This window comes from Leopardus geoffroyi, chromosome D3, assembly GCF_018350155.1.
Source record: "Leopardus geoffroyi isolate Oge1 chromosome D3, O.geoffroyi_Oge1_pat1.0, whole genome shotgun sequence".
Taxonomy (NCBI): Eukaryota; Metazoa; Chordata; class Mammalia; order Carnivora; family Felidae; genus Leopardus; species Leopardus geoffroyi.
In genome coordinates this window covers 18,658,710-18,925,993 of record NC_059339.1, presented here as the reverse complement: position 1 = coordinate 18,925,993, position 267,284 = coordinate 18,658,710, and the positions used below count along the sequence as shown (strand labels likewise).

Here is a 267,284-nt window from a genome sequence, read left to right as displayed (position 1 = left end):
AACATTTATTTATTTTTGGGACAGAGAGAGAGAGGGAGACACAGAATCGGAAACAGGCTCCAGGCTCTGAGCCATCAGCCCAGAGCCCGACGCGGGGCTCGAACTCACGGACCGCGAGATCGTGACCTGGCTGAAGTCGGACGCTTAACCGACTGCGCCACCCAGGCGCCCCAATGTTTATTTATTTTTGAGACAATGCGAGACACAGAGTGCAAGCAACGGAGGGGCACACAGAGGGAGACACAGAATCTGAAGCGGGCTCCAGGCTCTGAGCTGTCAGCCCGGAGCCCAACGCGAGGCTGGAACTCATGAACTCATGAGATCATGACCTGAGCTGAAGTTGGACGCTCAACCGACCGAGCCACTCAGGCGCCCCTTAGCAGGTAACTTTCTTAAAAGAAATTGTGCATCAGGATTATCTGCTCCATTGATCTTATCATGATGTGTTCACTCCTAAAGTTTAATTTTTCAAATTCAGCAAAAGCCAGCCGGGCAGAGTAGCCCTCACCTCCTTTACCAGGTGAAGGAGTTGTGGGGTTATTTCGGTCTCTTAAGGCAGGTTCCCACAGGGACGATGGGATGTACCTGGGTTCAATCAGGGCCACCCTTAGTCCCCAACAGTTGTCCTCTGGGGAGGTGACTCGGGTCTCTTCTCTCAAACAGAAGAAGGGGCGGGGCCTGGCCATCACAGTGCCTTTCCAAGCAACAAGGCTGGGGAAAATGGAGCATTCTCTCTCCGTGAGCCGGTTTGAGGCCCCAGACCCAGCAGCTCACACCCGGGAGGCTCTCACAGGCACCAGCGTCATGGCCCCCGGGAGGGCTTGCTGGAACACAGCTTCTGACTGGGACCATAGCTGGGGAGTTGGCATTTCTGACAGGTTCCCAGGAGGTGCTGCGCCCGCCGGTCTGGACCCACACTAGAGAAGCACTGCTGTAGACCGTCTACAGCCCCCCACCACACACCTCCTCGCCTTCTGATATCAGACATGTCTTCATAAGAATTCTAATGACCGCTAGCTTGTATCAGCTGTTGGCCCTGCGAGGCGCTGTGCTGGGGTCTTCCCACGTGTTCACACATTTAATCCCCCCGCACCCCATGCAGCAGGAGCTGTTCCATTGTGCGGTGGGGAAGATCACCCCTGGGGAGTTGAAGCCCCACATTGGGGAGCGTGTGACTTATCCTTAGTCCGGTTGCTCTTCCTCTTAATCGGCCCAGTTGGGTTTTCCTGACCCTGGCCCATTACCGCAGTCTCAGAAAATGTGGAGAAGCCAGGGGGTGGCCCTGTTCCCCCAGGGTCGAGATCGGAGATCAGAGGGGGACCGGTGCGTGACGTGAGATTGTGGACAAGTGGGGCACAGTCGGCTTGTGACCCCTAAGATGGGACCCCTCCGGCATTTGCCAGATGACCCATGAAGACTGTCCACTGGCTCCCAAGTACTGTGAGCAGTGCTTCCTCACCTGTGCGGCTGCATGGTGGCAGCCTCACCACAGGGGCAGCTCGGCAACCACCCGACGGTGACCCGCTGCCCAACACACTGGCGTGCAGGAATGTGTGGGAGCCGGGCCCCGTGGCCCACAGACGCCAGGCAGGGGACACTGTGGTCCATGCCTCTGCTAGCCAGCCACCCCGCCAAAAGCCAGGGCCACACGAGGTGGGACAGACTCCCTCCTCACTGCTTTATAGGGGCTCGGTCAGCCCACCACGGAGCAGGTCCCCAGGGGAGGGGCTGCCAGGGACAAGGAGCGGTGTGTGTGAACCTTGCTGCTTCCCTCCTCACTGCCATCTTCGCTCCCACCCAGGCTCTTGCTGCACAGCTTCCCGACTGTACTCCCTTCCCAGGCCCCCAAAACTGCCTCAACACACTGAGAACATCTGCCCCGTTTCCCCCAAATGCAGCTTCTCTCCTAGGACCCACCTTTCCTCCTCCAAAAATCCCTCTTCTCACCCCTTCCAGCACCTTCCCTCCCTAGGGACTCCTCTTCCCCTTCTCTTCCCCCTCAGCACCCCTCCCCTGTTCTTATAGCAGGGATCCGTGTCCTGCCCTCCCCTTGGCCAGCTCTGTACCCATCACCCTCAGAGCTCCTCCCTGGCCATGGCCTTTCCCCATTGCTCTGTCCCGCAGGCCCTATCTGGCCCATGGGCCCGGAACACCTTAAGGACAGGGAACTTTTGAAGTCTAACTTGGACCCCCTTCGGACCTCAGATCTAAGATTGGCCTGGGCCTCCCCTTGCACCACACTTGTTATCTGCTTCCCTCTTCCAGCCCTCCCCTTCCCAGGCCCTGACCCTTTCAACACTTCCCCCCAACACCTACCCCCTTCCTGCACACAGGGGCTGAGTGAATACTAGCACATACTGTGGGTACCATTTCGTAAAGTAGGAACTGAAACTACCCCCATTTTGCAGATGAGGAAACCGAGGCTCAGACCTCAAAGCCCAGTTGGTGGCGGTGCAGGAAGTTAGAGCATGGGGCCTGTGCTCTTAATTACGGGGCTCTGCTGGTGCAGTGGACCATCTGAGGAAGGTGGCTGGAGGAACAGACAGGTGGCAGAGCCTCTGGAAGCAGAAGAAGGTGAAGACCAGCCTAGACCTTGGCAGAGGTAAGGTGGGAAGGAGACGTGGAGCAGGCTCAGTGGCCTCCATCTCCAAACATTCCGCTTGCCCTGGGAGTGTCAGAACAGAAAGACCGATGCTGGTCTCTGTGTGGTCCTCTGCCCGCCTGGCAGGCCTGGAGGAATGGAGTCTGGGTGGCCGCGTTTGTGTTGAGTCTTTCCATTCCTTACTATTGCCACAAATATTTCCAATCGTTTTGGTCTGCTTCAAATTGAGACACTCAGGAACCGCTGCTCAAGTGAGACTGATCTGTGAGTGGAGGACATTGCCCGTTTCACCAGTTTCAGTGATTGGGGGACCTCACAGATTCCACATGGCATGTTGACTGCCCCAAGTCAGCCCTTCTGGAAGGAGAAGCCCTGTACCTGCTGCTAGAAGCAGGAGGACTCTATTCACAGCGCGGCACAGGGTAGAAGGGTGTCCACCCAGCCCTAGAACAGGGGGACAACTCCCCATTGAGGGTGGAAGCCTGAAACTGACCTGCTTCTTCCAATTAAAACAAGATGAAAATCCTGCCCAAGTCCAACGACAGAGACAAGGGTGATTCCGCCATAGGCAGGTTGTTTCCTAGGGGCAGAGAGGTACCCGCTTGGCAGGAAAACAGGTCCACTTGTCCTTTGCGCATTGTTTCCCTTACCACACACACACGTTGCTGTTCTCCACATTTCACAGATGAAGAACTGGGCCCAAAGAGGGTTCACCTGGCCTCTGTGTGGTGGACCGTCAGGACAAGAGCCCAGGCCAGTCAGGGCCATGCTCTCTGCTCTTCACCCATACACTTTGCCACCACCCCCATATGAATCTAAATACAGAAATATGTCTGCCACATCCGCGTCAAATTATAAAGTGACCACCTAGGAGTCCCCGTGGACCCCTCCTTCCCCTAGACTTTCGTGCACACTGCTTCCTCATTTTTTGGTTCCACGCCGTGTGTGTGCCCAGCCCTAAGTAAGAGCTTTGTTTCACTGGTTTTCAATATGTGAATGGAACCCTACAGATGGATTCTCTTCTTTCCCTCAACATTGTGAGTTAACTAGGTCAAAGTGCGTGCCTCTGCTTAGATTTTCCATGCTGTGTAGCATTCGTGGAACGTATACACACGATTTATTTATCTAGTATTTTATTGACAGACATTTGAGTTATTTTTAGTTGTTGGCTCTTATGAAGAAAATGCTTTGAAAGGTATGTCTTTTGGTATATATAGGACTCTACTTCTCTAGGGGATACATATATGCCTGGGTGTGGAGCCTCCCGGGTCATTGAGAATGTGCATCTCCAAAAGTAATGCTGTTTTTATTCCTTTTCCCAAAGTGTTGTACCAGCAGAATATGAGATTCCCCATTGTTCTGCATCTTCATGAGCAGTGGTATAAAAAGCTCTGCTCATTTTGTCAATCCAGGGGCACACGGCTGGCTCAGTCGGTGGAGTGTGTGACTCTTGATCTCAGTGTTGTAAATTCAAGCCCCACGTTGTGGGTAGAGATTACTAAAAAATAAAATCTTAAAATGTTTTTTATCAATTCAGTGGGTTTGTGGTAGTATCTCCTGGTTTCAGTGTGCATTTCTGTGATTATAATATGGTTGTGTGCTTTTCCGTGTTATTTGCCATTTAGATTTCCTCTTTTGTGCAGTGCCTATTTGAGTGTTTACCCATTTTTCCATTAGATTCTATTTATTGTTTTTATTATTATTACTCATAGGATTTTTCCTTCTCTTTTTAAGTTTATTTACTTATTTTGAGAGAGAGCAAGCATAGGCAGGGGAGGGGCAGAGAGAGAGAATCCCAAGGAGGCTCCCCCTCTGTCAGCACAGAGCCCAACGCGGGGCTCAATCCCACCACCCTGGAATCATGACCTTGAGCCAAAATCAAGAGTCAGACGCTCAACCAACTGAGCCACGCAGGCACCCCTGCCTTTTTCATTTTTTAAAAAAATTTCCCCTTATTTCAAAGATTATGTTCTCTGTGTAAAATATAGAAAAGCACCCAAAATGAAAAATAGCCATTAGCCCAACTTTTAGAAATACCCACAGAGTGTTTTGTTTCCTTAAAAGAGCCCTTGAATTATGTAAATATTGTCTTTGGGCTTTTTAGTTCTTTTTTAAACTAACCTCTATACCCAATGTGGGGTTTGAACTCATGACCCAAGATCAAGAGTTGCGTGCTCTGACTGAGCCAGGCAACCCCCTTTTGGACATTTTAACACAGCATGAACGTTTCTGCAGAACTTAGAAAAAAATAATTTAAGCATTCCATTTCATTTTAATGTACCGCATAATAACCAAAACTCAAACAGCCTCCCAGTGTTGGACATCCAGGTTATCAGTGTTTGCTATTGTAACTAATGCTGTGAGGAAAACCTTTGTACCAATCTGATTGTTATGTATATTTCCTGGGCCAGGAGGTAGCATGGCACGTACATTCTAGAGAAGAAAGTGAGGTGAAGGGGTGACTTCAGACAGAAGTCAGTGGTAGCCATGAAAGACAGGGGCAGAGGGAGCAAAGTAGATGGAAGCTGCAGGAGGTCAGAGTAACAGGACTCACTGCCCCTAGGCTTATGGCTCCTGCAGCTGGCAGGATGGATGGTGGTGCCATTGACTTATCTGAGAACACTGAAGAGCCATATGGTTGTTGCTGTTGCTTTACTTAATGATAGGAGTTTAGTAGGAAAGATCATTTGATAGTCTTGTTGTGCTGAGTTTGAGGCACCTTTGAGATGCATATCAAAGTAGGGATGTAAAAGTGGTGGTGGATATAGAAGTATGGATTAGAGATACAGATCCAGGGTACACTAATGTGGAGATAGCGCTGGAGTCCAGAAGCCTGGCTCATATCACGTAGGAAGGGCCTGTGTGGTGAAGACAGGCCTGGAACTAAAGGCTGGCACTCCACGGGTTACAACTGGCAAAGGCCAGAGTGACTTTGCATAAGTGCCCAAAGAACCCCATTTGTATTGTCAACCCAGATGGAGCAACAAATGTGTATGTTAACTAGAACAGAATTAGAAACCAGAAAATCAATAGACAAAAATCAACAAAATCAAAAAAATGGTCCTTTAGAAAGATCAATAAAATCAAGAAGCCTCTAGCCAGGCTAAGACAAAAAGAGGATACAAATTACTAGTATCAGAAATGAAGAGGGGACATCACTACAGTTCCCATGGATATAAAAATCAAAACAATAAAGGACTACTATATCAATTCTATGCCCACAAATTGATAACCCAGATGAAATGGACCAATTCCTTGGAAGACATGATGTCAAAATTCACATTAAGAAGAAACAATCTACACAGGCCTATCTCTACTTAAGAAATTCAATCAATAATAACCTTCCAAAACATAAAGCACCAGGCTGGCCCAGATGGATTCACTGGTGAGTTCTACCAAACATTTAAGGAACAAAGTATACCAATTCCCCATAATCTTTTTTAGAAGATAGATGCAGAAAGAATACTTCCCAACCCATTCTGTGAGGCCAGTATTATCCTAATGCCAAACATAGGCAAGGACATTACAAGAGAAGAAAACTACAGATCAGTATCTCATGAACACAGATGCAAAAATCCTCAACAAAATATTAGCAAATCGAAACCAACAGTGCATAAAAAGAATTATATGCCAAAACCAAGTGGGGTTTGTCCCAGGTGTAAAGGCTGGTTCAACATTCAAAATTCAATTTATGTAATCCATCACATCACTAATCTAAAAAAGAAAAATCACATATCAATAGATGCAGAAAAAACATTTGAAAAACTTCAACACCCATTCATAATAAAAACTCTTAGCAAATAGGAATAGAGAGGAACTTTTTAAAAATGTTTTATATTTGAAAGTATGAGCACGAGAGGAGCAGAGAGATACACACATGGAATCCATGAAGTAGGCTCCAGGCTCCGAGCTGTCAGCACAGAGCCTGACACGGGGCTTGAACCCGTGAACCGCAAGATCATGACCTGAGGCGAAGTCAGATGCTTAACTGACTGAAACACCTAGGTGCCCCTAGGGGAACTTCTACTTGACAAAACCAAAACAAAACAAAACTACAAAAACCTACAGCTAATATCATATCAATGGTAAGAAACTCAAAGCTTTCCCACTAAGGTCAGATACAAGGCAAAGATGTCCCCTCTCATCACTCCTTTTCAACAAAGTACTGGAAATGTTAGCTAATTCAGGAAGAGGAGAAAAGGAAGTAAAAGCTGTAGAGATTGGGAAGGAAGAAATAAAATTGTCTTTGTTCACAGATGACATGATCATCTCTATGTAGAAAATCTGAAAGAATTAACAAAAACACCTCCTGGAACTAATAAGCAATTATAGCAAGGTACAGGATATAAAGTTAATGTACAAATATGAATTATCTTCCTATACATTAGCAATGAAGAGGTGGAATTTGAAATTTAAAACACAGTACCATTTACATTAGCACCCAAAAATGAAATACTGTAGGTATAAATCCTAAAAAAAAAGGGTATAAGAGCTAGATGAGGAAAACTACAAAATTCTGATGAATGAAATTTCTGAAAAGAAAGAAATGGAGAAATATTCCACGTCCATGGATAGGAAGGTTAAGATGTCACTTCTTCCCAACTTGATCTAAAGATTCAATGCAGTCCCAGTCAAAATCCCAGCAACTGGAGCACTTGGCTGGTTCAGTCAGTGGAGCGTGCGACCGACTCTTCTTCTCGGGGTTGCAAGTTGGAGTGCCATGTTGGGTATAGAGACTACTTAAAAATAAAAAAATTCCAGCGAGTTCTTTTGTGGATATTGAACAAATGATTCTAAAGTTGATGTGGAAAGGCAAAAGACCCAACATAATATTGAAGGAGAAGAACAAATGCTACTACCTGACTTCAAGATTTACAATAAAGCAACAGTAATCAAGACAGTGGTATTGATTATAGAAGTTTGTGGTATTGGTGAAAGAATAAACAGACCAATGGAACAGAGTGAGGAGCCCAGAAATACACTGACATAAATACAGTCAACTGATCTTTGACAAAGGAGGAAAGTCCATACAACAGATGGTGTTGGAACAACTGGACTCCTACAGGCCAAAAACACATGAATCCAGACACAGACCTTACACCCTTCTCAAGAATTAACCCAGAATATGTGCTGAATGAGCAGAAAGAGTAAAAATACAAAAAATAAGCATTTTATGTTAGTAGTGGCTTCTGCACCATCTGTTCTAAAGGAACTGAACTGCGCAGAAGATCTGTGAAGAATAACCTAAGAAATCACTAGTTTTACAGGGAGTAGAAAAAGGTGCTTAAAAACAATAAAGCTGTAATCACAGCACAAACTATACATGAGACAAGAGGACTGTGTGGGCTATCCTGGGAGCTCTAAACTTAGAAACAGTTATGTTGGCCGAGGTTAGGAATTATTTTTTTCCTTTAAAGAAACATTTATTTTTTGTTTCTTTCTTTTCAGAGATAGATAGCGGGGGAGGGGCAGAGAGAGAATCCCAAGCAGGCTCCCTGCAGTCAGCCTGGAGCCCAAGCAGGGCAGGGCTGGATCCCACCAACCAAACCATGAAATCATGACATGAACTGAAACCAAGAGTCTGACGCTTAACCGACTGAATTAGGGTAGAGAACCAGCACAACACAGATTTTTAGTGCCGATAAGGAATATTACCAGCAGGCTTCAAAAACAAGATATTCAAAGAAATAAAAAATATTCAGTAAATATTTATGTTCTTATCTCCCATCTGTCCACATCTACTCTGTACTGGAGCTCAGACAGTAAAGGATTCCTAATAATTCCCTGTGGTTTACTTAAAAGAGGATCCAGTGGAAATTGGATGGGAGACAACACCACTTTCACAAGAAAAATGAGTAGAACCTAGAAAATGTGAGCAGTCATAGAAAATATGGAAAGCTGTAGGAGAGATGGATTAAATCAGTAAAAATCTATCATTCCATACAACCCACTTTGCGATAATTAATACAAGCAACAGTAACAAAGTCTGGAAGCCATGCTGTCAGACCAAAACTTTATTTCACGATAAACGAACATCTGAAATGGAGGAAGCAAATATGAGCAAGCATAACGAAAGTGGTGCTCAGGAGGTCCTATCCAAAGAAATTCAAGACAAGAAAACGAAAAACAGATTAAGGATGCAGTTTGCTGCTCCGTTTGTTTTTATAGCACAATGGATGTGAAAGGCAATGCAGCCTTTACACTCAGGATTTTTAAAAAATAAACTCTGGTTTTTAACAACCTGGCACACAGCCCTATCTATAATTAGCTATAATTTACTGAAATGTGGAACATTAAATACAGTATAATGAAAACTGAAACCTCAGAGGAAGAATATGAAAAAAAAATACAAATAAAAATAGGGTTATTGCTGCAAGGAACTTGTAGCTATTTGTAGAGATTAATCTAGAACTGTGTCACATTGTTAGAACAGTGGGAGGAGAAAGTTCTAGCCGATCTGGTTGAGTGTGATCTAGTCTTCAGGCCCCCGTGCCCCTTCCTCTGGGCACATAAATCCTACAAGGCTGCCTGTCGCTGAGACCTTCTTCCAAGACACAAGAGGTCCAAAGTGTCGTGCCAAAACGTTAGCCAACCAGGTGGCCTTTTGAGGCCCCCTTTTGGGGCTTAGTAACTAACATACATGTTGGGATCACCACACAGAGTGCTCCATGGAAATTCCACCACGTTTCCTAAAGGAGGAAAGACCTATTTCTCGACACCCTTCCGGAAAGCATCCGTGGAGCACATCAGACTGTCTCAGAGTTCACAGCTTTTCTTCTTCCAGAAAATAAGACATGATCCTTTTGGGGCCACTAAATTAATAAACTGTGAAAGAAACTGAACTGACACTTAGGAGTCTGTTATCGACAGAATAGTGAAATTTAAGTGGCAAGTTTAAAAACTGAGAAACTTTCCTCATTTCTCCAGCTGGAGTCTTTACTGGAGGTTGACAATTATCGGTCTCTCATGGGACTGTGTGGCAGCACTCTCAGCATGTGACTGTAAGAGCCCCTTTCTTGGATACGAAAGGCAGGAAAAGGCCTCCTGCTGGGTGCTGCATGTCTATAGAACGCTGGCCGGTGAGGCCCTTGCTCTGTTTGACTGTGGACCCCAACAGGGTCAGTGAACTGTTACACAGCGACCCGAACACTCGAACCGAACACCGTACAGCTGTCTGGTGCCTGCACATCAAAGGCCTCAGGGACCTCACTCTGTGCTTCCAACACCAACAAAGTCAGTTCCAAGCAATTCTGGGATGTCCGTAGGGCTGAGAAAAGAAAGAAAACAGAAGCCCGATTAGATCAGCAGTCTCTGGAGCATTGGGAATTGATCCCAACCGAAATAAGAGCTGAAAGCCTGGTATAGTTGGCTGTTTTCATTTACAACTGAGAAAGCTTGGACCCTAAACCACAAATGAGGTACTTTATTACCTTTTTTGTAACATTTCCACATGTGCTCCGTGAAAACCTGATCCTGAGGCACTCAATGATCCCTGGTCAAGTGAGCTTACAATTAGGGTGAGGCAACAGGAAACCATATATCCTGTCCTAGGACACAGCCCACAGCTCCTAGCGTTGATGTAGAATCTGACTTTACATGTCTATTATGGGACTGTGTGTCGCCGAGACCTTCCCAAGACATGAAAGGTCCAAAGTGTCGTGCCAAAATGTTAGCCTGCACCTCAAGAGCCCCAGCCGGTGAGGACAAAGCAGTTCTGCGGCAGGTGAAGCACCTGCTCTGTCTCGTGGGCGGGTTTCCCAGAGTCACCTGAAAACAAAGGAGCCAGCCTCTTCGTCTCGCAGCACTTTGGAGCGCCAGGGTGGCTGAGCGGCCCTGGTAAAGGAGGGGCAGGCGCAACATGCCCGCCGGGCCCTCCCCCAGCTCCCAGGGGCTTCGTTAGTTACCAGCTCTCTGGGAGTAGGGGGACAACCCTTGCTTCTCTGTGCGTCGTGCACAGGGGCCTCTCACGTACTTCCGAGGACAGGGAAGGATGGAAGAGGACAAGAGGATCAGGGAGGGGAGGGGCAACCAGAGGTGCTGAGAGGAAGGGAAACCAGGCCCCTGCTCGCCTGGGCTCCATTGTCTGGACAGCTGTTCCTTCACCTCTCCCCTGTTGTGCCAGAGCTCTTAGATGGCTCCTGGTCCCAAACAGGGCCAAATGACATGCTCCTCAGCAGTCAGGGCCCAGAGTAAAATCTCCTCAAGGGCTGTCTGAGGCCAAAACAAGGGCTAAGATACATGTCGAGGCTCCCGACTGGTCGAGAAGGGAGAAACACAAAAGAAGAGGAATGAGGGAGGAATCTGAACTGGGTGGGAAGCGGAGCTTAGGACGGGGCTACGAACAGGCCTGGGACAGCAGGGGCCAGGCTGGGCGCCAGCAGCCTGTGCCCTTCAGACTCCTTACCTTGGGCCAGGAGCCCTGCTTGGCCATCGTCTTCACCTCCTGCTGCAGTAAGGCGTCAGTGAACTGCTCTGCCTGCCTGGCCTCCTCTTCCTCCTCTTCCTCCTGCTGGTCCTCTTCCCATGCCCGCAGCTGGCGCTCTGCAACCTGGCCACCAAGAACAAAGTCAACCGGGACAGAGCTCCCTGGGCAGAGCCCTGCTTCAGGTCATGAGGGAAAGCCTGTGGATCTACCCCAGTCAAGAGAATCCAAGCTAAGGCACAGTGATGGCAAGTGCAAGAGGGAAGGGCACTGATGAGACTGGAAAGGTTGCACGCATGGTAATGTGCAGCTTGCGAAAAGCTCCGGGTGTGGCCACGTGCTTAGAAGATTCTGTGTTCTCTACCAGGTTCCAAACTGAACAGAGAACGGTGGCCCAGCGAGCCACATGCCTGTGGAGGCAGACAGGAGGGGGATGACAGGTAGGCACAGCAGCCTCGCTCCCACACACACGGAGGACCTGGAGTGGCGCCGGAACGAATCAGGAGGGTCGGGGTTTCAGCTGGAAATGAAATGGGTGCACTGAGCTCACAAATGTGGGCCTCTCGGACAAGGTCTTAGTGCCTGGACGTGGAAATACGTCAAGGGTCCCCGCATCCGGTGCCATAACGGTGCAGGGGCCACAGCAAGCGGCCTGCCGCTCACATTCCCCTGCTGAGGCTTCCTCCCCCACCAGGCTCAGCCCACCTGGGCCTCCAGCTCCTGTTTCCTGGCCGATTTCAGTTCTTTGCTCTCCTCTTTCTCACGACGAGCTGACTCTCTGACCTCCTCAAGATTTCGAATAAGTTGCTCCCGGTGTCTCAGGGATTCCTCTTGTGCCCGTCGGTTTTGTTCAAGCTTTGCTTGTATTTGTTGTTGTCTCCCGGTCAGAACCTACCCTCAGCAGGAAGGCAAAGGGCAGATTTCAGTTCGACTTAGCAGTTCCCTATTCTACAAGCTGTGGACAGGCTACAGCTGCCCCAAGACCCAGCCTCGTCCTCAGCCTCAGGCCCGAATACCCCACATGAAGGCAAGTCAGATCACAGCACTGGCCCATGCAATGTCAGCCCAGCTTCTCACCCGTCCCCACCACACAGAAAATGCACACAGACCGCGCGTTAGGGAGAGACAGCTGGGCACTGACAAGATCCAAGGAGGTGGATGGAGCTCCCTCCCCAGGCACAGAAACAGCAACAAGCTTGTGAGCCTCACTCCCTATCGGTAGGTTCCAGAAAAAGAAAGAAACCACAAGCCACACAGATGACCGGAAGTAATCTGGGTCATCCCCTCAACCTTCGGGATCTAAATACTTGCAGAAACCTTGCTGGGCTTGAGACCTGGCCACAGCACAGGATCACATCCAGAGCAGTCAGGACTCAAGAATCAAGAACGGTGGGAAGCCACTTGCCGTACCCAACAGTTATGCTCCCGGGACAGGACACGTGAAGTGGCCACAACTAGGAGGAATTTTGTTTTTCATTTTCAAATTTGTATTTAAATTCTAGTTAACATATAGTGTAATATTGGTTTCAGGAGTAGAATTTAGTGATTCATCAATTACATATCACACCCAGTGCTCAACACAAGAGGAGGAACATTTTTAATAGGGAAAATCAAAGGTGTTGCAGAGTACCGGTATTCACAGAAGGGAGAGAGCCCCACTGGGACTGGACTTCCCACGGATTCCAAAATGACATGCACCAAATATTTCCATTTTTAAGCCACTTTAATTTTCAATACATGGATAATGAAAAATTTTTTCTAAAAGATTTCTTTAAAAAAATTTTTTTTTTTTTTTTTTTTTAACTAAGTAATCTCCACACCCAATGCGGGCTCAAACTCATGACCCTGGGATCAAAAGCCACGTGTCCTACCAAATGAGCCACCTAGGTGCCTCTCATTCCTTTTAAATTGGGGTACGTCTTAACGCATTACTTAAATACTGACGAGTTGTGTTCTTTCAAGAGTCCACTTCTGGTTATGCACCCCAAAGAAAAAAATCCTAAATACGGAAAATGGAAAGCCTTATGAACCAAGATGTTCACTGCAATGTTTCCTGTAACACCTCAGGAATAAATCAGAATAAAAATCAGAATAAAAAGAACACCCACAAGAGGGGAATAGGAAAAAAACCCCACAGCACACCCAACGTGATATATTAAGTGTGATATCATCAAAATATCTACAAAGGAGATGGAATAGTGCATTAGAATGCTGGAACTCAACAGATAGTATAATAAGGAATATGCAAAAAGACATGTTTGCACGTTTCCACACAGAGTGGAAGGAAACAGAGTAACAGCGACTATGCAAATAATGGGGACCTGGGTGACTTTGTTCTTACTTCCTGTACTCCTGAATTTTCTTCTAAAAAGCTGATACTACTTTCGCAATGACATTAGAAGTCTATTTAAAAGGAGCGTCTGGGTGGCTCAGATGGTTAAGCGCCCAACTTCGGCTCAGGTCATGATCTCGTGGTTTGTGAGTTCCAGCTCCACATCAAGCTCTGTGCTGATAGCTGGGAGCCTGGAGGCTGCTTTGGATTCTGTGTCTCCCTCTCTCTCTGCCCTTCCCCTGCTCATGCTCTGTCTCTCTCTCTCTGTCTCTCAAGAACATAAAAAAAAAAATTTTTTTTTTAAATAAGTCTATTTAAAATAAGCAGAGAGGCCTGTGTTCCAGAACATTTGGCAGGGTCAGTACGCACTCGCAGCCAGGATTACCTCGCTCATCAGTCTGTCTCGTGCGCTCCTCTCCCGGGCCCACTCCGCCTCTCTCTTTTCCCACATTTCCTTGGCCTCTTCCCTGGGAACACAGAGTGGATGACAGCAGGCTCCTTGCCACCACCGATGGCAGACGAGAACTAAAGACGTGACAGGGCTCCAGCGCATCAGGTACACACGTTCCATAGGGCCAACCTTCAAACCCACTTCTGCGCGCAAACTCTTCACAGTTTACAACTCTGGACTAGCTCATGGAGAGTACTCCTACAGGAAGTACTTTAAGTTTCCTGGGTTATGCTCCCACCTCCTTACAAAACACAACTGTGATGGCTTGCACCCAGGCCATTTAGACACCATGGCAAATGAAGCCACCAGGACCCTGGAGAGGCAGAGGAGCCCTGCTGTGCCTGAGCTCTGTCACTTTGCTCCTGGGGTCACTGCTAGCTCGCCCTGTGGCCTGAGGCAAGTCAGTGACCTCCTCAAGTGACCTGAGTACCTACCCTGCGGATGGATGTCAGGATTAAATAAGAGGAGGATGGTAAAGCGCTCTGCATGGTGTCTGACCCACAAGAAGTACCCAATAAATGTGACATGTTATTCAATTTTTTCAATCTACTAGATTTTTAGGATCCAGACCCATTTATAAAAGACCTAAGAAGCATTCAGCATCTCCATAATTTGTAACAATTTCCTTTCAAATTTCTAAGATCTTAAATGAACAGATCCTTACTCTAAACCCTAGTGATTTCCACCTTAAATAACAAGGGAAACACCCCTGCAAGCCGGGTCTGCTAGCAAACATGTGCTCCTCCCCATGGGCAGATTAACAAGGACGGATGCTTCAGTGACAACAGGAGACCCTAGTTGTGGCCTGTGGAGACATAAGGGACCAGAGCAGAGGCTGGGAGGGTCCAGCCCAGGCAGGCACCGCCTCTCACCTCAACAACAGCTGCAGCTCTGCCTCCCGCTCCCTCTCCAGCTGCAGCTGCTCCTCGATGGCCTGCTTCATCCAAGCTGCATCGGCCACGGCCTGCTCCCGCCTGGCCAGGTGCTCGTGCTGGTTCTCGTCCTCCTTCTCCAGGAGCGCTTGCAGGATGCGCTTGTCCGCCTCCTAGAGGGTGGAGGAGGAAGCGCGGTGGGCGCCCCTCTGCAGCCACAGCACCCCCCCCCCCCCCACCGCAGCTCCCACAGCGCCCCCTTTCTGCACTCAGCACTGACAGCAGACGTTCGTGATGCTTCCAAAGCTTCCCTACATAGAGATGGGAAGAGTCAGGGTATAACCACTTAGGAGTGGTTTAAAATAATGAAGGAGAGGCCCCTTTGCCACCACGCACCTGTCCCTGCCCTCGGACATGCCTGGTAGCACAGCTTTTGAGAACACGGCTGGACAACAGTTTCACTTCTAAGAATATGGACTAGAGACCCAAAGGCACAAAACCAAATGCACAAAATGCTCACTGCAGAGGTCCCATAGAGGAAAAACAAAAATGACCCAAACACGCATCGGTAGGGAACTGGCTGTAGTGGACATGTCCACAGCGAGATGCAGTAAAGAACAAGGGACTTGGGAGGTCCTGGGACGGAAAAATGTACTCCGGAACAGCAGTGGCGCTGCCAGCCCTGGACCACCCTGACGGTAGCGGGCAGGGATAGAGGTAGGCGGGTTCTCTCATTCACTGTCCCTGTCCCCGTGTCACTAGAGAGCCCATCGACATACCTGACAGGAACACCGAGCAGCCAGTAAAAAGAACAAGCTCATTCCAAGGATTTGAGGTTTACTGTTAGGTGACTGTGCTGAGGAATGCCACCTCAGGTTTTAAAGAACCCCACCACTGCCCTCTGTGTGTGCTGGGTAAATGTATCTAGAATACACAACAAAGCAGACCCCCCTGGGGAGGGGTGGGGGTCGCGAGCTCATCAAGGGGGAATCTCCCCTAGTGTGATATTCTTGCGAGAACGCACTCATTCTGAGCGATGGAAAGCATTTTCTTCCAAAAAGGGTGAAAGAAATGCCAGGCTGACTCAGACTTACCAGTTCCTCTTGGATCTGCTGTGCACGCCTATTGAGTTGCACATTATACTGATGTCTCAAAAAACGTCTAGAAAGGAGCAAAATACGATCTGCCTTCAGTGTCTTATGAACGATTAGCGGGGGCCAGATAGCTACTTACTACAGATCTTTCTGGTTTGGGACAGCAATGCAAGTCTGAGAAAGCACGAGGCTTGCCCATCTGGGCGCACACACCCCAGCTCCGCCTTCTGCCGGAAGGCTGCCATCTGCTTCCTCTCTTCCTCCAGCCTCTCCAGCTCCCACCGCTGCTTCAGCAGATTCTCCTGCTCCTTCTTCAGTTTGGTGGCCTGTGGTGACAACAGTGCACCCAGTTAAGGTCATCAGAATCGGAGCTTCCTTCACTCTTCGTGTGCATTTTCGGCAGATGCCAGGCAACAGGGCTGGCCCGGCCACCTGGTGATCAGAACTCCCTCTTACCTCTGGGCTCTGAGCCCTTGGCCCAGCGCACTCGCTTCCTCCAAGAGCCTTTCCCAGGCCTGTGGACAAGGATCAGATCCATGCTCCATGCTCCTGTACTTGTTCACACCTTCCTATAACTTAATTCCCTTCCACACCTGACACGGTTCCTGCCATGAAGACCAGGACCGTGGGTCTTGCTCACAGCTGTATCTCTAGCACCCAGCTCAGTGCTCAGCATCTAGCAGATAGTGGGCATTAAGGATCTGGTTCTGGAATCATTTGGGCCTAAGGAAGGACGGGCTTTCCCTCAGCCAGATGGGAAAATCTAGCCCAGGTATCTAGCTCAGGGAGACTGCAGAGTATTCTCAGAACAGCCTCCGAAACCAAAGACCTCATGGTTTATACCTTGAGATCCAAAACATGCTAGCTGGGGAGAGCTGTAGCTGCGTACTAGAACATCAGACTAAGTCAAGTCTACTTAGTGCACTGGATAATCCAAGTTCCTTTTTTTTTTTTTTTGTATAAATTTTGAGAGAGAGCACATGTGAGTTGGGTATAGGGTCAGAAGGGCAGAGAGAGAGAGAGAGAGAGAGAGAAAGAGAATGAATGAATGAATCCCAATCAGGCTCCACGCTCAGCATGGAGCCTGACGTGGGGCTTGATCCCACAACCCTGGGATCATGACCTGAGCCGAAATCAAGAGTTGGACACTCAACCAATGGAGCCATCCAGGTGCCCCAGGAAAATCCAAGTTCTAAGAAGGCTCTCACATAGAGCCTAAAACACACATAAGAGAACAGCTATTAGCTCCACATTGTGAACATTCTAGGATCTGGACGCACAACCTAGGGGGATGGAAAAACCACGGCGAGGAGTATGTGTCTGAAGGGAAAACCCAGCACTGTTGCATTTCTTAGAACCACCCCTCCCCAATATGGTCTTTTTGGTGCCGCTTCCTAAATGCCTGCTTTATAACGGCAAGCGGCTGCAGGAGGAGGCCATGCCCTCACCTCCAACTCCTTCAGCTTCAGCTCCTCCACCTGCTGGAGCAGCGCCTCAGCCTGGAGTTTGCCCTCCAACCGCTTCTTCTCCTCTTCTGCTTTCATCCGCTCCAGTGCTTCCCTTCGAGCCCTTTCATATTCATTTTCATACCGTTTGTTCTCTTCCTCTTGGGTGGCTTCTTGCTACATGGGGTCAGATGAACACAGGAGGTCAGAATCTGTCACATAGCCAGCAAAGACCCAGCTCCCCGCCGCTGTTCCTCATTCCAACGTGTCTACAACAGAGGAGGTCATGCCACTTTTCAGCTGCGTGACCCCGGGTGAGGGTGCATCTTCCCCGGCTCTGTTCTCACAGTGGGAACCATGGAGTGATCCTTCCCTCAGAGGTGATGCTGGGGAAGTACTCAGCACGGTGCCCGGCACAGGGAAGGGGCTCAACAATGTCAGGATTCCTTCCCTTCCAAAAGTCTCCCCAATGAACCCAGAGGCAAAGCTGTGGGTTCACGGAGGTGTGGACTTTTGTCCCCAGAGGTGCTGCGGTCAGCCCGGGTTGAGAGTTTATGATGCGCGCTACATCAAAAGAGACTGCCGGCAGCAAAAGCGACCTTTAAGATGCACCTTCCACCTGCCAGTGGCTGGCCACTGGTGTTATTCTGCCCTGGGGATGATCGGAAAGGATTCTCGTACATGTAGGAGCAACAGACGTCTGCTTTTAACGTGTTAAAGTTAACTGAGATAAAGTCTGTTCCTGGACTGGACTCATTAACATCCAGAACAAGAAAACTTGAGAGACCTGGAGTCACAGCACTTGCACCGTGCCATGTAGGACTATTTCCAGAGTCATATACCACACCTGTTTTTTTTCTTCTTTCTGCATTTTCCAAGAGTTTATCACGTGCTCCTTGTGAAGGGCTGATTCAATCTGAGGGTGAGAAGGCAGAGAATGTTCATTTCCTCACTGGTTCATCCGACAGATGGACGCTGCAGAGCACAGTGCTACGCCCTGGCAGGTGACCAGAAGTTCCCTAGGCAAGGACTCAGAGGGGCCCAGGTATCTTACAAGGGAGCACAAGATGACCCCAACATATAGATTTGGAACGCAACTCAGTTAGTAAACCAAAGGACCAGGCAGTTTGAAACAGATCTAAGGAGTTGTAACAAAGGAACACAAACTTTTCTCCCAGTACCCTGGGGGTTGTGCAGGGGCAGGTCAGCAGACACTGGAATGGAAATACGATCTCAGAGGCCACCCCTGGTTGGTCTGAAGCATGCCAGGGCCCAGAACAGCAGGAGCTGGGTGAGGCCCAGACTCAGCCTTTTGCCTGGCTCCTCGAAACGTCCTCTGCGAAGCGGTGGCTGTATAAACATGTACTCCCCGCAGCAACAGATGTAACACATTTGGGGTTATTAAGAAGAGATACGGGTTTAGCGAATCTGTTGGATCAGAAAATGAACTGGAACTCTATCCAAAAGCTTTTGTTTGGGAAATTGTTTATAAAAATTTTTAATCTCTTTCTCAACTTACAAATGTAAACATCCGCAACTAACTTGAGTGTTCTAAATAAACATTTCTGAGTAAAAGACTTTGGAGCACCCACCTAAACGCTCAAATGGCCAGGGAAAGGAGACCTCCCGTGGCTTAGTGCTAACTGCACAAGGCTCAAAAGCACCAAATTGTTCTATTACTTAGTGGCTGGCAATTTTCTAAATATAATTACAAATAAATTAATGCCACCAAACATATACGCAAAATTTAAGTTAAAATACATCAATGAAATCATCACGGATCATCTTCCTCTAGCCCCATCTCCACAGAATGATGCCACCCAAGCCAGACCGCCCCCCACCTGCCCCAGGATCTTGCATATTTGTCCTCCTTTCTCCTGCCACCCTGTTCTGGTCTCCGCCGTCACTGCCCTGCTCACCTCAACACTGCTGCCAAAGCTACTGCTCCCTGAAATGTGGCCAGGGTGCCGCCACAGCCCTGCTTAAAATCATCCAGGTGCTCCCCAGCGCTTCCAGAAGGCCACACAGGGCTGGCTGGGGTCCAGGCCCACGTGCCTCACCAGCCTCAACTCTTGCAGCCCCTGCTCGCCATGTGACATCACAAACTCTCAGCCACTCGTCACTCCCTGGATGCGCTCTGCTCTCGTGACTCCGGCCTGCTCCTCGCTCAGCTGCCTCAATCTAGAATGTCCTTTCCTCACCTTTACACCATCAAGTTAACAACCAAGTCCTTCCAGACTCCTCCATCCCAGCAACTCCTGAGATGCCGCTCTGACCCACAACTGAGCTGGGGGCACTGCCCCAAATGCCCATCCTCCTGGGCCTTCCCAGCCCACTGCAACCCACCCTGGACCGCAAGTTCCTAAGAAGGGGGGACCCCAGCTAATCTCCACGTGCCCAGGTGCTGGACCATGTGGCAAATGTTCAATAAGTATTGGCTGAACACCCAAGAAACCAGATCTGCATGTGGCATCGTTCAGGTGGCCGGGGTGTTCTCTGTTCCACCCCAGCAAGAGATGCAAGTTCAAAAACAAGAAGAGAAACATGATTTTATCTACTTAGGCAAAGCAAAGGATCTCGCTGGTTTTCACCTCTCGAAGTTTGGGGTTGTTCTTCTTCCAGTGTTCATACAGAAGCTGTTCGGCAATCTGTCAAGGAAACACAAAGAGGGAAGCCTGATGTCACTTTTCAAATTCATTCACATTTTGGATAACCCACAGTGGCGGTCAGCTGAGGCGGAGAGCCCCTCAGCTGGCACGATGTCACGGCGCCTGCCCTCCGGACCTACTGCCTGCCTTGCATCCCCGGCTCTGGGAGACACCAGAGTGGAACCAGACAGCTCTGACAAATGACTCCCACAGTGGTGATGGAAGGGCGCCAAGATCTGATGCTACAGATGGGTCCCAGATGTGACAATCTGCTTCAAAATATACAGCAGGCTTAAAAACACAGACTGGGGCTCACCATTCCCCACAGCTACTTAGAAGATCAAACAGACCAGCGCACAGCCTGCTGGGGCCACAGGACTGATATAAAGACAAAGGACTAGGATGTAATGACCTGAGGTGACTCGTGCAAAACACACGTGGAGAACAACGTAGCACAAAGCACCTCGCCCTGCAGGCTCTGGAGTTTACCGTTGTCTCATCAGACCAGTGTGCCCAGGGACCCCGTGTGTGTGTCACTGACGGGCTGGGGACGCTCCTGCTCCGTAGGCTCCAGAAGGGCTAGGAGGAGTTACCAGTTTCCTTTGCTCTTCTCGGGCCGACTTGAGATCGCCATGCCGCTCTCGGAGTCTGCCTTCCCGCACATCCATGCTTAGCCTTAGCTCCTCCAGTTGTCTGGCCAGCAGGGCCTGCTCCTCCAGCAGCAGCTGCCTCAGTCTCTCCCGCCTGGCTTCCAGCTGCTTCCGCTTCTCCTCCTTCAGTTTCTCACGCTGATAGGCATGCATGCTGGGTGAGAAGGAGCCCTCCCCACGTCAGTCACGCTACAGCCACACGTGGCACACTCTCTGCCATGGGTAAGAGAGGCTGAGGTGGACATGATGCAGTGACACGGTAAAGTGTCTTCCGGCTAAAGTGAAGACAGCGGGTCACAGACCACTGTGCACGACAGAATCTTGCTTTTGCCATAAGAAAATGTACATTGGGGGCGCCTGGGTGGCTCAGTCGGTTGAGCGTCCAACTTTGGCTCAGGTCATGATCCCGTGGTTCGTGAGTTCGAGCCCCGCGCTGGGCCCTGTGCTGACAGCTCAGAGCCTGGAGCCTGCTTCGGATTCTGTGTCTCCCTCTCTCTCTGCCCCTCACCTGCTCATGCTCTGTCTCTCTGTCTCAAAAATAAATGAAACATTTCAAAAAAAAAAAAAAAAAAAAAAAAAAGAAAATGTACAGCGGGGGCGCCCTGGCGGCTCAGTTGGCTGAGCGTCAGACTTCGGCTCAGGCCATGATCTCCCTCTCTCTCTCTGCCCCTCCCCTGCTTGCGCTCTCGCTCTCGCTCTCTCTCAAAAATAATAAACTAAAAAAAAAAAAAAGAAAGAAAAGAAAAAGAAAATGTACAGTGGTCTTACATATGCATGTGGTAACAGTACTAGCTAGTATTGTTTGAGCAATTCCTATATACTAGGTATTATATCTAGGGAAAGCTTTCTATTAATCACACACCCAACAAAGTAGGTTCTGTTTTAGCCCCACTTCACTGATGAGGAAACTGAGGCTCATTCATATAGCAAGTGACAGTCAGGAATTCCATCTGGGTTTGTCTGACTCCAAAGCCCATGCTTTTAACTTTCATGGTTTTTACATGTAATTCTGCAAAAATGGACGCGTGTGTGTGCGAATATTTATACACACACAAATGGGGAAAAGCATGGGAGGACAGGTGTATCAGAATGTTCACTGTGATTCTCTCTGGGGACACGGGGTTACAAGAAGACTTCCAGGTTCTACACATATTTCTTATTGTTTTCTCTTTTTCAATGCAAATGTATTATTCACTGATGATCTTTTTTTTTTTTTCCAATTTTCAGTTGGAAAACATCACCATGCATGCAATCTATGCAACTTCCTCAAGAAAACATGCTGATTAGCCATGGGGTTCTTAGTTCTTACAGCCACATCCCCTGAACAACAAGTGGTTTCCTGCCTCCATCCCATCAAGGTCACTGCAGTTACCTTTGCTGGTAGGACGTCTTGGAGCTCCACTCCGCCTGTTTGGAGCTACAGATATCAGACATCTTGAAGTAGCGGCTGTTCTGGTCCCACTGCTGCCGAAGCCGGGCCTCCTGCTCTCGGTGTCGCTGTCGGGCCATCTGCTGGTCCAGGAGCCTCCGGCTGCACCATTGGGAAGGCAGCGTGGGGAGTGCCATCTGAGGAATGGTAGCAATGGTAGGAAAATGAGCCTCCTGCAGCCCCCTAATGAGTGGTCCTCATCCCTTGGCTGCCCCCTGGAATCACCCCACTCCAGACCAATGACATCAAAGAAGTCTTAGCTCAGGCTCCCAGGCATCAGCATTTTTAAATTTTTTTTTTTAAAGTAATCTCTACACCCAACGTGGAACTCGAACTCACAACCCTGAGATCAAGACTAGCATGCTCTTCCCCCTGAGCCAGCCAGGCACTCTAGGCATCAGCATTTTAAAAATCATGTGCCATCAAGTCTGCAAATCATCACTGTTTTTAAATTTTTTTGGAGAGAAAGAGCGTGAGCCGGGGAGAGGGTCAGAGAGAAAGAGAGAAAAAGTCTCAAGCAGACTTCATGCTCAGCACGGAGCCAGATACAGGCCTCCATCCCACCACTCTGGGATCATGACCTGACTGAAATCGTGAGTCACATGCTCAAAAGACTGAGCCACCCAGGTGCTCCTGCAAAGCATCACTTTAAATAAGCCTGGATTCCACTCAGCTGTGAGCCAGACATCATCAAGGGTGCTACAGATGAAGACCGGGAACCAGTCCTAGCAATGCTGGACCAAGCACTTGGGGCCTTCTATGCTCCCCACAAAGTAACAGGAATAATAATCTCAGGAACAAAAAATGTACCAAGCTCGTGACATATATGAATGATCTTTTTCACTGTTATAATCACTCCATTATTTGGCAGGTGAAGAAACTTAAGTTCGAAATGGTAAAGTGACTTGCCCAAGACCACAGAGCCAGGAAGGAGAGGCAATAAAAGAGGTGGGATCCTAATTCATATCAGTCTCAGGCCAGGGCCCAGTCAAGAGTCTGCCTGTTGGGACCAACAAGCCCTGGCTCTGGCAGCCCCCAGGGAGTGGCCTCGCCTGCCCTCATCTTACAGATGGAGAAACTGAGACCCAGGAAGAAATCGATTTACCCGGGTCACGGAGCAAATGGGGCCATACCTGGAGACTTGAAAGCAGAGAGCAGTCTTACTCCGTACACGTTCCCTGACCCCAGAGCTGTCCTCCTGGGCAGGGTCTACACTGTGCCTGGTTACGACAGTGCTTACGGAACGTCTGTCTGGGTCCAGGCCAAGCCTCAAACTCAGTGCTCAGACCTGGGGGGAAATAATCTACGTCTATGGACCAAACGTGGCCCGCAGCTGCCCCTTTATAACCTGTCTTAAACCTGTGGCGCGCCTGACATGATTTTTTCCTTGCCCTGCAAGCCGCCCGCGGAAAAGCTTTCCGCCGGGAATCAAGAAACAAGACTCCGATCCTGCGTCAGTCGCATCCTTCACGCAGCCTTCACATCCACGTACGCTTTGCAGAGCAAAGCGTCGGACCCAGAGTGCGCAGGGAACAGTGAGGACTCGACGGCCGGTCCCCCGGCGCCCGCCGCGGTTCCCGCCAACACCGGGCCACGGCGGCCGGGCTCCGCGCGTTCGGGCGCCCACGCCGGCTCCGGCCGAGCCCAATGCCCGACTCACGTTTCTCCGCGCCCCGGAGTTCCCGAAGACTGCCCCCGCCGAGCTCCCGCATGCCCCAACCAAGCCCGACAGGTCCCGCGGCCACGCTTCCGGGGCCGCCCAGCACCAACTCCGGCCGTTTAGCCGCTTGTTGCCGGGGCAACAGATCGATGACGGAGCGCCGCGAGGGCCAAGCCGCCTCCAACGCGATACCGGACGCTCAGACAGAAAGGAGGTTGTGATTTTTCTCTGGCGCCCTCTCGTGGGAGGAGGGAGATCAATCGCAAACGTCGCTGGTCCCGGAAACTAGCAAGGAGGAGGGTAAAGGCATCCAGTCACTACTACTCAAATTTCAGGGTGGTGGTTACCTGGAGTGTGTGTGTTGGAGGTGGGGGGGGGGGGGGGGGGGGGGGGGTGGTGTGTGTGTGTGAGGGGAATGTAGGTGAGGGTGGAGGGAAGTCAGGGGGATACGACAGGGGAGGAGAATATAAATCAGTGGTTCTCAAACCTGGCTGCACACGAGAATCACCTGGGGAAGGCTTAAGTCTAGATGCCGTTAAAGAAGTAAAAATAAATAAATACAGACCAAACTCCAGACGAGTCCCATCAGGTTCTCAGGGTGTCAGAGGTTGTCTTAGCTCCCCAGGTGCACTCAGTATGCAACCAGCTGGGAGAACCGCTGGCCTAAATAGATACACGTTATTGGAAACGATGGTCTTTCGCTTGGTGGTGAGTTCCAGAGTGTTGGTTCTATTGGTGTTTTCTGACCCACATGTGTTACACGTATTGTTTTATGTGTGAAAAAGATAATTAAGGGGAACCTAGAGCATGCGACTCTTGATGTCAGGGTTATGAGTTCAAGACCCACGTTGGGCGTACTTAGTTTTAAAAATTTTTATTTTTTGGGGCGCCTGGGTGGCGCAGTCGGTTAAGCGTCCGACTTCAGCCAGGTCACGATCTCGCGGTCCGTGAGTTCGAGCTCCGCGTCGGGCTCTGGGCTGATGGCTCAGAGCCTGGAGCCTGTTTCCGATTCTGTGTCTCCCTCTCTCTCTGCCCCTCCCCCGTTCATGCTCTGTCTCTCTCTGTCCCAAAAATAAATAAACGTTGAAAAAAAAATTTTTTTTATTTTTTAAATAAGTTTACCAAAAAAAAAAAAAAGATAAACTTCACTCATTCATCCTCTTTTCTTTCATTTTCCCATTCTTTGTATTTAATTCCCTTCATTCCTCCCTTCATTCTTATTCATCTGTTTTTTCTGGTGCGGTGAAATATCTTATTGAACACTTTGGCCTCTATTCCAACCTCCGCCAAGCTACTTGTGGGGTCTTGGGCATGTCACTTCATCTCTCTGTGAAATGAGAATATGAAAGTAATTGAACAGGGATACCATTAGACCAGGACAGCCCTGATGTCTTGCTTGCTTAGGACGCAAACTGAAACCTAAGCCAGAATCAAGGCCCTAGAATCTGAGAATATTAACGTTTATTCATCTTTGAGAAAGAGCTCGTGCGTACAAGTGGGGGAAGGGCAGAGATAGAGCGGGAGACACAGAATCCCAAGCAGGCTCCAGGCTCTGAGCTGTCAACACAGAGCTCGACACAGGCCTCAAACCCACAGATAGTGAGACCATGACCTGAGCTGAAATTGGACCCTTAAGTGACTGAGTCACCCAGGTGCCCCTAGAGTCTGAGAAAATTAAATGTAAGGACAACCAATCACAAACAGCCACCTAGCCTTTCCCAGATAAAACAACTACCTATGTGGTAGCCAATAAAATGATTTCCTTGCTTTGCTTCTGTGTCTTCTTTGTAAAAAGAAAGCTCTCCCCCAGCTCCTGCCTGGTGGCAGAGAGCTCCTACCCACCTTTGGTGTGGCATCACCCAGTTAAAATATATGCCCAAATAAACTCTTGAAAAATTAGAATGTGCCTCAGTTTACCCTTGAACAAGAATACCACCAGTGCTGTTGTTTAAGGTTGCCCTTGTGAGACGAAATGAAGTTTCGGTGGAGACTACCTGGTCAATCCCAGGTAAGTACTCCTTTTTATACATCTCCCTTTACTTAGTTGACTCAGGGTCTGCCCTGCCCCATGCGTGAGATTCCCCAGGGTTACCCTTCTGTTCGTCCCTACCCCTTTGGCCAAGCTCAAGGCCTTTTCCATATCGTGTCCCCAATGGGCAGGGGAGGCAGCTACCCACTGGGGGTCAGTCCAGCAAAAGAACCCAAGACATAAATGCTTATTGGTGGGTCTCTGTGAATGTGGTAGGAACTTCAGAAATAAGTGAATTGGGTAGGGGGAGACCTGGCTTCAGGTCCTGATTTTGTGACTCTTGAGTGAGTCCCCTTTGCCACCTGGTCCTAGGTTTTCTTATCTGTGTGATGGCCTTAAGGGGCCAAACAAGCTCCATTAGTGGGATTCCAGGGCTTAGGGCTTGACTAGCCTGGTCCCCAGGCCATGGTCTCTAGGTCTCTTCTGCTCAACAGTCATCCCCACTGGACCCCCACTTAGTCAACCTCTACCCTCATGGTTACATAGCTACCTGTAGCTCATTAAGCATCTTCACAAGTATCTTTTCCTTTGATCCTCCCAGAACCCCTGTGAGATATTTTATCATTCCCATTTTATTTTTTTAAGATTTTATTTTTATACCCACCGTATACCCAACGGTGGGGCTTGAACTCATAACCCCAAGATCAAGAGTCTCATGCTCCGACTAAGCCTGCCAGGCACCGTTTATTATTCCCATTTTAAAGTTGACTAAACTGAGCCTCCGAAGGTGGCATCCCTTGCCTGGGGAGGGTGGCAGAAGCCCTGCTCTGATTCTGGGGCCCGGGCTTCCCTGCTGTTGTCTTGGCATCCAGCACATGGTAGGCTCACCGTAGTATTTGTTGAGAATGAATGAGTAGATTCCCTGCATTTGAATCCCTTCTTCTTCAGAAGAAAAGGGGAGGGGCGCCTGGATGGCTCAGTCAGTTAAGCGTCCAACTCTTCGTTTCAGCTCAGGCCGTGATTTCACCGTTAGTGAGTTTGAGCCCTGCACCAGGCTTCGCGCTGGTAGTGCAGGGCCTGCTTGGGATTCTCTCTCTCTGTGTCTCTGTCTCTCTCTCTCTCTGCCCCTCCCCTGTTCATGCTCTCTCTCTCTAAAATAAATAAACTTAAAAAAAAAGGGGGGGGGCGGGAGCATGATATCAAAAGCAAAAAGAAAAAACAGAACTCACGTTGCTGGAATACTCATTTAAGCCTCCCTCCCGCGGGAGTCCTGCCTCCATTCTGTACATGAGGGAACTGAGACCCTGGAGAAGTCAAGTCACTCTCTTGAGGTCACACAGCAAGGACTAGGAGAGCCAGGATTTCCACGCAACCAACCCCCAGAGCTTACGATCCCTCTTCAGACTGCTTTTCCAACAGCCTGTGACTTGCAGGTGTAGCTCTTAAAAGAGGCCGGCAGATGTGGACCAGCTGGGCCATTTAAAGAGTTCAACGATGTTAAATATTTAGTGACAGGTTGATGACTATGGCCCACAGGGGGCTGAGAGGGGAAATCCAGGCAGGTGGATGCCGTACATGCTGGGCCCTGGGCCAGCGCGGTGAGGAGGGCTGTTCTTGGACTTGTGTGTCTGGGTGTCCTAGCAGGGCAGGAGAAAACAGGACCGGGGAGATGGTGTGGCCGCATGGGAGCAGCTCCCCGTTGGCTGAAACGTGACAGTGCTGGAGGCCATGCTGTGCCCTCACTTAATTAGCAGGTGTCACTGCCAAGGCACATGGGTCTATGCTGGGGTTTCACGGAATTTCAACATCAGCCACCCAGCTGCTCTCTTCTCACCTGGGCTGGGCTCCCCATCCTCCCGGATGCTGAAGTAGGCCAGCAGCTCAGAGATGCTGGGGCTACGAGGCTGCCTGCTGGAGCCCCAGTTTTGTGTTTTAATAACAACAATGGGAATAATCATAAATGTAGGTATCTGTGAGAAAAAAAGTGTAAAATGGCATTCACCAGAAACAGTGGATATCACTAGGGGGCAGGATTCAGGGTGATTTGAATTTTTATTTCCCTCCAGGTTTTTGAATTTATGATGGCCGCTGTTGCTTGTGTAATTAACAAAAAAATAAGGCATTGGTTGGTTAATCATAACAACCTGCACTTCCATCGTGCCTTAGACTTTATGAGGTACTTTCAATGCATGAATGGCTTTCAACCTTGGCTGCAGGTCTGGATCACCTAGAGAAATTTTTTTAAATCCTCATGCTTGATCCCGGAGACAGGTTCTGATGTAGGTGGTCAGGGGTGGGGTCTGGGCATCTGTATTCTTTCCCATTTTTGGTAGTTTATCTCTTTAATTAAAAAATTTTGGGGGGCTCCTGGGGGGCTCAGTCGGTTAAGTGTCCGACTTCGGCTCAGGTCATGATCTCGTGATTCATGGGTTCGAGCCCCACATCGGATGGGCTCTGTGCTGACAGCTCAGAGCCTGGAGACTGCTTCAGATTCTGTGCCTCCCCTCTCTCTCTCTGCTCCTGTCTTGCTCACGCTCTGTCTCTCTCAAAAGTAAATAAACATTGAAAAAAAAGTTTTGGGGTGCCTGGGTGGCTCGGTGGGTTGAATGTCCTATGCTGAGTTCAGCTCAGGTCATGATCCAAGGGTCGTGGGACTGAGCCCAGATTCAGGCTCCACACTGAGCATGAAGCCTGCTTGGGATTCTCTCCCTCTCTCCCTCTCTCCCTCTCGCATTTTCACTGTCTCTCTAAAAAAAAAAAAAAAAAAAAGTATGAAATTAAAAAATAAAAATAAATTTCAGAAATTTTTTTAGGGGCGCCTGGGTGGCGCAGTCGGTTAAGCGTCCGACTTCAGCCAGGTCACAATCTTGCGGTCCGTGAGTTCGAGCCCCGCGTCGGGCTCTGGGCTGATGGCTCAGAGCCTGGAGCCTGTTTCCGATTCTGTGTCTCCCTCTCTCTCTGCCCCTCCCCTGTTCATGCTCTGTCTCTCTCTGTCCCCAAAAAAATAAATAAACGTTGACAAAAAAATTTTTTTTTAATGTTTATTTATTTTTGAGAAAGTAAGCACAAGCAGGGGAGGGGAGGGGGGGAGGGACAGAGGATCTGAAGTGGGTTCCATGCTTACAGCTGAGAGCCCAATGTGGGGGCTCAAACTCACAAACTGTAAGATCATGACCTGAACGTAAGTCAGAGGCTCAACAGACTAAGCCACCCAGGTGCCCCTAAATTCAAAAAGTATTAATTGACATATGGTTGATACATAATATCATGTTAGTTTCAGGTGTATAACACAGATCCAATATGTAACGAAATGTATATGTAACGAAATGCTCACCACCATGAGTGTAGTCCCCATCTTCGTCAAAGTTATTACAATATTATTGACCGTATTCCCTTTGCTGTACTTGTCACCCCTGTGACTTATTTAACTGGAAGCTTATCTGTACTTTTCATACACTTTAGAATAGTTTTCGATTCACAGAAAAATGCAAAGATAGTACAGAGAGTTCCTTCTGCTTTATACTCCTTTTTCCGTTACTAACATCTTATGTTCATTAGGTACTTCTGTAGGACAGAAGTCTCACGGGGTTGAGTTCAAGGAGTCAAGTTCAAGCTCCCGACGCGGCTACATTTCCGGAGGCTCCAGGGAAGAATGGGTGTCTTTGCCTTCTTCAGGCTTCTGGAGGCTGCCACGTTCCTGGGCTTTCTTTCGTCTTCACAGCCCACAGCCTAGCATCTCCTTCTGCCCATTCTTCGCCAGCCGCATCTGCTCGGCCTCAGTTGGGGAATCTTCTCCACTTTTAAGGATTCATGTGCCCACCTGGATGATTCAGGATAACCTTCCCATCCCAAGGTTTTTAACCTTAACCACTTCTGCAAAGCCCCTTCTTCCACGTAGCCAAGGTAACCTGTTCACAGGTTCTGGAATTAGGGGGTGGACATCTTTGGAGGTCAGTATTCCACCCACCACAGGAGGAAAGGGGGACACTTTTAATTATCATCGTTCAATTTCATTTGGCTTTGCTTTTTGTTTTTTACCACCCCCCCCCCCCAAATAGTACATCACTACCACACCTCTTATCCTTCTAAGCCCTCCTGGCCTCTGCTTACCTTCTTCCTCCCAGTTTGGAGGTCATCACCCTGAGAGAAACCTGTACAGGGAAGTCTGCCCTCTTCAGGTGCGTGGCCAGGACCTCCCATTACCATGGATGCTCTATTTGTCAATCAGGTGAGCTCATCAGACCCTATTCGAACAGACCTGTTCCTATGTGCAGAGGAAGGAAAAATGGAATTCTGTTCCAGAGCCTCCCATTCAAGTCGTTCAGCCTGCTTCCACCTGCTGGAATACATTTGTCTGATGGAACAGCACTAGCTTTTTTTTTTTTTTTTGGTATTCCTTTTATTTTTCAAGGTCAGCCCCGTATGAAGGAAGCAGCCTCCGTGTAGCTCTGAATCATTTCGTGTCACTGAGCTTTAATTTTCCTATCTGTGAAATAGGGATGATAGTACGAATTTGTTATTGACAGCTGCCTTAGCCCAGGGCCAGCACATTGTGGGAACTTGATAAATGATACCTGTTGGTGTCATAATTGCCCTGATACGATTTTATGCGTAGTGCCTGCCTCTGTAAGTGCTGGGTTCATTTCCCCCCTCCTAAAGGAAGGCGCTGGGAAATTGTTACTTATTTGCATACGAGCGGTTGATAAACTCCCCACCATTCCCCCCAGTTTCCCTGCTCAAGCTACACCCTGATTGGGGTTGGGGTATTGCCTTCTCTCTGTGGTTCAGGAGGAAATCCTGATTTGTCTAACCCAACTACGGTGGACCCACACCCTTGTGGGGGAGAGGGGGTGGGGCCCAGTTCTAACCAAAGACACTTCAGGGGATGTCTGCTGGGGGTGGGGGTGGGGCAACTCCTGGGTGCTGTTATATGTGCAAGAGACCTGTGGTACTGCTGCAGCCATAACCCCAGCAGAAGCATGCCACCAACACAGCTGACCGTGACCATCACAGGGCAGGAAGAGAGAAGGGTCGCTGCTTGATGGCGATGTCAGAAACAGAATAGACCCATCCCATGGGCCCCAATCCCAGAGCTTGGTTCTTTTCTTTTCTTTTCTTTTCTTTTCTTTTCTTTTCTTTTCTTTCTCTTTCTTTTTCTTTCTTTCTTCTTTCCTTTTTTCTTTTAAGATCTTTCTTTTTATTACTGTTTTATAGTAAAAAAAAACAACAACACATAACTTGATATCTACTCCCTTAACAAAGCTTTAACTATATGGTACAGAATTGTTGATGGATAAAGAAGATGTGATATATACGTACAATGGGACTCCTTTTACAGGATAAAATAGTCTTCTTGCTTTATGTCATTTTTCAGTTACCAGGAAACATTCCCATCGACAGACTTTTCTAGAGCAGCATCACTCACAGTGCAGTATGTATGTGTATATACATATGGATAACATTTGGGGAGGAGGGCATTAAAATACACTTATAAAATCAACCACGTTAAACATTTTAAAAATGTATTTATTTTTGTTTTAGAGCATGTGTGCAGGTGGGGGAGAGGGACAGAGGGAGAGAGAGACTCCCAAGCAGGCTGCAGGCTCAGCGAGGAGCCCGATGCAGGGTTCAGTCTCACCAACCATGAGATCATGACCTGAGCCAAAACCAAGAGTCAGACACTCAACTGACTGAGCCTCTGAGGCATCCCAATTTTAATCTTTTTTAAGTGTGCAATTCAGTGGCATTAAGCACACTCACAATGTTGTGCAGCCGCTCAGCGTGAGTTTCAACTATTATCTAATATACAAAACCACGTCATGGAAAATAATAATGATGATGATGATAATAATAATAACACTCCACGGCACATACCACACTGGAGGCGGGGATGGTTTTTTCATGGTCAAGGTACTGCTGGCCAAAAAAGACACTAGAAAACAAAATATTCAAACACCCCTTTCCCCAGGCAGGTTGGCAGTTTGCTGTGGCCCACACACAGGAGCCGGTGCTGAAAGAATGCCCCCCCCCCACAACTCCCAGGGGTGCAGCAGGGGCCTGGAATAGAACTTGAATCATTCAGGCTGCTTGCCTTTGCCACGGCTGAATTTCAGAAGACATGCCCGCACCCTGTGCAAATAGCAGGCTTCCTGGAAAACAACGTGATCTGCGAGACCTTCAGTTTTAGAATCGGCCTGTAATTCTTGATCCACGACAGCAGCTGGAGAACTGATGTCAGAGGTTCCCCCCACATCCCCACCCCAGTTCTCCCTGGGTGGGGGTGGGGGGGGCCCAAGACCACAGTTGAAGAACCACCTGACCCAGCTTGGTGGAGCTCACCCTTGACTTCACACAGAGAAGGGGAGGACGTACCCAAATGGGGCAAGTGGCACAGTCAGTGTGTCTTGTGAGAGCAGCTGGTGGCCTCAGCGAGCCGAGACAGAAACAAGCTGCAGAGAAGGGGAGAGAGACTCAGCCAGTACCTGCGTGGCACTTATTGAACGTCTATTGTCCTCTGCGCCTCTGTGATTTCTCTTCTCACGGGGTCTCCAGGAAGAATGAGTTATCGCAACCCCACTTTTCAGACGGGGACACTGAGGCTCAGTGTGGTTGGGCAGAGGACGCTCATGGCCAGTGTCGTGAGTCGGGGTCCCCATCCCAAAGTCCACACCGGTTCCATTCTGCTGGGCTGTCAGATGTGGGCGTGGCCCACCGAAATGGGGCATCAAGCCAGCCTTGCGTTTTCCATGGCTTTCCCGGACATGGGCACCCAGGGGCCATCCCTGGACGGTAGAGAGCTTCCACTTCCCAAGTTACCAAGTTCAGGGGGATTGGAGGATGGTGTGAGAGCAACTCCCTTCTCTGCTCAACTCTGAGCCTTCCTGGGCTCCCCCTTTCCCTCTACATGAAGTCCACACCTAGAAGAAGTCACTGGACCCGACGTTGGCTGTTGGCCAACCTCGCCTGCCATATTGGCCTTTCCTTTAAGCCCTGTGGCCTGCATCTCTGCCATGCTGTGCCCTCTGCCTGGAAGGCTCTGCCCTACTTCTAACTCTTCCTCATCCTTCAGATCTTGTAAATGCCACTTCCTCTTGGAAGCCCTCCCTGATCTTCTCTAATGACATCAAGTTGCCTGGCCTCAGGACACCCTGCATTTTCCCCATAGCGTTCACTGCAGTGTGAAATGATTGGTAAACATTCATAACCTGGGGCGCCTAAGTGGTTAAGTTGGTCACTTAAGTCTGCGACTGAGTGGCTCAGTCGGTGAAGCATCCAACTTCGGCTCAGGTCATGATCTCACGGTCCGTGGGTTTGAGCCCCTCGTCAGGCTCTGTGCTGACAGCTCGGAGCCTGGAGCCTGTTTCAAATTCTGTGTGTGTGTCTCTCTCGGCTCTGTCTCTATCTCTCAGAAATAAATAAATGTTTAAAAAATTTTTAATTAATAACCTGCCCACACCAAACTGAACTCCATGAGAATAGGGGCTTGCTGCCTTGCTCCTGCTGTGTGTCCCAGTCTCTGCCGGACTGATTGGTACCTTGTAGCTGCTTAATAAATACTTGATGAGTGAGTGAGTGAAACTCCGGTCAGGGGGGTACTAACTTAAGCACACAAGTAGTCAGGGGCATGAAGGCATGAGCGGGAAGGCCACGCCTTTGCCAGAGAGGTGTGTCCCTAAACCTGGGCCGTGTGCCAGGACTGGTTCCTGAAAATTAGTGCCATCTCAGCTGAGCAAGTGCCTGGGGTGTTCCCAGACTCCTCTGCTGCATTTCGAGCGCCTTTGTCCCTGGGAAAGCTTCAGCCCTTGGTCTGTCTCCTCACGTGTGTCTCTTGAGGACAATAAAGTTCTCCCATTACTGGCTTGGGGCAGCAGGAGAGAGCGACACAACCCCCCCAAAGCCACTATTGGAATTAGAAGGTAGAAGGGTGATGGGATGCCTGGGTGGCTCAGTTGGTTGAGCGTCCGACTTTGGCTCAGGTCATGATCTCACGGTCTGTGAGTTCGAGCTCCACATCGGCCTCTGTGCTGACGGCTCGGAGCCTGGACCCTGCTTCCCATTCTGTGTCTCCCTCTCTCTCTGCCCCTCCCTGCTTGCACACTCTCTCTTTTTCTCTGAAAAATAAGTAAACATTTAAAAAATTAAAAAAAAAAAAAGAAAGAAAAAAGAACTGAGATCCTTCCCTGCTTGGACATAATAAGCAGCCAGTGGCGAGAGCTGACCTAGACTGGACTTATCTTACCTTATCTTCACTGGGGACCCACAGACTGTGTGTCTTTTTTGTTCACTTCTTACGCCCTCTGTTATCTTGTTTGTTGTGCAACTTCTCTCCTGCTCCGTGTGCCCTGTGAGAAGCCAAGTGAATCACGTGGTGAAATGTCATTGAACTTGGAATCCTGAACCTGCTTTATAATTACGTTAGCCTTGCTCTATGACGGAAGAAAGCCGATGCTGTGGAAAGACACAACTCGTGCGTGTGCCTTCATAGCGTGCTCAGGGCGAAGGGGCCTCGAGTTATGGTGCCAGACCTACTCACCTAACAGTTGGCAGGAAATGAGGCTCGAAAAAGGGACATCAAGGGGTGCCTGGGTGGCTCAGTCAGTTAAGCGTCCGGTTTCAACTCAGGTCATGATCTTGCGGTTCGTGAGTTCAAGCCCCGTATCAGGTTCTGTGCTGACAGCTCAGAGGCTGGACCCTGCTTCAGATTTTGTGTTTCCCTCTCTGCTCCTCCCCCGCCTCAAAAATAAACATTAACTTTTTTTTTTTTTTTTTAAATAGGGACATCCATCAAGTCTTGAAACCAATCAACAGAGTTGGAACCAGATCCTGGGTCCCCTGACAGGTGGGCCTGGGTGCTTTCCACCTCACCGGGCTCCCAGCGTTACCCAGAATTTCTGAGAGCTGGGGAGGGCATGTCGATCATCAGCAACATCATCTTGGGCATCCCCACATGACTTGTGTCAAGTGCCAACCTGTGTCCTGGGCGAATCTTTAAATATGCCATCTCCTTGGGGCACCTGGGTGGCTCAGTCGGTTGAGCATCAGACGGTGGCTCAGGTCATGATCTTGCCATTCCCGAGTTCGAGCCCCACGTCGGGCTCTGTGCTGACAGCTCAGAGTCTGAAGCCTGCTTCGGATTCTGTGTCTCCCTCTCTCTCTGCCCCTCCCTTACTCGCGCTCTGTCTCTCTGTCTCTCTCTCTCTCAAAAATAAACATTAAAAATGTTTTTTTTTAATATACTATCTCCTTGAATACTGTCCTCAACACTTTGAAGGAGGTGCTCTTAGGATCCCCATTTCACAGATGAGGAAACTGAGGCTCAGAGACGTTATGTCATTTGCTCAACATCACACAGGTAGAAGCAGGGTTTGATCCCATGTCTGTCCGACTCCAGAACCTGTGCTCCTCTCAGTTCCCTTATGTCCTCATTCTCAGATGGCTTAGATTCAGTGTGTGATTCATTTCTGTCAACAACAATACAAGTTTCTGTAAGCTCCTGGACGGAGTGCCATCTTGGCGCCCACAAATCCCTAGCAGAGCCTGGCCCGCGGGAGAAGCTTAAGAAGAGATTGTGGAGTTGAGAGGCGCCTGGGTGGCTCAGTCCGGTAAGCGTTCGACTCTTGGTTTCCACTCGGGTCATGATCTTGTGGTTTATGAGCTCAAGCCCTGCATCAGGCTCTGTGCTGATAGTGCAGAGGCTGCTTGGGATTCTCTCTCTCCCTCTCTCTCTGCCCCTCCCCTGCTCGCTCTCTATCTCTTTCTCTCAAAAAGAAATAGATAAACATTTTTAAAAAGTGATTGTGGAGTTGAATGGAATGAAGAAGACCAGCTTTCACTTTTTCTATTTCTCCCACTGAATAACAGTGGTAATTAGCCATGACGTTGTGTTAGGTCAGGCACACAGTGGCTGGGTCTCCTCTCAGCATGTTCCCCGGAGCCCACCCCCCCCCCCGCCTCCCCCCTGCTGCAGGGGCGCAAGGATGACGTGGTATTCCTCCCTTTCCTCTACTCTGTGCTGTTTAAGTGCCCCAAATGCTATTTTCATCCGGAAATATGAAAAAATGTTCAAATATTTAGCTGCAGTGCGCTGTGCCGTTTTCCCGGGATGGCAGCGAGTGGGCCTGCTGGCGGGTGTCGCCTTTGCGTTAATTAGGGAAAAGCAGCAGACGGGCCCTGGAAACAGCAAGGCGGGTTGGCATGGCGGCTCTTTCACACCCAGAGGAGTTGGCTCAACAAAGCCCATTTGGCACATTTAATCCTGCTGAAAACCTGGCAGTTGGAGAGGTGACATCACTGGAATCAATTACCCCCACAACTGCCAGTCCTGGGTAGAAATAACTCAAGAAATCAATTCATAATAACCACGCCATTCATCGAGGGCTGCCTGCCTGCCTGCCAACCTCCCGACCGCCTGATTTACATTAACCCTTTCAACCTCACGTCAGCCCTGAGAGGTAGTGGCCGTTATTCCTATCCTCTTTTTACCGACGGGATTGTAGGGGCCCAGGCCGGGCCACCCCAAGATGGGCCACTTTGGCATGAGAGCTATTTAGAGTTAAAAAGCCATCAAACCAGCAGCTTCAGGAAAAGTTCCTTACCTCCCCCTAGAACTGCCTAAAAAGACTTTAGATAGAGGACCCGCTCCGGGGAGAGGCTAGCACAAGAACGTAACTACATTAGGATGTGAACCAAGCACGGTGGACAGGGAGGGGCCACTTTGATCAAAGTCCTCTCTTGCTGGAGGGGAGGTGCGTGGGGGGATGGGCGAAATGGGTGACGGGCACCAAGGAGGGCACTTGTTGGGATGAGCACTGGGTGTTACACGTAAGTGATGAATCGCTCAATTCTACTCCTGAAACCATTATTACACTGTATGTTAACTCACTTGGATTTAAATGAAAGGAAAAACAAGTCCTCTCTATGTCCCATTGTTTCTGAGTGGCCCAGAAAACATTTGTTTACCAAACAGTTACCCTTTTTCATCTTCCTGTGAATTGCATTCCTTCCCTTTGAAGTCCCAGACCCCCTGTCCCCTTCTCCTTAGTTCAGCATGACACATAGGTCTCCTTTTGCCTGTCTTTGGAACTTCCATGTCTGTGTGGATTTCCTGTACATACAAAACTAAATCTGATTTTCTCCTGTTAATCTGTCTTACATCAATTTGATTCTTGGTCCAGCTAGGACCTCGAGGGGACAGGACCTTCTTGCTCCCCAACAAGACCGCTGGGGCTTAGGAGAGGGGACGTGTGGTAGGCTGAGTAATGGCCCCCAAAGAGATGGGCTCCCAATCCCTGGAACTCCTCAATCTGTCCTTATTTGGAAGAAGGGGTCTTCGCAGGTGTAATTAAGTTCAGGGTCTTGTGATGGGGGGTTTATCCTGCATTGTCTGGGTGGGCCCTAACTGCCATCACAAGCACCCTTATAGGACAGAGACGGGGAGACTGTGCAGACACGAGGGAGGCTGTGTGGAGACAGAGGCAGATGTTGGAGCCATGCGTCCACAGCCAGAGGATCCCTGGAGCCCTCAGAAGCTGGGAGAGGCAAGGGACAGTCTCTCCTCTAGAGCTCTCCCAGGTCATGCCGTGCTGCGCTCACCTTGATTTTGCCCTGGTGATACAGATTTCACACTTCTGACCTCCAAAACAGAGAGAATAATTTTCTGGTTGTTTTAAATCATCGGGTTTGTGGTCCTTCGTTATATAGCAGCCACAGGAAACTCACACAGGAAATGACTTGTCCGCGGCCACCCAGCTGGAAAGTGGAGGTGTGGGGCTTTAAACACAGCAAATGCTCAAAAAACATGACCTGTGATTATTACGATGTTGCATGTGGGAAGGCTGAGTCGTAGGATAAAATGTCAGAAAGACCATGAATTTGGCCTGCTTTGTCCATCCCAACAGATGGCGTTGGGGAGAGACAGTTTGAGTAACCAGGATTTGATGACTCAGTTTGGGAAGAAGCTATTAACAGCGCTGGGTGGGGCTGGCTCAGGAAAATGATGAAATGTTGTTGGGTGAACACCTCACCCCCACTGAGTCAGTTCCAACCATGAGAGTCAACTCTGCTGGCCAAGCTGGTCTTGCAGTTCGGCTTGAGAGGGGTTTGCAACCAACAGAGCCAGCAGGATGGCCCAACGATCCAAAAAGATGAGATGGTTCCTCTGTGTCTGGCCATATTTCCCCCATAACACTTTATTTATTGATGATTTCATCCTCTGTTTCTCTGTGGTCCAGAGTAAACACTCAACACGTACCTATTGAATGTGTGAATGTCTGCCCCACCGCAGGACGCTCAGGCCAGCTTGCCAAAGGCTTATTTCGCTCCTCCCCTGTTCCTTCCATATCTCCTCCTTTCCCTTCCTTTCCCCTCCCTTCTGATCTTGAACAGTTCAATCCAAGAACCATTGGGGCGGTGGGGGGGAGTCCCAGCAAGGTAAGCATCAGTAGCAGGGGAATGGGGAGAGGGTGTATGCTGGTCCCAGAGGATGTCATAGCCCAAATGGGATGAGGACAGTAGCCCAGCATGGGTGGCCAGAGCTCATGCGAGTGAGGAGGGCATCCTCGTGGAAAGGCAGCCGAGCTTGAGCAGGCTGTCAAGGGCATCCTTGTTGGGGAGAAGGAGGCATCGATAATAAGAAATTGTTGCACGTGGGGGATTGGCCACATGAGTGAACACATTGAAAACAATGAGAATATACCAGGTCTCTCATGGTTGGACAAGGGAATCACCAATGTGGAAACAGGAAGATCTGGAATTAGCATTGGATCTATTAAGATGAACTCATGATTCTTTTAACTTAAAAAAAAAGTTTATTTTTGAGAGAGAGGGAGAGAGAGTTGGAGAGGGGCAGAGAGAGAGGGAGACACAGAATCCGAAGCAGGCTCCAGGCTCTGAGCTGTCAGCACAGAGCCTGACGTGGGGCTCGAACTCACGAACCGTGAGATCATGACCTGAGCCACCCAGGCACCCCTGACCTCATGATTTTTAATGTAGCAGAGGACCATCAAGACAAATATAGACAGGTATGGATAGAAATGTGTGTGCATATGTGGGTGTGCATAGCTCTGTCCGTGGGGTGGATCTGGGAGCAGTGACACCCCAGTAACAGGAAGCACATGTAGATCTTGGTGTCTGAACACCATTCTCCATTAAAAGGAACCTGGGCTCTTTGGAGAATGGCTGCTTCCAGGCCTAGGGCAGGGAAAGGACAAAATAAGCCTGGAATATGTTGTGCCAGAGAGTAAGGAAGTGCTTACAGAATGATGGTGACATGTCTGAAGGACACAGAAGCCAGCTGGAAGGGACCATCACAGACCCAATCTAAGCTAATTTAGGCACCCAAATAAAGAATAACAGTAACGTGTTTGTAACTCATGGAATCATTTACCTCTGTCTGCACGGACATAAATAAATAAATGGAAAGTTTGATCAGAGATGGGACATTTACCTGGTCTCACAGTACTTCCCTCTGAAATATCTATTTGTTTCAAGGAGGAAAAGAGCAGATGCACTACACAGTGGAGAAGCCTGGAAGGCACCACCTCATACAAGTGATCGAATTAACATCAATAGTGGGACCAACTGAAGTCACAGATTATCTATTAAGATATAATGAGAGACACAGCACATCACTTCTGTGATAGTTCGTGATGTATAGAATCCACAATCTGCATCTAATCTAAGATGCGTGGCCCAAATCTAATGAAGAGGAAACATCAAGGACGCTTGGGTGGCTCAGCTGGTTAAGCATCCGACTCTAGATTTTGGCTCAGGTCATGATCTCACAGTTCGTGAGTTCAAGCCCCACACTGGGCTCCTCACTGACAGTACAGAGCCTGCTTGGGATTCTCTCTCTCTCTCTCTCTCTCTCTCTCTCTGTCTCTGCCACTCCCTGCTCAATAAATAAATAAATAAATAAAATAAAAAAAAGAGGAAACATCAAACAAACATAAACAGAGACATATTCTCCAAATAACTGCCTTGCCTCTTCATAGTATCCAGGTCATGAGAGCCAAAGAAAGACTCGGGAATATTCCAGATGGAAAAAGCCTCAAGAAACCTCACAGGACAACTAACTACAAGCAACATTAGATTCTGAACTGGACCTTTTTGCTACAAAGTTCATCATTTGGTCAAATGGGGAAACTTGAATAGATCTGAGCATTAGATGGTACTAATGTATCAGTGTTAATTTCCTGCATTGACAGATGTACGTACTGTGGTTCCACTGGAGAACATCCTTGTTGGGAGGAAATACACGTTGAAATATTTAGGGTGGTGGGGCATTGTGTCAGCAACTTATGCTCCAGTGGTTCAGGGATAAACAGCTATTTGAATTGTACTTGTAACTTCTCTGTAAATTTGAGATTGTGTCAAAAGAAAAAAAAGAAATGTTTTGTGTGGCTTACATAGTGTTTTTTATTTTTATTTTTATTTTTTAGGGAGGCTCCATGCCCGACACAGGTTGAACTCATGACCCTGAGATCAGGACCTGAGCTGAAATCAGGAGTCAGTTACTTAACCGACTGAGCCACCCAGTTGCCCCTACATGATGTTTTTAAAAAATTTTTGAATTAGCTGCCAATACCTAAAAATCAAGAGATTTTACCCCCTATTCTAGGTTTCTGACTTCTTGAGAAATCTGAAATGCTAACAATTTTGGGCAATGAGTGGCTAGGTGAACAGCCACACCGCCCTTTAGATGGGCCCGGTGACCTCTTCTCCACAGTCCCCACCACTCCTTACTGTATAAAACCTAGCCCACAGCATCCATGATGCTACCAGCCTGCCCCCTGGGACCAGCCCAACCTCTATGATAAACTATGGGAATCACCCAGAGCAGGTACTTAAAACATTTGTTGGCTGGCTGGCTGGCTGGGTAGGCAAGATGGGTCGATAGATGAACTTTCAAGATACTCTATGAGCCAAGAGCAATGACCTTTCTCAGCACATTAAATATATGTTCCATGGCAAGACAATTCTTATAGACTTGAATTTCTTTTTTTAATGTTTATTTATTTATTTGGTGGGGGGCGCAGAGAGAGAGAGGGAGAGAGAGAATCTCAAGTAGGTTCCACGCTCAGCGCAGTGCTCGATCCTACAACCGTGAGGCCACAACTTGAGCCAAAATCAAGAGGCGGACGCTCAACCAGCTGAGCCACCCAGGCACCCCTAGACCTGAATTTCTTGTAGTGGCCATAGTCTCTGGGTGGTTTGGCTGGGATGCCGCAAGTTGAGAAATCAGGGTGTTGTCTGATGCTGGAGGTCCTCGTAGTAGGTTGTGATCTCTCTGTGGAATTGATGGAGGTGTCTGAAAGGTGGGTGGGGTACTGGCACTGGGTCAGGGTGCTGGGTAGGATGGTGAGGCTTCAAGGAGATGGTATCTTAAGATGCCTGAGGTGGGGAGGTTGGGTGGGGTGGGAACAAGCCAAGGTTGATGACTTGGGTTCCTATCAGTGAGAGATCTGACTTGGTGGGGCATGTCAAGATCTGTGTCATGAGCAAGAATGATGATAGCTTTGTCTCCCTCAGACAGACCCCCTCACTTCCCAACTGCACTTGGGTTATAGCCTTGATGTGGAACAGTCTCTCTCTTCTCCCATCTGCCTCCTGAAAGACTAAATTAAGAATATTTCATATAGTTTAGCAATGATTTTTCTGGCACTAGTGATTTCTCATTGCCCTTAACATGAAGTCCAAACTCTGTATCACCCCCTACCTAACCCAACATGCCCCTGCTCACCTGCCTTAGCTAAACTCCTATCTCTCCACTCTCATACCCTCCCTTCCCCCCCCGCCGGTTGCTTGCACACACCCAAGCTCTTTGTCACCTTAAGGCTTTTGCACATATGCTCCAGCCACTCTGGCTGTCTCCTAATACTCCTTCAGATCTCAGCTCTTCGTAGATACTTATTGTCCAAACCTCCTACATCCTATCTCCCTCAGTCACCCTCTGACATTCTGCTGTTTTATTTTCTTCATTTATAGGTATGAGTGTCCGAAATTGTCTTACTTGTGTATCGTATGGTATTGTCTCCCAAACTAGAAAGCCAGCATCACAAGAGCAGGAATTTTGCTGTACTATTCACACCTTTTATCCACAATTCCTACCTAGCACCGTGCACGGCACAGACTGGGCACAAGTAAATATTAATTCCAGAATGAATGAGAAGCTCTCAACAACTGTGTGCTAGATTTTTTTGGAGAAGATGGGTGTTGGGTTTTAGAACACAAGGATCTAGGTGAGTTGTGGCTGATGTGAATTGTGCTCCAAGTGGTGACAAGCATGTATCCTGGGCTATTGGTCTGAGGTTAGGTTTGGGGAAACAAGGGTTCAGTCTGATGGTGGTTGAGTTGGATGGTAAACTGGGCCAGGTCCCTTAGGTAACATCAGACCGTTCAGGTCAGACAGGACCCCAGATTTCAGGAAACGGGAGTCTTAGCTAGGCATGGCCGAGTTAAACTTGTGACTTGAGCAGCGTCCAACAGGTGAAAGATCATTGAAGAACAGTCAAACGTCCCCATTGGTTGCAGCTAAAGAGAACTGCGACCCGAACAGCGTCCAACAGGTTGCTTGGGGCTGTTGGAGGACAGACAGGCTCTGTTCTTGGGGAAGCAGGTGTCCTCGGGGGCGCTGGCTGTGTTGGGCTGTAAAGTTGGGCTGGCAGGTGAGTGGAGTTGTGACCTGGGCAGCTCTACGCCCCCATCAGGCGAGGACCCGGCCCGAGCCGGTCCGCCCGGGTTGGGGGCGGAGGGGGAACACGCCGCCAGGGCCGCAGGGAACACCTGGGAGCGGCTCACCTGGGCGGACCTAGACTGGCGAGTCCGCGCGCTTTCAGGCCGGACTGGCCGGCCCCGCCCCCTGACCAATGGCGGCGGGGAGGCGGGCGACGACGGGCGCGGATTGGACGGGCGGGCGCGACGGCGGGCGCGGATTGGCGCGGGCGGGTGGGGGCGGGGCGGCGCGTCTGGACGCTTAGGCGCTTGGCCTGCGGGCGGCGCTGAGCGCTCGGCTACGCGGGCGCGGCGAGGGCGGAAGTGGCGACGCTGGCGTCCCCTGAGTCTGCGGCGGGCGGCAGTGACGGCCCCAGCGCTGACGGCGGCGGCCCGGGGGGCGGCGTGGACGCCCGCGGCGCCGGCTGGGGCATCACCGCCGGCCTCGACCCCGAAATGGCGCTGCTGGCCGAGCACCTGCTGAAGCCGCTGCCCGCGGACAAGCAGATCGAGACGGGGCCCTTCCTCGAGGCGGTGTCCCACCTGCCGCCCTTCTTCGGTGAGCAGGGGTGAATGGGGGAGCCAGCCCGCAGCTCTTCTCCGGAGCGCTCCCAGATGCACCCGAACCCCCCTTCTCCCGAGCATCCTCCAGCCGTCCCTCTCCCGGACACTCCAGATCCTATTTCCCCAAGCACCCAAGACCCCCTTTCCTTACAGGCACCCCAGGTTCTCCCTCTCCCGACACCCCCAGATCCTTCGTCTCCTCCAGACACTCCACTCCTTCATCTCCACCACCTCACACTCCACCGTTTCCTTAAGATGCCCACCCCCCTCCCGCCGCGCCAGTTCTCCACTTCCTTGGGCTCCCCCAGTCATCCCTCTCCCCCAGACACCCCTGACACTTCCAATCCTCCCATCTTCCCGAAAGCATCCCGCCCCTTCAACCCCAAATCCTGTATCCCTCACCCTATCATTCCCTTCTTGCTTTTCAGAATGGCTTTCAACTCCCTCCCCTTAACATAACCCTCCCATTCCATAAGCCCTCTCTTTTCCTTACATTCTCCAGCCTCCCCCTCGCAGGTGTGAACCCTTCTTTCCTCAGAATTCCCCCATTCCAGATCAAAGACACCCCACCCCTGCTCCAAGGGAGGAAGGATGAGGAGGGAGGTTTTGAAGAGGGATTCGCGAAACTCTGGCACCCCTTTCTAGGGGGAACCACCTAAAGTTTTTCCTCCATTTAGAACAGGGGTCAGGTCAGGGGAAGCTGCTTTGTGGGGTGACGTCAGACACAGAGTGCTTGGCATGGGCTCTGGAAGAAGACCCCTGCCTCATATGGCAGGTCCAGGAAGGCTGGGGGAGCATGAGGAAGGCGGTCGCTAAGTCAGTTTCAGAGCGTCCTTCCTCACCTCCCTGAGCCCGGCCCAGGCCCTGGATGGAAAATGGGAAATAGAAGACAATACCTCCGGCTGCTGCCCTTTGCCTTTCGGGTCCTGGCTAAAGGTGCAACCTGACCCTTCCATGTGGGCTTGCTCTGCGCCTTGCCCTGCTCATTCACTCGGTGGCCTTGCAGGAAGATACCCGTCCCCAGGACAGAGTTCAGCTGTAACCCACAAACTGACAGAACCTTAACACTGACCTGGGGCTGAAGAGATCTGGCACACGGACAGCCACTCCCATTACCCCGAAGTGGGTGGTCCCCATCTGTGAAATGGGTTTGCTGATTTCTCAGGCTAGCTGCGAGGGCGTTAATGTGTGTAAAGCTGTGAGGCCTTAAATGCCAAGTGGATCTTAGCTGTGGGGGGAGCGGTTATCGCATCAGTTCCTTGGTCCACTTTTGGTTCCTTCACATAGTAGATGATTAATCAGGGTTTGAGTGAGTGCAGTCACCTGGTTCGTATGATCCTCAGACCTGGGTTAGCAACCCGAGAGCAGGGTCTTGGCCTTTTATGTCCGCAGCTGCACCCTCAGTACCCAGAACAGTGCCTGGCACATAGTAGGTGCTTAGCCCATCCTCATGGAGTGTCTGAAATGTTCTTATCGGTTATCTCAGTGTTGAAATAACACTGACTCTCCAGGCAGGGGCTCGGGAACTCACTGGCTTTGGCACTGAGGAACTTTTTATTTGCATGCCTCCCCCCACCCCCCACCACCTCTTGTTCTGTGAACATTGGCAGGACTCAGCCAGCTTGCCCTGGACAAGGATTCAGAATCTGTTTAAGCTAATGGTTCTCCACTGAGGGCGGTTTTGCCCCTCAGGGGACAGCTGGCAATGTCTAGAGCCATTTTTGTTTGTCACAGCTTGTGCGTGCGTGTGCGTGTGCGTGTGCGTGTGTGTGTGTGTGTTGGGCGGGGCTGGGGGGGGTGGCGTGCAGGGAGGTGCTGCTGGCATTCAGTGGGTAGAGGCCAGGCATATGCCGCAAAATACCCTACGATGCAGAGGACAACTTCACCACAAAGAATTGATCCAGCCCCAAATGTTTCCCTTGTCGAGGTGAGAAACCCCAAGTTAATCTCTTTATCTTCGGCAAAGGTGCCCGTACTACGGTTCTGCAGTTGGGGGCACCCTCACCGGATGCGATCATCTGGCTGCTTTTAGAGGAGAGGGGACGGTGGCCCCTGGAGCCAGCAGGGCCAGGATGCCAGGGCTGAAGAGCATCCCCTCCTCCCTTCCTCTGATCTGAAAGGACCCTTGTCTTTGCTGTGAGCCATGTGCCGTGGGGCAGCACATCTGTTGACAGAGGCCCCACTTATACAGAAGCCTCCGTGGGTTGGCCCACACAGAATAATTCTTAGCCCTCTTAAAAAAAAATGTGATAATCCATTTTGAACCATTGTGTTTGTCTGGGAGAAGAGTTTTCTCCTGAGGATTTCAGGTTTAGGAGGATGCTCCCACCAGTGGCTTTTCTCTGGGACTCAGGGGTCCATTGAGATCCACCGTGGGCTCTAACACAGGGGCTCTGTCTCATCTTGGGGGCGTGTGGTCACCTGGATGATCCGGGTGGCTTGCGTGTGTCTTCTTGAATGGGGCAGGTCTGGCTTAGTGGATGCAAGAAGTCTGAAATAGGTTGCAGCCACGCTTCCCTCTAAATCAGGGTCTCTCCACCATGGCACGGCTGACGGTTGAGGCAGGATCATTGTTTGTGGTGGGCGCCGTCCTGTGCATTTAGTGGCATCCCTGGCCTCTACCTACTAGATGCCAGTAACACCTCCCTCTCCCCAAGTTGGGACAATGACTTGTGCGAGGAGACAAAATCTGGTTTGAGAACCACTGTTCTTCATATAAATAGGGCAAAGGGCTGAAAGCTGTTTTGTTTTGCTTTAAATATTTATTTTTGAGAGAGCGCAGGTGGGGGAGGGGCAGAGGGAGGGGGACAGAGGATCCCAAGCAGGCTCCTCTCCGACAGCAGCGAGCTCGATGTGGGGCTCGAACTCACGAACTGCGAGATCATGATCTCTGAGCCGAAGTCGGGAGCTCGGCCGACTGAGCCACCCGGGCGCCCCAGAAAGCTGTGTTTTTAAAAAGTATTGAATGCTGTAAGGAAGATCTGTGTATCGAAGGAAAAACTTTGCAAGAAGAAATGATAAATAAAAATCTCCCTGTCATCTGTTGCACACTTATGATGTGCTAGTACTCTAATCCTCTCAGAACCTTTTAAGGTCGGGTTTTTTGGTTTGCTTGTTTTTATTTTGAGAGCATCTCTGTTGACATTCCGAAATACTTTCCTATTGGACTCATTTTTGTCCGTCTTAAGGGAAAATGCATAAGTTGCTTTTTTCCGCCCACTGTATAGCATGACCATCTTCCCATGCCTGTCACCATTTGTCACAGCTGCTTAGAATTCCTTTGTTTGAATGTGGTCATCCTTTAATTAACCAGTCCCCTGCTGTGGGCCACCCACATCGCTTCTCTTGTGGTCTGCTCTCGTAAACAACTCTCGTAAACAACGCTGCAGTGAACATCCTCGTATATGTTTCTTCGTGTACATCTTTCATTATTTGTAATTTTTAGAAGTGAAATTGCTGGGTTGAAGGATGCGAAAGCTTTTAGAGCAATCACATTTCTTTCACTTTTGTCGGGTGTGGTTTGTGACAGAGTTGGTCAGCCCGGGTGAATGCTGATTCCTCGGGCTGCGGGCCTGGTGTGGCTTAGAGCGTCCACATCTTGGGCTAGCCCTTCGTCCTTATCTCTGGCCTGAACCTCTGGCGTGGTACAGGCTTTACTATGTCCACTTAGAGTCCAGCCCCTTGTCCGGCTTCTTTCTCCACCTTGACCCAGTAATTGGATCTCATGTCTGAGTGATCAGCTTGCAACTGACTTCTGTGAGGCTTGCTCTCTCATCTTTTAGGTCAATTATGCAGCAATGTTCTACAGTACTAACAATTAGAGGGCGGAGGCAGTGGGAGAGGGGGAGGGAGAGACAGGGATGTCATTTCATCTGGTCACTCCCTGCCTAGAAGCCTCGGTGGCTCCCTATTACCCCACCTTGAAATCTGTGTTGTAGCCTCTCTGGATGGCTTGCAGCCCCACAAGTGGTGCCATGCCGTCACTTGCCTCTGCCCGGCACACCCCTCCTCCTCTCCAGCCTACCACCTTCCTTTGGCCTGGCTGGGCTCTGCTTATCCCTACGGGAAAGTCACCTCATCCGGAAAGTCTTTCCTGACTCCCTTAGACTACCACAGAACCTATCACATTCTGTGACTTTGAGCTATTTCAGCGCCTGGCCCCAGGTGAGCTGGTGATATTTGCTGAGTGAATGCTTTTGGTTCCATTCCCATGTTTTTTTTTGTTTTGTTTTGTTTTGTTTTTTCTGGGTTCTTTCTAGAAGAAATTTTGCTTTTCTCTCTCTTTCTGAATTAAAATACATAACTGACGGGGCGCCTGGGTGGCTCAGTCAGTTAGGCGGCCAACTTCAGCTCAGGTCATGATCTCAGGGTTCGTGAGTTCGAGCCCCGCGTCAGGCTCTGTGCTGCCAGCTCAGAGCCTGGAGCCTGTTTCAGAATCTGTGTCTCCCTCTCTCTCTGCCCCTCCCCTGCCCCCGCTCTCTCTCTCAAAAATAAATATAAACATTAAAAGTTTTTTAAAATAGTAATAAATGAATAAATTTAAAAAAATACATAACTCATAAACCGTACCCATGGCAGACATGGCATTATTAATCAGTCATGATACCGCTCTCTCCCTTCTAGTCTAGACACAGCCTCGGTGTTTTTCTTAAATTTTTTTTTTTTTCAACGTTTATTTATTTTTGGGACAGAGGGAGACAGAGCATGAACGCGGGAGGGGCAGAGAGAGAGGGAGACACAGATTCGGAAACAGGCTCCAGGCTCTGAGCCATCAGCCTAGAGCCTGACGTGGGGCTCGAACTCACGGGCCGCGAGATCGTGACCTGGCTGAAGTCGGACGCTTAACCGACTGCGCCACCCAGGCGCCCCAACCTCGGTGCTTTTCTTAACACGCTGTTCCAGGTCAGTCGGACGTGGTGCATGACGTCACGCCTGTCTGTTCTCACTGTTTAGGGAGAAACTAAAGATGCAGAAGCTGAAGGGAATGATCTCTGTCTCTCAGTTCTTGACATCCACTTTCTGGGGATGATTTTTCTTCCTTCAGATCTCTTATGTAATTAAATGGACGTTCAGAGAATCAGGCCTTAACAGGTATCTGGTGCTCATTAAATAGTCGTAGGGGAAACCCCAGAAAGAGTGATTTCCCATCCCTTTGGTTCAGTGCTCGCTCTATTTGGGGGGGGGGGGGGGGACAGTGGCAGCCCAGAAGGACAGAATTATCTTCTTGTTATACAGCCAGAGAAACTGATGCCCGAGAGGTTAGGTGACATGCCCAGGGTCACACAGCCAGGGGGTAACCATTGGAGCCCAGCCACAGCTCAGGTCAAACCAGAACTCGGGCCTCAGGCCTCAGGATTCCTTATGCAGCGGTCTTGGCCACGTGCCTGCTTGCTGTCCTGGCTTCCTGTCCGGCAGAGGAGAAACCCCCTTCTGCCCCGCGTGGAGCCACCTGCATGGCCACTAAAGAGTCCAGGGGGCACAGTGACTGGTTCAAGATGCCTTTCCTCCCGGGTGTTTGCCTCCTAATTGGCCCTCCAAGCTGGGCCCACAACCCTCGCTCATTTGAATGCAAATTTGAATGACTGGGATATAGAAGTCACCCAGTCATCCCAAACCGGTCAGCTTCTCCTGTAATTGGAACATGGCGTTAACCGCCTGGGAACCAGCCCCACTTAACACCCCTTGGCCTGGGAGTAAGAAGCTCCCCATCTTTGAGGGAAGTTATCTGCCCCAGGGCAACAAGTACCTTCTGGGACTCGGGACCACCTATCAGATCTCTGCGGTGTTTTAAAGCTAATAGCGCAAGAAAGATGAGCAAGAAACTGGATTAAACCGTCTTACTATACAGGTTTGTTATCATTTTGGTTGAGTGTCTGTTGAAGGCTGGATTCTGTAGGGACCGGACATAGACTGTGTGCCTGTGAGGGACGCTTTTAGAGGAAACTGTGTCCCTGTGGGAGGAAGAGGCCAAAAATACACTTTCTGCAATAGGGTTTTGCAATTTTGAAACTGCCAGGAGACTCTTAGTGGCTGGTAGTGCCTTTGCAGGTAGTGGGTGGGGGGCCACTAGACTTGAGGAGCACCTACTGTGTGCCCGATGTCCTTCTGATGTGTCACGCTCATGATCTCACCTGGCCCAGGGAAGATCTGCATGACCCCTGATGAAAGAGATGCCGCTGACTCCCCTGTGTTAGCCGGTTGTGTCTGCGACAGCTGTGAGTTGGCTGCTTTTGAGGCTCAACCGGGAGAAGTCACTTTGAACTTGGGTCCGTTGTCTGCTGAAGGCCTTGCTCTGAAAATCATAGGTAGATGAATGGGAAGAAACACGGGCCCTGGCGGCAGGCCGAGCCCACGCGAGCTTGAGTCCTGGTTCCACGGTGCCAAGGCCGTGTCCACGCCTGAGTTCATCCCCTCTCTAGGCCTCCAGCCCCGACTGGGCTTGGCCTCCCAAGAAGGATGGAGGTGACCTTCCCAAATGATTTTGGTGCTCAGCGCCCAGAATCGCTTCATCTTTGCCCAGATAGGACGGATGGCCTCAGGCCTTCAGACACTGCCACACAGCCCTTGGCAAAGAAACAAAGATTTCCAGAAAGAAGCTGTCTCTCCCATCTGTGGGTCCGGTGACCGACGGGCAGGGCTTGGGGCCAGCTGCTGGTCTGAGACCGCTCCAGCACCCTCATTTATAACATCCAGAGACCAGCGCGGAGCACAGACCACCGGTGCCCGCCTGCTTTGTCCTCCAGTGACTGCGAGTAGATCCTCCTCGTCCCCAGGTTCAGAAAAGTCTGGCCCTGAGGTCAAGGACTGAAGTCTGGCTTCTGCTCCCAGAGGGACTCAAATGGAGAAGTAGGAGGGAAAGTGTCCTCTCTGTCTCTTGCTAGCTCATCCAGGCCTGCCTCACCTCCAGCACAGGGCTGCTTGGAGGAACAGTGCCCCACTGCGAATCCCTCAGGGGCAGAGGTCAGGCCCTCCCGGGGCCCAGCAGTGCATCCAGCAGAGCGGAGTTGTCCAGAGGTGTCGACCTGAAAGGGAATGGGAAGAGCGAGTGACAGAGGGCTTTGTAAAATATAACGCACGACCCCGATCACAGCTAGCGTGACTCTTGTCTTGAGTGGCGCCCACGTGCCGAGCTTTGAACGAGCCTCTGTCTCATTTCTAAGCCTTTTAATGACCTTACGAATTCGGAAGGAGTAGCACCATTTTACAGAAGAAGAAACCGAGGTTCCGAGTGGGGAACCAGGTTGACCAGGTCGGCACAGCTGGGAAGTGGTCCACGGGGCTGAGAAGTGGGCCTGTGATAAGGGAGGGCAGCACTCAAAGACCCGGGAGGTCTTACTCTGGGCAGAAGTAGCCCCGTTTCTGGTTTCTGGACCTTCCCCCACTCTTTGGGAGTGGGGGAGGGGAATGCTAGGAAATCCCCATCTGGCCAAGCAGCTGGTTTCAGTGAGCCTCCTGGAGGGGCTCTGGTCTTAGGTTTCATTGTTTCAGTTTAAAAACCGCCTGGGTGGATGTTCACTCCTTTTGTTGCTTTCTTACAGTGTTACTTGTATCGGGGGCTTTTTTTTTTTTTTTTTTTCTTTTTGGTTAGCGTGTTAACTGTATCTGAGCTTTTAAGTCATTACAGCTGATCCGCCCTCTCCAGGGTCCTATAAAAACCAGCCAGCTCACACTTTCCTGTGCTCGGAAGTGATTCATTTTCTGCCGTGCTGTTCCCCCAAGTTCCCTCACTCCACTCTCGTCTGAGAGCCCGTTTTTTTTTTTTAATGGTCTGGAGTACATTTGAAGTCCTTATTTTATGACAGGAGGTTTCCTGCTAATTGTATCCATATCCATCAGTAGGCTCCACTTTCTCTCCTCCCTCCCTTACTCTCTTTCTTCTGTGATTTCTCAGTCATTGGGAGCCTTCTTCTCTGGATTTCCTCTCTGAAGAAAAGCTTTGTCTGTTGAGAAAGATGAAAATGATGTTATAAATAATAATAATAATAATAAGCATAAAGAATACTTTCTTTTTTCCTGAGCATTTACTAGGTGCCAGAGACCGTGCAAAGCCCTTTAAACAACACCTCATTTAAGCCTCCCAGCAACCCGATGAGGTGAGGTCCTGAGGTGGGGTCCGTTGTCAGCCTCATTTTACAAATGAGGAAGCCGCGGCTCAGAGAGGTTAACTGATTTCTCCCAGGCCACACAACAAGTAGAGAAAAATGAGTTTCCCAGCCACATCCCCACTTCAGGGGTGGCTTTTGTTGAAGGGGACAACTGTGGACAAAGGGAGTTGGCATGCCATAGAGGTGATTTTTAATTTATAACCAGTGTTTTGGATTGGTTTTCTTTTGTTTTTAAATATTTATTTTTGAGACAGTGGGGTGGGGCAGAGAGAGAGAGAGGGAGAGAGAGAGAGAGAGAGAGATGGAAGAACCAAAGCGGGCTCTGCGCTGACAGCAGAGAGCCCAACACAGGGCTCAAGTCCACGACCCATGAGATCGTGACCTGAGCTGAAATCAAAGAGTCGGGCGCTTAACCCTCTGGGCCACCTGGGTGCCACAGGATTGTTTTGTAAACATCCTTTCCTCTCTAGACAGTAAAAATTTTAAAAACGACAATTCACAAAACAATAAAATGCCTTATCTCGAGAAGTCTTAGTTTTAGGAAGGTGGGCATTCTCAAAGCAGGCCTTAGTATAGACTGAGCCATCACACACACACCACATGCCTGTGGATTGATAAATGATTCACTTCCATCGGCTGTAATTTGAGTGCCTCCCATTATGGTCCTTGAAAACCCAGGACCTGTAAAGTTAATCTGCCCCGTATCTTTAACAATGGAACCTAATTATCCAGCTACTGAAAAAAAAAAAATTGAATTTGAAATAGAACCTTCATGGGGCGCCTGGGTGGCTCAGTCGGTTAAGCGTCTGACTTCGGCTCAGGTCACGATCTCGCGGTCTGGGAGTTTGAGCCCCGCGTCGGGCTCTGTCCTGACAGCTCAGAGTCTGGAGCCTGTTTCAGATTCTGTGTCTCCCTCTCTCTCTGACCCTCCCCCGTTCATGCTCTGTCTCTCCCTATCTCAAAAATAAATAAAAACGTTAAAAAAAAAATGAAATAGAACCTTCCTAAACCAGGCTCCTAGCATCAACGACACAGGCATCCTGTTCTTCCTTTTTGAAGTAAGTATTGGTTGGGGTCGGGGTTTCCATCCTGAATCACACAGGCTGAAAGCAAAGCCTTGTGTCTAGGAAGAGGAGTGCTTTTTATTCCTCTGCCAAAATTATTCCTGAGATGGAATGAGAGGGGGATCCAGGCAGGGCAGTTCAGTCGCCCTGTTGCCCAGTGTCCGGCAGGTGTCATGGGGAAGCTTGCATATGTGCTGTGGTCGTGCTCAGAGCGTTCGTAACAACTGTTGCTTTCCAACCACGTTGAAGCCGGAAAAAGCAGGAACGAGTCTGATTCTGGGTGGCATATGGTGACCGATGGCTTGTGGGGCATTCTGCTCTCTGGGCAACCTCCTTCCTCTGAACCCTGGTGAATCCCAGGTAGGAGGTTGTCCAGCCAGAATCGTCACGGAGGTCATGCACAAAACGCTTGACCTTGATGCTGACCCCCTTCGTTATTTGTTTCCCAAGTATCTAGCAGAATGAAAGCGCTACAGAGGAAGCAGGAGGGAGTGGTGCTCCTTGCCCGTCAAGAACAATTTCTTTTCGATTAGGCAACATGGTCCTGAAAACCTGAAAATGCCACGTAGAGCCATTTAGTGAAGGGTTCAGTGGGCCTGTGAGGTTACTGGCTCACACCTTTATCATAATTCCTATCATCGATGATGGCCCTGTTTAGAAAACCATGCATGGCTTGGTATACGAAAGCAGGGACATTTGTGTTACATTTTGATGCATTTCATCCAGAGTGGTTGAACTAGAGAAGGTTGGGGCATTCGTTACATTAGACAGCTAAAAAATATTTCGCCGTTTTAATTTTATCTTCTTTTTATTGTCAAGGTAAGACATTTTGTTGTTCTATGTTATGCCATTTTTCTATCAGGTTCGGCTGTTTCTTATTGATTTATCAGAGCTCTTTACCTATTAAGGATAATTATCTTTAGTCTATGGTTTGTTTCACAGACCAGCCCTCCGACCATCAGTTTGTTGTTTGCCTGTGATTAGTGATGGGATATCTCCTCATGCCCCATGTAAGAGGTTTCTGGGTTTTGTAATCAGCTTTGTGGTATTTTCCTTATGCCTTCTGGATTGAGTAGCATGCTTAGAAAAACCTTCCACACCAAACAGAAGTGGCCATTTGCCACATATTCCAGATAACCAAGGCTTATCTGTATTTAGAATCTGTGCCCATTAGGAGTGGTCCTATGGAGTAAGACGTTGGAGTTCTAGCTTATCCTTTCCTTTCCTCTTTCTTTCTTTCTCTCTCCCTCTTTCTTTCTCTCTCTCTCCCTCTTTCTTTCTCTTTTTCTCCTTTCTTTCCCTTTTTCTTTCTTTCTCTCTCTCTTTCTTTTTTTCTTTCCCTCTCTCTCTTTCTTTCTCTCTCTCTCCTTTCTTTCTCTCTCTCTCTCCCTCTTTCTTTCTCTTTCTCTCCTTTCTTTCTTTTCCTCTCTTTCTCTGTCTCTCCTTTCTTTCTTTCTCTCTCTCTCTTTCCCTTTCTCTCTTTCTTTCTTTCTCTCTCTCCTTTCTTTCCCTTTCTCTTTCCTTTCCCCTTTCTCTTTCTTTCTTTCTTTCTCTCTCTCCTTTCTTTCTTTCTTACTCTCTTTCCCTTTTCTTTCTTTCTCTCTCTCTCTCTCTCTCCTTTCTTTCCCTCTCTCTTCTTTCTTTCTTTCTTTCTTCCTCTCTCCCTCTTTCTTTCTCTCTTTCTCTCTCTCTCCCTCTTTCTTTCTTTCTTTCTCTCTCCCTCTTTCTTTCTTTCTCTCTTTCTTTCTCTCTCTCTCCCTCTTTCTTTCTTTCTTTCTCTCTCCCTCTTTCTTTCTTTCTTTCTCTCTTTCTTTCTCTCTCTCTCCCTCTTTCTTTCTTTCTTTCTCTCTCTCTCCCTCTTTCTTTCTTTCTTTCCCTTTCTCTTCTTTTTTCTTTCTTTCTTTCTTTCTCTTTCTTTCTTTCTTTCTTTCTTTCTCTTTCTTTCTTTCTTTCTTTCTTTCACGGAGAAAGAAACTCTCACAACTTTCACAACTTCCTTTCTCCCTGGAGGTAAGATGAGGAACTAGGAAACCATCCAAACTCCCTCCCTCCCTTTTGGCAGAGGGCTTCTGGATGGCATTTTAAAGAGTCTGTTTGCTGACAACAATAAAAACCAACTTGGAGGTATATCTGCAAAACTGGTAAAACAAGAAAGGTAATTTTGGGGCACGGCTACATTCTGTAGGAAAGGTAAGGCTGGGTAGTGTCACAGTCTGCCCAGAGCAGGGGCCAGGCTGAGTTTAAACTATTCAAAAGGCCACCGTGTGCTTGGCGATTAAAATCATCTTCTGGTTTTCCTGTCAGAGTACTCTCCTTTTTGGTGAGTTCACCTGGCTGGGACCATTCTAGAAAGAAAGGTGAGGGAGAAGTGGAACCAGCCCTGGTTCTGTAATTCCGTCTGAGTGCCTGGCTTCCTCTTTGTGACCCTAGGCAAGTCCCTTGACTTTTCTGGGCCTGGCGGCCTTGGACGACACCAAAGACAGACAAGCCCGGAACTTTTAGCGGGTCATGTTGAAGCAGGTTTCAGCCTCAACTGCACCTGCACACAGCACCTGTGGGCTGCGGACAGTGAGGGACCTGAGCCTGGCACGGTTAAGTCACTTGTCCAAAGTCACAGACCTGGGACCTGAACCCAGAACCTCAGAGCACCACACCGCCTCCTCCCTGCTCCCAGGTGCTCCGAAACTGACCCCGACGTGCGCGTCTGTGTGTGCACAGAGATGCCTCTCCTGCTGGAAGTGGACTCTGGGGTCAGCCTCCCCACCCCTCTCTCCTGGGGTCCGCCCACCCCCCCACCCCCCACCGTCCCTCTCAGCTCCTCCTCCGCTCCCCGCTCCAGAAGTACACTTAGGCCCTGCATCCCTGCCCTCCCCGGTGGAGCAGAAGCTGTGTCCCTGCGTGGTGGCCACGGCACACAATAGCCACTGCTCCCAGGGCCCGGCTCCTGCTGACCACAGCGGCCTCGTGACCCGCATAGCGCACTGTCAGGAGAACGTGAAACAAAAAGCCTTTCTCCCTGCCACCGGGGCAGGACTGCTCAGAAACTGCACAAGAGCTCTTTTCAGAGCCGAGGAGGCCAGATAACATTTTTCTGCGTCTCTGAAATGCATGCTCAATGACCTGTGTCACTGGGACAGGCCCGTAAACCGCCCATGCGTGGTTGGCAATGAGTGGTTCCGGAGCCCCGGGTCTGTACGTTCTCCCATGGAAGGTTCTCCTCGACTCGGCCCGTAGCGGGGAAAGCGATCACACGGGACCGAGCGCTCAGTTGGCACGTATGATGCCTCCCCACGTCGTGCGGCCCCCCAGGGCCGGTCTTCCTACGTTCTCCTTTTCAGAGAAACTGGGGCCCCATCCCCTCCCCGTATTCTCCGCCATCTTGGTGGTATGGGTGCCTCTAGAACCACACGTCGGGTCAATCGGCACCACCAGTGGGTGGACAGAAAGTGGGACTGGAGGGAAGTTTCCACCGTCGGGCCACTCATTCGTGCCATGCATGCTGGGCACAGGGGGCACAGGGCAGGGGGGAGGGGGGACCCAGGTGACCAGGTCCCCGCCCTCTCAGAGCTCAAGTCCAAGGGGGAGATGGGTGGTAAATAGAATGACACGTGGAACCACAAGCACCGTGAAACGGACTCGGAAAACAAGTAAAAGGAAAAAATACGACTTTATGAGCAAAAAAACCCCCACAAAAAACACAAGCCCTGACTTTTCCCCCAGCATGTTAAATGCTACAAGTTTTTTCCTAATTTTTAAATGTTTATTTATTTTTTGAGAGAGAGAGAGAGACAGAGAGTGCAGGCAGGGGAGGGGCAGAGAGAGAGGGAGACACAATCCAAAGCAGGCTCCAGGCTCTGCGCTGTCAGCACTCAGCCTGATGTGGGGCTCAAGCCCACGGAACCGTGAGATTACGACCTGATCCAAAGTTGGACGCTTAACGCACTGAGCCACCCAGGTGCCCCGACAATTTTCAAACATAAGGTAAAATTGAAAGAATTTTAACAGTGCATATTTGCACACCCACCACCTGCATTCTGCCATTAATATTTTACTGCACCTGTCCATCCATCAGTTCACCCTGTATCTTTGGACATTATGCATTTTTGGAGGATGAGGACATGAAGCCATCAGCCAGAGCTGAGGAGCAGTCAGTCCCCATGCAGCACATCCAGGGGACCCGTCTGGCCCCTGTGAGGGTCAGCATTGGTGACCCCTGGCTGCACAGTCAAGAGGGAACAGTCACTGCGACTGGCTTGCTTGCATTACTATTTAAGTCCAGAACGCCTTGTCCTTTGCTGTAGCCCGTAGTAACGTGCTCCAGGGTTAGCAAATTCCACGACCGTCCCTGCTGGATGAAGTCAGTGGTGCGTCAGGCAAGATGAAAGATTGGGATGGGGTAGTTTGGGAGGCCCGAGTGCTCAGGATTAAGTGGGGCAGGCCGTCTGGACCCCCAGCCCAGCACCCGGGAGCCGCACCTGCACGGCCCCGTGGAAGGAGGTCTGGCCCCACAGGCACGGGAGAGAAGCCCAGTGGATGACAGAAGGCTGGCCAGTCAGCCCGAGGATTCTGTGCCTGAAGCCTGCCCTGGGCCTGACGAGGGGCCTCAAGAAGGCAGAGGATAGAGGGATGTGGGTACAGTCCAAGCGTGTTCCCGTTGGACAGAGATTCCGCAGGGCCCGTGGCTTCTGAGCACAGCTGGCTGACGTTTGCAGGACCACGGAGCTTGAAGTCGTGAACATGGTCAAAATCCATCTTATTGAGTGTTCGTGCACTGGGCACTCTGCTAAATGCGTCCAGTACGTGGTTTTTTAATTCCTGTGACAGTCCTATGAATTAAGTACTATTACTGCCCCATTTCACATGAGAGGAAACCGAGGCACCCAGGCGAGGAGACTTGCTCAACTGGGGTTTAGCCGGGACAGGATTCAAACAAACCCCCTCTGTCTGGATGCCTTCCCCACTTTCTTTCCACTGGCTTCTGGGGTATTTCATTTATAGTGTCTAAAGCCATTTCCCCAATGCACCTCTTTTAACAGCTGTGCTTGGACTGTTCCAGATGGCTGGCCAGGTGTGCCGGGTCACCTTGGGTGGAATTCAGTCTGCAGCTGCCCCTCCCCCAAGCCTCTGCTCCCGTGCGGCCAAGGTGGCGTGCACACAGAGGCCCCTGCCTGACCTGCCGGGCGAGGAGAGTCTGGCATGTCCCTCCCGTGGGTACCCACGGTGGCCTGCTCGGGCGTCTGTGTCCCCGGGGCCCTGTGGTCTCTCGACACAGCAATGAGGTGGGGAAGAATGTGTTGGGGGAGCACAGCTGGCTTCAGGCTCTGAGGGTGAGGGTCACGCTGAACCTGCTCACGAGGGAACCAGCCGTTCCCTGCGTGTTTCCTCCACGCCAAGCCCTCAGCAAGGGGCTCTGACCTGTGGGGTGTCTCAGGTCCTCACGACAGTGCCAGAGGGTCACAAAGGAGGGAAAGGAGGGGGGCAGGCTGCTCAGAGTCCCAGGCCCTGCCCATTTCGAGGTCTGCCTTTCATCCACTCAAAGGTGTCACTGGCGGGGCACCTGGGTGGCTCAGTTGGTTAAGCGTCCAACTCTTGGTTTCTGCTCAGGTCACGGTCTCATGGTTCGTGAGTTTGAACCCGGAGGCTGGCTCTGTGCTGGCATAGTGCAGCCTGCTTGGGATTCTCTCTCTCTCTTCTTCTCTCGCTGCCCCTCCCCCACCCGTGCTCTCCCTCTCGCTCACTCTCTCACTCTCAAAATAAATAAACTTCAAAAACAAAGACAAAAAACGGTGTCACCAGTAACACCAAGAAGGGAAAACCCCCTCCAATTAAGAACATTCCGATTCCAGACATAAACAAAACGTGCGCCTTGGAGGTGGGTTCTTTCAAGTCCTGCCCGCGGCATCTCTGATCGGTCCTGTTGCCCCACTGGCTAGATGGGAAGGCTGAGGCCAGTGCCTGCAGAGCAGGGTGGAGGTTGAGCCCGAGTCCCTCACGCTGTGTTAAGTGACTGGGACCCCATTGCTGACGTGTTCTCCCGGGCTCGGAGGCTGGGTCTCCGAACCGTGGAGCCTCTGCGTCGCCAGTTTCTTTCTCTCTTACAGGCCGGTGAATGAGAAGGTCATTAAAAAAAATTTTTTTTTAATGTTTATTTATTTTTGAGAGAGAGAGAGACAGAGCGTGAGCAGGGGAGGGGCAGAGAGAGAGGGAGACACAGATTCGGGAGCAGGGGCTCCCGGCTCTGAGCTGTCAGCACAGAACCCGATGCGGGGCTCAAACCCATGAAACGCGAGATCATGACCTGAGCCGAAGTCGGACCCTTAACCGACTGAGCCACCCAGGCGCCCGAGAAGGTCATTTTTAATAAATCTGGCCCTTCTGCCTCATAAGATTCCTCAGACTGCCTCCTGGCCAGCTGGTCTATTAGCGGTGATCTGCCTTGTTGGCCAAGAGGGGTTTGTCAGAACATTATTTCTGCAAGGTACTGTATACAGCTGTGCTGATCAATATGGTAGCCACCGGCCACGTGTGCTAGTTACATTTCAATGAATGAAAGTCAAGTAAAATTACAAATTCAGTTCCTCAGTCACACCACATTTCAAGTGCTCGGTAGCCACATGGGGTCTATATTAACGCAGATATAGAACATTTCCATCACTGCAGAGAGTTCTGGGCAGTGCTGTCCAAGAACAAAGGGCGCTGTGGATAAAAGGATTTGCCCCCTAGATATTCCAGTTGGATTTTAAAGGCTCTGACAAGTCCTGCAACAAGAAACTGGTCTCAGCTGGAGCCCACCGCTCCAAATTAACTCGCCCACAAGCCTTCCTACCACCTATAAACAGCTCCGCTCGTCCCTAAACACACCAAGTGAACTGCCTTCCTGTTCCCTGGCGTCTGTGGCCTATGGAGTTCCCGAATCTCCTCCTTGTTGGGAATCTGAATCTCTCTTCTGGTTTTGTCCCCAGATTGCCTCGGGTCCCCAGTGTTTACTCCCATCAAGGCAGACATAAGTGGCAACATCACGGTATGTACTTGGCCCAGCAGCCACAGCCCGGAACCTCCACTGGGACTGTGAACCTGCATTAGTCACCAGTGCCCTGCTCCTGGCTGCAGGCTCCCCAGGTTGAGGAACAGGAAGGAGACGTGGAAAACAGGCTTGGCCCCCAGGTCATCTGGCCCAGGGCTCTTGGTGCTCCTTTGAAATCATATACCCCGCAGTCACAGCCTGACGGGGATGACCGTCTGAAGGGTTGACCTGGGAAGGAACCTCCTGGTTCTCGTATCCACCCCGACCAAATAAGAAGTAAACGCCAAAGTCCACGGGTGCATTGGCTCGGCCCTTCCCCCCTCCCCATTCCTGGGTCATCCCCTGGACTGCCGTCACCCAGCCACTGCCCTTCTCCCCGTGAGGATCCACGTACGGCCTGGCCTGCCCCTTGGCCACGCTGGATTGTCTCATTTTGTCAGCCCAGCGGCCCTTTGAGGCTGGTCTGTCATTATCCCCATTTTACAGACGAGGAAGCCGGGGCTCAGCGGGGTGGAAGGGCTCACCTAAGGTCACACAGCAAGGAAGGAGCAGAGGTGGGATTCAGATCCAAAGTGCCTGGCTCCGATTCAGGAGCCTTGTTCCCGGACATCTTTGAATCCCAAAGCGACCGTCCACTTCCGATGCTCAGGGTCTGAGGCGCCATCGATCGTGGTTGGAGAGCATGGACCCTGGAACCGGTCTATGGCGGATCCCGCTGCCAGCTATCCCTTCCCCTGTCTGAGCCTCGCTTTCCCCACTGCAAACGGGGATCATGACAGCAACATCAGGATCACTGGGAGGATCCAGTAGAGTAGCGCCCATAAAGGGCTTTGCCAACCCTCCCGGCTCACGGAAGGTGCTCGGTAAACGTGAACAGTCATGGTAGTTGCTGTCATGTGGTTACTGGCACAAGCCCCCGCTGCTGGTGCTGGCGCGGGTGGGAAGGAGAGGGGTGCTCCCTGACCAGGCGTGGGGGCCGTCTGTCTGTGGGGACGGCCTTTCCAAGGGAGAACCCCGTGTGCTCTGTTTCAGAAAATCAAAGCCGTGTACGACAGCAACCCGGCCAAATTCCGGACCCTGCAGAACATCCTGGAGGTGGAGAAGGAAATGTACGGAGCAGAGTGGCCCAAAGTGGGAGCCACGCTGGCGCTGATGTGGCTGAAAAGGTGATGGGCTTGGGGGGCAGGGCGTGTGTGGCCGTGCAGCCCTGGGGGCCCTGCTCTGCAGACTAGGAGTGTCCAACCCTACCGTTGCCCTCCGAGGCCACCCCCGTTCCTTTCACGTGTGTGAAATGCTGAGAAAAAGTGTCCAAAGGGCCAAGGCCCCCCTGCTGGTGATGCTCCCTTGTTCCAGTCCCATCAGAGGCATAGCAAGTGAGTGCATACTCTAGATGTCGTTCTAATCGTTTTTTTACGTCTGATCGTATTTTGTGTGCTGTGAGTTAGGTGTGATGAGGATCCCCATCTCACAGGGGGAGGCCACTGGGGCTCTGGAGGCCAAATAATGTGCCCAGGTCACAGGGTCAGAGCTGGACTCCAATGGCCAAGCACAGTCGTGCAGGTTGTACACTGCACAAAGGTGTCCTATCTAGGGCTGGTTGCATCATGCACGTGCCAGGTTTGACTTTATGAGAGCTTCTTGACAGGAATACAGTGTCTTGAGGAGAAGGCACTCTCTCTGATTTGCACAGAATTGTCCCATGGGCTGGAGGCAGGGTACCCTGATAGGGGATTTGAACCCAGACAGTCTTACCCCAAACTTGAGAACGCTCATAATCACTATATATATATATATCATCCTTCCAGCAGATACTTGACCCCACATCCAGTTGTTCTGATCTCACAGATAAGACCACCGAGGCTGAGAGAGCCCGGGCAGCTGGCTGGCTGAGCTCACACAGCTCTCTACCAGCCACAGAATTCTCCTTTAGCTGTGTAGACACCACTGGCAGCTGCCATGAAGCCAGGCACGTACTCCGCCCCACGGATGTTCCTAGTGTTGCCCTCTCTTGGGCCTGGAGTCAGGAAGGGTGCTCCTCCCCTGTGTCTCTCCCCAGCCCCAGCCGGCCGCCTCTCCCCACCACATACTTCTTCGGTGAAATGGAGCAGAGAGTCTGCCGCCTGGAGGGCGCAGCCGAGAGGACGTCAGGGGGGTGGGTGGGCTGCAGTTAACGCCCTCACGGCATATTTTAGGGACCACCCCCACCCACTTTTGTCTCTCGGTGAGAGACTCACAGGCCTGGGTGAGGCCTGCTCCCTGGTTCATCCATCGGCAAGTTCTGCTGGTTTCTTAGGAGGAGCGAGGCAGATGGTGATGTTCAGCTCGGTTAGATTGTTCGTGTCCCGATCAGACATGGGCAGAGCCGGGTGACTGGGAGGGCGGGTGAAGGGAGACACCAACTGGCTGAGCACGTAATAAGCACCTGCTGTGTGCTGGGCGTGTGGGATGCCGCATCGAACAAGTGGGGTTCCTCTTCAGATACCACAGCCTGAGTAGGGTATCTGGCTGGTGGGTGCATCCTGACAGCAGGGTAGCAGTGCCTGGAGCAGAGAGAGGTCAGGGAGGGCTTCCTGGAGGAGAGGTGCCAGGCAGAGTCTCTGGGACTGAGCAGGAGGGTCCCAGGAGGACGAGGCCTTGGAGAGGTGGGAGGGCAGGAGAGGCCCGGTGCCTGCTAGTCTGGGAGGGTCTGGTCTCACAGGTTCTGGATGTGAGGCAGGAGCAGGGAGGGACCAGGTGGGATTGGACAGAGGTGAGTCCCAGCCTGATCGGGGTGCTGGGGAGCCACCGAGGGCCCTGAAGGTGTTCAGCCACAGGGTCAGATGGTACCCCATCCCGGCTGCTGGGTAGAGGGGCAGTCATTAGGGCTGTGGGGAGGCAGGGGCTCAGAAGAGGTGGCCGAGCAGGACGGGGCTGGGATTGTCCCCTGGGCTCAGTCCCACAGCCCAGGCTGATCCCTGATGGTTAAGGGCTCTGATTCAGGTATGGAGGACTTCCCTTTACCTCACAGGTGACAAAGAGACCCTTTAGTCCCAGTGCTCCTGCCCCTAAAAGCCTCCCCTCATCCCCCGCCAGCCTGATCCCCACCTCTCTGCAGAGAAGGAACAGAGCAGCTCATCCAGGGACTCCGGGGGAGAGGGAAGGATGGGGAAGGAAGGAGTCGGGCTCCGGGGTCAGACAGTGGGGTTCACATCCTGGCCTTTGCCTGAGCCTTTCGGGGGTGCCTCGATGTTCTCCTCTGTGAAACGGGCAGGTTGTGCCGAGCCTAGCCTCCTGGGGCCGAGGGAGCCGGAGATGAGATGCCGTGCATTCAAGGGCCTGGAGGAGGGGCTCAAGCGGCCACGGGAGGGTGTAGACAGTGGCTCGGGGCGGTGGTGGAGGCGGGGCGTCCAGGCACAAGGCGGGCCGGTCAGTGTGTCCACAGTCCGTGGTCCGCGAGCTGACGCGTGGCGGGGGCTGGCCGCGTGGACACAGAAGTGGGCAAGGCAGGCCCAGACCCGGCCTCGTAGACCTCGCAGCCCGGCGGGGAGCGCGGCCAGCGGCCAGCGGCAGGTCTCCTCTGGACAAGGTGCTCGGGAGCCGCCGCGCTGAGCCGGCTGGTCACGTTACACGTAAGCGGGGTCGAAGCTACCACCTGAGGAGTGACCACCACCGGGGAGCGTGTGTGCGCGTGCGCGTGTGTGCGTACCCGCGGCTCAGAGCGGGCGCTCGGGTCCAAGTGCGTCAGGGTCTGTGCAGGGGTGTGCCCGCGGCGTGGCCGAGCGCGTGACCGAGCGCGCCCGGTCCTGAAGCGCCGTCTCTCTCTCCCCGGGCCGCAGGGGCCTCCGCTTCATCCAAGTCTTCCTCCAGAGCATCTGCGACGGGGAGCGGGACGAGAATCACCCCAACCTCATCCGCGTCAACGCCACCAAGGCCTACGAGATGGCCCTCAAGAAGTACCACGGCTGGATCGTGCAGAAGATCTTCCAGGTGAGCCGGCCCCCCTCCTGCCACGGCTTAGCCGCGGCCCTGGGGAACCTGGTTGGGCCCAGCTGAGCCTATTCGGGGTGAGGCTGGCTCACGCAGGGGCCCTGTCACGTGCGCTCACCCAGCCCCATCTGTGGCCGCGGTGGGTGTTCCTAGAGCTGCTCCGTGCTCTGTTTCCGTTGAGTGTCCCGTGACGCCTGACCGGGGGGGGGGGGGGGGGGGGGGGGCTGTGGGAGCAACCCTGGCGGAGACTCTTGAAGACCGAGGGTCGCTGGCTGGCAGGCCTGTTTGGCCCCTTGGATTCTGCCCGGATCCTCACCCCGGGAAGGGAGGGGAAGAAGGGCTCCTGTACCCACCAGGGCATCTGCTAAAGAGACGCGGGTCCACAGGGCTCTTGGTGGCTTACGTTGGGGTGACATTGGCCAGGGTTTCTGGAAGTGGGGCTTCAGCACCAGCCTGGTTGCCTGGGGGCCCCAAGGATCGCCAGCTGAGAGGCCCATCGGGAAGATGTCAGGAGGTCCTTGGGGTGCCCCCCATGCTGTTTCTGGCTAACTCTCGTCTCTTGGCCCCTCGTCTGGCCCAGCCTGTCCTGGCCACCCTCCCCTGCAGCCCATCCTCTGTCCCCTGAGAACTGGGGTCCAACAGGCTGGTCTCTTTCCCACAAGGCACAGGCTGGGTCAGGAGCCAGTCTGGGTACAGGCAGGAAGAGCTGAGCCACCTCTGGCTGTCCCCCCTGGTGGGGCTGGGGGCAGGGCCCAGGTGGGTACCATGAAGCCCTGCTCCCCCTCCCCCACGCTGTGTTGCCCCCTACAAAGTCCTTGCAACCCGCACCTGAGTGATAACAGCATGTCCTGTGTGCCTGGCCCAGGGCGGGCTGCCCACACATTCTACTCTTCACGAACGCACATCCTCACCTCCATTTCACAGATGAGGAATCTGGTGCTCAGAGAGGTTGGTTAATTATCTCGCTTAAGGTCACACAGTAAGATGCGGTCTGGGATTCCACCTCCCTGAGCCTCAGCATCGTCATCTTTCAAATGGGCGTAAACTAGGCCTCACCTCCAAGGGTTGTAGTAAAGATTAAAGGAGTTAATATGTACAAAGTGCTTGGTGCCTGGTTTACACTCAGTAAATCAAAGCTTTACTGCTGCTGTTCGTATGGATGATATTATTATTTATACCCACCCCAGCCTGTCTAACTCCTAGCCTAAGCTTCTGACTCAGCTGCAACCTTTTCTTTCTGGCTCTGCAATTCTGCACGTTACCTGTTCTCTGTACTTTTCAAGTGTCAGGGGAGCCTTGAAATTTAGGGACGTGTAGCTCCCCCCCCCCCCGAAGGAGAAAAGAGGCCCCCGTCCATGTCAGCAGCCCTCTCCCCTGGTCCGAAAGTGCGGTCTCTGAAGAAGCAGTCCACCTTCTCCAGAGCAGGGGACCCAGAGGGAAGCGGCTCGTCCACGCTGAGCACCTACTGTGTGCCTGGTGTCATGCTGAGTACTTTGCACAACCTCCTTGATCCTTACGAGAGCAACCTGATGCCCGTGGGTGCCATTATCATCCCGATTTTACAGATGAGGAAACTGAGGCTCAGAGAGGCTAAGTAACTTGCTCAAGGCTCACAGCTAGTCGGCGGCACAAGCTGGAATTTGAACCCAGGTCTGTCTGTCCCCGAAGCTGGTGTCCTTCCTGCTGTCCCTCACGGGGGTAGAAGGGAACACACATCTCCCTCTTCCTTTCCCTTCCGACACCATGAGTAGCAGGGACCTCGGGGACACCCCCTCCCAGAACCCCACTGTGCCCCGCCTGGCGGCCCCTGCTGGTCCCCTAACTCTGTGCCCCCTCCCCTCTCGCCCGTCTCAAGGCAGCGCTCTACGCGGCACCCTACAAGTCTGACTTCCTGAAAGCTCTCTCCAAGGGGCAGAACGTGACAGAGGAAGAGTGCCTGGAGAAGGTCCGTCTCTTCCTGGTCAACTACACGGCCACCATCGACGTCATCTATGAGATGTACACCAAGATGAACGCCGAGCTCAACTACAAGGTGTAGGCACGCGCACCCCAGCAACCAGCTAACCCGAATCACTGTGAATCAAGCTGGCAGGCCGCCCGCACCGGCCCGCGTGCCCCCACCCCGGAGCGGCCCAGAGTCCGGCCGGGGTCTGCAGGGGCCGGGCGGCCCAGGTTTTTACTTTTAAGTCATTTTGGGGGGTTTATCCTCACGGAGCAATAAATAACGATCCTACTTCCGAATCTCCTTTGAATTTCACAACAGCACAGACTGACTTTATCCCTTCATTTCAGTGTGGGAAAGATCAATTAATGTTTCTAATCAAGTTCTAAGGTTTGTTTTTGTTTTTTTCCTCCCCCCACGCAGAGCATAACTCTGGGGGAACTGTGTGTCACACCCCTCCCTTGAAAAAGAAGCATGTGTCCTTAGGATCTGGCTGAATGATGTTTTGGGTATTTTAAGGACCGTGAGGAGTTTGATCTGAAATTACACAGAGCCCCTGTTGTGGGATTTTTTTTTTTTTTTTTTAAAGCAAACTGGCGTGTGTTCTCATGTGGTTTGCACAGCCCGACCTCACAACAGTCATTAAAGATACTGCTCTTTCTTACTGTCTTTTGCCAGACAGTTTTTTTTATAGCCGAAACCAACCAGCAAGCCTTTGATGGCCACGGGGAGGGTTATTTTAAAGCTATCAGGCACAAATGAGTGGCCCTATGTGACTATATTTGCATTTTTCTGCATAGTTATTTTCTTCAGGGACAGCTTTTCCAACCTAAGAAACTACCTACTGTGTGAACTCTCTCAAGGGGGAGAGGATGAACCCTCCATCTACTGAGACCCAAGAAAAATGCCTCGCTGCCTTAACTGTCCTTCTTGGCGCTAAAAAGAGCTGTATTTTTTAAAGTGTTGGGGCGAACAGAGCAGCCCCAAAAGAATTGATGTGTGTTAAAAACCCACTGAGGAACAATTGGTGATTTTTATGCAGAGACTAAATGATCCTTAATAAACAAATCTCTATTTTGGAATCACCTTGGTGTGCTGGTTTTGGTTCTTCATCCCTTTCCCACCCCCCTGCTTCTGGATAAGAGGTTACAACTGGGGACCAGCCAGGGCCCTGCTTTCTGGCCTCCGTGGTTTACAAAAATAGAAGTGGTTGCCACATTGAGAAACTGGAGAAATTTCACACACAAATCTTGATTTCTAGCTTCTTTAGAAGAAAAATCAGACTGCGTGTCAGGAGCTGAGGAATAATTGCCCCCTTGGCTGCGTAGGACAAGTGGACAAATATACTCTCCATTTTGCCCCAGTCTCTACCAATCCCTCTTGCCTCCTTAACCTGTGACCTGAAGTTATTCGCTTGCTCGTAGGCTGATGCTTTTTCTGATACTTGGGTTAAATGGAGAGAGGATCTTCATTTTACTTCATTCCTGCTCCTACAGAGTTGGTAGTCTACTGGGCAGGATGGGCCAGTTAATCAATAGGGATGATACAGAGTAGTCCGTGCCCAGAGGGTGCCTGGGGCCACAGATGAGGGGCCGCATCCTGGGATGCCTCTTAGAGAGTCATGCCTTGCCCTGAGCCTCCATGGAAGCGGTGGGGTGGGAAAGAGCCTGGCAGAGGAGGACGGGCAGGGGACGGATGCTCCAAGGCATAAGCGAGACACCCAGGGCAGGCTGTGTGTGTGTGAAATCATGTGATGAAGGGATATGAACTTGACCCTGAAAATTATGGAGCACCTTCAAGGGTCCTTGTTCAATCAGCCAGGTAACCAGTTTGGAAGGCTGCCTCTCGCACGACCCAGGGATGGACGCCCGAACTGAGATTTCTATTGTCTCTGATTTCATTATATTTTCCAGTGTTGCTGGTGGTAGGAATGCTACTGGGCTTTCCAAGCTCCAACTGCTTTTTAGGCTTTTTAATTCTGCCACAACTAAAAGGAATTCTGCGTCTTCATTTTAGAAACAACCTTTCTAGGGGCGCCTGGGTGGCTCAGTTGATTAAGCGTCCAACTTCGGCTCGGGTGATGATCTCACAGTTCGTGGGTTTGAGCCCCACGTTGGGCTCTGTGCTGACAGCTCGGAGCCTGGAGCCTGCCCCTTCCCTGCTCACGCTCTGACTCTGTCTCTCAAAAATAAACGTTAAAAAAATAAAAAACAGCCTTTCTTGGGGTGCTTGTCTGGCTAAGTTGGTAGAGCATGAGACTCTTTTTTTTTTTAATTTTTTTTAACATTTATTTATTTTTGAGAGAGGGAGAGACAGAGCATGAACGGGGGAGGGTCAGAGAGAGAGGGAGACACAGAATCTGAAACAGGCTCCAGGCTCCGAGCTGTCAGCACAGAGCCCGACGCGGGGCTTGAACTCACGGACCGCGAGATCATGACCCGAGCCGAAGTCGGACGCTTAACCGGCTGAGCCACCCAGGCACCCCTTTTTTTAATTTTTTTTAAAAATTTTTATTTATTTTTGAGACAGAGACAGAGCACGAGTGGGGGAGGGGTAGAGACAGAGAGGGAGACACAGAATCTGAAACAGGCTCCAGGCTCTGAGCTGTCAGCACAGGGCCCGATGCCGGGCTGGAACTTGGGAACGATGAGATCATGACCCGAGCCGAAGTCAGATGCTTAACCGACTGACCCACCCAGGCACCCCCGAGCATGAGACTCTTGATCTTGGGGTCGTGTGTTCGAGCCCCACAGTGGGGATAGAAATTACTTTAGAAAAAGAGAGGCTTTTCTTCGTGTCTCTGACATAATACGATGGGACCGGGAAGGCAATGTGTTTGTGGAAGGTCGGCATTTGCCCAGGCCAGCCTCCTTCACTCCTGGCACCTGCTGGGCCCCAGGGGGCACACTGGGTGCCCAGAGACAAAGCCAGCAGTGCATCCACGTCCTCCCATTTCGTTTTTGTCAAAGTGGGACTGATTTCTGCCCCGGGGCCAGGGAGGAAGGAACACACATTGAGCGCCTGCTGTGTACCCGGCCCACCCAGTACAAGTGGTTTACAGGCACCATTTCACAACCCCCTGGGCTGGCATCAGGAGCCCCATCTGTCAGATGAGGAAACTGAACCCCGAGGACAGGACAAGAGGACTTGGCCAGGGTGACCCGGCCAGGCACTGGGGTTTCACATCTGAATTTGTATCTCCCGTCAGCTGTGGCCACTTCTGCACCAGCTGACAGAGTCAGCCCGCCTCCCAGCACATCTTCTTGCCAGGACATCCCTCTGTGGGGAGCCACTTATCTGACCCACGTTAACCTGACAGTGCGCAGAAACCAGGATGAGCCCAAAAGTTGGACAGAGGTTGACCGGTGTATTCACCTGTTGGTTCATTCTTCTAAACACAACAATAGTTCAAGCCCGTAATAAACATTTCAAACCCATCATAATACATCTCTATTATAGACAAGGAACTGAAACCCATTTCTCCCTAAAAAAAAGCCTCGGTTTCCTTTTCTGTAACACAGGGGTCTTGCTAATACCCACCTCACAGGTTGTGAGGCTTAAATTGTTTTTAAAAAGCTTAATGCTTATTTTTGAGAGACACAGGGAGAGAGAGTGTGGGCAGGGCAGGGGCAGAAGAGAGAAGGAGACACAGAATCTGAAGCAGGTTCTAGGCTCCGAGCTGTCAGCACAGAGCCCCATGGGTGGCTGGAACTCAGGAACGGTGAGATCGTGACCTGAGCTGAAGTCTGACGCTTAACCAACTGAGCCACCCAGGCGCCCCACGGGTTGCGAGGTTTAAATGAAATGTTACTGGGGTGCCTGGGTGGCTCGGTCCGTTAAGCCACTGGCTCTTGATTTCAGCTCAGGTCATGATCTCAAGGTTCAAGCCCCGTGTGGCCCTGCGCTGACAGCTTGGAGCCTACGCGATTCTGTCTCTCTGCTCCTCCCCTGCTTGCGCACATGCTATCTCTCAAAATAAATAAATATACTTAAAAAATAACACAAATGTTACTATTTGCAAAGCAATTAGAAGTGTCTGAAGCATAGAAAGCTGTCTTAGTGTTAAATAAAACTGCAAAGATATATTTATGCGTTCGGGTGTATAGGATGATGTGATGGAGTAGGGAATCCTGGCTCTGTTACAGTTGAGTGGCCACAGACAAACCACTGCGGCTCTCTGAGCCTCAGTTTCCTCATCTGTACAAGGGGGATGTAATAGTCCCCAGCTCACTTGAGAGTCAATGAAACTGCCTGTTAGGGCGCTGGGGTGCGTGATCGTTCGGTGTTGGCCCGATTTTCGTTTACAGAGAGTTACAGGAGAATAGAGGGGTCCTCCCTTCCTCGGGTTTGGTGGGTTGGTGGATGAATTCCCCTGGTGTACGCACCCCCCCCCCCCGGCTTGGGGCCGCGCGCCTGCGCGCTGACCGCCTGCGGCTCCCGCAGGGCCCGGTAGGTGGCGCTGTGGGCACTGCGCCCCCGAGGCACAGCCGCGAGTCCCTGCCAGTCCCGGACCGGATCTCCCCGCCTCTGCCCGGGCCCCGCTAGCGTCATCCTGGTGGCTTCCAAGGGCCAAGTGAGGAGCCCCGACTGAATCCTGGTGGGAAAGTTCGAAGCCTCTCAAGCGGAGGCTTTGGGGTTCTGACTTCATTCAGCTCAGCCTCTGTGTCAAAGGTGTATCTTGTTGCTTTTGCTGCTACTTCCCCTACGAGATACATCTTCTGCATGTCAGGCACCGCCACCGTCGCCACCACCACCCAGCACATTTTGGGGTTCAAGTCCAGGTTCTATAACTTTGTAGCTGCGTGATCCAGGGAAGTCAGTTCACCACGCTGAGCCTCAGTTTCTTCATCTGTAAAATGGGACAGGAACACTTCTACCTAGCAGGAGTACGTAATATAATGGGTGTAAAGTGCCCGACATGTAGAAGATGTTCAAGAAATGGCCTTTATTCACTTTTTAAATGTATTATGATTATTATTATCATTATGATTATATATATCATTATTATATATTATGTATATATATTATATATTATGTATATATATACATATTATGTATATATTATATATATTATATATATTATGTATATATATTATATACATATGTATATATGTATATATATTATGTATATATATTATATATATATTATATATTATGTATATATATTATATATTATGTATATATATACATATATATATAATGTATATATATATATTATGATTATATATATATGATGATGATGGTCGTTATTAAAATTACTATGGCGTCATAGCGTTTGAACACGATAGCGTTATGGATACACACTAGGGGCTCCTGAAGGGACAACCTGGCCCTTAATGCAGTTAACACGCCTCATGTTCACACACTCCTCGTTCTTAAAGATACAGAGCAGGACCCATGTGAACATGCCAGCGGAAAAGCCCAGGAAACATCGTGCAGCCTGGCTGCTTTTCTGACTCTGCCCTGATCTGCTGTGAGACTTTGGGCAAGTTCCTTCTCCCCTCTGGGCTTTAGTTTCCTCATCTATAATATCAGGAGGTTAGATAGTTCAAAGCTCCCTCCCCGCTGTCAATCTCCAGGAGCCACCTCGTGTCACTCATAAGGAGCCCCTGGTATGCACGCGTGATTCCAGTGAAATCAACACTACACCCTCAAGCGGGGACATCTGTCCTTTCTCGTGACCTCTAGGGGAATGACACATGCAAAGCGCTTAGCACAGGGCCTGGCACTTACAGGGTGCTTGAGAAAGGACAGTGAGGACGATGACTCGCCCTTCGGCAGCCCTTCATCTAGCCCAGAGAGAACTGTCTGGAAGGCAAGTCGTTCAGCTGCTGTTTGCTGAGCACCTACTATGTGCAAGGCCCTAAGCTAGGCTCAGGGGGTCCTGCAGGGAAACGACAGATAAGGCCCCATCCTCCAAGGGGCTCCTGCACCACTGGAGGAGACAGAGATGGGGGAGGGCACGAAAGCTCTCTGAGGAGGTGACATTTGAGCTGAGATCTGAAGGGGGAGAAAGAGGCCATGAAAAGGGGCTGGCTACAACTAGTGCAAAGGCCCTGGGGCAGGCGGAAAAGCAGCTTGTACTAAGGAGGGAGAGAGGGCGGAGTGGCTGGAGCCTGGAGATTAAGGTGGGGTGTGGTTTTTGCTTTAAGAGCAAGGGAAGTCATAAGCCTCTGAACAGAGGGCGAGGAAGCCAATTCACAGTTTACAAAGCTCTTTCCTAGGATCTCCACAGGTTCTTTTCCTGGACTCAGAAAAGAGGCTATCTCCCCACCCCCCACCTGTGCCTCTTCTTGGCTGAGAAAATGGAGCCCTCATCACAAGTATGTGTGAGTGGGGAGGGGTCCCAGGCCTCTGTGAAAGCCTGGGGCCTTTCTCCAGAAAGTGCTAGTTCCCTGTGAGGATTTCACTCATTACTCCAGGGAGCTTCACGGACCCCCCAGCAGCCTACCTCGGGACCCCAGCCGGGGAGCCCTGAATCACTCAGAACCCGCTGGCACCGAGGCCTAGATGCCCCCCTCCCTCACTGCGCCACAACTCCAGATGAAGGCTATCTTTGAAATGCCAGTGGGCAGCAGAGGCCCAACCATACCCACAGGAGGGTGGCTGTGCCCATGGCAACGGTCCTCAGAAGGGAAGGGCTTCCTTCCCACCTGCTCTCAGGTTTCTGCCCCAGGGAGAATTCCAGAGGAGCCCCATTGAAGGTGTCTGGCCGGGCAGGGCCTCCGGTCTCTGGGCCAGCCACAAGCAGCGCTGAGGTGGCCAAACCAGCTGATTTGTCGCCAGCCTCTTGCATCCTGTCTCAGTGGCTTCTTGGCAAATGTGAGGGGATGTGATTTCATGGGGGGCCTGCTGTCTCCTGGGGCAGGCTCCCAGAAGAGAGTGTCGGAGACACGGCGCCCTCCCTCCCCGCTGTGTGACCTCAGGCCGGTTCCTTCACCTCTCTGGGTGCGCTTCCTCTCCTGTAGCTGGGAGAAATCCATGAGGAGAAAGCCCTACGCACCACCTGGCACACACCTTTCCCCAGTTGTCTCTTCTGTCTTTTCTTCTCATCGCGGCTTGGGCCCATCCACGTCGCGCACTCACTAGAGAAAGATCAACAAGGCCGGCCAGAATTTCTCACCTGGACAGCCCCGCACTCTCCAGTCCCATCCAGTGGCTGGGGCAGGGCCAGGTGGCTGCCGTAGGGGTTGCGGGGGGGCGGGTGGCGTTTGAATTTGGACGGTGCCGGGTTCAAATCCTGACCGCATCCTGGCAGGTACCTTGGGCAAGGGGTTTCACTGTTCGGAGCCTCAGTGTATCCACCTGCGGAAGGGGCTGGAGAAGACTCCCCGCCTTGAGGCCGTGGTAGTATATTTATACTGAGACTGTCACCCATCAGCTCGAGAACCACCCCCAAAAGAGACCCAACACGCTTTGGGCCACACCCTCCAAGCCTCGCCTCCCCCCAGCCCCTGGCGACCATTCACCTACTTGCCGTCTCTGTAGACTTGCCTGTCCTGGGCATCTCACACAAACGGGATCACGTGACATGTGGCCTCCGATGTCTGTCCGGCTTTTTTCCTTTTGCAGGCCCATCCATGTTGCGGCCAGTGGCGAAACTTCATCCTTTCTATCATTGGGTAATTTCCACTGTGTAGTTATGCCACATCGTATTTATCCAGTTACCATCCGAGTTGTTTCTATTTGGGGCTATTACGAATAGCGATGCTATGAACATTCATATTCAAGTTTTTTTGTGTGGACCTATGTTTTCATTTCTCTTGGCTTTATCGCTCGGAGTGGAATTGTTGGCTCCTGTGGTAATCCTACATTTAACATTTGGAGGAACTGCCAGACTGTTTTCCAACGCAGCTGCACTATCCTACATTCTACTAGCAGTGAGTGAGGGCTCCCGTCTCTCCACATCCTTGCGGACATTTATTATTGTCATTTTTTTTTTTTTTTAATTTGAGAGAAAGAGCAGGGGAGAGGGGCCACAGGAAAGAGAGAGAGAGAGAGAGAGAGAGAGAGAGAGAGCACACGTGCGTGCACAAGCAGGGGAGGGGCAAAGAGAGAGGGTGAGAGAGAATCCCAAGAGGGCTCCTCGCTGACAGCACAGAGCCCAGGGCAGGGCTCAATCCTACGAACCATGAGACCATGACCTGAGCTGAGATCAAGAGTCTGACGCGTAACCGACTGAGGCACCCCATTGTCTTTTTGAGAGCATATTTTTACTGGCTGTGCTACCCTGAGTAGAGTCTCCTGGGCGTGGGTTCAAATCCTACCAGCTGTGGAATCTCAGATGAGTAGTCTGTCTGCATCCTTTTCTGGAAAATGGTATAAGAATCCTTTCCTCCCAGGCTGTCAGGAGATGGGTTGGAGACATCATCAGAGTCATGCCAAGCGGAAAGTGAGGTGCACCCGTCTTGTTTTCATAACTGGGCACCACCCTCCGGGGGTTGGGGGCAGGTGCACCAGGTGTGAAGTCCCTGAGATGCTGACCCATCTGGCCTACTGATCTCTTCCTCCCGGTGCCTGGATCTGAGTCTGCAATACACTAGGTGCTTGGTAAGTGCAGACCCTGGGTATAGCTCGGGACCTCCCTTTGTGGTAGCGGCTGAGCCCCCCTGGGGCTCTCCGGAACCTGTGTGGGCCAGAGGACCAGGCCGGGCTGTAGCCTCTACAGGATTCTGCCTGCGCTAAAGGCCTTGACATTTTCTCCTTCCTTAAGACACGTTCCTTCTGTGTGTTAAGAGCCCTTGTCCTTCCGGGACAGAGGCCAGAGAGCTTCGCCAGTGACAAAAACAGTCACATAATGGCAGGCACATCCTAGCAGTGGCCCTTGTCCACGCTCAGTAAATCCAGCGAGTGTTTGTGGGGTGTCCTAGGCACCTCACTTCCCCTTCCTACTCACCCCTTCCCTGCAAGGCAGACCTCCATGCTCTCGATCAACCAGTATTTTTTTTTACTACTTTTTATTATTATTTTTTTTTTTTAATTTTTTTTTCAACGTTTTATTTTATTTTTGGGACAGAGAGAGACAGAGCATGAACGGGGGAGGGGCAGAGAGAGAGGGAGACACAGAATCGGAAACAGGCTCCAGGCTCTGAGCCATCAGCCCAGAGCCCGACGCGGGGCTCGAACTCACCAACCGCAAGATCTGACCTGGCTGAAGTCGGACGCTTAACCGACTGCGCCACCCAGGCGCCCCTACTACTTTTTATTATTTTTAAAAGCTTATTTATTTATCTTTGAGAGCAAGAGAGAGAGAGAGAGAGAGAGTGCAGTGGGCAGAGAGAGAGGGAGACAGAGAATCCCAAGCAGGCTCCGAGTCCACAGCATGGAGCCTGATTCGGGGCTGGATCCCATGAACCATGAAATCATTTTATATACACAATGGAATACTACTTGGCAATGAGAAAGACTGAAATATGGTGTTTTATAGCAACGTGGATGGAACTGGAGAGTGTTATGCTAAGTGAAATAAGTCATACAGAGAAAGACAGATGCCGTATGTGGATCCTGAGAAACTTAACAGAAGACCATGGTGGGGGTGGGGGGGAAAGGGGGAAAAAAAAAGAGGTTAGAGAGGGAGGGAGCCAAACCATAAGAGACTCTTAAAAACTGAGAACAAACTGAGGGTTGACGGGAGTGGGAGGGAGGGGAGGGTGGGTGATGGGCATTGAGGAGGGCACCTGTTGGGATGAGCACTGGGTGTTGTATGGAAACCAATTTGATAGTAAATTTCATAGTAAAAAAAAAAAATCATGACCTGAGCTGAAATCAGGAGCCTGAAGCTTAACCAACTGAGCCATCCAGGTGCCCCAACCAGTATTTTTAAAGTACCTACTAAGTGCCAGAAGCTGGTCCCGCAGCTGCGAACAAGATAGATGTGGGGGTGCCTGGGTGGCTCTTGATTTTGGCTTAGGTCATGATCCCACGGTTCTGTGAGAACGAGCCTGAGTCTGGGCTCAGTACTGACAGCAAGGAGCCTGCTTGGGATTCTCTCTCTCTCTCTCTCTCTCTCTCTCTGCTCCTCTCCCGATCACACGTGCATGCTCTTTTATTCTCTCTCAAAATAAATGAACTTAAAAAAAAAAGACAGATGTGATCCCTTGCCTCATGGAAACCAGTACTATTTTCCAGATAAGGACACAGGCACTGGAAGGGGAGGCTTTTGCTCATGGCTCCCGTTGAATCAGCGGCAGCCAACATCCCACCTCCTGGACCAAAAAAAGTCACTTCCTTGCATGGGACCTCAGTTGCCCAGTCTGTGAAATGTGGGGCCAGAGGGGCCTAGGTTAGCTACCCTAGTGCTGACGGCTCACAGCTCTAACCCCGGACCTTGGAGGAGAGCAGGTACCATCCCTGGCCCCACCGTCTCCATCAGGCTCCTGGTAGCCAGGACCATCCTTGTCATTTTCTTTTCATTCGAGAGGCGCCTCTCTGCAGAAATGGGCCCCAGATTCGTTTGCCTGATGCCCGCTCCTCCCAGCCAGCAGGGCCCCCAGCAGAGAGGCTTTCAGTCTGGAAGGCCTGAGGGAGCCTCTTCTGTTTACATTCCTCACCACAGCCAGATAGCTGCCTGTTTGCTCTAAGATCCTGAAAACCCAGACGGAAGAGCTTCTCTCCCCTCCCCATTATGGAGGGAGCCGCTTCTGGAGAAGCCACACTCCTCTCCAAGCCTCAGATTCCCATCTCTACAGTGAGCACAGGCGATCCCTGCCTCACAGCCTGCTTGGAAGGAAGGTTTACTTGACAAATCTCCCTCCCCACACCCCCACCACTCTCAGTGAGTTAATTATTAGGGTTTATTTTTTTTGTAAATGTTTCGTACTGGCGTTTGAACACATCATGTCTGTTCAGGTTCTCCTCTCTCTCCTTCTCTCCCTCTCTCTCTCTCTGTCTCCCTCTGCAGCAATGCCAAAATCCGACTTTCTAGCTGCTGAACCAACACCTCATGGGAGCCATTTCTGTTTGCAGGCTGAGGGACCCCACTGTTTTTGCGGAGCCAGCTCAATGTAAAGAAGAACAGTAATGATAAAGGGGCTAAGAACGTTCCCTGTGCTCTGCAGGGACCTGGTGCTCCCAGCCTCTCCACTGTGGCTGTGGGCTGGGGACATACCTACACCCTACTCTACAGTGGGGACACAGAGGCGCAGAGGTGGAGATGACTGGCTGCTCCGGTAGGGCACAGAGCCACAGCTGTGGTGGGGGGTGCTCAGGGAGCTTGGCTCTGGAGCTCAGGCCCACCGGGCTTCCAACCAGTCCCAGCAGAAGTAAGCTGCCCATCCTGTGGAGGCATTCAAGTAAAAGGCGAGACTGCATGTCAGGAGCTCACCTTCACCATCCAATAAAAAATTAAAAAAACAGGGGCGCCTGGGTGGCTCAGTCGGTTGAGCGCCGGACTTTGGCTCAGGTCCTGTTTTTCCCTGCGTCGGACTCTGTGCTGACAGCTCGGAGCCTGGAACCTGCCTCTGATTCTGTGTCTCCCTCTCTCTGCCCCTCCCCTGCTCACGCTCTGTCTCTGTCTCTCAAAAATAAATAAATGTAAAAAAATATATATTATTATTTTTTTAAATTAAAAAACAAAAATCAAAAAACCACACCTTGATCACCTCCTAGGTGCCAGGCCCCTTGCTAAGCGCTGGTAAAGAGGGGAAGAAAGGGAGCTCACGTGAATCTAGCCCCAGACAGCACGGTCTGGATCTCAGATGCCTCCCCTGTGGGACTTGGGGCTACCCCAGGGCAGGGTCCCCCGCAGCCGCGTCTGTCGGGGGGCGGGGGGGGGCTGTCTACCAATGAATGAATGAATGAGCCAATGCCCGGGTGGGAGGACCTGCCAGGCGCCCATTACCAGGGGAGGAGCTGCCCGGGGGTGGCGGGGTCAGGAGCCCGGGAGGGATCTCGGGGCCCCAGGCAGAGCCCTCCCCGGGAAGCCCCTGTGGCCCCGCGGCCGCGATCGCGACGCCCGGCTTCCCGGGTGGGGGACCGAGCCCGCTCCCCGTCCCCCCCCCACCCCCCCAGCGGAGGCGGCGAGCGGCGGGGGCGGGGGCAGCCGGGGGCGGCGCGCGGCGCTGGAACCTGAGCCGGGGGAGGAGAGTCGCGCGGCGCGGGCGGGCGGGCGCCGGGCGGCCGGGATTCAGGAAGCGCCTCGCGGTCCCGGAGGTGAGTGGGGCCGGGGCCCTCGGGGCAGGGATCCTGGGGGGCGGGGGCGGCGCCCCCGGGGACGTCTCCGAGGCTCCGAGGCTCCGGTCCGGGGCGCGGGAAGGAGGCGCGGGGTCCCGCCAGCTCCCGCTGCCCCGCTGCGTGCCCTCGCACCCGCCCCCTCGTCTCTCTCGGCTTCGGTTTGTTTTATCACCTGTGAAATGGGCGCCGGCGTGGGCCGTGGTGTCGCCCGGTCTGCGGGAGGGAGGTCCCGGGGTCCCCAAGAGCCAAGCGCAGGAATCAGAGGCGAGGAGGCCCTGCAGCCCACCTTAGAGGCATCCCCATTTCGGGGGGCTGGGAAGGGGCAGTCGGGGGCCCTGAGGTCTGCCTTCTATGGCTAAGCAAGCGGGAGGGAATTGGAAGTCTGGAACTTCCAGAGGCCCACTTCTTCGTTGGCCTCAGTTAGTCCCAGAGACCGCTCTTCCTCCAAGAGGCAGGACAATCTTTAACCTCCGGCTGTGCCTCCAGAGCCTCCTGGGAGGTCCGCCAGGACGGGGAGAGACCTCCCGCACTCCCCACTAGCCTGCAGAGACCCGCCACAGACTGCTGCGGGGGCTGCTCACCACCCGCCTGCCTGGCCCTGCCCAGCCCTTCGCCCCGTCTGCCCTCCCCATTTTGCAGATGAGGAAACTGAGGTTCTGGTCGGGGGTGGAGCCAGGTGGGAAGTTTTACCCAGGGCTGCCGGGCTCCAGAGCCCTCCCTGTCTGGTGCCCCGGGGGGTGCCCTGGCTCAGCCTCTACCGCGGGGCTCTGCTGGGGCTGGGGTTGTGTGATGCTGTGTGTGAGCTTTGTTCTGGGAGCTAAGACCCACTCGGGGATTTAAGCTTCGCCACTTTATCTGTGGGGCGAGGACGGGGGTAACTCCATGATCCAAATGAGGAAGTTGAAAAGGTGGTCTCTTTAGAGAGGTCAAGTAGAAGGGGCAGGCCTATGTGGGCCCCCCCGTGCCACCCCAGTTTTGTGTGACCTTGGGTCAGTCCTTTGGCTGTCTGAGAGATAGCTCGTCTGTAAAATGGGGGTGAAATGAGGGCCACCCCAGGGCTGTGGGGAGGACAGACCGCCTGGGAGGAGCTGGCCACACTCCCAACTCACCCAGCAGCGTCATTGTGCTTGCTTGCTCCGGTAATGAAGAGGTGAAAAGAGGTAACTGGCCATTCCCCCATTTCTCTAGTTGATTCTGTTGGAATAACAGTAGGGAGCCCCTCTTCCCACCTTTGTCGGTGGTAAATCGGTGGTAAATCAGAGTGGGGAGGAGCTCCCCAAACAAATGGCAGGTGGAGGTCATGGGCCAAGGCAGGGTCTGGTTTGTAAAACCCCGGGGGTCGGGGGGGGGGTCGCTGTGAGAGGAGGGGGTGTGGGTGAGAGCTGAGAAGATGCGCTGGGGAGTGGCTGCGGGCACCCCTGGCAGTTCACCTGGTGGGAGCAGGGCCTTGGCCACTTTCTCCTGTGTCTAGCAAGGCCTCCTGGAAAGCACCCTCCCTCCCCCCTGTGTCGGCCTCGGACCCTGGGCAGGGTCTAGCCGGAGGGCTCTGGCCCCCTCCACCGCCTCCCCCAAACTGGGATTGCCTCTCCGGCCAGCTGTGCCCTCCAGGCAGGTGGGCACCCAGCAAGGTGAACACGTATGGTAGATGCTTGGCAAACGTGTGCTCTCAAATGAATGGGGGCCAGGAGAGAAGTCTGGGAAGGGATCGGGGAGGGCTTGATCGAGGTGGGGGTTCAAGCCACACCTTGAAGAATAAGTAAGGGAAAGGGCACTCAGGTAAAGGGAAGGACATTATGAGCAAAGACCTGACCACTACCTGCTGCCAGGTGGGTAAAGCTAGACTTTGTAAGGCCAAGACATTGTTCCGTTTGTCTGGAATGTGTGACGTGACCAGGAAGGGCAAGGGATTGGGCAGGCAGGGGCTAGGTCAGACCCAGAAGCCCTGAAGTCCAGGCTGGGAGGGACATGCCAGATGTGTGGTCTGGAAAGGTCCCTCTGGCTGCAGAGTCAGGGCCAGGCAAGGAGGCTGGTCCCCAGGCTGGAGAAACCATCCCGGCCCCGGGGCCCGAGGCCCAGGATGGCGACTGGAGAGGGGTGGCTGGCAGGCGACGGGGGGAGGGAGAGAATCGGGCAGGGATTGGCCTCACTGTGCCCGGCACAGGTCAGGTGCTCCATAAATCTCTACTGCACAGTTGAGTGACTGAACTACATCATTTTGAGAGGGCCCAAGTCCTTTGCGGTCCTTTACCTGTTCCTTGGTGGGAGGGGGAGTTGGCATGGAGTGGGCATCTCGACCCCTCACAGGCCCCTGACCTGCTGTCTGCCTCAGTTTCCCCCATATGATTCTGGGAAAGACACTGCAGGCCCCTCCCCAAATCACTGGGCCATACAGAACAGCTCCACTTCTCATCACACACCAGATCTGGGGAGCCAAGAGAACATTGCATGCCAGCGGGCCCTCTGGAATGCTCCACATGGCCCATTTGGAGTGGAATTCACCTGTTAAAGATTAATTCAGATCTCTTGAGATACCTGTGGCCCTAGGCCCCAAAGCTGGTGCTCTGATCACTGAGTTCTGCCTGGCTTAAGCCAAACCTGGGCCGCATTAGTAGTCCTTATGATGGTCGCGAGCATTTATTGAGCGCTTATTATGTGCCAGGCACTGAGCCAAACTCTCTTAGTACATTTGGATATGAAACTATTATCGTTCCCATTTTTGAGAGGGCGGAGCTGCGAGGTCTGGGTAGTGAAGCCGCTTGCCCAGGGTCTTTTAGTTGGGCAGGGGCAGAGCTGGGATCTGAACTCCGTTTGTCTGATTCCAAAATCCATGCCCTTAACTTCCAAGGTGGCCTGTCCCCATTTGTCCCGTCCTGAAGTCACGGGGAAGAGACTCTGCGGGGTAGAGAGAAGAATCTGGATTGCTCAGACAGGCCCTGCTTTAAGTCCTAGGTCTCCTGCTCCTTCTCCAGGGAAGCTCGGGCAAGTCACCTGGCCTCTCTGAACCTCAGTTTCCTCTTCTGTCAAATGGCGCTCTCAGATGCCACTTTGCAAAGACAGTCTGAGGCACACGGATGGGGCTCCGGAGCACCGTCTTTATCCTCATCCTGTTCCAGGACACGTTTTCCTCCAGCTCGTCCCTAGGGCACCCTCTGAGAGCCCCTCTGTGCCAGGCAGGTGGGCGGAAGGTAGCAGGGGCAAAGCTAGACTTGCATTTGGACAAAGGACGATGCCTGTTCAGCCGTGAGATATTTATGGGCATTGACTGAGTGCCAGGAGCCCGTCAACGTTTCCTACTTTCCTGATTTAATGCTTTAAAGACTAAGGCTGGAGGGGGCGCCTGGATGGCTCAGTCAGTTGAGCATCCGACTCTTGATCTCAGCTCAGGTCTTGATCTCAGGGTCGTGAGTTCAAGCCCTGCATTGGGCTCCACAGGTGTGGAGCCTACTTTAAAAAATAAATAAATCCATAAAAATAAAAACAAAAATATTAGGGCTGGAACCTGGCTATCTGGTTTAACTCCCGGCTTTTAGTAAGTTCCCTTACTCCTTGGGCTGTGGTTTCCCCATCTGAAAAATTGGGATAAGAAGAGTGCCTGTTCTGTGGGGTGGATGTGGGCAGTCTCCAATGCCACATAGTGTGTCACCTGATGTTCACCTCGATGATGTCACAGCCTTGCCCCCACTGGAGATGGGCAGAGGACGGAAGCTGAAGCTCATTTTATGGCTGAGAAAACTGGGGCTCCAAGGGAGAAGCAAGTGACTCTGGTCCCCTTGGGTCCCTGGAAAGCCCAGTGGCCAGTTCAGCTTCCACTTTGGACCAACCCCTCTTAGAGTCAGACCCACCTTGGTCCCCACTCTAGCTCTGCTACTTGCTGCTGTGTGACCTCAGGTGGCAGCTTGACCTCTCTGTTCCTGGGGCTGCCACCCAGGATTTGCTGGAGGTTGGAGCTTCGTCAGCTTGAGGGGGATTTGGGTCATTCTGGCCACTACCCTTGCCCCAGCCTGGACTCCGCCCTGCCTGGGTTTCCCTTGGGTCCCGTGAACTGGCACTCTGGCCAAACGGGAACGAGGAAGGGAGGCCAGGCCCCTACTTTCACCGTGACTCTGACTTCCTTCCTGCCTCTGAGCCCCTTCCTGATCATTGGCTTCCCCTTTCTGTCCCAAGCCCTGGCCACTGCTGTGTGACCCCAAGTAGGTCACCTCACCTCTCTGAGCATGTTTCTTCATTGGTGAGGGAGCATCAGACACCGCGCCATGGGCATAGGAAGCCCTCCATAAAAGGTCTTGGGTCTGCTCCAGATGAGGTCAGAGGATGGGAAAGGCTGCAGAAGGAGGAGAGGGTGTGGGGGGCAGACAGGAAGGCTATTGACCAAATGGGAATACTCTTATTTTTCTTTGGGTGGTGAGTAACGGCCGTCCGCCCTGCCACCCCCCTGCACAAAGGGCTCCTCAGTCTCACCGGCGCCTGTTTTTCCCTGAGGGTGGAGTGGCCTGGGTTCCACCCAGCTGACCGGGAGGGTGACCACCTTCTGGGATGGTTCCTCATGTGTGTGTACTGGTGGGGGGGGGGGCACTTGTAACACATGCCCCAAGTGGGCCCCACAGGCTCAGGGGAGACCCCTGTGGGCAGGGGGCCAGTGAACCTCAGGCCAGGGACCTGTCGGCCCGGTTCACTCCTGTCTCTTGCAAAGACGAGGAGCTCAGGAAAACCTGTAGATGTAGGGAAGGAAGAGAGGAAGGAAGGAAGAGAGGAAGGAAGGAAGGAAGGAAGGAAGGAAGGAAGGAAGGAAGGAAGGAAGGAAGGGTGGGAAGGAGGGAGGCAGAGGTGACTGAACAGACAAATTAACAAGGCAGGGGCATCAGAAAAAACCACCTACTCCAATTCAGACTCTGGCTGAGACGGAGTGGGCTTGGGGAAGTGTCCCGGTCTGCGTGAGCCTCAGTTTCCTCACCTGCAAAACGGACTCATGATTAGCTGTCGTCCTCATGGTGGGTGTGGGTCTCACAGGTCAGAAAGCCCAGCACACTGTAAGTGCTCCATAAATGATCTGTTAAAGGTTGGGAGAGAGGCACCTAGGCAGGTAGTTGGGCAGAGGTCCCTCTGTGTCCATTCCTTCATTCGTTCATTCAGCAAGTATATCTTGAGCAGCGACTAAGTGCCAGGCCCTGTTCTGGGCCCTGGGGACTCAGTGGTGACCGGACAGAAAAGTTCCTTTTATTCCCCCCACAGCCTTTGGGGCTGCACTTTATTTTTTTTTTTTAGTTTGTTTTGATGTTTCATTTCTTCTTGAGGGAGAGAGAGCACAAGTAGGGGAGGAGCAGAGAAGGAGGGAGACAGAAGATCTGAAGCGGGCTCCGTGCTGACAGCACAGAGCCCCACGCGGGCCTCCATCCCACGAACCGTGAGATCGTGACCCGAGCCAAAGTCGAACGCTCAACCGACTGGGCCACCCCGGGGCTGCCCTCGATGAGGCTCTGACACCCACGATGAACAAGCAACCCAGCAGTGGGTGCTGTGATTAGCTTCCTTCTAGAAAGGAGAAAACGGAGGCTCGGAGAGGTGAAGTGACCCATCGTGGGGGGGGGGGGGGCGGTCACACAGCTACTAAGCAGCAGAGCCATGGTTCAGACTCCAAATCCGTCTGCCTGCAGCATCCCAGCGCCTCACGACTGCACCACCTGCCTGATGAACTCCACGGGGTGCGGCTGTAGAAGGGTGACCCCAGAGAGAGGGCTTCGTAGAGCCTAAAGGGATGAACTCACATGGGGTTAAAAGCAAACGGTTGGAATCCTAGCCACAGTTCCTTCTTGTTGAGTTGCTACCTCGGCTGGGTCCCTTGTCTTTCTGCGCCTCGCTTGGCTGCTGTGTAAAACGGGGATAACGATAATGCCTCCCTCACGGGAGAGGCAGAGGGAGAGGCAGATGTAAAGGCGCTCAGTGCCTGGTGGGTGTTGGGTAAATAGCCCCCCTCCCCCGCCCCGCCTCCACTCTGGCGGGACGTGGTTTACTCGCGTGGGAATGGAGACAATAATATCTAGTATCTAACTTCTGGAGTCATGACTTGGATTAAGACAGAACGGTGCTGTGTGGAAGGTGCCAGTGAGGGCAGGCCCTGCTAACGGTGGGATCTCAGGCACCAGCCTCGGCCATGACTTTAAGCAGTTAACCAGAGACACAGCCTGCTGTTGGCACAGGCTGCTGGTGAGGCGGGCTGGGGTGGAGAGAGGGTCTCAGACTGGTTTTCTGCTCTGCGTCAGGCTCCCTTCCCAGGCCCGATAAACCCATTCATTCCCTGGGTATCTGCTCCCTCCTCCGACTTGGCAGCCTCAGGCCTTTTGTGCATGAGAATGAGGAGGAGGGATGCCTACATGGGCGGGTGGGGGTCTTGTCCCCTCTGGGCCTCAGCCTCCCAGCTGGGAAATGGGGCTTTGTGGCCTCCTGGAGATGGTGAGAGAAGGACATGAGGGGCCAGAAGACCTTTTTGGAAGGCGAGGTCTCCAAGCACGGTCCTGAGCCCTGGCCTTGGAGCCAATAAGTCTGGGTCCAAGCACCCACTCTGCCCTGCCCTCTGGGACAGGGCCACCATGTTCTTGAGCCTCTGCTCTGGGCCAGACCCTCTGCTGGACCCTTTACACCTTCTTAATCCCATGACCATCCCATGTGGTTTTTCTTTTAATGTTTATTTTTTTGAGAAACAGAGGGGAGAGGCAGAGAGGGAGAGAGAGTGAGAGTGAGTGAGAGAGAGAGAGAGAGAGAGAGAGCGAATCCCAAGCAGGCTCTGAACTGTGAGCACAGAGCCCAATGCGGGGCTTGAACCCATGAAACACAAGATCATGACCTGAGCCGAAGTTGGACGCTTCGCCGACTGAGCCACCCAGGCGCCCCACGATATCCCCGTGTTACACCAAGGAAACTGAGGCTTGGGGAAGGAAGCCACTTGCCCAAGGTCACCATGCCAGGAAGGGGAGTTGAGATGTGGTGCACGTACCACACAATTCACCCTTTCAGAGTGTGCAATTCAGTGGTTTTATAGTGTATTTGGAGTTGGTACGTACATTCCCACCATCTAGCTCCAGTGTGTTTTCATCACCCCAAAAAGCACCCCCTCCCCCTCGGCAGTCCCCATCCCCGCGCTCTCTCCCGCCCCCTGCAGCTGCCAGCTCTGTGTCTCTATGCATTCGCCCCTTCCGGACATGTCACGTAAATGGAATCGGACAGCGTGTGGCCTTCTGCGATCCACGGCACACGCTCTTAAAACCACCGAGCCATACTACCTCCTGGTGGCCCCTACCCCAGGGCTCGGGCCCCTTGGACATGAATGGCTGCCCGCGAAAGCTCAGGGAGATGTTTGTGCACAGTCAGGACCCCTCCAGCCAAGGACCCGCAGCATGACCGAGTGACTGCGGTGGCCCCACGGCCTTGCCCTCTGTGGGGCCTGATGAGTCACCCCCAGCCTTGCCCCGCCTGGGTGGTGTGAGCTTCAGAGGGGCGCCCTCCTGGGTGGGGGGGGGGGGGGGCTACAGGACACTGGGGCTCTGTCTGCCCCGGACAGGCGGCCGCTGTGCAACAGACAGGAAGCGGGCTGGGCCGAGACCTGCTAGGTAAATATGGGCTGGCTGGGGAAGGTGCCTGGCATGGCGTGATGCCCCCTGCGGCCACCGCCCGCCAGGGGCCAGGGAGCCTCGAACAGCCTGGCAGGCAGCAGGCTTAGCCTGGCCAAGGGGCCAAGCTCGCAGCCGGCTGCTCCAAGGTGGCTGCCAGAGTCCCAGGCTCTGGGCCCAGCCACTCCGCCCTCCCCGGCAGGCATACATACCTCCCTTGGTCCTACATCTGTTCATCCACCCTTTGATGATGACAATGATAATAATAATAATACAGCGATGTCGAGGACGCTAACAACAGCATTCTTTATGGAGTGTGCCTTCTCCAGGTGCCGGGCTCGGTATTTCGCGCACTATCCTATTTCAGCCTCGCAATAGTCCCCTGGGGTGGGTGCTGTCACCATCACCAGGTACAGGTGAGGAAATCGAGGCACAGGAAGGCCAGGTGACTTGCTCAGGGGCGCACAGCTGGCGAGCTGGCCATCTGCCTCCGGGCCCGTGGTCCCTACCACCCACCCAGCACCGCTTTCCCCACCCCCTCCTTCCACACTTCCCTTCGGGAGTCCCCAGTCTGTGTAAAGTATCCACTGAAGGCACAGGTTCTGGGACCACATGCGTTCGAATCCTGCTTCCCCCTCTCAGGAGCTGGGCAACACTGTCGGAGTGACCCTACCTCTCTGAGCCTCAGTTTCCTCACCTGGAAGGTGGGGGTGGGGGTTGGACAGAGCTGGTGTTTTCTCTCCGGGATCCCTGTTTTCTTAACCCTTTCCCCACCCACACCGCCCCTCCAAGACTGACCTGGAATGACTGGTGCTCACAGGCGTGTTTATTCCAAGGGGACTGCAGGAAATGGGGGCCCCAAAGATGCGGCATAGAGCCCCAGGTTGGAGGGGGGAGGAAGTGCCCTGGGTCTGTCTGGGAGCCCCATACTCCCCCCTCCCCCCACCCTTGCTCTGCCTTCTTCCCACCCACCTACCCATCTTTTCTTCCTCCACCTTCCTCCTCCCCTGCTTCAGGCCACGTCAGTCCCCCGTGCCTTCTACGCTCTCTTGTCCCCACACTTTGGACCTTGCTGTCTCTGTCCCAGCTGTCAGGCCCAGGCCAGACCCCCTCCTCCTTGCAGCCTGTCCCCAGCCCTGTCAAAGGATCTGCAAGCACCCTCCGGGGGCTTCAGAAAGACCGTGCCTTACAGTTTACGAAAGCAAGTATTTATCGATGTCCCATTCTGCCTCAGCCCGGTGCTGGATGCTGGGGAAACAACAGACACAAAGTAGTCCCTCCCTCGTGGAACTAAAACTCCAGAGAAGAGCGAAGATGAATAAAGGAATAATACAAGTAAATGCACAAGTTTAATCCTGGGAAGAGCTATAAAGAGAGGCGTAGTTTGCTCTCAGAAAGAGGAACAAGGAAGCTGGTTTAGACTGGAGGTCAAGGAGGCTTTTCACAGGAGTTGCCTGTGAAGAGGGGGACCTGAGCAAGGGGACCCAGCCAGGGGGGAAAGAGGGGACAGCCCTGGCTAAGGTCTGGAGAAGGAAAAATCCCTCTGCCTCCCCCTCTCCCAGACTCTTATGAAGCTCCATTCTTTTATGTTTCCCTGGGCGCCCTGCAAACAGGTGGCACTCAACAGATGCCTGTTGGAGTGAATCGATCCCAGGAGGGAGGGAACGGAGAGGAACTAGCTCCCTGGAATTCTTCTCCCTGGGGTGGAGTGGCCCTGCACGCCCAAACTTGCCACCAGATTTAAGCAGCTTTCCTGGGTCATGGAATCAGGAGGATGGGATTTGACAAATATGTGCCAGGGTTTCCATGAGATCAGGCAAAGCCACGGGTAATGGTGAGGATGGGCCCCTTCTTCCACCTTCCGCGCGGGGAGGGGGCAGGCAGATGGTGCAGGAGGCCTCCGCCCCCACTGGGTCTGAGATTCTCAGAGAGAAGGTGCCTGCCGTTCATGGAGCGTGTGGTTTGCTATTTATCGAGGGCTTACTCTGTGCCAGGTGCTTGACTCAACCTGTATAATTCGCACAACGACCCAGTTAAGATCCCCATGGACAGGTGAGGAAAGCAAGGCCCAGGGAGGTTAAGTCACTTAACTCAAGCGCACGCAGCTGATGAGCAGTGGGTATGGGAGCCGACCCCCTGATCTGTCTGATGAAAATGCACACTTTTTCCATGCCCCACTAGCTCCCTCCAGGGGCTCCTCCTCGGGGGAGAGGGAGTGGGTTTGGCCATCCTCACCGAGTCCCCAGATCCTTTAGAGCCTGGGACCTCTGTCAGGGCAGAGAGGGAGGCTTGGGGACCTTGGCTCATCGCTGTATCTCCTCACCCTGCTCAGGACCTCTGCACCCCTTAACTCAGCACTCCTGAGCCCCTCTGGTCTACACAGCTCTGAACACCACTGGACATGACTCTGCTTCTTGGTTTGTCTGGCTGTTTACTCTGTTCCCCACCGGAAGGTCAGCCCCGGGAGGGCGGGGGTTTTTCTCAGGTCTGTTCCCATCTATGTCCCCTGCACCTGGCACCCTGTAGGTGCTCACTAAATATTTGGTCAATAAACGAATAGATGAGTGGTTTCTAATCCTGCTCCTTGGGCCCTGAGATTCAGACCCCCCCCCCCATTCATCCTGTCCTACCACCCTCTGCGTGGACTGCAGTCTGGTTTTTATATTCAGAAGACGTGCTCTGTGCTTAAGACGTGTGATTCCACCGCTTGAAGTGAATGCAGTGATGATGCGCAGTGTGTGGGGAGGTTCCCACTGAGGCATAAACGTCCTTGGTTGAGCCCCCAGCGCCCTGCTGCCAGCTGGGTGCCGCCCGCTGCAAAGATCCCCGGTAGGGGTGGGTCCCGGGTAGGGGTGAGTCCCGGTAGGGGGGTAGGCCCCGGTGGGCTCACCGCGGGCATGTGCACACCACACGGGGAAAGACGCGAATAAGCATGCGCGACATTCACGCGCTGTGGAGACCCACGAGGACTCGCAGCCTCTCTCCCTGCCCGCCCCCCCCCCTTCTCTCCCAAGTCTGGCATTGGTTCGGAACGTGTAATAATAGGCTACAGGGCAAATTAGAACAGGGAGTGAACTCTCCCTGACCACAGAGAACAGGGTAGCGTTTGCGGAAAGAATTGCCACAGAGCAAGCCTCAGAGCAGGCTGTGTGTGTGTGTGTGTGTGTTTGCACACGTGTGCATGTGTGTGCTAATATGCTCATTGGTGTGTGCATTGCTTGATGAGGAAGGAGTAGCAGAGTTAGGATTCAGAGGCCGTCTTCATGGCCATTTGCTCCCTGGGGGGGGGGGGTCCCTCAGGGCCTCAGTTTCCTCAACTGTAAAATGGGAGCTGTAGTCCAGCTTTGTGGGCTCTCGCGGGCCATGAATGCCAGGCTGGGTGTTTGCTGTCATGTGTGTGTGTGTGTGTGTGTGTGTGTGTGTGTGCGCGTGGAAAGGGGTTAGCGTTCCTAAGGAGAGGGGGCACAGGCATGGTGGGGGGTTGGGAGCTCCCTGAGGTGGGATGTCCGTCTGGCTCTGCTCCAGTGGGGGAAGGGGTGTGGTAATTGGGAGGGTGTTGACCGCGGAGGCATGTGCCCCAATGCCTCCTTCCCCTGACCCCTGGGTCCCCCATGAGGTGGATGGGGCTGGGCCCTGGGAAATGTAATCTTCCGCCTCAGATGCCTGCACCCCAATGGACACCTGTCCCTGCCTCATCACGCCCCCCACTGCTGCAGAACAAAACCATCCGACATCTCCCAAGATCTATAGGAGGTGTGGTCACCCTGGTTTTACAGGTGGAGAAACCGAGGCCCAGGGAGAGGAAGTGACTTGTCCAAGATCACACAGCTGCTAGTTACCAGGGCCAGGACAGGAACCAGGTGTATCTGATTTCAGAACCTGTGCTCCTAACCTTTCCTTCCTCCTTTGATTAGAATCATCGATAGCCCCCAACTTATTCCCAGAGTTGGCACTGCGAATGCCTGACCTCATTTACTTCTTCCTGCAAAACTATGAAATGCTGTTTCCCCTGCACCCATTTTAAAGGGGAGGAAACTGAGGCTCCGGGAGCTAAAGCAACTTTCCCAAGGTCATGCTGCATGTCCATAGGAAGTGAGCTTAGAACCCAGGCCTGAATAACCCTAAAGCCCATGCTCTCCCTCCCCACTGGTGCCCAGAAAAGGGCCCATCCCCGGCAGGAGCTCCGACCCTCGGGATGCTCCGCCGTACCCACCCACAGGGGCCTCTTGCCCTCACCTCTCTGGCCCAGGCTTCCCTCCTAGCAGCCGGAAAACAAACAAGGTGGGAACCAGTGTTTATTTGGTCCTCTGCTAATGTGTTGGGCAGGCAGAGGAAGACATAGAAAAGAGAGCTTTTCAGACATCTCCCTGCAGCCCGGGTGGGATGGTGAAAGTTCCAGGAAACTCGCCCTCAGTGCCCAGCCCCGCCCACCGAGCAGTGTGCCGCAGAGGGCAGGGGCCTGCCAGGGCTTTGCGCCTCCCTGTCCTTGCTCCTGGTTAGCGGTCGGGCCCAGAGCTGGAGAGACCTGGGTTCAAGACCAGCTCTTCTCCCTACAAGCTGCATGACTGCCCCTCTTAAAGCTCCAGTCTCTTGGGGCGCCTGAGTGGCTCAGTCGGTTGAGCGTCCGACTTCGGCTCAGGTCATGATCTCGCAGTTTGTGAGTTCGAGCCCCGCGTCGGGCTCTGTGCTGACAGCTCAGAGCCTGGAGCCTGCTTCAGAGTCTGTGTCTCTGTCTCTCTCTGCCCCTCCCCCACTCACATTCTGTCTCTGTCTCTCTCACAAAATAAACATTAAAAAAAAAAAAAATTAAAAGCAAAAACAAAAACCTCCAGTCTCTCCATCTGAGAAACAGGGGGAACGAATTATACCTTCATCCGTGCGGTACCTTTCTAGGTGTTGGGGATGCAGGAGTGAACAAGGACAGATGCGTTCCCTGCCTCCTGGTGCCCACGGCCCAGGAATGAACTAATCCCACGAACAGATGGTCAGGGAGGGCTTCCCAGAGGAAGGGACAGTTGAGCTGGGAACACAGATGGGTAGGGGATAGGCAGGCCAACAGGGGAGGGGAGGGACCGGCACTCAGCACTGGGAAGCAGAGTTTTTGCACCGTGGGAAGTTAGCTATAGTCTTGGAAACTCAGTTTGCTGTTCTTCAAAATGGGAGTCATAAGGATGGCCCTAGGAGAGACGGAGTAATGCTGGCTCACACAGTGGGTTTGCACCTGTTTGCTGAGCACCTGCGGGGCCCGAAGCATGCATTTAATGGTTACGTTTTAGTGCTTACTGTGTGCCAGGCACTGACCACGGGAATGCATGCTCTCTGCCTGGACGTCCCCATTTTACAGATGAGAAAACCGAGGCCGTGAAATGTCAGCTTGCCCAGTGCCACACAGTTGCGGAGTGTGGAGCCTGGATTTGAACCCTGCTCTGCGGGGCTCTGAAGCTGGTGGGGTTGGTTGGGAGTAAGCCCCAGGCTCCGGGTCTGGGGTCCCAGGATGACTCTGAGGCCCTTCCTCCTCTCTCCACCTAATGCCCGGGGTAGCTGGACCTGAGGCCCGTTTACGTTTCCAGGTCCCTAAAAGAGGCTCCTGTTGTAGCTGTTGCCTGGGGCTGCCAGCCAACCACATCTGGGAGTGGTCACCCCGCACCCCTGTCATTACAACGGTGGCTTTGAAGCAGCTGGCAGCCGTGCTGTTTGCCCACGTGGGAGGGGGCTTCCTGGAGCCCCCACCCCTGGCCAGGCTCCGCCTGACTCCCCTCCCGTTCCCTTACAGGCCGAGCAGCGCAGACGGGTCCCCGGTCAGCATGGCGGATCCCAGCGGAGGCCCCCACGCAGGGCCCGGGGAGGTGGCTGAGACCCCCGGGGACGAGAGCGGGACCCCCGGGGCTGAGGCCTTCCCCCTCTCTTCTCTGGCCAACCTGTTTGAAGGGGAGGATGGCTCCCCCTCCCCCTCCCCGGCTGACACCAGCCGCCCCGCTGGGCCAGGTGATGGGCGACCAAATCTGCGCATGAAGTTCCAGGGTGCCTTCCGCAAGGGGGTGCCCAACCCCATTGACCTGCTGGAGTCCACCCTGTATGAGTCCTCGGTGGTGCCTGGACCCAAGAAGGCACCCATGGACTCGCTCTTTGACTACGGCACCTATCGTCATCACCCCAGCGACAACAGGCGGTGGAGGAAGAAGGTCATCGAGTGAGTATTGCTGGCTGCCTGGCCAATGGTCTCCTCTGTGTTGAATCCGTCCGCCCGTCCATCCATCCACCTACCTGTTCGCCCACCTGTCCACTTTTCCATACACTTGTCTGTTCACCCGTCTGTCCATCCATCCGCCATCCCTCCATCCGTCATCTCCTCGTTCATTCATCCAGCTACCTGTCTGTCCACCTGCTCGTCCACTTGTCCACCCGTCCATCATCCACTCATCAGATATCTCCCTCCCCATCTGTCATCTGTCTATCCGGCTGGCCCCCCCGTGAAAACCCCTAAGAACCCCTCTCAGGCTTCTGTGTGTGTCTGGAGGACAGTCTTGAAGTCTGGAGATGGCCTGTTGCCTGGTCCTCGTCTGTCCTCCTTGCTGATCACAGACTCATTTATGCCCTTGGATGAAGCCCTTGCTTGGTCAGGAGCTGTCTCCTTTCTTTGTTCACTGAGTCACCGATTCGTTTAGTGGATGTTTCTCAAGCACCCACCACGTGCCTGGCAGGGGGGTCGGCCCCGTGGCTCCAGGGGTGAGCCAGACCAGGTACCGCTCCTACAGAGTTCAGACGCTGAGTAGCCTCCACTGCGACCTTCATTGTGGAAGGTGAGGCAGGCGATAAGCAAGCAAATGGGCACGTGAACACACAGTTCGAGTTGGGGGAGGTACTGAGGCAGAGAGGGGAGCTGATACGGGCAAGGTATTCCAGGAGGGCTTCTTGGAGGAGTCAACGTTTAAGCTCAAAGCTAAGGGATGAGAAGGGGCAGCCACACGGGGTGAGGGTGGTGTTCCAGTGGACGGAAGTGCATGTACCAGGGCCCGAGGCTGAAGAGGCTGGGTATGCCCAAAGACCGAGATCTCACAGCCGTCCGCACGCTGCTGGACAATCGGTTCCACCTGTGCTCAGAGGACAGCAAAGCGCCCCGGTGTCCCCATCTCTTCCAGGTCCGGCTGGAAGCTTGGTGGGCTCCGTGCCTCCCTTTCCCTTCCCAACCCCCTCCTTCGGGCCTCACCCCGCCCCTACCCCAGACAGTCAGGGCTAGTGGCTTTGGAGGGGCCTTGCAGGAACTGGGGGTGTGGCTGAAGTCTCCGGAGACCCAAGCACCACCTAGTGCGGTGTGGGTGTGAGGGTGTCCTTCCCGTTTCGTTTTTTGGTTCCAAGTTCAGAGTTCGGGAGTGGATGAAATGGGGGCTTCCCAGGTGCTCTCAGGATTATAGCGGTCTGTGCCCTCATCCTTGGGGGGGGGGGCAGCCCTGCCCTGGCACCCTGCCGCTGGAGCCCTGCCTCAAGGTGGGGGGTGGTCTGGGGCCCAGGCAGAGGAAGGAAGGAGTGCAGCTGTCCCCGTCGCCTGGCCTGCCAGCGGCTCTCCCTGCCCCTCAGCCCCTCCTGCTGCCCCACAGCCTGACCTCAGTCTCCCCTCCTGCCCGCCCGCCTCTGTCACTGCTCCCCCTCGGCTCCCCTCCTCTCTCCTCGGCTCCCTACACTGTCTCCGTTGCTGTCTTCCTCCGTTCATTTAACAGATTCTTAGTGTGCCCTGTATGCACCAGGCACTGGGTGGGTGGAGACGTGGCTGAGAGCATTCTTGCCCTTCGTGGAGCTCCCTGGGCTCACGCTGCTCCCAGTTCTTTGTCTGTTAAAACCTAGCACACAGTAGGTGCCCAGTTAGTGTCTGTTGAATGACCAAAGGACTATCCATTTTTTCCCTTACTCTGTCTTTCTGCTTCCCCACTCCCAGCCCCCTGTGGGTCGCGTCCTGCCTCTACCTGCCCTGCAGCTCCGTGTTTCAAACACACATGCAGGCTTCGGACACACAGTGGGCGCTAAATAACAAAGCAATGTCCGCTAACGTGTATTGAGTGTTCACTGTGTGGTGGGCCTTGAACCAGGCACCTATGTGCTCATTTTTCTCAAAAGTCTGTTGAATGAATAAATTAATGAGCGAGTGGTTGAATAAATGAATGAGTTGCTTTATCTTTCAGTCTGGTGTTCCTCCTTTATTTTCTCACTATCTGTGTCTCTTTCGGTCTCTGGCTTAGTAAGTACTCACTAACTGAGGAATGGAAGAGTGGATGAATGGATGGGTGCGTGGGTGGATGGATGGGTAGGCTTGTTTCTTTTGTCTGTTTCCACCTAACACACGGTAGGCACTAGGTAGACTTTGTTGGGATAAAACATTCTTTTGTTTCTCCAGCCATCCCTCCCCTCGGTCTGGTTCCACCCTAGGGCTCTAGCTGCCCCCTTCCACCCCCCACCACCCCTGGGCCCCTCAGGCCAGAGACAGCGGGGTGGGCGGGGAATGAGCCCTCCCATCACCCTGCCTTCCCCCACCTCCAGGAAGCAGCCGCAGAGCCCCAAAGCTCCTGCACCCCAGCCGCCCCCCATCCTTAAAGTCTTCAACCGGCCTATCCTCTTTGACATCGTGTCCCGGGGCTCTACTACTGACCTGGATGGGCTGCTTCCCTTCTTGCTGACCCACAAGAAGCGCCTGACTGACGAGGAGTTCCGGGGTGAGCCACCCGGGTGGGGGTAATGGGCGGGCCACCGGGGGTTGGGGAGGCCTGGCATTGGGGGCCACCTTTCCTCTTACCGTCTTCCCCTGGGTCAATGGGCTGCACTGGCCACGAAGAGCACTGGATAGGGAGTCTGACCCTTGTGTCCTTCGCTGTATTACTCACATATTACTACCCCTCGTAAGGTAGCTTTGGCTACCCTCGTTCATTCTTTCAGCCTTCAATTATGGAAAGGTCAGTGTCGGAGGTAAGCAGAGTCCACTCACCTGGGTTCGAATCCCACCTCCACCGCTTACAGATATATGGCTTCCCTGAGCCGCAATGTCCTCGTCCGTAAACTAGGGAATACTAGCATAGTCCTGGCAGAGCGAATATTCCTGCTTCTGCTCCTGGGCTCTGCCCTACCCCCACCCAGCTTTCGGACTCCCCTCCCTAGGCTGAGGCCGCAGTCACCACTGCCCTGGACTTCTCCCAGCCCAGAGGGCTCACCCTTCAGCCTCGTCATCTCGGGGCCTCAGCTCCCTCTGCCGCCCCAGGCCTCCCCTGCAAATTGGCAAAGTTTGCCTGTGAGCCCCTGGGCCCGCGTCAGCCACCTGCTACGTGCCAGGTACCAGGCTGAGGAGCCGTAATTCACTGGCCAAGCGACCCCACAAATCAACGTAAAATGTTAAGAACGGTGGCACCTGCCACAAGGGAGGTCCAGTCTCAGGAAGGCCGGCGGCAGTCTGCGGCTCGGGGCTGACGAAGCTTCGGGGAGGTGAGGGGCCCCATTTTTTGAGGCTTCGAGTACTTCAGGTAAATGCAGTGCCCAAACGGGGTGACCTGGGCAGCGGTACATTTTTCACGTATGGCTTTATCGGCCAGATTCTTTGAACACCAGAATGATACTGTGCAGTATCGTCATGGCGATCAGAAGAGAATGACTAGATTTATAAAAAATATTCCTTCGTGGTGCCCAGCCAGACCATGTGGCTCGTTTGTGGCACGAGCTTAGGGTTGCCGCAGCTTGGGGCGGCAGGTCCGACCTGCCCCCGGAGGGTGTCAGTGACTATGTGAATATCTCATTTGGAGGTAACCCCACATTTAAGCCCCGACCAAATGGCCCCTCCAACCCCCTCCCCAAGTTCATTAGGCACAAGAGGGAAACCTCGGGGTAGAGCAAACCCGAGTCATCAGTGAGACAGTGCAGCTCCAGGCTGGGCTTGCAAGGCTCCAGCTTCTCCTGAGTTCAGGACCGAGTCAGGGGCTTTTCGCCTGGGTGAGGGACCCCCAGGAAAGCGTATCTGTGTGCATGAGCAGGGGTGGGGGTGGGGTCCCCTGAATCTGCAGAGAATAGTGCATGTGTAGAGGGGCATTAACCAGGAGGTCCGTGATGCAAATTAAGCCATCTGTAGGGCTGCTCACTTGCTCTGGCCCCTTCTAAGGCCCTGGAGCTAATTTTGATTTCATAATTGCATGTTTCTTTTCATAAACAATACCCCCAAATTCTGTAAGTCTGAGCTCCGCAAAGCCTGGATCCGCCGCCGCATGATTTTCTAGTCAGAGGCTCATGAGCTGATCTGATTCTCAGGGGAGTCTGTGGCCACCACCCCTCAAAATTTGACAACCCTCCAATTTGACATATTTACTTAGTCCCCCTTCCCCTGGTGGTCCCAGGGCAGAGCCACTTCGCCACCTGGTGGTGGAGTCCTGGAACTGCGTGTCCCTTGGTGTTTCTGGGAAGATCTTGCTGTTGGCATCTCATCCCAGGACCCAGGCTGGCAGCCCCCCAACCCTGCTATAGCCTGGGTCTGGAGGTGCGGAAACCCAAATCCAAGGTCTGGTTCCATGCTCCGCACAAGCCCCTTTCGGTGATCTGTGGTTTGGAATTACATGTGGCGATCAGCTCATCCGATGCTGTGCTGGGCATGGGGCGAACAGTGGTGAATGAAGCGGACACAACACTGTCCAGGTTGCTCACAGTTTCCTGGGTGAGATCAACATTGATCAAGCAATCACAGGAATAAAAACTGTTGTAATCTGTAATGTGTGCCAACGAGCGGCTATGTTGGAGGATCTGACCTAGTCAGGAAAATCTGGGAGAGCTTCCTGGAAGAGGTGATAGGCTGAATCTGAATGAGTTGCAGTTAACCAGATAAAAAGAGAAGGAAAGACCATGGAGGGGATGAAGGGGCAGCCTGTGCAAAGGCCCTGTGGCTCACTGTGGTCAACGTTGTACTCTGAGGTGACCACTCCAGCTGCTGTGTGGATTGAAGGAAAGCTTGAGAGCCTGGTGGAAGCCAGGCAGGGGTCTTGGGCCAGGGGGGTGGCAGTGGACACAGGGAGTGGGAGAGGGATTGAATAGGAAATGCTGGCGGTGGCTGTAGGAGGCAAGGACAAGGGTGGCACAAAGGTTTTTGGCTGGATGGGGACACCATCCTCTGCAGAGGGGACACATGCAGGCTGGGGGGTGGGTTTGGGGAGGGAAAGATGCTGAGGTCAGCATTCAACCCCCCCCCCCCCCCCCCCCGCACTTACACAGATAGAGAACTGGAGTCTGCTTTTCATTCATGAAAACAGCTCCCTGGTGACTCTGGGCACCAGGGGTTCAGCAGGAAGCAGCTGGGGACGAGGCTTGCCCAGGAGACCTCAGTCCTGAGGGCACTGGGACTGCATTCAGGTCTCTGTGAGTCCTGCACGTTCTCCCCACTGACTCCTGACATCTAGAGAGAAATTCCCAAAGCACCTCCCTCGGAGTTGGAGTAAAAGGTACAACAGCACCATGTCTTGAGGACTTTCATCTGTCTGGTGCCGGGCTCATCAGCAAACATGTATTAGCTCTTCGATTTCCTCCGTGGCCTCAGTTTAGCTGGAAAGGAAAGAGAAGCAGATGAAAGGTCACGCGGAAACTGGGAGGGAAGCCGGGATTTGAACCCCAAGGTGCTTGGCTCCAGAGCAGGCAGCTCAGCTCACCCATTCCTGATCCCGTCCCTGCTGCGACCATTCCTGAGTCCCCAGCACGATTTTGCCCCGTGCCGGGTTCCCAGGGGGAGTTCTCTTTCCATCGACTTGTTCTTTCAAGGTGTAAGTCAAGTTGTGTAACCACAGAAGTTAACACAAGGGAAAGAAAATTGCAAAGGGACATTAGCGAGTGTCCGTGGGCAGTGTGGGGACCCGTTGGGGACCACATGGAGACCGGCTTCGTGAGAGAGGTTTGACAACGAGATGAAACCTTGCTCAAGGCAGGCAGGCCTTCAGTGTTACCGGTGCTGGGTCAAAACCCTCTCCCGCCCCTCCTGGGTAATTTCATAACCACTCTGGGGGGCAGTCTGCACGTCGGGGACTGCTGCACCCCTTCTGCTCCCTTCTAGGGACACTGGTGTGTAAATGCTTCCCGGGAAGAGGATCCTGTGTTCCAATAGGTGGCAAACGTTGCCTGCTGCGTCTGGCTTTTAGAGCTTCCCAGTCCCCATTGGCATATCAAAGGCTCTGACAAGTCCTGTAATAAATAAATATGGTTGGCTTTGTTTAACCCAGCCTTCCTCACCAGGGACCTCTGGCTCCCTGCCTCGTGCCCTGCCCCCTGCAGCCCAGGAGCTCCGTACCACAGACTGATGGCCCTTCCTCCTGTATGTCTCTCCCCCCAGAGCCGTCCACAGGGAAGACCTGTCTGCCCAAGGCCCTGCTGAATCTGAGCAGTGGCCGTAATGACACCATCCCTGTGCTCCTGGACATCGCCGAGCGGACAGGCAACATGCGGGAGTTCATCAACTCGCCTTTCCGGGACATCTACTACCGAGGTGGGGCCCCGGGTGGGGCAGGGGTGTCGCAGGGTGACGGTGGGGCACCGTCCTTGCTTGTCTGATTCCCACTGCACCCCAAGAGCTCCCATCTGTGTCCCAGGTGCCGGCATTGCGTCCAGGAACCGGCCACTGAATGAACAAAGGAACGATAACTACCCCTTCCAATCTTGACATTCTGAGTTTCAGAATCCCAGATTCTGAACCCAAGACTCTGAGACGCAGGGAGCCTAGTGATCCGTGAACTTGGAGTCTGGGATCCCGAGATGCTACGGTTCCGGACACCCTAAGGCTCGATGATAATAGTTGTACAGGCCCACACTGCTAAGAGGCAAAGGTGTCAGGGTCTAAACTTTGAGGTTCTATGACTCAGACTTGACCTTTCAGATTTCTGGATATGAAGATTCCAAGTCTGTGAACTTTCTATCCGAGTCCCAAACTCTGTGACACCACAGTGTCTTTGCTTCCTCCTGGATTAAGGCCTCCTGTGAGTCTGACCAAAGTCCCCACACTTGGGATCCTACATGTGGGATCTCCTTTGAGTCTAAAATTCTGCCTGCACAGTGCAGCACGTCACGGCTTCGTGCCTCCGGGCAGTGTCTGGAGGTCCATTTGCCGCCCTTGGGTGGAGACGGTCAAGGCCGGGGCCTGCAGCCCCTCGCCTGATTTCCACACTCTGCACCCCACCGCGCTGCAGCCTGGTCCGGTCTCTGCCTGCGGTGACAGTCCCTACCCCCCTCCCCAGGCCAGACTGCCCTGCACATCGCCATCGAGCGCCGCTGCAAACACTACGTGGAGCTCCTGGTGGCCCAAGGAGCTGACGTCCATGCCCAGGCCCGGGGGCGCTTCTTCCAGCCCAAGGACGAGGGAGGCTACTTCTACTTTGGTGAGGAGGGGGCTGGGGTGCCTGGTGGTGTCCACAGCCCTGTCGCCTCCCCAGACACTTAGAGCCCCTGCTGGCCGAGGGCTCTGGCCCCATGTCGGTGTTGGTCGCCTCACCTCCGTGAGCCTCAGCTTCCCCGTCTGTGCAGTGGGGACCATGAAAGCCTCTGGGGCTGGGACAGGTTGTCAGCATGTCCTTGAGACCCACCAGTGACCCGATCGCAGGGCCCAAACCCCATCACGACCACGTCCCGGCTGAACCAAGGAAAGAGTCTCAATTTCACCCTGCTTATATATATTTTTAAATTTATTTATTTGTGGGGCGCCTGGGTGGCTCAGTCGGTTAAGCGACCGACTTCAGCTCAGGTCATGATCTCACAGTCCATGAGTTCGAGCCCCGCGTCGGGCTCTGTGCTGATGGCTCAGAGCCTGGAGCCTGCTTCCGATTCTGTGTCTCTCTCTCTGACCCTCCCTCGTTCATGCTCTGTCTCTTTCTGTCTCAAAAATAAATAAACATTAAAAAAATATTTTAAAAAATTTTTATTTATTTGTTTTGAGAGAGAGAGTGAGCACGAGCAGGGTAGGGACAGACAGGGGGAGGAGAGAGAGAGAGAGAGAGAAAGAATCCCAAGCAGGCTCTGCACAGTCATTGCAGAGCCCAAGCGGGGCTCAAACCCACGAACCCCGTGAGATCACAACCTGAGCTGAAATCAAGAGTCAGATGCTTAACCGGCTGAGCCACCCAGGCACCCCTGAATTTCACCCCTGCTTAAAGGCACATGTTATTTGAAGTTCAGGGACAAGGTCCCTCAGAGAATCCCTCGCAGCATCCAAATCGCAAGCCCACAGCCCATCTCCCGCAGAAATGTGCAACCGCCTCGGCGTGACGTGGACACGGACTGTTGGCACTGTGTCCCGTGTCCCCGGGGCGCGCGTGTTCCCCGAGCACCCACAGGCGGAGCCCTGCCCCGGGGCCCCCCTCACTGACCTCTCCCTGCCTCCTCCCGGGCCTGCAGGCGAGCTGCCCCTGTCGCTGGCCGCCTGCACCAACCAGCCCCACATCGTCAACTACCTGACAGAGAACCCACACAAGAAGGCAGACATGCGGCGGCAGGACTCCCGCGGCAACACGGTGCTGCACGCGCTGGTGGCCATCGCCGACAACACCCGTGAGAACACCAAGTTCGTCACCAAGATGTACGACCTGCTGCTGCTCAAGTGTGCCCGCCTCTTCCCCGACAGCAACCTGGAGGCCGTGCTCAACAACGATGGGCTCTCGCCCCTCATGATGGCCGCCAAGACCGGCAAGATTGGGGTGAGTGGGGGGTGGGGGGGGTGGGGCATAGTAGCCCCTCCCCCGCTCCTCTACACACACACACACACACACACACACACACGCACACACACACACACTGGAGGGGGCTGCGCTGACGTTCATTATTATTAATATGCACACCCACTTGCTATCATGCCAACCCCATTGTGCAGATGTCCCGGCTCAAGAACCTGCTGTGGCTCCCTATTGTCCAGCCAAACTGCTCGACTTCATCCCAGAGCCTCAGTCCTCATCCCGTGCCACTGGGAGCATCACGCCCCACTCCCGCCAGCCAGGACAAGGCACTCATAGAAATCTAAGCCGCAGGGCCCCACCCCCGTGAACTCCCCTATAATCCGCTGTCAGGGTCCTAGCTCAGCCCCCAACCCAAGGGCCCTGCACAGGTTCTTTCCCCCTCTGGCCTCACAGCACAGGGCCCAGAGGGGATTTCTCATCCTGGGCACGACTGACATTTGAGACTAGATTGCTCTGGGGTGTGCGCACTGTCTTGTGCAGTGAAGGATGTTTAGCCGCATTCCTGACCTCGAACCCCAGATACCAGTGGCACTCCCCACCGCTGGGACAACCCCCGAAGTCTCCACGCATTGCCAAATCGTCCCCTGGGGGGGCACCACTGCCCTGATTGAGAACCAAAACCGGGGCGCTCTGGAGTCTGGAGCACCTGGGTCCAAAGCCTGGCTCGGCCACTTCCCAGCGTGTGACTGCAGGCATCTCCCCTCCCCTTTCTGTGCTCAGTGTCCTCGTCTGTAAAATGGGGATGAAAATAGTGCCCTTCGGGATCACATGACAACTAGATAAGGTGATCCATTTAAAGCTTTTTAATAAAGAGCCTGGCGTGGGTGGTAAGTGCTCAGTAAATGGCAGGGATTATGATTGTCCTATTAAAATCATAGCAAAAGTTATTAAAATTCCAATTTATAAAAGAGTCTTGAGGTGGTGGAAAAGGCCTGAGTTTAAGGTTTTTTTTATGTGTGTGTGTTTTTTTTTTTAAGTTTATTGATTTATTTTGAGAGGGAGAGCATGAGCAGGGAGGGGCAGAGAGAGAGAGAATCCCAAGCAAGCCCCTCACTGTCAGCTCAGAGCCTGATGCAGGGCTCGATCTCATGAACCATGAGATCATGATCTGAGCCAAGACCAAGGGTTGGACACTTAACCCACTGAGCCACCCAGATGCTCCATTATTATTATTTTTTAAGATTTTCTGTTTAAAAGGCCTAAGTTTAAATTCTGGCTTTGCCCTATTAATCTGTGTGGCCTTGGGCAATTTCCACCCCCTCTCTGTTCCTCAGTATCCTGTGTGTAGGCTACATACAGTAGCAATGGCATCGGGAGGGACTGGATATAACAATTATTTCTAGATTTAACATGTTAATAAAACTGGTTAATTGTTGTTTTAACTACATAAAAAAGATATTCGTTACAATTCAGATTTTCAAAAACATTTTTTAAAGTTTATTTATTTATTTATTTATTTAGAGAGCACAAGCAGGGGAGGGGCGGCGGGGGGCGACGGGGGTAGGGGGGAGAGAATCCCAAGCAGGCTCTGCGCTGTCAGCACAGAGCCCAATGTGAGGCTCAAACCCACAATCGACCGTGAGATCATGACCTGAGCCGAAATCAAGAGTCGGACGCTTAACCGACTGAGCCACCCAGGCGTCCCTACAATTCAGATTTTTATGGCTGGCCTGGTTCAGTCTGGCTTCAGCTGACTGATTGTGCGGCTTCAGGGAACACCCTTCTTTGCTCTGAGCCTCTGTTTGCTCATCTGAAGACTAAGATGGTAAGAGTAAGAACAAGATGACGTGAGCGCAGGGTCCGGCGCCCAGGACATGCTAAGTAAATATTTCCTCCCCACTATGTGCTGCTCTCTGGGGAGGCACCATGTGATGGGCTGTGCAGGGCCCCCGGGGTCCCTCTGATGCGAGAAGCTGAGCATTGGCGTCCCTCCCTGGGGCCCCCTGACCCTCCCGCCCCCACCCCGTGCAGGTCTTTCAGCACATCATTCGCCGGGAGGTGACAGACGAGGATACGAGGCACCTGTCCCGCAAGTTCAAGGACTGGGCCTACGGGCCGGTGTATTCCTCGCTGTATGACCTCTCCTCCCTGGACACGTGTGGGGAAGAGGCCTCTGTGCTGGAGATCCTGGTGTATAACAGCAAGATCGAGGTGAGCGCCAAGGCAGGGGACAGAGCCTAGGGAAGGAAGGGTGTGGCTGGGATCAGGGAAGGGACCCCGGGGCTGGGAGGGGCTCTGTAACTTACACGCTGTGTGGCTCCAGAGAAGTGACCGGACCTCTCTGAGTCCCAGCTTCCTCTTTTGTAAAATGGGGATAAGGATAGTTCACATCCCTTGGAGTTGTTGGGAGAACCAAATGAGTTCATTTGAGAACAGTCTGGCACAGAATACACATTATATGTCAGCTATTATCATCAGTAGTCGTTAGATGAAGTTATGAAAGCTCTTTTTTTCACTTAGCAGTATTTTGCGAACATCGTTTTGCACCATTAAATATTCTTCTGCAGTATCATTGCTGCGAGTAAATGTACCACATTCTAATGAACTGTTCTTCTATTCTTGGTCATCGGGGTTTGTTTCTGCCTTTAACTCTCAGGAATAACACTGCAATAGCACCTCTGTGGTTATGCTGTTGCCCAGATCCATGGTTATGAAGAAAGTCAAGTCACTGAAGGGACGGGACACTGATCAAATGCTGGGGACTAGGTGCGGACGGTCTCCCTTTCCTCCCCGGCTCTGTGAGCTGGGACACATGCCTTCCCTTGCTGGAGCTCACTTCCTTCATCTTTGGAAGTAGTGACTAACTTGACTTAGTGACTAGCTTGATTTCGAATAGGGGTGGTGGGAGGTTTAGCATCTCTGGTACAAGCTTTGATCGATTGGCAGTGTCTGCCTGGGAAACAACAGTATAGAGAACTATTGTGCAGGGCTCAATTATTGATGTCTTCCTAGGGTTCAGCATCGGGGTGAGTCCATTGTCTGTCATCCTGGGGCTAAATTTCCCATTCCTGCTTCCTGACTCAGAACTTCTGAGGTTGAAGCCCGAGGATTTATATTTTTGATGAGCTACATAGGTGATTTTGCTACCGGCAAAATCCATAGGTTGGAGTTTGGGGACGATGAGAATAGCTTTCCGGCTCTGGGTTCTCTGAGCCTAGAATAGGCTACAAAGGTAAGTTGGGGCAGAATTGGGCGGAGCCTCGAATACTGAGCCCAGTAGTCTGGTGTTGATTCTGAATCCCCATCCAGTTCCCCATGAATCCTCGAGTGTCGCTCAAGAGCGGGTCAGGAGGAGGCAGAGGGTGGGGGAAGGCGTGCCAGAGTCAGCCAGCTTACATCCCACGGGCCGGGAAGGGTGGCCCCTGATCACCCTGTCTCCCACAGAACCGCCACGAGATGCTGGCCGTGGAGCCCATCAATGAACTGCTGAGGGACAAGTGGCGCAAGTTCGGGGCTGTCTCCTTCTACATCAACGTGGTCTCCTATCTGTGCGCCATGGTCATCTTCACCCTCACCGCCTACTACCAGCCACTGGAGGGCACTGTGAGTGGCTGCGAGCCGGGCAGGAGCTGGGGCACAGCTGGGGCCTCCCCCCACCCCCGGGCGGGGTCCCCTGTGGGAGGGACAGGAGCGAGCTGAGGAACAGGATGGGGGGTGCCCCCCTCCCCTGCACTCAGGGGGAAGAGAGTGAGGGAGGAGGGTCCACAGGATCCAGGTGTGTGGGGGGCGTTGGGGCGCGCCTGGATCAAGGGCCAGATGTTGGAGGGGCTGGGTGAGGACCCGTGCGCCACCTGCCCCCTCAGCCTCCGTACCCTTACCGCACCACCGTGGACTACCTGAGGCTGGCGGGGGAGATCATCACGCTCTTGACCGGCATCCTGTTCTTCTTTACCAACGTGAGTGCTTGGCCCCCGACCCCATCCACCCTGCCCTCCGTCCTCCCTTCCTCCTTCCTCCTTTTATGTCCCCCCTTCCACTCCCTTTTTCTGCCTCCTCTTCTAAGCCTGTACCCTCCTTCTCTGCTTTTTCCTCCTCCCCCAAAAGAAAAGAACCCATCATCTGGTCTCTGCTTCCCTCTCTCCTCTCCACTCCCCTCTGCACTCCTGCCATCTCTACCCCGCTCTCACAGGCCTCCTCCCCTCTTCCAGATCAAAGACTTGTTCATGAAGAAATGCCCGGGAGTGAATTCTCTCTTCATCGATGGCTCCTTCCAGCTACTCTAGTGAGTAGAGGTCCCCAGGCTGGCAGCTTCTGGGTGAGGAAGGCACGGTTGGGGCAGGGACAGCATCCAGATTGCTGGGGAGGTGACTGTATTAGGAGCAGGTTCACCCAGCCCAGACAGCTGTAGCCCAACATCAGGACAAGGCCAATGTCAAGCAATAGAGTCTTCTTCTTAAAGCAAGACATGATTGCTAGAGGCTTCTCACCATATACACCTCTATAGAAATAATGCAATGTCTTATGCTGGTGATTGATTGCTAATGTCTGCCAGGAGTGGCATGTGAAGCATCCTCAGGCATGTTTGTGTTTGGTGGGTAAGAGTGCTGTGCTTGATTAATGATGTCTGCCTGGGGCACAGGATGAGTTGCTGTATGTGTGCTACATCTCTTCCCTTTTTCTTAGACAACAATGAAATTCACTTAGCCACAAAATCTCCACTGAACACCACCTTCTCTAGCAATTCCAAAGGGCATCACTTTGGGATCCTGGAGGGCCTTGGGGCCATCACACACATCAGTTGCCAACTAATTGAGCATTCTGACCAACAGGAATGCTGGGGAACCCAGTGCATCCACTTTGTTTCTCTTCTGGGGGTCTAGAAGGCATCGGGATGTCCTGGTACCCTGGAGGGCTTGGGGGCACGTCTCCACCTCCAGGGCCTCATCATCCCCTCTCCCCTCTGGCCCCTGCTGCCCTCCAGCTTCATCTACTCTGTGCTAGTGATTGTCTCAGCGGCCCTCTACCTGGCGGGAATTGAAGCCTACCTGGCTGTCATGGTCTTTGCCTTGGTCCTGGGCTGGATGAACGCCCTTTACTTTACCCGTGGGCTGAAGCTGACGGGAACCTATAGCATCATGATCCAGAAGGTATGGGCCCGGGGAACCCTCTAGACTGTGTGCATCTTATGCATGTAGACGGTGCCCTCAGCTCTAAGGACATGGGGCATTGTGGGGGCAGCAGGCAGGGTCTGGACATTGCTGGAGAGGGGGAAGGGATAGGGTGGAGGTGGGAAGATCTGGGATGGAAAAGACCGGAAAGCGAGAAACCACGTGTCTCATCTGTGTCTCCATATTCCCACCGGGGTCCTTAGATCCTCTTCAAAGACCTTTTCCGCTTCCTGCTGGTCTACTTGCTGTTCATGATTGGCTATGCTTCAGGTGAGCTCTGGTAGCCAGGTGGGCCCGGGGCACGGGGTGGGGCAAGGACCCCACGGGGTGGGGTGGCCGTGGTACGTAGAGGACGGTAACCAGCGTGTGCTGAGTTCTTCCTGTGCGCCAGGCACTGGGCTGAGTCCTGTCCCACCCCTGCCTCATCAGTACCCCTGATGGGTCGGGGGCGTGAGTGCCTTTACTACCCCTTCTACAGATAAGAAAACTGAGGTTTAGGAAGGTTAAATGACTCGTCCCAAGTTCAAAAGCTAGGAAATGGTAAAATTGGTAGATTCGCTATTATTGCAAAAAGAGCCACCCAAACCTTAGGGGCTTAAAACAACCAATCGTCTACTGTTGCTCACACGTCTTGGGGTCAGCTGGGTGGTCATGCCGACCCGGGCCAGGTCTGGCCCATCTCCATGGGCTCCTGTGTCTGCAGTCAACTGTGGGTTGGCTGCTGGCCGGCCCGTCTAGTGAGGATGGCCATGGGGGACGGTGATCTTGCTCTCTTCGTGGTCACCCATCCTCCAGCCGTCTTGGGCGTGTTCACATGGTGGTCTGAGGGTTCCAAGAACGCAAGTAGAAGTGTTCACTGTCGCTGCCTGGCACACTGTCACTTCTGCTTTTGGCCAACGCAAGTGACAGCCCGGTCGTGATTCAGAGGGCAGGGAGATAGACTCTGTCTCTTGAAGAAAAGACCCGCAAAACCACATCGAAGGGACATGGGGACAGGGAAGGATGCAGTTAAAAAAAAAATTATTTTTTTTAACATTTATTTATTTTTGAGAGACAGAGACAGAGCATGAGCGGGGGAGGGGCAGAGAGAGAGAAGGAGACACAGAATCTGAAGCAGGCTGCAGGCTCTGAGCAAGCTGTCAGCACAGGGCCTGATGCGGGGCTCGAACCCACAAACTCTGAGATCATGACCTGAGCCGAAGTCGGATGCTCAACCGACTGAGCCACCCAGGCGCCCCGGGAAGGATGCATTTTCATACTTAATCCGACAGTTCAGGTCAATTCTGGCTGTCTCCAATATGCCTGCTCCGGGATGTCATGATACCAGGGGACCTCAGTGGCACAGGCCATAAGGGAAGGGCCAGAGATGGGGAAACTGACTGAGCCATTGGGCTGGTCCCCAAGGGGTGGGTGAGCTGCCATCCAATGCCCAGCATCCAAAAGGGAGCAGCTGACTCAAACTTCACCAGGCCACATTCACACCTGAGGAGGTTGGTCTGGGGACAAACACTGAAACAGGAATCTGATGGTGGTGAGATTTTAACCCAGATGAGGCCAAGCTTCTGTGTGGATTATGCTGGAGAAGAACTGTAGCCTTAGCTGGGGAGATAGGGACAGGATACAGCTGCCCCCTCCCAGGGGTAGGACTGGGAAGAAACTAGACAGAGCGTCAAGGGTTCTGCAGTGTTTTGGGATTCGGGTCAAGAGGCCAGCCTCACTGCAGTCCTCATTATAGAAACTGAGGCAGAGGCTTAGAGGCTAAAGTAGCCAACTTCGTGGTCAGCTTGGTTCCAGGGCTTCTCCTGATAGGGGACACTGGATCCCTCACCTGAAGCTGACCTAACACAAACATGCCACTATTCTGTTTTGTGCCCATGGCAGACATTGCTAATGGATCGTAGAGTGATTTTTTTCCGATAGGTCCAGATAAGGTCTCAGAATCCTTCTCAACACGGGTCAGCAGCCACTCCGCGACTCAACAGCCACGGCATGTGTATTGAAACCCGCTCGCCGCAATCCCAGATGGAGGCGCTATGAGATATGCCCCGCTGACTGAAGGGGCTTGGCCTCCTCGTGCTCCCTGCCCTGGACGGCGTAGGGTTGATCGTTGCTGCTAAACTGTGTTGAGAAGGACTCTGAAGCCTCGTCTGGGCTCAGTGGGAAGGGATGTGCACCATGATCGGTTTGAGATGTCTGGGGAGGGCAAGGGCCTTGGCAAGCACGGCTCCTGGGACAGTCAGAGCTGGTACCTGGTTTCGGCTTCCACCTGTCCCCTCTAAGCTGATGTGGGCTGGGAAATAGGAGCACGACAGAGAGCCTGCCCCCTGGGAATGCTGGCCTTCCAGGCTCCCAAGACCTCTGAGAGCAATAGGCTGGATTGGGGTTTCTCAGCCTTGGCCCCGCTGACACTGGGGGCCAGATAATTCTCTGTGGGGAGCATCCCGTGCTCGGTGGAGTGGTTAACAGCATCCCCGGCCTCTCCCCACGAGGTACCAGTAGCACTGCCTGCCTCTCTGGTTGTGACAGCCACACACTGCCAGATGTCCCCTAGTGGAAAAGCGGCTCCTGGTTGAGAGCCGCTGGACTAGATCCTGGGAACCTCTTCCTCGTTAGCAAGACTTTGTGGAAAGAGCAGAGGCCGTGGACCCTCGGCTTGGTTTGTAGGCTGGGTAACCCTGGGCCGGTGCCCTCCCCTCACCGAGCCTCAGTTTTCCCCGCTGTCAAATGGGAATGGTGCTCTGCACCTCTCAGCACATGTCGTCACCCAGGGAATGTCACCCCGTCCCTCCCACAGCCCTGGTGTCCCTCCTGAACCCGTGCGCCAACATGAAGGTGTGCGGCGAGGACCACACCAACTGCACGGTGCCCACGTACCCGTCCTGCCGCGACAGCGAGACCTTCAGCACCTTCCTCCTGGACCTCTTCAAGCTGACCATCGGCATGGGTGACCTGGAGATGCTGAGCAGCACCAAGTACCCCGTGGTCTTCATCATCCTGCTCGTCACTTACATCATCCTCACCTTCGTGCTACTTCTCAACATGCTTATCGCCCTCATGGGGGAGACGGTGGGCCAGGTGTCCAAGGAGAGCAAGCACATCTGGAAGCTGCAGGTGACGCCCCGGGGGGGCCTCCCACCCTCCCACCCCCACCCCCACCCCGCCAGCCACCGCCCCCTTCCAGAACGGAGAGACCCGGCCCACTGCACCCCCTTCAGCCTTCTGCTCGGGGCCAACTGCTCGTCTCATTCTGCCTCCACTTCCCTGTCTGTAAAATGGACGTTGTAGGCCACGGCCTACTTCCCAGAGGTACCTAATGCATTTCCAGAGGCTTCTTGCCTGACCACCAGCAGCGGTCTCAGATTCACCTTGTGGTCCGGCTTACGGGACACATCCGGCTCCCCCGGGACCCTGAGCGAGCTCTGTTGGCACAGGATGCCAGAGAGCGTGGGCATTTCCGCGGGGGCCCCGTGCGAAGCCTGAGGGCAGCTTCTGAGCCCCCCCCCCAACAGCCCAAGAGATGAGGCTGGCGTGGATGTGGGCCACCCCAGCGCAGGGAGGCATCAGTATCTGTATCGGGGGGGGGGGGGCTTTTACCAGCCCCAGGCTTCTCTTGCTCTTTATGCACACCACTTACTTCCCCAGGCCTCAGTTTCCCCACTGGGTGTAACTCATAAAATGCAGACTGGCAGCCTGTAGACTGGGTTTGACCAGCAAAGATTTATTTACTTATTTTCTACATTGCCATATTTAAAAAAAAGTGAACGCAAAAATTTACAGTTAAGAGATAGCATGTAAAAATCCAGACTTCTGGCCTTTCTTGAAAGTTGGAAGCCTGGCAAGGCGGGCCCGCGTTCCTTTCTGGCAGTGTGCGAGGATGGGTGACAGCAGCTGTCTCCTTTATGCGGGGCGGATGCTCCCTGGTTTGCCCCGCCCTAGTGTTCCCCACCTGCCCTAGTGTTCCCAACAGCGAGTGGTGACCTTGTGAGTGCGTCACAGGGCTCGGATCCTACTTCACTCATCTGTGCTCCTGCCGGGGCCCCTGTGGGTAGTGGAATGGATAACCCCGCCCACCCTGGCACCTTGAGGGCAGTAGGCGGTGGGGAGGGGAGTGGGGAGCGGGTGCTCACCAATGGCCTGCCCGCCCCTTCCTCCCTGCAGTGGGCCACCACCATTCTGGACATCGAGCGTTCCTTCCCCGTGTTCCTGAGGAAGGCCTTCCGCTCTGGCGAGATGGTGACCGTGGGCAAGAGCTCAGACGGCACCCCAGACCGCAGGTGGTGCTTCAGGTGAGGCAGGGCAGAACCATCCTGCGCAGAGGGAGCCTCCTTATGCTTTCTACCCATTGCAACTTCCCAAGCCACTGAGTCCCCGATGGGCCCGAGTGGAGTTCGGTCCTATTGGGTGATGTTGGGCCAGTCGGTTTACTTCCCAGCCTCCGTTTCTTTATCCCTGAAATGGGGAGGATGATAGCACCCCCCCCCCCCAGGCCAGCTGTGCGGATCAGATGCCTTAGCACGTGAGGGAAGCCCAGCTAGCACCCCATGCGCATTGGGCTGTCCACATGGCTCCTCTGTCCCTCGCTGGGGGGACAGCAGGGACCTGCAGGCATCATCTTCTACTGACAAAACAACGGGTGCGCTTCAGTGCTTCGGCAGAAAGGGGAAACTGAGGAATGAGCCTCCCGGACTTGGGCCATTACCCGGGATGCACGGGGAGAGCCACCTTCTCAGGGGAACCCCTGGGTGACTCTTTTCTTTTAAGGTGACTCTTTGTAAAGCCATTGCCGGCGTAGAGTACAACCATCATGTTTGGGGTCAGGCAAAGCCAGCGTCCTCCTCTGTGAAGTGGGGACGATGACAGCACCCACCCCACGGGCCAGCCAGCCGGTCCTGTTCTGTTTGGCTCCAGAGCTCAAATCCGGACTCCGATTTGTCAGCTTTGTGACCTTGCGGGAACAGCGTTCAGAAACCTCAGTTCGCTGTAAAGCGAGGGGAGTGGATGGATCTTCCTTGCTGGGTCCTAGCACGCAGAAATTGCCCGAAATAGGGAGGTCGAATGAAAACAACAAAAAGTCACTTTAAAAGGGGAGAAGCGTATTGAGCCAGTTTGGGCCCAAGAGGCTGCCTCCTGCCTTTGCCGGGGAGAGAGTGTCAGGAAGGAGGGTGTCCACTGCAGATGAAGGGATAAGCAAAACGGGGTGCATCCAGAGGAAGTTCAGGACGCTCTGGACCTTGAAGACATGATGCCACGTGAAAACAACCAGACACAGAAGGGCACACAGTGTACGATTCCATTTACATGAAATGTGCAGAATAGGGAAATCTACAGAGACAGAAAGCAGAACACGGGGTACGGGGGTTACGGGGGCCGGCGGGGCATGTAGTGGGAGTTACTGCTTCCCGGCTACAGAATTTCTGTGTGGGGTGATGGGAATATTGGAACTAGATAGCGGTGATGGTAACGCAAGCCTGGGAATATAGTTAGTCCACTGAAGTGTATACTTAAAAAGGGATCAAAAGGCAAACGTTATGTTATGTGTATTTTACCAGAAGTTTTAGGAAAAGGAGGAGGATGTGCTGGGGGGGGGGGGCTGGAGCAGGGCGTCTGCCTGGGGGTGGGGAAGGGGTGCCGTCTCGGTGGGGGCTCCTCCCCGAACCCTTTGTCTGCTGTGGCCCCGGCAGGGTGGACGAGGTGAACTGGTCTCACTGGAACCAGAACTTGGGCATCATCAATGAGGACCCGGGCAAGAGCGAGAACTACCAGTACTATGGTTTCTCGCACACCGTGGGCCGGCTCCGGAGGGGTGAGTGCAAGCGGGTGGGGAGACTCGGGGGTGCAGAGCGGGGGGCCCTGGTCATCCTCATCCCTGATTTGCTCTGAGCTGTCCTCTCCTCTTTCTGGGACTCGCCGCTCGCATCTATAGAATGGGACGGCATGATGGGCTGGCTGTTGCCTTCGCTGCTTGTGCATCCCTGGGATCCCCTTCCTCTACGCCGAGTGCCTGAGACGGCCGCACACAGGACGTGGGCCCTCGGGCATTCTGCCTTGAGCTTGAATTCTGGCTCTTCCGTTTACTGCTGTGTGTTCCCGGGCGGCGCCTTGACCTCTCTGAGCCCCAGTTTCCGTGTCTGTAACGATGGGGATAAGCACACCTGCCCTTTCAGAGCACTACGGAGCGCCCGGTACACAGCAGGTGCTCAGTGTGTACGTGTACGTTCTCCGTCTACCCTCATCCTTCCCTCCGTCGTGCTCACAACAGATCGGTGGTCCTCGGTGGTGCCGCGCGTGGTGGAGCTGAACAAGAACTCAAACCCAGACGACGTGGTGGTGCCTCTGGACAACATGGGGACCCCCAGCTGCGACGGCCACCAGCAGAGTTACCCCCCCAAGTGGAGGACAGATGCTGCTCCCCTCTAGGGGCTGTGGGCGGGGCAGGGTCTCTGGCCTGCCGTCCAGCCCCGTCCCCCCACCCACCTGTTTCTACTCCACCCGCATTTCAGTGGTGCCTCCCAGGGCATCCCCCATATGCTCCCTTGACCCCCAGAGGCGAGGGCCGGGCGGAGATGAAGGGGAGGCCCCAGGACCCTCTGGTCCCCAGGCTGCCGCCCCCCCCACCCCCCCCAGCTCTGCCTCCCCACCTGGGCCACCAGGCTCCTGGCTGCCTGTCTTACTCCCATGGAGTCACATAAGCCAATGCCAGGGCCTCTCTGTCCCGGGGGGCCCCGACACCTGCCTCTCCATTATTTATTTGCTCTGCACTCAGGAAAGTGGTGGGATCCCTGCCCCCAAATGGAACGTGGGCCGAGGCCTCAGGACCTCATTCCAGGTCACTGCCGGCCAGCCCCCAGCCCCAGCCGGGGCCCTGGGCTGCGCCCAGCACCCTGCGCAGCAGCGGGGTGGCTTTGCTGTGGGGCCGGGGCCCTAGGGCGTGGGGCCGCGCCTGCAGTGTGTTCTGTAAAGGGTCTGGGATTTGTCGGTGCTCAATAAATGCGCATTCACTGATGGTGAAGACGGTAGGGATGATGATGGGGGGGGAGCGGGGATGACAGCCACGAGGCGGGGGAGCTCAGAGATGCCGGTGGGGGCGGGGATGAGAAGGAGGAACAGTAGCAGTGGCCAGGGTGGCGCGAGGGTGGCGGTTGGAAGCTGGGCTCTGGGCGGCGGTGGTAGCGTGAGCCTAAGGGACGTGGGCGAGCTGGAGAGGATGGAGACTTGCAGGGAAGGGGCAAAGAGTCACGCGGGCTGAGGGGGGGGGCGATCATGCTGGGCGGGAGAGGAATGTTAGTAGGGGGAGAGAACGGAGGTGCGGGGAGAGTCATGTTGGCAGGAAGGAATAATGGTGCGATAGAGCAACGCCGGCAGGGGAGGGCAATGTTGGTGAGGGGAAAGTAATGGTGGAGGAGTGTAATACTGACGGGGAAGAGTAATGTTGGTGTGGGAAAGTAATGATGAGAAAGAGGAATGTTGGTGGGAAAGAGTAACAGTGGGAGAGAAATGTTAGTAGGAAGCGTAATGTGGGTGAGAAAGAGTGATGGTGGGGAGAGAAATATTGGTGGAACGTAATATTGGGGGGAGAGTAAGATTGGTGGAAAGAGTAAGATTGGTTGGGGAGAGTAATGTTGGTGGAGGGAGAGTAACGCAGGTGGGAAGAATAATGGCGGGCGAGAGTAATATTGGTGGGGGGAGAGTAATGGTGTGGGAAGAGTAATATTGGTGGAAAGTAATATTGGGGGGAGAGTGATATTGGTGGAAAGAGTAAGATTGGTTGGGGAGAGTGATATTGGTGGAGGGAGAGTAATGCAGATGGGAAGAATAATGGCGGGCCAGAGTAATATTGGTGGAAAGTAATATTGGCGGGAAAGTAATATTGGTGGAAAGAGTAGGATTGGTTGGGGAGAGTAATGTTGGTGGAGGGAGAGTAACACAGGTGGGAAGAATAATGGCGGGCGAGAGTAATATTGGTGGAAAGTAATATTGGCGGGAAAGTAATATTGGTGGAAAGACTAAGATTGGTTGGGGAGAGTGATATTGGTGGAGGGAGAGTAATGCAGATGGGAAGAATAATGGCGGGCCAGAGTAATATTGGTGGAAAGTAATATTGGCGGGAAAGTAATATTGGTGGAAAGAGTAGGATTGGTTGGGGAGAGTAATGTTGGTGGAGGGAGAGTAACGCAGGTGGGAAGAATAATGGTGGGCGAGAGTAATATTGGTGGGGGGAGAGTAATGGTGTGGGAAGAGTAATATTGGTGGAAAGTAATATTGGGGGGAGAGTGATATTGGTGGAAAGAGTAGGATTAGTTGGGGAGACTAATGTTGGAGTGAAGAGAATGATGATGGTGGTTCTTTTTTCTCTGTTTATAAGGGAGGAAACCTTTCCCCGAATGACCTCCCTCTTGTATCATTGGCCAGAATAGGGTCACGTGTCTCCTGCTTCAGCCGGCGGGAAGCAGCAGTGTCCTAAAGCAGAGGGACACTTGGAGAAAGAGTGTCCCCAGCCAGGAATCCCTCTTGCCTGGGCGGGCCCACTAGGGTCTGCTTGCTACGGGGCTTTTCCCCCCGACGCCCAGCTGCACCTCAGCGGCTTTCTTCCATCACTTGCCGATCTCTGTAACAGAGAAAGCCTGAGGCTCAGGACCTCTGAAAGGCAGAGCTGGCGCCGGGGATGGCATTGGCTTCCCCTAGCCCACGGGGACCGAGAATGGGGGACGCTTACCGCGGAAAGTTGCAAGGTTGGTACCTGTGCTAGACTGTGTCCACGGCCCCAATTCCCCACTCTTCCCTTTGTCCGTGCCTTTGCGAGATAACCTCATGGTGTTCTCCCACTGTGGGCAAAGCGTAATTTTGCATCCCCGGCTTGGCTGTGAGATCTGTTTTAATCACCACATGCCAGTGGACATGCCTGGGCTAGCCCCTCCGGGGAGGAGGATGGGAGGAGATCTGTGGAGCCTGGGTGAGATCAGAGGAACCCCAAAGATGCATGAGAAGAATGGGTTTTTTTATGCCGATGAGTTTTTGTGATTTAAGCGCAAGCATCGATGTTATGGCAATAGCTAGCAGATGCAGACTGTCCACTGCGCCCCACGTTTTAGATGAGGAACCCCAGGCTCAGAGAGGTGAAGACTCTTGCCCAGGGCACCTGGCTGGGGATTTGAACCCAGGTGTTCTGTGCCCGCAGAGCCCATCCTGGAGAGAAAACACTGATCCCTGAGGGTGAGAGGTGACAAGTCCAGGTCACTTTTGCCCTGAAGACCCTGGCTGTCGCCTGCTGTCTTGGCTGAGCCCTGAGACTGTCGGCTCCCATTTAGAACCCTCTCTCTCTTTGAACATACCCCTAACTTTATTCCAACCCGGATTTCTTATTATGTGCGTGTATGTGTATTTAATAATGATAAAGCACTTGTATGTCATATTTGACAGGAGAGCTTTTTTCATCTCAAGTTTAAAGCACTACTGGGAAATAATTAGTGCTACCAGAGTCAAAAACAATGGGACCCCATCAGAAAAGACAGTCTCAGAAACTCTCAGATCTTAATTGAACAATTACCTCTTATGCCTATGAATACTTCATTATTACATGCCCTGTTATTATTAGCTGTTATTATTGTTTTAGATGAATGCTGGGGATTTTTTAAAAATCAAAAGCCATTTTCAACCACACTGTTCATCTCCCCGGAACGCACGCGTCTGACATTTCCGAATGTAATGATGCCGTAGCCGGCAGTCTCCACGCCTCGCCCAGACGACCGTGTGTTCTGATCGTTTCAGTTGTTTGGACGGAGCCATTAAATACTCCAGGCCCCTGTTCCTACTGTTATCAATTTTTGGCTCCCTGGTGAAAGCATTCGCATGAGAATCAAGCACCCCCTACCTTTTATTTTCTAGGAGTTCAAAGCCACCGTGGACAATGGGGAGATCTTTGTTCGCCCAAGCTTATGAGTTGAAGAGTAGGGGTAGTGGTGGAGGCAGAGGACGGGATGAAAGGGGTGCTGGCAGCGGAGACCCAAGCCCAGGGAGGGAGAGCGGGCTCGGCATCTTCTGGTCTCGGGGGGAATCCCAGAAAGGAGGAAGCAGGTGAACACGGAGTGTTAGGCGTTGTGCTCAGGGTTCTTCATTCACGTCTCAGGAACCATGTTTGGGAACTGACAGGTGTTTGGTGCCTTTCCAGAAGTCACATGCCCTCTTCTTTCTCCACAGCACCTGTTTAGTTCAGAGTTCTTCACTCTGTTCCTCCGGTCATGCGCTCCCCTGAGCCAACCACTGTGACTCTGTTTCCCTTACTAGGGATTGGTAGAGGAATGGCCATGTGAACCAGTTCTGACCTATAAGACAGAAGTCTGCTGAAGGAAGAGGGGGCTTCTGGGAAAATAAGGGCAATCTAGGAAGACACTGTCTTCTCCTTTGCTGGGCACTCTCAGGTCTGTGATGCGATGCCTGGAACGGCAGCAGCCATTTTGTGACCATAAAGGGGTTTAGTGGAATAGAAGGATGAGAAAGGGTCTTCGATGATACTGTCGAGCTGCTGAATTAACCAACCCTGGGGCCGCCCTACCTTAAGGCTTCTTATGGTTGTTTGAGATGATCATTTTTCTTTCTCATTAACAACCGAGTCAGGGTTTCTTGATACTTTGCCCAAATCAGAATACATTTTTATCACAATTTTACAGATGAAGAAAGTGAGACCCCATGAAGTGAACACCTTGCCTAAGAACACGCAGCTTAGATGTGGTGGAGTCAGGATTTGCCCCCTCTGTCTTAGGAGGAGAACCCTTCTAGGAGGTTGGCCGGATTTTTTTTCCCCTTAGTGTTTTGGCCTTTACAGAGCATGTGCACATTCCATTTCTCCATGGTAACATCTGTGATGGCTTCTAGCAGGAAAGGACAGAGGAGTTTGGGTGGAAGTGGGACTTGAATTCAGGTGCCCAGATCCAGGTGGTCAGTGACATCAGAGAGGCCCGCTTGCTCTTAGCCCCCCTCGGTTTGGGATGCATCCACTGGATCCCACACAGCAGCCTTTGGCTGGAGCAGGGTGGGACTGCGGATCCTGGAGATTGGCCACCAGGGGCCGCTGTAGTCACACCCGGGGGCCTCCTCAGAGGAGGCCAGAGGGAACTTGGAAGCAGCCAATTTAGTTGGCAAGAACCCCTAGCTGAGCTCCCCATTGGGTATGTCCCCAGGCTGTAAGACTCGGGAAGTCCCGCACCTCCCAACAACGAGAGAAGGAGAGAAGGTGGCCCAGATCTGCCTGGGGAGAGTCTAGACCTAGTTGCTGTGTGCCCTCAGGCAAGTTGCCTTCCCTCTCTGAACCTCACTTTTGTCATTTTCAAAATAGGGGTACTCACTCCCACTTGTCGAATGAAGTCTTCCCCTCTCTTCTTGGGGGTCCTTTCCCCTCTTTGGGCCTAGCTCAACACGGTGGACAAAAACCAACCAGGATGTGGTGGCCCCAGAATTGAGGCCCAATGACTCCAGGCCAGGGTTGGATTCCAGCCGTTGCTCTGCCACAAATTCATTAGGAGTCTTTGTGCTGCAACCGGGGAACTGAGATCCGCACATCACCAGAGAGAAGGACTTACTCAGTTTCCCTAATTGCAGTACAAGAGGTAGGACTCAGTATTTCCTGAAGTATTTGTTCTTTGGGATATTAGTGGATAGAAACAAAAACTTAGGTAATCCAAAAAGTTAGGGGGGGCACCTGGACAGCTCAGTCGGTTAAGCGTCAGACTCTTGGTTTTTGGCTCAGGTCATGATCTCACAGTTCATGAGTTCGAGCCCCGCGTTGGGCTCCACGCTGACAGTTCGAGCCTGCTTGGGATTCTCTGTCTCTGCTTCTCCCTTGCTCGCGAATGCGACTCTCTCCCTCTCTCTCAAAAATAAATAGGGGCGCGTGGGTGGCTCAGTCAGTTGAGCATCCAACTTCAGCTCAGGTCATGGTCTCACAGTTTGTGGGTTCGAGCCCCGCATCGGGCTTTGTGCTGACAGCTCAGAGTCCGGAGCCTGCTTCAGAATCTGTGTCTCCCTCTCTCTCTGCCCCTCCCCTGCGCATGCTCAGTCTCTCTCTCTCTCTCTCTCTCTCTCTCTCTCTCTCTCTCAAAAATAAACATTAATAATCATCCGACTTTGGCTCAGGTCATGATCTTGCAGTTCGTGAGTTCTAGCCCCACGTCGGGCTCTGTGCTGACAGCTCCGAGCCTGGAGCCTGCTTCGGATTCTGTGTCTCCCTCTTTCTCTGCTCCTCCCCCTGCTCACGCTGTGTCTCTGCCTCTCAAAAATGAATAAACTTAAAAAAAAATTAAAAATAAACAAACATTAAAAAAAAGAACTAGAAAAAAGTTAGGGAAATGCTGGGTTAAAAGGATGGATACTTTGCCTGCAGGACTTTTCAGAGCCTTTAATATGCTAATATGATTTGGGCGTCTCCAAGGTAGAGGGAGAGGGATGCATCTGTTTTTGGACCTCTTTTTACATGGAAACGCACTTTCCAAGGTGAAAGCAGCTGGAGTAGGTGATGACAGAAATAACACACCTAACTTTGGGGGCATCTTCTCTAAAGCGGACTCTGTTCCCTAGGGGACTTGGCCACCTGTTTCCTATGTTCAACCGCACACGGTGATAATGCGGTAATACCAGTCTCTTTACAGTGGACAAATAGGCAGCTCAGAGAGGGGTGGTCACTTGCCAAAGGCCACATGCTCATGAGGGGCAGTGTCAACCTTGGAACCAGGTCTGTCTGATCCTCTAACCGCTAGACCCCACTGCCCTCAGGCAGGGCCCTCTCACAGGGCCCATTTGCCCTGTCATTCTGATCACACATCACCTGGTGACATCCCGTCCTTCAGATGCCACGACCTCCTTTGACAGATCTGGAATCGAGGCCACACAAGTCCCCCCAGAGTCACCTATGGAGTGGAAGAGTTACTGAAGCCAGTTTCCCGGCCTCCTCCCCTCCCGCCACCACAGTCCTAGTGAACTGGCCGTGCTGGTGATTTAAACAGAAATCCTTCAGTCCACCCGCCCCCCTAGCTGGGCTCCACCTTCCAGGCCCGCGCAGGGGGCGGGTAGGACCACCAGGGCCCTTTAAGGGAGCCTGGGATGCGCAGGCGCAGTGGGACAGGGTGCACGTGTGGGGGCGGAGTCTCGGCGCAGCTGGAAGCCCTAGCGTAGGTTCGAGGTCGCTGGCTGCTGCCGGGCAAGTTCAGGGGTTGACGTGGTCTCAGGTTCCCCTCTCCAGAAGTGGGGAGGGGCTCTGAAGGCTGGCACATGGGTCAAGAAAGCACAGAGCTTCCCGGAAAGGTGAGTGTCCCCTGTACCGGACCCTCCGCTGAAATATTTGCCCAGGCTCTCAGGCCCCTCGCGGGCAGCTCTGGAGTCTGTAAGATGGGGTGGTCTTGTAGCCCTTGTTAATGAAGTAAGTGCTAATAATCGTCGAAGTTCCGTGCCAGCCACGTGTGGCTACCGCGTGGGACAGTTCAGCTCTCAGGGGTGTGAGCCCACAGCAGGAGGAGGAGCCTGGGGTCGCCAGGAGGGGCTTGGAGACAGGGAAGGGCTTGCACAAGCTCTGGTTGGGGGGGGGGGGGACAGACAGAGGGCAGATTGTCCCCTCTGCCCCTTCACCCAGCACCACACCCTGCAGCCGGCAGTGGGGGCCCCAAGGCTGGACCTTTGTGCTGGAGCCCAGGGGGCCACATCTGGGGCTTGGTGGTAGTTTATTGTTCTCCGCAAAGCGCGGCAGGTCAGAGGTCAGACTCTGAATCAGACAGGCCTGGGTTCGATCCCAGCTGCTTCGCCCTCCTCCGGCCTCAGCTGACGCCGGGCAAAGCGATTGCCCTCCCTGGGGGCGTCACTAGCCTCACCTGGGACACGGGGACGTGCACCCGTATCGTGGTGAATGGTCGTGGCGACTAACACCGTTTAGCACCGAGCCTGGTGACCAGTGTGCCTGGGGTGACTGTGGGCCCTTGGTGATTGTAGCGTCGACAGTAACGTCGTGGTCGCCTGCACTGCGAGGCGATGATATAAAGGGCAGGGCTGCGGCATGTCAGCATGGTGATTCTGGAAGGCTCTTCGCGCTCAGCTAGTTCAGCTCCTGGGAAGAAGGAGCCTGGCCAAGGCGCCGGGGGAAGCCGGTGCTAGGGCAGGGCCAGAACCCCAGCCGGACCCTGGGGCCGGCCCCAGTCTGACTGTGCCACGTGCCCCCACCGCCCACGGCGCAGGCCCCGCCCCACAAAGGTGGAGCCTTTCCCCGGATAGGAGGCGGGTCCTCAATCTGCAATTCCAGCATCTCCAAATGGAGGGACCTGGCTCGGCCTGTGGCTCCAGGCTTGCCTCCCTCCGCGTGCTCCCCTGATGCCCCTGGCCGTGGGCCCAGGACGTGGGGACCTGGGCTACCGGGAGATCACGTTGGTGCGGAGGCGGCCCCTGGGAACAGCGGCGCCACAGACCGCCACCCAGCCCTGATTCTAGCCCTAGACCCTGTCTCTCTGCCCCTCTCCAAGTTCCAGAACGGTGCTTTCGTGTTCTTGAATTCCCTCGCTGGGCCAGGGTCACTCAGAGGAGCAAAGCTCCGACTCCAGCCTGCTTCTAGCTCACTCCAGAGGCTGGGCCTGCTGGGCTGCCCACCTCCAGGGACCTCCCCGGCACTGCGCGGCCCCAGGCGGGCTACAGCTCTGCGTGAGGGCGGAGGCTGCCCGAGCCCGGGTGCGGGGCCCGACGCTCCCCTCCTGTCGGTCCGCCAGGCCATCCTCAGGTTCTGCGTTCTCATCCCGTAAGATGGGGATGACTTTGTTGCATACGTACCCGATGCAGCTGCTGTGAGACTCCCATTTCGGGAGGTCAGAAGAGCCCTTTGTCAACTGCTCTTTGCTTCTCACTTACGATCAGCCCCAGCGGCCTGCCTGGCAGTACTTTCTCAGCTGGTCACCAGCAGGACCCCGGGGCTGCTCCCCAGGGCGTGACAGAGATGTGCAGAAGGGCCTGGGTCCCGCCCTGGCACCCAGGTGGGGCTCGGAGCATGGGAAGGGAGGCCTGCATCAAACAAACTGGGGGTGGGGCTCCTGGGGGCTCCGTCGGTTAAGCATCCCACTTGGGCTCAGGTCATGATCTCATGGTTCATGGGTCCAGGCCCTGTGTCGGCTCTCTGCTGTCAGCACACAGCCCGCTTCACAAACTCTGTCCCTCTCTCTGCCTCTCCCCTGCTCGCTCTGCCTCTCAAAAATAAATAAACTTAAAAAAAAAATTTAAAAACTTAAAAAAAATAACAACGAAAACAAACTGGGGGCTCCCCAGGTCCCCCAGGCCAGATGGCAGGCTCCCCTGCCCGGGGAGAGGGCAGAGACAGGATGTGAAAAAGAGTCCATGCTGTGGGGTCCAGACCCCAACTTTTCGGAATTGCTGTGTGACCTTAGGCAGGTCACCTAACATCTCTGAGCCTCGGTTTCTTCCTCTCAGACACCTACTACCTTGCAAGGATGTGGCGAGGCTCCAGTGAGGCACAGTGTGTATGAACGTGCCCAGCACCAAGTTAGGTGCCTGATGAATGCCAAGTGTCCCGGGGTGGGGGGGTCTGCAGATCTCCAGGCGCCGGGGCCTGGAGTGGGTGTGTGCCGGGGCTGGCCAGGGAGAAGGTCACTGCCACAGCCACTTTGGCCTGCCCACGGCCATACTGCCCCGTGGATGCCTGGAGTGTGTCAGGCACAGGGGAAAAGCTGGGAAGGCATTTTGTGATGCAGGGAGACACCATCCCCAGACCACCTCGGCACCATTCAGGGAACGAGCCAAGGGGCCCGGGCTTGGTTCTGTCTCAGCCGCTCTGCAGACCGGTCGCCGGCCACGACCCAGCGGCCTTCCGCCTGTGTGCGGACATGTAAACGGGGTAAACGACGGTGTCTACCTTGAAAGAGCTGGAAAAGGAAATGAAACACTGAAGGCAGAGTGGCCGGCGGGTGCCAGGAGGTTCCTGGCCTGCTTCCTCAGGGCTCCAAGCCCGGTCGGCAGCGGGGGAGACAGCCCGTTTTACTCCTGAGGGAGGGAGGGAGGAAGGAGAGAACAAAACAATTCCACAGCTGAGACACCATCTGTGTTTTCCTTTTTTTTTCTTTCTCTTCGTTTTTAAAACAATATAGTGCAGACTGCACTTCTCACAGTAGAATATAATGGTCAATTTTAGTATAAAAAAAAAACATTCTCAGAGATTTGTAAATGCACTTAGTGCTCGAACAGGCCTTGGAGAGATACAGTACCGCTTCCGGAGTGCCAGAGGGGCCAGGACTTGGGGACCGAAGAGGGGGCTCCTTGCCTGCCTCCCCATGGTGTGGGGTGGGCCTTGGAGGGCAGCTTGCAGGAAGGGCGTTGGATTGGGTCTCCCGGTTAAAACCAGTAGGTTGCCTCTCACTGGCTCTGAGGAGAACCCCTGAGGAAGGCAGGGCAGCCACCGCTAGCCCCTGTGGTGCCTTTGTGCGAATAGGAAAATGGCGCCCCTTCCTCAAGATTCAGAAAACTGCCGTAATAAATATACACGTCTAGGATGCAAATGGTGTCTCCTCGGACGAGGTGCCCTTGTGCGGTGCACAGCCTGTACAGCCGTGCCCAGCAGCCCTGTAAGATGTGGAGAGAAAGGGGATGGTGGTAGTACGGGGTCTGGAGGGTGGGGATGGGGTGTGATTCTGTTTGGGGAAGAAATGGGAGGAGGGAAGGAGAATCTAGAGGAGGAGGAGCAGGGGGACTGGTGGTCCTTGGAGCCTCTCTCAGAGTGGTCTTCACTTGGATTGGCCAGTGGGGGACACTGTAGGCCCTGTGACTTCCTATACCCCCTCTCTGCTCCTTTTCCAGGAGACGGGGAGCCCGTGGGGGGAGGAGCTCTCTGACCCCTGGGGGCTGCTCTGACCCCACCCTGACTCTGGACCATCACATTTCCTCCTGTGTCCCCCCATGGCCTGAGCCCCTCTCTTGGGAAAGCCAGCAAGAACCGTTCCTGTTTTAAAGTGGTTTCTCTCTCCCTGCCTCTGCCAGCTTGGATGGAGGAAGTGGTGGACGTCAGTGGTGGTCCCGGGCCCTCCCTGTGTCCTCGGGCAGCCGATAGCAGGGAGGGGCCTTGGGGAGAAAGGTGGCCCCGCCACTCCCCATCAGGTGGCCGCACGGCAGCAGCCCGCCCGGCTTCCCTGTGGGCACCCACGGGCACTCGGGCACAGGGCAAGGCTGGGCGCCCCTGTGCGCTGCCCACCCTGTTCTGCGGCCTGCCTTCCCGCTCGACGCCCTGTCCGTCTGTCCACGCGTCCGCCGGGCAGGCCTTATCTGTAGACGGGCAGGCGGATGTGGGCGTGCTGGTGGTCGAGCAGCCGGGGCACAGCCACGGTCTCGTAGCCCTTGCCCAGCATCTGCTCCTTGATGCAGGGCGGCCGGATGTCATTGATGAGATACTCCAGTGACTGCAGGCTGCTGCTCAGCACGGCCGTGTTGCACACGCTCTTGCTGGGCAGGCCCGAGAGGGCCTCCACGGGGGGGCCTGCCAGCTCCCGGGGCGCCCCCGGCCCCAGCTCCGTGACGGCCACGGCTGCCGCCGGGTTGTAGCAATCGCTGGTGGGAGTCACCAGCACGCTGTTCCAGGGGGCGGCGAAGTACTGGCCCACGGTGAAGCCGGTGGGCAGCCCCATGGCGCAGCTGAGGGGCGACCCGCTGGCCCGCTCGTACACCCGCCCCCCGCACGCCTCGGGGGACTTGCTGGCCGCTGTGCCGCCGCTGTAGGCCCTCAGCGGCTGGGGTGGGGGTGGGGGCGGCTTCTGCGGCCACAGCAGGTAATCCAGGCCCCCGTCGGCGTACCCTGCAGGCTTGGTGGCCCCAGCCAAGGTCGAGGCCGCCGTGCCGCCCTGGCCCAGCTCGGCACCTTTCCGGCAGTCGGGCAGGCCGGCGGCAGCAGCCGAGTAGGCCATGCCGGGGAAGCTGGGCACGGGGCCGTGCTTGGCCGGGCTGGGGTGGGGACCGGCTACGGCCTGGCAGGCGGCAGGCACGGCGCCCGGGGCCTGGCACTGCTGGTTGAGCTGGTAGAGGATGCTGTGGATGGAGGGCAGGTTGGAAGGCGGCAGGGGCAGGCCACGGCCAGGCAGGGGGATGACGGAGGCAGCGGTGGCGGCGGCCGCGGGCAGGCCGGGTGGTGGGGCGGGTGCCTCGGGCGGCTTGGGGTAGGCCAGGGGCCCCAGAGTGCTGGGCGCCGGGTAGGGCGCGATGCCCACCTGCACGGCAGCTGGTGACAGCTTGGTCCGCTTGCCCTCGGCGCTCTTGAGCACGCTTTTGGCAGGCCCGGCAGGCGCGGCGCTGCCGGAGGAGGAGACGGCGGCCTTGACAATGGCCAGCAGGCCCTGGTAGCCGGCGGCGTGCTGCGGGTAGGGGCTGTAGCGCTGGCCGCTGGTGTCATAGCCGTTGACCGTGCGGCCCAGGTGCTTGTGCTGGGGCACCCGGATGTTGGTGGGGAAGATCTTGATGGACAGCGGGCTGTTGGCCACCTTCTCGGCATAGGCGTCCAGCTCGGCCGGGCTCGGGTAGCGGGACGAATGCATGGAGCTGGCGGCCGTCTCGCCTGCGGAGACAAGCGGAGAGGAAAGCACAGGTGAGGGCTGACCCCGCGACCCGGGGAGGCGGTGTGGCCACAGCCCTGCCACTCCCTCCTCTGGTTCCCCATTTGCCCCCTCGCCCCTCTGTTTGTCCCTTCTAAACCCCAGAGCTTTGCCTTGGGTTAAGGTACAGAAAGCAAACTGCATGCATCGTAAGCTGAGCTTTCACGGACGGAACGCGCTGGGCCGAGCGATGGGTCACTGCCGGTCCCCCCAGAGTGTCGCCTGCGACTCCGCCCAAGCGCACAGCCGTCCTGACTTCCGATGGCAGCGTCTGTACACGCGGGCTGGAATCCCGCCAGGCGTCCTCGGCCGCATCGGCCTCTGCCACCCAAGGTGTTTTGTGAGGTTCACTCAGGTGGCCGTGGTTCGCGCTTCCTCACGGCCGTGTGGTCCTCGTGTGGACTCCTCCTTCCTGCTGCTGACGGCATTTGGGTGGTTTCCAGTTTGGGGCTGACACACACACACTGTCACGCTTCCTGGTGTGCGAGTACCCAGTGAGTTCTCTTGGGACTTTGCCCGGGACGGGGATTCGGGGCAGGTGAACCTGCAGCTTCAGGAGAAGACGCCCCACGCTTTGCCAAGGAGCCTGTGCCGGGCCGCGCTCCCCCGGCGGAAAACAGGAGTTCCGGGGGCTCCGCACCCTCACTGACGCTTGGCCCCCCGTCTTCACACCACACTGGCGGCAGGCCCTTTCTCCTATTTCTTCGTCATCCTCTCTGTGCCTCCCTTGGCTCATCTGTAAAATGGGATGATGGCCACCTGCTGACCTCTATGGGATAGTTAAATGTGTTGCTATGTGAACAGAGGCCAGCACAAGGCCTGGGACAGACAGGAGCTGCTCTGTTGGCTTTCGGCGGTTGCTCACATGACCTGCCTTGATCAGCAGGCAGGGGAGGAGGGGTTTTAGCCACAGTGGCTGCCCGTCCCATCCCCAAGTCTGCCTGTCACCTACAAGGCCAGGATGGTAACCACTGCCTCTTCTGCGCGCTGTCATTGTGGGGCCGGAGGCTGCACTTTATGTGACAGGCTGACCGTCCTACCGGCCACCGTCCTGGGGGAGGTGGGCTGCTGGTGGGCAGGCCCCCCTCTTCCATCCAGAGCCCCTCCCCGGGGCCTGAGACATTCCTCAGTGCTGCCCAGGACCCTCCCGAGGTGGGGAAAGGAGGGTGGGGCGGGGGCGGGCTGTGGGAGACAGATGGGAGGTCTCCGGGTTTTAGAGCTGGCTGGCCTGAGTGGAGTCCTGCCTGGTTGTGGGGCTTTGTGGCTTGCCTGACCGAGCCACCCCACCTGTGAACCGGGGATCGTGATTGTGTCAGTTGTGCAGGGTGGCCTGGAGTGTTGGCTGCCAAAGGCGGTGAGACACACAGTCGGAGTTGGGAGATGGTCACCTGTCTAGGCCCTGGGGCGAGGGGCCCCTCCCTACAAGGTCTCTGCAGCACACTGCCTTTCTCCTGCCTCATGACACCCTTGGGGCCCACCGGTGACTCCCAGGGGGAACTTGAGAATGGGGCGCCTCAGTTTCCTCATCTGTAAAATGGGAGGTGATACTGCCATGAACGCTGCCTCCCAGGGTGGCTGCGAACTTTCATGAGTTGTGCGTGGTGGAGTGCGTGCAGCATCGGGTGCTCTCCGAGTGGGAGTGTTGACGCCCTCCCCATCTGCTTGGGATGAGGGCCGTCCTGGGGGCGGAAGGGCAGGGGCTCAGGCTGCCCTTCCTTCTGGCCAGCCCGGGGGGTCCTGGCACTGTGGCTGGGGTGGAGTGCAGACCCCACCTGCCCATCCCTTGAAGGTCTCACCCCACATCCCATCCATCCAGAGCCTCGCCCCTGAGCCCCTTGTTGGGCTCACAGCCGGTCGGAGCAAGACACGTGCTGTGATGGGAAGGCTAAGGCATTTGGGGGTGGGGCGGGGGCCTCACCCAGCAGGGCTCTGGAAAGCGAGACAGCTTTCTGGAAGAAAGGGCATCCCAGTGAAGGCGATGTCAAAAGGGGTGAGGAGAGGGGACAGCAACATATTTTAGGCAGAAGAAACAGCACAGGCAGAGGTCCAGAGGTGAGGAAGCATGTCCTGAGTGAGGAACTGTAAGTAATGTGGAATGAGAGCAGAAGCCCGGACCAGGCGTGTGGAAGAGGAGAGACAGGCGGCCTGGGAGGGCAGGGGGCCAGTGCAAAGGGGCCTCCTCGCCGCAGGGCAGGGCAGGGTAGGGGTGGGGCACACATGCGTGTTGCAAAGGTCATTCCCTTCTGCCCTAAGGTGCAGGAATGTGGTCTGACCTGGGCAGGGCAGCAGGGAGGGAAGAGGCAGGCGGCACTCAGCATGCCAAGGAGACTAGGGGAGTGCCCCTTCATCCCTCGGGCCTAATTCGGGGCCGGGCAGGTGGAGCTGACCCCTGGCTGGCCACAGGCCCGCATCCTGACCCTGCCTGGGGCAGCCCCCTCCCTAAGTGGCCTAAAATAAACTCGGTGTGGAGAATGGAAATGTCACTTTGGCCAACGGGGGAATCTTTCTCTGAGATTGGATTTAAACTACATTATACAAGCAATTTCATGGGCACTTAGCGCCGCTCGGAGAGTCCCGCAAAAAAGGGACCAGCTCTTCATTTACCAGCCATAAATCAGCAGTTGCTATAATGAGCACAAAAATGTCACTTTTATGCAATTTTACAGATGAACAAAACTGGTGAAATTAACTGTGGTAACCTACTATAGTCAGCAAAAGCGGCTGCCGGGGAAAAAAAATTATATCTGTATGTATTTTTGTTCCTCTTAAACCCTCTTCCCAAGCAGGTTTCTGCCATTGTGGTGTGAAAACTCATTTGTCCTCACCATTATACTTTCATTTGGAGTTTATCTTGAGTATCCAATGAGCCACCAACTGTGAAAATGATTAAATCTACAAAATCTATCTAATGGATGGAATAAATTAGGTGTTTAAAACCTTTAAGAAGAAGAAGAGAGTGGGGCGGGGGGTGGGGGGTTGGGAATAAGTACTGCCTGTTACTGGTTCCCATTCACTGAAATGAGGAGCCCATCTGCCCCCCTGCTGGCCATCAGGGCTCCAGGAGGGTGGGCTGGTCCCTGCAGCACTTGGGGGAGTGGATGGAGCCTGCCCTCTGGTGAGCACAGAGCATGCGCTAGTCTCTGGGCCTACGGCTTTTCTTGACGTCTCATTTGGAGCACCTGACCACTCAGAAGTGAGCGGTGGTCCCCACTTTACAGAGGAGGCAGCAGACGAGTCAAAGCACTCGGCAGACAGCCACCAAGATGTGCCACACCCCTCTGCATCACTATCACCTCTTGGTACTCATGCCCGTGTGCTGCTTCCCCCTGCCCCCAAGTGGGGCTGACCCAGGTGACCCGTGAGGTCCTGTGGACCCAGCCAGGGCCAGATCACGGAGGCGCTGTGGCTTCCTCCTCACTTACCCGGATCGCTTGCTGCGGGGGAAGCAGCCCACGGGGGAGATGAACGGGGGTCTCCCACCCACAGCCATGCGAGGCAGCCCCGGTCGAGCCTTCGGATGAGTACGGTCCCGGCCAGCATCCTGACTGCAGCTTCATGGAAGACGCAGAGCAGAACTACCCAGTTAAGCCTCTCCTGAATCCCTGATCACAGACCATGAGCGAGAACACGCGTCTGTCCAGGTCTCAAGCTGCTAAGTTCTGAAGTCACCGGCTACACGGCAACAGATAACTAGCAGAGGCCCCTGTTCTACAGATGAGGGTATGACCTCAGAGCTTCCTAAGACCACGCCACGGGCAAGGGGCGGTGCTGAGACTGGACCCGGCGTGTCTTCCTTCCGAGTCTTCATAACACTCGCCTCACGAGGCAGGCCCCCGTGAAGCCAGGACACTCGAGAGGCTCTCCCTCTTCCATAGAACTGGGGGGAGGGGAGGGTGGGAATAATCCAAAGGAGGGACCCCGGAGTCAGCCCGGAGGCTCCGAGAGGCAGGAGGTGAGCCGTTAGAGGTCACAGGCCCAGCAGCTCTCACCCCTGCCCTTGGCTGGCTGCCAGGGCCTGCCAGCCCGCGGCCCTGAGCGGGTCTCGCCCGGCATGTGCTCAGGGCTCTCCGGTGTCTTGAATGGGAGTGCCTTTGGGTGGGGGCATGGGTGTGCCCCTGCAGGTCACCAGAGTCCCCGGTCCCAAACCTGGCCCAGTTGCGCTGAGGCCGTGGCTGCCACAGCCCCTGCCTTGTGCCTTGTTCCTGAAGGGCTTTCTCCTGAGCCACCCTGGGTGCCTCACACCCAGTTTTTCCCACCGGGGTTCCTGGAGGGGGGCCCAGCCACCAGTTCAGTGCTCTTGCACAGCCCCGTGTGGCCATTGTGATGACACAAAAAAGGCCTCACAGATGGCACCAGCCGAGCCGGCTGTCTCTGGCGGGCTTCTCAGCAGCGGTGAGGATGGGAGACGTGGGAAGAGCGCTCACAGGGTTAACGGGTGGCAGGGGAGGGGGCCTGTTGGGGGATCCCAGCGCCTCTTTTCAGTGCTACTCCCTCCCTGCCTTCTTGGGTCCCCCCAGCTGGGCTCCATCAGTGCCTGGGCTTGGTCACCACGTGCCGGGGACTTGTCCTTCTCCCCCACCAGACTCGGGCCCCCTGAGCTGGCTTGCTCACTGCGGAGTCCCCGGTGTCTACAGGACACATAGTAGGTGCTCAGGAACGTCTCAATGAATGATGGCGCTGTGCCCAGACGGACCCGTCCAGCCTGGGGGCCCCTGTTCACTGCCAGTCATGACACTTGGGAGGAACTAAGCCAAGCGGACAGCCTCGTGGAGAGCTGCCTCTCAGAAGCCTCCCCTCAGCCCCGCATCCACCAGATGCTTCCTGGGCCCTCGTCTATGCAGGCACTATGCAGGGCCTGGGAAAAGCAGCAGTAACCAAAGCCCGGGCAGAGTCCCTGCCCTCATGGAGCCGACAGTCTCGTGGGGCGACGATCCTATACGTCGAGTCAGGCAGCAACCGGCCCCGGAAACAAGGATAGAGTGGGTGTGGTAGTTTTAGAACACGTCCACGAGTTCTCCCACTCCTCCCACAAATCGCAGAGGCCGCTTTTCCTTCGCTCGAACAACTCCATTCTACTGAGCAGAGTGGGGCAGACACGATGTTGTGTGGCTGGGTCATTGCGGCATGGCTTCGCCTGGAGCCCGAGGTGGCTCTGTGTCGGTGCCTTGGGGCGTCCACCCCCGGAACTCAGGCACTCTGCTCTCGGAAGTCCAGGTCACGTGGAGAGGCCACGTGTGGGTGTTTTCCCGACCGCCAGCATCAACCACCTGATATATGAGGAAGCAAAAGCCTTCAGAAGGTTCCAGCCCCCAGCCTGTGCCCTGTCCGTACCCCTGAGCGTACCACATGGCTGTCGGGGGCCACTGACTTTTGGGGTAATTTGTTGTGCAAGCACAGTAACAGAAACAGGGCACAGGGGACGGGGCAGACCTGGTGGAGGGGTGTTCAGTGTGGACTCGGCGATCGGCGAAGAAGGCGTCTCTGATGATACGGCCTTGGAGAGAGGGTGGGAAGGTGAGCGAGTGGGCCGTGAGGCTGTCTGACGAAGAGCAGTGTCCGCAGGGGGACGGCAGGCAACAAGGCCAAGGGGCGTGGACGAGGTGCGTCTGGGGAAGCAGAGCCAGCAGGGAAGGCCCGTAGAAGATGGACAGGGTGGCGTACTTGAGGACCTGGGCTCCTGGTCCACGTTGGAGGGTGGGGACCAGAGGAAGAACGTGACCTACCTAGAGTTTTGATGGGACCCCTTGAGCTACTGGGTGGAAAATAGGGCAGGAAAAGGGGCATCAGGAGGAAGTCCTGGGAGCAGCCTGTCCCCACGAGACAGAGCACCCAGCAGGTTCTCAGCAGCAGTGTGCTTTGCTGGGCATTGAGGCTTGGGTTCTAGAAGGCTCTGATGAAGTGGGCAAAGGTATAGAGTACAGGTATGTGGAAAGAGGAGGTGACAGAGGGGCTGTACTCAAGAGCCGTCCGTCTCTCTCCTTCCCTGTTGAAGGGTTGGGGGGTCAAATCAAGACTGAAGAAGAAAAGAGCCGCAGATGCCAGCATGGCCCTGCCTGGTGAGGGGGCGTTTCGCTTCTTCTCTGTGCTTTTCTGTCGTTGCCAGTGGCTGGCCGTGACCTTGCGATGCTTTAGGGTGGGGGACAGGCGCACAGCTCTCCTTTCTCCCAGGGCCCTCCTGCCCTTGACGTCTGCGTCACGTAGCCTGCTTCAAACCCTCTTCCTCTTCCCTTGGCCTTGAGCAGCCCGAGGCCCTCCCTGTCTGCCCGCCTGGGCGCCCGTCACTGTCCGGCTGCCTCTGCTCCCAGGCAGAGCGTGGAGGGCGGCTGGCAGCCTTTTGAAAAGGCATCATGGTGCAGGGGGGCGGATGGGGGCCGAGTCCCAGAGATCTGGATTCAGATCCCAGCTGTGCCACACACGCACCGTGTGGCTTTGGGCGGGCCGCGACCCCTCTGGGAACCTCCGTTTTCTCGTAAAATGGGGACGCTGCTGCTATTGCTGTCCTTGGAGAATTTTTGTGAGGACCATAAAGGGTCCTGTCCTCAGTGGGTGCTGTAGTTGCTGGTGGTGAGGAACTCACTGGAGCTCCCCCCATTGTCTCCAAGTCCCCGGGGGGGGGGGGTGTCTCTGTAAAACCCTCCAGTGGGCCCCAGTGTTTGTGAAATCTGAACTGCTCAGGATGGTATTCGAGGCCCCGGCCATCTGACCCTGACCTCTCTCTGCAACCCTCCTTCCCCACAGGCCCCTGGACACACACACGGTGGCCCCCGGGCCTCCTCTCATGAGCCGACAACCACCCTCCCTTGAGTGTGGCCCAAGACCAGGCATTGTGCCAAATCCTTACAGCCCCGCCCTCCTGAAGTCCTCACGGCAGTCTGGGAGGCAGCCCTGGGTTTCAGAAGAGGTGAGACATTCAAGGAACAGGGTGTCAAGCGGGGATTTTTGCTGAGGACTGAAGGACAGATGGGTCGGGAATGAGCCCTAAGGCCCAGGCGGGGCAGGGACTGAGGTGAGGTGCGCAGGGAGGCCGTGCCCTGCCTGGGGGCGTTCACCCTTGAAATCAGGCTCCGTCACTGAGTGGGGCAAATCATACACCTGGCGGGTGGGAAATGGCCCAAGGACCGTCACTTTGAGAGCTCTGGTCACATAGAAAGGATCCGTGAGCCAGGATCTGAGCCCTGGCCGTGTGTCCCCTGGGCACCACAGACGCCATGGCTTGGGATGATTCTCGCACACAGACACGCATTCCCTCCGTAACCAAATTCCCACTGGTCCTTTAGAGCCCGGCTGGAACGAGGCCTCCCTGTGCTCCCCTCCCGCACACACCCAACTCATCCAGTCTGCGTCCGTCTGTCTCCCGCACCCTGAGACACCTCTGGGTCCTCCCCGGTTCCTGATTGAGAGTGATCAGCCTGGGGTTGGGTGCAATTGTCCCAACAGTGCCTGGAGCACAGAAGATGCTCGGATTTCGTGCTGGGAGAATGAAGTACGAAAGGTTGCTCACACCCGCCCTGGGTAGCTGGCTCCGGCGCTCCCGGTCTCAGCCGGGACATGCCCCCCACCCCCACAACGGGCTCCCCAAGCTGTAACTGCCTGTTGACTTGTCTCCAGGGCTAGGTACTGAGGCCAAGCCCTGCACTTTCTCACCACCCTGACGCCTGAAAAAAAAACGTGTGGAACCACGGCAGGTGCTTGGAAAGTGCTGCCGAGTCCAGAGAATTCTCTATTCTGAGGACTCCGAGAGGCTGAGGGGCAGCAGGCAGACAGCACCCGACTCCCGTGCAGGGAAGCAAAGGCACCCACCCTGTGAGCTGGGCTGCCCCTGCCCCGTGGCCCCCATTAAAGGAAATTTAAAAGGCTGGCTGGAAGTGCGGATGAGCCGTCACTGCCCTTACGTTAATGTTATGGGCCTTTTACAGGTGCGTTAAAGAGACGTGGTTATTAACGAGTATATTAAGCCAATTAAAAGCGGCCCTTTGAGTGGGATTTAATGTTGCTACAGGGAGACGGGAGAGCGGGACTCAGCGGCACCGCATCGGGAGGGGGAGAAGCAGGGGTGGAGGGGTGAGGGCTCTGCTGGAGAGACCACACAGGGCACAGGTGCACAGCTCGGACTCTGGCAGGAGTCAGGCCGTGGCGGACAGATGCGCGGTGTGACCGCTTGCTCCGGGTGACCTTGGACAGGACACTTAACGTGACCCCGTTTCTCATCTTTAAGGGGACGAAGGGGTGGACAGATCACAGGAGGCTGAAGTCCATGTGATACTCTGCCCCGTAAGGTGTGCGGTACCTGCTCGCCAAGGGGCAGGTGGAGGAGGGTGTGGGGGTGGGTGAGGGGTGAGATGCCAGCGCGGAATTCCTGCCCCCATGTCCCAGGCTTCTCTGTGGGACTCCAGGCACCTTCCGTGGCTACATCCTGGCCCCTGCAGGTGCCGTCCAGCTGAACGCAGGCTTCTGCTGGTCCACTGGACACACTCCTGCAGAAGCCGTCCCCTTGGCGGACCCTGGAGTTCGTGACTGAATGGAGGTAACTGCAGCTGTCCCGTAGGAGGAGAGGGAGGGCTAAAGGTGTGCCAGGCTCACAGTAGGCGTTCAGCAAACGTCCCCTCTTTTCTCCTGCGGTTGCAGATTTTGCCTGTTGCCTCTTGCCTTCGGGCTCAGGAAGTCACAGCGGGCATTACGTTGTCGAAATGGGGCGAGGGGTGTCCCGGGCTGCTCCGGGGCACAAGGGGTCCCTGGGCACAGGGCCTGGCCCGAGCCCACAGGGAGGAGCAGTCTGCATCTGCATTCCCCTTTGCTGCCGACACTCTGCCCTTGGAGGTGGCAGCCTCCTGAATGCTCAATTAACGTGACACTAATTAGCTGGTGGCACCGGCAGAATCTCTAATGAGGCCGCCCAGGAAGGAGGGGGGGTGCGTGGGGAGGGCGGCTGGGCCGGGGCAGATGCAGCTGTTCTCTGGCCTCCGCTGGGAGGGATGTGGGGAGGGACAGGGGTGGCAGCCAACAACCCTGACCTCCCCCCAGCCCACTGACCGGGGTGTGACTCCCGGTGCCCCCATTACTAGCTGGGTGACCTCACGGTGGTGACCCCGCGGCTCCCTGGCCTCCATTTGTCCTATGAGAACAGAGTGAAGGAAGATTAAATGAGAAATCTTGGTACATAGTGGATGCTCAGAAAAGGCTGGCCACCTGGCTTCCAGCTCTTTCTAGGCCAGACTAGGCAGTGCAGGGTGGTGGTGATCACTGGGCGCTGCACAAAGGAGCCTCTCATTCTCTAACCACGTGTGTGCATATGCATGCAGGTTCTCACACACATACGCGCGCGCTTAGGGCACACACGTGGAGCCACTTGTGCCCAGATATTCAGGGACATCCTGTTCACAAAGACCAGCAGGTGCTCACAGGCACACACCTTCCACGCCCTAGTATCCACGCCCTGGAGCGGCCGATGTGGGCTTTAATGCTTCCCCAGCCGGACCTTCCTGCCTCTCGTCGTCTCTTTCCCTTTGCTGCTCCCTGACTGGCTTCTGAGAGCTTACTTCTCACCGTCTCCCGGTACCCAGACCCTGGCTTTGCTGTTTTCCCGACCCGCCTGCGGCATCGCTGGCCTGCCTGCCTGCCCAGGGCCCTTTAGAACTGCTGCCTCTTCTCTCCTCCTTCTGGCCACACACACACACCCCTGCCTGTCTCCATCCAGGACAGCGTGGGTCTGACTCATCTACCCTTCCCTCCCCACTCACCCTGCCCCTCCCCATCGCTGTCTCTCTCTGCAGCCTCGTCCCTGGCTCTCTCTACTCTGGATACTGGTCCCTTATAAGTGCTGCAGACACCCTCTCTCTATTTTTGGCTAGTCTTGACTTTTTTTTTATGGTGTATTTTGCCGAGCTGCAGTTTTTAATTTTAATGCGGTCCAATGTGTTTCCTTTATTTGTGCTTTATTCTCCCTCTCCATTTGCAAATCCTTCCTGGTGGATACTCTCCATTTTCTTCAAAGAGGGATAAGGTTTTGCATTCCCCGGCACCAGGTTTTTAAGTCTGTCTGGAACTCTTCTTGCCGTGTGGTGTGAGGTAGGGCTCCGACGTCTTTCATTCCCACACTGCCTGTCCGTCCCCAGGGACTTGCAAGGCCTGCTTTGTCCCGGTTGGAGCTCACATGCACACTGACCCATTTCTAGATGTTCTCCTTCCTGCCCTGGTTCCCTCTGTCCCTGTGCTGCTCCCCCCACCTCAGCCATAAAGCCAGGGAGGCACTAGCCCAGTCCCCTGTCCTAATACTACTTTGATAAGAACAAAAGGCCAAGAATGGGCAAGGCACAGGTGACTTTGCTGACAAAGTCAGCTTTTCAAATTATACACCCCCCTTCCCCAACACACACATGGTCAGGATTTAAGGACTGGGTTGACTTTTTTCCATACCAAACTCTGTCCATGTGCATAATCTACATCCACGTTTATTTAGGTCTTTAAAAAATATCACTGGATTGGGGTACCTGGGTGGCACAGTCGGTTAAGCGTCCGACTTTGGCTCAGGTCATGATCTGGTGGTTCATGAGTTTGAGCCCCACATTGGGTTAACTGCTGTCAGTGTAGAGCCTGCTTTGGACCCTCTGTCTCCCTCTCTGTCTTGCCCCTCCCGTGCTTGTGCTCTCTCAAAGATAAAAACATTTTAAAGAGAAATCACAATATAAATTTTTCTCCACAAAGGTCATTTACCTCTTTTACCAATTTATTTTAGTTCCTTAATAAATTGTAATAGTATCATAACTTGGATAAAGTGGACAGTTCCCAGAAAGATGCAAACTACCCATCTGACTTAAGAAGAAACAGAGAATCTGAATGGACCCGTAACAAATAAAGAGGCTGGCCTGGTAATCAGAACAGCACCCACAGATCAAAACCACAGTGAGCAAGCACTCTGTGCCCAGCAGGACAGCTGGAATCAGAAAGCTGGGTGGCAAGTTTGGGTGAAGATGTGGAGAAACCGGAACCCCGTACACTGCTGGTGGGCATGGAAGAGAGCACAACCACTCAGGAAACCGTTCAGGCACTTCCTCAGGAAGCTAAACATAGAGGGGCGCCTGGGCAGCTGGCTCAGTTAAGCGTCCGACTCTTTTAGCTCAGGCCACGATCTCACGGTTCCGTGTCTGGCTCCAAGCTAGGCATGGAGCCTGCTTGGGATTCTCTCTCTCCCTCTCTCTGCCCCTCCCCCGCGCAGGCATGCTTTCTCTCTCTGTCTCAAAATACATAAATAAACTTTAAAGAGCGCCTGGGTGGCTCAGTCGGTTACGCGTCCGACCTCGGCTCAGGTCATGATCCCGCGGTTCTGGAGTCTGACCCCCGCGTCGGGCTCTGTACTGACAACCCAGAGCCTGGAGCCTGCTTCAGATTCGGTGTCTCCCTCTTTCTTTACCCCTCCCCCACTCAGTCTCTATCAAAAAGAAACGTTAAAAAAATTTTTAATTATTAAGAAAAGTTAAACATAGAATTGTCTTGTGCCCGAGCAATACCACTCGTAGGTTTACATGCAAGAAAAATGAAAACCCACATCCCCATGAAAACTTGTATGGGAACATTCCGAGCGGCATTTCACACCATCGCCCCTGACGTGGAAACACCCAAAAGCCCTGTTGGCTGATCGGCGGTGAATCACGACCCGGCCACGTAACGGAATGTTACTCGGTGGTGACCGGGAGCCGGGTACAGACACCTGATACTCCGTGGATGAACCCAGAACACACAGGGAGTGAAAACAGCTGGACACAAAAGGCCACACAGGGTACAATTCCATTTATACGGGACATGGAGAGGGACCAACGCAGAGACCGAAAGTAGGTCAGGAAGTTTCGTGGTTGCCTATAGCTGGAAGGTGGCTGCGGGCAATGGGGACCGGCTGGTGATGGGTGTGGGGTTTCTGTTTGGGGCGATGAGGAAACATTTGGAAATTTAGTAGTGGTGACGGCTGCACAACCCTGTGAATTTACACTGGAAAGTATTCACTAGTGCACTCTGAGTGGGTGAATCGTATGGTAGGTGTTACCATCGGTGTAAAACAGTTGCCAAAAAAATCGGTAATGGTATCTTTTTTAAAAAATGTAATTTCTAGCTCTTTGGTGTAATGTAGGAGCCAGCAAACCGTGGCATACAGGCCAAGCCTGGCCTGCTGCCTGTTTTTGTAAATAAAGTTTTATTGGAACACAGCCGCGCCGATTCATGTCCGTGAATCTGCGGCTGTTTTCCAGCTACAGTGTGACGGAGCTGGGTAAGTTACTGTAGACACTGGATGGCCTGCAGGGATGAAAATATCAGAAAAGTTGCAGAAAATGTTTGCCAACTCCCGTCGTAGGGGAACACGATTGCATCTGTGCGTCGCTCTTGTATCCACAGTCTTGCTGACTGACTTTTTGGGGGGTTCTGTGCAGTTAGTTTTCCTTCTTTCTAGTCCTTAACTTATTTTTCTCGCTCTCACTGGGCCGGCCACGACCTCTGTGCAGTGTGGAAAGGCAGTGATTCGGGTCTTCGTCTGCCTCTGGTCTTAGCAAGCCTCGGGTTGCTTTGCTGTGGACTGTGGCTGGATCTGCTGTGACAGAGGAGGCTGCCTACCTTCCTAGTTTATGAGAGCTGGTTTTTATTTGGCAAGTCATAAAAGGGGGCTCGCTCGTGGCCCTTCGTCTCTGAGCCTCTCTCCTCTCCTAGGCATGGTTCCCGGGGCGGGGGCGGCACCGCACCTTCCTTCTGTCCCCAGGCTGCACTCCGCAACAGCTACATAATTGAATCTGCTACCAGAGGTTTGTTTTTAATTTTATTGGAATTTTAAATTGCTTTGTTTCTTCCGTCTTTTATTAGTGCCAGTGGAAGCAGGTGCACTGGCAGGAATGTCATGGGGCTGTGGTTCTAGCCTTTTGGGGTCAGGGTTGGGGCGGGGGGATGAGGGGTGGGAACTGGGGAGAAGAGCCTCTCCCTGCTCCTCCTGGGTCAGCGAGCCCTTCCTCCTGTGAAGATGAGATGGGCCAGAAACCTCTTGTCCCTTTGTGGGTGTAGGGAGGGGGCTCCCACTCTCCGGGGGAGGTGGGGCAGGTAAAGCGTTGGAGCCTGCTGCCAGGCCCTGGGGGTTCTCTCCTGTTCTTATCTTCACATCACAGTGGAGTTAACAGGCCCACAAAGGGCCAGCCACTCACTTGTCCAAGAACACACACGCCCCATTCACGGTACAGCCAGGATTTGACCCCCAGATCATCTTGGTCTCAAAGCCTGTGCCCTAGGGGCTTATGGGAAGGAGGGTAGGGTGGGTACACTGCTCTCACCTATAAAGAAGCAAGAGCGGTGGCTCACATCAGTCTCCTGGGGCAGCTGCCATTCCCTTCTCAGATGGCAGGTCCCTGAGAGCCACCCCCCAAGCCCCTACGGTGCCTCACCGGGGCGCTCCGCACAGCCTGAACTTAGAGCGGCGGTGACTCAAAGTTGATGTATCAACACCATGATGAGAAAGTCAAATACTTATTAGCAGGGAAGGCCCTGAGCGGCTGAGAAAAACAGGCTTCTGTCCCAGGTGTGGGCAGGTCCTGTTTGGGACCCAGGGACTCTGGCCTGCTGGGAGTAGCCCAAGATCTTAGGCCTGAGGTAGAGGAGGGGAAATGGACTCCCCCTGCCCACCGTACACACACATACACATCTTTTTTCCTTTGTCTGCAGGTCACTTTCTCCAGTCACCCGGCATAGGCTACAAGAGCCCACTGCCCAGACTCCTGGACAGAGGGCCACCTACACTCCTGACTCCTCTGTCTGTCGGACCTCAGGTCCCAGAGAGGTAAACGGTTTGCTGGCCATGTTCTGGGCATATGTGGTTGCTGTGCCTTGTGCAGCCTTGTGTCGTCAGGCTGCTCGGATCCCATTTTACAGGAATGGAGGGAGGGACTCTCAGACTGGGCCATGTCTTCCCCCGACCAGGCTTCTGACGTTTTATTGTCACAGGTGGTCAGAGCTGGATGGCTTCTCAGGTCCACCTGACCGGACGCCTTGCTTTACAGAAGGGAGAACACTGGCCCTACGAGGCTGACCAACTTGTCCAAGGTCACACTGCACATGGCCCAGTTGAGACCTTTCTTCCGTGGTAAGAAATGCAGCACAGCCCACGGTCTGGTCACAGAGCTCAGGGAGAGCCCTTCCTGTCTCAGTTCTGTCTGAGGGGCCACAGGCACAAGAGGGTCTGCCTTCGGGCCTGACTGCCCCAAAGTCATGTCCAGAAGGAAAGGGCAGGAGACGACTCTGCCAGTTGTCCAGGCCTTGACCAGCAGCAGGGCACCCAATTCAATTTGCTTATCTCCCTTCCTGCCTCCCTCTTCCCTGTGCTTTTCAATTACAGGCAGAGTCAGTATCTTTTCTAGTAAGTACAAAGATGTCAAAGGGTCTGAGTGAGCCAGAGAAGAAGGATGTCCTTGGTGGCCCTCCACACTGACCAGTACAAGTCTTGGAGCAGAAGGATGGACTAGTCCAGGTGGTCATGCCTCGCCCTGCCTCCAGCCAGCTGCACAGGAGCAGTCATGGGTGAGAACACACATTCTTTGAGCCAGTAAGTCTATCATGGAAGAATATATGTTTTTTCACAGATACACGTGCATGTACAAAGATTCACTACAGCACTGTTCAGAATAGCAAGAGACTAGAAACAACCTAAATGTCTATCAGAGAGGGATGGTTAAAACGTTATTCTTTAGCCATGTAATAGAATACCATGCAGCTGTTAGAATGAAGGCATTCTTTCTGTCAGGTGGTGAATAACTGCCAGGATATACTGGTAAGGAAGAAGGCAAGGGATTGAGAAGGGGAGCATGTGTGTATTTTTCAGAAGGGTATTTATGAAACTGCTAACACTGGTTTCCTCTGGGAAAGAGAGTTATTTTTCATTTTAAATTCTTGCTCTTTCTGAATTGGGTGCCATGGACAATCTATTCAGTGAAGTACTTAATATAACAAAAGAGAACATGTTCTCCCTGGAGGTCCTATAAAGGAGTGAAGGGGACTAGGCATTAAAAAACATGATTCCTTGAAACCAAAGCCCTCCCCGCCCCCAACAATTATCTGTCATTATTCGGTTTTGGATAAGGCAAGTTATTTCTCTATACTCCTATCTCTGAAAGAACACCAGCAGAAGACCCTCAATTTTGAGGATGTCGATATAATAACTTCTCTTCCTACAAATAACCCCAAAACAACATGAAGCAAAAATGCAAGTTCCATTTCTGGCAAAACTAGGTGATAGCTAACCCCCTAAACAACAGGTGGACAGGCTCCCCAAAGCAACAGAGATCAAGTGGGGCCGAGGGAGGAAGCAGAGAGAGGGTGCCATGGCTGTAGATTTCAGAAACAGCCAGTAGTGTATACTTCCCAACTGTGACAGGTACACCCTGTACAAATCTTAACAAAATCTAAACCCCTTCTTTGCCGCAGTGGAACCAGGGATGCATCAGCTGGTTATAGACCTTCCCTAGACCCACTTGGTTCTGAAGAGCAAAGAAGGTAGGGCTACATAAGAAATCCCACAAATAAGCCATACTTGCAGGAACCTGTTTGTGAGGCAACTGGACGGAAATAGCCTCCTCCAGTGGCAAGTAATCAAAATTGAACCACCACAGTACTTAATCGAAAGGAAAATGAGACGGAAAAGCAAAGCCTAAGTAAAAGCTGGCAAAAAACAAAACAAACCACTACTTCCCATCAGAAAAATGTACCCACAGAAGAGCTGAAGATTATAGTTAAATATTTCATCGTGAAGGAGAGAACTTAGTAAACAACGGTTTCCATAAAGCAAAACCATAAAGAAGATATACAAGAGTAGAAGAAAAAACTTACTGTAAAAGCAAAAGGGGAAAATGGCATGCCTAAGGAAAACAAGGCACACGCAAAAAAAGTAAAATGAAAGGCAAAAGACCGCCAATCTGTGCTTAACTAGAGCCCCCAAAGAAGGAAACTGAAATAATACAAGCCTTGGATCTGCCTGTCAAAAGGGCACGGGTACTGTGTTCTGGGAAAAAGATACTCTGAACAGTCAACCCCAAGACATATGCTAGTAAAGTAATAACATGAAAGATATGGAAAGATCAAAGTAAAATACGAAGAAAGAAAAATCAGGCTTCAACTTCTCCATGGCAACATTCAACATTAGAGGAGAATAGAATATGGTCTGCAAAGACCCTCAAGGAAACAAAGTGACCCAGGGATTATTTTTCATTCACTCAAGCAGAAAGTCGACAGATAGACCTTTCTGAACTTGGGAACTCTCGAAGTGCTGTTCACGTGAGGCCTTAAGCCATATACAAGTGGACCAACTTTGGATGATGGGAAACTGAGGCACAGGAACTGGTGGTGAGCACTGGCCCTATTTCTCTCGGAGACAGACTGAAAATAACTGGGCGTAGTGATGTAACCACCGTTACGAGCCCTGGGATAGAGTAATGCTACCGCTAATAACAAAGCGGGGAGGGAAAGGAGGGGTGGCAGAAGCGCACAGATATCCCCATATTTAATAATTGGGAATAAAAGATATCCTTTCTATTTTTAATGTTTATTTTTGAGAGAGCATGAGCAGGGTAGGGGCAGAGAGAGGGAGACCTAGAATCCAAAGCAGGCTCCAGGATCTGAGGTGTCAGCACAGAGCCCAACATCGGGCGAGAACCCATGAACTGTGAGATCATGACCTGAGCCGAAGTCAGATGCTTATCTGACTGAGCCACCCAGGTGCCCCAAAAGATATCCTTTTTAAAAAGTTGTTTTAAAGTTGTTTTGTTTTAGTGTTTATTTTTGAGAGAGGGAAAGAAAGTGTGAGCAGGGGGAGGGGCAGAGAGAATGGGAGAGGGAGATTCCCAAGCAGACTCCCCAACATCAGTGCACAGCCCAACGTGGGGCTCGAAGTCACAAGCTGCGAGATCATGACTTGAGCTGAAATCAAGAGTTGGACGCCTAAGGGCACCTGGGTGACTCTGTTGGTTAAGTGTCTGACTTTGGCTCAGGTCACGATCTCACGGTTTGTGAGTTCAAGCCCCGTGTCAGGCTCTGTGCTGACAGTTGGAGCCTGCCTCAGATTCTGTCTCTCCCTCTCTCTCTCTGTCCCTCCCTCATTTGTGCGTGTTCTCTCACTCTCTCAAAAACAAACATTAAAAAAGAGTTGGACGCTTAACTGAGTGAGCCACCCAGGCATGCCCCCCTCCCCTATTCTTAGTAACCTCTACACCCACTGTGGGGCTTGAACTCACAACCCTGAAATCAAGAGTTGCATGCTCTATCAACTGAGCCAGCCAGGAGCCCCAAAAGATATCATTTAAAACTGATGTCAGGTAATGGAGGCTTAATACAAAGAAAGGAACTCTAAGAAAATGTAGAGAGAAGAAGGAAATACATTGATTTCATCAGTTTGCTCATTTTAAGGACAGTAATAGATACTGTTCCAAAGAAATAGAGGATTAGGGTATTATTTAAAGTTACAGCACTAGAACAAAATCAACCTTCTTTATGATTAGTAGGTATGCAAAGCAGCACAGATCACATAGACGTAGACTTTTCAAAGCAATTAAAATAAAGCACAAAATAGACCAGACACCTGTCATATCAATAAACGTAAATGGGCTAAAACTCTCAAAAAAATTTAAAAAGCCATTCAGATTGGATCACAAAGCTTAATTCAACTCTATGGTCTATGAGTCACATCTAAACCAAGTGATTCAGAAAGGTTGAAATAAAAGGATTGGTAAAGTTTCAAGAAAAACCGTGAAGTAAAAAAGCAGAGGTTACCATCTTAGTAGACAAAATTGAACTCGTGCCAAAAAGTATTAAATATGGCAAAGAAGGATGCAGTTCGCTGTGAAGATTTAAGGTATTGAGATCTCTGTGTTAAATGACACGGCATCACCATACATAAGGCCAAAGCATTAGGAGCTACGAGAAGAAATACACTGGGACACATTAGCAGTAGGCATCTAATTCAGTTCTCCATCCATGACAGGTAAGTAAGGACATGGAAGACATAAGTGACACAGTTAATGGGAAGACATAATTGGCATACGCCAAACTCTGAATCCTGGAAACAGCCACATCTTTTTTCTTTTTAATGTTTCTTTTGAGAGCGCGAGTGAGCACAAGGGGAGGGGCAGAGAGAGAATCCCAGGCAGGCTCTGTGCTGTCAGCGTAGAGCCTGACATGGGGCTTGAACTCACAAACTGTGAGATCGTGACCTGAGCCAAAACCAAGAGTCAGATATTTAACTGACTAAGCCACCCAAGCGCCCCTCACATCTTCTTTCCAAGTCCCATTTAAAAAGAAAAGTCACAAAAAAATGACTACAGATGACGTCACAAAGAGAAATTTATTCAAGTCCAAAAAAAGTAGAAATCTTGAGCAACATTCTCTGAATCATAATGTATTATAACCAGAAATAGTGAAATACAAAAGCACCTACCACCTGGGTAGACAGGTGGAACCCAGATGAGCCTTAGGTCAAAGAAGAAACCAAAATCACACGAGGTTTTAAAAACAAAATACCTCCTCTTAGGACCTATCAGATATAACTAAAGCAGTGCTCAGAGAATTTGTAGCCTTAATTTTTCCTTTTTCTCCTTGTTTATCGGTATAAAGAGTTATGCTTCTAACTTAAGAAATTTTTTCTAAAACAAGGAAAGTAGGAATAATTTAATAAAAATAAATGCATAAGTGAGAAATGCATGAAGTGAGAAAAGGGTAATTACTAATAACTAAATACTAAAGTTGGATCTTTGGGGAAGGGAGAGAGGTAAGCTTTTAGCCAACTAACCTAATCAAGAAAAATGGGGTTTGGGCAGGGAGATGGGGGAGGGATGCACAATATAGACAAGAAGTAAGAATGAAACCATCCTTGAAAAGAATTACAGGGGCTCCTGGGTGGCTTAGTGGGTTGAGTGTCCGACTTCAGCTCAGGTCACGATCTCAGGGCTCGTGGGTTCGAGCCCCACATGGGACTCTGCACTAGGGGTGTGGAGCCTGCCTGGGATTCTCGCTCTCTCTCTGCCTCTCCCCCTCTCAAAATAAATAAAAATAAATAAAAGAACTGTAAATTAATTTGTTCAGTCTCATACAAGTAAATTTGACAAGTGGATAAAATGAATACTTTTCTAGACAGACAAAATTTACCAAACTCATTTAAGGAACAGAATGGTCACAACAGATCAATTATTACAGAAGAATCAAAGAGCTACTCCAAAGAAAGGCCCGGGCCCAGACTGTTTCAGAGAGGATCAACGAATCTTTAAGGAACAGACAATCCATTTCCTTTTTTTTTCTTCTTCAGTGTTTTATTTGTTTTTGGAAGAGAGCATGAGTGGGGGAGGGGCCGAGAAAGTGGGGGACAGAGGATCTGAAGTGGGGTTCTGCACTGACAGTGGAAAGCCTGACATGGGGCTCAAACTCACGAACCACAAGATCGTGACCTGAGCCAGAGTCACACGCTCAACTGACTGAGCCACCCAGGTGCCCCAGATAATCCATTTCTGCTTAAGCTGTCACAAAGCATCGAGAAAGCCGAAAGCCTCCGTTCTATGAGGCAAGCAGCACAGTGATAGCGAAACCCAACAAAAGGCGTTCCAAAACCTGAAGGCTAATCTCACTAATGAAATTGAAGCAAAACTCCTACATGAAATAACAAAGCCAGTCTGGCAATATATTAAGATATTCACCATGACCAGGTGGGATTTGACCAGGAATGCAAGGGTAGTTCAATGGTAAGGAATCCCTGTCATTATTCCTATTAAAAGACAAAAAAACCCATAGGGTCATCTTCACGGACACTGAAAAGGCATTTGCTAAGCTTTAACTTCCATTGTTGATTTTTTAAAATTCTTAATAAAACAGGAACACAGGGACACTTACTTAACCTGCTAAACATCTGCCCCCTGCACACCAGCATTTTGCATAATCAAAGCTTCTCATTAAAGTCAGGAATGAAGCAAGAGTGTCCATTATCACGAATATTATTTTTCATCGTCCCAGGGATAGCAGCAGACACTATTAAACAAGGCAAATCAAAGTATAAAGCTTCCGAAGTAGGAAGTAAAATTCTCATTTGCACACAATCTAATAGCGTAACTGGAAAATCTAAGAAACCAAATTGAAAAACCGTTACAAACAATAACAGAATTCAGTAAGGGGGCGGGAGTTAATAGCCTTTATATAAATAACTTCCGTTTCAGGAAGAAAAGAGTAGCCCAAAACGGGTAACTATCCAGAAGCCAACTTTTAACATATGTGCAAAAAGCTAGATGAGGCAGACATCAAAACGTTCCCAGGGACCAAAAAAAAAAAAAAAAAATGTCTGAGCAAACAAAGGTTTTATCATGTTCCTGGAGGGCATCAACATAAAAAAATAATTTCTTCCTGAACCGTAAATTTCATGTAATCCCGGGGAAAAAACACCCAACAGGATTTTTTGCTCTCCCCTAGATAAGTTGCTCCTATAAGTTCAGACAGAAAAATAGCCCAGGAAATTCTGTGTGGGGGGGAGGTTGGGGAATGAACAGAAACAGCAACCCCCCCCCAAATATGAAAAGGGGGTTATATACGTGCTACAATAGGGATGAACCTATGGGGATGAGCTTGAAAACGTGGTGGTGCTAAGGGAAAGAAGCCAGTCACAAAAGGCCACGTGCTGTAGGATTCCCTTATCATCAAAGTCCAGAATAGGGGACTCTGCAAAGAAGGGGAGCAGGGGATCAGAGAGTGACTGCGAATGGGGTAGGGGTTTCTTCTTGAGGTGACAGAAATGTTCCAAAATTTGCTGTGCTGATGGGCGCAAGATTCTGTAAATATACTAAAAAACCATTAGTTGTATGCTTCAGATGGGTGGGTTTTACGGTATGTGAATATTTCAATAACATGAAAATTCTTAATGTATTATAACTATGATTACCATAGCATTGCACTGATGAATATGCTTGGATCCATACCTCCCGCTTTATACCATGTATTTAAAAAATTAAACCATAAAAGAACTAGAGGAAACCCTGATCTCAGCATGAGGAAGGATATTCTAAGTATGACACAAGATCCAGGGGCCATAAAAGGAAATACAGATCTCACTTCACAAAGAAAATGTCTTCATGGCAGAATCAAAGACAAATGATAAATCGGGGAAACCATATGCAATTCAAATGACAGACCGAGGTCTAATTCCGTTCTATGCAAAGAGCTCCTGTAATTCAATAAGGACAAAACCTACCCAACTGAAAAAGATGGACCAAGGAGATGAATCAGTGCAAAGAGAAAACAGATGGCCCAGACGTGAGAAGATATTCATCCTCATTCATGTTACGTGTTAATCTAAAACTGCGCTGGGATCCTATTTTTCTCTGATGAGGTGAGCAGAGCCTAGAAGTTTTGAGACTGTGCCGTGATGGGCGAGGGTGTGGGCAGACAGGCTGTCTCACACACAGTCGTCTGAATATGTTAATCAGACCACATAGTTCAAACTTACAAGTACAAATACCTTGGACCCTCGAGAAATCTATCCTGCAGTCTTGCTCACACCTTTGTGACACACACATGTGGTTGCTGATCGCTGCACTGCTTGTAATGGCAACGGGCAGGTCCAGTGTACATAGAGGACTGCTCAAATGAAACACAGTTCGCCCTTGCTCTGGAAAACTAAGGGGCCGAAGAAGGAAGAAGCTCTTTAGATGCTGACCCACAGGGCCCACTGTGTCCCAGGTGTGCTGGATTGTGCAGAGAACGTCTGGAAGGACACACAGGACGGCGCTGGCTGCCTCTGAGAAGGGGAGTGGGCGGCCGTACGACAGGAGCGAGATGGGGACTTTTGTCTGTATACACGCCCCTCGTTCCTCTTGTATACCGGACCACATGAGTGTACTACCTTGTCTGAAGATAAACACAGAACAAGAAAGAAAAAAGAGCAGCGGTGTAAGCACAGTGATGAGTGGCAACCACTCCTGAGCTGTGGGACGGAGCCAACGGGGAGGGGGTGGGAACTGTGGGGAACAGGAGGCAGAGATCTTCAAAGAGACAAGAGCAGTTCAGTTCCAACCAACAGCTGCAGTTCAGGAACCCAGGCCTATGTTGCCAGATCCTCTGATTTTTTTTTTTCCCCCCAAGAGACATTAAAAATCCAGGTTATTATGCAAATCTCCCTGTTTTCAAATGTTTCCAAATACTGCAACTTTTCAAAAACCCTATGGTGGCTACAAATAATCAGAGGGTTTGTCATCCTTATCCTAGATGGCCAAGGAAGACAGACCCTTGGAGATCACCAAGTCCAGCTCCCTAATTTAACACACTGAAAAAGCAAGGCCCAGAGAGGGCAAGGACCTGCCCAAGGTCACATAGCAAATCAGGCCCCAAGCTAGGATCCCTTTCAGGACTATTTGCTTCTACACTGTCCTACTGTCTGCTGACAGCACAGGAAAATGGTGATTGAGACAGACGTGGTGCATCGTGGGGTCACAGACAGGGGGCTGGGGTCAGAGAGGGCTCCTGGAAGGAGGTCGCACCCAGTGGGAGTCAGCCAAAGGGGGTAGGGGGTAGGTGCTGTCGTGGGGGAGGCAGCATAGCACAGGCAAAGACGGGGAACAGGGTGAGTTCTGGGCAGGGTCGTGGTGGGTGGACATGCCAGTTCGGATGGCATTCCCTCTGCATCTGCCCCACAGAGGCTTGGCTGGGGGAAGCAGGACGTGTCTAGGAACACGGCAAGCTCTGTGGGTTCAGCGGACAGCAGAAGGGGGCAGGGGAGGGCGTGCACTCACACTTACGCAGCTCCCGGCTCTTGCTCGGGCAGGCCAGGTGCTGGCCCGGTGGGTTCTGGGTCCTCTGGAGACAGGCCAGCATGGCTGAGCTGGGGGCCCGCGGCGGGGCGCACTCTGCGGCAGGGTCCCTGTGAGGAGGGAGATGAGGTGCTTGTCACTCAGGCTGCTCCGTGAGGGCCTCCCACCTCCCCGGGCTGGGGTCACTGCCAGCAGCCTCCCCACTACCCAGCAGAGCGTCAGAGACTTTCAGAGGAGACGCCCCTTCTCCCTTATCTGGCGGGGAGGAGGACACTGAGGCCCGGAGGCGTCAAGAGGCTCATCCGTGGCCTCACAAGAAGGAGAAGATTCCAGATCTCAGGGCGCCTGGGTGGCTCAGTCGGTTAGATGTCTGACTCTTGATTTTGGCTCAGGTCATGATTTCATGGTTTGTGGGTTCAAGCCCTGAGTTGGCTCTGTGCTGATAGCATGGAGCCTGCTTGGGATTCTCTCTCCATTTCTGCCCTGCCCCCTCTCAAAAATAAACTTAAGAAGAAAAGAATCCAGGTCATGAGTGGTGGATTTCCACTGTGATGGGGCCAGAACAGAACGGTCAGACATGTCCTGGCCCTGCCCATTGTGCGGGTCACCTCCTCCAGGGGGCCTCCCTGATACCCCCACGCCTGGACACATCCGCACCCCCTCCCTTCCAGTGGGTTGTGTCCTCTGGCTCTCTTGTCACCACCTCTGTCCCTGCTCTTCAGCCTCGGGCTCATGGAGGGCAAAGGCCCCATGTGGTCATCTTTGGAAGCTACATGAGGGGTACCCAGGAACTGCCAGTGTGCATGTGGCTGTTCCAGCTTTTTGGAATGTTGATCTGGGGCATTCTCCCGGCACCCCTACAGGAAGACGTCCAGGACGGCATTGCTGGGAGAAAGCGTGATCTCCTGCCCTGATCCCCACTGAGCCTGACTGAGCCCTGAACCCAGGTCCCAAGGACTCCCTGCCTGAGCTCCCCACCCCAGACAGGAAGGGCAGGGCCGCCCAAGGCAGCTCTACCCTGCCAGGCTGGGCAGGGTCCCCCACAGGTGGCAGCTCAGATGAGGCTCCAGACAGGTCCACGTGTGCTCACTTGCCCAGAGTCAGATGCCCAGTGTTTACAAGGAAATATGCACTTTTATCTTCGAAAAACCCACTTGCCCGAGAACACAGAGCCTCTGAGGGGCAGGGTGAGCCTGCCCTGGAGGCCATGGGGAAAAGACAGGAGTTTTCCCCGCAAGGGCCCCTCCCTTCCTCTCTCCTCGGTAAGGAGCCAGAGCCACGGGCCCAAGCCACCCCTGATGTCCACCCACCCCGGGCACTGGATCCCCACTACCTCCTGACCCCACCCCACCCACGTCTTGAGCAGCCAAGCTGGGCCAGCTCAATCCTCTTGCCAGTTCTTTAAAAAAAAAAAAAAAAAAGAAGAAGAAAGAGGAGGGGGTGTGTGTTTAAGGGGAAGAAAGGGGAGTTATTTAATACTAAACAGGTGTCTGGAGCCCTTAAATTCTGCTGCTTTCTTCTAATAATGAAGTATTCATGAGGAAAAGCCTTTTTTCACTACTTTCTTAAGATACTAATTTCACAACAAGCTCCTTGTTACGGCGCAATTATTCCAATCTTGAATTTCCCCGAGACGGTTGCAGCCTCCTGTCTGTCCTGGCCTCTCGGTAAATGAAAGACAATCACGTAACCACCTTTCATTATGCTCTATTTTACTTCCAGCAAAGGTACCCTGAAAGAAATGATTTACTCTGAAAGGGACTTTTATTCAGTTTCAAAACCAATTTTCTCCTATTACTGTCTCAAAAAAAAAAGAAAGAAAGAAAAGAAAAAAAAAAGTAGGGGTGAATGGGGGAGGGGAGGCGGTTCTCCCCCTCCCCCCACCCCCAATCGCCAGCCTTAACGCAGCGACGATGCACGCACAGTCAGAGCTGCAGTATCCACTTCCCGGCTTTGATTTCTGGTAATTTTAAAATATGCCATTACAATCAGGCAGAAATTACACAGTTTAAAAAGGGAATGAAGTGGGGCTTATTGCAGGGATGAAAGCCCTTGACTGCAGGAAGGAGGCACTGAGCCTCGGGGACTAGGGACTTGGGCCCTTCAGGATATAGCCGTGCACACACTCTGCCCCGCTTGGACACCTGGGGACACGTGGGCACGATGCCGTCACACGCTCACTACGGACATCTCCCGAGATGGGCACAGTGCTGCCCATCCTTACCAGTGGTGCCGCGCCCCTCCACGCCCCCTGGCGCCCTGTCATGCACAAGCAGGCTGTCCACGGTCACGCACAAGGGTGTGTGCACCTGGAAGGTAAGAGCCCAGCAGCCCAGCATGGTGCCCCCTTCTCAATGCTGTGACACAGGGTTTGGGGGACAGAGGGGAGAGCCGGAGAAGGCCTGCCAGCTGCAGGTGAAAGCCCTCTCGGGGAGACCCAAGCCAGAGAGAGGCCACACCCTGCGCAGGGCCACGCAGCAGGCAGTGGCTGTGTAAGCCTCCCCACCCTCCCGCCCCCCCCCCCCCCAAGCAGGCAGCCTGCAGGCCAGGCCAGGCAACCTGGAACCTACATACCCCTACCCCAGTGCCCACTGTGTGACCCCAGGGGAGCTACCGCCCCTCTCTTGTAAAAGAGGCTCCCTGACCCTCCCAGGTCATTATCCACCAGGGTCCAGACAGTGCCCAACACTCCCCCCCCCCCGCCCCCGCACCCAGGTCCTTCCTCCCTCTTGCCTTTCACTGGGTGCCAGGGGCCCAAGAAGCCCAGCCCCTGTCCAGGCCCCCCCACAACTCCCCTTGGGCCACACATTACAGCATGCTTTGCAGCTGAAAGGCGCAGGCTGGGGGCTGTAGTTGTTGGGGGTGAGGGGCAGACTGCCTCATTTGGGGCCTCTCTGGACCCCATCAGCTGCCCTCCCAGTGAGGCTCTGGTTTGCAGAATGCTCTGATGATGGACACCTAGGCGGTTCTGGGAGCCAACAGGTCACCTGCCCCAGCTCGGGCGGGGGGGGATCCTGCCCCCCCCCTCCCCTGCCACCACCGAGGGAACAGAATCCATGTTAAGGCCTCAGCTCAGTGCAACTGCCTGAATCATTTTATCCCTCACTTCTGGAGGACCGGCAGGCAGGGCCCTGCTGCCTGAGAGACCATCTTCACTTGAAGAGGAAGGGCTTTTCTCTCTGTGCCTCTAATCCCAATTCACTGCTCATTTTCCCAGGAACCCTGTGCCCTACTGCTGGGGCACGTTGTGGGTGGGAGGGGATAGGAGCCGGCCGAGCACGATGACGAGTGGGTTACCACCAGTTCCCACATCATCCCGACCATCTACAACAGGACAAAGACCCCTCTCCTTGCCCTTCAATGTCTCTCTGGCCCCAGAATAGAGCCCAGCCTTCTTTGCCTGCACCCTCCCCCTCCACCGCCCTAGCTCTTCTAGACCTCCCTCCAGCTGGCTGCCCCACACGCCCAAACCTTTGCCTGTGCTGGCCCCTCTGCCTACAGCACCGCCACCCCAATCCATTTTAACTCAGACTCTGGCTCAGCTGTCCCCTCCTCTGGGCATCCCCCCTCACGGTCCTAGTCACGCCGAGTTGTAAGTGCCAATTTTCACGTCTGTCTCTCTCCACTGGACTGTGAGTTTCTCGGGGGCAAGGACCATGTCTTATTTGTCTCTTTCTCTTGGTGCCTGGCAAAGAGCAATCATTTAATAAATAGGTGCTGAATGAAGGGCTGAACCAATGAATCCGTTATTGTCAGACGAAGTGACCAAGGCCCAGAGAAGTCGAGCATCCTGCACAAGGTCACACAGCAAGCTGGGGACAGGAATGGGGCAGGTGCTTAAAACACTGACCCCCCCCCCAAGGTTCTTTGCCTTGACCCCACCTTGCCCCCTCTCTGCTTGGCATCATCCCATCTGCAGAAAGCCAGCACCCTGGAGGCCCCACCCAGACTCATGACTCCCCAAGCCAGGGACTGTCCTGGGAATGCTGCTCATTTTGAAACCCTATCTGCAAATCAGGCTGTTTATACGCCCAAGGTCTTTTGTGACTTTAATAAAAAAAGGGGGTGGGGGGAGGGAGGGAGAAAATGTCGCAAGTCTCAATGATTAGAATGCTTTGGCATCATTCCTGACGTGGGGGCTGATAAGACGTCTTATCTCAGAGGCACCCCTAGGAAAAGGTCCCCTCCACCAGATAACGCCCCCAGCTGTCGATATGCCCTTTCATAGCTGAGGATTTAGATAAAGGAAATGTGACAGGGGAGGGGAAAGAAAGGAAGGAACTTTCCAAGTCCGAGGAGGAATTGAGTCTGTGCTGCTTGCCTTGGCAGAACAATGCATAGGAGAAGGATGTCTAAAGGGTCTTTATTTTTATTAAAAGAACAGGGAATTGGGGCCTTTGGCCCTGCCTGCTTTCTGTCATCTCTCCCAGCCTGTCTGGCTGCAGGGGGCCTCGGGAAGCCCCAGCCAGTGGGAGGGGGAAGCTCACAAGTAACTATACACACATTAGTACTAATAATAGCGCTTCCCATTTATCGAAGTTTCCCTCTGTGCCACACCCCACGTGCATCCTGTCCGTTATACCTCACCACAGCTTCCTAGCAGCCTCTGGGGTGGGTGCTGTTTTAGCCCCATTTCACAGATTAGGAAATGGTCACGGAGAAGGGAAGGAATCTGCACGAGGTCATGCAGCTTTTAGGTGTCACTCCCAACCAGAGACTGCACCCTCAGCCCCACACCATGTGGCCCCCACCCCTGGATCAATCTTGGGAGGGGGCCCTCAGTCCCCAGCTTCTAGGCAGCTGGGCAGGAAGGAGCAGAGGCAAAGGCCTGCTTCTCTCCAGTGCCCAAATCCACTTTGATTCTCCTCCAGGAGGGGCTGGGATCACAGAGAGGGAGGTGAGGAGGGGAAGGAGGAGGAGGGGCTCCCAGGAGGCCACTTACTCATCCTATAAACATTCACAGAGGACAGCGTGTGAGGCCTGTGTTGGGCAGAACAATACTGAGCTGAATATATTGCAGACCCTGCCTCTGTGAGAACGTTTTGAGGTGCCTGTCATCTACCCACCCATTCCCTTCCTCCCTCCCTCGTTTGTTCGTTCATTCATTCATTCGTTCAGGCAGCAAACACTCCCTGAGCATCTTTTGAGGGCCAGTCCAGTGCCTCGTGGGCTGTGCAAAAATCGGTTAAGAATGTCCTGCTAAAGAGAACATCCAGTAAGAACGGACTTCCCACTCCCGAATCTAGCCCATTGAAAGTGAACTTTCCTGGCTTCTCCCTCCAGCTGCTCCTATTTCTCTAAGGTGACAGTTGGACAGAGCTTTCCCTCATGCATCCTGCAGGTCAGCAGATGGTCCCTTGCCAGGCCGGGCTGGCCCTAAAGCAGGGCAGAATATGAGGACATGCTTGGAGAGGCTGTGACCTCATGAAGGCCATGGCCATCCACTTCCAGCCTGTGTCTTTCCCCTGCTCCTGGAGCTGCCTGCTCTGGCCTCCTTGGCTCTACTCAAGGCCAAAGACTAGCTGTGGCTTGGAGGGGAAGGTCATGCCAGGCCCTTCCCAGTGTGCAATGAGAATAGGAGTTCACAGAGGAAAGCTGTGGGTGGCACGTGCCCACATCAGGGTTCTGATTGGCTGAGTGACCTGGAGGAAGTCACCGTCCCTCCCTGACTCTCAGTTTCCCTCACTGAACCTTGACGGGGCGTAGACCAGCGGATCTTGTAGGAGGTGCTTCCAGCTTAGACATGTGGGGATGTTACGATTTAGTTTTCAAACAATCCAGTGCACTAACTGTGTGCAAGGCAACAGGGCTAGGTCTTCTGTTGGCACACAGAGGGGGGTTCTAGATGCAGCCTGTACTTGAGGGATTCAGAATCTTGGGTTGGGATAAGACAGAGAGCTGGAGAAATCCAGCAGTTCACGTGGAGCGCTGGGTGGACCGTTAGGACTCTTAGGACTTTGAGTTTCCTAACGGGTTGAAGGAGTTGCCCACTACTCCTTGGGGGCCCCACAAACCTCCAAGGGGGAGGCGGCAGGAGCTGCCCACAGTTCTCACCTTGATCCTTCCCCTGCCCCCGCTGCTTTACAGGAAGCCTTATTCCTCCTCACCCTGTCCTGGCCACAGAGCCTGACCCCACCTACAGGGAAGAATGTGTAGTGGAAGTGGGAGGCCCAGGGCTTGGGGAAGGGAATGAGCACTGGACTGGGAGCCTGGGAGAGTTGGAGTCAGATCTTGATTGTGTGGCCTCAAGTCACTTTATCTGTGACCGTCTCCAGCACCACAAGTCAGGCCAGCTCGAAGCCTCAGAAGCTCAGTCCTCCATAAACAGTGAGGGGCAGGAACATCGCCTGCCTCTGGCCGGGACAGAGGGGCTGAGGGACCCTTGCCCAGGAGTGCCATAGGGAATCAGGGTGCACAGCCCCTCCCCCACAATAGGAAGATCCACTGTCTGTCTCTTTCTTCCTCTTCTTGGTCTCTCTCCCTGTCCCTTACTCCATCTGCCTTCCCGTCCTGGCGTCTCTCTTCTTCTTTCCTGCTGTCCCTCCTTCTTGTTCTCTTCCTGACCCCACTCTCCCTTACTCCTCCCCCCCCCCATCCCACTCTGTCTCTCTGCAGGGCAGCCAGAGTAGAAGCCCACCCCCATCCCCCCTCCTGCAGCTCCCTCCCCCATCCCTGTTCTGAGCCTGAGGCCTTCCAGGGGACCCTGTTAATAATTAAATGTTAATCTAAAAAGCAATTTGAGCTGCGGCTAGGCAGATCTGGTTAGAGATTACATTAGCATGGAGGAGGCGAGGGTAATTTTCTTTAACCCCTCTCCTGATCTCTCAAGCCCGGGAATCTTCAAGTCGCACCACCACTGCTGATTAAACTGGCGCAGGGCTTGGCTGTGGATAAGGGGTCTGTGAAAAGTGATTATTTCCCCACTGCCATTTGGGTTGCAGCACCAGAAGGGGATTTTCACTTTCTTTTTTCAAAGGTTGGGGTGGAGGGGCACTGCCCCCTTCAACAGGCCGCCTCATCTACCGCCAGGATTACTGCTGCATCCATCCCCACACCCCCACAGGGCCAGGAGGTCTCTCCAAAATGCAAATCTGGCCACAAAGCATCCCTGGCTCCCTCTGTTCTCAGGACAGAGATTCCATCCTGGGAGTTGGCCTGGGAGACAACTCTCCATTCAGTCTAGGTCCAGCCCTGGGCTGGGCACTGGAGCCAGAGAGGCGGGCAGTTTGGGGCTGCCAGGAGACACCAAAAAGTGAACTGACAATCACGAATTCGGAGGGCAGGCAGCCTCAGCGGAGCCTTGTGGTGAGTGCAAGCTTCTCACCACCACACGTGCAGGCCTTTGCCCATGGAATCCCTTCTGCCTGCAAGCCCTTCCTGAGTCTCTACCCGCCCCTTGAAATTCTACTTGACTTTCAGCTGGAGCCCAGGTTCCTCAAGGGCTTCTCAGAGACACACAAGGTGCTTGATAAACGTCTGATCAATAATCAAACTAATGGGAGTTCCTTGTGTGGCTCTCTCTGATCCCTTCTCCATGGGTATATGATACTATGACCAGTGGCCGTGCATAGTGGGCCCCTAGGAAACCATCTCCTGAAGGAAGGACGGGCAAGAAGCTGGCCCAGGGTGTTGAGGCAAAACAGGGCTCAGAAAATGACCAACTAGGACAGAGGGGGTGGTTTAGGGTGGGTGGCTCTCCCGAGCCCTTCAGCACCACGGCCAGCTCCCAGTGAGAGCGCCCCGGCCGAAAGGGGCAGGGCAGAGCCTGGGAGCACAGTGACGTCAGTCACCATGGGAACTAATCTAGATGTTATTTGCCCTGGGTGGCACTCCAACCTCTGGAGACATGACAAATTAAGCACCTACTGTGTGTGGGGTCCTGTGTGAGATGCTGAGGCAGTGACAGACCCTGACAGCGGGATGAGGGTGTCAGAAGGGCAACTACAAGGCAGACAAGGGGTAGCCATGATGGGGCCACCCTACCTAGCCTAGGGGTGTCACAATGAAAGGACAGCTCCACTGCCTCCTAAGGAGAGTGACAATATTGTTCCAGGCTTTGGAGCCAGATGTCTGAGCTTTATCCCTTAACTGAACCCCAGCTTTATCCCTTAACTCTGATGCCTAGGGCAAACCCTCTGAGAGTCAGTTTCCTCCTCTGAAAAAGGGGTTAATTTCTTACCAGGGATCATACAAATAAGGTGCCAGGGTCATAGTAGTAACTGCCCAAGTGGTAGCTGTTATTAGTATCATTTATGATTATTATCTTTTTTTTTTTTTTCAACGTTTATTTATTTTTGGGACAGAGAGAGACAGAGCATGAACGGGGGAGGGGCAGAGAGAGAGGGAGACACAGAATCGGAAACAGGCTCCAGGCTCTGAGCCATCAGCCCAGAGCCCGACGCGGGGCTCGAACTCACGGACCGCGAGATCGTGACCTGGCTGAAGTCGGACGCTTAACCGACTGCGCCACCCAGGCGCCCCGTCATTTATGATTATTATCAACAGATAGGTAGTAAACAGGTGAAGAGGGGAGGAGAAAGGGTCCCTATGAAGACTTGGAAAAAAATGGGAATGTGAAGAACTTGCAACAGCTCCAGGAAGGAGAAGGAACCCTCTTGATGAGTAACTAAGAGCACCCCATCTGCGTTAAGGCCAGGCAGGGTCACCAGGGGCAGGGACCTCAGTCACGAGGTGGCGAGATCCACCTCCTGTGGCCAAGTGCTGGTTCACGGCAGGGAGAGGCTAAGAGAAGGTGCTGGGTGGGTGGGTGGGTCCATAAAAAGGCTTGAAAACCGCTCCGTCTAGTGATGGGGTGAGGGGGTAGTTGTTGGCACTGGCATCACACCTGGTTGGTCTCCTCCCAGAATCAAAGACGGCCCAAGAGCACCAGGGGAGTGAATGGGGGTGGGGCTCGCTCTCACAAAAAGGAGCCTTCAGGAAGCCCTAGCCAGGGAAGCAAAGCTAGCAAATCTCAGACCCCTACCCAGCTTCCACTCCCTGAGAGCCAGATCCCAGGAAGGGACATGCTGGGGGGGCGGGGCGGGGGTGGTGGTGGCACGACTGTACAGGTCATCCATTCTTCCCCTATCCTGACCTAGGCATAAGTGACAGCAAGGTCTCCACTGTTACCTTCCAGCCAAGGGATGGGGGGGTGGGGGTGAAGCCAGGCATCAATATACTGAATGTCAGCAGCAGAAAGGCCCCAACCCAGTATTTTTGTTGGAGGTCATGGAACCTTTGTGGAGGAGCAACATACAAGTGGAAACTAAAACGATACCAGGTGTTACCAGAGAGATGACTGGGGATAATGAGTCCGGAAGGGGGAACACTGTGCAAAGGGCAAACGTAAGACCCATCGTGGAGCTGGGAGGGGCTCAGTGCTCCCACGCATCTTCTCACCTATCCCCCTGCATGCCCCCAGGTCCCTGCACCCCACAGTTTAGGCTTAACCCAACAACAGGGAAGGAGAAAATCTAATAATCAGAGTAATAATAGGAGCTGATTTTTATTTTTAGTGTTCCCATGGGCTCAGCACTTTACAGACATCACGTCATTTAACCAACCCCACAACCTAGAGAAAGAGATTACTACGGTCTGTGTACCCATGAGGAAACAGAGGCCAGGACAGAGTTGTAGGGAGGCGGTGGGGGGCGGGGGGGGGGGGGGGTGGCGCTGTCCAGGGCCACAGGGCAGGCAGTTAGTTGGTGGAGGGGCAGGGCTGGGCTGGGCCAGACTTAGACCCTGAGGGGAGAGAGGAAGGGCAGAAAACTGGGCCCAGGGCAGGAAGGCCAGGAGTGCTTAGGAGACTAAGAGACAGAAGCCCAGGTGTGGGGTGGGGTAAGAGGAGGGGTGGATAAAAGTGTCTGGTTGAGGTTTGTTCTTGACTTTGAGCCAGAAGCCAAAGATCAACAGATGCTTCAGAGGATCAGGCTAGAACAGAAATGAGCAGAGCCTTCAAAGGACAGGGGGCAGGGAAACAAGATGAGGCACTCTAGCCCAACTATATCATCAATAGATTTATATATATGTTAACCCCCCAGAGCCAAGCCCCACTTGTATGTGGGCCAGGTGTCCAGCTTCTGTCCTTTGCTGTGAGCCGGGCTGGGGGTGCCGCGTCTTTAAGCCCTTTTCTGGGAGAGGGGCTCCCTCAGTATCATCTGGCCACAGGGCGCTGTGATCTCAGCACTGGGATGCTGGGGCCAACCCACCTGGGTTCAAACCCCAGCTCTGCCACAGCCTGGCCATGTGACTGTGTTTATCTCTAGGGAATTTGATTCTTCTTCTTTGTGCTTCTATTTCTAATTTTTCTACAGTGACTGTGCATCACTTCTGGTTTTTTTTTTTTTGTTTTTTTTTTTTTTAAGTAGGCTCCATACCCAACATAGGGCTTGAACTCATGAGATCAAGAGCTGGATGCTCCACCGACTGAGCCACCCAGGTGCCCCTTAAGTAACTTTTTGAAAAGGATTTCAACCACTGACCACCCGGAGGCGAGGAGCTGGATGTATTATAAATTGTTGGACGTGACAGGGAGCAGCTGCTCAGGGAGGAGGCAGTGGCTGGGAAAGGTGGGGATGGGTGGACAGAGAGAGAGAGGCAGGAGCACGAGAGGGCCCAGAGGCTTTGAAATCCAGGCGTGAAGGGAAGCAAAGCTGGTCCAGACAACCCTCCAGCAGGTCCTTCCTGCAACTCTTCCACAACAGACCCATGCTCTGACCATGCGCCCCATCACGTCCCAGCCTCCACAGGGCCCCTTCATTCTACTCTCCACCCCGCAGGGGCCAGGCTGAGCTTCTATGTGGAACTCACTTCCTTTTCTACTCTAAACTCCCCCACTGGCTTCCATGGCGTTTCTATCAATATCCTCTAAGGCTCTATGTGAGCGTCTTTCCACTCCCTATCTACACTATCCTTCTCCTCTTGCTACCCTGCTCTTCTAACGGGTCAATGGTCAACCTCGGTATCACCCCAGGACCTTTGCACTTATAGTTTTGTCTCTCCTAAATACACCAGTGCTCTCCAATAGAAATATAATGTAATTACAAATTGTCTAGTATCCACAAGGGAAATTCTGTTTAATGACATTTCATTTAATCTAATATGTCCAAAATAGGATCACTTCAACATGTAATCAATATTTAAAAATTACTAATCAGATAGTTTATGTCCCACCCTCCCCCCCCCCCCCACCCTCGGCTAAGCCTTTGAAATCTGGGATGGATTTTACACTTACAGACCATCTCAGTTCAGAAGGGGGGACACTTTTGTGCCAGCTCAACTCCTCATTCACACCTCAATTCAAACATCACCTCCTCTAAGAGGCCCTCCTTGACTGCTCCAGCCACTATTCCATCATAGCTCTAGGTCCTTCATTGTCATTACCACTCTGAAATGACCTTATTGATGAACAACTTAGCATCTGTCTCTTCCACTGGAGGACAATCTCTACTGTGCTTGCACACTGGGGCACATAGGTGCCTGGGGTGGGCAGGTGGTAGGGGATGGGGTGGGGCCCCGGGGCCCTTATCTGTGTACCTCATTCCGAATTCGACTCCGGCGAGGGGAGGCAGAGGCGCGTGTATGTGTGTTTGGGGCAGGGGATGCGCGGGGGGTGGGGGTGACGGGCACGCGCACACCCAGAGACACACATAAAGACCCCCACCCCCTCCCTCTGCTTCTGAAGAGCGGGCCCAGAAGATGGGCCTCCTTTCAAAATCAGCCCGGCGCGGAAAAACAGCTGTGACAGCACAAAGCCGAGATTGAATCAGCGACGGGCCCGATTGCCTGGTGACGGTTACAAATGATCTGATGTGGAAAAGACAGGATCAGATGTGTGCAGAACAACGGCTGCTCCGAGCCCCCACATGCCAGACAATGGGCTGCTGGGCGGGCGGGCAGGTGGCTCCCAGAAGCCCGGGCCGGAATGTGCCTATCGGCGCGGGCCCTTCGTCCAGGCCAGGCCTGGTCTTGGCCTTGTCCACCCTAACTCACACAAGCCCCACTTGACCAGGGCGTCGTTTATACAAGGTGAAACCAGATCCTTCCCGAACGCCCAACACCTGGGGGGAATGTCCCCAGCATGAGACCAAGTGCTGAGCTCTGGGCAGCTGGATGGTGGCTGAATTTTTATCAGTCGTATTGCTTCCAAATACTAAAAGATTAATTTTACTTTTGTAATGAGGGAGGAAAGAGAACATTCTCCCTACCTCTTACACCCCACCGGCTCCCAGCTTCTGCCTCAGAAGGGTGAGCACGTGTCCCCTGTCATACATAGCTCCATGACATAGCTCCATGGACCAGCTCCTACCTGATCCCCAAGGGGTGGGACAGGGGATGAACCTCCGTGTGTGACTCCCAGGCTCTCAACCACTTAGCACCGAACGTCACCTCCCAGTGACCCTCTCCATAACCCTGTGTGAGAAGGCTGGGTCTGGAGAGACTGTGGCTTGGCCCAGCGGTGCTCAGCAGGAAGGTGGCCGAACCTGGGGCCTCACAGGCCCATCTCTAGTTTCTTTCTACACCAACGCCAGGCACACAGTAGATGCTCAGTAAATTCCCACCGAATGAACAGAGGAATGCACTGGGCCTTTCCTTCCCGACCACCCCTTGTGCGACCCAAGGCCCACAGCTCTCCTCTCTGGTGACGTGCCCTGGCCCCTGGGGTCTCTCCCTCATTTGACCGCACCGTGTAGCTACCACCTCAGCCCAACAAACCCCTCCACACATCTGGAACACGTAGGCCCCCAGAGAACCAAGTGGGTACTTGACAGTGCAGATGGGTGAGTGGGGTGTGGGCCGGGTGGCAACGTGAGCCCCACCCCAAGTGGTGTCACGGAGGCTCAAGGGCTGGGAAGATTCTGGAAGACGGGAGGGGCGCCCCTTGCTCCACCCAGCCTTGAGCCCGCCCTGAGAAGCACAGGCATATCCATGCCTCAAGCAGAGGCTCAGCGAGGCCCAGGGTCTGTCCAAGGCCACCTCGTGGGGTCTGCACACGAAGCAGGGTCTGTTGCGCTCTGAAGCCGGTGGCTGGGGCAGACCAAGGGAAGGCTGGGATTCCAAGTGGGCACCCGGTGTCCCACTGGTCGCTCCTGGGGTGGGCACTGGGCCACCTCCCCTGGACACTGCCCTGACTCTGAGCAGTCAGCAGGACTGCAGGCCAAGGAAGGGGCTGACGCCAGAGGGGCCGTCCTGAGCACAGTGAAGTCAGCCTCCCGCCGCCACCACCAGGATGGCATCCTGCTGGGCCTCACGCCCCAGAGCTGCAAGGCGCGGCCCCCCTAGCCCCCCGCAGTGGGCGCGAAGGCTGAAGCAGCGACCCGGGGCCCTCTCTGCCACTTCTGGCAGGACTCTCCTAAGTCAGCAGGTCCCTGGGGGCCTGTTTCTCCATCTGAAAACTGGGGCTAGAAACAGCATCTCTGTCACCGGGCCGAGAAGACTGGGCAGGACGAGGAGCACGTGGAGTGCAGTCACTTGCTCAGCGGTGCCTTCTTAGCCCCTTGAAATCCACCGCCCACCGGGTGCCCACCGTGCCGGCAGCATCCACCCTCCACTTTCACCATCGTGGGCCAGAGAGGACAATGGCTTCAACAAGTGGAGGGATTTGTCCCTGGCCCATGCAGAGCAGCGCGAGGGGACTTGAGGAGGTATGTGTGGCCCTGGCCTGGGGACCCTTGGGCTCCAAGACCTGAACCCCAGCTCTTCCAGTAAGGTTTATCCTTCAGCTCGCAAGGACGAGCCCCACGTACGCTCAGGTCAGAGTGGGCATTGGTGGCTGCATGCTCCAAACCTTGCCTGAGCACCTGCAGTGCCGGGCCGTGGGGACCCAGCAGGCACGGCAGGGATGGTGAGGCACACGCCCGACGACCCCAACCCCGGTCAGATGGAGCTCCGAGGGAGCCCAGAGCAGGGTGCTGCACGGAACACATGGCACACCGAGAGGGGCTTAGTGAGTCCGATGAGCCAGGCCTGTAGGGCTCACTGAACGGTAGGGCAGGGGTGGGAAGGTATTCCAGTGGAAGACCCCACCCCATGTGCAGATGCCAGAGGTAGTACTTAGCAGTCATCCACCCACTGAATCCTCATAACCTCCCTGAAGTAGAGACCATTATTATCCCAGTCTTCCAGGAGGGGAAACTGAGGCACGGAGAAGGGAAGCCACTTGCCCAAAGCCATCCAGTGAGGGACCGGTGGGTCGGGGATTTGAACCCATACCCGTGTGGCTCCGCGATCATGACCACCCCACCCACAGCCCCTCAGCATAAAAAAACAAGGGGTAGGCAATTTGGGTGGGGTGTGCAAGAATGGACACGGGCTGGAGGGGCTGGGGTGGGGTGGTGGTCTTGAAGGCCAGGCTGAGGTCTTGGCACCTCATCCACGGACAAGAGGGAGCCACAGAGAAGCCTTGGTGGTTATGGGGAGGACTCCGGACCTGGCCTCTCTAGATTGAAACCCCACCTCTTCCACTCACCAGCTGTGCAGCCTGGGGCAGGTCAACTCACCTCTCTGTGCTTATTTCCCCATCAGTGAGGTTGAATTTTGGCACACAGTGAATTCCAGGTATTTATTAAATTGGTGTGTGGCGGGGGGGGGGGGGGGGCGGAGAAAAAACCCTGAAAGCTGGAGGACTGAGACGTTGCCCCCTCGGGTTTGGTGACGGTCTAGTCGCTGGGCCTAGGGCACATTTTGGCCCAGGGGAGTGGGCACAGACTGGCACAGCCCGGCCCTGGCAGTGGGTGCCGGGCTCGGGGAGGCGGTGGTGGCAGCGGCGTCTCGGGGCCTGGCTGGGACATGCGCCGGCAAGTGCACGCGCGCGCGGCTGTGTGTGTTGCTGCAGCAGCTTCTATGCAAACATGTTAATTTGTTTTCATTTTGTGTTTTTTTTCCCTCGCAGGATAATTGGGTGAGTTTGAAGTCTTGGCGAGGCTGCTGATTATAGCTATTTGGGTGGTGCCCTCGCGGGGCTTTGGGCCCTGCCTCCTGCCTCTGGCAGTGAAGGCGGCATCTGGGGGTGTCTTGAGAGGTGCTTGGAGCTGCCGCTGGGTTCTGGGGGCTCTGGCTGGCTGTGCTCTCTACCCAGGCACCACCATGTCCCTGAAGGGCACAAATCCCGCCCACAAACAGCTTTTCTTTGCCCTGTTTGCTGTAGTGGGGGGGGGGGGGGCGGGGAGTGACATGGTTGCCAATATTAAAAAGAAAAGAAAAACCAAAATTCTCCTCCAAATTCTCCTTGTCTGGTTTGCCTTGAAAACAAATGAATGAAAACTGGCAGCTCGGGAACCACCGAGCCCACACCCCCGTGAGGCCCAGTGGGGCAGGTGCATTCGCTCATCGCGTCACCTGGTTGGCCCCAGTGGGCACCTGAGTTTTCCACCCTGGAGAAAAGCACATACCGGCTCTGGGGTCATGTGGTCTGAGGCTCAGGCCAAGGCTCCTCAGGCCAAGGCTCTGCCCTCCACAGCTGGGTGGCCTTGGCCAGTGTCTGCCTTCCCGAGGCTCCTTTTCCCATCTGTGAAACTCGGGAGGATTAAAATTAAGATAGCTAAATTTTCAGGAGCACATTGGGGGCTTGGAAGGGTTGGCTCCCTTCTTGAGAAGAGGGTCGGCTGGGGTGAGAGCTTCCTGCTCCCCAGGTGTCCTGCACTTGACCCCATCCCCGGACAGGCAACCTCGTCTCTGATCTGCTTGTATCCATTTCTCTGGCTGGGCGGGGGCCAGGTCCCTGAGGCCAGGGCCACATCTTGGACTTCAGAGACAGCCTACTGTGCACCATACTGTGGCAACGAACTGGGAGAGGTGAAAAGGCTTGGGGTTCCGGTGGCAGAAGGCAGGGTATGGAACCCAGAGGGGGACTCCAAGCCCCTCCAGGATGGGGGACAACTAGGAAGAGGCGAGGTGGACTTACTCTGCAGAGAAGATGCGGATACGCGTGGAGTGTGTGTGAGTGTGAGTGTGAGTGTGTGTGTGTGTGTGTGTGTGTGTTGGGAAGGCAGCCCCAGTAGAAGCCCCGGTCTGACAAAGGCACAGGGGAGGGAATGGTCTGGTGGGTGCAAGCTGGGGTATCAGGTTGCTACAATACGCCTTGGGAAGCCGAGTGGCCTTTGGGGCTGCGGGTGGGTGTTCTGGGCCTCCCACAGCACAGAGGGGACTTGGTCAGTGTCTACAGTGGATAGCTGCCCAGTGGGTTGGGTGGAGGTCAGGAAGAGACTAAGGACTGGCCTTCCAGGAAACCACCTTCCCTGTGATCCTAGGACCCCTGACAAGTCATTTCAGCTATCTGAACCTCAGTCTGCCTATCTGTAAAATGGGGCTGTGGCAGGAACCCCATGAGACAATCCCTGCCATGTGTTTATGCTCCCAAGGCTTATCCCACATCCCTGCCACCTGCACGCTGCCTCACCTGTCCTCTTACCTCTCCCAGGAGGGGGCAGGGATGCCAGAAAGCCCAGGACGTGTTCATGAAGCCTGAGCACGTACAGGCTCTAAGCTCAGCATTTTGCCCATGTCCTAGCACGTCTCCAATGCAGGGATTCTGTTCCATTCCCATTTTTAAGCTATGGTGATTGAGACTCAGAGAAAGTTTAGTGGGTAGGGTGGCCCTCAACAAGGTCCTGTCCCGGATCTCCACTAAAGCTACGGCAGCTACCGCAGAGCCTGGCCAGGACTGAGGGACAGAAGGGGTGCCTGGTGCCTGCCCAAGGAACAAAGGCAGCCGACAGCCTTCCTAAAGCTACTTGGGCAGCTGAGGTGGGACTTCAAGTTGCAGCCCCGGGTCCTGGGACCCGACACCAGCAGGGCACCAAAGGCAACTCCATGGAAAGAAAAGGCTTTGGAGTTGGCCAAATACTGGCCCCGTGAGCAGCTGTGAGTATGGCCAGTCCGCTGTCCTGAGCCTGTCTTCACTGGTAACGGGACCACTGCCCTTTACCTGCCTTGGCTGGTGCAGAAGATGACAGGCTCCCTGCTAGTCCCCCGGGGCTGGTGGCAGACCTCTGTGGAGGGCTCGGGCCTCCCCGGTCACACAGGGTGGCAGCTGGCAGCATCCCCTTCCCCCACTGAGCACCACACAAAGGGGCCTCTATTCCCTGCTCTGAGCATTTATCCCTGGCCGGCTGGGCCGCACCGCCCTCTCCCCACTCTGCTGGCGGCCCTGCCTGGCCCGAGCCTACACAAAGGCCGGTGTGTCCCTGCCAAGCCAGCCTGGCCTTAGAAGACCCCGTCCACAGAGAGCTAGAGAGCTCAAAAGGGGCCTGGGGTGGGTTCACGGTGTGTGGCAAGGCCTCACGTCCAGGCCACGATGGGGATGCAGCTAGGAAGGCGTGAAAAAGATTTTGGAGCCGACGAACCTGAATGTGGCTCCAGCTGCCCCTAGCTGTGTATGCAGCCTTCGGTCAGTTTAGACCTCAGTTTTCTCATCTGTACAATGGAGACGATGCCCAACTTTCGAGGCTCCTGAGGGCTCAGTCAGGCGGTGCAGGGCCCAGCACACAGCACCTCAGAGTCAGATTAGAGGCAACTGGGGGAGCCCTGCCCTGGGGGCCTGGTGGGGCGGGAGGGAGGGAGGAGGCACAGCACCCCTTGTGGACCACTCCATCCCCACTCTCCATCCGGCAAGATCCACCTAGGCTGACCTTCAGGCCAGGGCGAGCCCTCTCCGGCCCTAGCCCATCTGCAACCCGCGGGATAACGGCAGCTACGGTTTATGAAACGCCGACTGTGCGCTAGGACTTTCAGATTTATCGTCTCCTTTCGACCCCGCTGCTACCCTGAGAGCGTGTGGCAGGGTGGCACAATGACGACAGGCTCTGGAGTCCAGTGAGCCAGGTCAGAAGCCCAGCACCACTTCCATCCGTGAGACTCCTCACGCTCTGGTGATAAGAAGGGCAGTGTGCTCCCAAAGGTCAGTTCAACAGCCCAATGAGGACAAGCTGCTGGATGCCCCCAGCCCAGGGCACAGCCCCAGGAAGGCTGAACTCCTGACCACTGAGCTATCATTCCCAACTCACAGAAGGGGAAACCGAGGCCCAGCTGGCAAGCCACGCCGTGCTTGGTGTGCAGGAGGAGGGCAATAAACCTGCTGGATCATTCTGGAGAGGGGCTCGGGGTTCGAAGCCGACCGAGACCAGTGGATTGTGACTCGCCCTCTTCTGCAAACATGTTTGGGCAGTTTTTTCTCGTTTCACAGACGGCCTTGGCTCTGTGGGCCATGCGGCCTGCAGAGGGTGGGACGGGAGACCCGAGCCCGGAGCCTGACCCATCCCCCTGGCTGACCTCCAGGAGCCCTCACCCTGCCGCACAAAGTCCCCCTTTTCTCTCTCCCACCCGCTCGGGGCGGCCAAGTGAGCAGCGGAATACCAAGTAATTAAGTCGGCGCACACCATCCGGGCGCCCAGGAACACTGTGGAGTTTCCCTTTTATGTTTATAGCAATTGTATGAAAATGTGCAACATGGAGCGGCACCAGCTGACAAATGAGACGAAACAGACAGGATTCCGGGCCGGCTTTTTTCCGGGCCTGATTGGCATTAATTGTGAGCGTTTACAAAGCACAACTCGGCGCCTGACATTTGCTTCAAGCGAACATTTCCTTCTAATAGTTTTAATGATTACAACGGGAGCTGGTGATCGCTGCCGGGCGGGGAAGGGGCTGCCTGGCGCCTGGCCTGGGCTCCTGCCAGGGGTCTGACCAGTCTGTGCCTGCCTGGGTCCCAGGGGTCCCGCTTGCCCTGGCCACCTGCGGGAGGGCTGCATCAAGTCCGGAGCCTTGGGCACCAGGACCCCCCCCCACACACACACACGGGGCCTGGCTGCCGACACACGCCAAGCTGCTGGCTTATGAGTTGATGGGCAAACCCACAGGCACAGTGATCCTGGGCGCAGACCTGGGGCGGAGGGAGGGAGGGAGGGAGGGGAGAAGCACAGGGGTATTTGGCTGGTGTGGCTCTGAGGCTGCAGGGCCTCAGTTCCCTCATCTCAGGACGTGGGGTAGGAAGGACCCCACAAACGCTGGCAGTTCTTTCTTTGCCATGTGACCTTGGCCAAATCCCCTCCCCACTCAGGGCCTGCCTGGCATTCTGCACCTGTAACGTAACAGGGACTTGGTCAGCCAGAGGCATACAGGTCGGCATGCCAGTCCCAGCGGCATGACCTTGGGGGAACCCCTTGATCTGAGCCTCAGTTTTCTTCACCTGCAGACCTGGGAGTTCAGAATCCCCACAGGCTGCAGATTGGTTCCTAGACTCCCACAGAAAGGGTGTAAAAACCCTGAATTTCTGGCCTGCCATGAGCCTGTGTCCCATGACCTCCAGGAAAGCCTTCCAAATACTTTACTCGCTCACACACATCCTTTCAGTAAACATCGAGCGTCCTCATTAGGAACCTGGGAGGACATCACTGAACAAAGCAAAGATCCTCCCTTTGGGGAAGAGACACGACAGATATAAATGCACTTTGGATGTGCTATCCCATCGACTTATCCCCGTCTTACAGAGGGAGCAACTGAGGCACAGAGAGGGAGAAATGAAGTCACCCGGGCAATCGAACTCTGGCAGGCTGCCTCAGAGGGGAGTCCTCTCAGACCCACTTGATGGTCAGCCCACTTGGGACGTGGGTGGAAGTCCTTTCTAAGGGCCTGTGGAAAGCTGACTCCTTGAGTGGGTCTCATCTGGGCACCGTGGCAGGAGGCCCGGACCACCAGGAAGAAGGGAATTTGTGAGGCCCTGGACAGCCCCATCCTGCTGGGCTAGAAATGAAAGAGGAAGTCCCTCCTCTGTGGGCCCCAGGACACCATTCTTTCCCACATCTCCATCAACACTGGGCAGGGCCCGCTCTGGGACAAGTCTCTCTGTGGAAGACATGCAAACAGGATCAGCGAGGTGGCTGCAAAAGAAGAGCGGGTCCCTGGACAGCTACATGGCACGTGCAAAGGCCCAGAGCTATAAAAGAACCCAGGGGGTGGGAGCGGGCGGGGTTCAAAATGCCCTGGGTTTGAGGAGGCCCTAGCCTCTCTTCAGCAGCCACCCGGGTCTCACCCAGCCCCCTGATTTTGCCAGGCCCTCCCTGCAGTAAGTCCCCTGGATGGGTCCCTGCTCTGTGCTTGGCTCCAGCCAGAAAAACCTTGGCAAATGTTTCTTTTAGAGTCAGTGTGGGGTGTGGGGCAGGGAGAAATTTTTTTTTAATGGGGATTTTTTTTTTTTTCCTTTTGCATATGGTGGCACAGATGGGCCCATGATCCATAAAAACTGTTTGCAATTAAACTCCCACTTTGCATGGCTGGATTTGTCAGTTGTTTGAACCTCGAGTGTGGGGTTCCACGCTGACGGGGGAGATGGGGCTCAGGGCAGGGCGGGGCCAGATTCTGCAGGATGGGCGGAGGCCCAGGAACCTGCTCTGGGCTTGGGGCCCAAGCCGATGGGGCGGCAGGACAGCCACGCCAGCTCCCTCTCTGGGCATCCCCCAGCCCTCGCCAGGAGTCGGGAGTATGGCCAGGCGGCTGGGGTGGGGCTTGGCAGGGTTTCCCAGCCCAGCAGAGACTTGGCCAGGGCTTGGTGCCCTGGCTGTGGGGGTAATGAGGAGGGAGAGAGAGGAGCTAATCACCACTCAGCCCTGCCAGAGATTGGGTCTGGGATGAGGACAGGCAGGAGGGTGGTCGAGCAGTGTGAGCCATAATGGGGGTCCAGCAAGCAGAGTGCAATGGCAGGTTCAAGGCTGAGGAGCCAGAACCACTGGCCCAGTTGGCACAAAAGCCCAGCACGGTGCCAGGAAGAACTGCCAAGAGCCAGAACTGGCTCCTTCCTCGTCCCCAGGAGAACCGGCCAGCCTCCTTATGCCTCTGTACAGGAAGGGAAATCAAGGCAGGCACCAAGAACCTCTCAGGGGCCCGGGCTTCCCCTGCCAAACCAACAGGCTCTCTGCATTTGGGAGCCTTTTCAGAGGGCTTCTAGAATGGGGGCAAGGGGCCTGTACCCCTTCTACTCCTCTTGGCCTCAAAATGCCAGCCGGCCACCCCAGCTGCTGCCCTGGGATGCGTGCTTGTTTGGGTTAACAAATGCACCGTTTGGCTTTGGGAAATCCTGAGATCGCTAATAATTGTTCCCTGATGAAAAGAAATAAGGCCCTGATACCCCCTTTCCCCCGCCCCTTCCAAGCTGGGAAAGAAAAGTCATAAAAATAGCTTGTTATCTCACCTATTGAGGCTCCGACTGGATGTTACTGCTAATTGGGTATAACATCCTTGTCTTGTTCTCTCAGAAGCTAAATCAAGAAAGCGCCACTGCTGCGAACTAATTATATCTCCGGCCTGCAGCCTGCAGCTTGTCTCTCCCTTTATTGAGTTAAAAAATGGTCACGAACCTTCATCTTTTATCCCCCCAAGCACCGGGTCCAGGCTGCCCGCCAGACGTGGACCGCACTGCAGGAAGGTCTAGGAGGGGCTTCTGGGATGGACAGCAAGGTGAGGAGGGCCGGGAGGGAAGCCTTGGCCCCTAGGGCCTGCCTGGCTCCCTCCCCCAGCCACCACCCCAGGCCTCTGGCCTCTCTCCTCCCTGCAGCTGGGCCCCCTGGGAAGTCAGGAGCAGGACAGCCAGGCGGCTGAGCATTCAGTCATTTATTCCTTCAACGTGCTCTAGGTGAGACTTCAGGTAGAGCCGGGGTAGCCCCAAGCACCAGCTAACCTCACCCTGGGTTCAAGGAGATGCTGAAGAAACACACGGAGATGGGACCGGATCATTCTTCTGCCCAAAGAGCTACTGCAGATCCCTACCACGGAGTCCAGATGCCAAGACCAGCCCTGGCTCCTTCCACAGGCCCCGCGTGTCTCCATATTCCAGGCACATCCAGCCACATGCTGGTCCCTCAACCCACACTAGTCATGCCTGCCTGCCTGCCTGCCTCTGAGCTGCTTCTCAGGCTGCTCTTTTCCCCCAGAGGGGCCCGTCACCTTCTTAGAAGACCCAGCCCTACCTGTCAGAAGCCCACCAAGCTGTAAGGCCTTTAGTGACACCTTCTCCAGGAAGCCTGCCCTGTCTGCCTGCCACCCTCAGCCCTGCTTCAGGCTGTGGACCTCGAGACCTGAGTGTGACTGTCAGCTCAGCCACTCAGCAAGGGCATGACCCTCTTCTGCTTAATGGCTCTGAGCCTCAGTTTTCTCATCTCTACAATGGGTTAAGATTTCTTCCTAGAGGTGGTCGAGGGGCACATTGCAGGTGCTCTGCAGAATGATAAATGACGGAGTATCCAAGAAGGACCAAGCTCTCAGGAAGAGCTCACTCAATGTTATTATTATGCAGACTGAAAGCATCTGGAATCGGCCTAAAGCACTTGAAATGAGCAGGCACTGGGCTACACAGACACAGGTGTGTTTGGGCGTTGGCTAAAGGTAACAGACTCTTATACCTCACCAGCTCCTGTGACTGTTGAACAACCTATATCCTCAGAGAAGATCCCCTGGGGTCCCTTATTCTGGTACCATATGGAGATGGGCCGGCGTGGCCTCTGAGCTCATCAAGACCAGGCAGGCAAGCGGGCTTCAGCTCTTAGGCCCCCCTGATGGATTGGAGCTGCCTGCCCAGAGCCCTGGAAAGAACCCAAGGTCAGGGGAAGAACTCAGCAGGGGAAGAGGGCAGCAATTGATTGGCGATGTCTGCCAAGGGCACAGCGGTGGGAGGCAAGCCAGGCCTGCCACAGATACGCCATCCTTGACATTTTACAGAGGACGCAGCTGAGGCCAGGCTGGGGTGGGAGGTAACTTGCTCAAGGTCGTGCATCTCATAAAGAAAACAGCTGGCCCAGAACTGGATCCCCTCCGACCCTGCCCAAGGATCCTCCCATGACAGCCGCACCCAGTCTGGTCCTCTCAGGGAGAAGACAGGCAAAAGCTTGCATGGATAATGAAGGGGATTCTGTGGACCTGCCGTGTGGCCCTGGGCTGTCATTTTACCCTGCTGAGCCTCCGTTTCTTCATGTATACAACCGGGATAAAAAAAAACACCCTTCCCACAGTCGTATGGGGATTACGTGACAGGCCAAAATGCCCAAGCAGGAAGCTTAGCCTGGAGCACGGGCAGAGGCCAACAGTGCCCTGTGATTCCCATAATAAGCAAAGGCGTTTAGACAGGAATCTCCAAAGTCAGCAGTCGAAAATACCTCCTCCTCCACGGAGCCCTCCCTGGCTATCCTAGCCGGCAGTAATAGTTTCTACCTGACTTCCCAGCATGCTTTGAGAGACTGGGGCCCCGGAGGGCAGGGGCCATATCTGGCTTGTTCACTGCAGGCCCCCCGACCCTGCTCCTGGCACAATGCCTGCACACTGTGAATTCTTGCACTGTGGCGACGGGCCCACTGCACTGTGATGGCGTGTCTGAGGCATCACCACCTTTTAAGGCAACTGGGCTTGTTCATCTCTGCGTCCCCAGCACCTGGCAGGGAGCCTGGCACGGAGCCGTAATCTCTCTGAATGAACGGATGAATCAAGAGTAAAAATAGCAGTTCCTGTTTACTGCTCACTTGCTGTGGGTTACTGCCAAGCCTCGCAGCTGCCCTCCCAAGCGGACCCCTGGCCCATCCGACAGATGAGGAGACTGAGGTCACGCAGATGCTGAGGGCCAGGGCCAAGCCCCAAATTCAGGCCTGGGACTGCAGGCTGAAAGACCCTGCCTCCTCTGTGTCTCCCAGTGCCAAGCTCAGGCCTGGACCCCACAGGGCAGCTGCGCCCGCCTTGGCAACGAGTCCCGGAGCAGACAGCTGGCGGCTGGACCGATCTCCTCCTCTGAGGGAGACCACCCCTCCCCACAGACTCTGGGTCATTAAGTTCTGCATCATTAAGTCCCTGTCCCCAGGAGCCTGTTCACAGCCAGCCTCGGCCTTACCCCCTGACCTCCCGGGTCTTTGTCCTCTGTGCCCTCTGCACAATGGCAGGGGCTCCCAGGGCCCCAAACAGCTGCTATGGCCGGGATGCTGGTTTGCTCTGGGGCCAGGCTGACCGGCTGGGGCCTGTGCCTGAGCCCACCCACTTGTGAAGGGCTCAAACTCACCCAAGTACTCTGCACACTCAAGCTCGTCCCACCCACCAGCCGGGGAGAAAACTGCTATTACTTCCTTGAACAGATGAGAAAAGTGAGCCCCAGAGAGGTAAAGCGGCTTGTCTGAGGACACACAGCCAGTGAGAGTGCAAAAGCCCAGGGTTCTATCCTAATCTGCAACTCCCTGCAAATGTTGCCAGACTGACCTCTTTAGCACCCCGATCATACCTCACCCCTCCCCGAGATGCCTTCACTGGCTTCAGGTTGTTCTGTCTCTGGACATGTCAACTACTTAGTTCAGCACTCAAGGCCCTGCACACCGTCCTAGTTTTTCTCCCTTTACTTCTGCCTTCTTAGAAGCTCCCCCTGCCCTTCCTGGTCATGCCACTGAATCTCAAAGTCCCTCTGCCAGCAACATCATCTTTACTCCATGCTGGGCAGATCCACCCAGTCCTCAGGCCTGAGAGCAAAAGCCCCCTCCGTCAGGAAGCCCTCCATGACGTGGTTTTCCCTCCTGCATGTCTCTCCTCCAGCCCTGCTCGGGCTCTGACCAGAATCCGAATTAGTTGCAGATTCCTCCTCCCCGTGGAGGCTGTGGGCCATCTGATTCCTTAGAGCTTTGCCACCTGCACAGTGGCCGGCAGGGTGCCCTTGCCCACCCTGATGCCCAACACCCGAGTGGACCCAGGGGGTGGGGGTGGGGGGGTGGTTGGAGCCCAGGCTTGTTCCTTCATCCTCCTCTAGCTGGCCGTGCTGTGTTCTGTACCCCCACTTCTGGCCACCAACAGACTACACCTGAGCTACTTCCTGGCTTTGTGACCTTGGGGAGCGAAGTAACCTCTCTGTGCCCGGGTCCCACCCCACGCACCAGTAAAATGGGGGGGGGGGGCAGGTAGCAGCATCTGCATTTCTTAGGGCTATGACATCCACCCTGGGAGGTACCAGACAGGTGACCTCTCCCCAGGAATGCTCACCACTATTATTTCTGTCTGCACCCCTATCCGGCGGCCAGCACATGAATTTGGGTGTCAGAGAGACTCAGGTTCCAACCACTTACTGGGTCTGTGATTCTGGGCAGGTGGCTCATATTCCCCAGGGCCTCTATTTCCCCATCTCTGAAATGGTACTAACTCCGCCCACACAAATGCAACCCGGATCCATCTCGGAACCCCTCTTTTGTTCCAGGCATGCAGTAGGCACTCCGATATTTCTCAACTAACGAATCAATGGTCCAGGTGTAAGGAATCCATCCCCCTTCCAGCCTCCTCTCCGCCCACCCCAGCCTCCAGAATCCCCTTCCCCACCCCCAGCCCAGTGCAGACTAAAATAGTCATTAGGCAGATTTCAAAAGATGTCAGTAGCTTATAATTATAGTCGACATCCTTCTGAGATAAAAGTGATTACCTTGGATGCAAATCACTTAGCAACCAATCAGGGCGGTGGGCGGCGCCCACGGAGGTGACCGGCCGGCGTGCAGCCCTCCGCCCGCAGTCCGCCCGACACAGGCGGAGAAAGCGCACAATAGCTCTTGACACGCAAATGGGTTAACACAATAAAGGCGGCTCCGGCCGCTGCTGGGGGAGAACAGCAATTCCCGGCCCGCGGGAGGTAATAAAGCGGCCCTTTTGTGCGCGCCTCCTCGTTCTCACCCCCGCCCCGAGCCCAGAGGAATCGCCGCCTGATTGAATTACGGTTCATGAATATGAGCTGCTCCGCTTGCTTCCTCCGGTTCGTGAGGGACTGGAAGGTGGAGGGGGCCCGGGAAGGCTGGGGAGGGGCCCCTGGCCAGGCCCCAGCCCCACAGGAGCTCAGATGGGAGCCACGTGTGCTCACCACGTGGGGTGCCCTGGGTAGGTGGGTGGGAGATCCAGCGGAGGCAGCTGGAAGGGTCCCTGCCTACCCTGCAGTCTTTGATCTTTGGCTCGGGGGGAGGGGGGGGGGCAGGAAGCGTCATTCGCGGCCCTGTTCTGAGGATGAGGCTCAGAGAGGCAAAGCTACTCACCCAAGGTCACACAGCCAACAAGGGTGGACCCATTCCATAGCCTGGCTCTTAACCATGAGCCACTGCCCACCACAGGGGGTTAAGCAACTCAGCCCAACCCTGCCCCCTCCCCGCCAGAGCAACTGTGACGCTCAGAAGGGATAGGGGATGGGCGAGCTTACATGGAATTAGACCAGTGATAAGGATTACTGGGGGGTTGGGGGAGGGAGCTAACCTTGAGAGAGGAGACTGTCCAGGGTTACCATCCCTCTTAAGGGAGCCCTGCCGGATCCTCTCCCCTGCCCAAACCTCTCCCATCTACCTAAATCTCCAGGACACATCCACCCCAAGGCCACCCCTTCCCCTCATTCAGCACCCCCAGAGCACTCACAGGCCACACCCAATGACCAGAACACTCTGCACTTCTCTGCCGGACAGATCCCTGTTTGTCCAGAGTCACCTTGTACCCTTCCTAGAGGGCCCTCCTCAACCTCCAGGCTGGGTCAGGAGCCACATCTACCAGAGTTGCCACCGACCCACCTACATCCTTGACTTCCCTACCAGCTGAGTGCCTACCAAGAGGGTCCCTGCAGTAACTGACTGAAGCCTCACCCCTCCCTGGTGGGAGCCCAGAGGGGCAGATGACAAGGAACCCAGGGCCAGCGCTCTCAACCCTTCCTGCCAGGCAGGCTTCATGTCCCACCTTCCTTCCCCCAGTGCTGGAGAAGAGGGGTGCCAGGGGTGAGGGAAGCAGGGTGTCCACAAGGCCAGGGCAGAAGTTGCTACTCTGCCCAACACTATCCTGTAGGTAACGGGGAGGCAGGATTCAAACCCAGGTTTCAGTGCAGGAAGGAACCTTGGTGAGGCCAGACTCCCTCCACAGCCAACAGTCCCCGACTTTTGCAGGGACCCTGTCCAACAAGTGGTGTAAGGCCTCCCCTCTACCCGTGGAAGGGTGTGGGAAGACCTGAGGACTCCGGAGCCAAGGCACTTCAGAGCCAAACCTCTACAGCTGCCTGGCTGAGCACCTGAGCCTGTTTCCTCATCTGTAAAATGGGCCACAGCACACGAGCCACTCCAAGCGGTAACTGAGATCCTATACGATGCCTGGCACACAGGGAGACACTGGGTAAGCTGGCACTCCCTCCTGCTCGTCGCCTGGTGCTATTGCCAAGCCCAGGGAAGGGAACAGAAGGAATTGCCCAATTCTGACAGCCTTTCCCTCCGCTTTGGCTGTGGAAGTGTAAATACTCCACGGAGGACCTCCAACTGCCTGTGTTTGTGGATCTCTGGCGCGCACTCCGGGTTTGTTTCTAAACTGGGAAGCTTCGAGAGGCAGTGCAAACAGCCCTTCTGCCCACCTCTCCCACTTCTCCCCCCATCTGCTGTTGCTCTGTCCTTGGAAGCCTGTGTGTTTAACGACACCATTTCAGCTGGAAATATCATCTCCCTGCCAAGCCCCCAAAAGCAGCTCCGCTGATATTTATTGACCTGTTAATCTAGCTAGAGAGCTGGGTAGGAGAAGAGAAAAAATGCTGGCTGCATAGAGACTAGGGCCTGGCTTCTCATTATGACCCCCTCCTACACACACACACACACACACACACACACACACACACACACTTCCCTCTGCTCTCACCCTACCCCACACTGAAGCGATGACACAGTTCTCTAACCTTTACCTCAAAATGTGATCTCGGCAGTTTCACCCACATCCGACAATGGTAGCAATTGCTGGAAGGAACTCAGAAGAGGAATCAAAGAACCAGCGGCAGGATACTGGCTGGGGGGATCTCTGGGCCTTCACAAGGAACAGGGCCAGTGCCTGAAGGGTGTGGGGAAGAAAGGGCTGGTGCCTGACCCCATCAAAGCTGGCCCCTGGCAGGGGCACACTTCATTCAGACCTTGGCACTGACGGGCCTGACTTGCCCTCTGTTCACTTAATGAGCACCACACTGTGCCTGTCAAAATCATCTTAAATGCCAAAAGGAGAGCGGGGCCGACAGGAGTTCAGGCTTGGCCGAGGCCCTTCATCTTGGGGTTGTGCAGCAGAGGAAACCCTTAGACTTGAGGGCTGGCAGGCAGCAGCTGCCCTACACCTTCCCTGGCTGGGGGAGCACACACTTTTTCCTGAGTGGAAGTGGCCTGTTTTAAGGCAGGGGTCCCCCGTCTCTCTGGGGGCCCTGGGAACTTCAGCCTCCTGGCTGGATGTATGTATGGTGGGGTTCGAGGTCTTCACCGTAGCATCCCTTTTGAAAGCATAAAGTTGCTGCTCTGTTTGGCAGTCCTGAGCCCCCAGGCAGTGCCAGGCTATACGGGCAAAGCTGAACACCTGTCCTTGGGGGGAGGAGCATCAGCCGGGACAGCTGGCACTGTTTCCCTCCCCCACCTCATCCAAGAGCTGGGGATTTAGGTCAGAGGACTACAGTTGAGAGTGGGGGAATCTGCCTTCACCCCTCCATTACCCAAAGGCATCAGGTCTCACCAGGAGTTACCACAACCCCGCCCCCTCCCGCCCTGGGTCAAGGCAAGTCGCGTCGCCCCGGCAACCCGTGACGTCAGAAGCCTGGCAGTGACGTCACGCTGTGGCCCCATTGGAGAACCCACCATCCTTGCAAGATTTTTTGAAGAACGAGGGCTGTACAGGAGACCCTGCTATGGTCTAGCCTTGGAGGGCACAATTCTTAAACGCAACCACCTGCACGGCCAGGACTCCACATCCACCCCCCTCCACCCCCCCCCCCCCCCCCGCCCTGAGCTGATGTTCCCTGAGGATCTCAGAGGCTGCTTGGGAGAACCCCAAGGGTTCCAGCCCTCCAAGACACGGGAGTTCCCAGGGAATATTCGGATGACAGAGCTGCTATCTTTGTCTGTTGGCTTTAGGGGTGGGGTGACCTTTCCTCTCTGGCATACGCCTCGCCCAGGGCTCCGTGGAGTCCCCACAACCTCCACTCCGGCCGCTTGGCCGGTTTAGACAAGTTGCGGGTGAGAGGGAAAGGGGTGGGGGGAAGACAAGGAGCACCAATGCTTCAGGATTCCCAACAGCTCAGGGCCCCTTTATTTCCGATCCGGCCGCCCAGACGCCAGGGAGTGCCCCCAGCTCCAGCCCGGAACCCCGCCCCGCGCAACTCACCAGATCAGCCAGGCCGTTGAAGGGCACCAGGTCTCAGCGGCGACGACTCTCTGCTCCCCGGGTCGCAGCCATGCAGAGGTGGCAGAGGTTGCCTGAGGGAGCCCCCCTTGGGGGCCGATGCCTCTCTCCGGGTGGAAAGGGACGTTGTCGGTGAGAGTGATCCAGGCACCGGCCCGCGCCGTCCGAAGTCGGCGGTGGCGGGTCTCTCGGCTCAGCGTGGGTCGTGCCCGCCCGGGACCTGGGCGGTGCGGGCGCTCAGGCGGCGCATCCTCACCGGGGCCTGTGCTCACCGCGTCCGGCGGGCGGCGCTGCGCCTCCCCTCGGGGTCTTGCTCAGGGCTGCAGCTCGGCCCGCGCCGCTCCCCGGGGCGCCCTCTCCGCCCGCGCCAGGAGCCGGGCGGCCGCGGCCCCTCTCGCCGGCCCCAGCTGCAGCCTGTCTTTGTTGCTTCCTCTCGCACGACCGCCCGCCCGCAGCTCGCAGCCCCCAGGTCCGCCCGGGGGCGGGAGGGGGTCGTCTCCTCCGGGGCTGCACGCACCTGCAGCGGCCCCGACTCCTCGCCGGGCATGCACCGGCCCCCGCAGGTTGCAAAGAGCGGCGGCGAGAATGCACCGGCCCCTCCTCCTCCTACTCCAAGCCCTGGGTGTGGGGGGAGGGGAAGCTGGAGAGCAGAGGCAGCCGCGGCGGCGGCAGCGGGCGGCGGAGGCTCGGATGCAGTCCCGGGGGCCTCGGCGCCGCGAAATAACTGGTCCGGGTGGCGCAGGGCGGACGTGTGAATGGCCAGGAGGACGGTACACCGGGCGTGCGAGCTCTCGAGCTGCAGCAGGGGCGGCGCGCGCCGGGCTCTCACGCGCCCATGGCCCCTGGCGGCGCGCAGGGGCTCCCGGGGCCTCAGCCTCGCGCCGCCTGGCGCGCGCCGGCGCCTCGCCTCGCCTCGCCTCAGGCCCGGGTGCCGCGCGCAGCGTCCCGCAGGCGGCGGGCCGGGCTCTTCACCTCCCCCGGCTGGAGCACGCAGCCTTTCTGCGGAGCCGCCAGCCCAGCAGTCCTGCCCGCTGCTCCGCTCCGGCCCGACTGACAGGCGCGAGCGCCGGCAGCGGCCGCGGCGTCTCGCCCCCCGCCCGCCCCCTGCGATCCAGCCCAATCAGCGGCGGCCGAGAGGCGGTTACCAGGGTGACGCGGCGCCGCGTCCTGCGGGGGGCGGGGCCAGGGGCCGCCACGCGCGCTTTTCGCGGCAAAATTCAAAGGCCGGCAGGGCGGCTCTCCAACCTCCTCCCCCAAGCTGGGGCGGGGCGGGGCCTACCTCGCGAGGACTGCAACTCCCGGCATACAGGGCGCCGGCGCCGGGCGGAGGGGCCCCGACTTGGGGCGCAGAGCATGCTCGTATTTGTAGTCCCTTTGTCGGGACCCAGCGGTGGAAAAACCCGTATCCTTTATGGAGCGCATATTTGGGGCAAGGCACTGTGCTAAGAGCATTATCTGCATTGTTTCATATAATCTTAGAAACAACCCTATGAGGAATTTTGTTAAAAATAATAGCAAGTTAACTCTCATGTAATGAAGTACTCTACCTAAGCCTCGCAACAACCCTTTAGAGGGTTGGTATTATCATCCCTATTTTACAGATGAGAAAAACGATATGGTGGGTACTAGTATTATACTCCCAACTTATGGAGGAAATTGGGCCTAAGAGATGTGAAGTGACACTCGGTCCTGAGTGTTTTGCCCCCAGGCCTATTTTTAGCAGTCAATGATTTCTGGCATCACATTTAAGATCTGTGAACCACTGACTGTAAACCCAGGCGCCGTGCTCTTTGCAAGGTCCATCTCATAGTATCCACACCACATGTATGGGAGGCAGGCCCAGGCATTCTTCACCTAACAAATGGGGAATCTGAGGCACAGTATCACCTGGTGTCCAAATTTTGAATCCATCAAACTGTACTGCACCTTGTGTTTCACTTTCTAAGCAGCTCCATACGCTCTCAGTAGGTCTGTCTGAGAGCCCACGGGTGGCCTGCTTAGCAGTCCCATTTTACAGCTGGAGAAATTGAGTCCTGGGAGGGACAGTTCTCCCCGTTGCCATGTGTCCATCACACAGCAAGTTGGGGCGCCAGCTTTCTAGGAAAGACTTCAGGGTCCCTACAGAAAGGCAAAACCACAGCCGGCTATGTCTGTGTGACCGCAGCCCGTGTCTTGTGACCCCTTGGAGCCCCTAGAACCTGGGTGGCATTCCATCCCTGTCCTTGCTAGCTGTTGGTTTTGGTCATTTGTCTTCGTGGCTCTGTGCCTGTCTTGTCTGTGTATCGTAATTCCTATTTTAGGGGGTTCTTGTGTGGACAAAAAGTTATTGCTGGAAAGGATTCAGAACACCCTAAATGCTTCACGAATGCCAACAGTGGTCATCCAGACACGGAAGGCTTTGAAGACCCTGGTGAGTGTACCCAGTGAGATGGGTTGCTTATAGTCAGGCCCTAGCCTACTTTTAGGATCCAGCCCACCCCCTACCCAGAGGTTGGGAGAGGCGCCAGAGGGGGAGCTCCAGGGCCCGACCAAGTAGGCCACCTGCCACCTTATCTAGGGCAGGAGCTGGCCCTATTTCAGGTCCTCGCGGCTGCTGCGAGTGCCATTCCCAGTAGCTCCTGGCTTCGGTGCCCTGCTCTAGTTCTCGAGGGCTGACCCACCCAACCCTCGTGGAGTTGGAGTGGGGGTGGGGATTTACCTGGGAACGTGACCCAACCCTCAGCCGCTTCTGCTCAAGCTGTTCCAGGGGCCAGCTGCCAGAGCTTCCAGTGACACCTGGGCAGGTTGCCTGGGCAACACGTTGGGTGGACCTGGGGTGTGGACAGGTGGGGAGAACACGGTGCAGGGCTCAAGCCAGGTGCAGGGAGAGGGACAAAAACCAACCAACCAACCAACCAACCAAACAAACAAACCAAACCTGGGAAAAAAGAGAGGAAGTGCAGAAAAAGGCTATGGGGCCACACCATTTATTTTCCAAAGCTTGGGATTTTTTTTCCATAGTAGGATACCTACGACGTGCAGGCTGTGTGCTCAGTGCTGTTTATATCACTTTCTATCTCCTCTTACCTTCATAGCAACCCCGTGAAGTCTATTCGATTGTGATCCACATCTTACAGCCAGGGAAGGCCATGTGACTTGCACAAGGTCACACAATGACAGAACCAGGTCCTGAACACCGGAGCCTCGAACTTGATTTATTGCACCCCATACCGGCCACTAATTGACTGGCTGTGGCCTTGAGGGCAAGTTTCCTCTCCTCCTCTGGACCTCAGTTTCCTCTGTTGTCAAATGGAGGTGGAGCTTATAACTGAGCCCTACCAATCGGACTCTCTTGAGCTGGCACCCCTCCCTGACTCAGTAGCCCCCAAAGGTCCCACTGTGGTTCCAATGTACAGCCAGGGGGTTAGAAGTTCTCAAAAGACCCCTCCATCTCCGAAGGTCCGTGAGCCCATGATGTGCTAATGGTGGGATTTCAGGCAGCGGGGGGCTGGAGGGCAGGTGTATAGGTGGAGAGCTCAGTCTTCCAGGTTCCTCTCCTGCCCCTCCAGGCAGGTGGACGGCCTCACAGATGCTCAACCTCAGGTCTTCACTCACACCCTCCCATACTCACAGTGCCTACCTCCCTGAGGTCAGGCCCTCCCGTCAGTGTCCCCTGGCCCTCCAGTTCCCAGCTTTGATCCAGCCTTCCCTTGCTATTGGTCACGTGCAATAACTCTGCATTATGTGAATGGAGACAGTGTCAAGATAGATTTGCCACGGTCCACAGAACCACCAGGCGGGCCAGCGCTTGAATGCCGGCTCCAGCCAGGGGTTCAAGAGGCCCTGAAGGGGTTGTGGGACAGCCAACACCTCAGCCCTCACCGTATCCCAGCCTTGCTGTAAAACCTGCACAGCCTCTCAGGTGGCTGACTTCTAGGTCTTTACCCATTCTGTCCCTTCCACCTAGAGTATCCTCCCTCCAGGTAGGTGACTTTTGCTCCTCCTTCAGACTTCAGCTAGGGTGCCCCCTCTCCGGGAAGCCTTCCCTGACTACTGCCCTCCAGGCTGGAGTGCTCCCCCCTTCCTAGATGTACCCAGTCTATTTTATAATGGCCCAATTATTTGACAGTCTTCCCCGCCAACTGAGGGCTCTGTGAGGGCAGGAGCTGCATTTGAACTGCTTTCACCCCAGCACAGGCCTGGTATGCAGTCGGCGCTCAGTAAAGTGTTGTTGAGTCCATCTCTGAACGAATGAATAAATGTGGCCCAGGTTTTGTTTTGTTCTCTTGTAGTGGAGAAGCAGGGAGAGGAGGAGGGAGTGGCATCACCCTGGCTGGATCTGAATCCTGACTCTTCAGGTTGATAGCCATGTGGCTCATCTGCTCTGTGCCTCGGTTTTCCCCAACTGGGAAATGGGGTTAATTGCCACGTAGGTACTGCTCAAGGAGACCGGAGCCTGGAACTTTTGTTCCCACTTTCTTATATATGTAAGGTTAGTCATGCCTGTTCCCTCTTTCACTCTGCTCATTCATTCATTCATTCATTCAAAATTTCCCAAGTACCTGCTCTGTGCCAGCCACTAGGGATTCAGCAGTAATCTAAACACAGTCCTTGACCTTGTGGGGCTCAGGTTTCATGGGGGGGGGGGGCGGGGAAGGGACAGATAAGACAGCTAGCACTTATCATCCAGGGTAACAGGAGGAAAAAGCATAGAGCAGGCACCTGACCCAGCCAGTGGGCTGGTGCTGGTGAAAAGGCTGCTCAGCAGCCCCTAAAAAATGGGTAGGAGGTAACCAAGGGGAGGGGCGAGGGAAGAGTCATCCTGGCAGAGGGCAATGCCAATGCAAAGGTCCAGTGTCCCAACTGAGGGGGCTGTGAGTGTCCCAAGAGTGGAGGGGGTTCAGAGGCTGAGCTGGGCTGGGGAGGGAGGCGGGGGAGGCAGAGACTGAGCCTTTGTCCTGGTGGGGGGAGAAGGCCTGTCCCAGCCTCCCTCCCCAGCCCCCACCTGCCTCACCTGCCCTTGTTGCCATAATCTAGGCCAGAGCCTGGAGGGAGCCGAGCCCCCATTGGTGCACACCATGTAGGTTTTTCAGAGATAATTTAATCAGAGCTATTAATAAGCAGAAAAGAAAGAGCTCTTTATGCTCCTCCTGGAGAAAAGGGGAAAGACGAAGAAGCACGTGTAACCTTGTTATTCACCCAGCCCTGCCCCCCAAGTACCTAGAGTCTCTCTCTAGGGCAGGCCAGGGAGATGGGGCCAGGAGCCCAGAAGAGGGGGGGTGAGGAGGCCCAGGGAGCCCTGGGGACTGGCCCCTGCCATGCTCCCCTCTGGCCACCTTGGCGTCCCCTTGATTGTTTGCAGGTGCCAAACTGTTTCCACTGAGGCCTTTGCCCAAGCTGTGCCCTCCGCCTGGAACGCTCTTCCTTCGGCTCTTTGCATTATCATACTTTGGGTCTCAGCTCAAATGTCACATCTGCAGAGAAGCACTTCCTGACCACCCCATCTGCATTATTCCCCGACAGCACCCTCCTTCGCTTTCCCTCCCCAGCGCTGATTACTGTCGGCAACTCCCTGGGCCCTTGTGGGTTGACTTGTTTCTCTTCTGTCTCCCAGTCTAGATTGTCAGCTCTGGGGAGGTGGTGGGGAGGACTCTTTGTCATCATCGGTACTGGATCGCCAGCACGTTGCATAATCACTTGCACAGAGTAGGTTCTATGTCGTTATTTTGCTGACAGAATTGGGGAAGGTTCAAGATGCCTGGGGAGTTGGGAGAGCAGCCAGAAGGTGGTGGGGTCCCTTCCACCTGGCAGAACCCAAGAGAATCTGGGAACCGTTAAACCCCGGAGAGGGAAGGCCCGTGCTCAAAGTCATGCAGCAGGTTTGGGCCAGAGGTGGGGCTTGAACCCAGAGCCCTCTCGGGGCATACGGTTTCATTTGAGGCTCAACTCACACACCAGCTGTGTGTTGAGGAGGATTCTGAGGCCTCCTCACCCAGGCTCAGGAGGGAAAGAGGGCTGTGCTGCCATCGACTAGTGACGTCTGCTGAGTCTGGGGTTAGCTGTTGGGGAACCAGCAGCGCAGGGGCTATTCCTATGAAGGGGGAGTGTTGAAAGAGCACTGGGTTGGGAGTCCCGGGTTTTGTTCCTTCAATCAGCACCACCATCTTATCATGTGACCCCTCTAGACAAGTCAGGCAGCTTCCCTGGGCTCAACTGAGAGTTGGGACTCTACTTACCCTGGCCCTGCCTATCTCAAGGAAGGACTACAATGAGAAAACAGATATAACATTTCCAAAAGCCTAATGGACTCTGTACACAGAATCAATGATTATTATTGTAAAACAAAGTGACAACAATAGTAATAATTCCTCACTACGGACCAGGCACTGCCCCAGGTACTTTTCATACATGATCTGTAAACCTCGCAGCAAAGCCCATGAAGGGGAACCGCTGGCCTGTGTTAGAGACGTGGACCCTGAGGCTGGCGTCAGCGGTCTTGCTGGAGGTGGCAGAGAGCTCCTGGGTGGGCGGCATCAGGATTCGAACCCTGATGGGTCTGTGTGATAGGTTTCTGCCTTAGCCGGAGGCCTGAACAAACAGGAAGCAGCGACCGGATGTGGAGGTGATCCCCCACGACCCCCCGCAAGGTCGATCTCTGCTCTTCTGACCGGCTGGGCCTGGTTCTCCCAGGCTCTGAGTGGCAGGGAGATTTCCAGGGGATTAAACACAGCCCGCCCCGCCCCCCCCCCCCTCTGGCCTGGAAAGGCCACCAGGCCCTCCCAACCCCGCCTGGCAGATCTCCTTTTGTACAAAAAGTTATTGACTTATCAAGGTTAAAATACATTCAGTGCAGGCCAATAAAACAGGGATACCGCCGCATCCCGGCTGTCATGTGTAGCCTGGTTTTCATGGCAACGGGCTCTCTTCTGCACATGAAACGGTTCAGTTGTGCAAAGTTCAGGCGTTACATAAACAGGGAGTTAACAACAGCGGCAGAAATCAATGTCTGGCCAGGCATGGCCTGGGGAGATAGCATTGATTGGGCCTCACGTTGTCGATAGGCCAGGTGCCTGCTTCCTGCCCGGTGGCCTTGGGCTCCCTCCCATAGCCCCACCCCCGGCTCAGACCCAGAGAGCTCCAGAAAGGTGCCTCCACCCTTGCCCCAGAGCCCCTTCCTGGCGGGGATCCAGCAGGGAGGGGATCTGCTAAGCTGTCTGCAGCTGTTTTGTAAACCATTATATTGCTCCGAGATGCCATTCCCTTGCCTTAAAATAAGTTCACGCCATTGTTAATAGAAAAAGCAGTCCTTTGCCTATTGAACCACCCCCGTGACAAGGAACAATCCCACTGCCTCTATGTTTAGCCATAAAAACCACCCATTTGTCAAGACGTGCCCCAATCGGGTCAAATAGATCAGGATATGAAACCAAACTGGCTGTGTAACTTTCACTAAGTCACTTCACCTCTCTGAGCCTTGGCTTCCTGTTTTCTGAAATGCAAGAATAACAGCACCAACTTCCTGAGGGTAGGGAGGAAGAAACAGCTTTGGGTCTGTGTCGGGAAGCTGTCCCTCTTGTGTCTCTCTTCAACTATAGACCCCAGCAGACACCTAGATGAGGCAGAAAAAGACCCCAGGGGACTAGGAAGTGATGCTTGGGCTCATATTCCCAGCTCCACTGCTAGCTGTGTGACCTTAGGCAAGTCACTTTACCACCCTGAGCCTTGGCCTTCCTTCCCTTCATGCAGTATGGGGAAAGTGCCTTCGCAAGAGCGAAGAAGAACAAATGAGCTCAATGTTCTGGGCGTGCAGAAGGTGCCTTGGAAAGGTTTCTCAAACCAGATCCTTCCTCCAGTGTTCCAATATCAGATCTACCCACCCTCATAAAATGGAAGATCTCATGGGACTTCTCTTGGGAAAGGAAGGGTTTCAGAGGAAAGAGTTAGCCATGCCATTTCCTGGAAGGTTCTTACGGACAGGGACCTAGTCCTGTTCATCTTTGTATGGTCAATGCTTGGTACAGAGCCCAGGTCTATGGTAAGATGTCAATATGTGGTTATTGAACAAAGGTAAACTCCTCTAGAGAGCCAACTAGACCTTCTCTATCCGGCCTGGGATACAAAGGGATGGGGACAAGGGGAAGGCGAGGATGCCTTAGGATGGGTTTGGGGGTGCTTCTAGCCCCACCGTATGGCACAGACAGCCAACTCACTGGCTGAAATTCATACCTCCTTCCACGGAGTGGAGTGGATGCTGGGAAGCAGAGCCCAGCGGGAGGATGAAGCTCAGGGCTACATTTCCAGGCATGGCTGAACGAGTAGCTTTTGCCAGTGAAATGTGAGCAAGCCGAGTGTAGGAAGTGATTATGCCTCTTGTATACAGTTTTCTCTTCTGCCCCGAGGCAGACGATGGACCTTTCCAGGGCAGAGCAGGGCCAAAAGAGGGATGGAGCCTGGGGCCCTAAATCACTGGTGGAGGAAAGTTGCCCACTTGTTGACCAACAGCACGAGCTTTGGACTGTTATATGAGAACTGAACGTTTGCTGAGTTGCACCATTAAGACGCCAGGGTCTGTTTGTTACAGCTGCTGTGTTGCTGTTACAGATTCACAGGACTTCCCAGGAAGGACTCAGAACACCTCCCTCCCCCTCCTCTCCCCCAAACACATACCCACCAGTACTGTCCTCTCCGAGTCACGGAATTTTACAGAGATGAGAGGGGACCCGTATTTAATAAAGCAAGTACAGTAAAATATTAATGGTAGAACCCAACTAGTGGATATTTATGTGTTCACTGTAAATGTCTTTCGACTTTGCTGTCTGTTTGAAATGCTTCATAATAAAACGATCGAAAAAATATCTATTCTTATATTTTCAAAATCTTTCTAGGAACCTTACGGTTTTAGGAAGATATGTCAGGGACTACTAGTTATGGGGGGGGGGAGGTGCAAAGAGAACTCCGGGGTCCACACTCCCCACTCTGCCCCACCCACTTCAACTACAGCACGACCATATCGGAGTCCAGCATGTGATTTAATTTGAATGAAAGGTTTCCACTGTTCCAGTCATAAAAGCCTGAAAACTGAGTTCAACCCTCTCGTGTTGTAGATGGGGAAACTGAGGTTGAGAGAGACGGTGTAACTCCAGGTTACGCAGTGAGCCAGTAGCTGGACTGGAAATGAAACCCAGGTCTCCTGGTCCCCAGGACGGAGTCGTTCTCCATGGCTTCCTGGAGGTTCTCGGTGGTGGGGGGGGGTGCTCCACCCTGGGGGCTACTTGGACGCAAGGGGGGCGGGTGGGGCACCAGGCAGGACTCCTTCACATCCTGCACCCTCCAGCTAGAGCCCTCTGCCTTTGGCGGTCTTATATGTTGGGTTCCAAGGAATTTGACCAAGCGCTCTGCAGGGAGGGAGTGACTGCATGGGAGGTGGCGGAGGTGGGTACTGGAGAGGACTTCAGCAGGTCCAAGAGTTTTCTGGAGTGGGACCCTCCTCCTGCCCCCCAGCACCACCCCCTTCTCTCTAGCTGCGGTGAGAAGATGGATGGGAGGAGGCAGGGCTGGAACAGACCAGTCAGGAATGATGGATTTGGGCCCCGACCAGAAGCCCCAAGGGTCATCTGGAGCCAGGGGCAGAGGTGAGAGGTCATCCAGCCAGGCAGGTGGGTCAGTAAAGGACAGGGATAGGGAGTCAACTTAGGAGTCTGAGGGCCAGTAATGGAAGGGGTGGGGTATACTCTAACCCTGGCACTCCTCTAGTATAGCTGCCTCATTCATTCATTCATTCATTCTATTATTCCTGTGTGCCCGGCCCGGGCTGGGCACCAGAGTCCCAGGATAAATGGGCACCGTTCCTGCAGGGAGAGGGGCAGGAGGGAAATGAACAGCGTCACCTCACCCCACCAATGATTGGTCACACGCCTTGGGCAGTTCCCATCGTCCCCCCGAGCTTCAGTTTCCCCATCTGGAAAAGGAGGAGAACCTCGGTTCCAAACCGACGACGTGTGTGATGCACGTGGCACAGAGCTTCGCGTGGAGACGTGGCGACTCCCTTCCCCAGACTTCCAATTAGGAGAAAAGAGAAGGGTCACGTTACCCGACCTGGACTGTTTCGGGGAAGACGAGCACGAGTTCAAATCTTGACGCGGTGTAGCAGCTGTGGGGCGGTGGGCCATGCTCCTCTGTGGAATAAACATGGTAATCATAGTGACTGCCTTGCCTGATGGTTATGAGGTTTCAGTGAGGTAATATATGAAAGCATAGGGGCACCTGGTTGGCTCAGTCGGTGGAGCCTGCAACTTCTGATCCCAGGGCTGTGTGTTCAAGCCCCACGCTGGGCATGGAGCCTACTTTAAAAAAAATATATGGGGCGCCAGGGTGGCTCAGTCGGTTAAGCGTCCGACTTCGGCTCAGGTCATGATCTCGCGGTCTGTGAATTCGAGCCCTGTGTCGGGCTCTGTGCTGACCGCTCAGAGCCTGGAGCCTGTTTCGGATTCTGTGTCTCCCTCTCTCTCTGACCCTCCCCTGTCCATGCTCTGTCTCTCTCTGTCTCAAAAATAAATGTTAAAAAAAATAAAAAATATATATTATAAATATAAATAAAAATATAAATATATATATATATATAGGCACCTGGGTGGTTCAGTTGGTTAAGAGTCCAGCTTCTATTCAGGTCATGATCTCACAGTTCATGAGTTCGAGTCCCACATCGGGTTCCTCTCTCCTCAGCACAGAGCCTGCTTCAGATCCCCTGTCTCCCTCTCTCTCCTCTCTCTCTCTCTCTCTCTCTCTGCCCCTCCCCTGCTCAAAAGCATGCTTTCTCTCCCTCTCACAAATAAACTTTTAAAATAAATAAATGTATATACAATATACATATATATACGTGTGCAAACACACATATAAATATATAAAGAAGAGTGCCTGGCCCACAGCTAACACTCAAGTCAATGTTAACCTTTGCTATCAGTGGTATGACGGACCCCGAGTCTACCAGAGCAGTAAGAACACCATCGTGAATATTACCCTAGTGCTACAGGAGAGCTTGCAGACCATCTGAACCTAGTCTGGTGCCTATACGCCAACCCTGGCCCATCCAGAGGGAAAGCCTGGAGCTCTGGCTTGGATTGGCTTTGCCACCCCCTGCAGGTTCAACGAGAACAGTGCTGCAATTGATTAGCAATGTCTGCTCGGGCAAAGGTGGGGACAGGGACAGGAGGCGGGCCTTCTATTAGCCATTCCCTCACCGGCCCAAGCCCTCCCCTTGTACAGATAGGGAAACTAAGGCTCAGGGAAGAAAACGAGACTCCCTCAAGGCCACACAGGCAGTCACAGACAGGGCTCCTGTGCCCGCCTTCCCGATTCCTCGCTGGGCCCTGGTCTGTGTCATTTAATCCTGTGGAGAAAAGTCATTACTTCTCCATTACATTTCTCAGCCTGTTTTCTGGAAGGGAGTTAATTGATTTAAACTTTTCCAGGATGAGTCTCCCTCCTCCTCCCCTCCCCTGGGCCCCCCGATTCTATTATCGCTCTGCCTCTCGGAAATGAGTAGGTGGCATCTGTGAAGACAGGCACAGACGTCTCTAGGCAGGGCCTTGAAGCGGGTGTGAAGAGTGTGGACCTTGCCTGGGGCTGGGTGTTCTGGGGACCTCCACGTTTAATGACAGTAACTGCCAGGATTCAAGCGTGTGGTGTTCCTAATCCCAAGAGTGGTTACTAATTGTGTGCTAGGTGTGGCTCTGAGCGTTCATCGACTGGTCACATCCACCCGATTTACAGAAGGAGAAACCGAGGCACAGGGATGGTCCCAGAGCTGGGATTCAAACCCAAGACCGCCTGGCTCCGAATTCTTTGTTCTTTACTATTTATAATCACTCCCTCCTTGACTCTGTCAAAACCCAGCCACCCCAAATGCCCTTTCCGATTCTCCCTCCAGATCTGTGGGCTTGACGGCGGGGTGATCACTGACACCCCACTTGATGGATATGGAAACTGAGGCCAAGCTGGGGGATGTGGGGACGGATCCCGAGTCACATGGCAAGTGGGCCAAGGCTCTGTCTTTGTCTGCCCCCGTGGGGAAGAAGCTGAGGCTCAGAGTACGGCTGGTGTGGCGATCTTCCTGGCTGATTCATCTTCCAAGCTGAAATATTTATTTATGCACCCCATTTAATCAGGATATGCCGTAATTAGCGGCAGATTTGTGCCTCCTGCCTGTGGTATTATTTATTTCGGGTTCTGGGCAGCCACTTCCCTGGGCCGAGTGTGCACTGGGCCTGGATTTCAATCAGATGGGGCCATGGCAGAGCTGTCCCGGGGGACCTCACGGCGGCAATGCCCCCCTCGGAATGATAAATGAGCCCGCAGACAGCAGAAATGCTGCCCAGCTGCTCTGGGGGGCTGGCGTGCGCAGGGTGGGGAAGGGATGTTCTCACCAGTCCCAGGATCCTGTCACCGAGGCACTCCCCCTCCCCCAGTGCCAGACAATAGCCTGGCATCCCCAACCTCAGAAAGAAACAACCAAGAGAGACAGCTCCACGTGGGCCCCACTGCTATCCTGCCTCTGGAATCCCAAGGCTGGAAGGAACTCGGAGGGGCCACCTGTCCCTATTGCTGTCTTAGTTCACGTTTTCATCTCGGCATCTCTTGGCCTTGACCGTGGGGAACGCGCTCCTCTCCTCGCAGCCCCCATGGCTGGGAAGTTCCTTCTGCTGTCTAACTTCTGCTGTCAAGGGGAAAGCATTTGCGCCTCTGTCCCGCAGGTGATCCCATGAATGACACCCTCTGTCGCTGTCTAGAAGGAGGTGGAAGGCACAGGAAGGGTGGGGGAGGGTGGCAAGGGGTTCTTTGGATGCTAAAGGGAGTGGCACAGAAATAAAAGCTAACCTTTATTGTGCTAAGGCCCTTACCTGTGTTTGGGTGAGTTTCTTAACCTCTCGGGGCCTCTGTTTGCTCGACTGACTGCGTAATGGGGATAATAGCAGGAGATACCTCCTGTGATTGCTGCGAAGATCGAAAGAGTTAATCACTCAGCGCCCCTAAAAACTACCTGACACACAGCAGGTGCTCAATAATCATGCGCTGTTGTTATTATTTGGTGGTTGATTCTTACACGACCCCGGGCGTGTCAGATCCACACCATTTTACAGACGGGGAAACTGAAGCCAATGCCTTACCCACAAGATGGCCCTCACCATCCTCGTTTTCCAGATGGGGGAACCGGGGTCTGGGACCCCAGGGAACCCCTCAAAGGCTGCCTCCTGCACGCTGAGGGCTCTGTGGGTGGTCCCCTCCCCCGCTTTGTCGCTTTGTCCTGGGACCCATCCAGAAGGAGGGGACATAGATATTGACCTCGCCGGGTGCTTTGGGAATCAAGCGAAGCCATCTATGGGAGGCACCCAGCATGAGCCTGGCAGGGAGAGAAGCCCGGACTAGGGTTGGAACCTCGTCCTCTGCCCACAGAGGAGCTGAGTCCTGAGGTTGGCTCACAGAGGCTCCAGGAGAGTGTTTCTTGGATTGTCAAATGATCATAGAGAAGCTGGCACAGCTCCCGGTGGTGGGGGAGGGGGGACGGGGGTGTCAATTAGGCCAGATGCCCACAGGGGGATCCCGTCGCGGCTGGCCTAGTTGGGACAGCCTGGGGGAGACAAGGAGTTCTGGTTAGGAGAAGAGGTCTGAAATCAGAGAAGGCTAAATTCTTCCACCAGGGACTGCTGCTTCCAGGCCAACTGTCCTAATGAGGTCAGCGAGAGATGTGGCTGTAACAGGTGCGGGGGGACTGCGCTTGGGTCTCATTTTGCAGATAAGGAAACTGAGACTCGGTGAGGGGAGGTGATTTGCTGGGGGGCACAGTTTGTAAACCTCAGAGGCTCTGGGAGGGTCCCTGATGCCCACATCCACCAAGCTGGCCCAGACCCAAAGTGTCTTTGCTGTGTGGCCTTGAGGGAGTTACTCAACCTCTCTGAGCCTCCCTTGCCTCAGGTGTCATAACGGGAATACTACCTATGTGGGGATGGGCGTGGGGGGATTCTGGAAGTGAGCTGTTGCCCTGCTCTGCTCAGAGGATTCTGACCTTGAAACAGAACAAAGGAGTTTGGTGGGGGAGGTCCCTTCTGTGTCCCTTCTCACTTTTCCCAGGCTCTTCACTCTGCCTGAAATGCCCTTCCCCGCCCCCTTTCCAGGCTAACTTCTCCTCATGTTTGGGTCCCACCTCAATTGACACCTCCACCAGGAAGCCCTCTCACTGCCCCTCCTCCACATATGGGGTGAGTCTCACTTCTGCGCTTCCCCTAGCCTCTCCTTTGATCTCGCCTTCCTCACCGTTAGTTCCGTGGGGGCAGGCACCCGGATTATCTGGTTTGCACCGCAGATCTGGCATCCAGCATGGGGCCTGGGCACGTGGCAGGGGCTAATAAATGTTTGTCTGATGACTGACTCACTCACTGAATAACTGAATGAGGGAACCAGTTAACAGAACTCCCTGACATGCTTCTATGTCTCCCCCTAAAAGACAGGGGAGTGCATGTCTCCCCCTAAAAATCCATATGTTGAAAACCTAATGCCCAAGGTCACAGCATTGGGATGTGGGGACTTTGGGAGATGACAAGGTCCTGAGGGCAGAGCCTTTGGTAATGAGCTCCCTGCCCTTATAAAAGAAGCCCCAAGGGGCCCCTGGGTGGCTCAGTGGGTTAAGCGTCTGACTCTTGATTTCTGCTCAGGTCAAGATCTCGTGGTTCCTGAATTTGAGCCCCTTGCTGGGGAGTGCGGAGCCTGTTTGGGATTCTCTCTCTCTCTCTCTCTCTCTCTCTCTCTCTCTCTCCTCTCTCTGCCCCTTCCCTGTTCTCTCTCTCTCACTCTCAAAAAGAAAAAAAAAAAGAGAGACCCCCAAGAGCTCCCTCACCCCAATAGTCATGTGAGGACAAGTGAGAAGTCAGCGACCCTAAAGACAGCTCTCACCCCACCCTGCTGCCTCCCTGACATCAGACATCAAGCCTCCAAAACCGTGAGAAACAAATTTCTGTTGTTGATAAGCCTCCAAAGCTCTGGCATTTTGTTAACAGCAGCCCGAACCGACTACAACACATGCCCACCTCTCCTGGTTCCCAACCTCCACCCCTCTTTGCAGAGAACCAGGAAGCTGGCAGCTTGAGTGGCGACAGCTAAATTTGAATCCCCCATAACGGCAGCTGCACAGATGTAAAGCCAGGCTCTCAGCTCGGGGAGCTCATTTGCTTTCTCCAGAATGGCCCTGGTCAGGTAGGTGCTGCTGGGGAGAAGCCGGCTTTGGGCTGTTCACCTTTGGTGCCTACGGGGGCAGCAGAAAAGGCTGATCTGGAATCACGCAGGGCCTGTGTTCGAATTCCAGTCCTGGCACAAGTGAGCTGGGTGACCTCAGGCGAAGGCCTTCACCACCTTGGGCCATAGTTTTCTCATCTACGAAATGGACCTACCATCCTGGAGCTGCTATGCGTGCTTAGGGAAGACCCCAGGATGGGCGGGGGAGGATCCATGCGGGCATAGTCTGTCCCAGACTGGGCTTCCTCACCCAAGGGAGGGCCCAGGCATCAGCTCCCAGTGTGCTGCTTTGAGGGACCCTCACCATCTGCCAATCCTGTCCCTCTTTCCCCCTCCACACAGATGCTCAGATCTCCCGATGGAAATTTCCACTGGGAGAAGGGCTGCAAGTTTCTATGGTCATTTACTGAGCACCTACTGTGGCCCATCTGACTACACAGACAAGATCAATCAAAACCCCCTCCCAGCTGGGGCCGCATGGCATGGGGGCAGAAGGGGAAGTAATTTGGGGGGGGGGGGAGTAGGAGAGAAAGAAAAGAAGCCCCCTGTAGAGACCACTGATGAGGTTTTTTGTTGTCTGGTTAACAGTAATAATCACCCAGGAAAGGTTTTGAGCCCTTACCAGGCGCCATGCCCACCAAGGCCTCCCAGCAACTGTCTTAGGACAGGTTCAAAACGTCTCTCCATTTTACAGATAAGGAAACCGAGGCTCAGAAAGGTGAGGTGGTGCTTTTGGAAGGCACCCAGCTTGGAAGTTACAGCACTGTGATCTGAATCCTGGTAATGTCAAAGCTTATGCTCCTTGGCCAGGGGCCTCGTATGGAGATGATCAGGAAACGTTTGTTGATTGACTAACGGAAGGAAGGAAGGAAGGAAGGAGAAATGATTTAATGAATGAATGGCCAGCCAGCTCTAGGATGGCTATTGGGGGCTGGCAGAGCCTGGAGAGGAAACTCCAAATCCAACCCAGGCCCCTGCTGATCTCCCACAGGGCCTTGCCCCCCACAGGGTGGAGGTGGGTGGCCATCCGGTGGCAGAGAAGGGGTAGAGGCCCAACTCCCCCAGCCTCTGTCCTGCCCCTGAATGCTTGCACTGTTTGTGACTTATTGTTTAACTTTACAAGCTCCTTGGCTTTTATGAGGGTTATTTATAAAGCTCTGGGCTTTGATCCGCAGCATAAAAAAGCAAACTCCTGTGTCTGAAAATGTCACCGGGGATTAGGGAGCCTTTGAAGTCCCCTCCCTGCAGGCAGCACCCGCCCAGCTTCCCCTCCAGAGGGCCTCTAAGCCTGGGAGCCCTGCCCAGGGCCTAGGGGCCCTCCTTTGCAGTGCAAGTGGCCCCTGGCCAGACGAATGACAGGTTGGGGTCCCCTCCCCCCTGGAGCACTCCACCCAGCTGGGCACTGTTCCCAGCCCCAGTCAGGACTGAGCCTTCCTGATCTCCAGATGTTGGCAACATCTGTCTCTCACATTTATGGACAGCCAGAGGCTGCTATCTCGCATCCCTGAGCCCAGAACTAGGGACTGTGGGGGTTTAAAAAAATGGATTATTATTACCGGCTTATTAGGAGGGAGGGGGGCAGGGAGTGTAAACAGGCAGGTAGGGCAGAAAGAACAGCTCTCAGTGTGGCAGGTGACTATCCCCTTCCTCCTAGCCCTGGGGTCTAGCCTTCCACCCTGCCTGTTCCGGAGAGACCCCTCAATTGTTTCTCTCCTCTTCAGTCAGGTGACAGCTGGAGTGGTTCAGGCGAGCTCATGGGGGGGTGGGGGGGACGGAGAGAGGGACACAACAGACAGTCTAGAGAAGCAGCAATGTTCCCTGCTCCCTGCCTGGTTCCCAGAAGGAGGAACGGGATGACTTGGCCCGGGGCCGTTCAGACATTCTCAGTGGCTTCAGTGTGTCCAGGGCTTTTTTTTTTCCCCCTCTCTGTTTTTTGCAGGACCTTCAAGCACCTCGGTAGGAGATAGCCAGGGCAGGAGGTGAAGTCCCAGCTTGCACCTTCTCTGAGCTGCGTGATCTCCGGCAAGCCCTTGCCCTCTCTGAGCTGCCCTTGCCCAATTTCCAAAATGGGGAGGCCCATCCCGCTCAAGGTGGTATAAGGACCCCATGAAGTCAGCCCTGGAAGGAACCATCCTGGCTTCCTTCTCCAGACCCAGAGAAGCTGGGGCCCCAACCAAGAGCATCCTCAGCCAAGGCCCTCTGTCTGGCTCTCTGCCCAACTTTCTCCCGGCTTTCTACCAGGGCGGTGGAGGCGGGGCCGTGTGAGCGGGTATGTGAACAGGTATGTGAGGAGCATGACCTGGTGAGTGATAGACGAACTGTGGTCCGCTCGTACCTTGGAGTACTCCTCAGCGATAGAAAGGAATGAAGCCCTGACACAAGCAACATGCCTGAACCTCAACATCAAACCCAGCCACTGTATGTTTGCACCTGCTATGCCATCTGCCAGCAAAGCTTCTTCCCTTACCCACCAACCCCCCCCCCCCACCCCCCGGCGACCCCTTTACCTGGCTAAACTCCCCCTCCACCTTTACAGTTTACAGCCAGACTCAAAAGACTAGGTATTGTGTGACGTGTATGAAATTCCAGAAAAGGCAAAAGGGTAGCGACAGAAAGCAGATGGAGGGTGGCCGGGGGTATGCCAAAGTGTAAGGACGGGAATGGAGCACAAAGGAGCAAGAGGGAAATTCTGGGGGTGATGGAAATGTTCCGTATCTTGATTATGGTGTCACTTACATGACTATATTCATTTATATACAAATTGCATGCATTTTTTTTTTTTTTTGAGAGAGAGAGTGCGCGCATGCACGCACACGAGCGGGGGAAGGGTAGAGGGAGAAAGAGAGAGAGAGAGAGAATCCCAAGAAAGTTCCACACTCAGTGCAGAGCCCAATGTGGGGCTCGATCCCACGGCCCTGTGAGCATGACCTGAGCTGAAATCAAGAGTCGGACGCTCCACGGACTGAGCCACGCAGGCGCCCCCAAGTTATATGCATCTGTATACATTTGTACACTCACCCAGTTGCACGCTTATCGTCAGTGAATTTCGTTGTGTGGAAATCACATTGCCAGAAAGCGAAACGATTACAGTAAAAAAAACCCACCAGCAAATAGAAAACTAATCCTCCTGGAAGAACATGAGACTGAAAAGGAAACAAGCAAAACCCTCTCCTAAGTTCAGTTCTTCTCTGCAGAAGCAACAATGTATTTATTCATGAAATCACTCAACTAATATTTAGTGACTATCTACTATGTGCCAAGCACCAGGGCAGTTACTCTTTTTTTTTAAATTTCTTAAAATGTTTATTTTATTTTTAAGAGAGAGAGAGACAGAGCGCTAGTAGGGGAGGGGCAGAGAGAGAGGGAGACACAGAATCCGAAGCAGGCTCCAGGCTCTGAGCTGTCAGCACAGAGCCCGACGCGGGGCTCGAACTCACGGACCGTGAGATCGTGACCTGAGCCAAAGTTGGAAACTTAACCCACTGAGGCACCAAGGTGACCCTCCCTCATACTTTTTAAGGGCTGTATGAGGGTCCACTGAAGGGATGAACCAAATTTATTAAACCTGTTCTTTTTTTTAAGATTTTATTTTTAAGTAGTGTCTACACCCAACATGGGGCTCGAACTCACAACCCTGAGATCAAGAGTCACACGCTCCACCAACTGAGCCAGCCAGGCGCCCCCAAACCTGTCCTTTCTTGATGGATGTTTTAGTAGGTTCTGTGTTTCATTTTGTATCACCCACAGCACTGTAGTGAACATCCTTGTATAAGAAAGTGGCCTTATTCACAGGGCGAATTCCTGGGGGTCAAAGAATCTTTGCACTTCAAAGTGTGAAAAAATTCAAAATTTAAATCTCTCAGGTCAGCCCTCTACTTGACATTTAGATGTGTTTCCACTCCTTTTAGACAATGAACCTGTGCTGACAGCACAGAGCCTGCTTGGGATTCTCTTTCTCCCTCGCTACTCCTCCTCCACTCATGCTTTCTTGCTTTCTCTCAAAACAAACACTAAAAAGAAAGAAAGAAAATGAACCCACATCTCCACTTGTACCACCAAGCTGCACAGTTCTGCCCTTATCAATTCCTCTACGTTCATCTCACTCTGTGCTCTAGCTACAGTGATCTCTCTCCCCCGCCACAGGGCCTTTGCACCTGCTATGCCAGCTACCTGCAAAAGTTCCTCCCTCCCCCTTGTCTCCTTCACCCTGCTAAGCTCCCCTTTATCCTTCAGACTTCATCCTACAAGAAGCACTACTTCCTCCAGGGAGCCTTCCCTGATCACTCTGATGGGGCATGTCCCTGTAACAGCTCTCAGAGACTCTGTTTCTGACTCTGTTGCTTCCCTTCAAAGCACTGATATTCACTGATGAAGAAATTCGTGTTTTTAGGACTCTGTGAATAATGCCTGTCTCCCCACTAGACTATAAGCTCCATAGGGCAGGTCTTGGGTTGGACCCTGGGACAAGGATTGGCATGCAAGGGACTGTTTAAGGAAGTGATCCCTCGGGAGATGAGTAAGGGAGTGGGGGGAGCAGGACAGGGGATAGGAGAAAGCCAAGGAGGGTGCAATCTTAGGCAAAGCCCCATGGAGGGTGGCTTCAGCCCGATCTCACACAGGAGCTTGGGAGTGTGAGTTACACCACACAGTTATCGGGACCTGAGTCAAGGGAGCTGGCCCTTCACCCACTGCCAGCCATTGACTAAGAACCGCCCCAGCCTGGGGGTGAGGGGGTTCTAACCCCCTGGCTCTCTGCACGTGCCAGCAAAGTGGCTCTGGCAGCTGGAGGATAGTTCTCTAAAGGAGTCACAAACGTAGGCAAATGGAAGGAAAGCACACAGAAGCTGGTGGAGGGGCACATAGAAATGGCCAAAGGGACCCTAGGGGGATCTGAGCGGGGCGCTAATTGTACCCGCTGCAGGCGATGTCTATCTTCTTCTCTACCCCAGGCACCTAGTCCAGTGCTTGGCACGGAGCGTGCCCTCAAGAAAGACTTGGTCAGCAAGTGAATGAGCCCTGGAATGAACGTGAGCGGAGGGAGAGCCTTTAGCCAGAAGGAATGACATAAACCAAGGCCCAGGAGTGGAACTAGGAACCGATCGTTCAATTGTTAGAAGCCGTGCGAGCCAGTTGTCAAAACAGTATTTCTGACACCAACTGGTGCTTCGTAATCCAATCCAGGTCTGACGCTCCACCGCCCGGAGTTAGCGTCAGACCCGATGGGTGAAGGGGCGTGTATCCCAACAAGACCGCAAGGTCACGACCAAATGGGTGCAGATTCGGGGAGTCTCGAAACTCCCTTCAGCGTTGAGACTTTGCTGGAGCAGATGGTAGATAGAGCTCAGAAAAGCACTATACTCAAGATTACAATTTTATTATAAAGGATAAAATCAGGATCAGCCTAAGGAAGGGTGAGGTCCGGGAGGGCCCCAAACTCGGAGCTTCCGCGCCCTCTCCCCATGGAATCTGGGCTCAACACCCTCCTGGCGCCTCAATGTGGTTAGCAACCAGGAAGCTGTACTGAGCTGCAGCGTCCAGAGTTTTTATGGGGGTCCCGTTACCTAGGCAGCGTTGATTGAATCATTGGCCATGTGATTGAGCTCAGTCTCCAGGCCTCCCCCTGCCCCTTTGGAGAAGAGGTCCTGAAAGCCCCAGCCTTCTAATCACATGGTCGGTCTTTTCTGGTGACCGGCCCCATCCTGAGTCACCCCATCTCTTAGCATCAACTCCGGTGTGATCCCAGGGGCTCACAAATGACACATTCTCCCCATCACTTCAGAAAGTCCGAGGATTCAGTCTTCCTCTCAGGAACCAGGGACAAAGTTCAGCCACTTTTTTTTTTTTTTTTTTTTTTTTTACACAACACACAGTGATTACTGACATTTAAATTATATAAACTTACAGCTAAGTCAATCATATTATAACTAGTAAATACTCAAAACTCATCATTTCTTTTTTTTTTTTTTTTTTTTAATTTTAGAGAGCGGGAGAGAGAGCGTGCATGAGTGGGGGAGAAGGACAAAGGGAGAGAGAGAGAGACAGAGAGAGGATCTTAAGCAGGTTCCATGGTCAGCACAGAGCCTGACGTGGGGCTCAATCTCACAACCGTGGTATCATGACCTGAGCTGAAATCAAGAATTGCACACGCGACCGACTGAGCCACTCAGGTGCCCCCTTAATGCTTTAACTACATTGTGCTACTTGTATGCACTTGAAGTCATCTTTATAACGGAAATGCTATACAGTGGAATCTGTGCGTCTCTCCCCAAGCCCACGTTCACCAACATGTTGGTAGGTTTGAAATCACAGTACCTGACCGTCGGCAGATAATTGATAAATGGCAAGTGTTATCAATGGGGCCTTAACTTAGCCGTAGGTTGCTCGTCTACCCTTAGGAAGTGGCTTAGTCAGTGGATTGTCCCACCTCAGCTCAGGTCGTGATCTCAAGGTCTGTGGGCTTGAGCCTGGCGTGGGCTCCGTGTTGACCGTGTGGAGGCTGCTCCGAATCCCCTCTCTCTTTCTCTGCCCCTCCCCCACTCACGCGCGCGCGCACACACTCTCTCAAAATAAATAAATAAACTTAAAAAGGACAGGAAGTAATGGAGACAATGTTCACGCAGATGAAAAAAAGTGTGTTCTGTTTATAGCCACGAGCTGGGAATAGCGCAAAGAAACTGAAGAGATATTCTTCCAGTATTCAGAAACCATTAGGCAATTGAGCGAAGAAGTTGCTCACGTCACCGACACGGGAGTGAAGTTTTGATGTCCACCTTCACTGTCCCACTTTCGGCCTGCCCACTCGCACTTACGTGAAAACAGCAACCGAGATTCAAGGCTGAGCTACCCTTTGTTCAACACGTCCGACTATAGGCTGGCTATTGATGCCAGAGTTTGGCAAAAATCAATGAAAAGCGTTTTACGAGGATCAATTCGTTCTAGGAATTCACAGTAAAGACAAGTGTATATTTTGCTATTATTTTAAAATTGTGTGCCACATGTCAATATCAATACACTAGGTATCAGTGAAAGTGATAATTAGGCACATACACGCACCTATCATGCAGACAGGTTTCTCTCCAGACAGCTGGGACTAAGCTTCTGTGATCCGGCAGGTCGGATGGAGAGGAAGGGCCAGCACACCTGAGGAGCTGAGTTTGGAGATGAGGCCCGGTGCAGACAGAGCAGGAGCCTGAATGCCAAGGTCAGAGAGGGAGACAACCTAGTCTAAGTCACACAGCCAGGAAGTGGCAGGGCTGGGTTAATCCGAGGGTTATAGTGGGGACCTCCCTCTGTCCTGGGTCCTCTGCGTTCCCCTTCCACCCAGGGCTCCAGCTCACGTATCTCAGGGGCAAACCTGGGGTGGCTTGGGTGTGCCAGGTTAACCTAGCCCAGCCTGGGAATCCCACAAACAGAGCCATTTGTCAGGTTTCTCGTGTGCCAATTAGCAGGGCACGAGCCCGATTAGTCCTTGTGGCATGGCGGATTGGGGGGAATTAATCAGGCCAGAGGCGGTGGCAGGGAGGGGGAGGATAGGAAGGGGAGTGGAAACGGCGCTGAAGGACCCGGGTGGATCATTCCTTACAAGTGGCCACCCAGCCAGTGGGAGGAGCAGCCATAGCTCCTGGGAGATGCCAGTGGAGGGAATCATTCTGGGAGATCAGGAGGGCCTGCCCACCCTTCCCTAGAAAGACAGTACTAGTTTTTAGATCCAGGTGGCTCAGGGAATGACCACAGACGGGGCCCTGCCTTCCACACCTGGATTTCAGAAGATGGGGGGTGGGGGAAGAGAGGGGCTAAGTGGGGTGGGAGGGGATGTTCTAGGGCAGCTGAGCAGACTGAATGAAGTCCCATCTCCCCTCCTCGCTGGCCCCAGCTTCTCTGGGAGAATGTCAGGAACTATCTCTCACCTGCTGAAGCTGGGCTGGCTGTTCCTGGCACGTAGAGCCCTGGGGACCCTACCTGGAAAGTGTCATCTTAGAAGCTGGGTTCTCAGCCCCTGCCAATGTGCTTGCCTTTGATTGATTTTTTTTTTTAAGTTTATTTATTTATTTTGAGAGAGACAGAGACAGTGGGAGTGAAGGAGGGGCAGAGAAAGAGAGAGAATCCCAAGCAGGCTCCACACTGTCAGTGCAGAGCCCGATGCAGGGCTCAAACTCATGAACCATGAGATCATGACTTGAGCTGAAACCAAGAGTTGGACGCTTAACTGATCGGTTGAGCCACCTGGGGGCCCCTGTGCTTGCCTTTTAAAATGTGTTTCCACTGAGAGTTCAGGAAGCCTATGTGGAGGCTTTGTTGACATTAGGAAAAGGCATCCCATTCGGGCAGACCAATTAGGAAAAATCACCCTTTTGGGTACAACAATTACCAAAAGGCTGCATTTTCTCTAGGCTCTTGAAGGCTCTTGGTATAAGCCTCAGCTAGTGGACATCAAGCTGAATTTCAGATACATTTGACCTCCAATCCCACTGCCTCAACCAGGTGCCTGTGGGTAGAGTACAGCTGGACAAGGGTATACTGCAGCCCTGTTCCCACCTTTGCACCCCCAGGGACAGCCTCGGTCCCCTGTGACACCATGGAAAGAGCATGGACTCCGTAATCAGCCAGCACTGGATCCGAACCCCTGCACTGCCGCTAGCTCTGTGTGTGCCCTTCCCCTCCCATCTCGGGACCTCTGTTTCCACATCTCTAAAATGGGAATGGTAACAGCTCTTCTGTCCCAGGGCTTGTGGATGATTGAAGGAGATGACGTGTGGGGCCCCTCAGGAGGTCTCTGTACATATTTGGGCCTGGATTCCCTGGCAGCAGTCCAGATCCTGGCCTGCACCCTCCTGAGATCCAGGTCTGCCCATCTCTCTCCCTGTGGCAGAGGAAGCACCGGACTGGGGTCCGATGACTAGAGAGCCTGGTGGATGGCCTGAGAACTGGGCCTGAAGGCTGGGTCTGGGGCAGCATGTGACAGGAGTCAAGACCCAGCCCTCAGAGTCTTTGGCTTTTTGGGGGTCATGGACCCCTTTGGGCATTTGCTAGAAGCTATGGACTCCCTACCCAGAAAAAAGTTCATCTGCACACACACAGTTTTGTGTATTATTCAAGGGGTTCCAGAACACAGTAAAACCTATCCGTGGACCCCAAAAAACTCCCACCCTACAAGCAGAGGCTCTGCTCTCCCACCTCCAGAGGGGGCATCAGGGCACTGGATTCTTCCACAGGACAAGAAGAGAAGAAGGAAGGAAGGAAATTGGCATCTAATGAGCTGACTTTACATGTATTAGCTCATCTAAGGCTCTTGGCAATCCTGAGATATAGTAACTAGTCCTTTATGACAGATGAATAACCTGAGACTCGAAGAGTCTAAAAGACTTGTCCAAGATCACACAGCTGGTGACAGGGCCAGGACTTGCATCTTTGTTGTCTGATTTCAAAGTTATTCTGCTACTAGTCGAGGCAGAGGCTTTTTCCTCATAGGCAAATGCCCAGCTTACAGAAAGAAGGGAGTCAAGGCCTGGTGTTTCTGCTCCTTCTGTCTGTTCATCTATCCATGTATCCATCTCACCTATGTATGCATGCATCCATCCATCCATCCACCTATTCACTCATCCACCACCACTCTTCTCATCCATTCATCCATCCATCCACCCACCTACCAATCAAACTACCAACCTGCTCATCTATCTGTCCATCCATCCATCCATCCATTCACCCACCTACCCACCCACTCACCCACCTATTCACCCATCCATCTACCAACCTGCTCATTCATCCATCCATCCATCCATCCACCCACCCATCCATTCATCTATCCATCCATCCGTCTATCCATCCATCCATTCATCTATCCACCCATCCATTCATCTATCCATCCATCCACCCACCTATTCACCCACCCACCTACCAACCTACTTATCCATCCATCCACCTACCAATCCACCTACCAACCTGCTCATCCACCCATCCATCCATCCATTCATCATCTATCCATCCATCCTCCCACCTATTCACTCATCTACCCACCAACCTTCTCATCCATCCATCCATCCATCCGTCCGTCCGTCCATTCAACCATCCATTCAACCATCCATCCACCCACCTACCAATCCAACTACCAACCTGCTCATCTGTCTATCCATCTATCCATCCATCCCTTCACCCACCTACCCACCCACTCACCCACCTATTCACCCATCCATCTACCAACCTGCTCATTCATCCATCCATCCATCCATCCACCCATCCATCCATTCATCTATCCATCCATCCGTCTATCCATCCATCCATTCATCTATCCACCCATCCATCCATCCATCCATCCATCCATCCATCCACCCACCCATCCATTCATCTATCCATCCATCCGTCTATCCATCCATCCATTCATCTATCCACCCATCCATTCATCTATCCATCCATCCACCCACCTATTCACCCACCCACCTACCAACCTACTTATCCATCCATCCACCTACCAATCCACCTATCAACCTGCTCATCCATCTATCCATTCATCCATCCACCTACCAATACACCTACCAATCTGCTCATAGATCCATCTACCAACTACAAATCCTTCGGACTCATCTCACCCACCTATCCACCCATCTATCCATCTGTTCATCATCCATCCTTCCATTATCCAACAACATTCCCTTAGCACCTCCTCAGTGCTAATTTCTAGAGATAAAGATGAGAATAAAGCATCATCTTTGCTTTTAAGAACTTCTGGTCTCCAGGGGAAGATGAGATACATAGTTAGATTATTTTCTCATCTGTGTCTTCCCCACCCTACCCCAGGGTGTCAGGAAAAGAAATGTGGGAAATGTTGCCTATTAGATCCCCCTCTGGGTGATTCACTACTCACATTATTGGCACATTAAAAGATCTGACAAGTCCTACAGTCAAGATCTCTTTTCAACCCTTTTCAACCACTATTACCCCAAATGACTTGTCTCTAGAACCTATTTTAAGAGGATTGCCTGTTAAAATCCCATGGAATGAGATTGTCTCAGAATAGAATTGGGGAAATGCTGATACACCAAGGAAAAAAGAACCAAGTGTCACTTAAAAAAACAGAGTAGTACTGGATCATAAGCCGAGGTATAAAATAAATACCAACGAGCCCATACCGATATTAATAAATGACTGGACCGATAAACAAAAGGGAGAATATACAAATCTCCTGTGCAGAAGAATTCCAAATAATTTATGTAGATCCTCTGCCTTCGAGGAGGGGGAGCGTAACTCCCCAGTGTTTCAGTCTAAAAATACAATATGCAAAGAAGGGGAAAGTGGAGAAGCCGGGCAAACACTACACCAGCCACGTGATCAACATTAAGCTTGATAGTGATATCTCAAACTCATAGTATGTGCCCCTGATGGGATGAGAGTGGCTCTTCACCTCCGTGGCTTCTAAAAACACATAACCTCAGTCCAATTAAGAGAAAAATATCAGACAAATCCCAGTTGAGTTACATTCTACAAAATACCCGAACAGTACTCCTTAACATTGTCAAAGTCATCAAAAACAAGGACAATCCGAGAAACTGTCGCAGCCAAGAGGACACTAAGAAGAAGTGACCACTGTATGCAGTGGGGTATCCTGGGTGGGATCCTAGAGCAGAAAAAGGACGTTAGGTAGAAACCAAAGAAATCAGAATGAAGAATGGGGTTTAGTTAATAATAATGTATCAATATGAGTTCATTAATTGTGACAAATGTAAGATGTTAATAACGGGGGGAAACTGGGTGTGGGGCATGTGGGAAATCTTTGTTTTATCTGTGTAATCTTTCTGTAAGTCTAAAATTGTTCTGAGATTAAAAATTATTTAAAAAATAAGTAAATAAAGAAACAAGTGAACAAAATTCAGCAAGTGAGGTACAGGGTTTGGGGAACAGCCTGGGGGAGACAAGGAGTTCTGGTTAGGAGAAGAGGTCTGAAATCAGAGAAGGCTAAATTCTGTAACTCACCTACTGCATGACTCTGAGCAAACTGGTTAATCTTTCCGAGATTATTTCTTCATCTGTAAATGGAGATTTAAAAATGCCGTATTAGTAGATTTGGATTAAATGAGACAATGCATATAGAGTCCTAGGCACCAATAAACATCGTGGGACCGTTAGACTTACTATCTTGTTATTTTTGGCAGGTGTGGAGGATCTGGGAAGGCTGCAGGGAATGGGGCTACTGGCACCCACCCTTGGAGAACTGGTAAACTATAGGTTGGGAGTGGGAGGTCAGTTTTCCCCAAAGCAGAGAGGTCCTTTCTTCTATCCTAGCTCCTACCCTTTGGTTCCAGAGCAGAGCTAAGTGGCCTGGGAGGAGATAGAGACCTCACAGATAGGCTTCTGACTTCCCACCCCAGCTATGGCCCTGGCTTGCCCTTCCGTCTGCCAGGGTCTCTGGGCTAAGTAATCGCTAATTCCTCCCTGATGAAGCACCTGTATCTGTAAGCAAATGAGCTGGCAGGTGGCGGCCCGGATAAAATATGACCTGCTCAGCAGGGGATTTGCTTACCAGTCGGAAGGCAGCCCATCCTGCTGCCTGCAGCCTGGAGGCCTCCTGGATAAAGCATAAATCACCAGTGCCCACAGGGCAGGCGAGAGGGCAGGAGGCACCTGGAAGAGTAAATGCCCCCTCCCTGGCCTCAGGCTTATGGACACTTTCTCAGTGGCTTACGAAAAAGAACCAGAACCGGGAATCAAGGAGACAAGGGGAATTCATTCTAGCTCCACCACAAACTTGCTGTGAAGCCTTGGGAGAGTCACTTTCCCCTTCTGGGCTTAGTTCTCAACTCCAAGAAAGAGCTGTTCTTTCCCTCATGGATTTGCTACAAAGAACATAGAAGAAACTGTATGGAAATACACAATATTTGTTACAATCTTGATGATTATTATGTTGTTACTATGTTGCTCCCACAGAAACCCTGGGGATCAGAGCTCAGGGGCTGGTAAGTTTCTGGTGGGCTGGTAGCTTTAGGGAATTATCTTCAAGGCTATAGTATCTATCGACAGAAAACTGATCAGAGACCTTTCCAAGGAGGCAGCATGATATATGGAAAACCAGAAGTTCCGGAGGCATCGGAACTTGTTTTGAATCCTACAGCTGTCACCCATTAGCTGAAGGGACTTGGGGAAATCACCTTTCCCCTTTGATCCTCAGTCAACTGATCTATAAAGCAGAATGAAGAATATAATCTTTTAGGTTGTGGTTATAAGGTATAAACAAGATTACATTCCAGAGAGGCTGGCTCATAAGCAGCTCCCTGATAAAGGCTAGTTCGTCGAGGCTGAACCAGGTTTACAAATCAGATTTCCTAACTTTCTACTCAGCTCTTTGCTGAGACCTCAGAAAGTCTTGGGGGAATCTCCAGGCCTCTGTGAGCCGCATCGCTGCCCCTACCCCCAATCCCCTGCCGGGAGACTTCTGCAACTTGGACCTGGGAGACCCCTTGGGAAGTGCTCCAGCCCGGAGGCTGCGGGGACTGCATGATGAAGACAGAGCCGTTTGCTAATACCATGTGGCTGCTGTGACAGTCTGTTAATGCCATTTACAACGTGCTGTAATTATGTCTCACACATGCTGGCGGCCCAGCCAGCAGGAACATTCCCTGGGAGGGGCCTCGGAAAGATTCCTTTAGCAGGGTGGGGGTTGGGCTTTCTCAGGAGGCTGGGGGCTGGGGGGGTTGGAAGCCACTCTGAAGGAGTAGGAATTCCTCCCTTTGCACTGACCTACTTGGCTGCCCTGGGCACCTGAGAAAGAGTTCACCCCTGCTTGGACCAGTGGTTCCCATCCTGCATTGTTTTGGAACTTTGGACAAGTCTTGGTTCCTCTCTGGGCCTCAGTATCCCCTTCTAGAAGATAAGGATATGGGGAAAGATAAGAACAGTAGTTCTTAACATTTTTTTGTAGCATCTCCCTAGAAAAATGCACATGCTCACATCCAGTCACAATGTATCCTGCATTTTCAGGGGGCTCACAGGCGACTGAAGTCCATTATTAAGCACCAATGACCCCAGGCCTAGAATCTCAGTCTAGATCATTTCACGGACCTACTACCGCTGTGTTTCAGTCTATTTCTCCACCCGGTTTGTGAGGTCACTCTCTGCTGGATGTTGCTGCTTGTCGTTTGGGACATAGGTGTTCATGACAGTTAGCTGCTCACCCTAGATGGGGCTCCTTATCAGAAAGTGCTCAGAGTTGTCTCTTAAGGCCTTCTGCCTTGAATTTCATGGGCCGGCTCATTTCTACAATGCTGCCCAAACCGTGATATTCCAGGATCTTGCTAGCTGGCGATGTGCATTATCCTCGAAGTTTGGTAAAAAGAGCTCAGCTTTGGAGTTAGACAGGTCTGAGTTAGAATCTCTCCATACTTCCTTGCTGTCCAACCACCAGCTTCTCGGAGCCTCAGTTTCCCTTTCCAGGGAGTTGTCATGAGGGACAATGCCCCTCAGGTGCCTGGTGCAGAATAAGCATCCAATGCAGGCCAGTTCTGCTCCCACTACTGCCCCCCCACCCCCCACCCCCACCACACTGAGCTCAGACCCTCCTCTTCCTTTCTGGAGGGAGCTGAGGAGTCTTGGGGAAAAGCTCTCGGGAATGGAGAAGCCTATTTCCAAGTCATTAGTCCCCCAGTGTCGGGCTGCAGGATGGATTTTGATCAAGAGCGGGGTGACATTTGGCAAAAGTTGCTGATGAGGGATTGAATGATTAATCGTCATGACAACCGGGCTGGAGTAATGACAGGGATGCGATGGCGCCCGAGTTAAACACAAAGCGGCCCCGCGAGCCGGGGCGGTAAATTACTAGGCTTGTCACCGCTGCGCTTTTGGAGAAAGCGGCCGTGCGTTCCTAATGAGAGGTTAACTGTGTCCCCAAAGTAATTACAGCCGATTGAAGAGGTGGCTGGTAATTAGAGGATTAGCGGTGATGAGACTCACCTGCATGGTTGCCATGGTGATGGAGGGTGGGTGGGGTAGCGAGGGGAGGAGGGTCCAGACTCCTCCCCAAGGCAGGTGCCGGAGACCTCTCTAGTTGGGCCAGCCTTGGTGTCCATGACCAATGGGACGGGCCCTGGAGAGCTGGTGGGCAGGCCCCAAGGTTCTGCCTCTGGTGGTGGGGCCTCAGTCTCCCCATCTGTAAAATGAAGAGCTTGAACCCATTGAAGAGCATGGAATAACAGAGCTGGAATTCTGGAACATGGCTGGTCTAGTCAAGTGACATCTCTCTCAAACTCCAAATAGTCTTCAATTTGCCACCCTCCTCCCAAGCCTGGCTTTGCTGGGGCCCAGGAAACCACACACAAATTCTACCTCTTGGCTGAGTGTCTCCAAGGTCTGAGCATAAGCCTCCATTTTCTCATCTCTAAAATGGGGACAATGGGGGCGCCGGGGTGGCTCAGTCGGTTGAGTGTCCGACTTCAGCTCAGGTCATGATCTCACGGTTCGTGAGTTCCAGCCCCGCGTTGGGCTCTGTGCTGACAGCTCGGAGCCTGGAACCTGCTTGGGATTCTGTGTCTCCCTCTCTCTGCCCCTTCCCCATTCATGCTCTGTCTCTCTCTGTCTCTCAAAAATGAATAAATGCTAAAAAAATAAAAAAATAAAAAAAATATAAAATGGAGACAATAATAATGGTACCTGTTTCCAAGGATCCTCTAGAGAATGCGGTGAAATCATAATTGCAGGGCCCTTAGGAAGATGCCTGGTCACCACAAGAGCTCCATAAATGTTAGTGCTTTTGGTCCCCTTTACAAATACCTCTTCCTTCTGCAGACCTGGAGTAGCCAGGGGCAGGGAGGGATCAGGGGCCTCAACCTTTTGTTGGAGAATGGGCTGCGCCTTCCACCCATGATAGGTGACAGGAGCTCCAGGTGAAGCTCTGGGCACTAGGCGCCCACTGTTTGCTCACACTGCGTACCCTTGGTCAAATCTCTCTGCTTCTCTGAGCTTCCTGATTCCTGCCTGCCTGACTGTGCTGTTGGGAGAAAGGAAGGAAATGCTGGGTTTGTGGCGCACTTCACATATGCCAGACCTTCCCATGGTACTTTACAACTATTATTTAGTTCTATCCTCCCCATAATCCATAAAATAATTAGTTTGCCCATTTTTAAACAAGATATTTTGTTTTTAAGTAATCTCTACACCCAACGTGGGGCTGGAACTTAAAACCCTGAGATCAAGAGTCACGTGCTCTATTGACTGAGCCAGCCAGGCACCCCTATTTTGCCCATTTTTTAAAAAATGTGTATTTATTCTTTTTTTTATTTTTAATTTTTTTTTAATGTTTATTTATTTTTGAGACAGAGAGAGACAGAGCATGAACGGGGGAGGGTCAGAGAGAGAGGGAGACACAGAATCCGAAACAGGCTCCAGGCTCCGAGCTGTCAGCACAGAGCCCAACGCGGGGCTCGAACTCACCAACTGTGAGATCATAACCTGAGCCGACACTGGGAGTCGGAGGCTCAACCCACCGAGCTACCCAGGTACCCCTGCCCATTTCTGAGAGGAGAAAACAAAGGCCCAGGGAGGTGAAGTGAGCAGCCCAAACACACAGAGCTGGAGTGAAAGGGCCAGGATTTGAATCCAAGTCAGTCTAAACTTCTTACACTCGGGGGGGGGGCGCCTGGGTAGCTCAGTCGGTTGAGCGTCCGACTTCGGCTCAAGTTCATGATCTTGCAGTTTGTGATCGAGCCCCGCGTGGGGCTCTGTGCTGACAGCTCGGAGCCTGGAGCCTGCTTGGGATTCTGTGTCTCCCTCTCTCTGACCGTCCCCTGTTCATGCTCTGTCTCTCTTTGTCTCAAAAAAATAAATAAATAAACGTTAAAAAAAAAAAAAGAATAAATAAACATTTAAAAACCTTTCTTACACTTTCTACCACATGAAGAAGCCGACTTACACCCCAAGGAGACGCCGGTCCACCGCCTCCATCCAAGGGCCTGGGCACCCGAGAGGCGGACCTTCAAGAGAAGCCTGCCTGGGATTGGCCTGGGCGGTCGTGACATCATGAGGGCGGAGCTCTTGCCGGGCGCGCTTGTGGGCAGCTGCGGCTGCTGGTGGAGTCTGCGCGCCCCAGGGTCCGGATTGAGATGCCAGGGGGTGAGGATGGTGACAGCCAGATCTCCAAACTGGTCCCTGGGCACAGGCCTCAGTGAACCACTGAGCACAGTGGCTTAATTATTCCATCCATAAATGATGAGCCTCGTTCATTTCCGGGCCTTCATGACAAATTTATGGCCTTATTTAATGTGCTGGCTGCTGACCTTCCCTGGGATCGCAGGGAAACCGGGGCGGGGTGCGGGTGGCTTCCTGGAGGGCGCGGTGCCCGAGCTGCTGGGCCTCACGTCCCCTCCCGTCACCCGCGGGAGCAACCAAGGCCTCTGGCCTATTGCGGTTGTCGAACTCAGTTTTCTCCGCCTTGCTTCTCTGGGGGAGGCGCTGGCGCAGTGAGCTGAGGGTAGGGCCTCTGAAGTCAGAGGGATGCTGGTTCGAGTCCGCGTCTGCTACTTTTGAGCTACATGACTTTAAGCATGTAAGCTGCTTTGTCTCAGGCTCCTGGACGAGGTAGAACAACTGGAAATGATCTGTGTAGTAAATACTCCATATATTGCTGCCCTGGGGGTTTCACATCGGATTTTATTTATCATTTGGAGCCACTGCTTGGGGCCTGGTGACCCTGGAACAGACCACATCTTAAAGTAGAAGCACACTCAGATTTGGCCACCAGGCCCTGCTCTGAGCAGAGAAGGCCCCAGAAATCACCGGCTGCACCAGCCCAGCCCTGAGCAACCAGGAGCCTGGTTCTGGCTTTTGGTCCCGCCTCCAGCTCTGAGCTGGCCTTGGTGACTCACACCCCTCCCTCAGTTTACCACATTTGTCACAGGGCAGCCAGTGTAGTATTCATACTTGCCATGGGCCAGAAGTTCCAGTATGAACTGGATTGAAGGATAGTAGAATCACCTTTTGGGGCCAATTTCTGGAACCTACACACACACGGTCCTCCGGCCTAGATGGCTGACAGGCTCTGAGTGGGGCGTGGGTGCAGCTCACAGAACCACGGGACCCTTGAGCTGACCGGGAGCTCAGAGAGCACCTCCTCCAGCCTCACACTTCATAGATGAGGATGCTCATAACATGGTCACCAGATATTAAGTGCTTACTGTATACCAGGCACCACGATCATCGCTTGCCATCTATTTGTCTCATTCGGTCCGCACCACAACCAAATAGGGGCCAAGTATGACTTACTTCATTTACAAAGGAGGAATACAGAGGCCCAGAGAGGTACAGAACTCGGAGAAGGCCACACAGCACCACCGGCCTCCAGGTCCAGACCCTTCCCGTGTGGATGCACCATAAGTATTCGCATGTCCTTGCACGGGCGCGCCTTCCTGTGCGTGTGTGTGTTTGCGTGGAGGTGCCGATATAAGGAGATGTGCACGCCACCTGTGAGCGCGTGTCGTACCTGGGCTGGTCATTCGTGGGGCGCATGTTCTGACTCCCTGTCCAGTGCTCTTTCACCCCTAGCCGGTGCCATTCAACAAAGAGCCGGTTGGAAATGGAACCTTTCAGCTGGGGCGTGCCTGGCTTCCCACAGTCTTAGGGAATGAGTTTAATTTGCATACTTATTTGCATGCCAGCGCAGTCACTCACGAGCCAGGGCCCAGCCTGGGCAGGGAAAATGTGTGTCGATTCCTGCACCGCCCATAACTCCGCCGTCAGCCAGCCATCCGAGGTGCAGTTTCTCCGAGCTCATTTCTATCATTACCCCCATTGTGTAGATCACGAAACTGAGGTTTAGAAAATCTGGGCCAAGGTCATGTCGCCAGCAAGTGGCAGAGCCGAGGTCCGATGCTTGGTTAGAGAAGCCAAATCCAGTGGTCTTTCCCCAGTCCCACCCTGCCTGCAGGCTTGAGGTAGGCATGGAGGAGTGAGCGGCTGGGAAGGGTTTCAGGGAGAAACCATGGGGCCCTGGAAGTTTCCCTCTGTGTGTGTGTGTGTGTGTGTGTGTGTGTGTGTGTGTGTGTTACGAGCGTATGGGTATAGCATGGTGCGTTTCATCATCTTGCAACAAAATGCCTCAGCCTCTTATGTGACAGGCACATAAATAACAACAATAATAATGGGCATAGCAAACATGGGTCTAGTGCTTATGGTGCACCAGGCAAATGAGTTCTATTAATTTATCTTTGCAACAATCCTAGGAGGTGGTCACATTATTGTTCCCATTTTTCGTTTGGGGAAACAGAAGCACAGAGAGGTGAAGTGACTTGCTCAAGGTCATACAGCTGGGAAGTGGCAGGGCTGGGGCTCAAACCCAGGCCATTTGGGTCCATGGGTCACGTATCCAACCGTACCACTCTCAAGGTGTGCTGCTCCCAGCGTGACTGGACACGTGATGGTGTGCGTGTGTGTCTAAGCTTGGGCTGCCACGATAAGCTACCAAAGACTGGGTGGCTTAAACAACAGAAATTTCTTTTCTCACCGTTTAGAGTCCAGGAAGTTCAAGATCAAGGTGCTAGCTGATTCAGTTTCTGAGCAGAGCTCTCTTCCTGACTTGTAGACAACTGCCTTCTCGTTGTGGACTCACATGGTCTTTCCTTGGCTCACCTGCATGGAGAGAAGACAGAGCTCTGATTCTGGCATGTCTTCTAATAAGAGCACAATCCCTTCACGATGGCCACACCTTCATGACCACATTTAGCCCTTAATACCTCTCATAGGTACGACCTCCAAATACCATCACATTTGGAGTTAGAACTTCAACATGCGGATTTGGGGTGGGGAAAATACAACATTGCGTACATGCATGCACACTCGTGCACGTACACGTGAAGGTGTGTGCATGTCCATGTGTGCATTTCCTTGTGTGTGTTCATATGAAAGTACCTGTGGGTATATAAAGATGTAGATGTATATACACATATGAGTGCATGGCCTCACATACGTACATCCGAGTGTGTGTACGTGGGTATATTAGAGGTTGGGAAACTTAATCCCAGGTCAGCCCCTCTGCCGATTAGTCCAATAGCCCCATGAAAACTGGGGTCACACAAAGGGAGCTAGGGTGGGGCTTTGGGTAGCTAGGGCCTAAGAGCTAGTGCTCCCTGGATCGTTGGGGGAGGGGACTCCCCAGCTCCTCACGCTCATCACCCTGGCCTCCAGGAGACATTAATAATAGATCAGCAAATTCCAAATGTAAATAGGGCAATCAGGCCCGAAAACACAGACATTCATCACCCAGATACAAATTACGCTGCCGGCCCCTGATGTAATTACCAGAGTTCAGCTCGATGCATCGAGCCACCCCACCCTGTGCCCCAGCGAGTTGCTTTGTGCCGGTGTTCTCCCCGCTGAGGATGCTCATCCACCTGACCCCAGAGGGTCTCTCTGGCCACAGCCAAGTGTGTCTAGCTGTCCTAAGCAGGTATGAAGACAGAAAACCCCTGAGATTCTTGTGCTTTGATGACAGAGCTCCATAGGTCACGGGGCAGACACCAATGGGTCAGATGCCTGCTTCTGGCTCTCGTTTTGAAATATTGCTGTGTGACCCTGGGCAAGTCACTCACCCTTTCTGAGTCTCAGTTTCCTCTTCCAAAGAAGGTAACAATACAAACGCTAACAATACAAAACAATACAATACAGCTTAGGGCTTTGGAGTCAGAAGGACCAGCTTCAGTCCCACCCTATCACTTTTGAGTTGAGAGACCTTGGGCAAGTTTCTTCCCTACTCTGAACCTCAACTTTTTCATCTGTAAAATGGGTATAATAATGCCTGTCACATAGAATTATTTTGAGGAAAGAATGAAGTAAGATTTCTCTTTTAATTGGTGAATTTAACTCATTCACATTTATTGTGATTATATTATAATACCCCACATAAAATATATATCACCAATATATCAGCACATTCAAAAATCTATATGTACATAGAGTGATTATATAATTACATGTTTTATGGCGGTCCTCTTTCTTGCCACATTTGTTTGTGTTTCCTATTTATTAGTCTTCCTTATGTTTCCTTCTTTCCCATGGCTATTGTATTAGTTATCTATTACTCCAAAACCTAGTGGCTTACCACAATAACCATTTAGATTTTTTTAAATGTTTATATTTGAGAGACAGACAGAACGTGAGAGGGGGAGGGACAGAGAAAGACGGGGACAGAATCCAAAGTAGACTCCAGGCTCTGAGCTGTCAGCACAGAGCCTAATGTGGGGCTCAAACTCACGAGCCGTGGGATCATGACTTGAGTCGCAGCCGGACGCCCAACCAATTGAGCCAACCAGTCGCCCCCACAATAACCATTTAAGAATCTCATAGTTGTCGTGGAGTGGCTTAGGGCGGTTCAGGTTCAGGGTCTCTTCATGAGATTGTAGCCATGATGTTGGCCAAGGTTGCGGTCTCATCCACAGCCTTGATTGGAGCAGAGTTTCCACTCCCCAAGGTGGCTCCTCAATTCCTCCCTGCGTGGATCTCCCTGTAGGACTGCTTGAGTGTCCTCATGACATGGTGACTGGCTTCCCCTGGAGCGAGTGAGCGAAGAGAGCAAGGCAGAGGTTGTAATGTCTTTAGTGACTGAGCCTCAGAAGTCACGAGCTGTCACGTCAGCCATGCTGTTACACAGGTCATTCCCCTCGTGTGGGAGAGAACTGCACAACAGGTGGATATCAGGATGCAGGGATCACTGGGGGCCACCTTGGAGCCTGGGTATGACACCTGCCTTGTGTTGGATTGCACGATAGTGTATGCAAAGCTCTCAGCCCGGGCACTGGGAGAAATTCATTAATCCCTACGACCCCAGTGCCCAGCACAGTTCCTGGCACGGACTAGGCATCAACAAATAATGTGATGGCAAGGAGAGGGCCGTAGCAGAATCTGGTGGTACCCCAGCAGCCACTGGAACCCACATCCTCCTGCCTTGCCATTGCCCAGGCTTTGGCTCAGGGCGTGCCGAGCCACGGAGGGCTAGGAGCTCCTGCCTTCTCTGAAGCAGGGAGGAGAGTCTAGACCAAAGGCAGTTTCCAGGCCTGTCTCGTCCCAACTCTACATTGATCAGTAATTAAACGCAGCCTCCAATTACTATAACGTTTGGCGAGGCACCAAGCTCGCGTGAAACCTTGCAATAAACATCTGCTTTATAAATTGCCTCTCAGTGCAGCACACCAGCAGGGTTCTTGGGGGTTGGGGAGAGAGAAGAGCTGGGAGCTGGGAAAGGGAGGAGAGGTTAGGGAGGGAGAGGCTGGCCTGCCAGGTGGTAGGAAGTGAGGGCCCCGAGCATTCCTCTGTGGAAGACTCCCTCACCACCCTCCAAGGTGGGGGCCCTGAATTTGACCCAGAGCTGGGGAATCCTCGTCTCCTGAGATTGTGTCAAAAGCTGCACACATACCTAGTGCAAATTACCTTTCTCTTGCCTTTTCTTTTTCCAAAACCCATAACATCCCACTCACCTGTCATTTACATTTAGAGGGAGAAGCATAGAGGTTTATTAGCTATAGTAGCAGCCTCTGTCGGGGGTGAGATATTCTCCGGGCTCCAGAGGAAGAGAAGGGTCAGTGGTTTCTTACCACGGTCCTGGAGCCCCAACCCCACTATGCACACTGTCCCCTGAGCCAGAAATGGGCCAGTGGACCCCACTCTGTCGCCTTCAGGGTCTTGCTTACAGAGACGACAAGGGAGGGGGAAACCCAGGATCCGGGGTTTGATGGAACTGGGCCGAGGGCTGGCTCAGCTCACCTGAGACTTTGGGCAAGTGACTTTGCCTCTTTGGGCCTCTGTTTCTGCACCTGTGAAATGGTCATAAAACCCACGGGTGTCTGGCAGGATTAAGGGAGCCGTGGGAGCAGGGCAGCAGAGTGGGTAGGGCAGGGGCTCTGAAGCCAGGCAGGCTTGCCCCTTGGATATGACCGTTTTGTTTTCAGCCTCCTCTGAAGATGGGGAGGTAAGTGTGTCAGCTCATGGAGGTGCTGTGAGGTCTCGGCCGGGTGTGCAGCACGGCGGGCACTTAAATGTCAACTATTGTTGTTGCTGTTGCTATCATTACGCTCGACGGAGAGAGAGTCGCTTCTGTTCCAGGGAGAAAGGATCTTCCTGGGCCTCTGGGCTCCCCTCCCCTGCCTTTGCTCCCCCCTCTCTTCCTACCCCTTGGAGCCTATGCTCTGCCCCTTGCCTGATGCACGAGACCTGGGCTCTCCAGGGAAGACCATTTGATTGATCTGCTGTCCCCGTCACTGGCACCACTGTGTGCTCTCCAGCCAGCTTGTTTGCTCATCCAGCACCGGGGGAAGTCGAGGACTTCCGGTAGGCGGGGATGGGGGATAAAGGGGAGGACTGTCTGAGGCCAAACTGCCCGCCTGGGGAAGCCTACAGCCGCCCAGCGCAGCTGAGATGAAATGAGATTTCACATGTGCCCCACACGTAGCTGGTCGCATTAATACCATTATGGTCTGAAACCCCACCTGGGAGGTGTGGGGTGTGTTCCTCTCCCTTACTCCGCCCACCTTGTCCAGGTAAGATACGAGGCAAGGTGAGTGGGGCCACCTCCCATCTCTCCACCCAGGTGAGCTGTGAAAGCACCTGAGTCCACCTTTAGGAACCCATTCCTTAGCATTAGCACTGATGCTTGATCTTTCTTTCTTTAACATTTTTTTAATGTTTATTTTTGAGAGAGAGAGAGAGAGCACGAACAGTGGAGGGGCAGAGAGAGAGAGGGAGACACAGAATCTGAAGCAGGCTCCAGGCTCCCAGCTGTCAGCACAGAACCCGATGCAGGGCTTGAACTCGTGAAACACGAGATCGTGACCTGAGCTGAAGTTGGACATTTAACTGCCGGAGCCACCCAGGCGCCCCAGACACTTGGTCTCTCTTAAAAATGAAAACAGCCCCCAGAAGGCTGGCCGAAGGAGTCCCTTCTACCTTTAGCAAGGAATCATTTACGAAAAGACCTGAGAAGTCAGTGGGGACGTTCGTCCCAGTGCCGGGGCCATGGTGAATGTTTGAAGAACGAATGCACGAGTGAACGAAGTCTCAACTCCGCCTGGCACTGGCATCGCCCTCTGGATGCTCACGGCACCGGAGTCCAGCCTCATTGCAAACTCCTTCCCGACACGCGAAGCTCGTCGCCTAGAGGGCAGCCTGGTCCGTCTCTAGACAACTGCGGGCCCCGAAACGCATTCCACATGTTGAGCTCAAACTCCCTTCCCTGAAACTTCTCTAGGGATCGCCGTGCTCTTGCAGCGTGGCTCCGAGGTCAAAATCCTAAACCACAGATGAGCAGTCGCCAATACGTTTTGTAAAAGCTTGCCGGGCCCCGTCAGGATATTTATCAATGAAACCCACGCGGCAGGTGAAGTTTTATTCCAGTGAAGCTGTCAGCCCAACACAGCATGCAGGTGCTCCTATGAGTAGGAATGTGGCAATATTGCGACGGGAGCTCACCCAAGCCAGGTGCCAGGTACTATTTAAATGCTGTCACGTGTATTGACTCATCTGCTACTCCCAGCCCTCCGGGGCGGTGGGTGCTGGGAAACCGAGACTCAGAGAGGTTAATTGACTTGCCCGAGATCCCACAGCGGTGGAGCTATCAGAGCAGGGATCTGAATCCGGAGCGTCTTGCTCCAGAGTCTGGGCACCTAAGCCTCACCCCAAACTCTTGCGAGCTCTTGTGATGTCACCAAGGCTCAAGTTTCTGCCATCTCTCAGCCTTTCACAGTGTTGGCTTTGTTCTTAGACTCTGACGGTGGGTGAGCTCTGGTGGCCCTGCCCCCATCCGAGGCTCACAACCAGAAGCAAAAGGGCCTTCTCTCCCTCTCCAGTCTGCATGGAACTCAAAAGACTGGCCCACACTGGTCGCAGTCTGGTCCCCGAACCCTTCCTTGTCGCAGGGAGATGCCTTTGGCTTTGGGTCCATGCTCACCTCTGGTGTGGGGGGTAAACAATCCGTTCAAGGGAAGATTGGGCTATTGTCACCAAAAGAAGGAGACAGGACGCCGCACACATCACCGGGTGTAAATGTCACACGTTGAATGCTACCAAAATGTTCTGGTTCCTGTTTTATGCATACTGGGTTCCCGCTTAAGATTTTATTTGTCAGTGAATTTTATACCTAAAGACCGTTTGAAGGACCACTGGCCTATAACATTTTAAAGAGCTTCATAGGGTCTTTAACAAGGACGGGCATTAATTTACCAACTGGGACGGCATTTGAGAGTTTACCACCCCTCTCTATGGGATAATAACCATTATCATGATAAAGTTACTGCACACTTACTCTGCGTATACTATTCATACCCCAAATTGCTGCAGGAAGCTGACACTCAGAGAGGTTAAGTGACTTGCCTAATATCACTCAGCTGATGAAGGGAAGATTGAAAACAAGAGTCAAGTCTGCCTGACATCAAAGCCAATATTTTCTTGGTTAAAAAATGTATATTTTTGTATGTACAGGTATAACAGTTGTTGTGAAAAAAAAAAACCCTCAAATAATGGGGAAGCATATAAAGGAGAAAATTAAACTACTTCCTTACACTGAACATTTTAAAAGATTTTAAACTCCGGGGCACCTGAGTGGCTCGGTCGGTTGAGTGTCCAACTTTGGCTCAGGTCATGATCTCGTGGTTCGTGGGTTCGAGCCCCACGTTGGGCTCCACAAAAACTGCCCCTCCCCTGCTTATGCTCTCTCTCTCTCTCTCTCTCTCAAAATAAATAAGCTTAAAGAAAGATTTTCAACTTTTAAAATTATAAGAGTCAGGGGCGCCTGGGTGGCTCAGTCGGCTAAGCCTCCGACCCTTGATTTGGGCTCAGGTCATGATCTCACGGTTCATGAGTTCAAGCCCCGCGTCGGGCTCTGCGCTGGCAGTGTGGAGCCTGCTTGGGACTCTCTCTCTCTCCCTCTCTCTCCCTCTCGGCCCCTCCCCTACTTGTGCTGTCTCTGTCTCTCTCAAAATAAATACTAAAAAATAAGTAAATAAAATTATAAGAGTCATACTGCACACAGTACAAAGTAAATGAAACCGGCAAGTAAATATGTGAAACGAAACCCAAAAGCTGTCTCCATATCCCGTTCTTCAGTCTCGCTTTCTAGAGAGAATCACTCTGAATAGATGCTTGTGTAGTTCTTTCCACATTTTTCATGCACACAAAACACGTCTATGCTTTCTTTTACGTAAATGGCGGCACACTAGAAATTGTCCTGTGATTTGCTTTTTCCACTCAGTAACAGCTCACATACTTTCTTCTTTACTGCTCCGCACCGAACTAGCCCATTCTTTTTCCCAGCTGCATAGTACTCCACTTAAATGGCCACATTATAATTTACATTTAACCAGTCCCCCGTTGATGGACACTTAGGTTGTTTCCAGCTCTATGCTTTGCTTTTGGTTTTAATTTTTAAATGTTTATTTATTTTTGAGAGAAAGAGAAAGAGAAAAAGAGAGAGAGTGGAGAAGGGGCAAGAGAGACAGAGACACAGAATCCGAAGCAAGATTCGAACCCACAAGCTGTGAGGTCATGACCTGAGCTGAAGTTCAACACTTAACCGACTGAGCCGCCCGGGTGCCCCTTTAATTTTTCTAATGTTCATTGATTTTTTGAGAGAGAGAGAGAGGGAGCGAGAAAGAGCGAGCGAGCAAGTGGGGGAGGGGCAGAGAGAGATACACACAGAATCCGGAGCAGATTCCAAGTTCTGAGCTGTCAGCACAGAGCCCGACATGGGCCAGGTTTGGCTTCCCCACCAGCCTCTGCTTTGGGAAGTTCCCTGGGCCGCCTGGGGGAGCCTCTCCTCCTGACGTCCCAGCCGGTCTCTGCTCTGTCTCCTCTGAAAGCCCAGCTCAGAACCCGCAACGTCTCTCCATAATGAGATAATTCACATTTTCTGTTATTTTTCTTTTTTCTTTTTCAGCGGAAAGGGGGCACTTAAAGTGAAATATCTCTCGACACACTGTTAACAAGGATTCATAAAAGTGAACTGTTCACCTTGTCTGTCGGCGGGCGGTTATGAAAAATCAATAGCACACAGAGGAATCGTGCTCCTCGTGTCCGAGGTTGTCTGTCTAGTGGTGTGGACAGGGTGGGAGCCGCCTGGCCTCCTCAAACACGCCACCGGGAGGCTGGGGGGTGTGCAGGCGTGGGGTTCCTGGACCCGAGCGACAGCTCAGGTCAGAAGTCAATGCAGAAGACACATCGTTTGGTGCAGAGAATGCCGTTTGGCCCTGCACCCTCACTGCTTTCTTTCCCGATACTACCACGAGAGCGTGGCTCGAATGCCACATCTTCTGGAAAACTCTTCACTCATTCACTCCCCAAACACACATGGAGGCTCCCGCTATGCGGCAGGCCTGTGCCAGGCACACAGAGGTGGCTCAGCATGCTCCCCGCTCTCTGCATGGTGAAGCTGGACAGGTCAACAGGACCTAGACAGGGTGACGTGTGCTTCAGCAGGGATGCTGGGGGCCCAGAGGAGGCCTCTGTCCCTGCCTAAAGAGTGGGACACTCAGAGGAGGCTCCCTAGAGGGCCTATGTCAATGCCCAGGGCCCAGAGTGTGTGGGGGTGAACCGGACAGAGTACAGGAGGAAGGACTTGTTGAGCAGAAGGAACAGCATATTCAGAGGCCCAGAGGCAAGAGGGAGGGCAGGTGGGTCTCGGGGCATTAGAGGTTTGATCTGACAGCAGCACGCACGGTCAGAGTGGGGACGGGTGGGAAGGTGACCAGTGGCCTGCCACTGAGGGTCCTGCGGACCTTGCTGAGGAACGGGGACCGGATGGGGGCTGATGCCTCTGCTGGCGGTATTTGGGGGTGAGTTTTGATTTCTTTTTGAAGTTTGAAGTCTCAGACTTCTTAAATTGTCTCTAATGCACCCGTGTTGCCTTTCTAACAAGCATTTAAAAAAATTTTTTTTTCAACGTTTATTTGTTTTTGGGACAGAGAGAGACAGAGCATGAACGGGGGAGGGGCAGAGAGAGAGGGAGACACAGAATCGGAAACAGGCTCCAGGCTCTGAGCCATCAGCCCAGAGCCCGACGCGGGGCTCGAACTCACGGACCGTGAGATCGTGACCTGGCTGAAGTCGGACGCGCCACCCAGGCGCCCCTCTAACAAGCATTTTAAACTAACAGTAACAATTCTGCGGAAGGAAAAAAGGGAGAAGAAAAAGTAGTACTGGGGGTACATGGGTGGCTGAGGTCACGATCTCCTGGTTCGTGGGTTTGAGCCCACTGATAGCAGAAATTGCAATGGCGGTAACGATAGTGGTGACAGTGGTGGGTGACAGTTCTAATAGTCCCGAGTCTAACCCGTAGGCAGAGGGGGCCACTGAAGGGAAGCGAAGGATGACAGTTTGAGTTCCAGAAGTCCTAGGAAGGTGACCGATAATGGAGGCAGGTGGGGAGCGAGCCTGCCCTAGGGCCCCTGCTCCTGACAGTCTCCTCTTAGGTGATTCACCTGAGGGAAGTGGTCCATTTCCAGGCTATCCTCCCCCCCCCCCCCAGTTGCCATTAGCAACTAGACTCTGTAGCCAGTCAGATTCAGTCATGGCTGCTGTGTGGATGGAGTGAGGGTCTGGAGAGATGGGCCTCTCCCATGCCACTTTTCCAGCATCCAGAACCTTAATTGCCTCTCCCTCTAACTCTTAGAACCCTCAACAGTCAGAATTGTTTTCTTCTTTTATTTTCTCCATCTACTCATCCATTACCCATCACTCTCCCATCCATCCATCCAACACTCACCCATTCATCCATCCAACCATTCATCCATCCATCACCAACCCATCCATCCATCTGTCCATCCATCTATCCATCCATCCACCCATCCACCCATCCATCACTCACCCATCCATCCATCCATCCATCCATCCATCCATCTATCCATCCATCTACCCATTCACCCATCCATCCATCTATCCATCCATCCATCATTCACACATCCATCCATCCATCCATCAATCCATCATTCACACATCCATTCATCTATCCATCAATCCACCCATCACTCACCTATCTGTCCATCTATCTATCCATCCATCCATCCACCCAACACTCACCCATTCATCCATCCAACCGTTCATCCATCCAACGCTCACCCATCCATCCATCCATCCACCCATCCACGCATCCATCTATCACTCATCCATCCATCCATCCTTCACACATCCATTCATCCATCCCTCAATCCACCCATCACTACCTATCTGTCCATCCATCCATCCATTCATCCATCTAACCATCCATCCATCCATCCATCTATCCATCCATTTTTCCATCTTTCTCTTTATTTTCTGTGGTAGGAAGACCGACCCATTGATTAAGGTTCACCAAATGTTAATTTCTGGGTAGTGGAATTGTGAATGATTTTCTTTTTTTTAATGTTTATTTTTATTTTTGAGACAGAGCGCACAAGTAGGGGAGGAGCAGAGAGAGAAGGGGACAGGGAATCCTAAGCCGGCTCTGCACTGACAGCAGAGAGCCTGATGTGGGGCTCAAACTCACAAACCACGATATCACGACCTGAGCCGAAGTCAGACGCTTAACCGACTGAGCCACCCAGCTGCCCTGTGAGTGATTTTCTTCTTGAATCTTTGCACTTTCCATATTGTTTGAATTTGTACACCCCATATCCCTCATAGGTGTTTGTATAAACACGATGTATTTGTAAAAACAAACAAGCATACATACCAAAATAAAAAAACACAAGTCAACATTTCAGAATGCTTATCCTGGTGACAGTCAGCTGCCACATAAGAAGTCTGACTACTCTGAGACCGCCATGCTGCAAACAAGTCCAAGCTAGTTAAGTGGAGAGCTGCACAGAGAGAAAGGAGACATCCCACTGGCTCCCGCAGCCCAGTCATGGAGCCCAGGCAGCAGATACATGAGTGAAAGAGTCATTTTGGATAGCTCAGCCCCAGCATATGCAACTTGGAGAAGAACAAAGAGACTCATTTGACAGCCAGACCCGGGGACCCAGACACCTACACTCATCCATCATTCAAGGACCCCAAATTAGGACTCAGTCATCGGTGAGCAAACATAAGCTGTTCTTGCTGTGTCCTGTGTTGGTCAACATACACAAAAAATCGTTGTACACACACACACACACACACTCACATGGTTTGCGCATGACCATAGGCAAGTCCCTTTACTTTTCTGGTCTCGCTTTTTCAAAGTGTGGAACAGGGGCCAGATGGCAGTAAGTGATCACACTGGTGGTTTCCCCCAGATGTCTCACCTGCCTTATCTGGAAGGCAGTGTCACGGGAGGTATAAGTTGGGCTTGGGAGTCAGGGTCATAAGTTTAAGCCTTGGCTGTGGCATTTATGAGCATGTGACCTTGATTCCCCCACACAATGCTTGGCTTTTTTTTCTCTCTCCAGTTTTACTTTTCTATCTTGATGAAAAATATGTGATGTTAGATGTCATTGCAAACAGAGCTGTGGCTAACGCTGCGCAATTTATATTGCTGGTACTCTCGATGGTTCAAACATGTTTCAGCAATATTTGGTGTGTGTTTATTTATTTATTTATCTATTTATTTATTTAGAGAGCAGGGGAGGGGCAGACAGAGAGAATCTCAAGCAGGTTCTACACCGTCAATGCAGAGCCCAAACTCACAAACTGTGAGATCGTGAGCTGAGCCGAAATCCAGAGTCAGACGTCTAGACAACTGAGCCACCCAGGGCCCCTTGTTTTGGCAATATTAAAAAAAAATACTTTCCAGGGGCGCCTGGGTGGCTCAGTCGGTTAAGTGTCCGGCTTCAGCTCGGGTCATGATCTCGTGGTTTGTGGGTTTGAGCCCCACGTCGGGGTCTGTGCTGATGGCTCGGAGCCTGGAACCTGCTTCGGATTCTCTGTTTCCCTCTCTCTCTACCCCTCCCCCGCTTGTGCTCTGTCTCTCTCTGTCTCTCAAAAATGAATAAATGTTAAAAAAAATAAAAATTTTTTTTTTCCTTCTGCAAAGTTGTCGGTGGGGAGCAAATGCTACCCTCCACGCCTTGACCCTGGATTCCCAAGCTGCCCCTTGAGAAGCATACATACAGGGTGGGCCGGTAAGGTTGGGGGCATCTTACGCCCTGACCATCAGCCCTGATCAGAATGGAATGAGGATCTTGGCAAGGGCATCCCCCTGCAGCCTGTGAGTAAGCATGTATACACACACACACACACACACATGCACAAAATGGCTCTTCATATACCCGGCCTGATTAGAGTCAAAAGGGCGAGTAAGGGCCAGATTAAATATGTGTTGATTATGTGAGCTTGCGCTCCTGTTTATTTCTCATAAATAAGACATGAGCCCTGTTTTCCACCCCCAACACACACGTACACACACGCACACACACACACACACTTCCTGGGGATGATATTTATTGTATGCAAATCAGAAACTGAACTGGGAGAAGTAATCACCTGTTTATCAGATGGTGTGCAGATCGGGTGGAAAATAATAAGCTGGGGTAATGGTGCTGTATCTGTTTGGACGGAGCTGACCTAGACCTGGGTCTGGATTTATCACACCCTGGACAAGTCAAGGGCTGGCCCTGGGGCTGGCCGATCCCCTGCCTGGTCAGGTTCGCCCAGTGGCGTTTACCAGGTAATTGTGCGTTCAGAAAATAGCAGGGTGAGGGCTAGTGGTTACCTGCTGCCTGCTGAGCTTGGACAGCTGTTTGCAGGAAAGACCTTGGACGTCAGGCTGACCCGGTGCAAACGCAGGATCTGCTGCCACTCGCTGTGTGACCTTGAGCACACTGCTGCCCTTCTCTGGGTCTCCATTCCTTCCCCTGTTAAACGAAGGCGATCATGGCTCCAGTCTTGTAGGGTGTCGGGAACACGAGCAGGGTCAGGCGTGTCTACAGAGAGGCGCTTGGAGTCACCCTAGACCTTTCTCTCTTCCTCGCACCCCGTTTCTGCTTCCTAAGTGTTTCCTGAATGTGAGCACTGTCTGGCACCCTGGAAGTGCCTGGTAAATGCTGTCCTTGTTTTGCCCTGGTCCGGGTCTCACCATCTGTCACAGATTGACATCTAGCGAGCTTCCCTGCGTTTTCTCTGTCGCCTCTGATTCGTTCCTCACCCTCTGAAGCAGAGAGGGCTCTCTCTTCTTCTTTTTAAAAAATCTCTCTTTTGGGGCGCCTGGGTGGCTCAGTCGGTTAAGTGGCCGACTTCAGCTCAGGTCGTGATCTCACAGTCCGTGAGTTCGAGCCCCGCATCGGGCTCTGTGCTGACCGCTCAGAGCCTGGAGCCTGCTTCAGATTCTGTGTCTCCCTCTCTCTCTGACCCTCCCCCATTCATGCTCTGTCTCTCTCTGTCTCAAAAATAAATAAATGTTAAAAAAAATTTTTTTTAAATCTCTCTTTTATGCTCATTTATTTATTTTTGAGAGAGACAAGGAGAGAGGGCAGAGGGAGGAAGAGAGAGAAAGAGAATCCCAAGCAGGCTCGTGCTGTCAGCGCAGAGCCTGATGCAGGACTCAATCTCAAGACCGTGAGATCATGATCTGAGCCGAAATCAAGAGTCAGATGCTTCACCGACTGAGCCACCCAGGAGCCCCCGAGAGGGCCCTTCCTAACGTGAAAATCCCACCATCACGTGGCTCTCCTGCTCAAAAGCCTGCCGTGGCTCCTCAATGCCCTCCAGACAAAGAAATCCACATTCCTCCCCGTGCCCCACGAGGCCCCCCAGTGCAGACCTCAGCAGCCTGGCCGTTGCCTCCTTCCCCACGCTTCAGCCTCTCAGATCTTCATTCAGATCCCTAAACATGCCAAGCTGGTTCCTGCCCCAGGGCCTTTGTCCTTGCCGTGCCCTTTGCCTGGAACCTTCTGCCCCTGGCTCCTTTTCCACGCTGCTACTGAAATGTCACATCCCCAGGGAAACTGCTCCATCTAAATTAGGTCCCCTCTGCCAGCTATTTGCCCTCTCTCGGAACCTTGTCAGTTTCCTTCATGACACTGATCACAATTTGTCCTAATGTTATTTATTTGGGTTTACTGGATTGCGGCTGCATCTCGGGCGGACCGGGAGCTTCGGCGCGCGGGGCCCGTGTCTGTTTTGCTCGCCACGGTGGTCCCGGTGTTCGGGTGCCTCACCGGAGTAGCCGCCTCACGGATGCCCTTTGGAGGGCCGTGGATGTGATGAGACGGGCACAGGGGTGCTCTGGGCCGGCGGCCGTGTGCCCCAGAGGGGAGGGGGCCTGACACCTGGCGCCCCGCCCACTCCATGGCCCCCTAAGGGATGTTTGCCTGCCTCTCCCTAATGGCCTGACATACAGGGTCCCAGTGATAAACCTCCCTCTGATAAAAGATGCAAAACTAACATCTGGCGGTTAATTAATAAAGAGCAGCGGTGTCTGGCTGGGGCACGTGGTTGCTGATGTTGGCATTTTCTTCGCCCGCCCCAAGAGATGCTGACGCCGTGTTCGAAAACGGGGGGAAAAAAGATCGATTTGGAACAGGCCCTGCTGACGAGGCTCCCAAGGGGCAGGACACCCTCTCGCCCCCTTTCTCGGGGGCTGACGCCCCGTCCTCCACCAAAGGGTTATGGGTGGTGACTCATAACCCTCATTTATTGAAGACCTATTATGCGCCAGGCTCCGCATCTCATTCGTTCTCCCCAGGAGCCTCAAGAGGTGAAGGTCTCTGTTCCCGGTTACCTACAAGGAAGCCAATTTACATACAAGAAAAAGCACGGCTCAGCTGCCCGCCCCAGAACCTAGGCTCCCCCTACCTCACTAGGACTCGGGGGTGCCCGATGGACAGTCACTGGGGTGTTTGTCACAAATGCAGGCTCCAGGGCCCCAGCACCCCAGAGTGGGGCCCAGGAGTCTGTATTTGTAACAAGAGCCCCATATGATTCTGAAGTGGGTAGATCAGATATCTCTCCTTGGAAAACACTGGTCTCTGGAATACTGTCAAACGCTTACTGAGCACCTGCTATGTTCCAGGCCCCCAGCTACTCCCAGTAACAACACTTAGGCAGGATGGACGTCTCCAGTTTACAGACATGGCCCAGGGAGAGCAAGGGACTTGATCAACGCCACACAGAGAGGTAGGCGGGCTCTAACCCAGATCCTCTGACTGCCCCAGGCCTTGGGGCTTCCCGGCTGTCTCCGCCTGGCCCCCATGGGAAGGGAGAGGACCCTGCTCTGGGAAGGGAGAGGACCCTGCTCGCAGCTACAGGAGTCACATGCCATGACCGGGCCGCTGAAATATTAATAGGGCTCATGTTTCAATTACTACTCGGGACACCCCGGCAGGCCTGGTCCCCAACCTCAGCAGGACGTGCGAGTACCAGGGGGCCCTTAAACAGGCGTGTGGGGAGCCCATCTAGGAGGCCGTGGCTGGTTCATCAGGCTTCTTAGACTGGCAAGTCGCTGTCTGAAGTCCTATTTGATGGAATGGATTCAGTGGCAACTGGACAGCTCTCGGCATGGACCGTGGGGCCATGGGGGTGGGGTGGGGTGGAGGGCGGCCAGCAAGCGGGGCTGGAACACGGCTCTGAGGCTCCGGAGAGGGGAAGACAGAAGGCAAGAGATCGAAATTAGAGCGGCCTATGTCTGAATCCCAGCTCCCTCTGCAGCGCTCTGTGGGGCTAGGCAGGCTCTCACCTGGAAACCAGGCACCTCAGGGGCCTCCCACGGCCATGGTGAAGGAGACAGCAAGGCACCGGCCGTGCCCCCAGGCTTGAGTGCAGCCCAGAGTTACTCTGAGAGGCTTGGGTTTCGGGCAGACGGGTTCAAACCCCAGCTGCACAGCGTTTGGGCTGCGTGAACTAGGCGCCTCACTTGGCCGGGACTCAGTCTCCCCATTGTCCCTGCTCCCAGGGTTCTTATGACCGATTAAATGCTAAAAAATGCTTAGCACAGGGCCTGTCCTTAGCACGGACACTATCGTGCTGACGGCTGTGTTGTGGTCTTAGTGTCACCGTTCCGACTGTTACACTGGGAGCTTGTGAGCACAGGTTGCTTACCTGTTTCAGGGTTTCCTGTCCCCGCTGAGCCCAGGCGGGGCTTCCTGTGGCCCTCGCTGCTCCAGAGTTCTCACTTGCTTGTGTCTGAGGGGCAGCATGGTCACCCACCCTGGGAGGGGGCGCCAGCCAGTCGGGAATCACTCAGCATAATTGAATTGTTACCGACGTGCCCTTGTGACTCTGGCCCACAGACATGATAATGCTCCCAGGCGCTGAACTGGCTCCCACCTTGGAGACCTCCTGGCACCCTGGACGGTGGCCCGAACAGGCTAGGAGTGGAGGGCTCATGGGGATTATAGGACATGTGGATACTTGGGCGTCCCTGGCTCTGCCACCGACTTACTGGGTCCCCTTGCCCCTCTCTGGGTCCCTCAAGTCAGCTCCTGGGTCCGCCTGGGGGCCGGAGGTGGGAGAGAAGAAAGGAGCCCGACCTGGGGGTCGCTTGAAGATGGGGGTCGCATCTTCCCTAGCGCTGGTCCAATTCCGTCCCCCACTCATTCTCAGTCCTGCCTTCCAGGTTCACTGCCCGCAAAGTAAACGTTGGCATTAGCCCCATTTCTCAGCTAGGCAAACCGAGGCTCAGAGAGGGAAGGCACCATGTTCAAGGCCCACAGCCAGGAAGTTATCAGATCTTGCACCTGAACCCGGGTCTGTCTGACTTTCAGGAGCCCACGTGCCCACGCTCGCTCCCCTATCCTACCCTCCTTTCCGCCCCATCTTCCCCTTAGCCTGGACCACAGGGTGGGGAGACCTTCCTAGCCACGTCCCTCCTCCCCCGCCCCCTCCCAGGCCCGCCCTGGGCAATCAGTTTCTTCAGATATGATTTGGGATTCTAATGAACGGAATGATTTGGCATTTAAATAATTATCCACTCTCTGTTAGTGCTGCTGAGTCGGGAGAAATTTCCGCATCTTATTTATGAATATGGTTTTTCCCCCTCACTGGGTGGAGATTTCCCAGCCACCCCCTCCCAGCGCCTCCTCTCTTAAATGCCTTTCCAGCGCGTCTCCAGTGGAGCATCCCCCCCACGCGAGCCCCTAAGTGCCTATTAACAACGTTTCGCTTCCGCTATCGGCACCCGTTCACGCCCCTTTTTTATCTTTACATTTCAATATCATTACAAATCCTAGTGTTATTCAAATTGCATCAATTATTCAATTTCTCCACCCGGAGTGGAGGCAGCGGCTTCCCAGTGGCTGAGCAGGAAAAAGCAGGGGCCTTTCCAGGAGGGTTTGAAATTCACGGGGGATTCAGCCGGCTTCCATTAACCTGGGCTTTTTGGCTCCCACAAATCGTGGAATTGATTAACACACACACACGCAGTTGCAATTTGGTTGGGGGAGAAAGCCTGCTGCCGAGACGCACCTGGGGAACGGTTTGGGAGCTAAAATGCCGTCGCTGCCCTGTGATAGTCATCCGCTGGGTATTTATTGAGCTCCTGCTGGAAGAAGAGCAGCCACCATTTATTGAGCACTTACTGTATACCAGACACCACTGGGTTTTTGTTTCTGTTTTTATTTTAGAGAGAGAGCAGAGAGGGAGAGAGAGAGAGAGAGAGAAAATCCCAAGCAGGCTCCGTGCTCAGCAAGGAGCCTGGTGTGAGGCTCATCCCAGGACCTGAACAGAAATCAAGAGTGGGTTGCTCAACTGACTGAGCCACCCAGGCACCCCAGCACTAGGTCTTTAGGGAAGATTCCTCCTCTAATCTTCAGGACTAGCTGGTGAGGTAGTTATGAACCCCCCCTCCTCCCATTGTATAGATGAGAAAACTGAGGCTCAGGGAGGGAAGGTCTCTGGCCCAGGGTTGCACAGTGGTAGAGACTGGTTTTGTCTTCAGGACCTGGCCTCTTAATCATTACGCTATGAGCTGCGGTTGTAGGGTTTGGGTGATCCCAGGGAGTAGCCGGGCAAGGGCCTGCGGGAGTGGAGAGGAAAGAGAAAAAACACTTCTTTCCACAGGGCCCTTTTTTGAAGGCTCACATGAGAAATGGTGCACATCTCGTTACTCCCCAAAGCCGAATTTGTTTCCCCAACAAACAGTAGTTTCTCATGGACACTGAGTCCTATTGTGGTCACGTTTCTCTCTTTGCTTTGGCTGCCAGGAAACTCTGAGCCCACTGGTCACAACCATACAGGAATTTATCCCGTCATGTCCCCATCCTGGTCCGCTCATCTAGGCCCTTCCTGTTTGGGCATTGCGGTGTATATTTGTAAACCATTCCTAAGCCTTTTTTGAAACGAGGCCAGCTCTAAGTACCTTTTAAAAAAGGCTTTTAAGCATCTATTATGAAGCGTGGATTTTATGCAAGTTCTCGTTTGACCTTGGCGAGAGGTTTATTCCCACTTTGCAGATGATGCAACTGAGGCCCAGAGAGGCTAGGAGACTCGCCCAAGGACGCACAGTAAGTGGCAGAACCAGGATGGGAGCACAGTCTGCCGGCCCCCAGCACCAACTTCGTCCCATGACCCAGAAGGCCAGGTCCAGGCTCTAATGTCCCTGCTCTAGGTCTTGGTCTGGCAGAAAGGCGTGAAAAAAGAGCATTTAATCATGAGTCAGTGGACGTGGACCCCACCACCTTGCCGTGTGACTGTCCCTCTGGGCCTCAGTTTCCCCACTGAGCACTGTCGGTCTGCCCTCCAAGGCCCCACGCAGCTCTGACCTCGTGTCACTCTTTCTGCCTGTTTTACCAGCACATCCATCAATATCTGAGCCACGGTCGCCACTCCCTGAGGCAGGTGCAGACCCCGGGGAACAGTGTCACCTGCTTCCCAGGGTTTCCTGACGCCACCGACAGGAGGAGGGAGCAGCCGTGGTGGTGACAGGGTTGTGACACGCGCCTCCCACACCGGCCACCTGCGTGCTTCGTGCTCTCGGGACCCTGGCAGGCAGCGGCTTCCTGGCAAGACGGCAACATCCAGGGCGGGGACAGAGGTGGGGTGTGAATGGGGAGAGGCTGAGATCGGGGGGGGGGGGGGACGGGGAGAGGTGGGGGGGGTGGGTCCGTCCCTTCCTGGACATAAAGGCTCTGGGTCTAGGGTCCCGGGCCCCAGCCTGACCTAGGAAGGTCTGGGCTCCCAGCAGGCAGTTGGCGTCCTAGATTGACAGGCGCTGGAGACTGGGGGCAGGGGGGCCGCTGCAGTGAAAGGAATGGCATTTATTGAACACCTACTAAGTGCACTCCTCTCCACCGGAGGCTGCAAACTGGCAGTCCACGGATGAAATTCGGGCCACAAGCATGGTTTCTTCAGCCCATGTTGTGCTTTCAAAAAGCTTGCCTCAGTTGTTTTCTGGCACTTGCAAATAGGGACATCCGACATAAAATCAGGATTTCGGGTTCTGTTGAGGAGACAGCACCAGGCAGCGCTGAGCCCCCTCGCCCGCAGGCTGGCTGGGTGCTCAGCGGGAGCTTGCTCCTTGTGCCCCATGTCCCACTCAGCCCTCTTGTCTCCCTCTGCATCGCTGCCTGGGCCCTGCGGGCACCCGAGTGCTCACCCCTCTTATAGCCACGAATGCCTTGTGGGTGGTGTTACTATTCCCATTTTGTAGATGAAGAAACTGAGTTCCTCCAGCTTATATCCATCACATCAAACCCCCCAACAGGTAGCACTGGAGTCAGGACTTAACCCCAGCCCTTAGCCCCTCCCCCCAAGCCCTTTCTGTTTCCACCGCACCCCCCACCCCCCGCCCCAATGAGGCCGGAGCAGACAGCCCCAGCAGCCTCCCTGGCGTGGAGCCTGGCGTGGAGCCTCTAAATCCTCGGTGCCCCCCGTGCCAAATGAATGGCCTCTGATGTCCTTTCAAGCTTTAATGAGGGGCGTGGCAAGTAGAATTTGGCCTCCCCGGGGTCGGAACCGGGAATCTAACCACTCATCACGCTGAGCCAGCGCGCAGGCTCTGTGCTGGCAACTTTGAACACCCGCTCTTTTACCCCGCACGGCTCTGCAAAAGGTTTAACAGATTAGGAGACGGAGGCTCTTCCCCCACCCACCAAGGTCCCGTGCCTCTGTCTTCCTTTTAGCTGGTTGAGGAGTCCTACCCGCTTCCTACCTCAGGACCTTTGCGCATGCCGTCCCCTTTTGCTGGACTACCTTACACCCTCCGGCACACAAGCCTTCATCGCCCTTCAGGCCTCCCCTGGCTCTCTGAACAAAGTCTGGCTCCCTCTGCTATTGCCTCTTAGAGCTCCCTGTACACTTTGTGGTATTAATGAGGACAGTAATGGTAGCTAAGACTTACCGCACACTTTCCACGAGCCAGGCACTGTTCTCGGCACTTCGATGACATCATCTCACCCTCTGAAGTGGCTGTGATTATTGCCCTCATTTTACAGATGAGGACATTGAGGCACAGAGAGGTTAAGTAACTTGCCCAAGGTCACACAGCTAGTGTTGAAATTTTTACCTTAGGCTGCATGACTGACTGCGGACTGACATCTGCAGGGTCTATGCCCTGGGGGACCTTCTCTTGATAAATAAATATGCTTTATATGGATGACGGCACCAAGATTGTGGTTCCGAATTCCATGCCCATGTGACCACAAGCGTTACCTTGTCACCTCCATTTCCTTGCCGGAGTGTCTGTCTCACCCCCGGAACGGCCCCCAGGTCCTATTTGACTTCCAGGGACACCCCGAGTTTGCCGTCTCCCCCATCCCCACCCCCAGTATCGCCAGTGAGAAAGGGGCCAGACGGGTTCAAAACCACAGACTGAGTTGCACTGCCATCGTGCCTTATAACTGTCCCCCTCCCCCCAGGCTGGGGCTGTGGACTGGCCTCTAGGAAATTCCCAAGGAGCCCCTCACTCCCGCCTTGCACCCCTCCTTCCTCACCACCCTCCCCTGCACCAGTTTACTGCCAATGACACTCAGATAAATGGTTGCTGTCAGCCAGGCCGGTCCCACGGAAAGGCGTGTCGTGTGATGTATGGCACCATCTTCTAGAACCACAGGACTCACTGCTCAGGGGCTCCGAGGGAATGCTCCCCCACTCCTGTCAGCCTCCGACCCTGGGCCACATCTGGGCTTTGGGGTCCCCCTCCTGTTCAGCCCTGGGGATGAGTCTCCCGTCAGACACAATTACTGGGGTCTTTAATCACATGCTGTTAAGAGCCTGGCCCACTCCCCTACTCTTCGGGCTGCGGTGGAACCCCAAAGGCAGCCTCCATTTCTGTCTGCTCTAGGTACGACATCCCGGATTATTCTGGGGCTTAGGGGGCTGCACGGGCAGTGGTTGTTGGTCCAACTCTCGGCGTCTGGGCCCAGAGGGAGGAGACCCCGCTCAGCCCAGCCCCCAGTAGGGCAGCTAATGAAACTCTGGTTTATGATCGTGTAGCCTTCAGTCAGCTCGGCTGATGTGGGGAGATCAGGGCGAGTCACGAAGGCGCTGCCCCGCGGGCCTGGCCAGCAGCCCCTGGGGAGGGCTGAGATATCGGAAGCCCCCCGGTCCTCATATTTCAGGGGGCACCCAAATGCTCTCTCCTGCCCTTGGACTTCTGCCGGCTGCAGAAAGATTGCCATCTTTCAAATGGGATTAATGACAATCATAGCTAGCACTTACTTAGTTCCGTGCGAATGCTCTATACGCAGCCAAAGGCCGGCCACAGTATTGAAAAGTGGGGCCAAAGTATTCAAGCGCATACACTACAAAGCCACGCGTGATGTTAAGCAAATGACGAGAGCCAGCCCCCAGGGAGTTTGCGGGAGCCAGTCCCATTATATTCAAACTCACGCCGTGGGCTTTTACCTTTGGTCCTCGCGACAACCATCGGAGGCAGCTGTCATCACCCCATTTCCCAGACGATGTAAACTGAGGCCCAGAGCATCTCACGCACCTGCCCAAAGACACACGGCCAGTAAATTGCAGGCCTGGGACTGCAGTCCAGGAGAGGGGGCTCCAGAGTCCCCGCAGCGGCCTCCAGCCCAGGCTGCCTCCCGGAGCTAGAGTGAAGATTCAGTGAGGACAAGCAGGTGCAGAGCTCTTACCGCACCCCCCTCCCCCACAGCCACCGCCACCCCCGCCTGGCACAAATGTCACCAACCTCCCCGAGGAGCATCAGCAGAACCTCCCGTGGCCCTCAGCGGCTAATCTAGCTTATTTTTCTCGCCCCAGCCCCTCCATAGAATCAAATGGCCTTTTGTACTCCCTGGTCCTGAGCTGTGGGGTTCTGCTTCCTCGCCCCTTGGGTACTCATCCGGTCACCCCCTCCTGGTGGAAGCGGAGGCAGGAAGGGCAAGCCCACAGCGCTGACCTTTGCAGGCGAAAAACGGGAGACCCTCCCAGCCATGCAGGCAAGAAAAGACCCACTGGGTGCCTGCACAGCGCTGGACGGAAGGAGGGATGCAAACGGCTTTGAGGCGCCCTCAAGGACTGGCTTCCCGTGGGTCTCGGTGCGGGCTGCCGTAACCACATGCCGTAGACCTGGGGGGCTTAAACAGCAGACCGTTATTTCTCACCGTTCTGGAGGCTACAAGTCCAAGATCAAGGTGCCAGCATGGCCGGCTTCCAGTGAGAGGCGGCTGCCTTCTCGTCGTGTGCTCACACGACAGAGAGAGAGAGAGAGAGAAAGACAGAGAGAGGGAGAGACAGAGAGAGACAGAGAGAGAGAGAAAGTTCTGGGGTCTCTTCCTGTAAGAGCACCGACCCCTCATGACGGCCCCACCCCGACGATCTCATCTAAACCTTGTCACCTCCCAAAGAAGCCACCTCCAAATACCATCCCACTGGCAGGTGAGCTTCAGCAAAGGAATTTGGGGGCAAGGAGGGGTAGGGCACACCTCAGCCCATAGCACCACGCGCCAGAAAGACAAAACTGTCACGTGGGGAACGGACCGGCTGGATTCTGCTCCTGGACTCACGTTGGCTCGCCAGAAACTTGCCGAGACCCCAATATGCACGTGGCACCACGGCGGGTACTGAGGGTACAGCAGAGAACGGGACACTCGGGGTTCCTGCCTTCGGTGAAGGGAGAGGACAGCAAGAGAGGGGCCACCGCAGTGCACGAAGGAAAATAAAACAGGGGGATGTGAAAGGGAGCAATCAAGGGGTCAGGAAGGACCTCTGCATAGAGCAGGCCAGGGAGCTGAGACCTGAGGCTGGGAAGCCAGCCCCGTGGAGACCGCGGGGGGATCGGCAATCCAGGTGTGGCTGTGCAATCCAGGAGGAGGGAGCGATGGATTGTGTCCGAGCAATCCAGGAGGGGGGAGCAATGATCCTGAGGTGGAACGAACTGAGGAGGCTTGGGAAGTCAAGAGGCAGGTTGAGGGGCTGGATCGAGGGCAGGGGACAAGCACCATCCGTTGTCCCTTGGACCGGCCTTGTGACTCTAAGCCAGAAAAGAGGGTGAATGGCCAGTGGCGAGGGAGGAGGGGCTGGCTGGCGAGGCACACTCGTGTCTGTGGCCGTCAGCTCAGTGGCCATAACAAAATACCAGATGGCAGGCTTATGTGACAGAAACGTATTCTCTCACAGTTCTGGAGGCTAGAGGCCCAAGGTCAAGGTGTTGGCGGGTCTGGTTCGTCGGAGCCTCTCTCCTTGGCTTGTAGAGACGTCCCTCTTCTCCCTGTGTCTTCACATGGAATCCCCCGTGTGTGTCTATGTCCTAATCACTTCCCTCTTTCTTTTTTTTTTTTTTTTAACATTTATTCAATTTTGAAAGAGAGAGAGAGAGAGACAGAGCACGAATGGAGGAGGGGCAGAGAGAGAGGCGGGGAGACACAGAATTCGAAGCAGGCTCCAGGTTCTGAGCTGTCAGCACACAGCCCGACGCGGGGCTCGAACTCGCGAGCTGTGAGATCACGACCTGAGCCGAAGTCGGACACTTAACTGACTGAGCCACCCAGGCGCCCCCCTAATCTTCGTATAAGGACCACAGTCATACTGGAGCAGGTCCAACCCACATGGCTTCACTTTACCTTAGTTCCCTATGTAAAGGAAATACAGTCACATACAGAGGTCCTGGGGGTTAGGGCTTGAACGTATGAATTGGTGGCGGGGGGTGGGGGGGACAAAGCTCAGCCCCTTCTCAACTGGCTGCACCTTAGTCCAGCCCCTAGCTACCAGAACCTACATTCCTCCCCCGGAAGACGTTCCCTGAAGCCTGCTTCGTCACCTGTAGCCGGAAGTGCTGGGGCATCCGTGCCCCCAGGGCCACTCCGGTGATGGTGGGGGTTGATCTGTAAGCGCCCAGGCTCTCAGCTCCTGGAGCTGTGTGTGCACCTTTCACTGGCGGCCGCCTTCCCTGCCCCCCTTCCCCAGGAAGAAATCCTGGTGTCAGCCTCTGACTTGCAGTCGAACCCTTGTCTCAGGGTCCGGGGAACCAGCACTTGGAGCGGGTGGCTCGTCCCTCCCGGCCTACGGGAGCTTGGAGATAGCGAGGACTGTTAAGAGCCGTCTGCGGAAAGCGGCAGGTGCCCTGGAGGGGGCCCTGGTAATAGAGGGACAGTCAGGGCCACATTTGTAGATCGTCTCCCCTTCCCCGGGCGTCGTGCGTCACACTTCACCCGCCTCCTCTTCTTAAACCCTCCCGACGGCTCTAGCGACGCAAGTTATTCTTAGCCCCCTTTTACAGATGGGGAAAATGAGGCTCAGAGGAGTCATCCCTGCCCTGAGGATGCAGAGCTAGGTTCTTAACCGCTACTCTATCTCCTGCCATGTAAGGTCGGGGCCTCGGACGCCCCGTGACCCAACTTCCCCGGCGTGGCAGCTGCTCAGGGCCCCCTTGGTGCTCGTCGGGCCCATGACAACTCCCCCCGCACAGCCGGGACCGTTATCTGTTTTGCGCACGGCCTGCGCCCGTCAGGGTAATGGACTGTGCTTGTCCTAGCGGAGTTGGCCTCTGGCAGGGATGATGTATGAGGCGCTATTGTTTGATATGAATGCATTAGGCGACATTCCCGATAAAGACTTTACCAGCAGAGCCGTGGGCTCCAGGAGCAGCCCCGTGGAGGGAGGTGGGCGGAGGCAGAGAAGCCCGGGTCCCCATCGAGCTCCGGGGGCCCTGGAGGCGGGGACCGGCCGCTGTCAGGGAGGCAGAGACCCCGTCACTCCACTCTTGCTTTCAAACTTTTGGGTCCTGAGCTCCGTGTCTCACATCCTTACAAGTAGCAGAGTGTGGACAGTGGGTCTCGCCCTTCCCGAAGCGTCAGACTCGCCCTGGGAGCTGGCTACAAAGGCAGGGTCCTGGATCCCCACCCGGACCCGTTGAAACAGTCTCCAGAGTGAGGCCGGGGATTCCGCCTTTTCAAAGCAGTTCCCTCCGTGAATCTAATATAGTCGGGCTGGGACCCACAGGTGGTCCAGAGAAGTGGTGTGGGATGAAGAGAATGGGGTTTGAAGTCAGAACCCCCTGGGTTTGAGTCTGGGCTCCTCTGAGAAGCGGCAGGGAAATCTCAGGCAAGTCCCTTAGGCGCTCAGTGTTGTGATCCCGTCCTTGACAAATAAGCCTCAGTTTCGCGATCTGAAATGTGGGCCTAGCGGCAATGCCTGCGCGGTGGCCTCCCGGAGAGGGAGGGGACAAGAGCCCGCCTGTGCTCTGTCCGCACACTCACAGCTCCCGGGACCAGGCACCGTGGGTCCTCCCCATCTTCCCACGGGGCCTCCTGGGGACACCACACTTAACTGCAGGCTGACACTCCAGGGGATCCCAGGAGGGAAGGGGCGCCCTGCTGGGGCTGGAAGTTCCTTCAAAGGGTCCACTCCACTCCTCGCTTTGGGTGGATATATAGTGGTTGCCACAGGCTGGGCGGGGGGAAGACAGGATGGGGAGTGGGTGCTGATGGGGGCAGAGTTTCTCTTGGGGGTGATGAAGACGTTCTGGAATTGGACATTGGTGAGAGTTGCAGAACTTTGTGAACATACTAAAGCCACGGAACTGTAGACTTTAAGAGCGTGAATTTTATGTCAGTTACAGCTCAGTTTAAAAAAGTGTTTGGAGTCACAGGTTATGAAGGCACAGGACAGAATCTAAGGGAGAATGAGCAGGGGCAGAGGGGTGGATGCGGCCAGGGCAGTGGGGCTCCGAGGGCTGCTGGATGGACTCCAGCTTCATGATCACTGAGGAAGATGGGAGCCAAGGCGGGTTTTTGAGCAGAAGAGTGGCATGTTTCCCCACGGCTCCATCTGACGATTGTGGGGGGAGGGGAGGTGGGCACGGTGGGAGCAGGAAGGCCGGTGACCAGGCGCAAGAGGACAGGATTTACAGATGGATTGGCTGTGTGGTAGGAGACAAAGAGGGAAGTCAAGGATGACGCCGAGGTTGGGGCCTCGGAGGAGGGCTGGGAGGCAGAAAACCGTGGAGGGAGCAAGGCGGGGCAGGGAGGCGTCCAGAGGTCAGTCTGGAACATGTTAAGTTTGCAACCAGCCGGACAAGGCGCCCCCAGCACTTGGGGGCGAGGGGCATCCGGCACAAAGATGATGGTGAAAGTGGGAGACAGGATGAGATCCCAGGGACCCGTCTAGGCAGAGAGAGGGATGGAGAGGGCAAGAGCCCAGTCCAAGGTTTTCCATCCACAGCAGGTGGCACATCATCGCCATATCTCTAGAAAGGGGGTGCCCTGGCTCTTTTAAAAATGAAAATCTGGGGGCACCTAGGTGGCTCAGTCGTTTGGGCTTCAGCTCAATTCATGGGTTCCAGGCCCACGTCAGGCTCTGTGCTGATTCGGGTTCTGTGTCTCCCTCTCTCTCTGCCCCTCCCCTCCCTCTCTCAAAAAATAAACCTTAAAAAAATGTTTTTCTAATTTTAAAGAAAGATGAAAATGTGAGGGTGCCTGTTGCTGCTGTAATGAATGACCACCAACTTAGTGACTTCAAACGACGCGCATTTGTTATCTTCCTGGGTCCAAACTGGGTTTCCTGGGGCTAAAATCAAGGGCAGAGCTGTACCCTTCTTGACAGCTCTAGGGGGCAACCTACCATTGTGTCTTCTCCAGCTTCTAGAAGCCACCTGCTTTCCTTGGTTCATGGCCCCCCCCCACCCCCCCGTCACTCCGACCTCTACTTCTGTTATAACATCTTTCTCTGACGCTGACTCCCCTAAGTACCCTTGTGGTGACACTGGGGTACCCTTGTGGTGACACTGGGTCCATCCAGATAATCCAGGATAATCTCCCCATCTCAAAGCCCTGAACTGAACCCCACCTGCAAAGTCCCCTTTGCCATGTAAGGTAACACATTCACAGGTTTGGAGAATTAGGACATGGACATCTTCGAGGAGTCGAGATCTAACCCCCACCCCCATGCCATTCTTCTGCTTAAACCCCCTCCGGCAGCTTCTGTTGTTCCCAGGGTCACATCAGAACCTCTGTTTCCTGCCTCTCCCCACATCCCCATCGCGGTGATGTTCACCCGGATCCCAGGTCAGCTGTGGCCCATCCCTCTGCCTGGAATGTTCTTTAAGTGTCAGATTTTAGCCCACAGGTCACCTCCTCCTGGAGTCTTCCCTCACTGCAACTAAAGCAGCCCTCTTCCTATACCCCATCATCATTTTTGTAAGTTTATTTATTTATTTTGAGAGAGAGAGAGAGAGAGAGAGAGAGAGGCAGGGGGCGGCATGTAAATTGGTGCAGCCGCTACGGAAAATGGTGTGGAAGCTCCTGGGCATTTAACCAAGGGAAGTGAAAACAGTGCTTCAAAGAGATATATACCCTCCTATGTTCATTGCAGCGTTATTTACAACAGCCGAGATAGGGAAGCAACCTAAGTGTCCGTCCGTGGATAAAGAAGGTGTGTGTGGTACATACAGACGATGGAACATTATTCAGCCTTAAAAAGGAAGGAAGTCTTGCCATTTGCAACAACAGGGACGGACCAAGAGTGTGTGGCGCTACGTGAAGTAAGTCAGACAAAGACAGATCCCGTATGAGGTCACTGACTCGTGGGATCCGAAAAACGAATCAAACAAAACACGAGTCAGAAGCAGACCCATAAATACAGAGAACGCACTAGTGGTTGCCGGAGGGGAGGATGGAGGGGGAGAATGGGCAGAATTGGGGAGGGGGATTAAGAGGTACAAACTTCCACTTGTGAAATAAGCCACGGAGATGAGAAGTGCCACGTGGGGAATAAAGTCCATAATATTGTAATAACTTTGTATAGTGACAGATGGTAACTGTGCTTATCGTGGCGAGCATTTCCTCATGTACATAAACATCGACTCATTATATTGTACACCTGAAACTAACAGGATATTGTGTGTCAACTGTAGTTTGACTAAAAAAAAAAAAAAAAAAAAAAAGTCATTCAGCAAACGTGTACGGCACGACTGTGGGGGGCCTGGCACTGTGTCGGGAGGTGGGGTTCAGCGCGAACCAGACAGACGTGGTCCCTGTGCCCGAGGAGCAAATTCCCAAACGCCGCCTCCTGGAAACCCACCTCCTGAATCTCAGGACGCCTACCACAGTCTGCCTCCAAGTTCAGCGGTTCCACGGCTGCCTCCCCCCACTGGGGAGTGAGCACCTCAGTGTCAGGGACTGTGTCTCACTCATCCGGTGTCCCCAGTGACGGGTGCAGGGCCTGGCTCAGGAAATGGCTCAAGAAATGGCCTGTGAAACTGAATGAATCAGTGGGTGTGTGGCTATGAGGGTGGAGTGCTGGTCCTGTATACAGTAGGTGCTCAATACCGGGTGATGCCCACTGTTGGTGGCCCTGCCGCTTGGGTCAGGGGGGGGAAGAGGAGGTCCTGGCTCCTACATTCTGACCTGGGGTTGTGGGGGGGAGAAGCTGACCCCACACATGGTCACACACACACACACACACACACACGTGCGGACGCTCTTCTAAACTTATCCACATACGTATGCTCACGCACATGTGACAGGGTCAGGTGCAGGGAGAGACAATGAGGTAGAGGAAGGGTCGAAGCGCCTGGTTCGGGTCTCAGTTTCTTCATCCGTGAAACGGGGATGAGACAAAACGCCCCTCATAAGGACACGGTCGAGATGAGGTCAAGTGAAATGAGTTAATTTGTGTAACAGCGTGGCCCCTGGCGGCCCCTTGCTCCCCACTGTCTTGCTGGCTCTGGGCTCCCAACTTGGTGTGGGGGACACAGGAAGCAAGTGGAAGGGTGGGCCGGTGGCTCTGTGGCTTGTGCCCCTCCCTCCCAAAGGCCTCTTAGCCACGTGGTCAGCCCTCACTGTCCCTCGCCCCCAGGAGGGGTCCCCTTTGTAAGGTCCCCACCTTACAAAGCCGGTCTCTTCTTTTTTTTTTTTTTTCAACGTTTATTTATTTTTGGGACAGAGAGAGACAGAGCATGAACGGGGGAGGGGCAGAGAGAGAGGGAGACACAGAGTCGGAAACAGGCTCCAGGCTCCGAGCCATCAGCCCCAGAGCCTGACGCGGGGCTCGAACTCACGGACCGCGAGATCGTGACCTGGCTGAAGTCGGACGCTTAACCGACTGCGCCACCCAGGCGCCCCAAAGCCGGTCTCTTCTACGTCCACATCTGTTCATACCCTGATTCCACAACCGAGGAAAAGAATCCGGCGCCCCATGTGTCACGAGCGCAAACACTTTAGCAGAAGCTTCTAAACGGTGAGGCTGACGGTGGGGGTTTCAGGCATGTATGGGACCAGCTTCTGCCTGCCCGCCCCGGGCCCACCCAGGGTTCGGCAGGAAACAGACTGCAGCGTGGAGGCTGCAGATGTGATTGTTAGAGCTAATTTATGCTCCGTTTACACAGGCTCCAGATGTCACGGGCTCCTCTGTGGGTTTATCCAAATGCCAGGGAAGGTGGGAAGGGCCGGAGACCGAGGCTGGAGCCCCTTCCCCCGCCCGCCTCCTTTTCCTAGCCTTGCTCTGAGCACAGCCAACGAGTGCCCCCATCCGCCCCCCTCCGGCACCGCCCCGGGTGTCACCTGCCCTGCTGAGCCCAGCCCCGCTCCCCAAAGCTCGTGCCACATGTTTTGGTCACGGAACGTAAGCTCCGTGAGACCAGGGGCCGTGAGCCTGGGCCCCTCTGGGGGCGATGGAGTAGTAATGGCGTGACGTCACTAGTCATGGCGTGACGGATGGTGTGCCAGCGGCTGTAGTGGGTAGACAGATATGTTGAAGTCTTCACCCCCTGGTCCTTGTGAATGGGACCGTTTTTGGGAAAAGGATCTTTGCGGATATAATCGAGTTAAGACGAAACCATACGGGATCAGGGTGGGCCCTCAACCCAGTGACTGGCGTCCTTACAAGTTGGGGGCGATTTGGACCCAGAGAAGAGAACGCCATGCGACAGCACAGACAGAGAACGGGGGCGACGCACCCACCAGCCAAGGGAGGCCTGGGACCACCGGCAACCCCCAGAAGCGAGGAACGGTTTTGACCCCGGTGCTTCCAGAAGGAACCACCACCTCTGCCGATACCTTGATTTCAGACCGTGGCCCCCAGGTGTGGGAGAAAACACCTTCCTGTTGTCATCAGGCATGCGGTTTGTGAGGCTCGCTGGCGACAGCCCTAGCGAGCTGACCCGGTAGGACTGGGGGCTCTTGTCTAGCTGGCCAGCCGGTCAGGGCTTCTCCCGTCAATGCTCCTGAGCCTCAGCCCTCTGTGGGACTGCCACCCACCTGGAGGACCGCACCAGCCCCAGCGCCTCCGAGTCTCCCCGCCTCAGGCTCGTCCCCCCAAGCTCTTCTGCCCCCCCTCCCCCGGCAACTGGGGCGTCTTCACTCTTCCTTCCTACTTCCTCCCCACTCCCCGGCCATCGACTCTGGCCCTCATCCCCCGAGAGCGCCCCCCTCAATCTTGGACACACACTGGGCCTCTCTGGGGCATCGGACACCGTTCTAACCCCCTCCTCGCGACTCTCCCTTCCCTTTGAGCCTGGGGTGTCTTCTCCCCACGTTTCCTCCTGTCCGCTCTGTGTTGTGTGGGTGGCCTCCTCTTTTCCTGCCCTACCTCCCGAATGCGGGTGTTCCCCAGGGCTCTGCCCTGCTCCCTCTTTTCTCCTCCTTCCACACACGGTGGTGGCGATGGTGATGATGGTCACGATGATGATAGTTCGTTTTCAAAAATTTTTAAACGTTTGTTTACTTTTGAGAGAGAGAGGGAGGGAGGGAGGGAGAGAAGCGACACAAAGTCTGAAGCAGGCTCCGGGCTCTGAGCCGTCAGCACAGAGCCTGATGAGGGGCTTGAACCACAAACTGAGAGATCATGGCCTGAGCCAAAGTCGGACACTTAAGTGACTGAGCCACCCAGGCGCCCCCGTGGTGCTGATGGTCATGGTGACCATGGGGACCGGTGGTGCTCCTGTTAAGAGATTTCTCAACACAGAAAGCGTGCTAGATCAGGCCGTGCCGAAGCTTCAGATTTCCTGAGGCTCTACACGCGCACACTGCGTCTTTGCACGTCTGCCTCTCTACTCTCTTGTCTTTCCTGTCTTTCTTACACACGCTTGTGCACACAGACTGTACTCACGTGCTGGGGCCGCCATAACAGAGGACTACAAACGGGGTACCTCAAACAGCAGAAACGGATTCTCGTGCAGTTCCGGAGACCAGAAGTCCCAAATCAAGAGGTCAGCAGAGCTGTGCTCCCTCTGAGATGCTGGGTGGAATGAATCTTTCCTTCCGGTGATGACCATCAACCCACAGCATCCCTCGGCTCACAGCTACACCCCTCCGGTCTCTGCCTCTGTCGTCACATGGCATTTTCCCTGTGTGCCTCTGTGTCTTTTCTCCTCTTCTTCGAAGGACGCCAGACATAATGGATTAGGGTCACCCTCACGTCCTCACCTTAACTTGATGACATTGGCAAAGGTCACGTTCGCAGAAACTGGAGGTTAGGATGGCACATATCTTTTGGGGGACACACTTCAACCCAACACACACACACACACACACACACACTTCTTCTCCTCTGTACCTGTCTATCGGGCTTCTATCATTTCCACACCCCATCCCGTGTACTATCCAGCATTTGCCTGTCTGGTTACCTCTCCCCTTGTCTGTTTCTCCCTCTTCCCTTCCTACTTTCGTTCTTTCTTACCTTCAAGCATTTATTGGGCTTCTCTCCCCGCCAGGCTCTGTGCTGGAGAGATGCAGACACGGGTGACAGGCAGGAGCCCTGTCTTCAAGGAGGGTGAGGCTGCACAAGCCACTGACCAAGCAGCCCCATGAGAGCGTTCACGGGGCTCCGCGCGTCTGAGGGCACATTTGATGCAGCCAACGTGGCCTGTCCTCGGTGCTCTGTGCCCTGCTCCTCCTCCCGGGCCATCCCATCTCCTGCTGACTTCCACGACCCCAGAGGCCGCTCGGATGCCCCTGCTTCCTGAGCAGCTGTCCCCACAGACCAGCGAAGGCATCTGGGGGACGTGCGCCCCCTCTGTGCACTGGTACCTTCTCCCGGTGCGCATCTCTCTTTCAAGAGGCTGAAGATTGCCCAGCCTGTCTCTGGGCTTTGCACTGAAAGGGCTAAATGATATGCTGACACCTTAATTACAGCCCATTGTCACCGAGTGCAGCGGAAATTGTCGGAGTGATCCCTGGAGAATGGGGCTAACAGGCCCGTCAGAGCCTTTGATTCCCCGTGGCAGATTGGAAGATGACACAAATGGTGGCAGCCCCTGCAAGACACACATCTACCTGTGTGGCCGCCGCAGGCAAGGGGTCCAGAGGGCCAGGAGCGCCAGCCCTCCGCCCCAGCCTGCCTCACCTCCGGGGCCAGAGGTCTGCCTGTGGTTTCCTCTCTGCCAGGCCTGCTTCTGCCCACACCGCAGCTCCTCAAACACCCCTCCACCTGTCAAACCCCCCTCCCTAGGCTCCCACCTTTGTCGAGATTTGCTAGTGCTGCCGGGAGCCAGGCTCTGCCCTCTTAAGCCCCGCCCCCCGCCCCCAGATCTTCACCACAATGCAGGGGGTGGGAACCACTATGTTTCCATTTTACAGATGAGGAAATGGAGGCTCTGAGTTTCTAAGCCACCTGCAGGAGGTCACCTGCAGGTAGCCCGGCTCCTAGCTCGAGCCGTGGCCACTGTGCAGATGGCCACTCAAGCCCTGGGGCAGGGGGTTGGTGGTGTGGTGGGAGCTGTCGAGGTCATTCGGGCCGCCCGCAGCAGACAGGGGCCAGGACCTCACTCCCAGTCCACGACTCTCTCTCTCTGCCAGGCAGCATTTTGCGAAGCGCATCTGTGGAGGATGTTGACGGTAATAATAACGCAATAACAGCAACGACCTGTCATTGAGGCTGACAAAGCATGGGCTCGGAGCCTTTAGCCCCAGGGGATTTCAGCTGCACCGTTGACTCTGCCGCCTTTATGATGATTCTGTGAGCTGGTGCAGGGACAGAAAGTCTGGTCTAGGGGACGGCTCGCGCCCCCTCGGCTCCCCACCAGCCCGCAGCCTGCACGGGCCAGGGGCCCAATCCCCGGCAGAGCCGTGCCTTGGATGGGCGGAGCGAAGCCACGGCCCCCTCCGGGCCAGGCCTCTGACCACGCCCACTTTGTGGACCCCTCCCTCTGCTGCCGTTTCTGGGTGAGTGAGGGCTGGTGCGGGGCACCTGACAATCTGGACTTTTATTTTTTTATTTTATTTTATTTTTTTTTTTTTAATTTTTTTTTTCAACGTTTATTTATTTTTGGGACAGAGAGAGACAGAGCATGAACGGGGGAGGGGCAGAGAGAGAGGGAGACACAGAATCGGAAACAGGCTCCAGGCTCTGAGCCATCAGCCCAGAGCCCGACGCGGGGCTCGAACTCACGGACCGCGAGATCGTGACCTGGCTGAAGTCGGACGCTTAACCGACTGCGCCACCCAGGCGCCCCCAATCTGGACTTTTAAATATTTCTTTTTGGTTTATTTATTTATTTTGAGACAGAGCGAGAGAGAGAGAAAATGCAAGTGGGGGAGGGGCAGAGAGAGAGGGAGAGAGACTTCCAAGCAGGCCCCACGCCATCAGTTCGAGGAGCCCCACGTGGGGCTCAAACTCAGGAACCCATTTAACTTGGGCTTTTAAAATCCAGCCGTCGGGGCACCTGGCCGTCTGTCAGTAGAGCATGTGACTCTTGATCTCGGGATTGTGAGTTTGAGCCCCACAGTGGGCATAGAGATTACTTTAAAAAAGGGCATCTAGGTGGCTCTGTTGGCTAAATGTCTAATTCTTAATTTTGGCTCAGGTCATGATCTCACAGTTTGTGAGCTCGAGCCCCCCATCGGGCTCAGCACTGACAGTGCAGAGCCTGCTTGGGATTCTCTCTCTCTCTCTCTCTCTCTCTCTCTGCCCCTCCTCCGCTCATGCATTTTTCTGTCAAAATAAATAGGTAAACTTAAAAATAAAGATTACTCAGAAAAATCTGGCTGTCACAATGGAATCACAGGTGAGACCTGGTGACACAGCTGGCCCCATCGGCTGGAAAATCGGCCAAGGCATCTCTGCAGAGAGGAGCACCCACTCAGCACCCCCAGGACAGGCAGACCCCGAATAGATACGCGGGAGCTGACTGACAGTCCCCATGCTGGGAAGGGAGACGCAGCAGTGGGACACGGGCCCTCCCAAGCTCTGCTAGGGCAGGACCTGCCCTGGATGGTGACCGTCACTGCTGTCTCCTTCCAGGAGACCCGGCCTCCAAGGGGGCCGGTGTCCCAAGCGTGCCCCTACGCGATCCCCATGGAGGATCAGGGAGAGGCAGAAACTCCATCTGCAAAGCTCAGGCCATGTGCCCTGTGCCTCACAAGCCCTGAGGGGTCAGCTGTCATTCCCATTTCACAGAGGAGGAAATGAAGTCACTATATCATGCATCCTTTTGGAAAAATTGCCGCGTGTCTGCTCTGTGCCTGGGGCCATCCTGGGCACTGGGGCCACGTCAGGGGACAAGACAGAGTCTCTGCTCTCGGGGAACTCACACCCACAAACAGGGCCTGGCTTTTGGTCGCATGTCATCCGCAGCCAGGAGGAGGCAGGACCAGGCTGCGAGTAGGTTGAGGGAAGGGACTTAATCTGACAGATTGCAGACCGGTTCTGTGGCCTCAGCAAGTGATTTCACTTCCCAAGGCCTCAGTGTCCCCAGCTGCAAAATGGGCACCCTAGTGACACCTCCCCTACCCAGGGCAATGGAGTCAGGGCTCTTCTCGCTCCAACCCTGCTGGCAGGAGCCGCGGCATTTACAGCTGACACGGCATTTCCTGGACCCTTCCCCCACCTGGCGAAGGAGAACGGCTCCCAGTGAGGCTTCTCCCTCCGGCCTTGTCATTTCATGCGGCCTCCGCCAACTCTGGGAGGTGCCGTCATGGTCCCTGTTTGGCAGGTGGGGAGGCCAAGGCTCCGAGATGGAGCGACCTGCCCAGAGGCCACAGCAGGTAGCTCAGAACTGCTCTGCTCTCCACCCCCTCACCCAGCCCTTCCACCCGGGAGAGCTGCCGAAACGCCATCGGCAAACCCACGCACATGACCCGGCAATTCTGCTCCTCGTCATCAAGGAGTGAAAGCCCACGACCATGCCAAGACTCGACGTGAATATTCATAGCAGCATTATTCATAACAGCCCCAAAGGGGTACGACCCTCAGGGGTCCCACCTGAGGAACAGCCATACAGTGGACCATTATGCAGCCTTAACAAGGAGGGAGGCACGAACGCGTGCCGCACGGATGGACCTTGAGAACATTGTGCCCAGTAAGAGACTCCTTGGTGTATGATTTACAGGCTGATGCCCAGAATAGGCAAATTCAAGAAACAGAAAGATTAGTGGCTGCCAGGGGCTGTGTGTGTGTGTGTGTGTGCTTATGAGGAGGTGTTTCCTTTTAGGAGAAATGATGAAATGTTCTAAAACCGGCTCCAAAACCTGGATACCCTTCAGATGTGTGAATTATATCTCACTGAAGCTGTTGTGAGAGACAAAACCCAATATGTGCCGGTGTGTGGACCCCTGTCCAGAGTCCCTGTGATTCCCTGGCTGCATTGTCAGGGGAGAGCCCAGGCCTTCAGATTCCCCCTCCAAGCTGGGCAGGGGTCTGCCTAGCACAGCCCAGGAAGTAGCACAGGGACCCAATACCGGAGACCAATCCTGAACCTGGTCCTCCACGCAAAACTCATTCCATGTTCCAGGCCCTGTACTGGAGTGGGGGACTCCGTGGGGGCCAAGGGACATGCCCTCCCTCCCGGAAGCCGACAGACAGACAGAGGAGCGGTGGGAGGAGGGTGGGGCTGACCAGTAGGCAGAAGGGACATTGCTATCATCAGGGCCAGCATGGAGAGGAGGGGTCCCTAACTCAGCTCTGGCCCAGGACGGTCTCCCAAAGAACCAATGTGTAGACAGAGGCCCAAAGAAGTGAAAGAGAAATAGAGCAACTCAGGAGTGGAAAAGTATTCTAGGCAGAGGGAACAGCAGATGTGAAAGCCTAGAGGCTCCAGAGAGTGTGGCCTGTTCAGAAGAAAGGGAGGGATGGAGGGAGGGACACGGGGGGGGGGGGGACCCCTGGATCTATAGGAAGGGAGTTGAGGGGTTGAGATGGAGAAGCCACAGGCCCACAGGGCCGACCCTGGGCTCTGGGGATCCCCATCCCAGAGGCAGAGCCACCTCCCCTGCCCTGTTGGCCCTTCTTGGGCTGGAGTGCCTGAGGACCCCCCCTCCCCCCACCGAGGGAGGGTGTCTAGGCCGGCACAGCCAGGGCCCCCTGACCTGCGTACATGCCTCTAGGTCCCCCTCCCAGCTGTCCCTCCTGTGCCCCAGGAGCATTAATCACAGCAGACGGAAAAGCAAGACTAAATTTTAATGAGACATCGCTGGGATGTCTTAAGCTGCATTTAAAAGCCCCTAAGCTTCCCTCGACAGGGGGACCCACGTTAGGCAGGGTAAATATTTACGGCTCCACCTGAAAAGCCGGGCCCATTTTTCATGCAGGATTTTAACAATATAGATCACGCTGCGAGTGAGACATAGAGGAAAATGAAACCATAGGCGGCCGCAGCGCCAAGGCCCTGAATTATGGATCCGAACCTGTCCCTAACTTCTTGTTTTTAATTAAAAAGCCCTTTTCGGTAATTCCATTAAGAGGCGGCAGTGGTTCAAGACTCTCCACCCCACCCCCACCCCGCCCCGACCCTTGCTCGTTCTCTTTAAATTATGAAATGTCCTAAGGGCTCCTTCCGGTTCAGGGGCTGGAGGACCAAGGTTAGGGGAGTGTCAGGATTCAGGAGGCCGAAGGTCAGGCCCAGCAGGGGCTCTGGGGCCTGAGCCCCTCCCTGCCATCTGCTTCGCCCCTGCCCCACACCTCAGCCAGACTCTTACCGTGCATCTGCGTGCTGGGAGCTTCCCTCCCCACCATTTATCTCGGTCCCCACGACAGCAGCGTGAGGTCAGGATGCGATGCCTTGTGCAGTAGAGGAAGCAGAGTCTCAGAGAGGGGAAGGGATGGGCCTAAAGTCACACAGCGAGTATGCGGTGCAGCTGGAACTCAGACCCAGAGCCACCTGCCTTGGCCCGCTGGTAGCACAGCACACATTAATTCGATAAAGGATGTCTGAGCACCTGTCCTCTCCGGGGACCTAGGCCAGAGCTGGGGATTCAGAGCTGAGAGATGAACGTTGCTTGCCCTTGAGGAGTATGCAGTACCCTCCCTGCTGCTTACGTGTACCTTGCCTCCTCCTGGAAGCCTTTCCTGACTACCTCGGGCATCACTCTTCCACCTGCTACCCAGACCCCCACCTCATATTCATCCACCCACCTGTCCTTCCTTCGACTCATCTATTCTCCCACCCAGCCATCCATTCATCCCGCCATCCACCCTCCACCCATTCACTCAACTACTCACCTATTCATCTATCCATCTTTCCAATCATCTACTGTCTCATCCATCCTTCTTTCCTTCCTCCCATTCCCCTCCTTTCTTCTTTCCTTCCTTCCCTCTATTCACCCTTCCTTCCTTCCTTCCTTCCTTCCTTCCTTCCTTCCTTCCTCCCATTCCCCTCCATCCTTCCTTCCTTCCAGCCATCCTTCCACCCATCCATCCAACCATCCATCCACACTTCTATCCTTCCTTCCTTCCCTCTATTCACCCTTCTTTCCTTCCTTCCTTCCTTCCTTCCTTCCTTCCTTCCTTCCTTCCCTCTATTAATCCTTCCTTCCTTCCAACCATCCTTCCTTCCTTCCTTCCTTCCTTCCTTCCTTCCTTCCTTCCCTCTATTAATCCTTCCTTCCTTCCTTCCTTCCTCCCATTCCCCTCCATCCATCCTTCCTTCCATCCATCCATCCACACTTCTATCCATCCATCCATCCATCCATCCACTCACCCACTCATTTACCCATCTACCCATCCACCCACTCATTTACCCATCCTTCCACCCACCATGTATCCAGCATCCATCCATCATGAAAAGGAACGAACACATCTCAGGCCACCACTATGTATCACCCTTTGTGTCTCCTTCATCTGATTCTCATAGCACCTCTGCCAAGTAAAGTCTATCGTCTTCATTTTACAGATGGAGAAACTGAGGGTCTGGGATGTTTATGTTGCTTGTCCAAAGGCAAGGCAATGAAGAGTTATCTGCTTTTAGGCATGGTGACAAAGTGCGGGCCAGGAAAGAGAGGTCTAGCCAAATCTCATCATGTGGGTGGGCTCCCCGTTTCCCCTCTCCCACCACCACATGTGAGCCCCCCTTCCCCTCTTCCCTTGCTCCTAGGTGGGGCACTGGCTACCATGGCCATCCCTTGTCCTCAGAGTGGTGCAGGGAGAGGCAGAGCCCCCAACACAGGGCTCCTATTGTGCCCCTCCCAGGAGCACAGGCTCCCCATTGTGTGGAGGAAGCTGCAGGTGGGCTCCAGGCTGCTCCTGAAGCCCAGTGTCTATCATCTGGCTTTGATCGTCACCATTGTGCAGCCACAGCGGCCCTTTGTCTCTGACAGAGCCTCTCCGTTTGCCTGCCCAACCTTCCCCCACCCCACTGTAGCGATTTGCACTCAGGGTGGTAGGGAGAGACGGAACAGGGGGTGGGAGAGAGCACTGGCTTGGAAGTCCAGAGACCCCAAAACATCACATCCCCTCTCCGAGAGGGACTCGGTTTCCTCCATCTGTAAAATGGATGGTAATTCCTGCCATGCCTCATCCATATTGGAAGCAACGGCAGGGGGATGGAGGGGTAACTAACTCTGTTAACCTCTCGCCGTGTGGCCTTGGGCGAGTCATTTGCCCTCTCCCACCCTGCTTCTACCTCAGGGAAGGGAGAACAAAGAAGACCTCGGTGTGAACAGAGAGAGCCTGCTCCTAGGAGGTACAGCATGCAAATGCTGGCCCCAGGCGTGTGCTGAGCCCAAATTGTCCTCTCCTTCGCCACTGGAGGCAGTGGACCCTGAAGACCTCTGTGCCCTGCCGTGCATTCTGCTGTTTCTGCTGCATTTCCAAGCCGTCAAGTCCTTTCTTAGGCCATCTCGCGTCTCAGCACAGAGAAGTTCAGCAACGTATGTGAAGTCACACACAGCGAGAGGCTCACAGCTCCTGTCCCCAGCGCCTTCTCCCCCCGGCACAGGAGGCTTCGGCCATGCTGGGGGATGGAGGCTGGGCAGCAGGTCTGTGGCCAAGGCCGGTCTGATGGGGGCACGTACTCCTGGCCTGATCGGATGCAATCCCCTGGTGCCTGCGACAGGCTCCACTTATCAGAGCAGATCCGGAAGTGGAGGGGCGGAGGGTCCCGGAAGCCCCACACAGAGGCACCAGACTTAGAAATGGCCGCGCCGGGGTCTAGCCCGGGACGAAGGGCCCCACTGCTGCTGCCCCTGAGGACAAGGGTGTTGCTGAGACACGTCCCCCTGTGTGGAGGGGTGACAAGGCGACCTGGAGTCAGCCCTGCCCAGCGGCAGGCACCCTGGTCTGTGTGGCCTCCGTGGCCGCTCGGAGTTTGGGCGTGGCTGGGTGGCTGGGCAGAGTGGCTGGGGCTGCAGAGGTGGGTCCATCTGTCACCGAGCTCTGCCAGCACCCAGTGCCCAGCGCGGATTCTTGTGCCTGAGGACACACGGTCACAGCCCCTCCCAGGGGACAGCACCGCCTGGACACAACAAGGTCACCCAACAGTGTCACAAGACACAGATGGATGGGTGTCGCACAGACACGTGCACCAGATGGTGTCACGAGACGCAGGTAGATGGTGCCACACAGCCACGTCCTACAGTCACGGATAAACAGTACAACTGGAACTGTGTCATCCCCATAGATGCAGTGCCTATGGCCTCCCCCGCATGATTCCCCAGGCACAGTATCATACACGGGGGGGGACATACCTCCTTCGTCACACAGGGCACATGTGGCCACGACCTCACACGTACCTTCACGTTCTCCCTCACACCGCCTGTCCGGAGCCGAGAGGCCAGGACCTCTCAGAGGAATGCAGTCCTGGGTTTGAATCCTGGCCCCAACCCTCCTTCTGTGTGTCCCCCTTCCCAGCCTGGGTCTCTGTCTCCTCCTCTGGAAAGGGGAGAGGGAACACCACCCACCAGGTTACTGTAAAGCCTGAGCGGAAAAAAAAAAGTGCACAGGGTCCAGCAGAGGGCTGGCATACAGCAGGTGCTTAATAAAGGTGTGCAGAAAGCAGAGCCTCGGGTAGGGCACGCGAGCCTCTGGTTGTCCGTGGCAGGCTCTGGACGTGAAGTCCACTGCATAGTCTCTGGGGGCCGGAAGCCCCTCAGGATCTCAGGGACCGGCCTCAGGCCGGGAGTGGCAGGGAGGGAGGGGGGGAGAGGCTGGTCCACCCACCCACTCACCCACTTCCAGCAAGGCCGAAGTGCGCCATGCGCTCTTAGGGGCCCGACCACGCCCATTCCCACAGGGGGAGGAGCCTATGGGCCAAGGGGATGTGCCCACGGGAAGCCTGTGCCCCCGCTGACCCCACGCAGGAATCCAGGACCCCGGTTCCAAGGCTTGGAGGGCCTCTTCTCACGGTTCATCTGAGGTCCGTCCTCCCAAGACAAAGCCGCCACCAATGCGGGCACCCTCAGGCCCGAGGGGCAGTCAAGGTATGGCCACTTGAGGGGGGTCGGGATGGTTCCAGGTTGCCTGAGAGGCTGGTGTCTAGATGTGTGTGAACAATGGCCTTCCAGGCCTGGACGCAGCCCGAATTGGGAAGAGAAGCCTGGGGGGCTGGTGCTGGGGTCCCATTTACACCCTCATCTGGACCCCAGTGAGTGTCACAGGCAGGTCTGGTGGGGGCCTGGGCCCAGGACCGGACACGGCCACCCTCAAACACTCTGTCTCCCAAAGACAGCAAGAAGCTCGTCTATCAGGGGCAACCTCCCGCAGCCAACAAGTGACATTCCAGGCCTGGGACTCTGTCTAACCTCAAGTCCCATCAGGCTCATGGCTTCCCAGTCCTGCCATGGGATCCCCCACCCCCACCCACGTGACCGGGGATATCAAGCCAGAGAGCCCTGGAGCCTGCTGGTCAACCCAAACCTGGGTGCACAGTGGATGTGAGTCCAGAGTTGGTCCAGGAGCCCTGTGCCATTGCTGGACGGAACGGACGACTCCGCCCGGCCCAGGGCTCAAGCTCGTACAATCAGGGTCACCAGGTACCCTGCGACGCTCAGAAATTCCAACAGGCCTGGATTCAAATCCCGACTCCACCTGAATGTGTGGCATCCAGAAATCTAAAATGAGCTTCTCTGAGTCTCGGTCCTATTGGTAACTGGAGATAAAACCGGCCTCCCAGGGCTGTGGTTGGGATCAAACGTAACCATGGCTTTGATTTCTGTCTGTACCCAAAGCCTACACAGACGTCCTTGGCCAGTCCCGGGGAAGCATTTGTTGAATGAATGATTTTGAAAGACAGTTGGACAAGTGGGACGGAAGGAAGCCCTAGATCTCTGCCCAGCCCCCAGCTCCGGAACCCCTCCCTCTGCACAGCTGCAGCCCCTTCCTGGGGTGGGGTTCGGGGGGGGGGAACCCCTGCCCCCACTCAGAGCCCCTCCCCAAGCCACAGGAGGCCCAGACACATGTTCGGAGGGGGCATTATCTGTGCTCAGTTGACTGTAAACGTTTAAGCGGAATTGACTGTGTACTCAGCCACTTTCAAACACAACTAATCTTCATCGGGGCGACGGGAAGTGAAATATGTTATTGTCGGCAGCAGTAAATTACCCGTGCCAGAGCCGGCTCGTGAGGCATTACGGGCCGTGGCCGGCGCACTCCTTCACCCTGCCGCCACCCGCCCGCAATCCATTACCACAAACGGTCCTGGTCACCTCCTCCCCTGCCCCAGGGATGTGGGGCCAGCTGCCGGCCACCCGGGCCCGGCTCCCACCCGCCCCGGGCAGCAGGATGGAAAATGGGCAGTGGGGCTCCCAGATGCCCGGACAGGAGCCGTGGGAAGACCCACGCCCAGCAGATTCTTGGAAGTTGGCGACCCGAATGGGAGACCTGGGCCCAGACAGGGAAAGGCATGGGGTCCCAAGGCCTCTTGGGCCTCGGTTTCTGCATCTGTGAAATGGGGATTCGTTTCCAGTTGTCCGTGTTTGCGAACCTCTTTAGAGAGTCTGGCTGAACGGAAGATTAACAGCTGGATTCTCACATCTGCTTCCGCATACTCAATCTGCCGCGGCACGTTGTTCTGGTTGACGTAGACGAAGAACACGAGGCCTCGCGCAGACACACAGCTCAGAAAACGGCAGCGTTCCGACCTCTCTCTCACATCATTATGAGCGTTCTTTCTTTGGTACGGAAACAAAACTCCCCGCGAGGTCGGCTGTCATGTGGTGCCTGGAAAAACATCCCTTAACTTGCACACTCTGAGAAAGTAAGACCCATCGGTCTCTTCCGCACTTCGAACGGATCTTTGGCTCATCTTGTGACATTACGTATCAGCCATTGGGAAAATAGTGGTCGGCTTGAGTTACGCAGCCCTGCCAAACGTTGGCATATTTTGCCATACAGTATCAGAGAGAGAGAGAGAGAGAGAGAGAGAGAGAGAGAGAAGTCACGTTCTTTTCAGGGAAGACTTCAAGTAGGAAGCCGTCAAGCCCACGGTGGCAGATACAAGTTCTCCAAAACCCTAATTTTTGCTTGAAAGTCTAATTTTATCCTGAGCAACAAATCGGTTGACAGGCAACTTTATTCGTGTTTGAGAAAATATCTGCCACATACCGTTTGTCCATTGGTCATCACTCCGCGTGAAAATGGCGCTCCGTGAAGAAAGAGGCCGGTGCCGCTCGAGACTCCGACAGTCACACAGTGTTTTTCTGGAGCAACACATGGTAGGGCGGAGGGCTTCCTGGCCATCCTTCCTTTTCTGTCACGAGGCATATTTAAAGGATGCGAATTCAGGGGGCTCCTGGGTGGCTCAGTCGGTTGAGCGTCCGACTTCAGCTCGGGTCATGATCTTGCAGTTTTTGAGTTCGAGCCCCCGCACTGGGCTCCCTGCTGTCAGCGCAGAGCCAGCTTTGGCTTCGGGTCCTCTGTCCCCCTTTCTCTTTCTGCCCTTCCCCCGCTTGCGCTTTCTCAAAAAGAAACATTTAAAAAAATGAGTAAATAAAAGATGTGCACTTGAAGGTTGAGATTTTTGTAAAAAAAAAAAAAAAACAATAAATTTTACTTTTCATTAGGAGCATGCTTAACTGAAAGAGGCTTTTTAACTTTTAACCGAGAGAGTATTTGGGGTAAAGGAAGCAATGATCTCCATTATGGTTTTATGGTTTGGTGCCCGTGGCCATGACATTGAGGCCAGCAGTGTATCCACCTGTTACTTTTATGGCATCAGTGCAAACACTAACACAGTGAAAGAGGCTCATAATGTCTTAGTATGATTATGAATGTGGTTTTGGTCTCAGGGGTAGCCTGAGAGGGTCTTGGGGACCCCCCAGAGGTCTGTGGAGCACTTTGAGAATCACTGATTCAGGATGATCAACCCCAGGGCTGCCAAGCGTTCTGGAAGATGCGGCTGAAAAGACCTCCGTGAAATGCCCTACCTCATCAGGTACCAGCATCCTTCGCCCATCCTCTGGGGCCTCCTCCCCATTCTGGGGGCAGGTGTCCCCGGTGCCATGCCCAGCTCCTCCCTCAACCCCAATTCCAAGACTGCTAATGAAAACCTGTTGGCTCCTTCAAAACCCTCTTCAAAGTCAAGGTCTTCCTGATGCCTTCCTGAATACAAGCCCTCGGAGATCATATGTCCCTCCTCTGACTCAGTATCTCCCTCCCAGCCTCACCTTGTTCCCTGCATGCTGCCTCAGACAGACATGGTCAGCCCCTGAAAGACCCAGGTGATGCTTGGGGTGCCTGGGTGGCTCAGTCAGGTAAGGGTCCAACTATGGCTCAGGTCATGATCTCATGATTTGTGGGTCCGAGTCCCCGCGTCGGGCTCTGTGCTGACAGCTCAGAGCCTGGAGCCTGCTTCGGATTCTATGTCTCCCTCTCTCTCTCAAAAATAAATAAACATTAAAAGACCCAGGTCGATCCAAAGGAATGATCTGGAAAGTGGGGCTCGGCCAATGGCTGGGGCTGATTAGTGACACTGGCTAACAGTGGTCAGCAGGCCAGAGGGCTCTGGGAGATCCTGCTATGAATCCCAGAACATTAGGCACACCCCCAGGAGCTGAGCACCAGGCACCAGCACCCTCGGGGCGGGGGGGATGGGCCAGGCCTGGACAAGAGGAAAGAGTTATACGTTCTTCAAGGACCGACCTGGACAAAACTGTGACCTTAATGAATATTACATTTATGGTCCTTCTTGCTGGGTGACCTTTGACAAATCACTTAATCTCCCTGGATTAAGTTTCCTCATCTATCAAATGAAAAGTTTGGGCCAGTTCCTAAAGACTCCTTACAGCTCCCAAATTTTCCAGGCCAATGATATTCATGGGCTAACAGCCCATGATGTTGATATTTCAACTTTGAAGGAGAGGGGCATTCACGATTTTTGGGCCACTGACATTCGAACGTAGCATGATGTTGACATTCAAATGTTGTGTAACATCACCCAGTGCGACTGCCATCAGTTTCTAATGCTAACGTATGAAAAGGCCCATTATGCTGACATCGAACACTCTATAACATCGGGGTCGAGTGCGAGCTTTGTACCGGTCATGCCAAAGCCCTGGGGTCCATAAACTGTCCCTTCGTGGAACTTTCCTCTCCAGGAGCCTGGATCCCCATGGCAGCCCCAGAGAGGGGCTTGGGGAGACTTCATCTGTCCCCATCCCCCAGAGTCTGTCCACTCTCTTACCCGAAGGACTGATGTTGCCTCAGCATAAGGCAAATGCAACTTGAACACAATCCCTGGGACTACTCTTCTAACTGGGTTCTGCTTCCTCCCCAAATCCGTTGCCGTAGCCCCAGTTCTCTCTTTTTTTTTTTTTTTAACGTTTATTCATTTTTGAGAGACAGAGTGTGAGCAGGGGAGGAGGGGCAGAGAGAGAGGGAGACACAGAATCCCAAGCAGGCTCCGGGCTCCAAGCTGTCGGCACAGAGCCCGACGTAGGGCTTGAACCCACGGACCCTGAGATCATGACCTGAGCTGAAGTCGGATGCGTAATCGACTGAGCCACCCAGGCACCTCACTGGAGCTCTAGTTCTGCACGATTTCCCTGCTTACCACTTTCCACCTAGGGCTTTGCCGGCTAGAACCTACTGGTGGAAGGGAGTGGGCATGAGGGAGAAATCAAGGCTCCCGGGGGGGGGGGGGGACCCACAAGGGGCCTGGGAGGAATGTCCTGGGACTGCGGCCCAGCCCCTTTCTCCGCCCCCTTGTCCTGAGCGGTGGAGGCCAGGGCTCCGGGCCCGGGGACTTTGTCACCACGGTGAGACCAGCCCCACCTGCTCAGACCTCTGAGAGACAAAGCCCCCCATTGGCTTTGCCTCCCCTGCCTTTCCGAAAGAAAGAAAGAAAGAAAGAAAGAAAGAAAGAAAGAAAGAAAAGAAAAGAAATTCCTGCAAGTTGAACAATCCTTGTGTTGGATTTGGGAGATGTTATTCCGAGTGACAGACAAGGGCAATTATCTGCAATCCGCCAGCAGTTTTAGCCTAATTTCATTACTGCTGTGCAATTCTCCCTGAGCTGCTAGTCTATCAATGTCTCGCAGAACGGATTAGCGGGCACTTTCTTCATCTTCAAATGAATTTTAGCTGTCATGCCCTTGATGAATACAGCGGGGACAGGCGGCTGACCCGGACTGGGGAGCGGCCAGGGGGCGGCAGGCAGGCGGCCTCCGGGCCTGGAAGGAGGTGAGGCAGTGGGGGACAGACCAGGGAGGGGAGGCACAGGGAGGGGAAGGCACCTGAATGAGGCATCCAGCCCGCCGGGGACCTTCCGTGCCCAGGATTTAGGGCTGCCCGGGCCCATCTCCCGGGGCTTTGCACACTGTGCCTGCCATCCGGGGACAGCCTCCCAGCTCCCGGGCTGAGAATACATGAGGGGGCTCTTTCCTCGATGCACACGGCTGACCCCCCCATCCTGCAGCCCTCTGGGTCACCCTGACACAGCACCCAGGCTCCAGAAACTTCAGCTTGAAGTCAGCCTCCCTGAGACACCGTGGACCTCACAAGAGCAGAGTCCAGCATGGTCTTGTCACTACTGTGTCCCCAGAGCCGAGCTCATAGGAGATGCTCTGTCAGTTTTCATTGCAGGACAAATGATTCTCAGTTTCTCCGCAGCTTGGGTCGGGGCCTGGCGTGGGCCTGGCACATGGCAGGAGCCCAGGCGCTATTAGACGAACGCGTGACGCCACGGAGGCTGATTGGAAAGAGGGCGGAGAGAGGGAGGAAGGCAATGGGGGTCCAGAGCTCCTCCTATACGTCGAGCATCTCGCTTTGTGCTTTGACTTGGCTGACGTGGCCTCTCCAACGTCACAGAGGTGTCAGCTGGGAACTGGTGAACCCAGGCCTGTCCGGCCATCCTCTCCAACTCCCAGGGAGCACTGTTTTGGGAGCACTAGATGTGGCGTGATTTTCTTATGGACAGGGGGAGGCCCCATGGAGAGAGGGGAGGAGCCCTGGGGACAGGGCACGTGGGACCCTGTGTTAGCCACATGGGGTGAAGACCATGCCGGCTTAGGACTCCCTCATCTCTACTCCCACCCAGAAGCCTTCTCCACCTCCCCTCCAAAAGCTTTCCAAATTCCCGGGACGGGGGCTGTGGTGGACTCTCCCCTTTTCCACCCGTCCCCGCGTTCTTCCCCGTGCCCTGGATAGCTGACCTCCACAGGCTTCCCCCGCCCCCGTCCCCGCCTCTGGCTTCCAGGAGGGATCATCCCCTGCGAGGCTGGGAGGGGCGGAAAAAGGGAGGTTGGGGACGCTCCTGCCCTGACTCATCGGCAGAGGCTGTGTCCCTTGGAGCCCACGGCTCCCTCCCGGTGGCACTTCCTCTGTGGTTCCCCAACTACCGGGCTATTGTAGCTCCATTTCTGTCCCTTCAGATCAAAGGGTCCCTGCTGTTCCCCGGCCCTGAGGGTCTGCACCTTTCTCCTCAGAACTCCCCTTCCGGAGCTCTCCTCACCTGTGCCCTCCGAGCGGCTCGCTGGGTCCTGCCGGGATGCTCACGGATGCAGGACGAGTGGAGATCTGGTCCATGGTGACAGCGGCCTCCGTTAGCCCCGCACCTGCTCCGGGCCGGGCACAGGGCTGGGCTGCGGGTGTCCACGGGCCCACTGAAGAAACTCTCAACCGCTGGGTCTCAGAGGAGGGCACCGAGGCCCAGAGAGGCCAGGAGACTGTGGGGGGGCACCCAGCAGGGAGTGGGGGGTGGGTCCACCTGAGCCCAATCCTGCCCTTCTGACCACACTCAGTTCTGCCCCAACCAGAACAGGTGGACCTTCTGTGGTTCTTCACGAAGACCAGATGTCCTCGTTCACCCTGGAAAAGGCAGCCACGGCGGATCCTTTACGCTCCCTCAGCCCCCAGCAGGCTGCCACATCAGCAAAGGGAAGTGGAGCCCGAGAGAAGAGGGGTTCCCTCCACAGCGGCCGTCCCACCGGCCCCCTACACCCCCTGGGGAGCCTGCTCTCCTCTCCCCAGGGCTGCAAGATGAGGCTCAGATCTGTCAAAGCCGGGCTTCCCTCCCCAGTTTCAAGTTCTGGTCCTTTCTCCAGGCACCTGGGAGACTCTCCCAAGTTTATCGATCGCCAGGGCAGCCTTGAGTCAATATGGCGCACTTTGCTAATTAATCTTTTCCAGATAATTGTGGAAAATTATTGGTTTGCGTGAAGCTGGGATAAGGGGCAGCCTCCGTCCCCGCCGCGGCCCAGAGTGGCTTCCGGCAGAGCTCAGGGTACCAGCCCAGACCCTCTGCCCTGCCTCCCGCGCCTTACTTGCCTTTCTCTACCTTGAATCGGGGGCAATGGGCCCTGCTCCCCCCACCCCCTGCCCAGCCCCCTTCCAGAATCTTCAGCCCAAGACCCCCGGGCCAGCTCTCCCAGAGCTGCTCTGGGATGCAGGGGAAAACACTAGGAGCAGGGCTGGTCCCAGGTGCAAATCCCAGCTCCGGCAGTTACTAGCTGTGCCGCCTTTGGTGGGTTATTGAACTTCTCTGAGTCTCAGCTGAAGAACAAAACAGAGTTTGTCGCCTCCGCATCACCGGGCTGCTTCTAAAGACAAAACAAAAGAAGGCAAATTTACCAGGACTTCCGCAACTAATGATACCAACGCCCCCAGCGGCAGCCAGCACTGGGCAGGGGCTTTGCCACATTCCAGGTACCGCTCAGAATGTCTGAGGGGGGGGCGATCATTAGCCCCATTTTACAGAAAGGGAACCTGAGGCCCTAACGTTGCACAGACAGTAAGAGGCCGAGACTGAAATCCTGCTCGGTAGCCGGGATGCCGATCTTCACCTCCCACGGTGTCACCGAGCTTGGCAGAGTGCCTGGCGTACAGCCGTGTCGCCGGGAACTAGTCCCCCACATGCCCCTCTCCAAGGCCAGGGAACGCTAGCTCTGGGTGGCAAGTCCCCCACCCCGACCCTGTCGTCAGGCTGCGGTGGACGCAGGGCCCTCCCCGACGCCCCATGGTCATTAATCCAAACTGGACACTCCTGGGTAAAGTTCCCCGTCCCTTTAGGGCGTCTCCCTTTCTCCCAAATGTCATTTAACACACCACCTCACGGGGCTGGAGATACCTGTTCCTAATAAACCTCTAAGACTTTAATGAACTAAATAGCAAATTACTTTTTTATTCAAGAATGAAATTTTATCATATTCATAATTCATATTTTATTTCAGACATCTGCTGCTGATTACATTACATTTAACTAAAATTAGATGATGCTCAGAATGCAATTAAGGATCTGCCAAATTCTTCGGCCCACCAATGCCGGCGGAGCTCAGCGGGGGCCGCTAGGAACCTAATATGTAATTAGGAGCTATTTTCTAGCTGTTTTTAAAGTCTGAAAATTAGCCGCCTTTATTAATCACACAGACAAATATAAAGTGGAACCAACGCTCGCTGAAATTTCTAAAAGGGATTTTTTGTTTAATTATACACCACGGAGCGCTGTGACTCGTTCTGCATGTTGATTTGTTGTGCACTGACATTTTGACAACTGGTTCTCAATTTGTCTGTCGTAGTTAGGCAACAACAAAGCCGACGGTAATACTTTAACTTTCAAAACCTTCAGTGTGCCGGGGAGAGGCAGAATGGCATTTCTCGCCGCGGGCCCCGCCGCACGGGCTCTCGAAGCCACGGGAGCCGCGACACGGGAAGGAGGGCAGGCCAGGGCCAGAAGGGGCTCAGCGGAGGAGGTGGGCCCGGCCGGGAGGTGGCAACAGCACAGGGCCAGGAGTCTGGAGGTGGAGAAGCCAGCCCAACTCTGCAGCTCGGCTCCTCCGGGGAAGGTCTTCTCTCTCCCTGGGCCTCACTCTCCTCCTGGGCACCCAGAGGGGTTTGGCGTCTGAGATCTTTTTTTTTTTTTTAATTTTTTTTTTTTAAATCTTTGTTTATTTTTGAGAGAGAGACAGAGTGCGGGGGGTGGGGGGGGCGAGGAACAGAGAGAGAGGAAGACAGAGAATCTGAAACAGGCTCCAGGCTCCAAGCTATCAGCACAGAGCCCAACGCGGGGCTCAAACTCGCGAACCGCGAGATCATGACCTGAGCCAAAGTCAGACGCTTAACGGACTGAGCCACCCAGGCGCCCCCATTGTGCTAATTTCTGTGCAGCGTCACTGAGGTCTTGCCCCCCTCTGGGAGGGGCACTTCTATTACCTCACTGGACAGAGGAGGAAGCTGCGCCTCGGTGAGACTCGTCCCAGGCACAGTGGGCGCAGCAGAACTCAAACTCAGATCCAGTTGACTGGAGAATCCGTTGTTTTAACTTCACTGCTGTATTCACCTGCCTGGCTGGGCAGCCCCAGGCAGGGGCGGCTCTCTGGGCCTCGTTTCCCATCTGCGCAGCTTGGATGCGACGAAGCAGCTTTGCAAGGCCTGGGGTTGCCACCCTAGCCAGCTGCCCTTGCCTGCTTGGTAACCGACCGTCCCACCTGCAGCACTGCTGGGGGCCGGGGAGGGGGGACGCAGAGGGGGTCATGGCACGGAGTGGGGTGGAACTCACCGTGGCTATTTCCAGGGGCCCCCCAATCTCTCACTTCCCTCCTGCCCCCTGGACGGGGTACCCAGCAGTTTTTGGCGGGAGTCGAGGCACGGTGGAGCCCACCGTGGGGGTCTTCTGCACGCGCTGCCCCCAGGCCGGGGAACCAGCCCCCACCACCTGCCAAAACCCGTTTTCAGGAGCCAGCCCTTCATCCCCCTCCTGCCCCCAGAATCACCTGATAAAAATGCCAACGGAGAAAAGGAGGTTTTTTTGGGTGACAATGAAACTGTCAATAAAATCTCAAACGCGGGGATAGGCAATGACTATTTCACTTACTCTGACAGTTGAGATTTTGCTGGGGAAGGAAAGTGACAGGCATCTGCTGACATCAACACCACTTCTTTCAGAGAACAACCCACGGGAAAGGCGGCCCTGGAGACCTGTGTGGCCCAGATGCCGGCTGGGCTGGGGCTGCTGCGTTGTCAGAGGAGTGGGGGTCAGCGCGGAGGAGAGGCTGGACGCCTCGACTCCATCGGCTCATTGCTCGTCCCGTGACCTCCCGCTCTGAGCGCTGACACGCACCAGGCTCTGGGCGAGGGCTGGGAGCTGAAGACGTGAACCGGGAAAATGCCTGCCCTTCAGAGTGTTAGGCGTTCCGTTGTGTCCCTCACCAAAAGACGCGGCGAAGCCCTGACCCCTGGTACCTGTGAATGTGACCTTATTTGGTCACAGCAGATGTCATCGAGGTAAGATCAGGTCATCAGCGTGGGCCCTGATCCCGTGTGACTGGTGTCCTTATGAGAAGGGGAAAAGTCACGTGAGACGGAGACACGGGGAGAAGCCGCTGTGTGGCCACAGACGCAGAGAGTGGAGGGATGTAGCTGTGAGCCGGGGGATGCCCAGGATTGCCGGCCACTTCCAGAGCCGGAAGAGGCAAGGAAGGATTCCACTCAGAGTCGTGGAAGGAGCGTGGCCCTGCTGACACCCTGCTTTCAGACTTCCAGCCTCCGGAACCGTGCGAGAAAGTATTTGTGTTGTTTCCAGCCTCCCAGTTTGTGGCACTTTGTTATGGCAGCCCTAGGGCACTAATAGAAAAGGCATAAAAGACACCCAGGCCAACTAGGGAGTCAGCAGAGGCAGGAGACTGGTAAAAAAAAGGAGTGTATCTGCTCCCTGAACAGAGGAGACAAATTGGACCCCCAAATCAGAAGGTCCCTCCAGGCACCCTGGTTATCTTCCCATCGGTCACCACCTCTCCATCCGTCCCTAATGCCACTGCTACCTTCTAGATGCTGCCGTCCCTCGCTTCCCACTGCCCTTCTCCATGCGTTCATGATGCCACAGCTGGGGGACTTTCCAAAGCACAGCTGTGACCTGCCCTCGGGTGCCTACTTCCCACCCTGGCTCCCCAGGGCTCTCAGGATAACCTTGCCTCATGTTGGCTCCGGGCACCATCTGAACACCAAACCACCCGGGGCTTCTCTGCACATGGTCCAGCACTGCTCGCCTCAGTGCCTTTGCTGCCTGGAACGCCCTCCTTCACCTCCCAACTCAGCCAAAATTCTGCCCAGGCATCTCCTCCAGGAAGCCTCCCCTGATCCCATCCCCACACACCAGCTGGGATGTGTCCCACCCCTTCCTGGGCTCCCAGGGTAACTCAGAACCTGTTGATCTTTACGGTCATTGTCAGTTTGCTTATCTGGCTCTTTCCTGTGAGCCCTGGAGGGCAAGGATGGGTCTCGTTCACCCCTGGGACCCCAGTGCCAGGTGGTACGTCCCCTGGGTTCCGTGACCAAGAAGCATGCTCTGGGAAGCAATGTGGGCCCAGCCATTTAGACCCGGGCCAGACAGTTGCTTGCTGGTAAGATCCTGTGAGATTGCCCAGGGTAGAGGGAGACAAAGTGGCTTTGGGGTCAAAGGGTCTGGGCTTCAGGCCCACTTACCAGCTGGCTGGCCTCGGGCACGTCACCTCATCTCGCCGAGCCTCAGCATCTTTATCTGTGAAATGGGAACAGTAAGACCAATTAACTTGGGGTCTGATTACAGCGATTATTAATGGTTCCTGTCATTATAATGACGATTAATTCATTGTAATTGTAAGATATCACATGGGCTTCCATTTCCCAAATCCGTGGGTTCCTCAAGGCCAACTCCCCCGACCAACTCCTCAGAAAAATGAACCATACATGCACCCTTGTGAGAGGGTCTGCAGTTTCTATTTGTCATTTAATTCTTATAACTCTTTACATCTTAATACGTTACCCTTCCGACTGGATGACCTCTCTGTTACCAGTGAGGATCGGCCCTTGAAGGGCTCGACAGTGGCTGCGTGGTCAGTTTGAAGCCCTTACTGCCCACTCAGGACCTAATACAAATCCGAAACAATCTGGGCACCTGAGCTGAGGAGGGAACTGCAGGGTAGAGACTGCAAACGGGATTTGGAGTCGGGCAGACCTGTTTCCACCTGGTTCCTCCTGTAACAAGGCCGTGAGTCTGAGGACCAGCCGTTTCCCCTCTCTGAGCCTCAGTCTTCCCTTCTGCCAGAGGAGCAGGTGTCTAACCTCAGTCTTGGGTTCCATCCAGCTCCCTTCCTTCCCGGTTGGGTGAGGTTGGGCATGCCCCACCACAACTCGGCCTCGGTTTCTGTTCTGGAGAATGGGGACAACGCCCGCCGCAGAGAACCGTGCTGAGAAGGAAGAGTGCTTGTGCATGTCAAGCCCGCCATGGGGAACGTGTATAGGGACCGACGGCTGTTACTTTATTGCACCACGTTTGATGAATGGCCAGACCTGCACCGCCCCACGGCCCGGGGCCCCCAAAGCCTGGTAAATGGAGCGAGGAAGGGGGCACAGACCGGTGCTGGGGGCGTTTCCTGTGCCGAGGGCGTTTCCTGTGCTGGGGGCCTTCCAGCCCAGCCCTTCAAAGGACTTTAGAAATGCTCTTTGTCTCCCCGGTGCCCTAGCTGCTGAGAGAGGGAGGGTTTGTGGAGGCCCCTCTTTCCCTTTGAGTGAAGAAAAGATAAGAAAGGAAGTGCCCCACCCCTTTCCAACCAAGACCCCAACCCCCACCCGTTCCCAAACCCAGCAAACCCCTTTGGAGGGCTGGGGCAGCCAAGTCCCCTAAGCCGAGCGGGGTAGCCTTCCCTACTGCAGGCGAGAGGGGCTGCTTTCTACTTTCCTCCTCCTCCTCATTCATTCATTCATTCATTCATTTGTTCGTTCACTCATTCATTCAGAAAACCTCAAGTTCTTAAGTGCCAGGTAGGGAGTTCGACTCGGGGGGGGGGGGACAGCAGTGAGAGAGACAGCCGTGACACCTGCCCTCAGGGGGCTGGCAATTTACTGGGGTGACAGGTGATGTAACAATAGATGACTGCAGGGTTTGGAAATATGTCAAAGGGAGAGATGGGAAGAGGCGGGGGTGTTCCAGGAAGAGGAAACGGCAGATTTCTGCCATCATCGTTGTCACTGTCATCATCATCCTCATGGTCACCGTCCCTACTGTCACCTGCCCGGCCCTCCCTATGTGGACTCATGTAGCCCCATGAATCTATTTCCTGTCTCCTGTACTGGAATGTGAGCTTCTCGATGGTAGGCACGGGGTCTGGTTGGCCCCCTCCTCGGTGACTCAGACCAACGCCTGGCACAGAGTTGTTACGCAGTCACATTCGTTGAGCGAATACAGAGTGAATACGCAGGCACCACGCTCAGTGCCCTACACCTGCTACCTGACTTAATCCCCACGTATCACCTTATGGGCTGATGGGCTGACGAAGAGGCTGAGGCTCAGAGAGGTGAAGGGGCTTGCCCAAGGCCACACAGCCAGCAAGTGACAGAGCTGGGATTTGGACCCAGTTCTATCTGGGCTCTTTCCCTCTACTGCTCAGGCCTGGAGTGGAGGGGTCTGGGGAGGGGGCGGGGCTGTGCAACAGACAGCAGGGCCCCTGGCACCCCCCAAAGGAAGCAGGTCTGAGAGGGACGGTACTGTGGGCTCCATAAATAACCCGGGTCCCTGGGCCCCGCCGGAGGTTTAGCGGCCCGAGAGTGTGTGTGTAATACAAACAGCTCTAATCCCCTGTCAGTTAAACTGGATATCAGAGGAGACAAGCTTCCGAGCGGGGAGGCCTAATTGAATGGAATTGAAAAGGCGGAATGGGCAGCCGGGCCACGGAGGCGGGATGCGGGGCGAGCAGGCACGCAGGGCGGCAGCTGGCTGGGCCTCCCCTGCTCTGGTCTGGGCGGTGCTCCAGCCCCCCGCCGCAGGGAGAGGGGCTTGGGGGTGGTGGGGGGCATCACTATAGTGGGGGGGGCACCCCAGCCAGGGCACTCCGCCCCCGCCGGCCTCCCCTTTATCTGCTGGCTCTGCCATTTTCTCTCCATTGCTGACCCTTTTTCTGTTCCCTCTGTTATCTCGAATAATGTCACTGCCTCTTTAGAATCTATTCATCAGAGCAGAAAGAAGCCAATGCTGACTCTGATAAAAAAAAAAAAAAAAAAAAAATGCCATCTGTGCCTCCCGGGGAAGAGCTCTCAACCCAACCTCTGGCGCCCCTGCCCGCCCCCGCCACCCACCCGCCTGCCATTTCCTGGGGGTGCCGAGGGGTAATCAGATTCCGCCGGAGGCCGGGTGTCCTCCCACAGGTGGTGCCCCCACTCCCAGCTCACTCTCCAAAGCTAGGGGGAGACGGTCTCTGAAAGAGGTCTCTACCCCGGGGCAGTTTTCCATCCACAGAAGAGCTTGATTTGGCCATGTGAATTTTTTTTTTTTTTTTTTTTAGATTGGTTTCTCTTTATTGGCTGACGATATGTATTTTATCCAAAAATCCAGATTCTGAATTCTCTTTAAAAACTAGAGAGGAAGGTTGGAGGACAGGGGGTCCACCACCCACAGAGCAACAGATGATCGGAGCTTGGAGTCAAGGCGTGACGTCCTCCCTGCAGCCTGATCCTGTGGCATCACCAGTCTGGTCTCTGACGGCTTGCCATTATGGGGGCTCCGAGCGCAGAGGTTCTCCGATGTGGTGCCGAGGGGCAGGCGGAAAACCTCAGGGCACTTTTCAGGGGACTGGAAACATCTTCAGGGCGACAGCAGACCGAGGCCCAGAGAGGGCAAGCCACTTATCTAAGTCACACAGCATTTCAGAAATCTCCCAACTCGCGGACCATGTGTTCCTCAACCACGTGAGGCAGATGGGGAGAGAGGGGGTCCTGACTCTGGCCCACCGTGCCTCCCTTCCCTGCTCCCTGTCAAAGCCACGAAGACTCCCGTATCTGTGCCCACGCTGTTGGGCCTCCGGGGAGTAGGCTCTGGGCGCCAGCAGGAACTCTAGCATGTCCTAGGACGACACGTCAGCGGCCCCGGCCATTGGAATGTCCCATCTCAGCCCAGCACCTTCAGACGGTCACGAGGCCTGGGTTCGGGTCCCGACTCTGCCACAAACGCACTGTGTCACCACGGGTCTCTGTTGCCGCATCTACACAGTGTGGGTCCTTGCAGCTCTATCAGGGAACGTTAGTATCAGGGCTCCTATGTTGCTAACAGAGGTCAGGTGCTCAGTCCGAGGAGAGTCTCTTCTTCCAGGGTCACATCCCCAACTCCCAGGCCCGTGACCGTCAACCGGTCTAGGGGCCACAGTGTGAGAGACAGCTTAGCCAAACCTGCCTCCTCGCCCTGAGTCCCGCCTGTCTTCTCCCTCCGGAAGCAGGACGAGTCAGTAAAACCTAGCCTCACCTGGGGAGGAAAGTGGAGGTGGCCCGGGGCTTTGCAGCCAGATGCTGCTGGGGTCCCATCCCAGCTTGGCTGCCTCCGGGTGGGGTCACGTCACTTCTCTGAGCCTCAGTTTCCCCATCGCAGATAATGACGACAGCTCCCACTGACTGCACGCACCAGGCTCCGGGCTCTGTGTGATGTGCGTTGTTGCCTGGCATTTCCACTTGGCACGTAAGGAACCTGAGGCTCAGAGAGGGCGTGTGGCCAGCCCGAGTGGCTACAGGTGATCGGCCACGATCAAGGCCAGACCTGCCTGACCCCAGAGCCATAAAATAGTGATCACTGAGAAGAGGAGAGCCCTACTCTTCTTTTTCTCAGTAGAAGAGTAAAAGGGGCATGAGGGCAAAGCTCCAGGCACAGGAGGGCACTATTATTTCTATGGATAGGGAAACTGAGGCCCAGAGAGGGCGAGACACCTGCCTAAGCTCCCACAGCAAGCCGCCTTGGTTTTCTCCTCACAGCTGGGGTGTCAGAGGAAGGGCACTGTATTTGGAATCCAGAGGGCCCATCAAGGCATACCTTCCGCCTCTGCTGACTTCATGGCTCACAGCAGGGACCCCCTCACCCTGGGCCTCAGTCTCCTTAAAACGGGGCCCCCCACGCTTTCCTCAGAGGCTTTGCGGTGTAGGTGGAGGGCAGCGGGATGAAGGCACACAGAGCCACAGGCCGGCATGTCCGGGAGGGCAGGGGTAGCCCTACCAGTCACTGCCTTCCCAGAGCTTCGCCCAGCTCCTGGCACGTACTAGGTGCACATTTAGTATTTGCTGAATGAGTAGCATCCAGGGGGCCAGGGCCAGCACCTGCCTGCAACCTTGGGCAGTCGTGGGGAGGAGGGCAGCTCCTTTGTCTCCAGGCAGGGAGGATGCCCGGGAGGCCCGAGGGGTCAGGTTCATCCCAGGTGCCCCCATCAGCATTCAGGTGATTCCTTCGCCTCAGCGAGTACATTATGCAAATGCCTCGAAATGGATGTTTTCCTTATCAGATTTAAAACACTGTATGAGAACAGACTCAGTTAATCTCCTGAGCCGGGGAGGGGGTTTGGCAGAGCAGCCTGTGATAGAGGCCCGATTCCCGTCTCTTCCCCTGTGTGTGTGTGGTTAGGCAGCTCCCCTCTCTGGTAGCCCACGAGGGTGGTGAGGATTGCGGCATTTGGGCCCCCCCCCCCCCATCTCTCCCTGTTGCCGGGAGGGGGTTGAGGGGCAGCCCAGGAGGACAGGATGGGCCTTTCTCTGTCCCTCGGGCTGTGGCCCCCCCCTCCCCGGTTTATAGGAAGAAGCACACCCCCGAGGGCCTCCCACGGGGCCATTTCCCTGCAGCCGCATTTGCCGGCTTTATGGTGGGGAAAGAGAGGAAGACTGAACCGCTCGGGTTTGATTTACTAGCTTGAGCCAGCGTACTCGGGGCCCAGCGCCCCTGGCCCTCAGTCTGCTGTGCAGGATGGCCTCTGAGCCCCCACTGGCAGGTGCAGACCTCTCTTCCTTCAGTGAACAAAGACAGGCTGGCCCCCGCCCCTCTTTGGTAGGAGGCCTTAGGCGAGTCACTGGACTTCTCTCTGGGGGAGTGTGTGTCTGCTTCTCTGCGAAACGGGAGAATTTCCCCAGGCCCGCAATCCAAGCGGCTCTAAAACCCAGAAGCTTGAATTCATCTGGAAGCACACCCAACATGGGCGATCTTTACCCTCTCCACGCCTTTACCTCCGGATTCCCCATCCACAGAACACAGGGTCTCTGTCCCTAAAACGGCAAATTCGTCACATTTGGCCCCCCAGGGCTCAGATAAGGGACTGTGGTCCTCCTTCACCTCTGGGAATCAGTGATTGAGACGCCTGAGGGGTTTA

At 53.9% G+C, this 267,284-nt stretch overlaps 4 protein-coding genes and 6 long non-coding RNA genes across 14 annotated transcripts; 5 read left to right on the top strand and 5 right to left on the bottom strand.

Moving 5' to 3' along the window:
* Positions 1-8,601: 8,601 nt before the first annotated feature.
* Positions 8,602-23,748, bottom strand: LOC123587421 (trichoplein keratin filament binding). Its single transcript, XM_045457170.1, has 13 exons — positions 23,606-23,748; positions 21,889-22,082; positions 20,460-20,670; positions 19,810-19,866; positions 18,066-18,134; positions 17,222-17,395; positions 15,987-16,099; positions 15,774-15,840; positions 14,680-14,852; positions 13,742-13,823; positions 11,730-11,915; positions 11,007-11,150; positions 8,602-9,869 (listed from the first exon to the last, which is right to left on the bottom strand). Exons 2-13 carry the CDS (start codon positions 22,080-22,082, stop codon positions 9,837-9,839), a joined length of 1,503 nt encoding a protein of 500 aa, XP_045313126.1. The 5' UTR covers positions 23,606-23,748; the 3' UTR covers positions 8,602-9,836.
* Positions 23,749-42,540: 18,792 nt separating this feature from the next.
* On the top strand, positions 42,541-66,033 carry LOC123587360 (glycolipid transfer protein). Its single transcript, XM_045457056.1, has 5 exons — positions 42,541-42,843; positions 58,980-59,038; positions 60,074-60,207; positions 62,857-63,007; positions 64,863-66,033. Exons 1-5 carry the CDS (start codon positions 42,741-42,743, stop codon positions 65,043-65,045), a joined length of 630 nt encoding a protein of 209 aa, XP_045313012.1. The 5' UTR covers positions 42,541-42,740; the 3' UTR covers positions 65,046-66,033.
* On the bottom strand, positions 47,366-47,858 carry LOC123587362. The gene is made up of 2 exons (XR_006707262.1): positions 47,721-47,858; positions 47,366-47,483 (listed from the first exon to the last, which is right to left on the bottom strand). It is a non-coding gene; the product is annotated as an uncharacterized LOC123587362 (long non-coding RNA).
* Positions 53,888-55,737, top strand: LOC123587361. Its single transcript, XR_006707261.1, has 2 exons — positions 53,888-54,172; positions 54,448-55,737. It is a non-coding gene; the product is annotated as an uncharacterized LOC123587361 (long non-coding RNA).
* A 10,955-nt stretch (positions 66,034-76,988) lies between the features above and the next one.
* On the top strand, positions 76,989-111,555 carry TRPV4 (transient receptor potential cation channel subfamily V member 4). Its single transcript, XM_045457299.1, has 16 exons — positions 76,989-77,099; positions 90,495-90,911; positions 93,251-93,423; positions 97,053-97,205; positions 97,951-98,091; positions 99,104-99,402; positions 101,410-101,589; positions 102,823-102,981; positions 103,242-103,334; positions 103,587-103,660; positions 104,360-104,525; positions 104,750-104,816; positions 107,341-107,657; positions 108,705-108,832; positions 110,228-110,349; positions 110,806-111,555. The coding sequence occupies exons 2-16, from the start codon at positions 90,526-90,528 to the stop codon at positions 110,961-110,963; spliced, it is 2,616 nt and encodes an 871-aa protein (XP_045313255.1). The 5' UTR covers positions 76,989-77,099; positions 90,495-90,525; the 3' UTR covers positions 110,964-111,555.
* Positions 111,556-113,078: 1,523 nt separating this feature from the next.
* LOC123587514 lies at positions 113,079-113,955 on the top strand. Its single transcript, XR_006707340.1, has 2 exons — positions 113,079-113,275; positions 113,722-113,955. It is a non-coding gene; the product is annotated as an uncharacterized LOC123587514 (long non-coding RNA).
* Positions 113,956-120,615: 6,660 nt separating this feature from the next.
* On the bottom strand, positions 120,616-175,166 carry FAM222A (family with sequence similarity 222 member A). 4 transcript variants are annotated; one of them, XM_045457042.1, is made up of 3 exons: positions 175,060-175,160; positions 145,915-146,042; positions 120,616-123,111 (listed from the first exon to the last, which is right to left on the bottom strand). In XM_045457042.1, the coding sequence occupies exons 2-3, from the start codon at positions 145,994-145,996 to the stop codon at positions 121,829-121,831; spliced, it is 1,365 nt and encodes a 454-aa protein (XP_045312998.1). In that variant the 5' UTR covers positions 145,997-146,042; positions 175,060-175,160; the 3' UTR covers positions 120,616-121,828. The 4 variants fall into 4 exon arrangements, with proteins under 4 accessions (XP_045312998.1, XP_045312999.1, XP_045313000.1 ...); XM_045457043.1 differs by having other exon boundaries at positions 145,921-146,042; XM_045457044.1 differs by lacking the exon at positions 145,915-146,042 and having other exon boundaries at positions 175,060-175,166.
* Positions 131,127-138,074, top strand: LOC123587353. Its single transcript, XR_006707258.1, has 3 exons — positions 131,127-131,137; positions 131,596-131,605; positions 137,970-138,074. It is a non-coding gene; the product is annotated as an uncharacterized LOC123587353 (long non-coding RNA).
* Positions 175,167-184,066: 8,900 nt separating the features above from the next.
* Positions 184,067-222,232, bottom strand: LOC123587870. Of its 2 annotated transcripts, XR_006707573.1 has the most exons (6): positions 221,954-222,232; positions 209,813-209,937; positions 205,273-205,468; positions 202,303-202,355; positions 197,392-197,527; positions 184,067-185,231 (listed from the first exon to the last, which is right to left on the bottom strand). It is a non-coding gene; the product is annotated as an uncharacterized LOC123587870 (long non-coding RNA). The 2 variants fall into 2 exon arrangements; XR_006707572.1 differs by lacking the exon at positions 197,392-197,527.
* Positions 222,233-254,668: 32,436 nt separating this feature from the next.
* Positions 254,669-260,685, bottom strand: LOC123588586. The gene is made up of 3 exons (XR_006707920.1): positions 260,383-260,685; positions 256,658-257,744; positions 254,669-255,895 (listed from the first exon to the last, which is right to left on the bottom strand). It is a non-coding gene; the product is annotated as an uncharacterized LOC123588586 (long non-coding RNA).
* Between the last annotated feature and the right edge of the window lie 6,599 nt (positions 260,686-267,284).

Coding starts and splice junctions, on each gene's coding strand:
- LOC123587421 (XM_045457170.1), bottom strand. CDS start 22,082: ATGGCACTCCCCACGCTGCCTTCCCAATGGTGCAGCCGGAGGCTCCTG. Junction 11,916..13,741: donor GAGACAGACTGATGAGCGAG/GTAATCCTGGCT, acceptor TGCTGAGGGTAG/GTTCTGACCGGGAGACAACA. Junction 9,870..11,006: donor AGCAGGGCTCCTGGCCCAAG/GTAAGGAGTCTG, acceptor TTCTTTTCTCAG/CCCTACGGACATCCCAGAAT.
- LOC123587360 (XM_045457056.1), top strand. CDS start 42,741: ATGGCGCTGCTGGCCGAGCACCTGCTGAAGCCGCTGCCCGCGGACAAG. Junction 59,039..60,073: donor ACATAAGTGGCAACATCACG/GTATGTACTTGG, acceptor GCTCTGTTTCAG/AAAATCAAAGCCGTGTACGA. Junction 60,208..62,856: donor GCGCTGATGTGGCTGAAAAG/GTGATGGGCTTG, acceptor CCCGGGCCGCAG/GGGCCTCCGCTTCATCCAAG.
- TRPV4 (XM_045457299.1), top strand. CDS start 90,526: ATGGCGGATCCCAGCGGAGGCCCCCACGCAGGGCCCGGGGAGGTGGCT. Junction 98,092..99,103: donor GGGAGGCTACTTCTACTTTG/GTGAGGAGGGGG, acceptor CCGGGCCTGCAG/GCGAGCTGCCCCTGTCGCTG. Junction 108,833..110,227: donor GACCGCAGGTGGTGCTTCAG/GTGAGGCAGGGC, acceptor TGGCCCCGGCAG/GGTGGACGAGGTGAACTGGT.
- FAM222A (XM_045457041.1), bottom strand. CDS start 126,688: ATGCTGGCCGGGACCGTACTCATCCGAAGGCTCGACCGGGGCTGCCTC. Junction 123,112..126,570: donor CCCCGCAGCAAGCGATCCGG/GTAAGTGAGGAG, acceptor TTGTCTCCGCAG/GCGAGACGGCCGCCAGCTCC.